Below are 288,358 nucleotides of genomic sequence, written 5' to 3'. Positions count from 1 at the left end.
TCCGCCATTTCCTTATCATCTACTATTAACTCCCCACTGTCACTCTCTAGAGAACCAACACACTTTTTTTCTTTTTAAACACTCTTGCTATCTATTTTTACATTTCTAGCTAGCTTCCTCTCATACGCTAATTTCTTTCTCCTGATTAACTTTTAAGTTATTATCTGCCATTCTTTATATTCTGGCCAATCACCTGACCTGTCACTCATCTTTGCGCTGTTATATGCTTTATCCTTAAGTTTGATGCTTTCCTTAACTTCTTTAGTTAACCATGGCCGGTGAGTCCTCCCCATTGAATTTTTCTTTATAGTAGGAATATAATTATTCTGTGTATTTTGAAATATCCCCTTAAATGTCTGCCACTGCTTCTCTATTGATCTATCCTTTAGCCTAGTATCCCAGTTCCCCTCAGCCAGCTCAGATGTGCCCATATAGTTGCCTTATTTCAGTTTAAAATACTAGTCTTAGACCCACACCTCATCCTATATATAGCAAATGTATCATTTACATCAGAAACATGCAAGGGGTAAGAGGTTAGGGGTCATTCATCAAAGACATGTTTCTCATTGAAAACGATGATGTTGGTGAGAGCTGGGCCTAGAGGGGATCCCATGACAATACCAGCTCTTTGGGCATACATGCTGTCACTAAAACTGAACTCAACTGTGCAAGTTGCTGAGTTCATAAGTTCAATGAATGCAGATTCAGACAGTGGTGGCGTGTCTAGATTGCCATGGTATAGTGACATGGTGCAAGTATCTATGGCTTCCTTAATTGGAGCATTAGTGAATAGGCTAGCAATGTCAAACGAGCACATGGACACGGCATTGTTATTGATATGCTGTTCCTGTGTAATCTTTACAAAGGTGAAGGAATCCTTCACTGTGTATGTGGAAAACTCATTAAGTCACAGATCAGTTATTTTCTCACTGATTGAGGGTGGAACAGGCTCAAAGGGCTGAATGGCCTCTTCATGCTCTGATGTCCTAGTGGATGTAGAAGGAGATTAACTGGCTGGGTAGAATCTATGATGGGGTAGGGGGGGGCACCGGGGTGGGATTATGGGTAATAGTTCTTCTCATTCCAAATTTTCGTATTAATGTTCTAATATATTTGGGGCATCGGTGAATTTTAATTTGATATAGATCTTTCTGACACTTTAGTGCCATTGTTGTGGGAGCGCTGCACGGTCGGAGGGTCAGTACTGAGGGAGTGCTGCACTGTCACAGGGTCAGTGCTAAGGGAGTGCTGCACTGTCGTAGGGTCAGTATGTGGGACTGCTGCACTGTCACAGGGTCAGTGCTAAGGGAGTGCTGCACTGTCACAGGTACCGCCTGATGGTTGAGATGCTAAACCAATGCTCCATCTATCAGTTTTCTTAGCAGATGTTAAAAATCCCAAGACACTGTTGGGGGCAGAGCAGCTTGTTCTGGTGTCCTGGCCGGTAGTTATCCCTCAATCGATGTCACCAAAATTAACTGTTTTATTAAAACTATTTGTGACATCTTGCTGTACTCCGAGTGGTATGACAGTGCTGTGGTCATTTCACTGGACTAATAATCCAAACAGGAGTTCAAATGCCACAGTGAACGTTTTGAGAATTTGAATTCAGTTTAAAAGAAATCTGGAAATCAAAATCTTGGACCAGTAAAAGTGACTGTGAGGCGGCTAGACGGTGGTAAAATCCCAGCTCGTTCACCATGTCACTTCAGGTTGGGAAGCTGCCGCAATTACCCGGTCTCAGTCTGTTTGTGACTCCAGTCCTCAGTTTACTCTTAACTACCCTCCTAAAGTAGCTTAGTGAGCCATTCATTTCAAGAAGTGTATTCTCCATGGCCATGCCTCTACCAATCAGAGTCCACTTGCCAACCAATCAGCACTCTCTTCTCATACAATATAATGACCACCATCTGATCAGGCCACCAAGGAATGGGCAATAAATAGCCATTTGGTAGCACAGAACTTGAGTATCGCTGAGAAAAGAGATATTTATTATCAAACCTTTTCGTCTTGCACCCATCAGGACAATCGCAAGACCAATGTCAGGGGAAACAACATATTTATACTGTATGAGAAGAGAGTGCTGATTGGTTGGCAAGTGGATTCTGATTGGTAGAGGCATTGCCATGGAGAATACACCAGTTGATGGTGACTGACAGTTAACTGCCTAGCACTGTTTGACATTTAAGCCAGGCAGCTTGACTCTGATTAGTCAAGACATTGCCCTGGGGAATCAACCAGTGAACGACTGTCACTTAGTTTGTTTCACTGAAACAGGCGCAATGTATGTATATTTTCATGAAAGAACATGAAGGTTAATGAATGGACACTTATCTTTTACAGAGTTCTATGATTCAATCCTCAAGTACTATCAGGAGTCCTGTGAGGCAGAGAAGGTGGTGAATGGGTCGGTATCTGGCCCACACAGCCTGGTGGAACAGTCAGAGGGCACAAGGCAAGAAACCGAGAGGCTTCTGCAGCAGCAGGAAAACACCTTCAGAAAGTCAACAGCTGCTCACAGGAAACAGCTGAAGGATTTGGAGGGTAAAGTCCAGGAGCTGACAGTGGAAAGCATCAATGAGAAGGTTAGGAAGCAAATCTCATTCTTACAGCTTGGCGGTAATGGAGCCCCAATAACTAGCCTCAGGGAGTTCGGATTCAACTCACACTGTGCAATGACCCCCGGAGTGATTGTCAATGTACGTGTGTGTGTGTGATTGTAAGAATGTGTGTGAGACTGTGAGTATTTATGTTATTCATTCAAGGGATGTTGGCTTCACTGGCTGGGCCAGCATTTATTGTCCATCCCTGATTGCCCTTGAGTAGGTGATGGTGAGCTGCCTTCTTGAACCGCTGCAGTCCATGTGGTGTAGGTACACCCACAGTGCTGTTAGGGAGGGAGTTCCAGGATTTTGACCCAGCGACAGTGAAGGAACAGCCAATATATTTCCAAGTCAGGATGGTGAGTGACTTGGAGGAGACCTTCCCAGTGGTGGTGTTCCCATGTATCTGGTGTCCTTGTCATTCTAGATGGTAATGGTCACAGGTTTGGAAGGTGCTGTCTTAAAGAGCCTTGGTGAGTTCCTGCAGTGCATCTTGTAGATGGTACACACACTGCTGCTACTGTGCGTCGGTGGTGGAGGGAGTGAATGTTTGTGGAAGGGGTACTAATCAAGCAGGCTGCTTTGTCCTGGATGGTGTCAAGCTTCTTGAGTGTTGTTGGAGTTGCACTCATCCAGGCAAGTGGGGAGTATTCCATCACACTCCTGACTTGTGTCTTGTAGATGGTGGACAGGCGTTGGGGAGCCAGGAGGTGAGTTACTCGTCACACAATTCTTAGCTCTCATCTGCTCTTGTAGCCACACTATTTATATGGCTAGTCCAGTTCAGTTTCTGGTCAATGGTAACTGAATGTTAAATTGCGCGAATGTTACTTGCCTCTTGTCAGCCCAAGCCTGGATATTGTTCAGGTCTTGCTGCATTTGGATATGGACTGTTTCAGCATCTGAGGAGTCGTGAATGGTGCTGAATATTGTGCAATCATCAGTGAACATCCCCACTTCTGCCCTTATGATGGAAGAAAGGTCACTGATGAAGTAGCTGAAGATGGTTGGGCCGAGGACACTACCCTTAAATCTTTGAAAAAAATGTCTGGAGTGGTAAAAAGATTGCTTGCTATTTCACTCTGTCTGTTGACATAAGCATGAGGGCTTCCATTACTGGATCAGTGCTGCATGACTGATTTCACAACCATCCATTACCACAGTAGGATACCTGCCATTTCACAGTTTGATTGAAAGCTACAAGTGGTTATAGACTCTTTGAAGTGGGACTATGAATTCCAGTGGCTGTTATTAGGGATTATGTACTTGAATGAAATGTTTGTTCATGTAAGGCTTTATTTATTTGAAGGAATGTAAATGTAGTAAATGTGTTTTTGAGTTTTTTTTCAGTATAGTGAAGTCTGCAATAAACACTTAGAACTTTATCTCAGGTCTGCATGAGTCCAGAGATACTAGGTGAGTTGGCATGTGACAGTATTGACAGAGGGATCACAGCAATGTGTCAGTATTTACAGGGAGTCCCCGGGAGTGTGAGAGTATTTACAGGGGTCTCCAGGAGTCAGTCAATATATACAGAGGATCCCTGGGGGTGGGGGGGTCAGTATTTATAAGGGGTCCAGTATTTGGAAATCAGCTTGCCCCTCCCTAGCTCTGTAATTGGCTCCAACCAGAGCCGCCCTGCCCTCACCCCGTTCTCTCTATTCCACCAATTCCTGTTCTGGCCTCTCACATATCCTGAATTTTAATTACTTCACCATTGGCAGCTGCAGCTTTAGTGTCTCCATTTCTCAACCCCATTCTGCTCCTTTATGACGCTTCTTAAAAGCAAGCTTTGACCTTTGAGCCCTTCTTTGGCTCAACATCTTATTTTGGCTGTTTATGCCTCTGCAAAGCGCATGGGATTTTTCTTACTTAAAAATTGTTGTAAAAATGTAAGTTATTGTTTTAGCTGTCGTTGTGCTGGCTTTGACCTGTCACGGTCGTGCTGCTGTTCCACCTCTGGCCTTCAGATGGCAGCAGCTGACTGTACCTGGGTGTTGGGTGAGGCAAGCTTTGTCCTGTGTCAATAGGTTTCATCCAATCAATTTGGGATGGGAAAGATCATTGACTGCAGAGAGGTGTCATCCATCACCAGAGATGTCTGTATGTCTCGAGCGAGGGCCTAGGGTTCCAACAAAAAATAAAGTTTTTTAGGAATCAGTTAACAAATCCAATGGTAGCATGAATAAGCAGTTAAACCAGAGTCTTATACAACACAGCAACAGGGCTGATCAGCCCATTATACCTATTTCTTATTCTTTGAAAGAACTATCCAATTAGAGTCATGGAGCCACAGAGTCATTACAACTCAGTAGGAGACCATTCGGCCCATCGAGCTCATGACAGATTTCCTATTTCCCCGCTTTACCCTCTTGCCCCTGTAAGTTTTATTTTCCCTAAGTGCCCATCCAATTTCCTTTTAAAATCAAAAACAGAATTACCTGGAAAAACTCAGCAGGTCTGGCAGCATCGGCGGAGAAGAAAAGAGTTGACGTTTCGAGTCCTCATGACCTTTCAACAGAACTGCTGAGTTTTTCCAGGTAATTCTGTTTTTGTTTTGGATTTCCAGCATCCGCAGTTTTTTGTTTTTATTTCTTTTAAAATTGTTGGTTACCTGAAGCAGTCCATGTCCAATGCAGCAAGACCTGGACAATATCCAGGTTTGGGCTGACAAGTGGCAAGTAACATTCACGCCACACAAGTGTCAGGCAATGACCATCTCCAACAAGAGAGAATCTAACCATCGCCCCTTGACATTCAATGGCATTACCATTGCTGAATCCCCCACTATCAACATCCTGGGGGTTACCATTGGCCAGAAACTGAACTGGACTAGCCATATAAATACTGTGGCTACAGGAGCAGGTCAGAGGCTAGGAATCCTGTGACACGTAACTCACCTCCTGACTCCCCAAAGCCTGTCACAAGTCAGGAGTGTGATGGAATACTCCCCACTTGCCTGGATGAGAACAGCTCCTACAACACTCAAGAAGCTCGACACCGTCCAGGACAAAGCAGCCCGCTTGATTGGCACCACATCCACAAACATTCACTCCCTCCACCACTGACGCACAGTAGCAGCAGTGTGTACCATCTACAAGATGCACTGCAGAAATTCACCAAGGCTCCTTAGACAGCACCTTCCAAACCCACGGCCACTACCATCTAGAAGGACAAGGGCAGCAGATAGATGGGAACACCACCACCTGGAAATTCCCCACCAAGTCACTCACCATCCTGACTTGGAAATATATCGGCCGTTCCTTCACTGTCGCTGGGTCAAAATCCTGGAACTCCCTCCCTAACAGCACTGTGGGTGTACCTACACCACATGGACTGCAGCGGTTCAAGAAGGCGGCTCACCACCACCTTCTCAAGGGCAACTAGGGATGGGCAATAAATGCTGGCCCAGCCAGTGAAGCCCACATCCCATGAATGAATAAAAAAAAAATGCCTGCTTCCACCACCTTCATGGTCAGCACGTTCCAGCTTCTGACCACTCACAGCCTAAAAAAGTTCCTCCTCAGGGTCCCCCTTTATCGCTTGCTTAAAACATTAAATCTAATGAGAGCAGCTTTTCTGTGTTGAGCAGAGGTGCTGATGACATCCCTCCTAAGAGACTGTTAAGCTGTAGTTGAAATTCATGGAATTGGAGGGAAATGATTGGCCTGGTTTGGAAACTGGTTGAGCAGCAGGAGACAAGGAGTAGAGGTAATAAGCAGGTACTCTAATTGGCAGAATGTAACTAGCGGTGTCCCACAAGGATCTGTGTTGTCACTTTAATGATTCTCTCTAATTATTAACGACTTAGATGATGGGTAGGAAGTCAGCTATCCAGATTTGCCGATGACACAAGATTGGTGACCTAGCAAGCAGTGTGGCAGGGCCCGTCATAGAGAGATTCACAGATCAAGTGAGCCAGTAAAACTGTCATAAATCGATTTCCATATGAGGTCATGTATTTTAGACTTAAATGATGAAAAGCTAGAAGCACTGGAAGCCTAAAGAGACTTGGGGGTCCGGGCACACATTAAGATGCCCTGAACATGTTTAGAATATAACCAAAAAAAGCTAATGGATTGCTGGCCTTTCTATCTAGAGGAATATAATACAGTGTGTGGAAGCTATGCTTCAGTCAAACAAAGCCCTAGTTACAAGGCCCTTGTCTTTAGCTGTTCTGGGTGCCACATCTTAGGAAAGATATATTGCCCTCAAAGGGAGCTCAGTGTAGATTTCCTGGAATGGAACCAGGACTCAAGGGGTTAAATTACAAGGGGAGAAGAAACGAATTCTAGAATTTAAAAGGTTAAGGGTGGTTTGATTGAAGTTTTCAAGATATTCAGGGGAACTAAGGTCAATCGACAGAAACTGGCTGGGGAGTCTGGGTCTAAAGGGGAGTCCGGTGGCGTAGTGGAATTGTCACTGACTCATATCCCTTGGTAATTCTCTGAGGATCTGGGTTCAAATCCCACTGTGGTAGATGGTAAAATTTGAATTCCATGAATACCTGGAATTAAAAGCCTCCTGACAACTGCTTCTCAACCAGTTTCTGAACCATTGTCAATTGATGTAAAAACCCATCTGGGTCACTAACACCCTTTAGGGAGGGAAATCTGCCACCCTGACCCAGTCTGGCCTACATGTGACTCCAGACCTACAGCCATGTGGTTGACTCTTAAATGCCCCCTGAGCAATGGCAATTAGGGATGGGCAATAAATGCTGGCCTATTCATCCCACAAGTGAATAAAAAAATGGCAATTGATGTAGGTCAATCATCAGTTTTGCATCTGAGATTGATAAATTTTTGTTCACTAAAGTTATTAAGAAATTTAGAGCAAAGCAAAAAGCCTTAAATCTATGTCCCCCAGTCCTTGCACCATCAGCCAATGGGAACAGCTTGTCTACCTTATCTAAACCTGTCATAATCTTGTACCCCTCTATTAAATCCTCCCTCAATCTCCTTCGCTCCCACAACCCCAGCTTCTCCAACCTAACCTCATCCCTGGAACCATTCTGGTAAATCTCCTCCACACCCTCTCAAGGACCCTCACATCCTTCCTCAAGTGTGATGTAATGTAGGAAATGCAGCAGCCAACTCATGCACAGCAAGATCCCATAAACAGCAAATGTGAAAAATGACAGATAATTTTTGTTTTAGGGATGTTCTTTGAGGGATAAATATTGGCTGCAGATCACTGGGGAGAACTCCCTTGTCATGGGACCTTTTAGTCCCAGCAGTGCGACACTCCTTCATACTGCACTGGAATGTCATAGAATCCAAAAGTGATAAAGCACTTTTTAGGGACCATTTGGCCCATCACACATGGTCCAGCCCTTTAAAAAGCTAAGTAGTTAGTCCCACTCCCCTGACCCTTCCCCATAGCCCTGTAACTATTTCCCTTCAAGTATTTATCCATTGTCAGGCGGGATTTTGTGCTGAGGTTGCTAAAGTGGGATTTGAACTGACAATCTTCTGACTCACAGGTGAGAGAGAGGGAATGCGACCCACTGAGTTACAGCCAATAATTCATGATATCAGGAACAGGATTTGGTCATTCAGCCCTCAGCCCTATTGCCTGCCCACACTATGCCTTCCCTCCATCTCCTTATGTGATGGAGTGAGCAGCTCGCAGTCCCCCTCCATGGAATATCCTTCCTCACCATGTTTACTGTCTCGTTCCAGGTGTGCGGGTCGTCCAGTGGGCAGGACTGTGCCAGTGACCCGTGCGGAGGTGCCAACTGCCGAGACAGCTCGGGGAGTCGCTGGTGTGGAGGAGAGCACTGCGCTGGGGCTCTCAGTCAGTCAGCAGAGGCGCTGCGTACAGCGACCAACACAACCATCGCACTCCAGGACACTCAGCACCAACTCGATGCTGTCTCTAAAAAGGTAGGTGGAATGGAGGGGTCGGGGGAGGAAGAGAGCTGGAGATTGAGGTGTGGATGGAGAGTGAGGGGGAAAGAGAGGTAAGAATGTGAAGGGGGGGAAAAGAAGGGGGAGCAGAGAATTGGGGGAGCTTGGGTGGGGGGAGTGATGGGGAGGGGGAGGAATAGTGGAGAGGGAGGAGGAGGAGAGGGGAGGGGGGCGAGGAAGAATCATGGGAAACCCTCGGTTGAGTGATGTGAGGAGGTTTGATTTTAACTTCCTGAAATCAGGTTTAAAGGGGCAGTAACAGCCTCTGAACGGGAAGGTATGGGCACAATTAGGACTTTGGGCACCAACTTTTCAGGGCATTGAGCTCCTTTAAATATGCAGATTAGATGTACAGAAGTCCCTGGCTGCTACCCAGATGAAGTACGTCACACAGTGGGCTCTGGCCTCTCTGCTCACCTCCACGGGAGACAGAGTCAGAAACACACATCTCCACTTGCTGTAGATGGAACATGAGGAGGAGACAGGAGGAGTCACTGTATAGCATGGCTAAAATCAGAGGTCAGAGCCATACCCCAGGAATTCTCCTTCTCCCACCCAACACTCGTTGATCGCGATCCTACCAGCAGTCAGTCAGGAAACTGTTGCAAGGCCGGGTGGGAACCTGGAGAGCTCCAACGTGACATCTCTTTTGCCGCCTGTAATTCAGGAGGTTCTGTTTAAACGAGGCCCTGGTCCTGGTATGGGGAGTGGGGGTGCCTGTGCAATTCCTGCTGGGTGGTGAGTGCACTGGCAAATTGTGCAGGTTACTGACAACCTCCATCCTTCTCCAGATCGAAGAGATACAAGGCCAAGCAGAAAATGCAAAATCCCAGGCAGCCAAAACACTGAAGAGGGCAATAGAGGCAAAAAACCTCATCAACAACACAGTGGCTGAACTGTGCAAATTCATCAAGACAGTGAAAGACTTTCTCAACGGTGAGTTTACCATAACCATGTTTAACAAGTAGCAGATGCAGAGTAAAGCTCCCTCTACACTGTCCCCATCAAACACTCCCAGGACAGGTACAGCACGGGGTTAGATACAGAGTAAATCTCCCTCTACACTGTCCTCATCAAACATTCCCAGGACAGGTACAGCACGGGGTTAGATAGAGAGTAAATCTCCCTCTACACTGTTCCCATCAAACACTCCCAGGACAGGTACAGCACGGGGTTAGATACAGAGTAAATCTCCCTCTACACTGTCCCCATCAAACATTCCCAGGACAGGTACAGCACGGGGTTAGATACAGAGTAAATCTCCCTCTACACTGTCCCCATCAAACACTCCCAGGACAGGTACAGCACAGGGTTAGATACAGAGTAAATCTCCCTCTACACTGTCCCCATCAAACACTCCCAGGACAGGTACAGCACGGGGTTAGATACAGAGTAAATCTCCCTCTACACTGTCCCCATCAAACACTCCCAGGACAGGTACAGCACGGGGTTAGATACAGAGTAAAGCTCCCTCTACACTGTCCCCATCAAACACTCCCAGGACAGGTACAGCACGGGGTTAGATACAGAGTAAAGCTCCCTCTACACCGTCCCCATCAAACACTCCCAGGACAGGTACAGCACGGGGTTAGATACAGAGTAAAGCTCCCTCTACACCGTCCCCATCAAACACTCCCAGGACAGGTACAGCACGGGGTTAGATACAGAGTAAATCTCCCTCTGCACTGTCCCCATCAAACACTCCCAGGGCAGGAACAGCATGGGGTTAGATACAGAGTAAAGCTCCACAGATCTCACTTTGTCATATTCAAGTCATATGTTGTACATGAAAAAATTACAGCTGAATTCTCTTTCAGAAAGGATTGAAAAGTGGAGAGAAAGCCAGTTCTTTCCAGTTGCTTTTCTGACCTTGACCTTGACCAGCAGAGGTTCAAGTGTGGATCTAAATGTCTGTCAAACCAGATACAATTTCTCTGACAATAATGGGCTTATATTTGACACCTCCCCTTGGGTTCTTTTGCCAATTTCCTTAAGTCTGTTCCTCTGGACATTGCCATGAGGAATGAACCAGTGAATGGTTGTCACTTATCTTGTTTAGCTAAAACAGGTGCAATGTGTGTACATGTTCTTTCTGTCTGCTAGGAACAGATATTAGTCTATGTAGCTTCCAGTACACACAAGTGCACCACATTGCAAGCCAGACTGACAATATGAAATTGGTTGTCAGTGTAATTTTTAGCACACAGGATTATTTAGCAAATATTGGCCAACCGTGGAATCACATCTAATGTTGGACACTGTGTCTTGAGTTTTGCAAGCACGGGCTGGTTGGGTATGGTCTGTGCCCTGTCCATTGCGATCAGTGGAAGGGACATGGTGCTGGATACGATCTGCCAATCGGCACTCTCTTCTGATGCAGTATTAAGTTGTTGCTTCCCCTGACGTTGGTATTTTCTTGTGAATTGGCCTGATGAGTGCAAGGCGAAAAGCTTCAACAAACAGGCTTGAGGGGCCAAATGGCCTACTCCTTTTTTCAGCAATAATCACTTCCTGTACAACTAAACAACTATTTATTTACTCTATCAAAATCCTTCATAATTTTGAACACCTCTATTAAGCCTGCTCTTATCCCGCTCTGCTCCAAGTTTATCTTCAGGAAAGGTTGTAAAGATAAGCCCAGCAACTATAGGACAGTCAGTTTAACAACTGTGGTGGGGAAACTTCTAGGAAACACAATCCGGGCAAAACCACCTTTGCGAGTTCATTAAGGAGAGCCAGCAATGGATTTGCTAAGAGGAAACCATGCTTAACTAACTTGCTGGAGTTATTTTGATGAGGTAATGGAAGGGCTGATGAGGGTAATGTGGTTTACATGGACTTGCAAAAGGCATTTGATAAAGAGCCACACAATAGACTTATGAGCAAAGTTCACGGAATAAATGGGGCAGCAGTAACATGGATCCAAAACTGGCTGAGTGACAGGGAACAGAGAGTAGTGGTGAATGGTTGTTTTTCAGACTGGATAGTGGAGTTCTCCAAGAGTCGGAGTTAGGATACAGAACAATGACCAAGACCTTGGTGCACACGGCACAATTTCAAAATTTGCAGATGGAACTTGCGAACATTGTGAACTGTGAGGAGGATAGTGTGGAACTTCAAAAGGACATACATTCATACATACAAATTAGGAGCAGAAGTAGGCCACTCAGCCCCTCGAGCCTGCTCTGCCATTCAATGAGACCATGGCTGATCTGATTGTAACCTCAACCCCACAGTCCCGCCTATGCCCGATAACCTTTCACCCCCTTGTTAATCAAGAATCAATCCAGCTCTGCCTTAAAAATATTCAAAACTCTGCTTCCACCGCTTTTTGTCTTCCTGTCAAAATAATCAATTTCACATTGGCCCACATTATACTCCATTTGCCAGATTTTTGCCCACTCACTGAACCTACCTGTGTCCCTTTGTAGCCTCCTTATATCCTCCTCACAACTTACTTTCCTACCTATCTTTGTGTCCTCAGCAAATTTAGCAACCATTCCTTTGGTCCCTTCATCCAAGTCATTCATATAAATTGTAAAAAGACATAGACAGGGTCAATGGAATGGGTGGACAAGCAGCAGATGAATTTAATGCAGAGAAGCATGAAGTGATTCATTTTGGTAGAAAAAGCGCCGAGAAACAGTATAAAATAAAGGGTACGACTCTAAAGGGGGTGCAGGAACACAGGGACCTGGGGGTTTATGTGCATAACTCATTGAAGGTGTCAGGACAGGCTGAGAGCATGGTTAATAAAGCATACGGGATCTTGGGCTTTATGAATAGGGGTTATAGAGTACAAAAACAAGGAGGTTATGATGAACCTGTATAAAACACTGGTTCCTCCTCAACTGGAGTATCGCATCCAGTTCTGGGCAATGCACTTTAAGAAGGATATAAAGGCTTTAGAGAGAGTGCAGGAAAGATTCATGAGAATGGTTCCAGCGGTCAGTTATGAAGATAGATTGGAGAAGCTAGGGCTGTTTTCCTTAAAGAGAAGGTGGAGAGGAGATTTGATAGAGGTGTTCAAAATCATGAGGGCTTTGGATAGTGTAAAGAGGGAGAAACTGTTCCCATTGGTGGAGGGATTGAGAAGCAGAGGTAGTTGGTAAACAAAGCAATGGCAACATAAGGAAAAGCTTTTTCACACAGCGAGTGGTTAGGGTCTGGAATGTGCTGCCTGAGAGTGTGGTAGAAGCAAGTTCAATCGTGGAATTCAAAAGGGAATTGGATCATTATCTGAAATGGAAAAATGTGCGGGGTTACAGGGAAATGGTGGGGGATGCGGCAGTAGCTGAACTGCTCTTGTAGAGAGCTAGCACGGACACGGTGGCCAGAATGGCCTCCTGTGCTGTAACTATTCTATGATTCTATTCTATGATTCTAATGAGAACAATCCCAGCTTCTCTAGTCTCTCCACGTAACTAAAGATGCTCATTCCTGGTAGCATTCTCGTAAATCCCCTCTCCAAGGCCCTTGACATCCTTCCTAAAGTGTGATGCCCAGAACTGGACGGAATTCTCCAGCTGGGTCTTAACTAGTGTTTTATAAACGTTCATAATTACTAACTTGCTTTTGCACACTTATTTCTCTATTTACAAAGCCCAGGATCCCAGAGCTGTTTTGACAGCTAATATCAGAGAAAGCCAGTCACTTCCTGTTGGGTTCTTTTGACTTTGGTATACTGATTCCTTCCCATTTATAAGCAGCTGTCACCGAGGGACAATATTTCCTTAGCAATTAGCTTTCAATTGAAAGTGTTGTTGCTGTCTGGCTTGAACTAGCAGAGGCTGAACACTAACTCTCTGACACTTCCTCCTAACTGCACCTGGACCATGACCCAACCATTGAACATCAAGCCATTGTTTCCAGGATTGTCACTGACCTCATCCCCTCTGGAGACCTTCCCTCCACTGCCTCGAACCTCATAGTTCCCCAACATCAAAGTGCCCACTTCTACTCCTTGCCCAAGATCCACAAATGTGGCTCCTCAGTTTCTGACATTAAAGGACCTACGCAGCTTTGAATTGACTCTGCTTAGCTGCACAATACTACATGTACATTGTATTGAACCCAGCTGGCTGCGATGAGCAATGCCAGGGGAGAGCTGTTTAGGAGGTTCATCCTGACTGAATGTTGATTCTGGGGGATTGTATTCCAGAGGAAGGTGCGGACCCAGAAAGCATCGACCTGCTCGCCAACCTGGTCCTGAACATCTCCTTCCCTGTCAGCTCGCTGGACATTCGGAAGATTGTGCAGGAAATTAAAGACACCATGGGGCGTGTCAAGGATGTCGACACAATCCTCAACGACACAGCCCGGAATCTGCAGCTCGCTCAGCAACTGGCGAAACAGGCGGAGAAAGTGAAGTTAGTGTTTGTGTAACATTGGGGGTGGGGGGAGGGGGTGGGGTTGCCATGGGAGGGGAAGCGGGGAGAGACTGGTAGGGGGAGTGGAATAGGGGTATGATCAAGGGAGAAGTGGATGGACAGAGAGGGAAGGGAAAACAGTGGGGAGGGAGAGAAATAGGCAGATGGGGAGGGAGGGCACACAAACACATAGGACATGATGGAGAGAAGAATGGAGATATGGGGGGAGAGGTGGAGGAGAGGGAAGAGTGAGGAAGGAAATGGGAGCAAGTATTAAAGAGGAGGGAAAATTAGCTCCTGATCAAGGTGCAGTAACCCCTGGAATTTGGCTGGGGAGAGAATTCAGAGCGTAGTGATACCTGTCGTGTTTGAATTGCCTGCTGGTACTCATGTGTAGAAATAAACTCGGAGAAGACAGCAAAGAGCAGTGACATCTGAAATCTTCCATGAAAATAACTCCTCCCATTTCCTTTAAAGCCCAATTACCGCATCCTTACCCAACTCCCCCCACAGCACCATCCCCCAACTCTCTTCACCTAGCTCCCTCCTACCACACCCTCATCCAGCTCCCTCCCTCCACACCCACCCCAGCTCCCTCCCCCCAAACCCTCCCCCAGCTCCCTCCCTCCACACCCACCCCAGCTCCCTCCCTTCGCACCCTCACCCAGCTCCCTCCTGCCACACCCTCCCCCAGCTCCCTCCCTCCGCACCCTCCCCCAGCTCCCTCCCTCTGCACCCTCCCCCAGCTCCCTCCCTCTGCACCCTCCCCAAGTTCCCTCCCTCCGCACCCTCACCCAGCTCCCTCCCTCTGCACCCTCCCCCAGCTCCCTCCTTCTGCACCCTCCCCAAGTTCCCTCCCTCCGCACCCTCACCCAGCTCCCTCCTGCCACACCCTCCCCCAGCTCCCTCCTGACACACCCTCCTCCAGCTCCCTCACCCCGCACCCTCATCTTGCCCCCTCACCCTGCCCCCTCACCCCGCCCCCCCTCACCCCGCCCCCTCACCCCACCCCCTGCCTCCACTCCTCCTCTTGTTCTCTTGCCCCAATTCCTCACTTCAACCCAGAGTGTCCTGCATTGTCAGAAGCCACAGCTGCATAAGTTTCTGGAAGACATGTCTTTGTGTTTTGATTAAGAGGAGTTTGAGTCTTTGCATGTTTCAGTTTGATCATCTGTGTGTTTGAGTTTGAGGGTTTCTCTCAGGGTTTTGTTTGTTAGAGTTTAAGGGTTTGTGTGTTTCATTGTTGAATTGGATCCTTTTTGTGTTTTTCAGGAATCGAGCCACTGAGGTGAAAGGTAATGTAGCTGAGGCAAAGCGCAGCATTGACGCTGTCAAATCCAAACTGGATGTCGTTGAGAAATCCCTGCAAAAGGCCAAAAATATCACATCAACTGCTGAGGATTCTATTGGGAAGGTATCTGTCTTTCTGTTCCAGGGATTGGGGTACAGCAGTGTAAAATTGTTCTGACTGGCCCAATAATCTGGGGAACAGGTGTTTGAGGGTGTCTGTTTAGAACAAATCCGGATCAGTAAAGGTGACCATGAAGCTGTTGGACTGTCGTAAAAACCCAAATATTTCACTGGCCTTCTCCAGGGTAGGAAACCTGATGTCCTGACCCAGTCTGGATCTGTGTCAGTCCAGTCCCCACAACATCATGATTGCCTGAGCTCTGAACGAAGGTCCTTGACCTGAAATGCCAACTCTTTTTCTCTCTCCACAGATGCTGCCAGACCTGCTGAGTTTTACCAATATTTTCTGTTGACTCTGATTTGACCCAGCAAACTGTTCTATTGCATCAAAACAGGGCAACAAAGGATAGGCAATAAATGGTTTTCTTACCAGTGATGTCTGCACCCCATGAATGAATAGAAACTAAATTAACAACGAGGAGTTGCAAGGTTTTACCAGTGGAATATCACATATTGACAGAAGTTACAGTTCGTAAACACTCCCAGGGTTAGTGTTTGAGGCAGAAACTGTGTCGACATTGGGAATTGGATGGAGGGTCAGAGGGAAATGTGATCGAGGTTGGATAGATGTGATTGGGACTGTTTGCTCTTGTGGAGGGTAAAGGCTGACACAGACTGGACAGGCTAAATGGTGTGTTTCTATATTATAACTTCTGTGCCTTGCTTCTGAATTATTGTTGAGCAGCCTCCCCAGTGTATTTTAGTTATTCCCTCATTTCTTTTAAAATGTTGGAACACGCTCCTCGTCTTGGGGATTTCTGACTTCCAGATCACATGAAATGTTATCATTGTGTCATCACTATCCCCCGGGCTCCTGTAGCAGTTTATATTCTCTACATTTCCCCGGTCAATGTGAAATTCAGGTAAAGATGGCTCTGGCCTCTTGAGGTTTGTATGGTGAACTGGGTCAAGAAGCAGAGATTTACTATGTTCGCCAACTGTGGCTCTAAACCACTGAATTCTTGGGAAGCCACTGAGTGGAATTAACCGGCCCCATTGGCAGCAGGCATCATGGTGGCTGAGAAAGCCAAAAATCGATTTGACTTTGTTGTAAAACCAGTTTGCGATCGTCCACTCCACCCGTCAATGACTGGTCGCATTTCCCACAGCCTCACGTCAGGAACCTAATTTCAATACCTTAGCATCTCATTATAATCCCAGCTCACCGGAACCATCCCCCCATGTCAAATTTACCGTCCACGCTGACACATCGTCACACCGTCCTTCACAACTGCCTTTAAAAGGCTTGCGCCTGGTGAGCTGAACTTTGAGGGGAACTTGGAGGTGAGTGCACACAACCTTGCACAGTGTTTGCGAGCATCGCCTGTAGGACATCGAGGAGGAGGCGCCACACATTCTGGGGGTCACAGGCAAGTCACTTTTTCCCGGCTGGCATTGAGTGCAGTGCCAAGGTAAGGGCTCCAGTGTGGGTCAGGCCTGAGGGGAGGCAGGGGCAAAGCATAACAGACTGAAGGAAGTACACAAGCACGTGTCGGGGTGGGGGGTAGTTATGGGGAGGTGGTGGGTGAGGGAAGCGGCCACACACTTGGAAAACCTTGTCAAAAGTGAGCATTCTTCTGCAGCTGAGACTGTTCAGCTGCAGCTCCATTGACAGGCTTGGAGTCGGAGCCTCTGAAACTTTTCTGCCCACTCAAGTAATGTAAAAGCATGAAAGTGCCACCAAATGCTCCAGAACCTTTCACCCATTGAGTGCAGACTGCAAATTAATGTGTGTTTTAGGGGGCAGCAGAACAATTGGCCGACTGGGTAGGTTGTACAATCCCCTTGTGAAAGGGGCCAAGGAGCAGTCACTGGTGGAGATGCTCACAGCCCCTCGCAATGTCTTTATTCAGGTTTGGACCAATATCCATCATGGTTCAAGCTAACAGTGCAGCCTTACAGTGCGGGTTAGGAGAATGCCTGTGCCTGAGCTGAGAGCACAGCATGTAGTCCAGTGGCCGAAGCTGCCGCCAATCGGTCAAGTGGAGGTGGTGGGGTTTCAGACAGCTACGAAGTGCAGTAAACACTGGCCATCCAAGTGGTGGCCAACACTCTCCTGCATACTCCTGAAGAGACCTTCAGACTTAACCAAGAGAGCTTCTTGGGACACATATGCTAACCCACTCATCTCCCTCTTTGATCCTGCGGGTGGAGAATATCTGGATCATGGAGCCTGGTGATTTAGCGGTATGCCTCATGGCTGACAGGGAGTAGAGAAGAAGAAGAAGAGAGTGATGGAGGCATCTGGCTTGGCAAAGGGAGAAGCACCTTGCTCAAGATGAAGGTGCAGCAGGGCCTGCTGTGCACGCAGCTGAAGATCCGCAGACAGCCGTCACTCGTAGGTGCTTCGCTAAACCCAGGGTCACTTGACGGCATTTGTCATTCCTGCAGATGACCGAGAGCCAGAGTCACTGAAGACTGCACATGTCTAGGGAACTGGTCAGTCACATATGCCACTTACTGCAGGGTTTGGCACCACGGGGACATGGGCATATGAAATAAGAGCAGGAGTAGGCCAATCAGCCCCTCAAGCCTGCTCTACCATTCAATGAGATCATGACTGATCTGTTTGTGTTTTGAATTTGACATTCCCATCTAGCCCCGATTACCTGTGATTCGCTTGCCCAACAAGAATCTATCTACCTCAGCCTTAAAAATATTCAATGACCCCGCCTCCACCACCTTCTGAGGCACAGAATTCCAAAGTCACATAACCCTCTGAGAGAAAAAAATTCCCCTCATCTCTGTCCTAAAAGGGTGACCCCTAATTTTAAGACAGTGACCCCTAGTTCTGGACTCACCCACAAGAGGAAACATCCTTTCCACATCCACCTTGTCAAGGCCGTTCAGGATCTTGTAAACTTCAATCAAATCACCCCTCACTCTTCTAAACTCCAGTGGAGACAAGCCCAGTCTGTCCAACCTTTCCTCATAAGACAATCCACTCATTCCAGGTATCAATCTAGTAAACCTCCTCTGAACCATCTCCAACACATTTACATCCTTCCTTAAATAAGGAGACCAAAACTGCACACAGTATTTGAGGTGTGGTCTCACCAATGCCCTGTATAACTGAAGCATTGCATCCTTAGTTTTATGTTCAATCCCTCTTGTAATAAAGGATAGTATTCCATTAGCCTTCTTAATTACTTGCTGTACCTGCATACTAACTTTTTGTGACTCATGTACTAGAACACCTAGATCCCTCTGCACCTCAGAATCATGCAGCCATTCTCTATTTAAGTAATAATCTGCTCTTTTATTCTTCCTGCAAAAGTGAACAACTTCTCATTTTCGTACATTAAACTCCATTTGCCAGACTTTTGCCCACTCACTCAACCTATCTATGTCAGCCTACAATCTCCTTATGTCCTCTTCACAACATACTTTCCTACCTATCTTTGTGTAATCTACAAATTTAGCTACCATGCCTTCACTCTCCTCATCTAAGTCATTGATATCAATTGCAAAAAGTTGAGGCCCCAGTACAGACCCCTGTGGGACTCCACTTGTCACATCCTGCAAATCAGAAAAAGACTCATTTATGTATATTCTCTGTTTCCTGTTATCCAGCCAATCTTCTATCCATGCCAATATGTTACCCCCTACACCATGCACTTTTATTTTCTGCAATTACCTTTGATGCGGCATCTTACCTTGAGTTTCTATCAGTGCCCAGCTATAACCTCCTTAATGATCGATTCTAACTCCTTCCCCACAACAGATGTCAAGTTAACTGGCCCATAACTTCCTGTTCTCTGCCTCCCTCCCTTCTTGAATAGAAGTGTTGTATTTGTTACTTTCCAGTCTGATGGAACCTTTCCAGAATTAAGGCATTTTTGGAAAATTGGCACCAGCGCATTGACTACCTCATTAGCCACCTCTTTTAAGACCCTAGGCTGTAGTCCATTGGGACCTGGAGACTTGCCAGCCCACAGCTCCATCAGTTTGCTCAGGACCATTTCCCTGGTGATTTCAATTTCACCAAGTTCCTCTCTCACTTCGATTTCTGATTTACAGCTATTACTGGAATGTCTTTTGTATCCTCTATAATGAAGACACAAGCAAAATATTTGTTCATTTCTTCTGCCATTTCCTTATTATCTACTATTAACTCCCCACTGTCACTCTCTAGAGGACCAACACTCACTTTACTTCTCATTTCCTTTTTAAATACCTGTAGAAATACTTGCTATCCATTTTTACATTTCTAGTTAGTTTCCTCTCATACTCTAACTTCTTACTCCTGATTAATCTTTTAGTCTGAAGAAGAGTCATACAGACTCAAAACATTAACTCTGTCTTTCTCTCCACAGGTGCTGTCAGACCTGCTGAGTTTTTCCAGCATTTTTTGTTTTTGTATTTGTTTCAGATTTCCAGCATCCGCAGTATTTTGCCTTAACCTAATAGTCATTCTCTGCCGTTCTTTATATTCTGACCAATCATCTGTCCTGCCTTTCACCTTTGCTCAGTTATATGCTTCTTGCATAAGACATAGGAGCAGAAATTAGGCCATTCGGCCCATCAAGTCTGCTCCGCCATTCAATCATGGCTGATAAGTTTCTCAACCCCATTCTCCCGCCTTCTCCCCATAACCTTTGATCCCCTTATCATTCAAGAACCTATCTATCTCAGTCTTAAATACACTCAATGACCTGGCCTCCACAGCCTTCTGTGGCAATGAATTCCATAGATTCACCACTCTCTGGCTAAAGAAGTTTCTCCTCATCTCTGTTCTAAAATGTCTTCCCATACTCTGAGGCTGTGCCCTCGGGTCCTAGTCTCTCCTACTAATGGAAACATCTGCCCCATATCCACTCTATCCAGACCTTTCAGTATTCTATAAGTTTCAATCAAATCCCCCCTCATCCTTCTAAACTCTATCGAGTATAGACCCAGAATCCTCAAACGTTCCTCATATGTTAAGCCTTTCATTCCTGGGATTGTTCTCGTGAACCTCCTCTGGACCCTCTCCAGGGCCAGAACATCCTTCCTGAGATAAGGGGCCCAAAATTGCTCACAATATTCTAAATGTGGTCTGACCAGAGCCTTATAAAGCCTCAGCAGCAGATCCCTGCTTTTATATTCAAGTCCTCTCAAAATAAATGCCAACATTGCATTTGCCTTCCTAACTACCGACTCAACCTGCAAGTTAACCTTAAGAGAATCCTAGACTAGGACTCCCAGGTCCCTTTGCACTCCAGATTTCTGAATTCTCTCCCCATTTAGAAAATAGTCTATGCCTCTATTCTTCCTACCAAAGTGCATGACCTCATACTTCCCCACGTTGTATTCCATCTGCCACTTCTTTGCCCATTCTCCTAACCTGTCCAAATCCTTCTGCAATCACCCCGCCTCCTCAATACTACCTGTCCCTCCACCTATCTTTGTATCATCTGCAAACTTAGCCAGGATGCCCTCAGTTCCATCATCTAGATCATTAATGTATAAAGTGAAAAGTTGTGGTCCCAACACTGACCCCTGCGGAACTCCATTAGTCACTGGCTGCCATCCTGAGAAGGACCCCCTTATCCCCACTCTCTGCCTCCTGGCAGACAGCCAATCTTCTATCCATGCTAGCACCTTGCCTCTAACACATGGGCTCTTATCTCACTGAGCAGCCTCCTGTGCGGCACCTTGTCAAAGGCCTTCTGAAAGTCCAAGTAGATAACATCCATTGGCTCTCCTTTGTCTAACCTATTTGTTACCTCCTCTTTTTCCTTAAGTTTGATGCTTTCCTTAACTGCCAGTGGCCGTGAAAGTGACTGCAGTGCTCAATTTTTACTCCAGTGGCTCCTTCCAGGGCTCCACAGGTGACCGATGTGGGATCTCACAAGCCTCCACCCTCAATAGTATCCTAAAGGCTGTGGCTGCCGTCTTTGCAAAGGCACAGAACTTTGTGCATTTCGCCCGGGATCAGGAAAGCCAGGAAGCAAAAGCACTGGGATTTGCGCAGATCTCAGGTTTCCCACAGGTGCAGGGTGCCATTGACTGCCCTCACGTAATGTTTACATCTCTGTGACAACAAGCGGTTAACTACATCAACCACGAGGGCATCCACTTGCTGAATGTTCAGCTGATGTGCGACCACCACACACATATCCTGCAGGTTTGCACAGGATTCCCAGGGAGTGTCCATGACTCCTTCACCCTTAGCAGGTCTCAGATCCCTGACATCTTCCAGGGTCCACAGAGAAGGCTACCTGCAGAGGCCGTGCTTAATGACACCCATGTAGCAGCCTCAGACTGCACCAGAGCGACGGTTTAACAAGGCTCATGCCGCGACCCGGACTTTGGTGGAGCAAACGATTGGCATTTTGCAAGTGAGGTTCCGGTGCCTCGACAGGTCCAGTGGAGCCTGCAATCCAGTCCACAGAGGGTGTCGCACATTATCGTGGCTTGCTACACGCTCCACAACCTGACGCTGCAAAGGGGGAGGACCTGGCTGAGGAGGAGGAAGAGCTACATGTATCCTCCAATAAGGAGAATGTCAAAGGGGATGAGGGTGAAGATGTCCTCGAAGACGAGGATGCTGGCCATGAGGCCATCGCATTGGCCAAACGAGGCCGATGCACTCGGGAGGCCCTCATAGCCACAAGTTTCAGGGAAGATGATGACGAGATTCAGTGAGGACAGTCCTGACATCCTCACCTTGCATCTGTGAATGTTTGACTCCTGTGTGGCTGATGGCAGCACACATCCCCTCAGTGTTCAGGCTCATGTGATGGAGATGCTAATAGTCGCTAGATTCCAGGAGGATGATGATGACAATGTGCAGTGAGGACACTCCATAGATCTTCACAGCCTCTGTGAATGTTGGCCTCTGTCTGGCTGAGGGCAGCTCACTTGCGCTCTGTGATCAGGATCATATCGTGGAGACGCAGCTGTGAAACTTTAAATGCCCCTGAGCTTTTGCCAGCCTTCAGCACCTGAGCCCTTCAGGAGCACAGCATGACTGGTCACAGATGCTGAAGAGATGGGGGCCAGCCCCACCTTAAAGGCGCTGAGAGCGCACAGAGAGAATGAGGGAACTCTGTGACTCCTGCCCACTACATTCTGGCAGCAATGACCAGCACCACCGAGGTGCAGAACATCAGTAATGTGTCCAGGGAGTGTGAGGCTGGACCATCACTTTGGTCTGAAGGCTGCACAGACACAGGGAAGAGGCCCTGGACTGAGACACCTGCCTTTATCTTGTGCAGAAAGGTTTCACATCTGAGTGACAGGAACACTGCTCGTCAGAACAAGGAGCCACAGGCAGGGAGACATTCTTGGGAGTTTATTTACAATAGTGAACATTATGGACAAGTAATTAACACCCATGCTCAGACTGTGCCCAGGCTACGTCTTGGTGTTCCCCGGACATCCACAGTGGAGGTGGGGGCAGCCTGCTGACTGTGACCCCCTGTCTGTGATGACCTTGGCGGGCGTCCTCTGGAGGTCCGAGACCTGGAGGGCTCCGGCCTGGTTTCGGGGTCCTGCTGTGCGGCAGTGACACCCTCCTCGGCCTGTGGGGCTGGAGCTGCTGGGGTCACAGGAAGAGGGGGTTTGGATGGGCCGGTCACTCCCAGAGACACCTGGGTGGATGGTCCCGGAGGGTACACCTGCTGATCCTCCTCCCTGTGGGTGTCCGAGGACCCCAGGCTGACGCCTTGAGGAGAAGAGGTAGCTGGACTGAGATCGAGTTGCCCAGCACCCCTCTCATGTACAAAGTGTTGGAGACCAACCATGGCACCAGCGACGGGGTTCAGCCCGCGCAGCAGTGCAGGAACAACATCCTGTACCAAGGTCTCCATGGCGGCTGCCATCCTGCCAGTGTTGACCTCGGTGCGTTGCGATGCTGGCGCTATCACCTCATCCTGAAGACGGACGTACTCCTCCATCGCGCCTTACAATCTGAGGAGTGCAGCAGACATCCCTTCCTGATGTTCCCGTGATTGTCGCTGCAGTTCCAGCAACTGGGCTGAGGATTGAGTCCAGAGGCTCATCATCTGACTCGGACTTGCCTCCAGCAGTCCTCCGAGTGCTGGTGACTAAGGATGTCCCTGCCCCCACCTGCTGTGGAACAGACTGTGTGCTGCATTGATCCCGAGGTTGCTCTACATTTAGGTCCCACCGAGGTGTGTGTCTCTGCGCTGGTGGAGGGTGAGGGTGGAGGGTGGAGGGTGAGGGTGGAGGGTGAGGGTGGAGGGTGGAGGGTGAGGGTGGAGGGTGAGGGTGGAGGGTGAGGGTGGAGGTTGAGTGCTGTGATGGGAATTTAATGGTGCTGCTCCCAGGGTCCTCATCCCTGGTGTTCTCGATGCTGGGTTCGGGGTCAAGGTTGTCTGAGGGCAACATGACAGATATACCCAGGAGAGAAAGTGGAGATTATTAGTGCTTGATAGCCACGTTGAACACAGGACAGTGGACTCAGAGTAGCGTTGAGAGAGGGATCAGTGTTCGCCACTGACCTCACTGTAGCTGCTGGAGTGGTCCACATCCTCCCCGGTCAGCTCCAATGTGCGACTCTCAAGCGGAGTGAGCACCTTGATGTCCAGCACTTCACCCCTTGTCTGGGACCTTTCCCGGTGATTGTGTGCAATCGTGTCCTGCATAAAGACAGATGGAGGGAGTGTGAGTGAGGCGCATGCCCCGCCAAATGAGAAGGATGTGTGCATGTGTGCTGGGTGGAGCCATGGACGGGCTGAGGAGGCAGCCTCCAGAGGAGATGAGGCCAGATGGAGATGTGAGGGTGTGTGTGAGAGAGTGAGTGGTGATGTCCCTTGAGCAGGCAGTGAGTGAGATGCCAGTGAGTGTGTGATGGGTGTGTGAGTGTGTGAGTTTAGACTGAGGAGATGGGTGCCTTACCCTGGGGGTATGGATGAGATCATTCATCCTCTTTCTGCACTGGATGGCCAACCTCTTCTGTGCAGCATTGGCACCGACCAACACTGCCATTGCCTCCCAAGCCGGAGGGGTGAGACTGATGGGCGTCCTACAGCCAGAGTGGGGGTGGGGGACATGGCGATGGGCCTCCACCGTGTCCAGAGGCATCCCCAGGGTGCGTCACTGAATCAGGGGGCTGCAATCTTCCTGGCTTTTGGGGCTATGTCTTCACCGGAGCAGTCCTGGGCTGCAGGCATTGAGAAGGGTGCACGTGGCTGCATTTTAAATCAGACTCCTGGTGTGAGGAAGTGGAGAGGTAACGGTGTGGTGGACCAATCAGACGCCACCCGCCAGTGATCCGCATGTTTCCTGTGACTGCATAATTAATGAGGCGGGAAGGGGACAATCCAGCATTGAAAACCTGACATTGCGGAGGGCGGATAAAATGTCTTTTTTCATGTCTGCTACAGCACTTTGTACAAATCTGGGGCAATTCCACCCACGGACTTTGGTCCCCACCACAAACTCGATTCCTAATCACTGACTAAATTCTTCTCCATCTGAGGTTCAGTTAGATAGGTTAAAATGTTAACAACCTATTTGACCCTGAGCTGAGCCACCATCTGCTCTCAATCACCAAGACCGCCTACTTCCACCTCCGTGATATCACCTTCATTACTGCCATTGTTACCTCCAGACTCGCTTGGATCATTTTCTCACCTTGTCATTTTCCCAGCTCAGTCATCTGAAACTCTGCTACCTGCCTGTTTCCTAATTTGCACCAGGTCCTTTCTACCGGTCACCCCTGTGCTCACTGACCCACACTGACTCCCTGTCCAGCAACACGATTTTGAAAAATCCTCATCCTTGGTTTCAAACCCCTCCTTACCTCTGTAATCCCCTCCAGACCCCAACCCTCCAGAAGTCTCTGTCCCCCTCTGATTCTCGCCTCTTTAGCATTCCCAATTTTAATCGCTCCACCATTGGCAGCCATGCCTTCAGCTCCCTGTCCCCTAAACCTCTTGACCCCTCCACCTCACTTTCCTCCTTTAAGACACTGTGTAAAACCTACCTCTGTGACTAAGCTTTTGGTCACTTGGACCTCATAACTCTCTATGTGGCTCCAAGTCAAACCTTGTTTCAGAGTTGCCTTGGTGAAGTGCCTTGAGGCATTTTACTATGATAAAGGCTCCATATAAGTACAAGTTGTTGTTTTTGATTGAGTGTGTGGTATGATCACAAGGAGAATTGTTTGCAATAACACAGTTCATTCTGCCCGTGTATGCATGCGTGTGTATATTTTTAGGCCAACGAGCTGCTGGACGTCATTAAGAGTCGACTGAAGGAACTGATGGACCGATTCAAAATCCTGTCTACTGGAGTTCAGATCTTGGAAAATAAAACCATTGCCAACAGGAAGAAGGCGCAGGATTTGGAGAGCGAAGTTAATGCCATCCAAAACAGGACAGAACAACTGCAGAACGTGAGTCCTTGCCTCATCATCAAGGTGTACCACCTGCAGAAGGGGGTTTGTGCTTAAATAGAGGATATCGACATGAGATGGTCACCAAGAAATCCAATCAGGAATTCAGGAGAAACTTCTTTATCCCCAGTGTGGTGAGAATGTGGGACTCACTCCCACAGGGAGTGACTAGGATTGACACTTTTAAGGGGAAACTAGTCAGGCAGGTGAGGGAGAAGGGAATAGAGGGTTACCATGGTAAACTTAGCTGTGGAAGGATGGGAGGAGGTTGAAGTGGTGCATAAAGACTAGCATGGACTGGTCGGGCTGAATGGTGCCCCACATCCTGCGTGGTCCTAAATAATCCTATGTAAACCTTCATCCAATCCTGAGCAGCGTGAGGGCAGGGCCATTGGCTAGTGCCACGTAGCCAACCCTTCCCCTCCCTCTTTGATGCCAATGGACATGAGGTACACATGCCCTGCCCAAGCATGTATGAGGTGGGCAATACACCGTGTCAACATGTCACATGTCTCCGCATTGTCACCATGGCGATGCTGGACATGGAGATGCCCTCAAGTCACTGTGTCAGAAAAGCTGTGATGAGCAGAAAATGATTCAAGGGCGGCCTCCAGACCCTTAAGAGTGAGCAGTTGTACAGCAGCTCATCCTGCAGGTGCCTCCATCTTGAAATCTAGGCCCACAGCCGTTCTCAGCTCTCCCTCTCTTCCCCATCTAATTTCCCCAGGTTACATGTATTGTTTTCACTATCCTGCCGGCTGTCGCTTCTCTCCTGAAAACAAATTGACTCTCTGAGAGAGGGCAGCTCACCCATCCGTTTTTCTGAGCCCTTGCCCCTGACCCCAGTGACTGCTGCCTGTCAGTGGGATATTCGTCTATGGGAAGCCTCACAGCTGAGCCCAATCCTGCCCAAGTATATGCACAGCCATTTCCAACAAGGGCTCTATGACAGTGATGAGGAATGGGAGGCTCAGGTCATGTTTTCAAAACCCCTGAGGGGTGGTGGGACAAACGACAGCCCCACGGCAGGTGTGCTGCTGACACCCACCTCACCCCCGCCAGCAGCTCAGACAGCACTCACCGCGATGGGACTCGGTGGGTCTCCCGAATTGAGGTTTGCAACGATAGTCTCTTCTTACGCCCTTTTCTTGTGTGCAGAACGACATGAAGAACGTGGAGAGGCTTTACAAGGAGCTGAAAGACAAAATTGGCTCGTTGGGTAATGGCACTGAGAATGGCAATGAAAGAGTGAAAAAAATCAAAGAGGATGCAGAGAAACTGAGAAACAAGGCAACAAACAGCCTGGCGAGGCTGAACGGTACGGAGTGAGCTTAACAGTAACAGCAACTTATGTTTATATAGTGCCTTTTACTGTCCCGAGGTGAGTGACTGGGTCACTCTTTTCCTGCTGTCACCACTTACACTAACTGCTTGTTCTGCGCAGGTGCCTAGAGCAAGGATCCTATGGTATAGCAGCATAGTTAGTGGTTATGTCACTGGACTAGTCTGGACTAATGCTCTGGGGATATGAGTACAAATCCCACCATTGACAGCTGGGCAATTTAAATTCAATGAATAAAATATGGAATGAAAAGCTGGTCACAATAATGATCGCCATGAAACTATTGTCGATTGTCATTAAAAAACCCATCTAGTTCACTAATGACCTTTAGGGAAGGAAATCTGCCCTCCTTACCTCCCCGGTCTGGCCCACATGTGACTCCAGACCCACAGCAATGTGTTTGACTCTTAACTGCCCCTCTGAGATGGCCTAAAAGCCACCCCGTTGCTTTCAAGAAGGGAGCTGACCACCGCCTTCTCAAGGGCAGTAAGTGCTAGAGCTTTGCCAGTGACGCACACGTCCCCCCAAAAAAAAAAAAAATCTTTCTCAGTTCTTTTCATGACTGGGGCCTGAACTTTGTGCCTGTCGCGTGTGCGCAATCGGCAGGTGTGGAGTCCGCTCCCGGCTGTGATTTCACACTGCCTGGCCAGCCAAGTAACTTCCAGCCAGTGTGAAACGCGCGCTGAGGGATGCTGCTGGGGTGGTGGGGGGGAGTGGGGGGTGGGGGGGGGGGGATGCGGGGAGAGGGGAGAGGGCAGGCACCGAGACGAGTGAGAGTGCGGACGGGCGGGTGGTTTACAACGAGTTCTCTGAAGGCTGACAACTGCTGTGGAGCTGCCTCAGGGAGCTGCAGCTTTATTCAGAGGACATTTACGCACAAAAATTGCCACGCACTATCTCTAAGGCAACTACAGACAACTGACAGCAATACTGCTAAAAAAAAACCCTCAAACATCTTCCAGGCCTTTTATCCCACCCTGGATCAAGATTTAAAGACATGAAGGCTGCCTGGCCGATTGGCCCAAAAAGTCCCAGCTGATTGGGGCTTTAATTGGCTTAATTGGAACTCTAATTGTCGGCAGGCACACGTCCAACTCCGGCACGTGCCTGCCAAGCGTGATATGGCAATGACCTCACAATGATGTCGGGGTGCCCGCACAAAGATTTCTCATGCCATTTTGCGTTAGTTTGAGTCGGCCACATATCCAATCGTGGCGTGTGAAGTTCCGCGAGAGGGATAGTGTCTACCTGCACCCTCTGAACCTTCAACGAGCAATGGACATTTGCAACAGCATTATCATTTAGCTGGGAAGGTTCTTTCTGGTTTTGCTGGTTATTTTGGCATCTTTTCGTTTGAATTGGACCATAGGTTTCTTTCTCACATTAGTGGTGCCCAAGAAGGTGCACTTGTTCTGCCAGGTCTTATTTAGTGTCACTGGGAGCAATTCATGCCCATGAGTCATTAAACCGAGGCCTGACTGCTGGCTCAGGAGGATGTAAAGATCACACAGCACTAATTGAAGAAGAGCAGGGGAGTTTAGCTTGGACCAATATTTATCCCATAATCGACATCGCTAAAACAGATTATCTGGCCATTATCACATTGCTGCTTGTGGGATCTTGCTGTGCACAAATACAAACATTCCTTCATTGGCTGTGAAGCACCTTGGGATGTCCTGAGGTAGTGCAAGACGCTATAGAAATGCAGCACCATTCTTCTCCTTAAAACCTGTGAAATAGTAATTTCAATATCTCTCCTTCCTTTAACAGCTCTGGAAAAGAAGTTTAACAAGAATAAGCGCACGATGACAGAAAAGTTAGACACGCTGCAGGGACTGGAGAGGAATGTGACAGATCTGCTGGAGTACATTCGGGAGAGGTCGCAGTACTACGGCTCCTGCTCGTAACCGGGGCTGCTGCAGCCTGTCTGTGAATTCTCCTGTCCTCTGTTTCTGTGTCTGTTTTTGCTCCTGTTTTCTATTTGGCAGCTGCTGTGACTGCTGTTTGTGGTGCGTTAGCTTCAGTCCCTCCTCCCTGCTCTTGAAATGAATGGCTGGACTCTACCCTCTCCCTGTCTCCCCAACCTAACGCTGGTGAAAGTGCACATCAGTCAGCTATTGGACAGCAGAAGGCATCATAGCTGATTTCTTTGAAGCTTACAGCTGAAAACTTTATCCAGACAGAAACGTGTGGGTTCTGTGTTTTAGTTTTTTTGTTGTGTCTGTCACACACAGTTTGCTGCTGTAATATTCTAAGCTGCATTTTGAAGGCATTTGATGCTGTTAATTATGGGTCAACATGAGTGCAGTGTTCCCTTCAAATCCGCCTCAAAATGTCGAAGTGATTTGTGTTTCCACAGTTCCATTTCTCTTTGATTTTTGTAGCTTTTTTCTCCAGTTCATTTTCCTCCCCACTCTGGTCAATCCTGCTCTCCTGCCTTCGGGGCTGTTAATATGTTGAAGGAGTCCACATTCCCGTTCTTGCCTCAGCAGGAGTTGGCAAGCTTCGCTGTCTCCATTTCGTCCTTTTACACTGGGGTAAAGTCCTGCAGGTGCCAACACCTCCCCCCGGCTATTTATTTTGAGTGGTTAGAGATCTTCAGCGGTAAGGGGAATCACAGGAGCAGGTCCTATTCTGCACCTAGTGCACACAACACCCCCAACCGACTCCCCCACCCGCCAGAGCCCTACCTACACTCACAGACACAGCACACACACACCCTGCCCTGGTTCAGTGGACAGTCACAGGCAGCAGAATGTAATGCCCTCTTCCGTGGAGAGTTTGGTGGGGGGGGGTGCAGGGACCTTGCTGTCTTCCGGCTGCTCCCTGATTAAGTCTGGGATGGGAAGGCCCGTGGGTGACCTTTCTACCCCGTGTGACTCCAGACTCACAGCAATGTGGTTGACTCTTAGCTGCCCCTTGAAATGGTCTAAAAGCCACTCAACTGTATTCAAGAAGGCTCTTAGGTAGCAATAAATGCTCACTTAAGGGCCTCACCTGGAACACGACAAGCAAAATCCATGTGGGGGCTCCTTGGATCAAAGGCACTCAAGGCCAGACTGAGGGGCCTGGCAACAGGGGGAGGGGGGAGGGGAGAGGAGGGAAGCAGGTGTGTGTTCAGAGCAACTCCCCTGTCCTTGCTGTTGACTCCCCGTCCCACATCTCCCCCTCCCGCAACTCCCCCTCCCTCATCTCCCCCTCCCTCATCTCCCCCTCCCGCAGCTCCCCCTCCCGCAGCTCCCCCTCCCACCATCACTCACCTCTGGCCTGAGATCCAGTGACGATCCTCGGCCTCGGATGAGAGTCATACCGACAGCAACTGTGTTCCAAAGGAGTGGGGCTAGAGGACCGAGGATACTCTATCCCATCCCCTGTGTGGTAATGTTGTATCCCAGGGACCACCTTAATGCGTCACCTTTTCAACCAACTAACTGCAGAGCTCAGAGTAAACAGTCAGCCTCCTCACTAATTAGCAATGAATCCCACAGTCAGGAACTGATGGAGCTGTCTAAAGACATGTCAAATTGTTTCTGCTGCCTGACCATTGTCATCAACAACAATTTGCACTTATATAACACCTTTAAAGTAGTAAAACATCCCAAGGCACATCACAGGAGTGACTGTCAAACAAAAATCTGACACTGAGTGCATCAAGAGGAGAAAAGCTTGGTCAAGGAGGTTGGTTTTATGGAGCATCTTAAAGGAGGAGAGCGGGATAGAGAGGCGGAGAGGTTTAGGGAGAGAATTCCAGAGCTCCAGGGCAACATGGCCACCAGTGGTGGAGTGAGGGAAATTGGGGATGCTGAAGTGACCACGGCCTGAATTTTATGTTCGCTGGGTGCGTGCGATTGGCGAGCTCAGAACCGGACAGGAAATGGGCCTCTGGCCGTGATCGACCCCTGACAGCGAAATCACGCTGGCTGGCCAATTAACCGCCAGCTGCCGGGGTGGGGGTCGGGGGGCTTCGGGAAGGGGGCGGGCGCTGATGTCACCGCAGGCGCTGGTGAGGCTTCCACTGAGTTCCCCAGGGAACAGACGACTTGCCCCAGGGAGCCGCAGATCTCCACAGAATGAAGGACCCGACAAAGATGCTGCAAGAAATGTCCAAGCAGCACCGTCAAGCGCCTGGAAGCAAACCCCATAAAAAACAAACAGTGCCCAGATGTCTCTTATTTTATTTCCCAGGTAGATTTCACCCGGCCCTGGATCGGGGTTTGAGCAACAATGTGAAAGCCGCCCTGGGAGAACGGCCTGTCCGCCAATGGTGAACGTGGACGGGCCGCGTAAAATCGCTCTTCATTGCATCGCCAATGGGCTTAATTGCCCACTTAACTGTCGGCGGGCGCGCTCCTGATTGCTGCATCCGCCTGCCCACCATGTGAAATATCTTGCGAGTGCGCAATGACATCGGGATGCTCGCCTGACGTGATCTCGCACCATTTCATGTCTGTTCGGGTTGGGTGTGCCCCATCGCAAGGAGTGTAAAATTCTGACCCAGAATTGGAGGAGCTCAGAGGTGGCAGAGGGTTGCTGGGCTGGAGGAGATTACAGAGGTAGCGAGGGGTGAGGCTGTAGAGGTATTTGAAAACAAGAGTGACAGCTTTAAAATTGAGGCGTCGCCAGACCAGGAACAAATGTTGGTCCAGCGGGAACAGAGGTCAAAGGTTAATCACAAAGGTTCTTGATTGGTAAGGGGATCAAAGGTTACAGGGAGAAAGTGGGAGAATGGGGTTGAGAAACTTATCAGCCATGATTGAAAGGCGGAGCAGACTCGATGGGCCGAATGGCCTAATTTCTGCTCCTATGTCTTGTGGTCTCATGGTCATGGGTGAAGTGGACTTGATGCAGGTTGGGACGTTGGGCAGTAGAGTTTTGGAGGAGCTGAAGTTTAACGGTTTATTTAGGATTTTTGTGCCCAGCGCTGCCTATCTGTCCCTTTCAATGAGAATTCACAGGTGAATGCAACACTCTACATTTCTCAACCTGCATCTCGCCGTTCTAGACGATCCTATAGCATTTATTGCAAATTAATACTGCTCTGTTACGTTATTTCTAGGAAGTTGGGAGATAAAACTATTTGGTTGTAATTTGACACAACACTGCTGAAAGACAGTGTAATGCAATGTTCCAACTGCATTAAATCACAAATAAAATTATTATTTTTAAGTATTTGCAATGTTACCCGTTATTATTTACTAATTTAAGGTGTTTCACTGAACATATTTCCCCAAGGGGCTGGGGAGGGCCATCGTGTCTGGGATCATGAGCCTTAACCTGTCAAACTGTTGGGGTAGACTCTAGTTCAGTGATGGATCAGATTGGAGGGGGGTGGGGGTAAGAGTGGGGGTGAGGATGGCACATTGGGGGGGGTGATTTCAGTTCCTGTTGTACGTATGGAACAAGAAAGACAATTCCAGGAATCAGGAATTCAGGGCATCAAGACAAGAGGAAGGATAAAGAAACTGGATGCTTGTTTTTTGTTGAAGGCTTTGGTATAATCTAATTAACATTTTTTAATGACAAAGGGATCCTTTTATTCCTCTGTGGGATGAGGGCATCGCTGGCTAGGTCAGCATTTATTGTCCATCCCTAATTGCCCTCAAGAACCACCACCTTGAGCCGCTGCAGTCCGAGTGGTGTAGGTACACCCACAGTGCTGTTAGACAGGAAGTTCCAGCATTTTGACCCAGGGATGATGAAGGAACTAGGATGTATTTCCAAATCAGAATGGTGTGTGTTCTGGAGGGATATTGAAAAATTTGATCTAGGTGAAGGGTTCGGATTCCTGGGGACATCAGTAAAAATGAGGAACCAATCTATACTCTGCCTTGTCGTGGACTTTACTCTTCCATTTTATTTCCTTTCACAGTCCATGTACACTATCATGAACTGTAATTAAGAGAAATTCCAGAATATTCTTCCTCACACCTTCACTATTGAACTCTGGCCTGCTGATGATAATACACATCAATAGCCAAACATGCCTATGCCAACTCTTCAGAAGATCTACCCAACTCGCCCCAATCCCCTTGCTCTTTCCCCATAGCCCTGTAAATTTTCCCTTTGCATGTGTTAATCCAGTTCCCTTTTGAAAGTTATTATTGAATCTGCTTCCACTGCCCTCTCAGGCAGCACATTCCAGATCACAACAACTCATTGCTTAAAAAATGTTCTTGTCTTCCATCTGGTTCTTTTGTTAATTCCCTGAAACCCATGTCCTCTGCCCCTGACACTCACAGAGATTCTCCTTATTTACTACTAACCCCTTACAACCTAGAATATTAACTCTCCCCTTAACCAAGGCAGCATTAAAATTCCAAAATGAGTGAGTACCATTTGGTGCCTGAGAGCAGGTCAGCATGGTACCTCAGAGTGTGGGGAGGGGGAAAGCTGGAGGTCATCGCAGTGGTTGTAGCTTGGAAACTGCATTGCATCCAAATTTGGGGTGACTGCGGGCAATCAGAAGAGGTTTCCAACTGTTTGGTTTGCCCTGGATACTCCAGGAATTAAAGCGTTCATCCCCAGAATACTGCTGGGAGCAAAAACAGAGGAGAAAAATCATAGGGACTTTTAAAAAAAAATGTGTGCCATCTTCATTTACATTTACTGTTGAAAAAGTATTGGAGAAAAGCTTTTTTTTAAAAGTTTTATACCAGGTGAGGCAGTTGGAGGCTGGGGATTATGTGATGAAGTCCTCCAGGAACACACCAACCAGAACTAGCAACACCGTCAGCAGGGATTGGCATGTTTTCTGGTGTATGCAAGAGACTTATGATTGCAGCCTGTGCAATGCAATTAGTCACGGCCCAATGCGGTAAAGAGGCTTAAAGAGGCATTACATAGACTATAGAGCAGAGAAACAGGCCATTCAGCCCAGTTGGTCTGTGCTGCTGTTTAACTTCCATGAGTCTTCTATTCCACCTGCTGTTGCTGCTGCTTGCAGCTACTCCTGCCAGGGATCTGCTGTCATGGTACCATGTCTGTCTTGTGCCATCCTCACACATCCACTGTAACTCATCCGCAACCACTCTGTGACGTCCATCATCCAACTACGCCTGTGTCAAACTGTGACGTCCATCATCCAACTATGCCTATGTCACTCTATGACATTCATCAACCAACTAAGCCTGTGTCCACCCCTCTTTCTGCTGCCCTCCACTTTGGCCTCTAGCAGGGATCCCTGCAGCTTTTCAGCCCCAATCAAATGGCCAAAATACTGACAGTGTCTTTTCTGGATGTCACTTTTTCAAGTTGTTGGGCCCCCGATTTGTATCTGTAATGAGCTGGAGGCCTGATTCAGGCCAGTGTCCTTGGACAACTGCAAGGTGCCCTAACCAATATGGTGGTCAGTGTGGAGCGCATGCAGTCACGATGTCTGCCACATACCCTGGTTAACACACGTAAAATGGACGCTGCAGGATCCATGTGCTAATGTTGGATATTGCTGCACTCACAGTCACTCCTTTTTTGCTAATTACACCAAAACAGTGAGTTCGAGACAGAAACAGATCTGTGAATTTAACACCTGTAACGGATTTGTCCAACAGCCTAAACATATTGTGTTTTTCTCTCCAGGCTTTGAGAACTCTCTCTCTTACAGGTTTTAGTATGGTTTATTATGGGTCTGTTTTACAGGACACTGGGTTTGTATTAATTTTGCAAAAACATTGAATTATGTTGGCGCCTTGTTGTACAAATTGTGGGTGAATATAAAAGACAAGCTGCTGTGTTTCTGCTTAGGTAGTGGATCGAAGCAGTGAAAAGACACAGCTGTTAGATAAAGGGAACAGTTACTAAAATTATACACTTTGCTGTCCCTGCTCAATTTTTGATTCCGTGAAACCTCCAGTCTGTTCCAGGGCTGCTTCTCAAAGCAGAAATCTTTACATTCAGGCTTTTCATTAGTGGCAGAGGTTTCTCTCTGAAGATAGCATGTTAGTTAAAATGTTACAAGCCTAGATTAGCCCTTTAATCATCTTTGCCCATACAGTTCCATCTGTACAAGTGACCAACACCTAACACTGTACCCGCTCAGTGCAGGAGTGGAGCTGGGCTCTGGGGAGGGGTTGGGAATTCCTCGGGTTCAAAAATTAAAAGCATGGGATAAGAGCAAAATCCTGGGATGGATCCCACATAAATCGGAGCTCGAGTTAGGAAGTGATCTGAGTTTCGAATAATCTGAAATCAGTCACGTCTGGAATGAGGAGGAGCTTCTGAGCAACAGTGACTTGAGTAAATTTGAAGGTGTTGGCCATAGCTTAGAAGGAGTCAAAAGGTGGTGGGCTCAAGTCCTACTCTAGAGATTTAAATCCATAATCCAGGCCGACAGCCCCACTTCAGCACTAAGGGAACGTTGCAGTGCTGGAGTGGCAACACTGAGGGAATGCTGCATTGTTGGTGCTGGCTCTTTCAGATGAGAGACTGAATCATCATCTGCCCTTTCAGGTGGGTGCAAATCAGTGCAGCGTACGGTGACTACACTTCCAAAGTACTCCACTGGCCGTAAAGCACTTTGGGATGTCCTGAGGTTTTGGAAATGTGCTACCAAAATGCTATACAAACATAATACGAACAAGGAGCAGGATTAGGCCATTCAGCCCCTCGAGCCTGCTCTGCCATTTAATAAGATCATGGCTGATCTGATAGTAACCTGGAATCTGCATCCCACCTACCCCCAATAACCTATCACCCCCTTGCTTACCAAGAATCTATCCACCTCTGCCTTAAAAATATTCAAAGACTCTGCTTCCACCACCTTTCCAGGAAGAGAGTTCCAAAGGCTCACCACCCTCTGAGAGAAAACATTTCTCCTCATCTCTGTTTCAAATGGGCGACCCCTTATTTTTAAACAGTGACCCCTAGTTCTAGATTCTCCCACAAGAGGAAACACCCTCTCCACATCCACCCTGACAAGACCCCTCAGGATCTTATATGTTTCAGTTAAGTCGCCTCTTACTCTTCTAAACTCCAGTGGATACAAACCTAGTCTGTCCAACCTTTTCTCATAAGACAACCCACTCATTCCAGGTATTAGTCTGGTAAACCTTCCCAGAACTGCTTCCAATGCATTTACATCCTTCCTGAAATAAGGTGATCAATACTGTACACTGTATTCCAGATGTCATCTCACCAGTGCCCTGTACAACTGGAGCATAACCTCCCTACTTTTGTATTCAATTCCCCTCACAATAAATGATAACATTCTATTAGCTTTCCTAATTATCTGCTGTACCTGCATACTAACCTTTTGTGACTCATGCACTAGGACACCCAGATCCCTCTGCACCTCAGAGCTCTGCAATCTCTCGCATAGAAGCATAGAAACATAGAAAATAGGAGTATGAGTAGGCCATTCAGCCCTTCGAGCTTGTCCCACCATTCATTATGATCATGGCTGATCATTCAACTCAATAACCTTTGGAAACATAGAACCACCATTTAGATAATATGCTTCTCTTTTATTCTTCCTGTCAAAATGGACAATTTCACATTTTCCCACATAATACTCCATTTGCCAGATCTTTGCCTACTCATTTAACCCATCTATATCTGATTGTAGCCTTCTTAGTCCTCTTCAGAAATTAATTTCCTACCTATCTTTGTGTCATCAGCACATTTGGCACCCATCCCATCCATCCCTTCGTCCAAATCATTTATATAAATTGTTAACAGTTGAGGTCCCAGCACTGATCCCTGGGGCACACCACTCGTTACATCTTGCCAAACTGAAAAAGACCCATTTATGCCAACTCTCTGCTTCCTGTTAGCCAGCCAATCTTCTATCCATACCAATACGTCACCCCCGACACCATGAGCTTCTATTTTTTGCAATAACCTTTGATATGGCATCTTATCAAATGTCTTCTGGAAATCTAAGTGCAGCACATCCACCTTTATCCACAGCACATGTTACCTCCTCAAAGAACTCCAATAAGTTGGTTAAACATGATTTCCCTTTCACAAAACCATGTTGACTCTGCCTAATGACCTTGAGCTTATCTAAATGTCCTGCTATAACTTCTTTAATAATAGCTTCTAACATTTTCCCTATGACAGATGTTAAGCTAACTGACCTGTAGTTTACTACACACAAAAACAAAAATACCTGGAAAAACTCAGCAGGCCTGACAGCATCTGTGGAGAGAAACATAGTTAACGTTTCAAGTCCGAATGACCCTTCAACAGAATAGAAAAGAGGTGAAATATAAGCTAGTTTAAGGTGGGGGCGGGGGGGGGGCGGGGTTGGTGGGTGGGTGGGACAGGTAGAGCTGGATAGAGGGCCAGTGATAGGAGGAGATAACCAAAAGATGTCACAGAAAAAAGGACAAAGAGGTGTTGAAGGTGGTGATATTATCTAAGGAATGTGCTAATTAAGGGTAGAAAGCAGGACAAGCAAGATACAGATAGCCCTGGGGTGGGGGAGTGGGGGAGGGTTGACGAAATCGAAATAGGCTAAAAGGTAGAGATAAAACAATGGATGGAAATACATTTAAAAATAATGGAAATTGGTGGGATAAGTTATTGGAAAAAAGGCGGGGGGGGAATCAGAAAGGGGGTGGGGATGGAGGAGAGAATTCATGATCTAAAATTGTTGAACTCAATATTCAGTCTGGAAGGCTGTAAAGTGTCTAGTCGGAAGATGAGGTGCTGTTCCTCCAGTTTGCGTTGAGTTCACTGGAACAATGCAGCAAGCTACGGATGGACATGTGGGCTTGGGAGCAGGGTGGAGAGTTTAAATGGCAAACAACAGGAAGGTCTGGGTCATACTTGCGGACAGACCGAAGGACAGACCAGCTTCAACACCTCTTTGTCCTTTTGTCTGTGACAAATTTTGGTTATCTCCACCTATCAGTGGCCCTCTATCCAGCTCTACTTGTCCCACCACCACCCCCCACCCTTAAATCAGTTTATATTTCACCTCTTTTCTATTTTTACTTAGTTCTGTTGGAGTCATTCGGACTTGAAACGTTAACTGTGTACCTCTCCGCCGATGCTGTCAGACCTGCTGAGTTTTTCCAGGTATTTTTGTTTTTGTTTTGGATTTCCAGCATTTGCAGTTTTTTGCTTTTATCTGTAGTTTCCCACGTTCTGTCTCCCTTTTTGAATATTGGAGTTACATTTGCTATCTTCCAATCTAATGGGACCTTCCTGACCGTAGCGAGTTTTGGAAAATTAAAACCAATGCATCAACTAGACACTTCTTTTAAGACCCTAGGATGAAGAGTCTTAAAGGACTTGAAATTATTTTAATCAACATTAAGTCCAAAAAATTGTAAGGATTTCAATAATTTCAGAACAATGCTCCGTTTTCTCTGAAAACAAGTGCTGATAATGGTTCTGCTTTTGCCTTTTACATGTTCCCTGGACCCATTTTTTGCTTCCTTATTCCCTATTACCCACTTTTGCATTGCCCCATCATTCCTTTTTTCATTTAATCTCTCCTGACCATCACCCTATCACAGACCTTCCCTTTTGTTCTTTTTCTCCCCGCACCCCATCACTGTATATTCAGTGTACTGCACAGGGACAGGTCACTTAGCCCAGCTGCTCTATGCTGGTGTGCTCCACATGCGCCTCCTCCCAATCCCTACCTGTCTGTAAGCTGCTATGTCTCTAACATTTACAGTTCCTACGAAGAAAATCAACCTGAAATGCTAACTCTGTTTCTCTCTTCAAAGTTACTTCCTGACCTGATGAGTATTTCCAGCATTTTCTGTTTTTATTTTGGGTTTCCACCATTCACAGCATTTTCATAGACTCATACAGTACGGAAGACCATTCTGCCCATCATGCCATGAAATAGCTTCTCAATAAATCCCACTTCTCAAGCTCTTTTTCCAGAGCCCGGCATTTTTTTTCCCCTTCCAAGTACTTATCCAATCCTGGAATTGGATTCATCGCCCTTTCAGGCAGCACATTCCAGATCATGAGAAATGGTGCTTCAGTGACAGAGAAGGTTTTCTCTGATTCCACTTTGTGATGAAATTGTAAATGTGTGTTTAGATTGAAGTTATCCTCTGGTGTGGCCCAGCTTCTCACTCAGCAGGTGACCTCATCCACAAACAACAATACTTCAGTTGTGACATGCCCCAGATTCCCAGGCCTACTTGGATGTCAGTATTTGATTCTGATGGCATGGCCTCAGGTTAAAGGTCAACAGTTGTCTGAAACTGACTGACTTAACCTCCCTCACTATGGGATTGTTCTCCTTGGAGCAAAGGAAATTTAGAGGAGATTTGATAAGAGGCGTACAAGATTGTGATAGGTTAGATAATAGACAAAGAAAAGCTGTTCCCATTGGCTGATGGTACAAAGACTAGGGGACCCAGGTTTAAGGTTTTGGGCAAGAGGTACTGGGGACAGGTGAGGAAGAACTTTTTTTTACATAGCGAGTGGTAATGACCAGGAACTCACTGCCTACAAGGGTGGTGACAGTGGAAATGATCAAAGATTTCAAAAGGAAATTGGATGGGTGCTTGTGGGAAAGAAATCTGCAGGACTACAGGAAAGAGCGGGCAATGGGATTGATTGGATTACTCTACAGACCTGGCAAGGAATCAATGGGCTGAATGGCCTCCTTCTGTGCACTGACAACTCTATGGTTCTATGACTCTCTTACCTCATGCTTGGTGTCAATCATTCATTCCATGAAGGGCTTTGCTACACATTATGATGTCGGTTCTGCTCCATTTGGAGCAGTGTCCCCCCTGCTCTCTTTGTACTACTGAACTTTCATGTCTTACTGCCTATACACTAACTCACACAAAATCCCGTTCACCGAATAACCCTGTGCTCACTGACCTGTCCTGGCCCTACTCCAGAAATGCCTTGATATGAATTTCTCATCCTTGTTTTCAAATTCCACCAGGTCTTCCCTGAGCCCAACATGCCTCACACACCCTCAGTATCTCCTCCAGCACTGCAACGCTCCAAGATCTCTGCACTTCTCCAATTCTGGTTTTTTACATTCCCTGATTTTCACCGCTCCAGAATTGCTCCTGTCCTAGTAACTCTTTATTTGCTGGTTTGAAGATTTTGTTTGTTAAGGCTCCTGCAAAGCAACTTGGGATGTTTCATGATGTTGACAACACCAGGTTATTTTTACAAAGAATTATGTCCAATTTTGATGCATTAACAGTACTGGTAGCACCACGCACCCCCACCGCCACTCCCCGCCCCCCCCCACCGCCCCACTCCCACCCCCGCAACCCTCCCAACAACAACAATAACCTGCATTTATGTAGCATCTTTCATGTGGGTAAATGACCCAGAGTGCTTTACAGTAATTTTATTAGACAAAAATTGATACTGAGCCACATAGGAGACACTCAGACAGCTTGGTCAAAGAGGCAGGTTTTAAGAAGCATCTCTGAGAGAGATAGATGGAGAAGTTTAGGGAGTGAATTCCAGAGCTTGGGACCCAGGCAACTGAAGGCATGGCCGCCAATGGTGGGGTGATTAAAATCAGGCATGTGCGAGAGGCCAGAACTGGAGGAGCACAGAGATCTCGGAGGGTTGTAAGGGCTGGAGGACATTATAGGGCTAGGGAGAAGTGAGGCCTTGGACAGACATAAACCTGAAGGTGCACAGCACAAAGACCCCGGTAACCTTGGATGGGTATATTTAAGCGTCCCTGGGTTCAATGCTCAGGATTTTGACCCAGCGTCAGTGAAGGAAGACATGCTGGTGAGTTGAGTATGGACAGGGATTGGTAGTAATATCTGCCATAATGGTTTATAGTATTTTGGTCCTGCGCCTGACTTTTCTGAGAAATGGCTCCTTGGGTAAGAACACCCAATTCTTGTGAACTACACAGGAAGAGAAGGGAACAGCTAATGAGCACAGTCTGTTGGTAGAACCAAAGACCTTCTCAAAATGTAGAGAGTTACATACAGGTTAATAATGAAAATGGGAGAAGTACAATGAACAGGAGACAGCAAAGGCTGAGATTCCATGAAGGTTCCTAGCTACCATTAGAAGAAGATCCCAACATCCAATAAACAGGATTAGAGTCAGTTCTCTTTTGTGTTGTGTGGCACTACCAATGCTAAATAAGAGAAATTAGCAACTCAAAACTGGGCATCCATGAGGTGCTCTGAGCCATCAGCAGCAGCAGAATTGTATTATGCTACAATCTGTAAGCTCACAGTGCAGCATGTCCCTCACTCCTACATTACCATGAAGCCCTTTAACTCCTGATATCATTCTGGTGAATCTGTGTGGCACTCCCTCTAAGGCCAATCATCCTTCCTGAGGTGCGATGTCCAGAACCAAACAAATGCAGTTTAACCAGAGCTTTATACAACTCCAGCAGAATTCCCATTCCTTCTATTCCAGGCTCCTTAAGACAAAAGCCAACATTTCAATAGCTTTTAGAAGTTGAATTTTATTGGTTTCAGTTTAATTTAGTCGATTTTAGAGGTTGAATTACCTTTTTTGGTTGAATTTAGTACTGGGGACACTAGCTCTTACTAATTTCAATACTTAAACTGCCAAATCTCTCTATTTCCCTCAAGTTCCTATTGTTTCATCAGTTGGAAAATACTTCTTACTAGATCCAAAGTGAATGACCTCCCACTTCCTCAAATGAACTCCACCTGTTACAGTTTTGCCCACTCATATTGTCTATTCATGTCCCTTTGCACCTCCTGCTTCTGTCTTCTCCACTACTAGCTTAGTGTTTTAGCAAACTTATACGTAAAACTCTCTATTCCTCATCCAAATTATTAATTGGTATGATGAAAAGTTGAGGCCTCAAAGCAGATTCCTGAGAACACCATTTGTCACATCCCACCAATCAGATTATTCTCTCTACCCAGTATCACCGCCTCATACCTCCCATTCAATTTCCAACCAAAGTCACAAAGTACCTCCAATTTCATGTACTCTCATTCTGCTACTACTACCTTGTGTGGAACCAAACTGAATGTGCTTTGGAACTTACAGAGACAACATCAGTTGACATTCCCTTAGATACATGTAGAATAAAAAATGAGTATCGTGTGAGCAAAGGTGAGCATGGAACCACTGTGCTGCCATAAAAGCCCATCAGGAGAGGAAATCTGCTGTCCTCACCCAGCCTGACCTACATATGACTTCAGACCCACAGTAATGTGGATGAATCTTAAATGCCCTTAGAATGGTCCAGCCAACCACTCAGTTGTCAAGAAGGTGGCTCACCACCACCTTCCCAAGGGTAATTGGGGATGGGCAATACATGTTGGCTTTGCCAACCATGCCCACATTCCATGAATGAATAAAAACAAACTCCTCACAAAATTCAATTTGTCAGACATGATGTATACTTTAGCAAAAGCTTGCGAATCTTTCTGATCAGCTTCTGTTCGATCCAGTACTCAGTCACTTTGGGATGAATTTTTATAGCCCTGTGAAGATGGAGTTAGAAGTGGGCGACGGGGGTGGGGGTGGGGGGGGGGGGGGGGGGGGGGGTGGGGGGGGGGGGGGGGGGGGGGGTGGGGGGATGGTGGGGTGGGTAGTGTGTGTAAATAGGGGGGGAGCTGCGTTGGGACAGCTCCCGAACACAGAGTTCCCAGGAGCAGAAGAGGAAGGAAAATCGGCCGCCCACTCCAACAGGGTGGGAAGCCAATTGCGTCACATTAGGGCCCAATTAGGGGCCATTTTACAATGGAGACAGTGTCTTCCTGCCATCATGGCAGGCCCCCCCCCACCCCCCGCCCCGGTACCCTGCTGTGTGCAGAGCCCACTCTAGAGGCAACCTCCCAGCGATAGACCAGGGGACCATCAGAGCTGGAAGCTCCATGCCTCATTTAAACCTCCGCCAAGAAAAAAGGTGACCTTGGTGGCCAAAACTAGTCTTGTGGAGGATTCCCCCTCCTCCCCAATGGCCCCATCTACTGTGGGTGTCTTCCAACTAACATTTGCAGAAGGCATCGGAGAGTACATCCATGTTGATGCGTCTTGTGCTCGTCTGCCTGTCTCAGCAGCTTCTACCTCTCCCAGCGGGGCTGCCTGCTGGACATTGCTCTGGGCCTCTCTGCTTCCCTGTCTGCTCACTATCCTCAATTGGACGAAGGTCTGGAGGCGGCTTCCTCCTCACCCACCTTCGTGAAATCCACTCCAGACGTCCCCACCACGGCCATTTCTAGGTTCCTGACTGAACCCCTGGTATTGAGGTTGAAGTCAGGATCGTGATCCATTTGGAAAATACAGCCCCTTATCAGTAACGATAGCTTCTAGTAGCTTCCACATAACTGATGTTAAACAGACCGATCTTTAATTACTTGATTTCCCTCTCCTTCCCTTCATAAGGAATGGAGTAACATTATTCTAATCTATTGGCACAAGACCTAAGTCAAGAAAAGTTTGAAAGTTTATGAGTATAATTTCTGTAAGTTCCTCACCTACTTATTTTAACACCTAGGGGTGGAAGACATCAGGTCTTTGAAGATTTATCTAATTTTAAGTCCCATTATTGTCTCCGTTGCCATTTTGTCACTGATGTTCAGTCTAATAAGTTCCTCTCCTTGATTTATTTTTAGTTTGCTTTCTAACACTTTCTGTCCTTTTTTCTCTATTACGAAAACTGATGGAAAGTACATGTTTAATAAAGCTGCCAGTGAAATTTGGGGAAGGTATTAGTAGAGGAAACAGATGCAGTACATCAATCCAGTAAATGATTCCTAGTCACAGCCTGCTCCATTGACAGAATTAACAGCTTTGTGCATCCGTTTCCCAATCTCACTCCAGTTCTATTGCCATGGCAGGATTTTCCTTGCAGGCTTCTGAACCCTGCTGACAGGTTGAAATGGGGTTCAAGAGCCCGCACTGTGTGGGGAACAGTCACTCATTGAGATTTTCCCCAATTTAGCCAATTATTGACCAGAGGACAGGCTCACTGTCCAATTGGAGAGCCAATCAGAACACGAGAAATAGGAGCAGGAGTAGACCACATGGCCCATCGAGCCTGCTCTGCCATTCTATACAATCATGGCTGATCTTGGGTTTCAACTCCATTTTCCCGCCCATTCTCCATATCCCTTGATTCCCTGAGAAACCAAAAATCTGTCTATCCCAGCCTTAAATGTATTCAATAACGGAGCATCCACATCTCTCTGGGGTACAAAATTCCGAGGCTTCACAGCCCATTGAGTGAAGAAATTTCTCCTCATCTCAGTCCTAAATGATCAGCCTCTTATCCTGAGACTGTGCCCCTGTGTTTTAGGTTCCCTGAACAGTGGAAACAATCTCTCAGCATCCACCCTGTCAAACCCCTTCAGGATTTTGTAGGTTTCAATGAGATCACCTCTCATTCTTCCAAACTCCAGAGAATAAAAGCCCAATTTACTAAGCATCTCATCATAGGACAACCCTCTCAACCCAGGGAACAATCTAGTAAACCTTCGCTGTATCGCCTCCAATGCAAGTATATCCTTCCTTAAATGTGGAGACCAAAATTGCACACAGTATTGTGGGTATGGCCACACCAAAATTCTGTACAACAGTAGCAAGACTCCTTTATTCCTGTACTGCAATCCCCTTGTTCCATTTGCCTTCCTAATTGCTTGCTGTACCTGCACGCTAACTTTCTGCGTTCCTTGTTTGAACGAAATCTCTCTGAACAGCAACACTTACAAGTTTCTCACCTTTTAAAAAATATGCTGCTTTTTTATTCTTATGACCAAAATGAATAACTTCACATTTCCATAAATTATAATCCATTTGCCATCTTGTTGCACACTCGCTTCACCTGTCTCCTTGCAGCCTGTGTCCTCTCGCAGCCTACCTTTCCCCCCATCTTTGTATCATCAAGAAACTTAGATATGTTACTCTCTGTTATTATCTATTATCTAAGTCATTAATATAGATTGTAAATAGCTGAGGACCCAGCACTGATCCTTGCGGCACTCCACTATTCACAACCTGCCAACTTGAAAATGCCCCGTTTATGCCCACTCTCTGCTTCCTGTCATTTGCCATGCTAATATTTTACCTCCAACTCCATGAGCCCTTATCTTGCTATTAACCATTTGTGTGACACTTTATCAAATGCCTTTTGGAAATCCTGGTATACTACGTCTACTGGTTCCCCTTTATCTACCTTACTAGTTTACACCCTCATGATTCCTGATTGAAAAGAGCAACATGATGCCAGTTCAGGCAAGTGAAAGAGAGACCATTTCAAAATGGAGGCAAACACTCTCTAACATTTTCAAATTTTAAAAAATAGACCTTAGCAGCAGTGCCACCACCGTGGGGAGGGGTAGTTAGGGAAGAATTCCTTTACAGGGCAGCCTGCGACTGCAGCTGATTCCCAGCAGACAGTGGGTGTTCCCCAGATATACCTGGAGTGCTGGTACTCTCGACCTCTGCCAGCAGGGTCACCTCCAGAGAGTTGAACACAGGAGCCTCCAATAACTCTCCTGTGTTCAACTTTCTCACTCTGACTCCACTCCCAGTCTCACTCTGAACCTATTCCCAGACTCACTCTGACTCCACTCCCAGACTCACTCTGACTCCACTCCCACTCTCACTCTGACTCTATTCCCAGACTCACTCTGAATCCACTCCTAGTCTCACTCTGACCCTATTCCCAGACTCACTCTGACTCCACTCCCAGACTCACTCTGACCCTATTCCCAGTCTCACTTGACTCCACTCCCGGACTCACTCTGACCCCACTCCCGGACTCACCCTGACTCCACTCCCAGTCTCACTCTGACCTTATTCCTAGACTCACTCTGACTGCACTCCCAGACTCACGCTGACCCTATTCCTAGTCTCACTTGACTCCACTCCCGGACTCACTCTGACTCCACTCCCAGAATTACTCTGACCCTATTCCCAGTTTCACTTGACTCTGCTGCTGGACTCACTCTTACCCTATTCCCAGACTCACTCTGACTCTATTCCTAGTCCCACTTGACTCCACTCCCAGACTCACTCTGACTCCACTCCCAGACTCACTCTGACCCTATTCCCAGACTCACACTGACTCCACTCCCAGACTCACTCTGACTCCACTCCCAGACTCACTCTGACTCCACTCCCAGACTCACTCTGACTCCACTCCCAGACTCACTCTGACTCCACTCCCAGACTCACTGTGACCCTATTCCCAGCCTCACTTGACTCCACTCACAGACTCACTCTGACTCCACTCCCAGACTCACTCTGACTCTATTCCCAGACTCACACTGACTCCACTCCCAGACTCACTCTGACTCCACTCCGAGACTCACTCTGACCCTATTCCCAGTCTCACATGACTCCATTCCCAGACTCACTCTGGCTCCACTCCCAGTCTCACTCTGACTCTATTCCCAGACTCACTCTGACCCTATTCCCAGTCTCACTTGACTCCGCTGCTGGACTCACTCTGACCCTATCCCCAGACTCACTCTGACTCTACTCCTAGTCTCAATCTGACCCTATTCACAGACTCACTCTGACTCTACTCCTAGTCTCACTCTGACCCTATTCCCAGACTCACTCTGACTCTATTCCCAGACTCACTCTGACCCTTTTCCCAGACTCACTCTGACTCTATTCCCAGACTCACTCTGACTCCACTCCTAGTCTCACTCTGACCCTATTCCCAGACTCACTCTGACTCTATTCCCAGACTCACTCTGACTCCACTCCCAGACTCACTCTGACCCTATTCCCAGACTCACTCTGACTCTACTCCCAGACTCACTCTGGCTCTATTCCCAGACTCACTCTGACCCTACTCCCAGACGCACTCTGACCCTATTCCCAGACTCACTCTGACCCTATTCCCAGACTCACTCTGACTCCACTCCCAGACTCACTCTGACTCTATTCCCAGACTCACTCTGACTTTATTCCCAGACTCACTCTGACTCTATTCCCAGACTCACTCTGACTCTACTCCCAGACTCACTCTGGCTCTATTCCCAGACTCACTCTGACCCTATTCCCAGACTCACTCTGACCCTATTCCCAGACTCACTCTGACTCCACTCCCAGACTCACTCTGACTCTATTCCCAGACTCACTCTGACTCTATTCCCAGACTCACTCTGACTCTATTCCCAGACTCACTCTGACCCTATTCCCAGACTCATTCTGACCCTATTCCCAGACTCACTCTGACTCCATTCCCAGACTCACTCTGACCCTATTCCCAGGCTCACTCTGACTCCACTCCCAGACTCACTTTGACTTTATTCCCAGACTCACTCTCACTCCACTCCCAGACTCAATTGACTCCACTCCCAGACTCACTCTCACTCCACACCCGGACTCATTCTGACTCTATTCCCAGTCTCACTCTGACCCTATTCCCAGTCTTACTTGACTCTGCTGCTGGACTCACTCTGACCCTATTCCCAGTCTCACTCTGACTCCACTCCCAGACTCACTCTGACCCTATTCCCAGACTCACTCTGACCCTATTCCCAGACTCACTCTGACTCTATTCCCAGACTCACTCTGACTCTATTCCCAGACTCACTCTGACCTTATTCCCAGACTTGCTCTGACTCTATTCCCAGACTCACTCTGACCCTATTCCCAGACTCACTCTGACCCTATTCCCAGACTCACTCTGACTCCACTCCCAGACTCACTCTGACTCTATTCGCAGATTCACTCTGACTCCACTCCCAGACTCACTCTGACTCCACTCCCAGTCTCACTTGACTCCACTCCCAGACTCACTCTGACTCCACACCCGGACTCATTCTGACTCTATTCCCAGACTCACTCTAACTCCACTCCCAGTCTCACTCTGACCCTATTCCCAACTCACTCTGACTCCACTCCCAGACTCACTCTGACCCTATTCCCAGTCTCACACTGACTCCACTCCCAGACTCACACTGACTCCACTCACAGTCTCAGTCTGACTCCCAGTGTCGCACTGGTTTCACTCCCACACACATTTCTGGCTCCACACGCTTCTTCTTTCTCACTTCATCCCTAGTCTCACTCCAGTTGCGCCGCTCCCAGTCTGTGCCTCACTCCGGTCCCAGCTCTGATCCACCGCGGTTTTTTTTTGCATCTCTCCCTCGACGAAGAGAGTAGTTTTAAATATCTGGGCTGCAGAATAGGAGCGAGTGTCGGGAGGTTCTGAGTGGAGGGGTGAGGAGAGAGACATTGAGCTGAGAGGGATTGTGATTAGTTTGTGAGTTGTCAGCGGGGAGAGTGGAGTTTGCACTGAACGATCTGACAGGTGCTTGTAGAGGAACTTTTCATCCTGTGGGACCCCCGTCTGCTTCCGACCTCAACTTTCCCCAGAAAGTTTGCAAACAACAGGAGCTGCGGTTCGAGTGCAGCAACACGGAGTTCCGCTAATCTGTGTCTCCGCAACCGTTAACATCGAGAGACTGTTACCATGAACTTTCTGCTCCTTCTATTCTGCGGTGAGTAATGGGCAAAAATATTTAACAGCAATTACCTTTATTTTTTTTTTAAAAAGTTTCCACTCCAAAAGCCAGAAGCTGCACTTCCACTTTCAGATGTTTTTTTTTGTCGCTGTGATGACCCCGAGTTCTCTTCCCACTCGGGGAATTGGCTATTTGTGGACTGACACCATTTTAAAGTGAGTTTTTAACAATCTGCCCTAATGCCCATCTGAGCCAGTGCGACCCTCAGGGATGAGAGTGTGTCTGCCCCCTTTACCTAGGCTCCTGTTGCTACATGTGTCTCCAGTCCCACACTGTGAGCCCAGTCAGAGTTACTTACACACATTCCAGGCAGAAGTACATAAAAACACACACACACACATGTTAGATTCCTAATATAGAAATACGTGGGATGCAACTGCAGATTCTCAAACTAACCACCCTGTTTAGTCCCGAGCTTTCTCCTCCCCAGGCCCCAGGCTTTACATTGCATACATCGCTGGGAATTCTAGCTACAATGGTCCTGGTAACTCCTTCCAAATGTCATTGACGTTTTCCTCTCTGATTCCTGAAATAATCACTTGCTCTGAGATCCTAGGAGTCTCTCTGCTAATTGAAGATTCACTTTTGATATTTGCTTGCTTCATTCCCTGGATGAGTGCAGCTCCTACAGCACTCCAGAAGCTTGACACCATCCAGGACAAAGCAGCCCCACTTGATTGACACCACATCCACAAACCTTCACTCCCATCACCCCTGACGCACAGTAGCAGCAGTGTGTGTACCATCTACAAGATGCACTGTAGGAATTCACCAAGGCTCCTTAGACAGCACCTTCCAAACCCATGACCAGTACCATCTAGAAGGACAAGGGGAGCAGACACATGGGAACACCACCACCTGGGAAGTTCCCCCTCCAAGTCACTCACCATTTTGATTTGGAAATATATCGCCGTTCCTTCACTGTCACTGGGTCAAAATCCTGGAACTCCCTCCCTAACAGCACTGTGGGTGTACCTACACCACATGGACTGCAGCGGCTCAAGAAGGCAGCTCACCACCACCTTCTCAAGGGCAACTAGGGATGGGCAATAAATGCTGGCCCAGCCAGCGACGCCCACATCCCGTGAATGAATTAAAAAAAAGTGGCTCTTTATCAAACGCTGTTTGAAAGTCCACGCAGACCACATCAACCACATTATCCTCATCAACCCTCTCTGTCACCTCAACGCTTAGCTGCTGCTGCGGACACGATTGATTATGCTATTCCCTTCATTGATTCTCTCACCACCTGGCACTGTGCAGACTGCTTGATGTGTCTTTCAGGGAAACGAGGCCAGCTTGGTCATTTCAGTATTTCTGAGCCATTCTTGGTGATGGCCATTAAAGTCCCCACACCCAGAGTACCTGCTGAGCCCTTGCTACCCTCACTGCTTCTTCCAAGTGGTGTTCAACATGGAGGAATCATTCATCAGCATCCAGGGGTGGTAGGTGATAATCAGCAGGAGGTTTCCTTGCCTATGTTTAACCTGGTGCCGTGAGACTTCAGGAGTCTGGAGTCAATGCTAAGGATTCCTATAGCTACTCCTTCCTGTCTGTATATCATGGTGCCACCACCTCTGGTAGGTTGGCCCTGCTGGTGGGATAGGACATATCAATATATAGTGGTGGAGAAGTCTGGGACATTCGCTGTATGATGAATATGACTATGTCAGGCTGTTGCTTGATTCATCCGTGGGACAAATACCTCAATTTTGGCAGCAGTCCGAAAGGACTTTGCAGGATCAGTTCAGCTACCAACAGAAACATTGGGGGAGAACGTTTCCCTTAATATAACCTCCAAGGACACTCCAGTTGTGTCTTTGTTGTGTTCAAATTTGATGCCAAGGTTGATACTCAGAGGTCTGTCCTGATAGTGTACCCTTCTTTATCGATCGGTCACTGTTTAACACTGGAGTACAGTACTGATGGGAACAGGTCTGTCACTGTATAACACTGGAGTACAGTACTGGTGGGGATGGGTCTGTCACTGTATAACATTGGGGCACAGTACTGGTGGGGACAGGTCTGTCACTTTATAACACTGGGGTACAGTACTGGTGGGGATGGGTCTGTCACTGTATAACACTGGGGTACAGTACTGATGGGAACAGGTCTGTCACTGTATAACACTGGAGTACAGTACTGGTGGGGATGGGTCTGTCACTGTATAACATTGGGGCACAGTACTGGTGGGGACAGGTCTGTCACTTTATAACAATGGGGTACAGTACTGGTGGGGACAGGTCTGTCACTTTATAACAATGGGGTACAGTACTGGTGGGGACAGGTCTGTCACTGTATAACACTGGGGTACAGTACTGGTGGGGACAGTGTCTGTCACTGTATAACACTGGGGTACAGTACTGGTGGGGACAGGTCAGTCACTGTATAACACTGGGGTACACTACTGATGGGAACAGGTCTGTCACTGTATAACACTGGGATACAGTACTGGTGGGGATGGGTCTGTCATTGTATAACACTGGGGTACAGTACTGGAGGGGACAGTGTCTGTCACTGTATAACACTGGGGTACAGTACGGGTGGGGACAGGTCAGTCACTGTATAACACTGGGGTACACTACTGATGGGAACAGGTCTGTCACTGTATAACACTGGGATACAGTACTGGTGGGGATGGGTCTGTCATTGTATAACACTGGGGTACAGTACTGGAGGGGACAGTGTCTGTCACTGTATAACACTGGGATACAGTACTGGTGGGGATGGGTCTGTCATTGTATAACACTGGGGTACAGTACTGGAGGGGACAGTGTCTGTCACTGTATAACACTGGGGTACAGTACTGGTGGGGACAGTGTCTGTCACTGTATAACACTGGGGTACACTACTGATGGGAACAGGTCTGTCACTGTATAACTTTGGGGTACAGTACTGATGGGAACAGGTCTGTCACTGTATAACACTGGGGTACAGTACTGATGGGAACAGGTCTGTCACTGTATAATGTTGGGTCACAGTACTGATGGGAACAGGTCTGTCACTGTATAACACTGGGGTACAGGACTGGTGGGGACAGGTCTGTCACTGTATAACACTGGGGTACAGTACTGGTGGGGACAGGTCTGTCACTGTATAACACTGGGGTACAGTACTGGTGGGGACGGGTCTGTCACTGTATAACACTGGGGTACAGTACTGATGGGAACAGGTCTGTCACTGTATAACACTGGGGTACATTACTGGTGGGGACAGTCTGTCACTGTATAACACTGGGGTACAATACTGGTGGGGACAGGTCTGTCACTGTATAACACTAGGATACAGTACTGGTGGGGACAGGTCTGTCACTGTATAATGCTGGGGTACAGTACTGATGGGAACAGGTCTGTCACTATAACACTGGGGTACAGTACTGGTGGGGACAAGTCTGTCACTGTATAACACTGGGGTACAGTACTGGTGGGGACAAGTCTGTCACTGTATCACACTGGGGTACAGTACTGGTGGGCACAGGTCTATCACTATAACACTGGGGTACAGTACTGGTGGGGACAGGTCTGTCAATGTATAACACTGGGATACAGTACTGATGGGAACAGGTCTGTCACTGTATAACACTGGGGTACAGTACTGATGGGAACAGGTCTGTCACTGTATAACACTGGGGTACAATACTGGCGGGCATAAGTCTGTCACTGTATAACACTGGGGTATAGTACTGGTGGGGACGGGTCTGTCACTGTATAACAGTGGTGTACAGTACTGGTGGGGACATGTCTGCTGTATAACACTGGAGTACAGTACTGATGGGAACAGGTCAGTTACTGTATAACGGGTACAGTACTGGTGGGGACAAGTCTATTGCTGTATAACACTGGGGTACAGTACTGTTGGGGACAGGTCTGTCATTGTATAACACTGGGGTACAGACTGGTAGGGACAAGTCTACTGCTGTATAACACTGGGTTACAGTACTGGTGGGGACTGGTCTGTCGCTGTATAACACTGGGATACAGTACTGGTGGGGATGGGTCTGTTACTGTGCAACACTAGCGTACAGTACTGGTGGGGATGGGTCTGTCGCTGTATAACACTGGGGTACAGTACTGGTGGGGACGAGTCTGTTACTGTGCAACACTGGCGTACAGTACTGGTGGGGACGGGTCTGTCGCTGTATAACACTGGGGTACAGTACTGGTGGGGACGAGTCTTTTAATGTATAACACTGGGGTACAGTCATATTGGGGACGGGTCTGTCATTGTATAACACTGGGGTACAGTACTGGTGTGGACGGGTCTGTCACTGTATAACACTGGGTTACAGCACTGGTGTGGACAGGTCTGTCACTGTATAACACTGGGGTACAGTACTGGTGGGGACTGGTCTGTCACTGTATAACACTGGGGTACAGTATTGGTGGGGATGGGTCTGTCATTGTATAACACTGGGGTACAGTATTGGTGGGGATGGGTCTGTCATTGTATAACACTGGGGTACAGTACTGGTGGGGACTGGTCTGTCACTGTATAACACTGGGGTACAGTACTGGTGGGGATGGGTCTGTCACTGTATAACACTGGGGTACAGTACTGGTGGGAACAGGTCTGTCACTGTATAACACTGGGGTACAGTACTGGTGGGAACAGGTCTGTCACTGTATAACACTGGGGTACAGTACTGGTGGGGATGGGTCTGTCACTGTATAACACTGGGGTACAGTACTGGTGGGAACAGGTCTGTCACTGTATAACACTGGGGTACAGTACTGGTGGGAACAGGTCTGTCACTGTATAACACTGGGGTACATTACTGGTGGGAACAGGTCTGTCACTGTATAACCCTGGGGTACAGTACTGGTGGGGATGGGTCTGTCACTGTATAACACTGGGGAACAGTACCGGTGGGGACGGGTCTGTCACTGTATAACACTGGGGAACAGTACTGGTGGGGACGGGTCTGTCACTGTATAACACTGGGGAACAGTAATGGTGGGGACGGGTCTCTCACTGTATAACACTGGGGTACAGTACTGGTGGGAACAGGTCTGTCACTGTATAACCCTGGGGTACAGTACTGGTGGGGATGGGTCTGTCACTGTATAACACTGGGGTACAGTACAGGTGGGGACAGGTCTGTCACTGTGTAACACTGGGGTACAGTACTGGTGGGAACAGGTCTGTCACTGTATAACACTGGGGTACAGTACAGGTGGGGACGGGTCTCTCACTGTATAACACTGGGGTACAGTACTGGTGGGGTTGGGTCTGTCACTGTATAACACTGGGGTTCAGTACTGGTGGGGACGGGTCTGTCACTGTATAACACTGGGGTACAGTACTGGTGGGGACGGGTCTGTCACTGTATAACACTGGGGTACAGTACTGGTGGGGACAGGTCTGTCACTGTATAACACTGGGGTACAGTACTGGTGGGGACAGGTCTGTCACTGTATAACACTGGGGTACAGTACTGGTGGGGACGGGTCTGTCACTGTATAACACTGGGGTACAGTATTGGTGGGGACGGGTCTGTCACTGTATAACACTGGGGTACAGTACTGGTGGGGACAGGTCTGTCACTGTATAATGTTGGGTCACAGTACTGATGGGAACAGGTCTGTCACTGTATAACACTGGGGTACAGTACTGGTGGGGACAGGTCTGTCACTGTATAACACTGGGGTACAGTACTGGTGGGGACAGGTCTGTCACTGTATAACACTGGGGTACAGTACTGGTGGGGACAGGTCTGTCACTGTATAACACTGGGGTACAGTACTGGTGGGGACGGGTCTGTCACTGTATAACACTGGGGTACAGTACTGATGGGAACAGGTCTGTCACTGTATAACACTGGGGTACATTACTGGTGGGGACAGTCTGTCACTGTATAACACTGGGGTACAATACTGGTGGGGACAGGTCTGTCACTGTATAACACTAGGATACAGTACTGGTGGGGACAGGTCTGTCACTGTATAACGCTGGGGTACAGTACTGATGGGAACAGGTCTGTCACTATAACACTGGGGTACAGTATTGGTGGGGACAAGTCTGTCACTGTATAACACTGGGGTACAGTACTGGTGGGGACAAGTCTGTCACTGTATAACACTGGAGTACAGTACTGGTGGGCACAGGTCTATCACTATAACACTGGGGTACAGTACTGGTGGGGACAGGTCTGTCAATGTATAACACTGGGATACAGTACTGATGGGAACAGGTCTGTCACTGTATAACACTGGGGTACAGTACTAGTGGGGACGGGTCTGTCACTATAACCTTGGGGTACAATACTGGTGGGCACAGTTCTGTCACTGTATAACACTGGGGTACAGTACTGATGGGAACAGGTCTGTCACTGTATAACACTGGGGTACAATACTGGCGGGCATAAGTCTGTCACTGTATAACACTGGGGTATAGTACTGGTGGGGACGGGTCTGTCACTGTATAACAGTGGTGTACAGTACTGGTGGGGACATGTCTGTTGCTGTATAACACTGGAGTACAGTACTGATGGGAACAGGTCAGTTACTGTATAACGGGTACAGTACTGGTGGGGACAAGTCTAATGCTGTATAACACTGGGGTACAGTACTGTTGGGGACAGGTCTGTCATTGTATAACACTGGGGTACAGACTGGTAGGGACAAGTCTACTGCTGTATAACACTGGGGTACAGTACTGGTGGGGACTGGTCTGTCGCTGTATAACACTGGGATACAGTACTGGTGGGGATGGGTCTGTTACTGTGCAACACTGGGGTACAGTACTGGTGGGGACGAGTCTGTTAATGTATAACACTGGGGTACAGTCATATTGGGGACGGGTCTGTCATTGTATAACACGGTTACAGTACTGGTGGGGACGGGTCTGTCACTGTATAATACTGGGGAATAATCATATTGGGGACGGGTCTGTCACTGTATAACACTGGGGTACAGTACTGGTGGGGTTGAGTCTGTCACTGTATAACACTGTGGTACAGTACTGGTGGGGACGGGTCTGTCACTGTATAACACTGGGGTACAGTACTGGTGTGGACGGGTCTGTCACTGTATAACACTGGGTTACAGCACTGGTGTGGACAGGTCTGTCACTGTATAACACTGGGGTACAGTACTGGTGGGGACTGGTCTGTCACTGTATAACACTGGGGTACAGTATTGGTGGGGATGGGTCTGTCATTGTATAACACTGGGGTACAGTACTGGTGGGGACTGGTCTGTCACTGTATAACACTGGGGTACAGTACTGGTGGGGATGGGTCTGTCACTGTATAACACTGGGGTACAGTACTGGTGGGAACAGGTCTGTCACTGTATAACACTGGGGTACAGTACTGGTGGGAACAGGTCTGTCACTGTATAACACTGGGGTACAGTACTGGTGGGGATGGGTCTGTCACTGTATAACACTGGGGTACAGTACTGGTGGGAACAGGTCTGTCACTGTATAACACTGGGGTACAGTACTGGTGGGAACAGGTCTGTCACTGTATAACACTGGGGTACAGTACTGGTGGGAACAGGTCTGTCACTGTATAACCCTGGGGAACAGTACCGGTGGGGACGGGTCTGTCACTGTATAACACTGGGGAACAGTACTGGTGGGGACGGGTCTGTCACTGTATAACACTGGGGAACAGTAATGGTGGGGACGGGTCTCTCACTGTATAACACTGGGGTACAGTACTGGTGGGAACAGGTCTGTCACTGTATAACCCTGGGGTACAGTACTGGTGGGGATGGGTCTGTCACTGTATAACACTGGGGTACAGTACAGGTGGGGACAGGTCTGTCACTGTGTAACACTGGGGTACAGTACTGGTGGGAACAGGTCTGTCACTGTATAACACTGGGGTACAGTACAGGTGGGGACGGGTCTCTCACTGTATAACACTGGGGTACAGTACTGGTGGGGTTGGGTCTGTCACTGTATAACACTGGGGTTCAGTACTGGTGGGGACGGGTCTGTCACTGTATAACACTGGGGTACAGTACTGGTGGGGACGGGTCTGTCACTGTATAACACTGGGGTACAGTACTGGTGGGGACAGGTCTGTCACTGTATAACACTGGGGTACAGTACTGGTGGGGACGGGTCTGTCACTGTATAACACTGGGGTACAGTATTGGTGGGGACGGGTCTGTCACTGTATAACACTGGGGTACAGTACTGGTGGGGACAGGTCTGTCACTGTATAACACTGGGGTACAGTACTGATGGGAACAGGTCTGTCACGGTATTATTCTGTCTGTAGCTTTGCTGCCCTGACTCAGAGACAGGCATTTGCCTATTTGATGTGCTTTTCTTTGGTATAAGTTGGCTGGGAGTGAGTGATGAATGTGCGTGGGTAACACTATCCCCTGCCATGTCATGTGGTTTATTTTGGAGAAGTGCTTATTAGGCCATCAGTGCATTCCTGTACTGTGTATGTGTGACCCAGCATTCCAGCTGTGCTCTGGTTCTAAATCCTCCATGGACAGCTGGCAAGCACAATAGCATTCATTAAACCATTACTTTGATGGGTGTTGATGGGGGAGGTAGGTGTACACTGAGTTGTTGCAATGGCACTGATACTTATAGACAGCATGCAGGGAACTGACCCTGCTCCATCTCAACATCCTGCTAGAAGCTTCAACAGTTGAATTTGAGCGATGGAAATGAATGTGGAAACCTGTTTACCTCACTGTCCATGTGCTAATTTGTTGCTGCCTTCTGACTTCTGTGTATTCTTGTTTCTGGAAATCGTCACGTCTGCGTGCGTGTGTCTGCGTGCGTGTGTCTGCGTGCGTGTGTCTGCGTGCGTGTGTCTGCGTGCGTGTGTCTGCGTGCGTGTCTGCGTGCGTCTGCGTGCGTGCGTCTGCGTCTGCGTGCGTGTGTCTGCGTCTGTGTGCATCTGTGTGCGTCTGCGTGTGCGTCTGCGTGTGTGTCTGCGTGTGTGTCTGCGTGTGTGTCTGCGTGTGTGTCTGCGTGTGTGTCTGCGTGTGTGTCTGCGTGCGTGTGTCTGCGTGCGTGTGTCTGCGTGCGTGCGTCTGCGTGCGTGCGTCTGCGCGTGTGTCTGCGCGCGTGTGTCTGCGTGCGTGTGTCTGCGTGCGCGTGTCTGCGTGCGTGTGTCTGCGTGCGCGTGTCTGCGTGCGTGTGTCTGCGTGCGTGTGTCTGCGTGCGTGTGTCTGCGTGCGTGTGTGTGCGTGCGTATGTCTGCATGCGTATGTCTGCGTGCGTGTGTCTGCGTGCGTGTGTCTGCGTGCGTGTGTCTGCGTGCGTGTGTCTGCGTGCGTGTGTGTGCGTGCGTGTGTGTGCGTGCGTGTGTGTGCGTGTGTCTGCGTGCGTGTGTCTGCGTGCGTGTGTCTGCGTGCGTGTGTCTGCGTGCGTGCGTGTGTCTGCGTGCGTGCGTATGTCTGCGTGCGTGTGTCTGCGTGCGTGTCTGCGTGCGTGTCTGCGTGCGTGTGTCTGCGTGCGTGTGTCTGCGTGCGTGCGTGTGTCTGCGTGCGTGCGTGTATCTGCGTGCGTGCGTATGTCTGTGTGCGTGTGTCTGCGTGTGTCTGCGTGCGTGTGTCTGCGTGCGTGTGTCTGCGTGCGTGTGTCTGCGTGCGTGTGTCTGCGTCTGCGTGTGTGCGTGCGTGCGTCTGCGTGCGTGCATGTGTCTGCATGCGTGCGTCTGCGTGCGTGTCTGCGTGCGTGTGTCTGCGTGCGTGTCTACATTTGCTTATGTTTCAAGGAGTATGGCTTTTTAAGAATTCATGAGATGTGAGTGTCGTGAGCAAGGCCAGCATTTATTGTCCATCCCTAGTTGCCCCTTGAGAAGGTGGTGCTGGGCTGCCGCCTTGAACTGCTGCAGTCCATGTGGTGTCGGTACACCCACAGTGCTGTTAGGGAGGGAGTTCCAGGATTTTGACCCAGTGACAGTGAAGGAACGGTGATATATTTCCAAGTCAGGATGGTGAGTGACTTGGAGGGGAACTTCCCGGTGGTGGTGTTCCCATGTATCTGCTGCCCTTGTCCTTCTAGATGGTAGTAGTCATGGGTTTGGAAGGTGCTGTCGAAGGAGCCCTGGTGAATTCCTGCAGTGCATCTTGAAGATGGTACACACTGCTGCTACTGTGCGTTGGTGATGGAGGGAGTGGATGTCTAAGGTGGTGGACGGGGTGCTGATCAAGCAGGCTGCTTTGTCCTGGATGCTGTCCAACATCTTGAGTGTTGTTGGAGCTGCACTCACCATGAGAATGGTCAACAGAATAAAAATCCTTTTCTCTACAAAAAATCTTTGCAACATTTGTTATTCTTCAAATTGTGATATTAAATAAACAATTAAACTTGCTGTTTAAACAAGGCTGGCTGTCTGATGTGGAAGAGCTGAAGGAAAACCCAGTGATGACTGTGCCCTCTCCCAGTGACCCCTGTCTTTCTCCCTCTCCCAATGACTAATTGTCCCTCTGTGTCTCTCTCTCTGTCTCTCTCTCTCTCCCTCCCTGTGACTTTGTCTCTCTTTCTTTCCCCCTCTCCCTGACTCTCTCTCTCTCTTTCTCTCTTCCTCGTCACTCTGTCACTCTCTCTCTTCCTGCCTGTCACACTTTCTCTCTCTTTTCTGCCCCCATCGCACTCTCTCTCTCTCTCTGTCTGTCTCTCTCGCTCTCTCTCTCTCGCTCTCTCCCTCTCCCCGTCCCCTGCTCCCCCTCTCTCCCAGTGACTCCACTCCCTCTGTGATTCTCATGTGTGTGCTGACACATTCTTCCTCCTCCAATAACTATGATTGGGTGAGTGACTGAGAGGTTTGGGCAGAAAGAATACCGTTTGATTCCACAGTGATCACGTGAATGAGTGATTGCCGAATATGGAGTTTAGTTTATTAAAGCTGCAGTGGTCCATTCTCTGCAGCTTTGGTATCACACATCAGAGAAAATTCTGCTCGGTGATGAATATAATCCAAACAATTTTGTTCGCGAATAATGAAGTTGGTGAGGATGGGGAGATGAAGGGGAAGGGGGAGAGTATGGGAGGGGAGGGGGAGGTTAGAGGGGAAAGGAGGGGAGGGGGAGGTTAGAGGGGAAAGGAGGGGAGGGGGAGCGTATGGGAGGGGAGGGGGAGGTTAGAGGGGAAAGGAGGGGAGGGGGAGGTTAGAGGGGAAAGGAGGGGAGGGGGAGGTTAGAGGGGAAAGGAGGGGAGGGGGAGCGTATGGGAGGGGAGGGGGAGGTTAGAGGGGAAAGGAGAGGAGGGGGAGAGTATGGGAGGGGAGGGGGATGTTAGAGGGGAAAGGAGGGGATGGGGAGAGAATGGGAGGTGAGGGGGAGGTTAGAGGGGAAAGAGGGGGAGGTTAGAGGGGAAAGGAGGGGAGGGGGAGCGTATGGGAGGGGAGGGGGATGTTAGAGGGGAAAGGAGGGGATGGGGAGAGAATGGGAGGTGAGGGGGAGGTTAGAGGGGAAAGAGGGGGAGGTTAGAGGGGAAAGGAGGGGAGGGGAGAGTATGGGAGGGGAGGGGAGGGGGAGGTTAGAGGGGAAAGGAGGGGAGGGGGAGGTTAGAGGGGAAAGGAGGGGAGGGGGAGCGTATGGGAGGGGAGGGGGATGTTAGAGGGGAAAGGAGGGGATGGGGAGAGAATGGGAGGTGAGGGGGAGGTTAGAGGGGAAAGAGGGGGAGGTTAGAGGGGAAAGGAGGGGAGGGGGAGCGTATGGGAGGGGAGGGGGAGGTTAGAGGGGAAAGAAGGGGAGGGGGAGAGTGTGGAGAAGGGGACAGGAGAGGGAGGGGATAGGGACATTAGGGGGAGGGGAGGTGAGGTGGAGGCGAGGGGGAAGGGAGGGGGAAAGGAGGGAAGGTGAGGGGGAGGGAATGGTGACGAGAGGGGACAGGAAGTGGAAGGTGAGGTGGAGGGGTAGTGAGGGGAGGGGAGGAAGGGTAGGGAATGGGAGGGAGAGTGGGAGGTGAGCAGTAGGGGAAGGGGTAGGTGAGGGGGAGGGAGGGGAAAGGAGGGCAGGACGATGGGATGAGGTTGAAGGAGAGGGGCAGATGAAGAATGAGGAGCAGGAAGTATTATTTGAGGGGAGGCGATGGTGTATTGTCACTGGACTGGTAATCTAGAGACTCAGGGTAACACTCTGGGGACCCGGGTTCGAATCCCACCGCGGCACATAATGAAATTTGACTTTAATAAAAAATCTGGATCTTGAAATCATTGTTGTAAAAACCCATCTGGTTCACCAATGCCCTTTAGGGAAAGAAATCTGCTATCCTTACCTGGTCTTCAGACTCCAGACCCACAGCAATGTGGTTGATTCTCAAATGCCCTCTGAACCAGGACCTCGGGGTGGGCAATAAATGCTGGCCTAGCCAGTGACACCCACATCCCATGAATGAATAAATGAAAAGACTTGGGTGGAGGAAGGGATAGAGGGGGTGGCAGCATTACAAGATAGTATAGGGAAGCATGCTATGTTTACAGTCTCAGGTACGGCTTCCCAATCGCTAGATGCATTTCTATAAAATCTCCTTCAATGGGGAAAAGTATCTCCAGAGATTGAGCCTGAACTCCAGTCTGTGTGAAGTTTGCTCACTCAGTAGGAACGAAGGCAACAACTGGGCCCAATATCTAGACTGGAGAAGGGGGAAATCCACTAACATTTCAGAACCCACCCCCTCAACTTATTATAAACACTCCCAGGGCAGGTACAGCACGGGGTTAGATACAGAGTAAAGCTCCCTCTACACTGTCCCCATCAAACACTCCAAGGGCAGGTACAGCACGGGGTTAGATACAGAGTAAAGCTCCCTCTACACTGTCCCCATCAAACACTCCCAGGGCAGGTACAGCACAGGGTTAGATACAGGATAAAGCTCCCTCTACACTGTCCCCATCAAACATTCCCAGGACAGGTACAGCACGGGGTTAGATACAGAGTAAAGCTCTCTCTACACTGTTCCCATCAAACACTCCCAGGACAGGTACAGCTTGAGACTTGTTAACTCAATCCTGGCAAGTGGCAACGGGAGAGCGTATTAGACAGTGGAATTTTATCGCAACAACATTCAGCATTTCCTGGAGTGGAGGGGATTGGGTAGGGAGGGCAGAGATAGATGTAAGATTTCATTCTTGATGGAGTGTGGAAGCTGTTCAGTGAAGTTGGGCTGCCAGATTGGTTCTCCTGGTTGGATGAAGTGCACACTCAGTGAGATGGTGTGGATCCCTGCCCCAAGCCATCTGACATCACCATAGTGCTGAACGTTCACGTCTGTTCCCAGCCCCTTCACTGGAAAATAGCCCTTTAAGCTGGTCAGCCCCTGAGTTCCCTTTTTCTGGCTTTGAGTTGAACTCTCCACCCACTCCATCCAGATTTCTGTAAATTAGCAGCTTCTGTGGGATGGAAAATGATTCAGAGCAAGGTCTGTACCGTCCAACTGTAGCAGCTGGTAATTCTGTTGCTCTCAAGGGTGACTGATTCATTCTCTCTTTGTCTTTCTTACTCTAGCTGTCTCTCTTCCTCTCACCCTTTCTGTGTCTCTTTTGCATTGTCTTTTTGGCTTTTTCTCTCTCGCCCTCTCTATCTCTCTTTTGTCTTGCTCTCTCTATTTGTCGCTCCCTCTCACGTCTTTTTGTTTCTCTCACTATCTATTTCTCCTTCCCTAACCCGGGCACTCTGAAGTAGCATCCTAATTGTTGGCGATGAAGTCTTTGAATACAGATGGGGATGGAACCTTGGATAAAAGCAAAATACTGTGAATGCTGGAAATCTAAAATAAAAACAGAGAATGCTGGAAAAACTCAGGTCTGGCAGCAAATGTGGAGAGAGAAGCAGAGTTAATGTTTCGAGTCTGTTTTTGAGTCTTTGTTGAACCTTAGACATTCTGATCTATGAAGCTCTGTTACAACCTTCAGTGGTTCATTCACCCGCAGAGCCAGCTTTGGGACAACAGCTTGTATTTACAGATCCCCCTGGAAACACATCCCAAGGTGCTTCACTGAGGTACAATGAGTCAAATATGATGGCCTGAGTTGTGGAGGATACCATTGGACAGTCAGCCCAATGCTGTTCTGACTAAGGTCCAGTGAAGGCTTCAGCGTTTTATTGACTGGTGATCCTGTCCTCCTCCATGGCAACTAAAGATTTGCAATAAATGCTGGCCTAGCTAACAGCACCCACAATCCTTGAGCAAAAAACCCATTTAGGCCAGCAGACTATAACCAGCAGGTTCAATTGCAGTTGTAATATTAGGATAAGTCAGATGGATCACAGCAGTGTTTTCTGATCCTATAAGGATCTCTCCTTGATTCCTTCCCAGTTCTCATCTACATGCTGCCCCATGACAACATCATCCGAAGGCACAGTGTTAGTTTTCACATATACACAGACAACACCCAGTTCTACCTCACCACCAACTCTCTCGAGTCCACTGTCTCTAAATTATCCAACTGATTATCAAACATCCAGTAGTAGATGAACAGAAATTTCCTCCAATTAAATATTGGGAAATCTGAAGCCATTTATTCCAGTCCTTGTTTTAAGCTCTGTTCCCTAGCTACTGACTCCATCCACCTCCTTGGCAAAAACTGCAGCTGAAGTAACCTTGCGTGTCATATTTGAATATCTGTGCATTCATGAAGGCTGCCGATTTTCAACCTGCGTAATATTGCCTGACTCTGACCTGCGGAACCTCATCAGCTGCTGACCTCACTCTTCTAATAAAACCTCTTCTGGCTGGCCTCCTCCGTTCTACCTTCTGTAAACTTGAGGTCATCCAAAATTCTGCTGCCCATGTAATAACTAACACCAAGTTTTTTTCACCCATCACCCCTCTGCTCACTGACCTACATTGGCTCCCAGTTAAGCAATACCCTGATTTTAAAATGTCATTCTTGTTTGCAAATCCCTTCATGGCCACATTCCTCCCCATCTCTGTAATCTCTGTAATCTCCTCCAGCCTCCCAACCCTCACGAGATATCTGCACTCATCTAAATTCTGGTCACTTAAGCATCTCCAATTGTAAATGCTCCACCATTGGTGGTTGTACCTTCAGTTACATTGCTCCTAGGCTCTGGAATTCCCTCCATAAACTTCTTCGCCTCTCTGACCTCCTTTAAGAGGCTTCTTAAAAACCGACCTCTTGGACTCAGTTTTATCCACCTGCCTCAACATCTTCCAAATTGTTCAGAGTCAATTTTTTCTTCATAATGCTCCTGTGAAACACCTTGGGACATTGTATTACGTTAAAGGCAGTTCATAAATACAAGTTTTGTTGGTGTAGAAATTCCCATATTCCAACAATTTCTGGTTTCCACAATAACTAACAGAACCAATGGAAAAGACTGACTGAATAATCCAGCTTCAGAAAATGCTTGAATTTTTGAAAATCTTTCACACTGAGTCCAGATGCAGGAAGTGAAATGCTTACCCACCCTCTCCATACCCTTCCTGTTCCTTGTATTATATCTGATTAAACAGCAAGTCTATTACCAGTCTCAAATGCTGCATGAAATGGAACATTTCCTGAGATCGTAACTGGCTGATGGCCAACTTCACGCCTTGTTCATTCTTATGTTATTTTGAATTGAAGCATGAATTCCCTGTTCTCCAGTGTTTGATGGGGACAGTGTAGAGGGAGCTTTACTCTGTATCTAACCCCGTGCTGTACCTGTCCTGGGAGTGTTTGATGGGGACAGTGTAGAGGGAGCTTTACTCTGTAACTAACCCCGTGCTGTACCTGTCCTGGGAGTGTTTGATGGGGACAGTGTAGAGGGAGCTTTACTCTGTATCTAACCCCGTGCTGTACCTGTCCTGGGAGTATTTGAGGGGACAGTGTAGAGGGAGCTTTACTCTGTATCTAACCCTGTGCTGTACCTGTCCTGGGAGTGTTTGATGGGGACAGTGTAGAGGGAGCTTTACTCTGTATCTAACCCCGTGCTGTACCTGTCCTGGGAGTGTTTGATGGGGACAGTGTAGAGGGAGCTTTACTCTGTATCTAACCCTGTGCTGTTCCTGTCCTGGGAGTGTTTGATGGGGACAGTGTAGAGGGAGTTTTACTATGTATCTAACCCCGTGCTGTACTTGTCCTGGGAATGTTTGATGGGGACAGAGAGATCGAGATTTATTCTGTATCTAACCCCGTGCTGTACCTGTCCTGGGAGTGTTTGATGGGGACAGTGAGATGGAGATTTACTCTGTATCTAACCCCGTGCTGTACCTGTCCTGGGAGTGTTTGATGGGGACAGTGAGATGGAGATTTACTCTGTATCTAACCCCGTGCTGTACCTGTCCTGGGAGTGTTTGATGGGGACAGTGTAGAGGGAGCTTTACTCTGTATCTAACCCCGTGCTGTACCTGCCCTGGGAGAGTTTGATGGGGACGGAGTAGAGGGAGCTTTACTCTGTATCTAACCCTGTGCTGTACCTGTCCTGGGAGTGTTTGATGCTGAAACGAAAAAGTGTTGTTTTCTGGTGTTGAAAACTGTCACTGAGCCCTCTGTGTTACGGCAGAGATTTTGATGCCATACCCAAACCTTTTGACATCTTTCATACTTGTTTTTTTGAGATAGGCTTCACAGGTGGTCAGGTTGAAATCTCTGTGTATCCTGTGCTGTTGGATTTGATACCTCTGAGTTGAATGCAACACTCAGCACAGGAGAGAGCTGGATCCTTATCTGGATTTGCCTTATCAGAGCAGTAGGGCTTTTAATTAAATATTTGGACACCGCACACATTAACTCTCTAATCGTCCACTGTAAACACTCAATGGCCCCTAAAGGGAGTTTAATGAATCCAAATTGTAGAGAATAAGTTACCATGGAGATTAAAAGGTCAGGACATTTGGCTCACTGACTGGTTTTCTAGACAATGGACTTGTGTCGTTCAGACCCTGACGGATTGTAAAGGTGCATTAGTGAGTGTCGGCTGGGGGGTGTGGGCTGTGGGTTACAGACTGAGGCCCAGGAAAGGATTCCGTGACCTGCTCTAATATTCCCATTTTCTCAAGAGGATGGGCTGCCCTGCTGGGACAGCAAAGGTTAAGCCAGCTTCCTGGTATCCCAAGGACAGGTGGAAAGCCCCTTGACTGGATTCAGCATCTGGGATCAGAGCGAGAAAGCTCAGCCAAAGTTCTCACTCTCACTCACTTTCTGGTCACCCTTGCTGGAAAACACTGCTTATGGGCCATCAGTTGGGGACATGGTTCTACTTGGCTGCAATGCTAACAGTTGAATAGCTCTCAATTCCCTTTCCTACCCACTCACCCCAATTAAAAGAAATAAAGAAATAAATTTCACAACCTTCAAACATCCCAAAGTGCTTTCCATCCAATGAAATATTTTGACATCTCTCAGAGAGCCTAGGAGCTGAAGCTAATCTGCATCCTGTTTCTGAAAGGGCAGCTGGAATACAAAGAGGTAGAAGTTAAATCACAGTTTTATAAATTTCTGATCGGACCTCATCTGGAGTTTTGTGTTCACTTCTGGGAACTACAGGAAGGAGACACTGGTAGACCTTAGGTCTGTCCGCAAGCATCACCCAGACCTCCCTGTCACTTGAGATTTCAACACTCCACCCTGCTCTCATGCCCACATGTCCGTCCTTGGCCTGCTGCATTGTTCCAGTGAAGCTCAACGCAAACTGGAGGAACAGCACCTCATCTTCCGATTAGGCACTTTACAGCCTTCCAGACTGAATATTGAGTTCAACAAATTTAGATCATGAGCTGTCTCCTCCATCCCCACCCCCTTTCCGATCCCCCTTTTTTCTAATAATGTATATATTTTTAAAATATATTTTTCTTTTCCCACCTATTTATATTATTATTTTTAAATTTATTTCCATCCATTATTTTATCTCCACCTTTTAGCCTCTTTCAATCCCTTCCCCCTACCCCACCCCCACTAGGGCTATCTGTCACTTGCTGGTCCTGCTTTCTACCCTTAATGTCACCATTAGCACATCCTTCAGCTAATATCACCACTGTCAACCTCCCTTTGCCAAAGATGTCATGAACAAAATGACAATCTCTTCTTTGCCTGCACCTATCTCTGGCCCTCTATCCAGCTCCACCTGTCCCACCCTCTTCAAACAGCTTATATTTCATAAATATATATATATATATAATAATAATAAAAACAAAAAAACTGCGGATGCTGGAAATCCAAAACAAAAACAAAAACAGAATTACCTGGAAAAACTCAGCAGGTCTGGCAGCATCGGCGGAGAAGAAAAGAGTTGATGTTTCGAGTCCTCATGACCCTTCGGGGTCATGAGGACGCGAAACGTCAACTCTTTTCTTCTCCGCCGATGCTGCCAGACCTGCTGAGTTTTTCCAGGTAATTCTGTTTTTGTTTTTGTGTTGTAGCTTATATTTCATCTCATTTGTATTTTTCTTTAGTTCTGATGAAGAGTCATACAGACTCGAATGTTAACTCTGTGTTCCTCTCCACAGATGCTGTCAGACCTGCTGAGTTTTTCCAGCAGTTTTTGTTTTTGTTTTTGTTTCAGATTTCCAGCATCTACAATATTTTGCTTTTATCTAAGGATAAACTGGTCTTGGATGGGGTGTGATTCACCAGAATGATTCAGTTATGAGAACAGTTGCATTGACTAGGCTTGTATTCCCTTGAATATAAAAGATTAAGGATTGGTCAAATTAAGGTGTTTAAGATGATTAAGGAAGTTCTGATGACCCTTTATAAAACTCTGGTTTGACCTCAGTTCTGGACTTTAGGAAGGATGTGAAGGCATTGGAGAGAGTGCAGAAAAGATTCACGGGAATGGTTCCAGGGATGAGGAACTTCAGTTACATAGATGGATTTGAGAAGCTGGGACTGTTCTCTTTGGAGCAGAGAAGGTTGGAAGGAGATTTGATAGAGGTATTTAAAATCATGAGAGGTTGACAGAGTTTAGTTTTATTTGCCCATGGGATGTGGGCGTCGCTGGCTAGGCCAACATTTATTGCCTATCTTTAACAGAGAATAGATGGGGAGAAACTGTTCCCATTGGCGGAAGGCTCGAGAACCAGAGGGCACAGAATTAAGTAAATAGCAAAATGACCAAAAGTAACACGAGAGAAGACACTTCATGCGGTGAGTGGATACAATCTGGAATGTACTGCCTGAGAGTTTGGTTGAAGATTCAACTGTAGCTTTCAAAAGGGAATTGGATAATAAACCGAAGAGAGAAAATTTGCAGGGCTATGGGGAAAGGGTGGGGTAGTGAAAACTGAAAGTTGCCATAGTCCCAGAGGAGCATGGGCTGCTCTCTCATTCGAGATAGATAACTGGGGTGAGTTTAACCTGAGGGTCACCACACCACAAGTGAAGGGCATGGTTGAGAAGGTGGGGCCTTCATGAATGACCTCAACTGGTACAGGAATTGAACATACGCTGTTGGCGTTTCTCTGCATCACAAACCAGCCGTCCAGCTAACTGAGCTAACCAACTGGCTGAGTTGCTTTTGCAGAGAGCTGGTTCGGCCTCCTTATGGGCTTAAACCATTCCATTCTATGATTTACTAAGGTACGTAGAGATAAAGGATTTCCTCTGGCGGGGGTGGTGGGGGGAGGGGTGAGTCCAGAACAAGGAGATGTAACCTTAAAATTAGAGGCATGTTGTTTCGGGGGCGATGTCAGGAAGCACTGCTTCACACACAGTCCAGGGGAAATCTGGAACTCCCTCCCCCCCAGCAAAGTTATTAGGCTGGGGTTCAATTAAAAATGTCAAAAATGAGATTTCTGCTGGACTAAGGGTTACAGAGCCAAGTTGTGTAGGTGGAGATAAGATACAAATCACTGTGATCTAACTGAATGGCAGAACAGGCTGCAGGGGCTGAGTGACCTCCTCCTGTTTGAATGACAGAGACCCAACACTGCTGAAGTGGCTGGGAGGTTACTCTGAGGAAGCTTCAAGTGGAAGAAACCTGCAGGATAATGGAATTTGCTCCCGACTAGTGCTGGCTACTGCAGTTGAGTTTATTTGATGATGAAAGAACAAAATGTTCAGGAGGTGTCCAGCACCTGGGGAATCAGGGCTCTGGAGCAGCTTTCCTCACAGTTACTGTTGTTGATGGTATTATCTGTCCATTTTGGAATGTGATGTGTTTTTGAAATCTTCCAGGTCACTCCAGTGATGGGCTTTATGTGCTGAGGAAGCGTTGGTTTTTATCTTTTGCTCTCTCACCTCCTGCTGATCAGAGTGGAATTCGGGAGGGAGGCGACCCTGGGTTAAACTCCGGACCCCCTCTAGCTGGGAACTGAATTTCCATCTGGCCAATGGCCCACTGTCTTTTTGTCGTTAATAACTCAGGCAAGAAGCAGCCCCTGTGCTTTGTGTCTGCAAATAATTTCCCTTCCTTTTTCGATCAAGCTCTTATTTTGCCAACTCCCCCATCTCGTCTTTTCCTGAAGTTCTCGGCTCTTATTAACATGGCCCAGGCTGTTTGACTGTGAGGTTCCAGGAGTTGTGGGGAATGGTGGCATTGATGCTGTTCAGTCCAGTCCTGGTTGCATGTAACTGGGCAGCTGGCTGAACAATGGTCAGGAATGGGTTCACTAACTCATTGTCTAATTGTAGAATCTGGTAATACCATTTATGTTTGATTTCATCTGTGTGAAACTACATGTGAAATTCATCCATCATAGAATGATGCAACACAATCCCCTTAGCCCTGCAAATTTCTCCTTTTCTGTTTATCCTTTTGAAAGTAACTATTGAATCTGCTTCCACTGCCCTTTCAGGCAGCATGTTCCAGATCACAACAACTCGCTGTGTAAAAAAAATTCTTATCTCTGCCTAGATTTCTGTCATTTATTTCTGTGCTGTCTAGTTACTGACCCTCTTCCCAGTGTAAACAGCCACTCCCTATTGACTTTATCAAAACCATTCATAATTTTGAACACCTCTATTAAATCTTCTTTGAACTTTCCCTGCTCTAAGGAGAACAATCCCAGCTTCTCATAAGATAAAAGCAAAATACTGCGGATGCTGGAAATCTGAAACAAAAACAAAATTTGCTGGAAAAACTCAGCAGATCTGACAGAGAGGAAGACAGAGTTAACGTTTCGAGTCCGTATGACTGATGTTCTGATGAATGTTCTGAAGAAGAGTCATACGGACTCGAAACGTTAACCCTATCTTCCTCTATGTCAGATCTGCTGAGTTTTTACAGCAAATTTTGTTTTTGTCCCAGCTTCACATCCCTGGTACCATTCTAGTAAACCTCCTCTGCCCTCTCTCCAAGGCCTTGACATCCTTCCTAAGGTGTGTGGCCTGTGTTAAAGGTGATATATAAATGGGAGCCGTTGCTGTTAACATTTACCGCTCCTTGAGATTAATTAAACGTAACTTGGCACAGAGTGGGGATCGAACCTGGGAGTTTCCTAGTCTGTGCAATTGTTACTTTTCCAGGACTCAGTGGAATAGAAACTTGATTTCTTCATGCCTGCAAAATGGGAATAACAAGGACCAATTTTGGGATCCAAGGTTCCGAACCCTAACGATGCCTGAAAAATGTCCAGCCTGAGAATGGATCAGGAAATGTCAGAGCTCCCGAGAGATCACTGTAAGTAGGGTTAGACCCCTTACCTGTGCTAATCAGAGGCCATGTGCCCCCAGCAGGAATCGGGTTTGGGAATGAGTGGAGCACAAGCCAGTACTAAAACTTGGAAAACGTGGCCCCAACAGGAGGTGCGTTTCTCCCAGTGCCCACCACCTCCCCCTGCCCACCACAACCACCACTGCCCCACCACTCCCAACATTCTGGGACTTCTCTTCAGGCCACTGATAGCAAAGCAAGGACCCCAAATATATCTCCAAAGAGGTGGGGCTCCCAGCTCAGAGGGGACAGGCTCAGACTGCTTACCCTGAGATTGCTAATTGGACCCATGGACAAATCTTGAGTCTTACTGAGCCCTCCTGGTTAAGGGTGCAGTCTCTGCCCAGCACTGCTGTCCGGTCCCAGAAATGGCTGTAAAGGAATTTGTGGCTCAATTTGTTCCGTGCAGGTGGCGGTGAACGAAAAGGACTCAGTGTAAACACTGAATGGCCCAGCAATGTGCTGTAAATGTGTGGATACGTCTGTGTCTACACAGAATCAGTAACAGAAGCCACCAGCCCAGGACTAAGCTTGAAGCTTTACTCATCTTGTAAATACAGCTTCAGTCACCAGAAAGCTGTTTGCACTAACCTTCAGCAATCCACTGATGTTTGGAGAACTTGTTGACCTTTCACACAATAGTCCTGTGTGTCTCTAACATATTCCTGGCTGTTCACATCTAAATGAAGATTAAACATTTATGCTATCTCTAGAACCTCCTCCAGCCCTACAACCCTCTGAGATCTCTGCGCTTCTCTAATTCTGGCCTCTTGACCATCCCTGATTTTAATTGCTCCATCATTGGCGGCCGTGCCTTCAGCAGACTGGGCCTAAGCTCTGGAATTCCCTCCCTCTCTACTTCTTTACCTCTATCTCCTCATTTAAGAAGCTGAAAATCTGCTGCTTTTATCCAGGTTTTGGTCAGCTGACCTAATATCTCCTTATGTGGCTCAGTGTCAAACTTTGCTTAATAATACCTCCTGTGAAGCACCTTGGGATGTTTTACTACATTAAAGGTGTTATATATATGTATTTTGTTTGTGATCCAGTGTATTTTTGGGATACACAGTAAAATGCAAAGCAAGGTGACAGGGTAGAGATCATGTTTGGCCAATAGCCAGTCTCAGGCCTGGTTCACATGCTGCCTGATCTGTTGTTCTGAAGTGAAAAGAAAATGGGCCAGGACAAAAAACACTGCTGACCGACCAATTCCTCTCCCTCAGAGACTTTCATTGTAATCTGGTGTTTAGTATTTCAAGGGATGGAATTTTCCAATGAAGGATATTTATCTTAAGGCAAATTCCTTTTTTTAGGAAAGAAAACAAACAATTGGTAGACGTCACAATGTGTGAGCATCTCCGAAATGTTCAAAAGCCACAGAGAAAGTTTGATCCTGACTGTATCTTCTGTACGTGTCAAGGAGGGCAGTCAGCAGGGACAAATAGAGAGGAAAGGGAAATAGTGGAGCAAGCAGAGTGCTGACTGGGAGAGGGTGCAGTCTGAGAATCCCAAGACCCTGGGTTTGAGAAGGGTCAGTTGCCTCTGATTTTACAGAGTTGTTGCTTGAAGCCTGGGCCTGGACTGTTCCCAGCCCCTATGAGGTAGAGTGACCACTCTATTGATAGTTATATATCAGAAAATGTCCAAACACTGAGAAGGAACTCGGCAACTGGTGCCTGAATGTGTATTTTTACAACTGGAGACATTGCTTTAATATAGCTAAAAGTTAGATCACTACTATATGCGCAGGAATAGATTATTAATAGACAATACGAATCTAAATTGGGTAGAGACGCAAAGGGATCTAGGGACATAGAGTCATTAATCATTAAAAGCAGCAATGCAGCTTAACACAGCCGGAAAAAAGCACAAAGCTCTGTGGTTTGTTTCTAGAGGGATAGAGTTTAAAGGCAGAGAAGTTATGTTAATAGAATAAAATACCTGGAAAAACTCAGCAGGTCTGACAGCATCTGCGGAGAGGAACACAGTTAACGTTTTGAGTCCGTATGACTCTGGTGAAGGCTCGAAACGTTAACTGTGTTCCTGTGTTCCCCTCCACAGATGCTGTCAGACCTGCTGAGTTTTTCCAGGTGTTTTTGTTTATGTTAATAAAATCTTGGGTTAGGCCACACTTGGAGAACTGTGAGCGGTTCGGGTCTCCATATTATGAAGAGACTATAGAGGTACTGGAGAAGTTTCAAAAAAGATTTCTAAGGATGATGCCAGAACTGAAAGACTATAACTGTCAGGAAAGATTGACCAGGCTGAGGCAGTGTTCTGTGAAAAAGAGAAAGCTGAGGGGTAAAATGTGGAGGTCTTTAACATTATAGGGAGGTTTGAGAGGATAGACATGGAGGAGATGTTTCCACTTGAGAAGTCCAAAACGAAGAGTCATTAATATAAGGTAGTAATTAATAAATACAGCAGGAAATTCAAGAGAAGCTTCTCCACGCAGAGAATGGTGAGAATGTAGAACTCCCTACCACAGGGAGAGGTTGAATAACATGGACACATTTTAAGGGGAAGCTGGATGAACACATGAAGGAAAAAGGAATAGAAGGAGATGGTGATGGGGTTGGGAGGAGGCCTGTGTGGAGCATAACCACTGACACGGACCAGTTGGGCTGAACAGCCTGTTGTTTGGTATACGTTTTATGTAAAATGGAGGACTTGTACAGATCAGTGAGGCTTCAGGTGTTTAGACTGGACCGCTAAATAATGTCCCACCCCAGGTGAGGAAGTGGGGAGAGCAGCTGGAACACCTTCTCCTGATCATTGTTCAGTGACTACTGCTACAGAGTGTGTAAGTGTAGTCAGGACCCTGCTTGATTGTGATGCCTTCTATAGTGGAATAGTCCATTGCCTTGCTCTAGTGTGAAGTCAGGAAGCTTGGGTGAGATATTAAGAGGGCTGATATGTACAGTGCCCCAGCATCCTATCACAAGCTGCAGGGTAAAATCCCAAACTGAAAACATTCCACAATTCAGTCTGACAGGATATTTGATGATGTTGGGTGAAAAGGTGTCCTCGACATTGACAAGCACCAACACCTGTTGCTACCAGAGCTGTGCCGACTGCTTGACTGACAACCGGTTAGAATCACTTATTTCTGGAGTGCCAGTCATGTAACGGATCAGGAATAGTTCCTGAGCTCATCCAGACCCTCATCCTCTTTGCAGTTTCTCCTGGTCTCTGATATTTGAATGCCTCCCTCAGGCTGACACAAGGCATCCCTGATCTGACACCTATCCCAGCAGGTTCATTACAGAGCCTGCTGTGGAACTGAAGCACGCAGACGGTTCAGAAGGTCCTAGTGCAACCCTGTTCCTTGCTAATCTCACCTGAGGCTCCAGTAACACAGTCACTGACCAGATTTACCCAGAGAATGGTGAGAATATGGAACTCGCTGTTAGAAGAAATGGTTGAAGTGAATAATACTGATATGTTTAAGGAGAAGCTGAATAAACAAATTAAGGAGAAGAAATTGAAATGTTGATAGCATGTGTGAGAGAGAGAGAGCATGCGAGAGGGAGGGAGAGTGCAAGAGTGTGTGTGTGTGTGTGTGTGAGAGAGCGTGCACGTGGGAGGGAGAGAGTGTGCGCGTGGGAGAAGGAGAGAAGACCTGACTGATTGCCAATGACTGAAGAATTTGGTAATTTCGGTGTTGTGGCCATCAGTTTACTGTCAGATTGCTGAAGTGTATCAGTGAGTGTGGTGCAATGTTTTTATTCATTCATGGGATGTGGACATCACTGGCTAGGCCAGCATTTATTGCCCATCCCTAATTGCCCTTGTCCAGAGGACATCTAAGAGTCAACCACATTGCTGTGGGTCTGGAGTCAAGTGTAGGCCAGCAGGTTTCATTTAATAGACCAGATGGGTTTTTACAACAATCAGCAATGGTTTCGTGTCATCATCAGGTTTTTATTGATTCAAATTTCACCATCATGATAGGATTTGAACCCTTTCCCCAGAGCATTTTCCTGGGTCTCTGGAATACTAGTCCAGTGACAATACCACTACACCACTATCTCCCACTATGTGCATGCTACAGTTGAATAGCTGACAGTGTGTGCGAGCTGTGAGATGAGAGTCTGTGGCTTCTAGCAGTAATAACTGTGTAACCATGAGGTGAGCTTGTGAATGTGAGTAAGGGTTGCAGTTGATAGAGATTGTTGGGAGGTGATTGAAGCAGCCTGAGAGGTTGGTGGTGTAGTTGGTAGGGCATGGCATGTGAAGATTATACACTGACCATGACCACTCCTGGAAGGTTATTAAACTTCTTGTGCCGCTGTGTTCAGGTCCTTGGGGCTAGGCTGCTGGCACTGAATGCAGCAGTTACTGCTCCCACTGAGTTTTTAGTCTGTCTGGAGGGCTCCCTGAGGGAAGAGGACCTCTCTCCTCCTGTCCATCTCCTGCACCTAGAGATCTGAGAACTTCCAGTACACACTCTGACCTGCTGCTCCATTAATCAGGTTTCTCCCTGTCGTGTTCCCCATCCAGTTGAATGAGCTGTTGAAGCCAGAATGCACCTTCCCTTTAAGAGGTGCAGGCTAGTTTTAACCCTGTGGAGTTGTTCAGCCACCCAGCAGCATGTTTAACACTGGGCAGTATGGCACTATCATCGAAATGAGCATGCAGCACAAAGTGCGGACTGCCTGCATCACTGTGAACAGGGGATTTTCATACTTTGCGATCCATATGCCTTTTAACGTTCCTTATTGATTTTTTATCTCCTTTATGATCATACTCCAACACTCTTTAAATAAAAGTGATCCATTTGCTTACCATTTGCCCTACTAATTTCTTGCTGTGTCAGCATGTTACCTTTCTGATATCCAGAAACACACACACCCACACTGACACACACCCTCAGACAGATCCACACTCACTCCTTGTTTTGTAGTGAGATAATTAACATAATTTAGAAATCAAAAAATCCAAATTAATAGACAGGTTTAAGGGTAAGCCATGTTTACGGAATCATAGAATTACACAGCTCCTAGCAGTGCTGCTACTGACAGTTATCTTTCTATCTCTTTCTCTCACTGTCTAGCTGTGGTGGGGACTGTTGCTCAGGATCCAGACTCAGCCCATGGCTGTGCCCAAGGAAGCTGCTACCCTGCCACCGGAGATCTCCTGGTGGGTCGGCAAAACAAGCTGACAGCATCGTCAACCTGTGGAAAGAGAAGACAACAACCTTACTGCATCGTGAGTCACCTGCAGGTAGGTGCAACAAAACACTAGGTGTGAGTGGGTATGTATGGGTCTCTGCATGGGTGTTAATAGGGATGTTAACTCTGGTTTGACATATACCTGTTGATTTGAACATGTGGCATTTGATCATGCAGTGTCACTCCTGATACTTAATCACAGAATTGTTACAGTACAGAAGGAGGCCATTTGGCCCATCATATCTGCACTGGTTCTCCGAATGAGCAACTCACCTGGTGCCGTTGCTCCCACTTTCTCCCCATAGCCCGGCACATTCTTCCTTTTCAGGTAACAGTCTAATTCCCTTCTGCATGCTTCAGTTGAATCTGCCCCCACCACACTCTCAGGCTGAGTATTTCCAGACCCTAACCACTCGCTGCGTGAAAATGTTTCTCTTCATGTCGCTTTCGCTTCTTTTGATAATCACTTTCAATCTGTGCCCTCTCATTCTCAGTCTTTTCACAAGTGGGAACAGTTTCTCCCTATCCACTCTGTCCAGACCGCTCGTGTTTTTGAACACCTCTATCAAAAATAATCACGAGGATTGGTCACATGACATTTTTACATTAGTTGAATGTCTCAGTCTCATCACCAATAAAATAACGTTTTGTTTTCTAGTGAGATGAAAGCAAGATTTACAAATCAAAGAAAAAAATCAAAAGAATAAAAGATTTCAGGTGGTGGCTCCCAAACTGTGGGTCGTGACCCCGAATGGGATCACAGAGACAGTGATTGGGGTGGCAGGCTCCCCCACTCCACCAAGGACCAGGTGACACCCAGTCTTGCTCGTCTCTTGGCCTTGGGATACTTTTCTTCTTCTCAAGCTCATCTCTAAATGTCGCCTGCAGAGCTGTGGCTGCACACTGGCTTGGGGTCAGACTGTCAAAGCTGCCTCCCAGCTTGGTCACCCCTGGATGGCTGACCTGTGTGGGGGTGGGGCGCTGGTGTGGAGAGTGCATGTGTGTGCGCGTGAGTGTGTGTGAGGTGTGAGTGAGTGTGTGCGAGTGAGTGTGTGCGAGTGAGTGTGCGCGAGTGAGTGTGCGCGAGTGAGTGTGCGCGAGTGAGTGTGCGCCAGTGAGTGTGCGCGAGTGAGTGTGCGCGAGTGAGTGTGCGCGAGTGAGTGTGCGCGAGTGAGTGTGCGCGAGTGAGTGTGCGCGAGTGAGTGTGCGCGAGTGAGTGTGCGCGAGTGAGTGTGCGCGAGTGAGTGTGCGCGAGTGAGTGCGCGCGAGTGAGTGCGCGCGAGTGAGTGCGCGCGAGTGAGTGCGCGCGTGAGTGTGCGCGCGTGCGTGAGTGTGTGCGCGTGAGTGTGTGCGCGTGAGTGTGTGCGGGCGTGAGTGTGTGTGCGGGCGTGTGTGTGTGCGGGCGTGAGTGTGTGTGCGGGCGTGAGTGTGTGCGGGCGTGAGTGTGTGAGCGGGCGTGAGTGTGTGTGCGGGCGTGAGTGTGTGTGCGGGCGTGAGTGTGTGTGCGAGTGCGGGCGCGTGAGTGCGGGCGCGTGAGTGCGGGCGCGAGTGTGCGGGCGCGAGTGTGCGGGCGCGAGTGTGCGGGCGCGTGTGTGCGGGCGCGTGTGTGCGGGCGCGCGTGCGCGAGGGCGCGTGCGTGAGGGCGCGTGCGTGTGCGTGAGCGCTTGTGCGTGAGCGCGTGAGTGTGCGTGTGCGAGTGTGCGTGTGCGAGTGCGCGTGTGCGAGTGCGCGTGTGTGAGTGGGCGTGAATGTGTGTGCGTGAGTGTGTGTGCGTGCGCGAGTGTGCGTGCGTGCGCGAGTGTGCGTGCGTGAGTGTGCGCGCGTGTGCGTGAGTGTGTGCGTGAGAGTGTGTGCGTGAGAGTGTGAGCGTGTGAGTGTGTGCGAGTGTGCGTGAGCGTGAGCGTGTGCGTGTGCGCGTGTGTGCGTGCGTGTGTGTGCGTGCGTGCGCGAGTGTGCGTGCGTGAGTGCGCGCGCGAGTGTGCGTGAATGTGTGCGTGAGTGTGTGCGTGAGTGAGTGTGTGCGTGAGTGAGTGTGTGCGTGAGTGAGTGTGTGCGTGTGTGTGCGTGAATGTGTGTGCGTGAGTGTGTGTGCGTGAGTGTGTGTGCGTGAGTGTGTGTGCGTGAGTGTGTGTGCGTGAGTGTGTGTGCGTGAGTGTGTGTGCGTGAGCGTGTGAATGTGTGCGTGTGCGTGAGTGTGTGCATGAGTGTGTGCATGAGTGTGTGCATGAGTGTGTGCGTGTGAGTGTGTGCGTGTGAGTGTGTGCGTGTGAGTGTGTGCGTGTGAGTGTGTGCGTGTGAGTGTGTGCGTGTGAGTGTGTGCGTGTGTGTGCGTGAGTGTGTGTGCGTGAGTGTGTGTGCGTGTGCGTGAGTGTGTGCGTGAGTGTGTGCGCGAGTGTGTGCGCGAGTGTGTGCGCGAGTGTGTGTGCGAGTGTGTGTGCGAGTGTGTGTGCGTGAGTGTGTGCGCGAGTGTGTGCGCGAGTGTGTGCGCGAGTGTGTGCGCGAGTGTGTGCGCGAGTGTGTGCGCGAGTGTGTGTGCGCGAGTGTGTGTGCGCGAGTGTGTGTGCGCGGGTGCGTGTGCGCGAGTACGTGTGCGTGAGTTTGTGCGTGAGAGTGTGCGCGCGAGTGTGTGCGCGAGAGTGTGCGCGCGAGTGTGCACGCGAGAGTGTGCGCGCGTGTGCGTGCGCGCGTGAGCGTGCGCGCGTGAGTGTGCGCGTGAGTGTGCGTGTGCGCGAGTGTGTGCGCGTGAGTGTTTGCGCGTGAGTGTGTGCGCGTGAGTGTGTGCGCGTGCGTGAGTGTGTGCGCGTGCGTGAGTGTGTGCGCGTGCGTGAGTGTGTGTGCGGGCGTGAGTGTGTGTGCGGGCGTGAGTGTGTGTGCGGGCGTGAGTGTGTGTGTGGGCGTGAGTGTGCGCGCGCGAGTGCGGGCGCGCGAGTGCGGGCGCGCGAGTGCGGGCGCGCGAGTGCGGGCGCGAGTGTGCGGGCGCGAGTGTGCGGGCGCATGTGCGAGCGTGCGTGCGCGAGAGCGCGTGCGCGAGAGCGCGTGCGTGAGAGTGCGAGAGCGCGTGAGCGTGTGTGCGTGTGCGAGTGTGCGTGAGTGTGCGTGAGTGTGCGCGTGTGTGTGTGCGTGTGTGTGTGTGCGCGTGAGTGCGTGCGCGAGTGCGTGCGCGAGTGCGTGCGCGAGTGTGCGTGCGCGAGTGTGCGTGCGCGAGTGTGCGTGCGCGAGTGTGCGCGCGTGAGTGTGCGCGCGTGTGCGTGCGTGTGCGTGCGTGAGCGTGTGCGCGTGAGCGTGTGCGTGAGAGTGTGTGCGTGAGAGCGTGTGCAAGTGTGCATGAGCGTGTGCGCGTGAGCGTGTGCACGTGAGCGTGTGCGCGTGTGTGCGTGCGTGAGTGTGCGTGCGTGCGCGAGTGTGCATGCGTGCGCGAGTGTGCGTGCGTGAGTGCGTGCGCGAGTGTGCGTGCGTGAGTGAGTGTGTGCGTGTGTGTGCGTGAGTGTGTGTGCGTGAGCGTGTGAATGTGTGCGTGTGCGTGAGTGCGTGTGCGTGAGTGTGTGCGTGTGAGTGTGTGCGTGTGAGTGTGTGCGTGTGAGTGTGTGCGTGAGTGTGTGTGCGTGAGTGTGTGTGCGTGAGTGTGTGTGCGTGAGTGTGTGTGCGAGTGTGTGCGTGAGTGTGTGTGCGAGTGTGTGTGCGTGAGTGCGTGTGTGGGTGCGAGTGTGTGCGTGTGAGTGTGTGCGCGAGTGTGCGTGCGTGAGAGTGCGTGCGTGAGAGTGCGTGCGTGTGAGTGCGTGCGTGTGAGTGCGTGCGTGTGAGTGCGTGCGTGTGAGTGCGTGAGTGTGCATGCGTGAGTGTGCGTGCGTGAGTGAGTGCGTGTGCATGAGTGCGTGTGCGCGAGTGCGTGTGCGCGAGTGTGTGCGTGAGAGTGCGTGCGTGAGAGTGTGTGTGCGCGAGCGTGTGTGTGCGCGAGTGTGTGCGCACATGCGTGAGTGTGTGTGTGTGCTCACTGAGCTTCCTTGTCACTGGAATATGGAGAGCTTGACTGAAACTGAACTATTCCAATTGATGGAGGAATCGAGAATCAGAGGACATGGATTTAAGGTCATTGGCAAAAGAAACCCCCAATGGCAACATGAGGAGAAACCTTTTCAAGCAGCGAGTGGTTAGGACCTGGAATGTGCTGCCTGAGAGCGTGGTGGAGGGTCAGTCAAGCATTCAAGAGGGAATTGGATAATTATCTGAAAAGAAAGAATGTGCAGGGTTACAGGGAAAAGGCTGGGCAGTGGGATGAGGTGAATTGCTCCCTCAGAGGGCCAGCACAGACATGATGGGCCGAATGGCCTCCTTCTGTGCTGTAACCATTTTATGATTGTTATGAGTGCACAAAATAATAACATTTTCACAAGTACTTTGAAAACATAGATTTTCATATATTATGTATTATATGTCGATCCAAAATGTGTAAACTTCAGTAATTTTATGCTGAATGTTGTTTGGATTCTTTATGGCTGACTTGTTTTTGTTGGCATCTGTGGCCGTGTTAATTTTCAAGTGTTAAAATCGAGTCACATTGGAAAATAGTTTGAGAAGCACTGATATAAAACCTGATGTTTAAATAAGACCTCTTTCTGTGGAGCTTGTAGAATATTGACTGCAATGAGAAACCAAAATTTCACTGACTCAACAAAAGCATCAGTGATATGAGCAACGACTGTATGAAAATGAAACCAAAACTAAATCGAAGTGAATTTACTAATTCCACAACCGAGCACTGACTGCCAGTGTCAGGGAGGTGAGGCTCAATCTCAGTGAGAGACATCAAAGCTGCCTGACTCCCAGAGCAAACACATTTTATAACAGCACAAAGCACAAGTCAACATGCTTCCCCCCCACCCCGAGCCTGGAGCTCTCTCTCTCTCTCTTTTCCTCCCCACATTGTGTTCCTCTCTCTGCCCAGTTTGCATTGCATTCTCTCCCTCCCACCGTTGCCCTGTATTTCTCCCAGCTGTTCCGTTTCTCTCTCTCTCCCTTTGTCCCTCTGTCCCCCAGTTTACATTGCTTGCTCTCTTTCTATCTCCGCCTCTCCATCCCTGTTTTGCATTGCTCTCTTTCTCTCTCTCTCTTCTCCTCCTCCTCCAGTTTACGTTGCTTACTCTCTCACTCTCTTATGTTGCTCTCTTTCTTCCTCCCCCAACTGCTCTCAGGACTCTGAGTTTCCAGGCGTTTTTTCCATGTCCCGAATGCCATCACCTTCAGTTGAGGAACCAGTGTGTTCTGTATAATGGAGAGTGCAGCAGGGCCCAGACAGTGTGGTGTGGTTGTAAATGATGACAGCCTGTCATGACGGCCATGACGTGCACAGATCACATGTATGTTGTAAGATGTGTGTCGTTTGCAAGGTCTCATGAAGAGGTTCTGAGTCTTGTATAGTTTAGCAGTAAGTGTTTATTAACTACTTGTAACTATATACATATATACAGTATAAGGACAAAGTTGGAGCTATCTCCATGCTTACCTCTACACACATCTCTGTCCAGTAGAAGACTGCCCTCTGGACTCGGGTCATGTGATCCTTTACATCACACCATGGGTGGTACTGTACCCAGGCCCACATTAACCCTTTCTATGCCAGACCCTTATACTGCACCTCCTCTGAAGTCTTTATCCAACGTGTTTACTATGTATTCCTGTTTACCCAACATATTTGTATTACTTCTACTATCCCTTCTCTCCCCGACTCAGGGCTCTGTGTTTATAGGTTCAGGTGGTCTGGAGGTTTTTATAATTCTTTCTAATCTTGCCTTTACAACAATTGGAGGAGTGCTTGACTCTGTTATGCTGGGTAAACCTTGATGAATGGGAGATTGTTTTGGATGTGGTTATTCTGGTGTTTGTCGTCGTCTTCAATTTCTCTCCAATGTATAGTGGGAGGATCATGTTGAGGGATGGGAAGCAGGCTCCTGTTCATCCTGACTGTGCCTTCCAGAGTACTGACTGACTGTATGACTGTGGTTGGTCATTGTCTATCTGGACAATAATGTCCTCTCTATCAATGTTCTTAATGCAAACTCTGTCGTCCTTGTCTAAATATGATGGGTGTCTGGTGCTGCTTGTTGTAGACAGAAGCCTGTAGGACAGCTCCCTGTCCTGGATGTTTTGGTAATCTTTGCCTGGGATTAGTTTCTTCTTCAGGATTGGGAATTGTGTGTGGAGTTTCTGCCCATCAGGAGTTCAGATGGGGCTAAACCACGTTGTAGTGGGGTGGACCTGTAGGTTAGCAGTGCTATTGGGAAATCATGGGTGGTCCTCAGGAGAGCTTTTATGGTGCGGACTCCTCTTTCTACCTCACTATTCGAATGTGGGTAACTTGAGGACCTGGTACAATGTTGGAAGCCATATATGACAGCAAATTGGTGAAGTATTTGGTGGAAATTGTGGACTGTTATCCAACACTGCCTGGTCTGGGATGCTATGGCTCACTAGGATCTCCTTCAACGCTCTCTTGTCGTGTATAATTGCTTTGCCTCAATCCATCGGGAGAAGTAGTCCACCACAATGAAAAAGGATCTGCCATCAAAGATGAATAAATCAATGTCTAACCGCTCCCACAGCCTGGTTGGGAACTGTGGGGATAAGGGGCTCCTCCTGGTCCTGCTCGTCTAGTGCACACACCTGGCAGTTTACTTTTGTGTCCTGAACTGCTGTTGAAATGTCTGGCCAGCACACTGCAGATTGGGCCCTTGCCCTGCATTTGGTGATGCTCAGGTGTCTCTGGTGTATTTTTTGGAGGATCTCTGGCCGCAGAGAGGCTGGAATGACTGGCCACTTGTTGTAGACCAACAGATCGTCAATGACGGTAAAGTGCTTCTGCTGTTCTAACCAAGTCTTCATGGTACCAGCACTCGGTCTCTGCTGTGGTCACCCTTGTTCCTTGCAGATGTGAGCACACTCACATTTGTTCCTGGTGGATTTGCTGGAGTTTTCCTTTGGTAGCTGGCAGGTGTCTCCTCACCAATTGGGAGTACAGTCGAGCTGCTTGATCAGGTTGACATCATGTTTCGTTGAAAGGTCCACAGTGGCCCTGGAAAGTGTGTCTGTCATTGTTTTTTTTCCCTGAAGGTACACCGTTTCATACTCAAATCTCATGAGTTGTAGATGGAATCTCTGGATTCTGGGGGGGCATCTTTGCCAGCTCCTTCTCATCTAGCCGTGAGACCAGTGGCTATGGTCTGTTTCAATGGTGACCTCTAGGTAAATAATGTCGTCTAAAAGCTTATCACACATCCAAGTGACGGCAAGAGCTTCTTTCTTAATCATGGTGTATCTTGTTTCTGTGTCTGACAGTCCTCTGGATGCATAACACACTGGCCGGAACATCCATTCATTTATTCCTGAAATAAGACAGCTCCAGAGCCTTTGGATGAAGCATCTGCTGCTGTAGCGGTGGGCAGGGCTGGGTCATGGTGGGCCAGGATGTTGGCAGAAAGCAGCATGGCTTTGATGCAACAAAATTCTTGCTCTTGGTGCGTGCCCCAACACCAGGCCTTGTCTTTCTTGAGAAGGTGTCGCAGGGGTTCTGTGACCTGTGCCAGATTGGGTAAAAGATTTGTCAATTGGTCATCATATCCAGAAATCTCAGGAGGTCCAGAATCGAGGAAGGGGTTGGGAACTCACTGATAGCTTTTGTTTTCTGTGGGTCTGCCATGATGCCCTGTTCCGGTTGATGTTTCCCATGGACTGAATAGAGGCCTTGGAGAGCTTGTATTTCTCATTTAGTGTCAGCCCTGTTTCCTGCAAACAGGATCACTGTGTTCTTTCACTATCATGCCGGGGACAAAAACATTGTCCAAACGACAGGTGACACCCTCTAGGCCTTGCAAAATGGCTGACATCGGGCGTTCAAAGATTTCTGGTGCGGAGGTGATTTCGAATGGGAAGCGGCTGAAGCAGAATCTGCCAAAGGGGGTGATGAATGTGGTCAGCAATCTGGACTTTTCATCGATTGGAAGTTGCCAAAAGCCGCTGTGCGCATTGAGTTTTGAAAACGTTGTGCTTTTTGAGAGTTTGGCCAGGCTGTCATCCACCACGGACATCGGTGGACTTCTCTCACCACAGCTTTATTGAGCTGTGTCAAGTCGACACAGATATGGATGCACCCGTTCAGTTTTGGGACTGGGACCATCCCAGACACCATTCGGTTGGCTGAATGAACAGGGAGATGACACCCATTTTTGTCATCTTGTCCAGCTGTTACTGCACTAGCTTCATGAGCAGATGGGGTGTATTTTGTAGCGTAAACGGGTGCATAGGTTTAGCGCCTCCCTCAGTGTAATCCTGTATGCGATCCTCAGTCACCTCAATTCTGTAAGGAGTTACAGGAACTCCTTTTTAAATTTGAAACCAGGCCCTTTACTGGTTGACCACGTCAATTTTTTGTAGGAGGTTGAGGTTGACACAGGCTTTTCGGTTTATAAGGGAACGTTCTTGGTTGTGGCTGGTGAACAGGGTCTCTCGTATTCCTTTATCCCTGTACCCGAGTGCCACGTGAATTCACCGGGAGTTTGATCCTGCCTGCTCCATGCAGCTGTGTTGCAGTGGCATCAGCCGTGGGTCACCAGCCATGGCTGTAACACTGGCCCCCGTGTCCAATTTCAAGATTGTGAGATGACCATTAACTGAGATTCTACATTCCAGAATGAAAATCTCTGATCTCTGACCTCACCTAAGGAGCATGCTTGTGTTTCCTCTTGGTGTGGTACCTCGCCCTTGTGATTTGTCTTGGGATCACCTGTGTGTCTGGTTGTGTTAGCTTTGTATAGCTTTCCGAAGTGTCCTATGCAGTTGTAATTAAAACATCGTGCTGAGACTGCTGGACATTGGTCACTCCTGTGGGGCCACTTGGCTCCATGGCGCTGGCATGGTTGCCCACCCTCTAGTGGTTGGTTAGGGTATTGCTTCCCTTGGCCTGGAGTGTCCCAGCTCCACTGCTGTTTTACCAGCTGGAAGTGGGGCTTGCTCTGTCCCATGGCTTACTTTTGCCCCTTAAGATGGACCTGTGTTGTGAATGGATTCCGGACTGGCTGACAATTTTTGAATGGTCTTTTCAAGAGTCAAATCTTCCTTAGCTTGACGCATGTCTGAGGGTGCATCGTCCGCTGCTCCAGCAACAGTTCTGACTCTGATTAGCTCTGGTTTCAGGTCACCGTAGTCACAGCCTTCAGCCACTCTGTGCAGCTCATTTTAATAAAGGAGTCAACAGGTTCTGGCTGTTGGACACGTTTGTTAAACAAGGATCTTGTTACTGCTCAGATTAAAATATGTGTCAAATGATTTTAAAACCTCGTCAAATTTTGCTAAGGATCCGTTGATTCCGTTTCTAGCTATTGTGTTGTCGGTTATTGGGCCTACTGAATAAAGCAACGTGTTAACCTATTCAGCTTCTGTCTTTTTGTCTGGACCTGAAGCAGTCATGTATCTAAGGAATCTCTTTCTCCAACATCCCAAATTTTGTGACTGGTCTGGACCTTGGATGTGTCCAAACTGGCCTGGTAAGGTAGATTTTTGATCCAAGGTCATTTAAAATTTAATAATATGTTTAGCTTTAAATGCTGCTCGGAAATCCAGGATGGCTGCCGTCCGCTTCTTCTCAGTGAGGTTTCCCGTGTTTGTCGGTTTTGGCGGGCTCCCGGGTTTGTGATTTCTGTGTTTTAGGTTTTCAGCATTGACTCCTTGGATCGACCTTTCCGAGTCTCCCTTGGAGATTCTAAGTATTTTCGGGCTGCGAAACCATCAGTTCCTGGCCTTTTCTGGATTTTTTTTAACTATTGATTATTTTTTTAAAAAGATTTTCGTTCAGAGTGAGTTTGACCTGCCGTGTAACCAGGCGCTGCCGTGTAACCAGGCGCTGCCGTGTAACCAGGCGCTGACTCGGGACTAGGGCTGCTCGTGGTACGTTTTAAAATGGTAATTCTGACTGCTGCTGACTTGAAAGCTTTTTTAAAGCCATTCTGACCAAGAAGTCTCCTGCTGCAGCCTGGAGTTTTATTTCTACCTTCAGTGTCCAGTCCTGCTATGGAGCTTTTCTCTGGTGATCTCCTTCTCCACGTTCACTTCTGGTACATTTTGTTAGGTTAGAACGCTGCTTTTCCAATCTCCCAGATTTTAAATTCCTTCTCCAGCTTCTGTGAGGTTCTGGGTTGTTCCGATAGTTGTTACCATGTTTGTAAGATGTGTATAGTTCGGTAGGCCTCATGAAGATGTTCTGAGTCTTGTAGTGTTTATTAACTACTTGTATCTATATACGTGTATACACAGTATAAGGTTGAAGTTGGAGCTGCCTCCATGTTTGCCTCTACACACGTCTCTGTCCAGTACAAGACAGTCCTCTAGACTCGGGTCATGTGTTCCCTTCCATCATAGTGTGGGCGGTAGTGTACTCAGGCCCATGTTAACCCTTTCTATGCCAGTCCCTTGTACCATAATGTACAGAAAGCATTTCTTGTGAGTTGCCAGCTCTCATGCTCAGGAGACCAGTCACCTGTTCCAGGTGCCTCCTGTCCAAAGAAGGAGGGTCGTGAACATATTTGGCATTGCCAAATCTGGCTCAATGCTTCAACACATGACATCCCACCTCCAACTATTCCCACTCTCCCCACATTGTTTGAAGGACACGTCCATGTTTGTCGTCCCTTACCTACCTCCCCCCCGCCCAACCCCCACACTCCTGCCACTGCTTGTCTAACTCATCAGTCCTCATTAGAACTCTGCCTTTCCAGAGCCCATAGGGAAGCAAATAGATATTACATTACCTAAATAGTTCATTCTGAACTGTAGTCAAACAGACTTTGTTCCCAATCACCAATGTTTTTATAGGGCCCAGATTTTCACCGTGACATCGAGGCTCTCTGTCATGGCAAAAATCCCAGAAATGCCCAAAATTTCTTAGACCTGCCCCCAAATTTAGCATTTCCCATCTTTGTGGGGCTGGGGCTGGGGCTGGGGCTCATGCATGCGTGGTTTACGGAGACAGCTGGCCATTTAAATCACCAGGAGTGTGAAACCTGGAGTATGCAGATTAGACCAGGTAAGAGGAGGCCTGAATTTGGTGGATTCATTTGGATAGCCAGGGTACCCGAGAAGAGATAAGGTGCCCCTTGGATTGTTAAAGGTAAACATGTTTTTATGCACAAACTCATTGGAACTGTCAAAGCTGTCAAGGAACTTTCCAAGGACACTAGGTGAGTTGGCCTGGAGGGCGTAAGGGCAAAGGGTGGTGGGTGGGGTCATGTGTTGGCATGAATTGACACTAAGTTGCTTGGAGCTATAAAGAGTCATGGGGGTGAGTAGAAGGGCATGAGATAGCATAGGGTATGCGAGGGTTAATGAGGTGGGTAGAGGGGCATGGAATGGCATAGGAAGTATGAGGGGCCATGGAGGGTGGGTGGGAGGCATGGGTTGGCATAGGGAGTATGTGGGGCAGATGAGGAGTGAGGGTGTTTTATGTTTGATTCTTTTTAAAACCTTTTTAAGGCCAGTGCCAGAGCACAGGGGCAGGTCTTCCACCCAGCCTGTCTCTGCAGCAGACAGTCCCTGCACTCATTCCGGGGTCACCCACCTCGACTCCTATTTCAGCCCGCCCCTCCCCCCACCCCCCCTAACGAAAATCTGATCTGTGGGTGGATCTTTTTAAAGGCCGGGTTTGACAAACCAGGAAATCTCCTTACTCTGTGCGGCTGCCCTGGGGGTGGAAATCTGGGCCAAAGTGTCCAAAGAAAATTTTTAAAAGACAATTTTATTTGATTTTCACTCCCAGGAGTATCCTAAGGATTAATCTTTAATTCCTTGGGACACCAGGGCAACCCTGGAGGGGTGTGTGGTGTGCCTGTGTGTCCCTCATGTTTCAGGATGTACATGTAGATGTGTTTGTGTCTGTGTGTGCCATGCCCCGATGTGTGTGTGAGTGTGTGTGAGAGTGTGTGTGTTTTAACCATTATAGGATGTGGGCATCGCTGGAAAATCCCATTTCTCCTTGAGAAGGTGGGGGTGAGCTGCCTTCTTGAACCGCTGCAGTCCATGTGGTGTAGGTACACCCACAGCGCTGTTAGGGAGGGAGTTCCAGGATTTTGACCCAGTGACAGTGAAGGAACGGTGATATATTTCCAAGTCAGGATGGTGAGTGACTTGGAGGGGAACTTCCAGGTGGTGGTGTTCCCATGTGTCTGCTGCCCTTGTCCTTCTAGCTGGTAGTGGTCATGGGTTAGGCAAGTGCTGTTGAAGGGGACTTGGTGAGTTGCTGCAGTGCATCTTGTATATGGCACACTGTGTGTGTCTGTGTGTATGTGTTGTCATGAAGCTATTAATGGATATAATATTATTGGAAAATAGTTTTCTTTTAAAATAGAAGTTTAGTCTGTGGCTGTGTCTTAATTGGATTAAAGCCAACTAGTCTCGGTGCTTTGATGTGTACTAGTTTTGATACGTAAGACAGTTAGAGGGCATTTGCATTTTTTGAATAGAGCATTCAAGAAATGGCGTGAAAACTGACATCTATCTAGCAGATACCAAGCCATATGTCTATATTACTAATAAAATTGGTACTATGAAAGGGGTTTTACTGTTAGAGAGGTTTAGTTCAGAGGTTGTTGATACAATGAGAATTAACATTCAATGGGAGTGGTAGGTATAACTTTAGCAGTTTTCGTGTGTACAGAGCAGAGGCGATGTAAGACAAAGCCTGTAAGCCTACCAGTGTTACTGCAAGGAACCAAAGTGAAAAGAACTTCATTTGAATTTGTAGGTGAAAATGCTTTGCCTAGTGTCTGGTTAAGTCTGTGGGTTGCTGTTGCCTTAATGGAGATTAGTTTGGCAATTTGTGAAAAGTTATGATCATAGTAATTTGTGGCCGTGTATATATATATATATATTTTTTTTTTAACCGATAAATTAATAAAATGTTTCATTTAGTTTAATGTGAAACCTCGTGAACTGTTGGTCTGATTCCTGAATTTAGAGTTGCATCTCAAACATAACACTTAAAATTATAGGTTATGACAGTTGTTTAAAGTATCCCTCTAGGATTTTTCACTAACTCAGCTTTACCAACTGCATCGGTGATAACAGTGTGTGTGAGATTATATCTGTGTGGGTGTGTAGATTGTCCAATATGGACTCAGAGACTTGGACAATTTACAGCAGGAGCCTCAAAGCACCGGGGAAATACGACCGGTGGGGCCTTCTCAATCTCCTTTAAATCCAGTGACAGTGGTGGTCCAACAGCAACATCCTCTCCAAGATAACCCACCCCAACATCGAGGCACTAATCGCTCAAAACCAGCTCCGCTGGGCAGGACATGTCACTCATTTCCTGCTCCGGACTCCCGGAGCCACAGCCCCACTTGGAACTCAGTCATGCAGGAGACTGCCAGGACAATGGAAATGCATTAGGGATATCCTCAAAGCAACCCTGAAGAGGTCAAACATACCCGCTGACTCAAGGGAGATCCTGGCTTGTGTCCGATCAGAATGGAGAAGGTTCATTCGGGAAGATACCGAATACATCGAGAGACTTCATCGGGAATGTGCAGAGATAAGGCCGAGGTGTCGGAGAGAGCGCACAAACCTCCCAACGCTCATCTATCCGACCCTTCAAACACCACTGGCCGCACATGTGGCAGAGCCTGCAGATCGTACATTGGACTTATCAGCCACCTCAGAACCCATCCAACCGGAGGGGAAGTGAGTTGTCCTCGATCCTCAGGGACTGCCTGAGAAGAGGAGATGGGTGCCTGTGCCTGTGTGCAAATGTGGGGCTGTGGGGGCATGATGGGGCAGTGTCTGTGTGTAAATATGCATGAGTGTGTGTGTGCGTGTGTGTTTGTGTGTGTGTACGCGTGTGTGCTTGTGTGTGTGTTTGTGTGTGTGTGTGCGTGTGTTTGTGTGTGCGTGTGTTTGCGTGTGTGTGTGTTTGTGTGTGAATGCGAGTGTGGTTGGTTCTGTGTGGAGATAAATTTGTCTGTTACTGTGTCTGTGTGGGTGTGTCTGTGTGGGTGTGTCTGTGTGCGTGTGTCTGTGTGTGGGTGTGTCTGTGTGGGTGTGTCTGTGTGGGTGTGTCTGTGTGGGTGTGTCTGCGTGTGGGTGTGTCTGCGCGTGGGTGTGTCTGCGTGAGTGTGTGTCTGCGTGAGTGTGTGTCTGCGTGTGGGTGTGTCTGCGTGTGGGTGTGTCTGCGTGTGGGTGTGTTTGCGTGTGGGTGTGTTTGCGTGTGGGTGTGTTTGCGTGTGGGTGTGTCTGCGTGTGGGTGTGTCTGCGTGGGGGTGTGGGTGTGTCTGCGAGTGGGTGTGTCTGCGAGTGGGTGTGTCTGCGAGTGGGTGTGTCTGCGTGTGGGTGTGTCTGCGTGTGGGTGTGTCTGCGTGTGGGTGTGTCCGCATGTGGGTGTGTCTGTGTGAGTGTGGTGGGGCGGTGAGTGTAAGAAATACCGTTACCAATACTTGACCTGTTACCAGTCTGTTCACATTATATTTATGGACAGAGTATTGGGAAAGTGGGTGAATAGGATTCATTAAAGATAAAGTGGACAATGGAAAGACATTTTGTTGGTCAGAGTTCAGGGATTAAGCAAGTCGATGCTGAAATTAGATGGAGGGATCCAGTTTGTGATGAGCTTCAGTTGGAGGTTGCGATCTTTAGCTGGGGGCTATCAGGGTTCAATAGGTTACCTATAACCAGGATGACTGAGGGGAGATTTCCTTTGGGTTACCTGGGGGCAGATCTGTACAGAAAAGTTTTGGTTGCTTGTTCCAGTGACAGCACGATGAGGGGGAGGGAAGGTGTCAACAGGAGACATGGAGGAAGGGGAGGATGTCTATCCCTGCTGGATAATGTTGTCCAGTCTCCTGTTCTACCTTAGCTTAGTCAACCATGAACTAAGCAATAGTTCCCCACACAGCTGGAGGACAAGCGAATGATAGGAGAATCTTGATCCCGACCCAGTTACTCCTGATGGAAAGGATAAAGAGGTGGATATTGTACATAGACAGGATTGAGCTCGGTTATGATGCTTCCTATGGTTAAATATCCTGTAAGCGCTCATTGTAACTCTCAAGCATTAATAATGAGATGGACTGTAACTGTAGCCTAGTGAGAGTCAGTATGTGTGTAACCGTACCCCAGTGAGAGTCAGTGTGTGTGGAACTGTACCCCAGTGAGAGTCAGTGTGTGTGGAACTGTACCCCAGTGAGAGTCAGTGTGTGTGTAACTGTACCCCAGTGAGAGTCAGTGTGTGTGGAACTGTACCCCAGTGAGAGTCAGTGTGTGTGGAGCTGTACCCCAGTGAGAGTCAGTGTGTGTGGGACTGTACCCCAGTGAGAGTCAGTGTCTGTGGGACTGTACCCCAGTGAGAGTCAGTGTGTGTGGAACTGTACCCCAGTGAGAATCAGTGTGTGTGGGACTGTACCTCAGTGAGAGTCAGTGTGTGTGGAACTGTACCCCAGTGAGAGTCAGTGTGTGTGGAACTGTACCCCAGTGAGAGTCAGTGTGTGTGGGACCCGTACCCCAGTGAGAGTCAGTGTGTGTGGAACTGTACCCCAGTGAGAGACAGTGTGTGTGGGACCCCTACCCCAGTGACAGTCAGTGTGTATGGAACTGTACCCCAGTGAGAGTCAGTGTGTATGGAACTGTACCCCAGTGAGAGTCAGTGTGTGTGGAACTGTACCCCAGTGAGAGTCAGTGTGTGTGGGACTGTATCCCAGTGAGTGTCAGTGTGTGTGGGACTGTACCCCAGTGAGAGTCAGTGTGTGTGGAACTGTACCCCAGTGAGAGTCAGATTGTGTGGGACTGTACCCCAGTGAGAGTCAGTGTGTGTGGAAATGTATCCCAGTGAGTGTCAGTGTGTGTGGGACTGTACCCCAGTGAGAGCCAGTGTGTGTGGAACTGTAACCCAGTGAGAGTCAGTGTGTGTGGGACTGTACCCCAGTGAGAGTCAGTGTGTGTGGAACTGTACCCCAGTGAGAGTCAGTGTGTGTGGAACTGTACCCCAGTGAGGGTCAGTGTGTGTGGAACTGTGCCCCAGTGAGAGTCAGTGTGTATGGAACTGTACCCCAGTGAGAGTCAGTGTGTGTGGAACTGTACCCCAGTGAGAGTCAGTGTGTGTGGAACTGTACCCCAGTGAGAGTCAGTGTGTGTGGGACTGTACCACAGTGAGAGTCAGTGTGTGTGGGACTGTATCCCAGTGAGAGTCAGTGTGTGTGGGACTGTATCCCAGTGAGAGTCAGTGTGTGTGGGACTGTATCCCAGGGAGAGTCAGCACCTACACCAGAGTTGGAATTATATTTAGCTTCTTTTTGTACAACGGGGTTTAAATGGGTCATGGGCAGTTATGGAAAACTGACGACAGCTTGAATGTGAAAATGGGGCTTGCTGTAAATCAGACCATAATTGTCTAGCACCTGATTTGTCCACTGCTCAAGACCCATTCTATCCCAATGATTTATTTGTTTGATCTTGAACAGGATGAGAAAAAATGTTTCATCTGCGATTCCCGTAAACCGTATGACAGATTGCGAAATCCTAACAGCCATAGAGTGGAAAATGTGATTACAACCTTTGCGCAGTATCGTAAGAAAGCCTGGTGGCAATCGGAGAATGGTGAGTCTGTTTAAGCTTCTGGTAAAGTGACGGTGAGGGAAGAATCAGGTGTTAGGGCAGCCCTGACCTCACTGTAACTGGCAGCTTGGTTCGGCTGGTAGCACTCTTGGCTCTGAATCATAAGGGTTTGGGTTTGGGTTTGGGTTCTTCCCCTTGACGCTCTGGGGTGTGTGGTCACTAGAATGTGGGATGTGCAGTGTTATTAATTCCAAAGCAGTTTCAAAAAGGGAGCAGTCAGTTGTCTCCAGTGACCTGGTTAATATTCATCCTTCAAACCTTAACCAAAAACAGATCAACTGTTACAAAAGTTCTCTGTCACCAATCCCCAGTTCCTCTCCAAAACAAAAACAGAATTACCTGGAAAAACTCAGCAGGTCTGGCAGCATCGGCGGAGAAGAAAAGAGTTGACGTTTCGAGTCCTCATGACCCTTCTGTTCTGTCGAAGGGTCATGAGGACTCGAAACGTCAACTCTTTTCTTCTCCGCCGATGCTGCCAGACCTGCTGAGTTTTTCCAGGTAATTCTGTTTTTGTTTTGGATTTCCAGCATCCGCAGTTTTTTTGTTTTTTTTTTTCCCAGTTCCTCTCCATTGTTTAGCTGTGTGGGACTGCATATTCTTCCCAGTTGTAGCCAGAGAATCTTCAGCAATGTGTCTCTTCTGTTGTCTGGAGCCCCCCATGAGTCCAGCCTTGGCCTCTTCCCCTTCTTGATCTCCATGTTGTCCATCATTAACATCATTTACATTCATGGAGTCAGATTCCATATGTACACTGACAACACTCAACTTGAACCCACCGCCACCTCTCTCCATTGTACTTGTTTTATCAGGCTGTTTGTCTGACATCCAGTACAACATGAGCAGAAATTTCATCCAGTTAAATATTGGGAAGACCAAAGCCATTTTTTTTCAGTGTCCACCCTCACTTCATTTCCTAGCTACTGACTCCATCTCTCCGGCTGAACTAGGCTGTTCTCAACCACTGTATCCAACTAAACTCTGAACTGAGCTTTCAGCCCAATATCCTTTTCAATACAAACGTGTAATCCCGCTCCACTCCTACCTCAGCTTCTTTACAGCTAATCCTAATCCTAACCCTGATCCATGCCTTTCTGCTTCTTTGCTCAATTAGTCCAGTGCTCTCCTGCTTGGCCTCCCACATTGCACCTTTGGTAAAGTCCAACTCATCCAAAGCTCTGCTGCCCATATCCAAACTCTCAGCAAGTACCTCTGTGCTCACTGACCTACAATGGCTCCTGGTCCCCCATAATCTCAGATTTTGAACTGCTGTCCTTTTGTTTAAATCCCTCCAGGGGCTCACCCCTCCCTATGTCCATCCTTAATACAGCCCTCGCCTTGAACTGTCCTGCATTTTGATACTGGTGTCTTATGCATCCCAAGCCCTCTTTACCCCACCACTGGATAGTGTGCCTTCAGCTAAATGATGGATCAACCTAGCTAACCCTTGCAGTCTTGCAGATCAGCGTTCTATGGATCTGATTCCTGGCAAGTCTCAGCCTTCAGGAGATGGCGGGGAAAGGGAGTTACAGAGAACAAGCAACAGAAAGTGTGTCTCTTCGCTTGTCCAATTAATGGGCATGCACAGATGTTTGTGTGTTGGGCCCAGTTTTGAGGGAACAGTAGGGTCAGTGTGTGAGGATGTTCCTTCCCGGAACAAACAGTATTTGGCCACTCTCGTCTTCCTGTTTCTCTCTCTGGAATGTGTGAATATGCCAGAAAGTGCCTGGGCCAGAATTACCACATATCAGAAAAAAATATATATCTATTGGGTTTGGGCAGAGGCTTGTTAGTTACCGGGTCACCGAGAGCATGTCTACTGTTCACAGCAATGAATTCTCATTCACAGAGAGGCAGTATAGCCTTTCCTTTCCTCACCACTGTTCCCAGACACCAGTTAATCCTCAAGAAAGTTATTTGCAGTTGTTTTCCATCTCTTCCCTATGGAATACTGGTGGTGGAGCAGAGTATTTAAATATTAGTGCCTGCCCCAAGCCAAGGATTTCTCTCAGAATCTCTCTCTCCCCAGGGATTCTGTGAGGTACACTCTGTATTGTTACCAGGAGCTTATTCTTCCTGTGTGGACTGAGTGTCAGCAGCATTTTGGAACATGGATGGCCTAACAACCAAGGTCTGATCCCTTCCACATATAACATCCCCACACACACACACACACACACACACACACACACACTCTTTTACACACACCCCCTCTGAAACACACACACCCCCATCCCCCTGACAAACACACACCACACACACTCTCACTCACTCTCATACAAACCCTCTCTCCCTTACACACAACTTGCACTCATAAACACATATTCTTGCACACACTGATATATTCATAGTGTTACAAACTCTTGAACATACATCTGCTTGCACACACTGAAACACACTCACATTCCTACACAGATACACACACAGACACACACACACCTTCACATTAGGATAAATTCTGACTGTGCAATCATGTTGAATAGTGAATCAGCACCCATTTCACATCTCCTCCTTTTATTTTGATGGATTCCAATTTGCCCAGGACCTCCTCCCACCCTACATCACCTCAGCCAATTAGCCTATGTTGCAGAATGTTTAAATAATTTCTATAGCAATTTTCACAACCTCAGGATTTTCCAAAGCATTGCAATCAATTAAGTACTTTCTGAAGTGTAGTCATGGTTATAATGTAGGAAATGCAGCAGCCAATTTGTGCACAGCAAGATTCCACAAACAGCGAACAAATAGTGTTTTTTATTTTTTCATGAGATGTGGGCCAACAATTTTTACCCATCCCTAATTACTCTTAAAAAGGTGGTGGTGAGCTGCCTTCTTGAACCGCTGCAGTCCATGTGGTGTAGGTACACCTGCAGTGCTGATAGGGAGGGAGTTCCAGGATTTTGACCCAGTGACAATAAAGGAACGGCGATATATTTCCAAGTCAGGACAGTGAGTGACTTGGAGGGGAAATTCCCAGTGGTGGTGTTCCCATCTATCTGCTGCCCTTGACCTTCTAGATGGTAGTGGTTGTGGGTTTGGAGGGTGCTGTCTAAGGAGCTTTGGTGAGTCGCTGCAGTGCATCTTGTACATAAGGACATAAGAACTAGGTGCAGGAGGAGACAGTTCAGCCCCTCGAGCCTGCCCTGCCATTCATTACAATCATGGCTGATCTCATTTCGGCCTCAACCCCAATTTCCCGCCCTCTCCCCATAACCTTTCAACCCGTTATGAATTTAAAATGTCCATCTCCTTAAATTTATTCAGCGTCCCAGCATCCACTGAACTCTGAGGTAGTGAATTCCACAGAATCACGACCCTTTGAGAAAAGTAATTCCTCCTCATCTCTGATTTAAATCTACCACCCCTTAGCCTAAAATTATGGCCTCTCATTCTAGAATACCTCACAAGGGGAAACATCCGCTCCACGTCCCCTTTAGCATCTTATGTACCTCAATTAGATCTCCTCTCATCCTTCTAAACTCTAGCCAGTATAGGCCTAACCTGCTCAATCTCTCCTCATAAGACAAGCCCCACATCTCTGGAATCAATCTAGTGAACCTCCTCTGAACCGCCTCCAATGCAACCACATCCTTCCTCAAGTAAGGGGACCAAAACTGTGCACAGTACTCCAGGTACGGTCTCACCAATGCCTTGTGCAGTTGCAACAACACTTCCCTATTTTTATACTCTATTCCTTTAGCAATAAATGCCAAAATTCCAGTTGTCTTCCTTATTACCTGCTGTACCTGCAGACTAGCTTTCGGTGATTGATGCACGAGGACACCCAGATCCCTCTGCACTGAAGCATTCTGAAGTTTCTCTCCATTTAAATAATAAGTCACCTTTTTATTCTTCCGACCAAAATGGACAACCTCACACTTATCCACGTTAAACTCCATCTGCCAAATTTTGGCCCATTCACCTAACCTGTCCATATCCATTTGTAAATTTCTTATTTCTTCATTGCAATTTACTTTCCCACCTATTTTGGTGTCATCTTCAAATTTAGCTATAGTACCTTCTATCCCTGAATCCAAGTAATTAATATAGATTGTAAATAGTTGGGGCCCAAAGACCGAACCCAGTGGCACCCCACTAGTTACAGCTTGCCATCCAGAAAAAGACCCATTTATTCTGACTCTGCTTTCTGTTGGTTAACCAATCCTATATCCAAGCTAATATATTACCACTAACTCCGTGTGATCTTAGCTTGTGTATTAATCTTTTGTGTGGCACCTTATCAAAGGTCTTCTGGAAGTCCAGATATACTACATCTACAGGATCCCCATTATTCACTTTGCTTGTCACATCTTCAAAGAACTCTAGCAAGTTCGTCAAACATGATTTACTCTTCATAAAACCATGCTGACTCTGATGGATTGCATTTTGACTTTTCAAATGCCCCGTTACTACTTCCTTAATAATGGATTCCAACAATTTCCCAACGGCAGACGTTAAACTAACTGGTCGATAGTTTCCTACTTCCTGCGCCCCCCCCCCCACCCTTTTTGAATAAGGGCGTTATATTAGCATTTTTCCAATTCACTGGAACCTTTCCAGAATCCAGGGAATTTTGGAATATTATAGCCAATGCATCCACTATCTCCACTGCCACTTCCTTTAAGACTCTGGGATGTAGGCCATCAGGTCCTGGGGACTTGTCACCCTTTAATCCCAATAGTTTGCTCAGTACTTTTTCTCCAGCGATGGTGATTGTTCTAGGTTCCTCCTCCTCTATACCCTCTGCACTACCTGTTACTATTGGGGTGGTATGGGGTCAGTCCTCCACTGTGAAAAATGGGGCAAAATATTGATTAAGCGTCTCTGCCATTTCTGCGTTCCCCACTATTAACTCCCCAGTCTCAGTCTCCAAGGGACCAACATTCACTTTAGCTGCTCTCTTTCCTTTTATACTTGTCGAAGCTTTAGCTATCAGTTTTTACATTTTGCACTAGTTTTTTTTCATTATTTACTTTTGCTCTTTTTATTATTTTTTTAGTAACCCTTTGTTGACCTTTAAAAGTTTCCCAATCTTCCAGCCTGCCACTGACCTTTGCAGTTTGGGATGCCTTAGTTTTTGCCTTTATGTTATCTTTAACTTCCTTGCTTAGCCTTGGATGCTTTCTTCCCTTCTTAGCATCTTTCTTCTTCATTGGGATATATTTTACTTGTGAGGAACTGAATATCTCCTTAAATATCTGCCACTGTTCATTAACTGTCCTACCTTGTAGTCTTCCTGCCCAGTCCACTAGGGCCAAATCTGCCCTCATGCCGATATAGTTATTTTTGTTTTAACTCCAGAACACTAGTGTAGGACTCAAGTTTCTCGCTCTCAAACTGAACTTGAAATTCCATCATGCTATGATCACTCTTCCCTGGAGAACCCTTTACTATGAATCATTAATTAATCCCATTTCATAATGTAAAACTAAATCCAGAATAGCCTGCTCCCTGGTTGGTTCCACAACTTATTGCTCCACAAAACAATCTCTAATACACTCTATGAACTCTCCCTCGTGGCTACCCTTGCCAATTTGATTAGTTCAGTCTATGTGGATATTAAAATCACCCATGATTATTGCCGTGCCTTTCTTATATGTTCCCAATATTTCCTGGTTTATACTGTGCCCTACTGCTGAACTACTGTTTGGGGACCTATAGATCACTCCCACCAGGCTATTTCTTATTTCTACCCAGACTGACTCTACATCTTGCTCTCCAGTGCCTACATCATTTCTCACTATAGCACTGATCTCTTCCTTTACTAACAAAGCTACACCACCTCCTTTTCCTTCCTGCCTATCCTTCTGAAACACTGAGTACCCTTGGATATTCAACTCCCAAACCTGTTCCCCCTGTAACCACGTCTCAGTAATCGCCACCAAATCATACCTATTTATCTCAATATGGGCTGTTAACTCATTAGTTTTATTCTGAATGCTACGCGCATTCAGATACAAAGCCTTTAAGTTTGCCCTATTGTCAATTTTCCCTACTCTTATATGATTCTTTGGTGCAACATGGCGTTCACACACTCTGTCCCTTCCTTTCACTTTTTGGTAACAATTAGCCTCGTCACTAATCTGCACTCTTTCCCTCTCCTTAAACTTTGATTTTTTGTATTTCCATGCAACTATTTAGTTTAAAGCCCTATCTACCACCCTAGTTATGCGATTCTCTAGGACACTGGACCCAGCCTGATTCAAGTAGAGCCTGTCTGAACGGAATAGCTCCCTCTTTCCCCAGTACTGGTGCCAATGTCCCACAGTTGTACACACTGCTGCTACTGTGATAGGGAATAGATAATCTGACTTTAGTGATGTTCGTTGAGGCTAGGACACCAGGGAGACTGCGCCAGCTCTTCTCCAAATAGTGGCCATGGATCTTTCACTGAGAAGGCAGACAGGGCCTTGGTTTAACGTCTCACCTGAAAGACAGCCCCTCCAACAGCGCAGCACTCCCTCAGTACTGCTCTGGATGTGTTGGCCTGGAGGTAGCTCGTCTCAGGAGTGGGGTTTGAACCCACATCCTTCAAGAAGAGAGACAGCGACCCACTGAGGCACAGCTGCTGGATTGATAGCAGAGGTCGATAACAGAGTGCCTTATTATATATTGAAGTATTTTCAGCACACTTGTGCCAGATCAAGTGGAGATAATGTGAACTCATTCCCTCTTACATTTCCATTCACTCCTCTGTGAAATGCATTTACGGAAAGGAACTCTGAAATATTCTTTAATGCATGCTCCCGATACGTCAATGGAAAATTCCAAGGAATCTGTTCTGCAGTGAAACGCTCTGCATTGTCAGTTTTCAGCTGCAGCTGAAACCATGGGGGTCGGAGAGATGGTGGCGCGGGCGGGGGAGGGTGTCTGTCAGCCAGGAAGTTCAGTTTGGGGACTGTTCGGGGTCAGGTGGCAGCAGTGTGCAAGCGATTCAATCGCAGTCTTGTTTCGGCTAGATTCCTTCATGCAACAAGTCTTGATGAGGTCTGTATTATGATCGAGCAGGGGAGTGCCAAATGGAGGGGCCTCTCAGGGCAAACTTGAGTCAGTTCACTCCTTGTGTTATCCTGCCTTGTTTTCCTTGTGGTGCACAGGTCCTTTAGCTGAAAGGAGTGATTGTCTTTTTTCAGTCACCTCTCCTCCCCCACTCCACTCCTCTCCCTCCTCTCTCCTCTCCCAATCCCTCCTCCTCCTCCCCTCTCCCCATTGTTTATTTCACCTCTCACCTCCCCACCTTTTTCTCCTCTCTCTCTCTCTCTCTCCTTTCTGCACACCTCCTCTACTCTCCTTATCCCTCCATTCCCCTCCTCTCTTCCCCTACTACACCCAGAGCTGCAACCACACTGTTTCTGATTCTTGCCGCAGGGGTTGTGACTGTGTGTCACAGAGCTGCTTCTGACATTGCTGCTTGAGAGATGGGATGGGCAGTGGAAAAGGAAGGGGTAGAGGGGGAGTGGGTGGGGGAATGGGAAGGAGAGGGGTAGGGGAAGCGGGGGTCAGGGAGAGTGATGCTTTGCTACTTCAGCTCAGGTCTTAGATATTGAACGGAGCTTGTGCAATTCCTCACCAAGTAGATTAGAAGCACCTGGACATGGAAATAACAACAGAGACAGGCCATTCGGCACAACCTGTCCATGTTGCTGTTTACTCTCCACTCGAGCAAACAGGCACAAGTCCAATTACCCTGTTCCCATCTCCCTCCAACCCCTTACCCATCACCCCACCACCCACCTACTCCCCATTCAATCCAATCCTCAATGCTGACACAGTTTCTGCCCCAAACACTAATCCTGGGAGTGAATCCAGAGCCTCACAACTCTCCACGTGAAGAGGTTTCTCCTGCTCTCTGTTTGAAATCTCTGACATTTAATCCTGTGTCAATGGCCCCCTTGTTCCTGACTCCTCGACCACAGGAAATGCTTGCTTCTGTCGACATTATGTAACTGTGTTTCCACTGCCTATCTGTTTCAAGGCATAGACGATGAATTCCACGTTCAGTGGGGGTAGGGGATTGGCTACCCATTATATACCCAAACACTGGCTTCCCGGCATTCTCCACTATCAACATCCTGAGGGTTATCAGGGACAGGCAAGCGGTTACAATCAGATGAGCTGTGACCTTATTGAATGGTGGAGCAGGCTTGAAAGGCCAAATGGCCTACTCCTGCTCATAGTTCATATGTACTATTGACCAGAAACTGAACAGGACTAGCCATTAAAATACTGCAGCTACAAGAGCAGGTCAGAGGCTAGGAATCCTGTGGCGAGTAACTCACCTCCTGACTCCCCAGAGCCTGTTCAGCATTTACAAGGCACAAGTCAGGAGTGTGATGGAATACTCCCCACTGGCCTGGATGAGTGCAGCTCCCACAACACTCAAGAAGCTTGACACCATCCAGGGCAAAGCAGCCCGCTGATTGGCACCACATCCACAAACATTCACTCCCTCCACCACCGACACACAGTGGCAGCAGTGTGTGTACCATCTACAAGATGCACTGCAGCAACTCACCAAGGCTTACATGGACGGCAGTGGTTCAAGAAGGAGGTTCACCACCAGTTTCTCAAGAACAATTAGAGAAGGGCAACAAATATTGTCCTAGCCAGCAATGGTCACATATCAACAAAAATTAAAACAAAAAGGAGAATTGTGCAGGGTGTGTGTGACGAGGGGTGGGTGTATGTGAGGGGAGGGTGTGTGTGTGAGGGGAGTGTGTGTGTGTGTGTGAGGAGAGTGTGTGTGTGTGTGTGAGGGGAGTGTGTGTGTGTGTGTGAGGGGAGTGTGTGTGTGTGTGTGTGAGGGGAGGATGTGTGTGTGTGTGAGGGGAGGGTGTGTGTGTGTGTGTGAGGGGAGGGTGTGTGTGTGTGTGAGGGGAGGGTGTGTGTGTGAGTGAGGGGAGGGTGTGTGTGTGTGTGAGGGGAGGGTGTGTGTGTGAGGGTAGGGTGTGTGTGTAAGGGGAGGGTGTGTGTGTGTGGTGTGTGTGAGGGGAGGGTGTGTGTGAGTGAGGGGAGGGTGTGTGTGTGAGGGGAGGGTGTGTGTGTGTGTGTGAGGGGAGGGTGTGTGTGTGTGTGTGTGGGGAGGGTGTGTGTGTGAGAGGGGAGGGTGTGTGTGTGAGGGGAGTGTGTGTGTGTGTGTGAGGTGGGGGTGTGTGTGTGAGGGGAGGTTGTGTGTGTGTGTGTGAGGGGAGGTTGTGTGTGTGTGTGTGTGTGCAGGGAGGGTGTGTGTGTGTGTGTGTGTGTGTGTGTGCAGGGAGGGCGTGTGTGTGTGTATGTGGGGTGGGTGTGTGTCTGAGGGGAGAGTGTGTGTGGTGTGTGTGAGGGGAGGGGGTGTGTGTGTGTGAGGGGACGTTGTGTGTGTGTGTGTGTGTGTGTGTGCAGGGAGGACGTGTGTGTGTGTATGTGGGGTGGGTGTGTGTGTGTCTGAGGGGAGAGTGTGTGTGCTGTGTGTGAGGGGAGGGTGTGTGTGTGCGAGGGGAGGGTGTGTGTGGTGTGTGCGAGGGGAGGGTGTGTGTGGTGTGTGCGAGGGGAGGGTGTGTGTGGTGTGTGCGAGGGGAGGGTGTATGTGGTGTGTGCGAGGGGAGGGTGTGTGTGTGTGTGAGGGGAGGTTGTGTGTGTGCGAGGGAAGGGTGTGTGTGGTGTGTGCGAGGGGAGGGTGTGTGTGGTATGTGCGAGGGGAGGGTGTGTGTGGTGTGTGCGAGGGGAGGGTGTGTGTGTGTGTGTGTGTGAGGGGAGGTTGTGTGTGTGTGTGTGTGTGCAGGGAGGGTGTGTGTGTGTGTATGTGGGGTGGGTGTGTGTGTGTCTGAGGGGAGAGTGTGTGTGGTGTGTGCGAGGGGAGGTTGTGTGTGTGCAAGGGGAGGTTGTGTGTGTGTGAGGGGAGGGTGTGTGTGTGAGGGGAGGGTGTGTGTGTGTGTGTGTGAGGGGAGGGTGTGTGTGTGTGTGTGTGTGAGGGGAGGGTGTGTGTGTGTGTGTGTGAGGGGAGGTTGTGTGTGTGTGCGAGGGGAGGTTGTGTGTGTGTGGGGAGGTTGTGTGTGTGTGTGTGCAGGGAGGGCGTGTGTGTGTATATGTGGGGTGTGTGTGTGTGTGTCTGAGGGGAGTGTGTGTGTGGTGTGTGTGAGGGGAGGTTGCGTGTGTGTGAGGGGAGGTTGTGTGTGGTGTGTGCGAGGGGAGGGGGTGTGCGTGTGAGGGGAGGATGTCTGTGTGTGGGGTGGGGATGTGTGTGTGTGAGGGAAGGGTGTGTGTCTGTGTGAGGGGAGGGTGTGTATGTGTGTGTGTGTGAGGGGAGGGTGTGTGTCTGTGTGTGAGGGGAGGGTGTGTTCATGTTGGGGGAGGGTGTTTGTGTGTGTGGGGAGGGTGTGTACATTTGAGGGGAGGGTGTATATGTGTGAGGGGAGGGTGTGTGCATGTGAGGGGAGGGTGTATATGTGTGAGGGGAGGGTGTGTGCATGTGAAGGGAGCGTGTGTGTGGTGCGGGTGTGTGTACGAGGGACAGTGCGTGTGACATGTGGACAAACCATCACTATCACCATTGCTGCAATTGAAATACCCATAACCTCGAGCTTTATCAGGTCGGAAATCAGCCCGTGTCTGCTGAATATTAACAGTGAAGCTGCTGTAAATCTCAGTCAACCCTCATTGAGGGGATCGAAGGAGAAGAGTGGCCCAGCGTTTTCTGGCCTGGGGTAGATTGCATTGGTCCCTGTGAGTTGGACCTCCTTTTCTCATTCTTCAACTCAAATATATTTTGTGCTGTAATTCACTGGGAATGTGAGCTGACAATAATGTTGAAAGGGCAAGAAGGCACCTGGGTTCTCAGTGAATGACCGAAAGTCTATCTTAATTTGCCAGCAGATTCTGGGCCATATTTTCTGTTGAAGATTTTCCTGTTCTTTGTGATTCACTTACAGTTTTGTTACGATATTTGAGCTAATCTGACGTGTAACACTTCCAAAACTGACAGTCACAAAGATGTGAAATCTTTATCAAACATAATATCACTCATGGGATTAGAAAGTGCAATTTAGTTTCGTGTGTTCTAACCTCTCCACTGTCTCAACTGTTGAAGAATGTCCCTTATTGCACCGGTGTGACCTTTTCCAGTTATGAGCTTAGCTATCCTGCAGCCCGTGAGTCAGTCTGGCAGTCCAATCTGCATTAGGTGTGATTTTGTGCAATGGGTCCCATTAAGGACTGAACTGAGGCATCTCCAACTTTATGCTCATCTGACTCTCCAGACCACAGTCAGCTGACCTTACCAGTCTAGGCTGCTTCTATTCTCAAGTCCTAGTGAATAACATCTGCTGTGTGGTCCAGCCCGTCACCCATACCTGGTCAAACCCTTTAACTCGCTGAGACTGATGGATTTGTCTTTCCCGCAGGTATGTCCAATGTCCATTTACGTTTGGACCTGGAGGCAGAATTCCATTTCACCCACCTCATCATGACATTCAAGGTAGGTATGCCAGCGTGCAGTACACTAGGTAGGTGTGCAGTACACTAGGTAGGTGTGCAGTACACTAGTTAGGTGTGCAGATGTGCAGTACATTAGGGAGGCGTGCAGATGCGCAGTACACTAGGTAGGTGTGCAGTACACTAGGTAGGTGTGCAGATGTGCAGTACACTAGGTAGGCGTGCAGTACACTAGGTAGGCGTGCAGATGTGCAGTATACTAGGTAGGTGTGTAGGTGTGCAGTACACTAGGCAGGTGTGCAGATGTGCAGTACACTAGGCAGGTGTGCAGATGTGCAGTACACGAGGTAGGTGTGCAGATGTGCAGTCCACTAGGTAGGCGTGCGGATGTCTAGTACACTAGGTAGGTGTGCAGATGTGCAGTACACTAGGTAGGCGTGCAGTACACTAGGTAGGCGTGCAGTCCACTAGGTAGGCGTGCGGATGTCTAGTACACTAGGTAGGTGTGCAGATGTGCAGTACACTAGGTAGGCGTGCAGTACACTAGGTAGGCGTGCAGTACACTAGGTAGGTATGCAGATGTGCAGTACACTAGGTAGGTGTGCAGATGTGCAGTACACTAGGTAGGTGTGCAGTACACTAGGCAGGTGTGCAGATGTGCAGTACACTAGGCAGGTGTGCAGATGTGCAGTACACTAGGTAGGTGTGCAGATGTGCAGTCCACTAGGTAGGTGTGCGGATGTCTAGTACACTAGGTAGGTGTGCAGATGTGCAGTACACTAGGTAGGCGTGCAGTACACTAGGTAGGCGTGCAGTACACTAGGTAGGTATGCAGATGTGCAGTACACTAGGTAGGTATGCAGATGTGCAGTACACTAGGTAGGTGTGCAGATGTGCAGTACACTAGGTAGGCGTGCAGTACACTAGGTAGGTGTGTAGGTGTGCAGTATACTAGGTAGGTGTGTAGGTGTGCAGTACACTAGGTAGGTGTGCAGATGTGCAGTACACTAGGTAGGCGTGCAGTACACTAGGTAGGTGTGTAGGTGTGCAGTATACTAGGTAGGTGTGTAGGTGTGCAGTACACTAGGTAGGTGTGCAGATGTGCAGTACACTAGGTAGGTGTGCAGTACACTAGGTAGGTGTGCAGATATGCAGTATACTAGGTAGGTGTGCAGTACACTAGGTAGGTGTGTAGGTGTGCAGTACACTAGGTAGGTGTGCAGATGTGCAGTACACTAGGTAGGTGTGCAGTACACTAGGTAGGTGTGTAGGTGTGCAGTACACTAGGTAGGCGTGCAGATGTGCAGTACACTAGGTAGGTGAGCAGTATACGAGGTAGGTGTGCAGTACACTAGGTAGGTGTGTAGTACACTAGGTAGGCATGCAGATGTGCAGTACACTAGGTAGGTGTGTAGGCGTGCAGTACACTAGGTAGGCATGCAGATGTGCAGTACACTAGGTAGGTGTGCAGTACACTAGGTAGGCGTGCAGTACACTAGGTAGGCATGCAGTTGTGCAGTACACTAGGTAGGCGTGCAGATGTGCAGTACACTAGGTAGGTGTGCAGATGTGCAGTACACTAGGTAGGCGTGCAGATGTGCAGTATACTAGGTAGGTGTGTAGGTGTGCAGTACACTAGGCAGGTGTGCAGATGTGCAGTACACTAGGCAGGTGTGCAGATGTGCAGTACACTAGGTAGGTGTGCAGTACACTAGGTAGGTGTGCAGATGTGCAGTACACTAGGTAAGCGTGCAGATGTGCAGTATACTAGGTAGGTGTGTAGGTGTGCAGTAAACTAAGCAGGTGTGCAGATGTGCAGTACACTAGGCAGGTGTGCAGATGTGCAGTACACTAGGTAGGTGTGCAGTATACTAGGTAGGTGTGTAGGTGTGCAGTACACTAAGCAGGTGTGCAGATGTGCAGTACACTAGGTAGGTGTGCAGATGTGCAGTACACTAGGTAGGTGAGCAGTATACGAGGTAGGTGTGCAGTTCACTAGGTAGGTGTGCAGATGTGCAGTACACTAGGTAGGCGTGCAGATGTGCAGTACACTAGGTAGGTGTGCAGATGTGCAGTACACTAGGTAGGCGTGCAGATGTGCAGTATACTAGGTAGGTGTGTAGGTGTGCAGTACACTAGGCAGGTGTGCAGATGTGCAGTACACTAGGCAGGTGTGCAGATGTGCAGTACACTAGGCAGGTGTGCAGTACACTAGGTAGGTGTGCAGTACACTAGGTAGGTGTGCAGATGTGCAGTACACTAGGTAAGCGTGCAGATGTGCAGTATACTAGGTAGGTGTGTAGGTGTGCAGTAAACTAAGCAGGTGTGCAGATGTGCAGTACACTAGGCAGGTGTGCAGATGTGCAGTACACTAGGTAGGTGTGCAGTATACTAGGTAGGTGTGTAGGTGTGCAGTACACTAAGCAGGTGTGCAGATGTGCAGTACACTAGGTAGGTGTGCAGATGTGCAGTACACTAGGTAGGTGAGCAGTATACGAGGTAGGTGTGCAGTTCACTAGGTAGGTGTGCAGATGTGCAGTACACTAGGTAGGCGTGCAGATGTGCAGTACACTAGGTAGGTGAGCAGGTGTCCAGTACGCTAGGGTTAACTGTGCTCTGAAGTGGATCTAGCAAGACACCCAGATGTGTTAAAGTACCATCCACCGTTCACGAAAAGGCCCACCAGCAAACTTCTCAAGATGCTAGTTGGGCATGAGCAGAAAATGCCTGCCTTGGCAGTGATGCCCACATCCCGAGAATGAATTAAAAATACTCCTTTAATGTGTTTTCCAAGAGTGACTCAATGTGGTGTGAGCTGCAAAAGCCTTGGGTTTAATCCCTGGTCTGTGCTAAATTAGCTGATATCAGTTCATGTAGGAGAAAGGACACTAAAGTTGGCCCTAGCACCTCTGGTCTAAGGAGGGAGAAATAAACCAGGGTTTCTGCTGCCCTATAACCCCACACCCCAGCACCCCCTTATCCTCCAATGGAAAGTGGTCACTTGAATCCTGTGTGGAGAGTGGCCACTTGGGTGAATTACCGGTTGTACTGATAACACCAATAGCAAAGAAAGGGAGGAAATTGGAGGGAAAGACTTGAAGGAGTAACCTGTGTAATTGATATTGTCTCTCCACAGACCTTCAGACCTTCTGCCATGTTGATTGAGCGTTCTGCAGACTTTGGCCGCACATGGCAGGTCTATCGGTACTTCAGTTATGATTGTGCCACTGACTTCCCATACATCTCTCGGGGTCCCCTGAGAAAGGTGGATGATGTGATCTGTGAATCGCGCTACTCGGACATTGAGCCTTCGACTGAGGGAGAAGTGAGTGACAAAACAATCACTTGTTTAGGATGTGAGTGAGTGCAGTGTGCTCCTTGGACCTGCCTCTCTGCATTCAGGGCTTCAACCCAGTGCGGTACTGAGGGATTGCTGCACTGTTGGAGATGATGTGTTTTGGATGAGGCATAAACTGAGGCCCCATTGCCCTCTCAGATGTACGAAAAAGATCTCACAGCCACTGTTTGAAGGAGAGTATGAGAGTTCTCCCCGACGCCATGGTCAGCATTTATTTTTCTACTAACATCACAGATTTACCTGGTGATTATCACATTGCTATTTGTGAGAGCTTTCTGCACCTGCTGCATTTCCTACGTTGTAACAGGAACTCATTGGCCGTAAAAGTCATGAGGACCTGAAAGGTGTTATATAATTCTTCCCTCCTTTTTGGGGGCACAGCCAGCCACTTTGAGCAGGGCCCTGAATGAGACCTTGTACCCCGCACAGGGATAGTCAGAAAGAGGCAGCAACCCACACTCCTGCCATTAAATGGGTACTTACATTGAAATGGCTAAGTTTAAACATTTCTGCGTGTTTTGTGCATATTATTAAGTACAATATCTTCATGTAATTTTGTGTATTTCAATGGTGAGATTCTCAGCAAGTGATATTCTGCAGGTTCTGGAGGAGCAGGGCATATGGGACATCACCTCCTGATTTACACATTTAACTGTGCACGTGTGTGATCGGTGGAATTTGATGCCTGGATTCTATGTCAGTAACAGTGAATGCTGTTAGCCTCACTGTTACTTCTACTGCAAAACTGTCCCAAAACTTTGGATTTGTGGTGCACTTTTCTTTCACTTTTAATCATTTTATTTTTAATATTTGGGGCAAAATTTTCCATGGGGGGTGGTGGGGTCCCCTAATCTCTCATTGTAACAGCTTAAATTGGGGAGAAACGTGACACCCACATGATCCATGGGGACAGGAATCCACAGGGAGAGAAGGCTCGATATGGAGCTGACTGTACAGGGAGAGGGTCCTTGGGGAAAGGGTCCACGAAGAGGTCAGATCACAATTGTGGTGAGCTACCACTCCAGGTCAAAACAATTTTTGACTCAAGCAGTTCCATTTTTCTTGTTCGCGACAGTTTACATTCTGATTAAAGTTGTTTTCTTGCTTTGCAGGTGATCTACAGAGTTCTGGACCCAGCGATTTCCATTGAAGACCCCTACAGTCCTCAGATCCAGAGTAAGTTCTGTGCTTATAACCCATGGTAGCTCCTAGGTGAAGCAGAAACCCAAAAACAACAGTGACCTGATCTTCAGAACTGAATCACTGCTTGGGGTGTCCTGAGGGCATGAAAGGAGCAATTAGTGGAAGAACGTTGTTTCTTTTCTAGGAAAGTTTGTCCATTCACACAGGAAGGGCAGGGCCCAAATTCCACCTTCTATTTGGTAGCTGGGATAGAGTAGCATTAACAGTGGGTAAAGATCAGCCAAGGATTCTGTCCTCGTTTGAGATCCCATCAGTGTGTGAATAGTCTGGCAGAGGAAAACATTGGTGGAACAAGTTTAATGGGCTGAATGGCCTATTCCTCTTCCTGTACCTCACACATGAAGACTAGTCCCCTGGGGAGGTAAGAGAGAGTCACACTTCCCAATTGACATTCAAACTAAGATTAGCATCTTCATATCTGACTGAAATCTGGTTGTGTTGGAGTTCTTCCCTGTCCCCCTTGTGCTACCTCTTTGTTGGGATACAGTTCCATCTCTGGTATCTTACTCAAGGGACCATCCTTTATCAGCAACTTGCATTTATGCACTCCCTATAACATGGTAAAATACCTCTAGATGTTTCATAGGATCGTTATCAGACAAAATTTGATACAAAGTCAGAGAAGGTAACAGCCCGTGGGATCCAAGGCAATTTGGCAAACTGGATCCAGAATTGGCTGAGTGGCAGGAAGCAAAGGGTGATGGTTGAGGGGTGTTTTTGTGACTGGATGCCTGTGTCCATTAGTGTTCCACAGGGATCGGTGTTGGGTCCCTTGCTGTTTGTGGTAGATATAAACAATTTAGACTTGAACGTAGGAGGGTTGATCAGTAAATTCGCAGATGACACGAAAATTGGTGGGGTGGTAAATAGTGAGGAGGATAGCAGGAGATTACAGGAGAATATAGACGGGCTGGTCCGATGGGCTGATCAGTGGCAAATGGAATTTAATCCGGATAAGTGTGAGGTAATGCACTTGGGCAGGACAAACAAGGCACGAGAATACATTATGAATGGTAGGACCCTGGGAAGTACCGAGGATCAGAGGGACCTTGGTGCACATGTCCACTGGTCCCTTAAGGTAGTGGGACAGGTAGATAAGGTGGTTAAGAAGGCATATAGGATACTTGCCTTTATTAGCCGGGGCACAGAATATAAGAGCAGGGAGGTTATGCTGGAAATGTGTAAAACGCTGGTTAGGCCACAGCTAGAGTATTGTATGCAGTTCTGGAATCCGCATTATAGGAAGGATGTGATTGCACTAGAGAGAGTGCAGAGGAGATTTACCAGGATGTTGCCTGGGCTGTAGAGTTTGTTATGAGGAGAGATTGGATAGACTGAGGTTATTTTCCCTGTAGCAAAGGAGATTGAGGGGGGACATGATTGAGGTGTATAAAATTATGGGGGGTATAGATAGGGTAGACAGGAAGGAACTTTTTCCCTTGATGGAGGATCAATAACCAGGGGGTATGGATTTAAGGTAAGGGGCAGGAGGTTTAGAGGGGATGTGAGGAAGAATTTTTTCACCCAGTGGGTGGTGGGAATCTGGAACTCACTGCCTGAAAGGGTGGTAGAGGCAGAAACCCTCATAACATTGAAGAAGTATTTGGATGTGCACTTGTGATGCCAGAGCATACAAGGCTATGGGCCTAGTGCTGGAAAATGAGATTAGAATAGTTAGGCACTTGTTTGACTGGTGCAGACTTGATGGGCCAAAGGGTCTTTTCTGTGCTGTCGACCTCTCTGACGCTATGAGAAGCCTTGCTCAAAAAGCTAGATTTTAAATAGCGACTTGAAAGAGGAGAGAGAGATAGAGAAGTGGAGAGGTTTAGGGAGGGAATTCCAGAGTTTAGGGCTTAGGTAGCTGAAGACACTGCTACCACAGTTGGACAGATGACAATCAGGGATGCGCAAGAAGTCCAAATTGGAGGAGAAATCTCAGAGTCATAGAGCTAGAGGAGGTTACAGAGATAGAGAGGGGCGATGGCATGGAGGGATTTGAACATAGGGATGAGAGTTTTAAAATCATGGCTTTGCCAGACCAAGAGGCAATGTAGGTAACCTCTCTCAGGAGACTGGATGGGTAGAGTCAAGATTAGGCTAATCAGTTAAGGATATCAAGTATGTGGAGACATCACAGCTCAGTGTGAATCAGTCCTTATTGGTGCCCACAGATGTGTGTTATCCGTCATTTCCCTGTTCTAATTTTGCCTCTCCCATTTCATGCTTCTCTGGCTGAGACATGCCATGTCTTATAGTGGAGAAAGAGACAGTGTTGATTTCCAACCATCTCACCATAAGACGTAGGATCAGAAATAGGACATACGGCCCATCAAATCTGCTCTGCCGTTCAACGCGATCATGGCTAATCTGATAATCCTGAAATACACTTTCCTGCCTTTTCCCCATAACCCTTGATTTCCTTACTGAATAAAAATCTGTCAATCTCAGCCTTGAATATACTTAACGACCCAGCCCCTACAGCCTCCTGTGGTAAAGAATTCCACAGATTGACTACCCTCTGAGAGAAGAAATTCCTCCTCATCTCTGTTTTAAATGGGCACCCCTTTACTCTTAGATTATGCCTTCTGATCCTAGACTCTCCCACAAGGGGAAACATCTACCCTGTCAAGACCCCTAAGAATCTTATATGTTTCAATAAGGTCACCTCTCATTCTTCTAAATTCCAATGAGTACAGGCCCAACCTACTTAACCTCTCCTCATAAGAAAATCCCTCCATACCCAGGATCAGCCGAGTGAACTTTTTCTGGACTGCCTCCAATGCCAGTATATCTTTACTTAGATAAGGGGACCAAAACTGATGACAGTATTATAGGTGTGGTCTAACTAGTGCCTTGTATAGTTTTAGTAAGACTTCCCCATTTTTATAATCCATTCCCTTTGAAATAAAGGCCAACATTCTATTTGCCTTCCCTATTACCTGCTGAACTTGTATGTTAGTTTTTTGTGATTCATGCTCGAGCGCTCCCAAATCCCTCTGTGCTGCAGCTTTCTGCAGTCTTTCTCTATTTAAATAATATTCTGCTCTCTATTCTTCCTGCCAAAGTGCATAACCTCACATTTTCCCACATTATATGCCACCTGCCAAGTTTTTGCCCACTCACTTAACCTGTCTATATCCCTCTGTAGACTCTGTGTGTCTTCCTCACCACTTGTCTTCCCACCTATTTTTGTGTCATCCGCAAACTTGGCGATAGTACATTCACTTCCCTCATCTAAGTCATTAATATGTATTGTAAATAATTGTGGCCCCAGCACTGATCCCTGTGGCACTCCACTGGTTACAGGTTGCCATCCTGAAAATGTCCACCTTATCCCAACTCTCTGTCTTCTATTAGTTAGCCAATCCTCTATCCAACACCAAGGGGTCTTATGTTATTAAATAGTCTTATGTGCGGTACCTTATCGAACGCCTATTATTTATTATTATTATTAATATATCAATTCCTACAGGAATTATACAGTAAATGGCAGAACCCATAAGAGTATCGACGGGCAGAGGGATCTGGGTGTACAGGTCCACAGGTCACTAAAAGTGGCAACGCAGGTGGATAAGGTAGTCAGGAAGGCATATGGCATGCTTGCCTTCATCGGCAGGGTTATTGAGTATAAAAGCTGGGAAGTCATGCTGCAGCTGTATAGAATCTTGGTTAAGCCACACTTGGAATATTGCGTGCAATTCTGGTTGCCACATTACCAGAAGGATATAGAGGCATTGGAAAGGGCGCAGAGGAGGCTTACCAGGATGCTGCCTGGTCTGGAGGTTAGTAGCTATGAGGAGAGGTTGCTGAAACTCGGATTGTTCTCACTAGAGCGACGGAGATTGAGGGGCAACTTGATAGAAGTTTACAAAATTGAGTGGCATGGACAGAGTAGATAGTCAGAAGCTTTTTCCCAAGGTGGAAGAGTCAATTACTAGGGGACATAGATTTAAGGTGAGAGGAGAAAAACTATAGAGGAGATGTGCGGGGCAAGTTTTTTTACGCAGAGGGTAGTGAGTGTCTGGAATTCGCTGTCAGAGGAGGTGGTGGAAGCAGGTACAATAGTGGTGTTTAAGAGGCAGCTTGACAAATACCTGAATAGGATGGGAAGAGAGGGATACGGATCCCGGAAGTGCAAAATGTTTTAGTTGATGGGCAATATGATCGGCGCAGGCTTGGAGGGCCGAAGGGCCTGTTCCTGTGCTGTACTTTTCTTTGTTCTTTGTCTTTGTCTTTTGGAAATCTAAATATGTTAAATTTACTGGTTCCCCTTTATTTATCCTGCTTGTTACCCTCTCTTCCAAGGGTTCTAGTAAATTTGTCAGGCACGATTTCCCCTTCATGAAGCCGTGCTGACTCTGCTTGATTATATTATGTATTTTTAAATGCTTTGCTATTACATCCTTTATAATAGACCTTAGCATTTTCCCTGTGACAGATGTTAAGCTAACTGGCCTGTAGTTAGCTGTTTTTTTTGTCTCCCTTTTTGAATAAGGATGTTACAATGGCAGTTTTCCAATCCTCTGGGACTTTTCCAGAATCTAAGGATCTCCCAGTGCATCCACTATCTCTGTAACTACTTCCTTTAATATCCTAGGGTGCAACCCATCAGGTCCAGGGGACTTATCGATCTTTAGCCCATTAGTTTCCCCAGTACTTTTTCTCTAGTGATAGTTATATTTACTTTCTCCCCACCCTTTTGCCCCTTGATTATTTAGTATTTTTGGAATGCTATTAGTGTCTTCTACTGTGAAGACTGAAGCAAAGTATTTATTCAACTCTTCTGCCATTTCTTGGTTCCCCATTATTATTTCCCCAGCCTCATTCTCTAAGGGGCCTATGTTCACTTTGGCCTCTCTCTTCCTTTTTATATATTTAAAGAAGCTCTTACTGTCTGTTTTTATATTACTTGCCTCAAAGTTTATTTTCTCCCTCTACTATTTTTTTTTTGGTAATCTTTTGTTGGTTTTTAAAGCTTCCCCAATCCTCTGGCTTATCACAACCTTTGCCACATTGTATGTCTTTTCTTTCAATTTGATACTATCCTTAACTTCCTTGGTTAACCATGGTTGGTTTATCCCCTTCCTAGAGTCCTTCTTCCTCACCGGGATATATATCTTTGTTGTGAGTCATGAACTATTTGATACCAGTTGGATACCAATTTGATACCAGTTTCACCAATTGGACACCAGATCCATTTGGAAAGCTCGAGACCAGTTAAATCTGTGCAGTTTATTATGCCAGCCTCAAAATCAAATCCCCCTCAAACACCAAGTCTCACTCTAGCTCTCCCTCAAATTTTTCCACAGTTTTTGGACACCACACAACCAATACTCTGACTGACTGCACAATCTCCATGTGGTATTAGAGTTTCTGCTAAGCCACTAAGAATCTTGAGTGGTTTTATATTCTTTGCCCTGAGTCTTTTTCTCCAAAGTAAACAATCCCAGGCTCTTCAACCTAATCTCGTTTTATCTCAAAAAACATTAAGTCAACTATCAGTTTGGTGTCCTCTCTCTGCATTGCCTCCAGCATTTCATAACCTTCTATGTTTAGCTTTATCATGGACTATTAATCACCAATCTAGTCTCCCGAAAACTACACTATCAATGGGTAGAACCAACAAGGGGATAATCTAACCTATAAGTCAGCCCTAGTATGTTAATGGCATAAAGAAAGACCACACTGTTGACAGGTTCTTACATTTAACAGTAATGACTGCACTTGGGAAAACAAGTGTTGGGTCTGAAAAGTGGTAAGTTTTGGGATTCATTTGTCTGTCAGTGTTAGTCTATGCACCGTGTGAAAAAAGAACACACACATTATCCATTTCCCACACACTTACAGCCTTGGGACCTTCCTGGGTGTGTCATCATTGGCAAATTGCCAGTGAATGTTTCCATGTGTGTTGACTGTTTACCCACTCCCTTCATTCGAAAAAAGAGAGTGGGAGAGGTCAGGGATGGAGGAAATTTCTCACCAGTGTGACTGACTGTGACTCCTGTTGGCTTCCTGTAGGATCCACAATTGAAGCTATTGACTCTGTGGTTTCAATCATTAATACGTTAAAGTTAGCGGGCAGGATTTTTGGCTGGCTGGCCCAGCAGCGGCCAGGAAATGGTTCACTGCCCTCGATTGGACCCCAACCACCATTTCACACTGGCTGAAAGACACTGAGGAGCTCAGCACTGTCGGGGTGGGGGTAGGAGAGGGGGGAAAGACACTGAGAAGCTCAGCACTGTCGGGGTGGGGGGGGTGAGAGGAGGGGGAAAGACACTGAGAAGCTCAGCACTGTCGGGGTGGGGGGGGTGAGAGGAGGGGGAAAGACACTGAGAAGCTCAGCACTGTCGGGGGGGGGGGGGCGGTGAGAGGAGGGGGAAAGACACTGAGGAGCTCAGCACTGTCGGGGTGGGGGGGGTGAGAGGAGGGGGAAAGACACTGAGGAGCTCAGCACTGTCGGGGTGGGGGGAGGGGGAAAGACGCTGAGAAGCTCAGCACTGTCGGGGTGGGGGGAGGGGGATAGACGCTGAGAAGCTCAGCACTGTCGGGGAGGGGGAGGGGGAAAGACACTGAGAAGCTCAGCACTGTCGGGGAGGGGGAGGGGGAAAGACACTGAGAAGCTCAGCACTGTCGGGGTGGGGGGTGAGAGGAGGGGGAAAGACACTGAGAAGCTCAGCACTGTCGGGGTGGGGGGTGAGAGGAGGGGGAAAGACACTGAGAAGCTCAGCACTGTCGGGGAGGGGGAGGGGGAAAGACACTGAGAAGCTCAGCACTGTCGGGGGGGGGTAGGAGGGGGAAAGACACTGAGGAGCTCAGCACTGTCGGGGTGGGGGTAGGAGGAGGGGGAAAGACACTGAGAAGCTCAGCACTGTCGGGGTGGGGGTAGGAGGAGGGAGAAAGACACTGAGAAGCTCAGCACTGTCGGGGTGGGGGTAGGAGGAGGGGGAAAGACACTGAGAAGCTCAGCACTGTCGGGGTGGGGATAGGAGGGGGGGGAAAGACACTGAGAAGCTCAGCACTGTCGGGGGGTGAGAGGAGGGGGAAAGACACTGAGAAGCTCAGCACTGTCGGGGTGGGGGTAGGAGAGGGGGGAAAGACACTGAGAAGCTCAGCACTGTCGGGGTGGGGGGGGTGAGAGGAGGGGGAAAGACACTGAGAAGCTCAGCACTGTCGGGGTGGGGGGGGTGAGAGGAGGGGGAAAGACACTGAGAAGCTCAGCACTGTCGGGGAGGGGGAGGGGGAAAGACACTGAGAAGCTCAGCACTGTCGGGGAGGGGGAGGGGGAAAGACACTGAGAAGCTCAGCACTGTCGGGGAGGGGGAGGGGGAAAGACACTGAGAAGCTCAGCACTGTCGGGGTGGGGGTAGGAGGGGGGGGAAGACACTGAGAAGCTCAGCACTATCGGGGTGAAAGGAGGGGGAAAGACACTGAGAAGCTCAGCACTGTCGGGGTGGGGGGAGGGGGAAAGACGCTGAGAAGCTCAGCACTGTCGGGGTGGGGGTAGGAGGAGAGTGAGCGCTAAAGTCTGCGCCTGCGCAGGGGAGCGCACATTGAAAGCTCCCTGAAGGGAACGAGTTGCCTCAGGAAGCTGAAGAATTGTAAAAACAAAAATAAAGATTTTGAAAATGTGAAAAAAATGTCCCCACATAGGAATCATTCACATGAACATAAACGTAATAATAATTATGTCCAAACATTTTTTTAAAATTAATGTTGTAAACATCATCCCGCCTGTGGCTGATGTTTCCTAAAAAACCTAAAGGCTGCCTAGTCGATTCACCACCCCACCAACCGTATGGTTGGGCAGCAAAAAAGAGCTTTTAATTAATTGATTAATGGCCTTAAAAGGCCTCTTACTTGGCGGGCGCGCTGCCGACTCTAGCGCCTGTCTGCTGACCAAAACATCGCGTGAGGGCGTGATGAAGTCGGGACGCTCGCCTGACATTATCATGTGCTATTTTCCCTGCTCGCCCATGGAACGTAGAATCCTACCCAGGGATTCCTTTGTTGAAGCTAATAGAATCAGAACTCATATAAGGAGGTCATTCAGCCCATCATGCCTGTGCTGGTTCTTGTATCAAAATACCAGCCATTGGATAGTTTGGATCCCTCACTGCTTTATTCTTGCTTTATTGAAGATTTATTGAAGATTACCAACCTGCGCGTGAATTTCACCAAGTTACACACCCTGGGAGACAACCTGCTCGATTCACGCCATGAGATTAAGGAGAAATATTACTACGCTGTGTATGAATTAGTGGTGCGAGGAAACTGCTTCTGCTACGGACACGCCAGTGAATGTGCCCCCATTGCAGGCATCCGCGGAGACATCGAAGGAATGGTACAGTGATTCCTTCACAAGTATTCATCTGAGATCCTTAAAAGACAAATTAAGAAAAAAACAAAAACTGTCTAGAGCTACACATGGAGAATAAACACTTAGATGAAGTACCAGGGCTCAAATAGCACCCATCAAGAGTCAGATTGGAGGCAGGGAAGTTAAGAACAGTAAGTGCAAGAGAAGCAGAGATGAGCAGATTCCATGTGTTTATTTATAGCCTTTTTAAAAATTTGTTCATGGGATGTGGGTATTGCTGGCTAGGGGCCAGCATTTATTGCCCATCCCTATTTACCCTTGTTCAGAGGACATTTAAGAGTCAAGCATATTGCTGTGGGTCTGGAGTCACATGTAGACCAGGTAAGGACAGGTTTTTACAGCAATCGACAATGGTTTCATGGTCATCATTAGACTTATAATTCCAGATTTTTATTGAATTCAAATTTCACAACTTGCCATGGTGGGATTTGAACCCTAGTCCCCAGAGCATTATCCTGGGTCCCTGGATTACTAGTCCAGTGACAACACCACTGATCCTAATCCCCTTCCCTAATCCTTTATCGTGGCAAAACGTCACAAGGCACTTCATAGGAGCGATAAACAGATACAACTTCACCCTGAGCCATGTAAGATATGTTAGGGCAGAAGACCGATACCTCACTCAGAAAGCTGGGTTTCATGGAGCATCTTAAAGGAGGAGAGAGGTTTAACAAGGGAATTCAGAGCTTTATGGCCCTGGCAACTGAAGGCAGTTTAGTGGGAGATATGCATTAAAGGTAGTGGCTCAGTTGTAAAAAATTCTAGATGTTATGACAAGGTAATAATGTAAAAAATAAGGTGGCTGTGAGAAAATGTGAAACCTTAAAAAATATCAGTTAGAGTACAATGTGCATGAGATGGAGGTTAATAAGGCTTTAGAAGGAGAATGATTCTGATCTACTAGGGTGCTTTTTGGTATAAGGAAATACAAGGTTTATTGTTTAATGATATTATTTATAAATAGCTGGGAGCTAATTGTTATTTGAATATATATCCTGGGGCGCCAGATTTACTGTCGCACTGTAGTCATGTAGCGAGTAATAATGTATCAGTCTACCAGCCACATGGAGAACAGCTATAAATACATTCAATTGCACTCCAGCATTTTGAATCTAAAGTGTAATTATTTCTAACTTATGGGAATTGGAAGAAAAATTACTTTAAAAAGTTTATGTTTACAGTAAGAATTACCTATTTTAATGAGGAACATATTAAATGAGAATTTCCTGAGTCTTGTGGGTGTACTGTAAGATTGAACAAGACAGAGAGCATAGCCAGGCAATGTGGTACACCTAGTGGAGACTCAAGAATTGATACTGTATTGTGTGGTTGTGTGAATGACTGTTTCCCATCTTGTGGCAGGTTCATGGCAGATGCGTGTGCAATCACAATACAAATGGGTTAAACTGTGAGAAGTGTGATGACTTCTACAACGAGCTACCCTGGAGACCAGCCAAGGGTCGGAACACCAATGCGTGCAAACGTAAGTGTAAGCAGAGATTTCAGACCCAGGTGTTGGCAGGAAAATGTATTGGAAAACGTATAGGAGGCCTGCATCGTAGGGCCTTAAAAGAAGTGGCTGTAGAGTTAGTAGAGGCATTGATTATAATCTTCCAAAATTCCTTGAATTCTGGAAAGGTCCCAGCAGATTGGAAAATAGCAAATGGAAAATAGCCTTATTTAAGGAAGGAGACAGAAAGGAAACTGTGGGCCAGTTAGCCTAATATCTGTCATAGGGAAATTGCTAGAATCCATTATTAAGGGGGTTATAGCAAGATGCTTAGAAAATCATAATGGGATTGGGTGGGGACAACATGGTTCTATGAAAGGGAAATCATGTTAAACTAATTTATCAGAGTTCTTTGAGGAATTAACAAGAAAGCTGGGAAAAAGGGGAACCTTTAGATGTGGTGTACTTGGATTGCTAAAAGGCATTTGATAAGGTGTCACATCAAAGAACTTATGGGGCTTGATTTTACCGTCGGTGAACGGGGGCAGGGCCCACTCGCCAACATGTAAAATGATGCGCGGTAATGTCGGGTGGAACTCCCGACTTCACCGTGCCCCATTTAAATTTTCAGGAAGGCGGGGTTGCAGCAAAATCAGCTGTGCGCCCGCCGACCTGTCACTGGCCAATTGAGGCCATTGACAGAGCAATTAAAGTAACTAGTGGACCTGACTGTCCAACCTTAAGGCTGGCGGGCAGGCCAGGAACCCCGGCGGGAAGTAGAAAAAACATGAAACCTCAGCCACAGGTGGGATGAGGTTTCATGTAGGGTTTTAAAAATTTTAATAAAGTTTTTTTGGAAATTATGAACCTGTCCCGACTCATGCGACATTGTCGTGTAAGGGAAATTTTTTTTTCTATTTTTAATATTTTGGAAAGTAGAGGCGATCTCTCTGAGGCAGCACTTAGCCTCAGGGAGATGAGTGCGCTCTTTTGTGCACATGCGCGACAGAGCACGCTCTCGATTTTAGGCATAGCGCTTCCCTCTGGATGTCACGCTAGGCGGGCCTTAATTGGCCCACCCATATAAAATGGCGCCGCACCGCTGATCAGAAGTGCATCCGCACGCGCCTGCCCATCAACTCCACCCCACCCCCGACGGGGAGAAAATTCAGCCCATGGGGTAGAGGGTAGCACATTAGCATGGATAGAGGATTGGTTAGCTAACCGGAAGCAGAGAGTAGGGATAAGTAGCTTTTTTTCAGGTTGGAAAGCAATGGACACTAATGGAGTGCCACAGGGATCGGTACTGGGGCCTCAACAATTTACAATCTATATTGATGACTTGGATGAAGGGACTTTTGGCAGTTACATTTGCTGAAAACACCAAGATCAGTAGGGAAGTAAGTTGTCAAGAGGAGATAGAGAGTCTGCAAAGGGATATAGACAGGTTAAGTGAGTGGGCAAAAATTTGGCAAATGGAGTACAATGTAGGAAAATGTTAACTTGTCCACTTTGGTAGGAAGAATAGTAATATATTTAAATAGAGAGAGATTGCAGAACTCCGCAGTACAGAGAGATCAGGATGTCCTGGTACATGAATCACAAAACGTAAATATTCAGATATAGCAAGTGATTAGGAAGGCAAATGGAATGTTGATGCTTATTGCAAGGGAAATGGAATATCAAGGTAGGTAAGTTTTCCTGGAGCTGTACAGAGCCTTGGTGAGACCACATTTGGAATTCTATGTACAATTTTGCTCTCCTTAATTGAAAAAGGACCTAACTGCATTCGACGTAGTTCAGAGAAGGTGCAGTCGACTCATTTCTGGGACGAGGGGCTTATCTTATGAAGAATAGTTGAATAGGTTGGGGCCTGTATCCATTGGAGTTTGTAATAATGAGAGGTGATCTTATTGAAACATATAAGATCTTGAGGGGACTTGACAGGGTGGATACCAGGAGGATGTTTCCTCTTGTAGGAGAGACTAGAACTAGGGGACACAGTTTAACAACTAAGAGATGCCCTTTAGGATGGAAATGAGAATTTTTTTCTCTTGGTGGGTCGTTGGTCTGTAGAACTCTGTTCCCCAGAGAGCAGTGACGACTGGGTCATTGAATTCTTCAAGGCTGAGTTAGGTAAGTTTTTGATAGGCAAGGAAGTCAAGGATTCTGGGGGGCAGACAGGAAAGTGGAGTTGAGACCACAATCAGATCAATCATGATCTTATTGAATTTTGGAGCAGACTCGAAGGGCCGAATGGCCTACTCCTGCTCCTAAATTCCATGTTCCAATGATCACTCTGCAATGTGTGTTGTGGTACAGAGACATAGACTATTGTAGTCCCAGAGGAATAGAATTTAAAAGCAAAGACGTAACATTAAACTTGGATAGAACTTTGGTTACACGTCACTTGGAGCACTGTGCATACTTCAGGCCTCCTTAGAAAGATATAAAAAGATATAGAGGCACCAGAGAAGGTGCAAAAAGGAATCACAAGGATGATATCAGAACTGAGAGATTATAATCATCAGGAAAGACTGGACAGGCTGGGACTCTTTTCTCGAAAAAAGAGAAGACTGAAGGGTGACTTAGTGGATTTTAAGATAATGGGCAACATTTTCCTGTCGGTGGGTGAGGCACGCTCACTGATGCATAAAATGATGTGTGGTGATGTCGGGCGAGCGTCCCAACGTCACCACGCGTCATTTAGATTGTCAGTTCGGCAGGCGCGCAGCTGACTCGGCTGTGCTCCTGCCAAACTGTCAAGGGCCTATTAAGGTCTGTTAAAAACTAATTATCTCAATTTAACGAGCTGCCTGTCCAACCTTAAGGTTGTCGGGCAGGTGAAGAGCCCAGGCGGCCTTCGCATTTTTCATGAAACCTGATCCACGGGCGGAAAGAGGTTTCATGAATTGTTTTAAAATCTAATAAAAATTTATACATTTATTCTTTATTTTAAAGTTTAAGACTGAAACAAATCTCCCTGAGCCAGCTCTGTAAGATGCCTAGGTAAAATGGTGGCGCGGCCCTGGTTGTAGGCACCTATCGGATTCGCCCCCACCTGTCCCCACACGACCCTCCCAATGAAGGGAAATTTCTGGCCAGTGAAGAGGTTTGATTGGGTTGGTGTAAAGAAAATATTTCCACATCGAGAGGGAAATCAAAACTGAGGGTAGTAAACATAAGGTAGTCACCAATGAATCCAAAAGGGAATTCAGGAGAAAATTCTTTACCCACAGAGTGGTGAAAATGTGGAACTTGCTACCACAACAAGGTAAGGTGAATATTATAGATGCATTTAAACGATAAACAAATGAGGAAGAAAGAATAAAAGATATAATGATGGGGTGAGACAATGTCAATGGAACATAAACATTGGCATGGACCAGTTGTGTGGAATGGCCTTTTTCTCTGCTGTTAACTCAATGTAACTCGATGTAGGATTATGGGTAGCCAATCTCACTCTGAGTGTTACAGTTGACACAGCGCTCTGAGTTTGTTGGTGGAGACAGTATCAGTCTGGTTTCCTGTGGGAACACCTGAGCACTGGGTGAGGACAAAATCAGACCTGGCAGTGAGGCCTCTCCTGCCCCAGGCTCAATAGCCAGTTGATCCTCAATTTACCAAATTGGCCTTGGAAAGACTAGCCTTTTAAAATGTGAGGTACCAGAGAATTAATTGATTCAAGACCTAACCGGGTGATGTTTAGAATGTGCAGAGGTATAAAATGAGAAGGTTTGTAGGTGGGATTGGGAGATATGAGGCCAGATTTTCTCATCGGTGGTGGGAATCTGGAAGCGGGACCAATACTGCGTCATGTTCCCTTCTCCATTTCCAACCTGCCCTGATGTGTGATTTTCATAGGATTGGGGCCTTATTGATCCTCGAGATGGGCCTGCTGTCCAATTAGTAGTGGCCAGGGCTGCATTTGGACATGGACTGCTTCAGTACCTGAGGAGTCACGAATGGTGCTGAACATTGTGCGATCATCCCCACTTCTGATCTTATACCTTACAATGTCCCAGCTACTACCATCACCATCCCTGGGTACGTCCTGTCCCACTGGCAGGACAGGTCCAGCAGAGGTGGTGACAGCGATATACAGTCAGGAGACACTTGCCCTGTGAGTTGTCAATATTGACTCCAGACCCCATGAAGTCTCATCCTATTAATGAATAAAAAAAATGACTTCTTCAGAACTTGGTTGGAATAATGTGAGAGTAAAGGGTAAGGAGGGGGAGGAATTTATGAACTCAGTTCAGAACTTTCTTGATCACTATATTCTCGGGATTGAAAGGAAGCATTGCTGGATTTGGTGATGGGAAATACATTAGGCCAGATGGACCAAGTGTCTGTCCAGGAACATTTGATTAAGAGTGATCATCATATCATAAGGCTTAGATCAGTAATCAAGAAGAACAAGGAACAATGTCATACAGAGCTTCTAAATTGGAAGAGGAAAGATTAGAAAGACTGGGGTTGTTTTATTTGGAATAGAGGAGGCTTATGGCAAATTTAATTGAAATGAATAAAATTATGAGGGGTCTAGAGTAAGAGCAGAGAGATCAGTGGGCCTGTGAGAGAGCACAATGAGACTGGAGAGAACCATAAAGGGCTGGCCTCCCAGCCACCCTAGTGAACCTCCCTGTGAGGACATCGATCCCAGTCCTGTTGAAGGGCAACCCGTCCCTTTGAACAGGTGCTTTCAGTCCCAGGACTGGTCCCAATGTCCCAAAAATCTAAACCTCTCCCTCCTACACCGTGCTTCAAGCTATGCATTGATTCTCCCTATTTTCCTATTTCTACTCTGGAAGAAGGCTAATTTCACTTTGGTGAAAAGGGATGTAGTGAGGGTAAAATGATGGATAAGGTTTTGGAAGCCATAATCAGGGGAACAAAACTTGGAGAGGTTTGAGTTGAATAAGGAGAGTCAGCACAGATTTGTAAAAGGCAGATCATGCTTGACTAATCAAAATAATTTTCTGATGCAGTAACAGAGGAGGTTGATGAAGGGAATGTAGTGGATGCTGTCCATACTTTTTAAAAAATTCATTCATGGGTTATGATGTCACTGGCCAGGCCAGCATTTACTTTAAAAAAGGATTTGACAAAGAATCACATAAATGGCTAGTTAAAAAACTCAGGCATATGGAATAGGAGGGGTAGTGTGTAATCGGATAAAAACAAAATTGGCTTAAGGACAGAAAGCAGCAAGATGTGGTAGATGGTTGTCTTGCAGACTGGAGGGTGGTAGACAGTAGTGTTCCCAAGCCTCAGTGCTCGGGACACCATTTTTTTTTGCTCGATGTAAATGACTTGGATCTTGGAATACAGAGTAAAATTTCAAAATTTGCAGCTGAAACCAAACTTGGAGGAGTGGCAAATGCTGAGGATGATACAAGTTACCTGCAAGAGGACATAGGTAGGCTAGCAGAATGGGCATAGGTAGGCTAGCAGAATGGGCATAGGTAGGCTAGCAGAATGGGCATAGGTAGGCTAGCAGAATGGACATAGGTAGGCTAGCAGAATGGACATAGGTAGGCTAGCAGAATGGGCATAGGTAGGTTAGCAGAATGGGCATAGGTAGGCTAGCAGAATGGACATAGGTAGGCTAGCAGAATGGGCATAGGTAGGTTAGCAGAATGGACATAGGTAGGCTAGCAGAATGGGCATAGGTAGGTTAGCAGAATGGACATAGGTAGGCTAGCAGAATGGGCATAGGTAGGTTAGCAGAATGGACATAGGTAGGTTAGCAGAATGGGCATAGGTAGGTTAGCAGAATGGACATAGGTAGGCTAGCAGAATGGGCATAGGTAGGCTAGCAGAATGGACATAGGTAGGCTAGCAGAATGGGCATAGGTAGGCTAGCAGAATGGGCATAGGTAGGCTAGCAGAATGGGCATAGGTAGGCTAGCAGAATGGGCAGATGAGTGGCAGGTGGAAGTTACTACAGGGAAGTGTGGGTGATGCATTTTGGAAGAAGGGATGGGGAGATGCAAGAGAGACTTAATAGCACATTCCTAAAGAGTGTGCTGGAATAGGGAGACCTGGAGGTGTATGTGAATCATTCTCTGAAGGTGACAAGACATTTTGAGAGAGTGGTTAACAAAACATATGAGATCTTAGGCTTCACAAATAGATGCATTGAGTACATATAAATATACAAACAAGGAGCAGGAATAGGTCATTCAGCCCCTCGAGCCTGCTGTGCCATTTAATAAGATCGTGGCTGATCTGATAGTAATCTCAATTCTGCATCCCACCTACCCCTGATAACCTATCAGCTGGGAACTGATGCTGAACTTTTATGAAACTCTGATTAGGCCTCAACTAGAGAATTGTGTCCAGTTCTATTCACCACACTTTGGGAAAGACGTGAATGCCCTGCAGAGGGGATTTACCAGGTTCCAGGGAATGGGGAATTTTATTACAAGGTTACTTTGGAAAGACAGGGGTTGTTTTTCTTGGAGCTAGGGAGGTTGAGGGGAGATTTTATAGAGGTGTGCAAGATTATGAAAGGCTAATTGGACAAATACTAGGGTCACAGATTTAAGAGTTTGGGCAAGAGATGCAGAGGGAATATGAGGAAGAACCTTTCTACACAGTGAGTGATAATGACCTGGAACTCGCTGCCCACAAGGGTGGTGGAAGTAGAAACAATCAATGATTTCAAAAGGAAATTGGATGAACACTTGAAGGAAATAAACTTGCAGTGCTACAGGGATCAATCAGGGGAATAGGACTGACTGGACTGCTCTGCAGAGAGCTGGCATGGACTCAATGGGCCAAATGGCCTTCTTCTGTGCTGTAAATGACTCCATGACTCGGAGATAGAGTGTACAAGAAGGGCTTAGTTCCCTTAGCACAGGGGCAATAACTAGGGACCATAGATTTAAAGTAATTGGTAGAAAGATTAGAGGTAATTTGAGGAAGAATTTTTTCACCCAAAGGGTGATGGAGGTCTGAGCTCACTGCCTTGAAAGGGTGGTAGAAGCAGAAACATAAGAACAAAAGAACTGGAGCAGGAATAGATGGCTTAGCCCTTTGAGCCTGCTCCACAATTCAGTAAGATCATGGCTGATCTGATGTGGCCTTAACTTCACTTTCCTGCCTATCCCCCCAGAACCCTTGACTTTCTTGTTGATCAAAAATCTGTCTAACTCAGCCTTTAACATATTCAATGACTCAGCCTCCACTGCTCATTGTGGTAGAGAATTTCAAACACTTAACAACCCTGAGAGAAGAAATTCCTCCTTATCTCCATCTTAAATGGGAGACCCCTTATTTTTAAACTGTGCCCCCTAGTTCTAGATTCCCCCATGAGAGAAAATATCCTTTTAGCATCTACCCTGTCAAGTCCCTCCAGGACCTAAAATGTTTCAATAAGATCACCTCACAGTCACCTAAATCCAATGAGTATAGGCCCAGCCTGCTCAACCTTCCTCATAAGGCAAACCCTTAACTCTGGATTCAGCCATGGTAATGCCTCTGAATGTCAAGGGCAGATGGTTATGTTCCATGGAGATGGTCAATGCCTGACACTTGTGTGATGTGCATGTTAGGTTTATTTGGTATGTCCTGTCACATTACATTAAATAGCTCTATGCAGCCTTCTTCTTGTGATGCGTATGGGGCAATAATGCCCTATTGGGACATTCAAACCGTTCATCAGGAGGCACCGAGTAGTGATAAGGAGTGGGATGCTAGCCAGTAAATTCTGGAAACAAATGTAGTGCCCTCCCTGCTACTCCAGATGAGTTAGCTTAATAGTGGAGTACAACTCCACAAATCCCCACCATATTTGGATATGCAGCTGGAATGCTGTAACCACCTATAGGGCTATGGACCAAGAGCTGGAAAGTGGGATTAGGCTGGAAGACTCCTCTTCTGCTGGAACCAACATTGATGGGCTGAGTGGCTCCTCTGTGCCATAAATTTTCTTTGTTTCTCTGGGGAGAAGGTAGGCCAGAAAAATAGCTGACAGTTTTGTTGGCGCGAGTGGCCTTTTCCTGTTCCCAAAACTTGTTTATTCTTTAAAAGTTCCCCTTCATGGCTTTTCCCCAATCTTTCAGGCACATAAGGTTCTGGATGAAGTGAGGCCAACGTGACTCACAGTGAGAGTTTTTCTTCAGTTTTGCTCTCGATCTCGTCTGCAGTCAGTGTTTATGTCAAGGGCTGTATATTATTGAGTGCTAAACTGAACTTTTTTCCAACTAGGATCAGCAGAGACATCTCCCTTTGCTTCCTCCATTATTCTGATACAAATAATTAAATCCTCTGAGCCCTGAGAACCAGCGCTAAGAGGTTTCATAGCATCATACAGCACCAAAGGAGGCCATTCAGCCCATCATTACTCTTTGAAAGAGCTGTCCAATTTAGTTTCATGCCCCAGCTTTTCCCCCATAATTCTATAAGTTAATCCTCTTCGAGTGCATGCCCACTTGTCTTCTGAAAGCTCCCATGGATTCTGATTCCACTATCCTTTCAAATAGCACATTCCCAATCTTAACATTTCTCTGTTTGAAGAAACTTCTCTTCATTTCCAGATTATTTTTTTTTTGCTAATTATTTTAATTAAGAATATAAGAAGTGTGAGCAGGAGTAGACAATTTGGCCCTTCAAGTCTACTCCACCATTCAATATGACCATGCTGATTTTCTATCTCAGTTCCTCCTTCCCACACTTAGCCCTATAAACCTTAATTCCCTGAGTATCCAAAACTCTCTTGATTTCAGCCTTGAATCTCTTCAATGACTTGAGCATCCACAGCCCTTTGCTGTAGAGAATTCCAAAGATTCACAACCCCCTGAGTCTTGTAAAGTAGGGGATTGGGTTGTCTTGTAGTCTATTCGTTTTACATCTTATTTGCAGAATGGTGTCTTTTCTCCTTAATTCCATTGCACATCTAATTTTGTGTGATTGTGGTATGAGGTAGTGGCAATGGGGAGGTGGGTTTCATGAATCTTCCAGCAAAGTCAGACAGAGCTTGTTCCACCTTGCAGCAAGGAAACACGTATTCAGTCGTTTGATTATGTCAGAGTAGCTTTGGTATGCATCACCTAGGATTAGTTTCAATGCTTGTTTCTGAACACTTTCGAGCTAATGCCAACCCACCCACCACCCTTGGCTCTTACACCCTCCATACCAACTCATACTGCATCTCAGGAACCATGTTGAGATGAAATAAAATAAAGATCTAAATACCTATTACAGCCTTCACTATAATAAAAAAAACACTTCCATTCATGAAAGCTAATTCAAATTTTACATCTCCTCAAGTGCCTCATCCCCTATCAAAACAAAGTCCCATTCATTACCCCACATCAAAGACAGCAAATCCTTTAAATACAACTGTGAACGGCCAATCAAACTGAACATAGAGCCCTCCCCCCAGCCCCTACTGAGATAAGTTGTGGAAAGCAACCAAGCTTTCATAAAGAGGCCTTAGGGCCATGTCAACAACAGCTATGGTAACTGCCAGAATATGGTTTTTTCTTACCCCTCACTGACGCTGGTTGTTTTTTTTTAAAGGGCTGGGGCTTTAACTATCTTCAAGCTTGACAGTTCTACAGACCTTATTTGCCCTTCAAGAGCATTTAAGTTTACTCTAAAAATTCATAACTCCCATACTATGGGTTAAGGCCCTTGCTACAATGATAATTGGTCTTTTGAACTCAGCACTGAATTCAAATGGCACTGCTGAGTTTGGGTTTCCTTCATATGTGAGTCGTGCCCCATCCCCTTTCTCCTACCAGCAAAAATGGAATCTGTTGGAAATTTAAAAAAAATAATTTATGTGATGTGAGCGTCATTGGCTAGGCCAGCTTTTATTGCCCATCCTGAATTGCCCTTGAGAAGGTGATGGTGAGCTGCCTTCTAGAACAGCTGCAATGGGGCAGAAATATGGGTCCTACCCACCATTTTGGAAGATTCACTGAATCCCCACTACTCCACAAAAATTCGGGCTATCATGTTTGCTCTTCCAATCCGTGGGGACTGTTCCAGAATCAAGGGAATTCTGGGAGATCAAAACCAATGCATTTCTGTAGCTACTTATTTTGAAACCTAAGATCCATGGATTTGTCAACTTTAAGAATTGTTAACTTTTCCAGTAATATTTCTTTATTATTATTAAGCATTGTCTCCAGCATTTCCTTATTCTCATCATCATTTCTCCTGACTCCACCTGTAAAGATCCATATTTACTTTTGCTAATCTCCTCCATTTTACCCTTCCTTCCAACACATATTGCTAGCTATTACTTAATTCTCTGATCTGACTGTGCACGAGCCCTTCATTCTACACCTAGTTCCTAGAGCCCTCTTTAGAGAATCCAATTCCGACATGGAATATGATTTCTGTCTCTAAGATATTCTGCAGTTGTTCTATTGCCTTCACACTCGGAAGGCTACACCTCATTTGGACACTTACAGAAGTGACTAACCACTCCTCATGAATCTCCAGTCACACTGCGTTTTCTCTTTCTTCTTGGGTTAACAACTTGCTCCATGCTGATTTGGCCTTGCGTCTGATTTTCTCTCTGATTGATTGTCATAGGTGCTCAGAATTGTACACCCTCACAAGCTTGGTCTGTCCTGTACTCTATCCGCCTGATCTGTCTTTCCCCATCCCCCCGTGGATGGTCACTCACTTTTTTCCACTTGACTTCCCCTTCTAAGATGTCAGCTATGTTTCAGTTGATTGCTTACTCTCCCTCTCTGATGTGAACCAGAGGGCCATGAATTCAAGCCCCACTCCGGAGACTTGATCCTCATTATCCCAGGTTGACAGTCCCAGTGCAGTACTGCGGGAGTGCTGCATTGTCTGAAGTGCCATCTTTAAGATGAGATGTTAAACCAAGACCCCGTCCTCTGACATGCATATGAAAGATCCCATGGCCATTATTTCGAAGAAGAGCAGGTGTATTCTCCTCGATGTCCTGGCCAATATTTGTCCCTCAGATGGAACACAATGTGGGAAGGTGTGAAATTGTCCATTTTGGCAGGAAGAATATTATCTAAATGGTGAGAGATTGCAGAGCTCTGAGATTCAGAGGGATCTGGGTGTCCTAGTGCATGAATCACAAGAAGCTAGTATGCAGGTACAGCAGGTAATTAGGAAAACTAATAGAATGTTATCATTTCTTGCAAGGGGGATTGAATACAAAAGTAGGGAGGTTATGCTTCAGTTATATAGAGCACTGGTGAGACCACATCTGGAGTACTGTGTACGATATCGGTCACCTTATTTAAGGAAGGATGTAAATGCATTGGAAGCAGTTCAGAGAAGGTTTACCAGACTAATACCTGGAATGGGTGGGTTGTCTTATGAGGAAAGGTTGGACAGACTAAGCTTGTATCTGCTGGAGCTTAGAAGAGTAAGAAGCTACTTGATTGAAACATTTAAGATCCCGAGGGGACTTGACAGGGTGGATGTGGAGAGGATGTTTCCTCTTGTGGGAGAATCTAGGACTAGGGGTCACTCTTTAAAAATAAGGGGTCACCCATTTAAAACAGAGATGAGACTAAATTTTTTCACTCAGAGTTGTGAGTCTTTGGAACTCTCTTCCTGGAAAGGTGGTGGAAGCAGAGTCTTTGAATATTTTTAAGGCAGAGGTGGATAGATTCTTGGTAAGCAAGGGGATGATAGGTTATCGGGGGGTGGGTGGGATGCAGATTTCAGATTACTATCAGACCAGCCATGATCTTATTAAATGGCGGAGCAGGCTCGAGAGGCCGAATGGCCTACTCCTGCTCCTTGTTTTTATGTTCGTAACCAGCATCACTAAAGTTGATTATCCTATCTTTTTCACATTTCTATTTGTGGGAGCTTACTGTGCACAAATTGGCTGTCCAGTTTCCTTGATTGGAACAGTGACTACATTTCAAAAGGTATTTCATTGGCTGTAAATGCTTTAGGATGAGCTGAAGTGGTGAAATATGCTATGGGACCTCAGGTTGATTCTTTCTCAACCTGTTTCTTTCCTGCCCAAACCTGTTGGGTTAATATGTATTAACCTTTTAATATGTAGGTCAGGTTCCAGTGATCTTATTGGTGCTGATCTGTTATTTTATCCTGAGACCTGACTGGGGGAGCAATGACAGCTTTGCCCCTGATCTCCCTCTGTATCTCCGTCTACGGAAAGAGTCTGTCCCTCTAAGCTGTTCCATATGTCAGGTATTTTATTTTGCAATTTCCTTATCTACTTTATTGCAGGTGCCTAAGCAGCTGGTGTTTCTATGTTGCTGATTTTCTTGCATCAGCTACCTCACACCAAAACATATTCTTTCCTTTTCTAAAGGCTATTCAGATTCCTGCAGATCCTTTTCCTTCAAGAAACTTCAGCATTTCCCACACACCCATACGCTCACTACCCCATTCATTCCCACACAGGCAACATTCCAATATCCCAGACACAGGTGAGCTATTTCCAAAGGTTATGGTTTTAAAACTTGATAAACTGCATTGTTATCTTTCTTGAGATGAAAAGGTAGCACTTCACATAATTACAACGACTGCACAGTTATATAACAGTGACAAGCCACTTCAGATAATCTGTCATGTTTGCTGCAATATCCCTGATTAACCCTTTCTAACATGGTCTCCAACATTCACCAACATGTCATGAGTTACTTGATGTGAGCAGATGAGACTGTAACAAATGCAAGGTTGACACTCCCACTGACCCCCACTCCCTTATAACTGACCCCTATCCCCACCTTTTTTTTTGCCAGACATGGGGGTGGTAGGAGGCGGGAGAGAGTTAAAATCAGGAACACCGTTATGTTATTGAGGTTGTGCCATAGTGGACTCTTACTACTTAGCTGATGATTAAAGTCTGTTATAAATAAAGATTAGTTGATTTTTAACAAAGTACACAGACCTCAAATAAATTCAGGGCCTATGAGGAGCTTTTCTGGTTCCTGAGGAATGTGATGAGCTGCGATATAGATCCAGGCTGGGATTTCTTAATCTTTAATGAGCTTTCTTTGTTTACAGGTTGTAATTGTAACAATCACTCTGGGAGGTGTCACTTCGACATGGCAGTGTACTTAGCTACAGGAAACGTGAGTGGAGGTGTGTGCGATGATTGTCACCACAACACGATGGGCAGGAACTGCGAGATGTGCAAACCCTTTTATTACCAGGACCCTTCCAGAGACATTCGGGACCCCAGAGTCTGCGTTCGTGAGTATTGAAGGGGCTTAAAAGTGGACAAACTGCATCAGTGAGGAGAGGGAACCATGTCACAGAGATCTCACAAAAGTCCTGGTTTTAACCGAGCGTGGAGGAATATTGTGCATCCAAGGGTCCAAGTGAACAGTGATCTATCCAGCTGTTTTTATTTTAACGTTCAGGCCTCAGAGTCACTGACTCAAGTCCAAACCTAGCAGAGAAGGCAGGGAGGCCAAAGAATGACAGCAGGAAATGATGCGGTTATAGGCAGGTGGGAAGCCATGGGAACAGTCTCCAGCAAGCAAGTGAGGACAGAGGCAGAGGGGTAGAATGGACTCCTCCTAGCCCAACAATGGGAATTAGGGGAAAACTCTCCACCAGTTGGAGTCATACCTATCGCAAAGGAAGATGGTTGTGGTTGTTGGAGGTCAGTCATCTCAGCTCCAGGACATCACTGCAGGAGTTCCTCAGGGTAGTGTCCTCGGCCCAACCATCTTCAGCTGCTTCATCAATGACCTTCCTTCCATCATAAGGTCAGAAGTGGGGATGGTCACTGATGATTGCACAATGTTCAGCACCATTTGCAACTCCTCAGATACTGAAGCAGTCCATGTCCAAATGCAGCAAGACCCGGACAATATCCAGGCTTGGGCTCATAAGTGGCAAGTAACATTCATGTCACACAAGTGTCAGGCAATGACCATCTCCAACAAGAGAGAATCCAACCATCTCCCCATGACACTCAATGGCATTACCATCACTGAATCCCCCACTCAATATCCTGGTGGTTACCATTAACCAGAAACTGAACTGGACTAGTCATATAAATACTGTGACTACAAGAGCAGGTCAGAAGCTCGAAATCCTGCTGAGTCCCCAAATTCTGTCCATCATCTACAAGGCACAAGTCAGGAGTGTGATTGAATACTCTCCACTTGCCTGGATGAGTGCAGCTCCCACAACACTCAAGAGGCTTGACACCATCCGGGACAAAGCAGCCCGCTTAATTGGCACCACATCCACAAACATTCACTCCCTCCACCACCAACGCACAGTGGCAACAGTGTGTACCATCTACACGATGGCTTTCGTGAGTAAGGAGGTGAGTCACTCGCTGCAGAATTCCCAACCTTGACTTGCCCTTGTAGTCACAGTATTTCTATGGCTAGTTCAGTTCAGTTTCTGGTTAATGGTAACCCCCCAGGATGTTGATAGTGGGGAATTCAGCGATGGTAATGTCATTGAATGGTAACTCACCAAGGCTTCTTTGATAGCACCTTGTAAACATGCATCTACCACGCAGAAGGATAAGGGCAGCAGACACATGGGAACACCACCACCTGTTAGTTCTCCTCCAAGCCATTCACCATCCTGACTTGGAAATATATCGTTATTCCTTCCCTGTCGCTGGGTCAAAATCCTGGAACTCCCTTCCTAACAGCACTGTGGGTGTACCTACGCCACACGGACTGCAATGCTTCAAGAAGGCGACTCACCACCACCTCTCAAGGGCAATTAGGGATGGGCAATGCAACACTCACATCCCATGAACGATTAAAATGAAAAAAGACTTACCTGGGCCTCTTCCAGCCTCTTCTTGTTTGCCGCTGGAGAGACTGGGGGGACCATTGTCAACCAACAGTTAAAATTGTTTGTGGGTCCAAATGATATTGTTGGATTGTGATCTTGCCATTGTAATCAGCCCTCCCCCCACATTCCCATCCCACTTTTCTGTCCCAAAGCCAAACAATCGCCTGTTAAAATTAGGCTGAATTGGGTGGGAGGAGTTTATGGTGCTGAATGTTCTTAAATCAGATTTTAAATTCAGCCTCTCTGCTTGTCCCACTCTCTCAGTCAGGCTGGGTTAAAACCCCACCCTGTGGTGTGGGGTGAAGCAAGAGAAACTCCCATGAAAATGGCAGTGACGCCTGTGGGGTATTTTTGGAGGTGGGTGGTGTTTCCCTGACTAAACGAAACTGCTTCAACTGGCTCAATTTTCAAATAGGAATTTCTCAACAAGATCCAAACAGAAACTTCTTACTTCTATAAATCTAATAATTCAAACAAAGTAAATGAAAAGAATGAAAGATCTCATTGAGGAAAAACTGTAAAATATGAACTTGAGTTTCTGGTTCTGCACCTTTAGTTGACCACTCTGATTCACTGTAATCTTCCAGTGAACATTTACAAACCTAAATCAAACTAACCAAGTTTCAATTATCAAGTTAAAGCACCAAGCAGCTCTGGAAGAACATTAAATGATCAAAGCAAAAATACTGCGACTGCTGGAAATCTGAAACAAGAACAGAAAATGCTGTAAAAACTCAGCAGGTCTAACAGCATCTGTGGAGACAGAAACAGAGTTAACATTTCAAGTCCGTATGACCCTTCTTCAAAAACAGAGTTAAAGTTTCAAGTCCGTATGACCCTTCTTCAGAAACAGAGTTAACGTTTCGAGTCTGTATGACCCTTCTTCAGGGCCCTCTTTCTGATTAAGTGATCAAAGGCAGGTTCTATTGGAAGATGGAGAGGAGCAATTTTGGGGGTGTTTAAACTCGCATTAACACTCCCTCCTCCCCTCCCCACCCACACACATACTCTCACAAACACTCTCACACACACACACACACTCACTGTTGCATACCCACACACACACTCTCGCACACACACATTCTCTCCCACACACACATGCTCTCTCATACACATATACTCTCTCACGCTCACACACACACACTTTTACACACACATGCACACACACACACACATGCATATTTGCACCCACAAACACTTGCACACATGCACACTCACACACACACACACACACACACACACTCACTCACACACCCCACCCTCACTCACACACCCCACCCTCACTCACACACCCTCTGACATGCATAAATCCTGACATGCACACACTCGCACATGCACTCTGACGCACACTCACACACAACTCACAACTCACACACACACACAACTTCCCACTCACCCGTCCAGGAAAATCATGACCCTTTAAGATTGAACAAAAGTATTGAGCTTTCCAAATGGTTTCAGTGGAGATGGAGAGAAGGTGAGAGGAATAATGATTACGTAACACCAAACCCAACTGCAGATTCTAGATTGTGAGAGGAGAGACGAGGAGTTCCACAGTTTTGAAGTTCTGGCACAGAATGAGTTAGCAGAGGAGATAGTGAGAATGAGTCTAGATTTCAACACAGTGAAGATATCAGGACGGGGAAGAGTAGGACAGAGAATTGGAAAGCTAGGAGGAACAAGGGAAGAAAATTTAAGAGAGAGTCTAAACATCGTTGTAGCAGCTATACTGAGAAGGATGTGATCAGGAGGGCAGAAGAGAGAGAAGACATCAGATGATTGCATCTGCCTGTGAATGAGAGGGGAATTTTCTGCTCCTGTTGTAGATACCAGGTAATGCAGCTGGCCGGATGTGATAGTTTGCTGGGGAAAGGTTGAAACCTATCCAAAGTGAAGTTGGCTGATTTCCTGTTGATGAACCATGTGAGTAAATGAGAAGCACATCCTTGGCTTGTCCAGTCTTCACAGCTGCAAGTGAAATTTTCCAATTATGAGGAAGAAAAACAATTTTTGTCCAGTGCATCATTGGCTATTTAGCCATCCTCAATTATCAGCTAAAAGTGGCTGCAGATGCCATAAAATTGTTGAGCAACTGTTGAAGGAATAGTGGTGGGAGATTGGGTGGGACAGAGGGTTCGGAATAGCTTCTGTCTTTTGGGACCTTTGTTCACATACTTCCCTGACTAATAATATGAAAATTACAGTTGACCAATGAACTTGGAGCAGTCTAAACTAATGCTTTGCAGATTATTACAGCTCACTGCTTAAAAGTTGGGCATAGTGTTGTAGAAGGACTCATGGGCTAAGCAAAGCCTGACATGGACCATGACGTGAGACTCCTTCTCTTCCAGAAAGAGCTAACAACAAAGAAATTCAGAAAATGCTGGAAAAACTCAGCAGCTCTGCTGTGAAGAGAGCAACAGAGATAATGTTTTGAGTCCATATGACGCTTCTTCAAACTCTCCTTCATACGGACTCGAATCGTTAACTGTTTCTCTTTCCACAGATGTTGTCAGACCTGTTGAGTTTTTCCAGCATTTTCTGTTTTTATTTCAGATTTCCAGCATCCACAGTATTTTGCTTTTAACAAAGAGATTCAAGTTCAGGGCAGCACCTTACAGTCCATCTACCGGACAGTAACTCCCACAGCTTCTGCCTTGCTGATTGATCAACAAAGTTCCAAAAAGGCAAATAAACTGTCTAATGAGCCAGAGAAATCCCTCCCATCAGGAGCCAGAACTGGTGTTGGTCACTGCAAAGCCCCTATGCAGAGGTGAAGATACAGCCAAACAAATTCTGTTGACTGTGACTGCAGAGTGGCATTCCAAATAATGCAACATTTAGAATGCCCTCTATTACCAGAGCCATACAGCCCTGAAGTTCTGAAGGTCTTCAACGCCTGAGCCTCCATGGAACAGTGGCAAGGCAACTTGTAGCAACACAACAAGAAAAAGACAGCTTAAAAAAATTCCTCCTTATCTCCCTCCTGACCTTTTACCAAGGATCATAAATCTGTATCCTCTGGTTACTGACCCTCCTGCCACTGGAATCTGTTTCTCCCTATCTGTATCCCTATAGCTGTATATACTCTGTCAAAACAGCTTCATGATTTTGAACACCTCTATTAAATCTCCAGTGAACCTTTTCTGATCCAAGGAGATTAACCTCCAGTCACTCCATGCAACTAAAGTCCCTCATCTGTGGTACCATTCAGGCAAATCTTCCTCACATCAGCATGGTTTCATCAAGGGGAGGTCAAAGAAGATTGTAAGAGTATTTTTAGATATATAAAGGGTAAGAGAGAGGCAAAAGTGGACATTGGGCCACTGGAAAATGATGCTGGAGAAGTAGTAGTGGGGAACAACGAAATGGCGGAGGAACTGAATAGGTACTTTGCGTCAGTCTTCACGGTGGAAGACATGAGTAACATCCCCAAAGTTCAAGACAGTCGGGGGGGGCGGGTGCAGAGGTGAGTATGGTGGCCATTACCAAGGAGAAGGTGCTAGGAAAACTGAAAGGTCTGAAGGTGGATAAATCACCTGGACCAGATGGATTACACCCCAGAGTTCTGAAGGAGAAAGCCGAAGAGATAGTGGAGGCGTTAGTGTTGATCTTACAGGAGTCAGGGAGGGTCCCAGAGGACTGGAAAATCGCTAATGGAACCCCCCTGTTTAAGAAGGGAGTGAGGCAAATGATGGGAAATTACAGGCCGATTAGCCTGACCTCGGTCGTTGGTAAGATTTTAGAGTCCATTATTAAGGATGAGGTTTCAGAATACTTGGAAGTGCATGACAAAATCGGGCAAAGTCAGCATGGTTTCATCAAGGGGAGGTCATGCCTGACAAATCTGTTAGAATTCTTTGAGGAGGTAACGAGTAGGTTAGACAAAGGAGAGCCAATGGATGTTATCTACTTGGACTTCCAGAAGAACTTTGACAAGGTGCCGCACAGGAGGCTGATCAGTGAGATAAGAGCCCATGGTGTTAGAGGCAAGGTACTAGCATGGATAGAAGATTGGCTGTCTGGCAGGAGGCAGAGAGTGGGGATAAGGGGGTCCTTCTCAGGATGGCGGCCAGTGACTAGTGGAGTTGCGCAGGGGTCAGTGTTGGGACCACAACTTTTCACTTTATACATAAATGACCTAGATGAAGGAACTGAGGGCATTCTGGCTAAGTTTGCAGATTAGTATGCAGGGGGAGAGACAGGTAGTATTGAGGAGGCGGGGAGGCTGCAGAAGGATTTGGACAGGTTAGGAGAATGGGCAAAGAAGTGGCAGATGGAATACAACGTGGGGAAGTGTGAGGTCATGCACTTTGGTAGGAAGAATAGAGGCATAGACTATTTTCTAAATGGGGAGAGAATTCAGAAATCTGGAGTGCAAAGGGACTTGGGAGTCCTAGTTCAGGATTTTCTTAAGGTTAACTTGCAGGTTGAATCAGTAGTTAGAAAGGCAAATGCAATGTTGGCATTTATTTTGAGAGGACTAGAATGTAAAAGCAGGGATGTGCTGCTGAGGCTTTATAAGGCTCTGGTTAGGCCACATTTAGAATATTGTGAGCAATTTTGGGCCCTGTATCTCAGGAAGTATGTGCTGGCCCTGGAGAAGGTCCAGAGGAGGTTCACTAGAACGATCCCAGGAATGAAAGGCTTAACATATGAGGAACATTTGAGGACTCTAGGTCTATACTCGATGGAGTTTAGAAGGACGAGGGGGGATCTGATTGAAACATACAGAATACTGAAAGGCCTGGATAGAGTGGATGTGGGGAAGATGTTTCCATTAGTAGGAGAGACTAGGACCCGAGGGCATAGCCTCAGAGTAAAGGGAAGACCTTTTAGAACAGAGATGAGGAGAAACTTCTTTAGCCAGAGAGTGGTGAATCTATGGAATTCATTGTCACAGAAGGTTGTGGAGGCCAGGTCATTGAGTGTATTTAAGACCGAGATAGATAGGTTCTTGATTGGTAAGGAGATCAAAGGTTGCGGGGGAAAAGGTGGGAGAATGGGGTTGAGAAACTTTTCAGACATGATTGAGTGGCAAAGCAGACTCGATGGGCTGAATGGCCTAATTTCTGCTCCTATGTCTTATGGTCTCTCCAAGGCCCGTACTTAATTATATCGACAAATATTAAAGGAGTTGGGCCTTAATTCTGGCCTCTGAGAATGAGCAAGGCTAAATGTATTTTATTTATAATTGTGATGAAAATGAGAACAACTGAAAATGCAAAATAAAAGGTTATTAGTGGGAGTTGGGCAGAGGTGGTGGGAGGGAAGGTGGATTAAATTCACTTCCTCAACCTCACGGCATTTACCATTATGCTTTAGTTCAGAATGCTTTTAGACCACGTGAGATTGTGGGCAGTTTGAGAATTTGAAATTGGTTTAAAAAATCTGCGAACAAAAGGCTAGCCTCAGGAAAAGTAAGTTGAAGCTGTTATCATAAAAACCCAACTGGTTCACTCTCCTTCCTTTAGGGAAGGAAATCTGACATCCCTGCCCGCTCTGGGCCTGTATGTGACTCCAGTTTCATACAACATGGTTAACTCCTAACCCCCCAACGTGGCCCAGCAAGATACTCAGTTTGTGTCAAAACCACTGTCACTGGTTCAAGAGGAAGACCCTGGTCAGGGCAGCCAAAGGCTGGGCAATAAACATCAACTTTCCCGGCCACAGCCACATCTGAGAATTTATCAAAAAAATGCACAGCCGAGTGATCAGCATCTGTAAGAGGAGGTGAGCTTAGCCTTTCAGGTGGGATCTGGCATCAGTGCTGGGCCTAGGAGTGGGGTCTTTTCAGTCAGGACCTGTTGACCTGTCTTATTTCTCACAAATGTTCCTGGATTTTCTTGTGGGAATGGGCGGGCAGGGATTTTGCTTTCGCCAAAGCATTTCAGAGCTTACTGAAGCTCTGGTTTGGAATGAGGAGAGAAATGTTAATGATGTCGTTGCCCCGCAGCATGTGACTGTGATCCTGATGGCTCTCTGAACGGTGGAATCTGCGACAGTCGGGATGATCCAAACCTGGGAATGATTGCTGGGCAGTGTCGCTGCAAGGACCACGTGGAGGGTCCACGATGTGACAGATGTAAAGCTGGCTACTTTGGGCTCAGTGCTGAAAATCTACAGGGCTGTCAATGTGAGTCCCTTCAACAAACATTACTCTGTTCCTGGGTGAAATGGTTCAGATCTGTTCAATGACATTGAATCGGATATAATCTGTTTCCTGACTCCATTGCAGAGTTGTAATGAGAAAGTATGCATTTCTGTAGTGCCTTTCACATCCTCAGGACATCACAAGGCACTGTATAACCAATGAAATATTTTTTGAAATGTAATCATTGGTAGAATGTAGGAAATGTGGCAACCAATTTGTACATAGCAAATGGCCAGATAATGTTTTTATGGTGGAATTGGCTGAGGGATCTGAATTTCGGGTTGACAGCCACAGCTATCCCTGGTTTTGCACTCCAATGCGTTCCTAAAAAACGGTGTGCTAAACAAAAATGTGCTAAATGAAAATCACTTTCCCATAAAAATGTATGTAATAAGGACGGGTTATGTTCCTGACCTGTAATGTTTAGATTAAAAACCTAATGGCTGCCTTGAACCTAAATGGCCTAAAAATCTTTTAACGAACTTAGACCTCTTACTAATTTACTCATTTTTACTGACTTATTAACTCCTAATAACTGACTAACTCTTAATAACTTATTAACTCTCTACTTAGCTCCAGCCCACCACCACCTCACCTCTTGTTCTCCACTTCCATTGTATGAACCTCCTGCTCATAGCTTCCCTCTCTTTTCCGCTCATCGTTTCCTCTTGCTGCCCCTTTCCTGAGCCCTCATTATAAGCGAGGCAGCAAGGGTTTGGGAGCAGAGTGGGAAAATCGGGAGAAAGAGAAGCAGGAGGGAATGAGGGGATTGTTGTAAGGTGTTGGCGCATAGGTCAGTAGATCTTACTAAGATATTCGTAGTCTTAGATTGTACAACAATAAGTATTTATTAACTCCTAGAAACTATATACATAGGTACAGTAAAGGCCCAAGCTAGGAGCTGTCTCCATGCTTGCTTCTGCACATGGCTCTGTCCAACCCTGCATTGATCCCTAGGTACAGATCATGTGTTCTCTTGCATCACTGTGTGGGGGGTACTGTACTCAGTTCCACGTTAACCCTATATATGCCAGACCCTTATAATACCAGGGTTGGAAGAGGAAAGCAGTTGAGGAAACGGGTTGGGAGGGGGAAGCGGGAGAGAGTGAGAAGGAAGTGGGAGTGAGGGGGTCGGGAGAGGGAAGTGGGAGAGAGTGAGGGGGTTGGGAGAGGGAAGCAGGAGAGAGTGAGGGGGTCAGGAGAGGGAAGCGGAAGAGAGTGAGAGGTTCGGGAGAGGGAAGGGGAGGGAGTGAGGGGGTAGGGAGAGGGAAGCGGTTGGAGGGAGTGAGGGGGATGGAAGAAGGAAGCAGAAGGGAGTGAGAGGGTTGGTAGGGAAACGGGAGAGAGTGAGGAGGTTGAGAGAGGGAAGCGGGAGAGAGTGAGGGGGTCGGGAGAGGGAAGCGGAAGAGAGTGAGGGGTTCAGGAGAGGGAAGCGGGAGGGAGTGAGGGGGTAGGGAGAGGGAAGTGGTTGGGAGTGAGGGGGATGGAAGAAGGAAGTGGAAGGGAGTGAGGGGGTCGGGAGAGGGAAACGGGAGAGAGTGAGGGGTTCAGGAGAGGGAAGCAGGAGGGAGTGAGGGGGTAGGGAGAGGGAAGCGGTTGGGGTGAATGAGGGGGATGGAAGAAGGAAGCGGGAGAGAGTGAGGGGTTTGGGAGAAGGAAGCAGGAGAGAGTGAGGGGGTCGGGAGAGGGAAGAGGGAGGGAGTGAGGGGGTCAGGTAGGGGAATTGGGAGAGAATGAGGGGTTTGAGAGAGGGAAGCAGGAGGGAGCGAGGGGATCAGGAGAGGGAATCGGGAGAGCGCAAAGGGGTCTGGAGAGATAAGTGTTGGGGGAAGCGAGGGAGTCGGAAGTGGGAAGCGGGAGAAAGTGAGGGGTCCTGATGAGGGAAACGGGAGGGAGCGAGGCATTCAGGAGAGGGAGGCTGGAGGGAGTGAGGGGGTCGGGAGAGGGAAACGGGAGGGAGCGAGGCATTCAGGAGAGGGAGGCTGGAGGGAGTGAGGGGGTCGGGAGAGGAAAACGGGAGGGAGCGAGGCATTCAGGAGAGGGAGGCTGGAGGGAGTGAGGGGGTCGGGAGAGGGAAACGGGAGGGAGCGAGGCATTCAGGAGAGGGAGGCTGGAGGGAGTGAGGGGGTCGGGAGAGGGAAACGGGAGGGAGCGAGGCATTCAGGAGAGGGAGGCTGGAGGGAGTGAGGGGGTCGGGAGAGGGAAACGGGAGGGAGCGAGGCATTCAGGAGAGGGAGGCTGGAGGGAGTGAGGGGGTCGGGAGAGGGAAACGGGAGGGAGCGAGGCATTCAGGAGAGGGAGGCTGGAGGGAGTGAGGGGGTCGGGAGAGGGAAACGGGAGGGAGCGAGGCATTCAGGAGAGGGAGGCTGGAGGGAGTGAGGGGGTCGGGAGAGGAAAGCAGTTAGGAAAATGAGGGGGTTGGAAGAGAAAAGCGGGAGGGAGCGAGGGGGTCGGGAGGGGGAAGTGGGAGGGAGCGAGGGGGCTGGCAGAGGGAAGCTGTTGGGGGAAGAAGGGGTCGGGAAAGGGAAGCTGTGAGCAGGAGGGTCGGGGGAGACAACAAGTGAAGCAGCATTTTGTTTAAAAAAAAGACTGGGTACTCACAGTAACTGCACTGAAACAAAAATGCATTATTAGAAAACACTTTAAACAGGGGTTACCTGTACGAGCATCTGGTGGATGAGGGTGATTCTCCCACCACTTCAGCATATAGGTTGTGGGAGCCCATTAAATCCTTCTCCCAGGTTCCCCTCCCTCGTATAGAACAAACTCTCCCCACTGTCAGCTGGGATAAAGATGGTGTTCATGTTGCAGTCTGTCAGACTCTTAATCAGCTTGCTCTCAGAGGGAAGGCTGTGGAGATATGAAGTGATGAGCTCATAGGTAATGATGACTTAATCTGTTTCTCCTGCAGCTTGTTGGTGTGATCCTCTTGGGACGGTGGGAGATGGGCTGCCCTGTGACCCTGTCAGTGGAGACTGCTTCTGTAAGAGGCTTGTGACTGGTCGCAGTTGTAACCAGTGCCTGGTGAGTCCATCTTTAACCGTATTCAGTCCTCCACTGCATGTCCTTCCAATCCAGGAGATAATCCCCAGCAAGTGGCATCACAATAGAAGGTGCAAGCTTTTCCAGATGTCAGTGCATGCCAGGCCAAACATCTGTGAACTTAATCGCAGACAAGAAGGCCCCTAGTTGATTTTGGGCTGTGCCAAGTTAACTAACATGTTACAGTTGGCCTCAGTGCCCCCTAGAGTAAGGAGTGAGAAAAGCAAACCAGAGTTCCTGGTCCTGATTCACAGGTGTGACTCTTGAGATTAAGCTGTGATGACTACACAGTCAAATAGCTGAGCATCACACATAAAGCTGGCAGGCTGTGCAAGAAAGTGGGTGGAGGGGGCACTTGACAAACTGTTAGAATTGATTTTCCAGGCAACTTTCCTTGGTGGAAACATTGATCTTTATTTTCAAGACAGCAGCAGTAAGTACATGTGTACATCAAACTCTATGACCAAAGAAGAACTCTATCTAGAGGTTCCCCATGCTGCTAACTCATTGGTTTACACAGATCATGTGATCTTACAAGACAAGATTATTCTTAAAGCTACAGTCCTACGTTTATCAAAACTATAGTTACTACATTCCTCCCCCTTTAATTTTTCTGTACATTTTGTATTTACAGGGATATTTATCTCATGACATTACAATATTTACACAGGACCTGAAATTACAAGTTCAGTCTTCCAGGTGGTTTCCTGATCCATGTGGAACGTTGTGGCTCCACAATTTCCGGTTCTTTGACAGGAACCACATTGCATTAACATCAGGTTCCTCCTTAGGCACAGGCAGTTCAGTGTCATCGGGCACGTCTGTCCTTGGTTGAGCAACTTCAACAGGAACCACAGGTTCAGCAATGGTTACAGGTGGAACATCATTTTGTTGGGGTATCTCCCTTCTTCTTAAATGATCCACATGTTTACGGGTGATCTGACCCTCCATTTCCACATGGTACGACAATGGTCCAGTCACAGAGCTTACTTTATCAGGTAACCACTTCAGTCCTGCACCGAAATTCTTTACATATACTGCTTCTCCAGCAGTAAATTGTTGCTCACGACTATGCAAATCATGAGTCGCTTTTTGCTTCCCTTCACCTTTCTCCACTTTCCCCTCCAAATTGGGAAGTATCACGCTCAGTTGTGGTCAAAGATGGCGCCTCATCAGTAACTCTGAATCCTTTCCCTACATGTCGTCTTCTTTCTACCACAGAATTTAGTCTCGGCCTTTTTTTTTCACTTCACTGCCGGCCAGACTTCTCTCAGGTGAGATCTCAACTTGTCTTAGTTCAGTTGTTGAGCTACCCATGATTTCATTATCTACTTGCGTCTTGGAAAGTTCAATGATTTTTCTTTTCAAAGCCTCTTTAGCTTCATTTAGCTGATTCTTCAACTCTTTTGTCTCTTTCTTGTATCTGTTGGCTTCCTCCTGGAACCTTGAACATTGCTGCATCTTCTCTGCCAACTGGTTCTTCAGTTTGTTCAGAGTAACATTAAATTCTTCCTGTTTCTCTTTGTAATTTTCCAGAGGTACAAACTTTGACATGAGGGATCCTTGTAGTGTGTGAACAGGTTTTCCTTTGTGAAACTCACTCGCTTCATCTTGAATTCTGTCATTCAGCAGAGTCTCCTTGAGTTTCTTCTGCTGTTTTTCCATGTCGTTGTTTAAGACAGTCTTCATTTCTTCAAGTTGCTGAATGGCTACACACTCCGTTTTCATCCAGTTGTGGTCCTTGGACTCTCCAGGCTCTTTCTGAAATACCTTACCTTGTTCCATTGCCAACTCAGGAACTCTTGCTGTTTCATTCTGAAATCTCACTGGCTAATCAAGGTTAATTTCCCTATCCTCAATTTCGACCTAGAAGTCTTGGTCCTCTGCCTTCTAATACCGTCACTTAGTAGTTGTGCTGTTTGGTGTCTATGATGAACAGGTACTCTGGTAATACCTTTTACCTGGATTTCTTTGCCTGTGTACATTTTCAGCTTGGCAGAGGATTGCTCCAAATTTAATTGTTCACATTTACTTAAATATCTGCATGTGTGTTCTCCTATTACAGTGGCAGAAGTACCTGTGTCTACTCCCATTTTTAAGGGTTTATCATTCACTTGCAATGTGACAGTAATTGGCTCTGTCTTCCCAACTTTCATGGTGAATAAGGAATAAATGTCAAAATTGGTTGTTTCTGGCTCTTCCACACTATATAGTTCCTTGGACTTCACTTGTTGCCTTGAAGCCTGTTTTAATCTCGCTTTGCAATGTTCCAATGTGAGCCTACTTTCATGACAAAAATAACACTCCACCTTTTAAATTGCCAATCATTAGGAGTGTGATTGTTTCCATGTTGATAAAAATTAGTTTTTGAATTTTCTGCTAAGCTGTTTCCTCTGAATAAAAGAGTTGACGTTTCGAGTCCTCATGACCCTTCGACAGAACTAGTTCTGTCGAAGGGTCATGAGGACTGGAAACGTCAACTCTTTTCTTCTCCACCGATGCTGCCAGACCTGCTGAGTTTTTCCAGGTAATTCTGTTTTTGTTTTGGATTTCCAGCATCCGCAGTTTTTTTGTTTTTATTTTTGTTTCCTCTGAATGTTTGAATGGCAGGGAGCTGTTTCCCGCTCTGCATCGGAGTCCCGGCTTTTCATGCCACATTCGGCTGACCGTTCCCACCCAACTAGGAAAATGGCGCCATTTTGCGCACCTTGAATTGCTTGTGCATCCCTTACAGCGCTTTCCATCGCAAGCGCTATTTCTAACCCTTTCTTAAAATCAAGATTCACTTTAGCCAGCAATCTTTGTTGAATAGCATCCTCTTGCACACCACAGATCAAATGATCCCTGAGCATATCATTCAGGGTTTCACCGAAATCATAATATTCCGTTAATTGTTTTAATTTCACCACGTAGGTAGCAGTGGTCTCCCCCGGGGCTCTATTCCGTGAACTGAAGCTGAATCTCTGCATTGTGACTGAGGGCTTGGATTGAAAATGAAAATGTCCCTTAATGAGGTCTACTAATTCACCGAAGATCTTTGAATCTGGGGCATTGCGGGCTGTCAAGCTTCGAATTAAACTGTAGGTTTTGCTCCCACAAATACTCAGGAGAATCGCTTTCCTCTTTTCCTCCCCCGTGATTTTCTTGGCTTGAAAGTAGAACACAAGATGTTTTATCTATTGAGACCAGTCATCTGTGGCTGGCTCAAAGGGATTGATTCTGCCAAACTCTGGAATTTCAGATGAGTATATTTTCCTTTCTTTTTAATTATCTTGGATACTCACAATCACTGGATGAGGGACAGTACCGGACTTGATTTATCCTTGTTGCCAGTTTGTTATAGAGTTCATTTTCTAGGCAACTTTTCTCAGTGGAAACATTGAACTTAATTTACAAGACAGCAGCAGCAGCTACGTGTGTGCATCTAACTCTATAGCAAAAGAAGAACTCTCTAGAGGCTTCTGGCGCTGCTAACTCATTGGTTTACACAGATCATGTGATCTTACAACACAGGATTATTCTTAAAGCTACAGTCCTATGTTTATCAAAACTATAATTACTACACAAACCCTGCCCAAAGTAGGAATCAATGCCCTCAGAGATTAAGAAGGAGTAAAAATTGTTGGTGATTTAAAATAAAACTCAAAATTGACTTTGGTGAGCTGCTATTTCTTGATATACATATTCTCCCTACTCCTTCCAATCTTGGTAATCAGGCCTTGCTGGAGTTTTCCCTCTCCCTTTTTCAGAAGCTGAGATTAATTGTAGAATCTCCAGCATCTTGCTTAATTCAGCACAGCCCATGACTTGACCTGGGAACTGCCTGCTCTGTGTGGTCCAGTTACAGGCTGTTCAGTTTGGTGTGGCAGCAGCTGTTGGGATACCTCTCCGTTTCTCAGCCCATTCCACCCACTGCTGCTAATTTGTATTTGGATCTGAGCCATTACCAGCATGGTTACATGGCAGTTGCTAAGGGATTTAGAAGCTGGCTCCAGATCCTGTGGAAAATCATAAACCAGCAAAAATAATAATAACTTGTAAAATATGGGCAGGTATTCTGTGTATGTGAGTAGGTGTTTGCCAGTGTGTGTAAATGCCTATGTATTTGCTGACGTGCAAATGAGTATGGGTGTATACATCCATTTCTGAGAGTGTTTGTCCTTGTGTGTAATTGCTTGTGTGTGTTTGTGTTTATCTCTCTGTTTGTCTCTATGATTGAGTAAATGTGTGTGCCCATGTTTGTAAGAGAGCAGAATTTAACAACCTCCCTCAAGTTGAGTCTGGAGGTGGGGGTAGCATTTAATTTAGCGAGAGAGCGCCGGATGGGAACTACTTAGAGGCCTCAAAGATTCAACCAGCAGTGGGCGGGTAGCCACCACACGGGAAGCCTGAAAAGTAAACCCATGTTTAATCGAGGAACCTGGCATTGGGAAGGGGGAGCTGAGATCCGGCTCTCCCATCCTTTCATCTAGCTCCCTTGCCTCCCCTAGCCAGTGACCCCTCTCCCTGTGGCCCCCATCCCACCCTCACTCATCTGTAGCCTGGGTCCCTCACTGATCCTGGGCCTCCGGTGGGTGCATTGCCAGCAGATACCACTGCTCCCCTGTGGCGCTAATGACATTGGTGAGCTGCCAGCCTCTGGCCAACAGCACCACTATGGCGGGATTTCCGCTCCCGGGGTCCCTGATACTTGGGGAGGCCCACTGCTGGCCAGGCACTTAATTCCCCAAAGGGGGGTGCTGTCATTGACTCCTTAGATGGTGGGTGAGACCCTTGTCCATCGCCTGCTTTAAATTCCACCCTGAATATGTGTGTGTGTATAACTATTTGTGTGTGAACATGTCTGAGTGCGTATCTATCTGTCTGTGTGTGTAGTAAACACTTTTGTGCCTGTCTCAGTTGGATGCTGTGAGTATGATGTTCTGATCTTGTGCAGGGTGAGCATTGGGCACTGAGCCATGATCTCAATGGCTGTCGAGCCTGTGACTGTGATGTGGGAGGAGCATATGACAACCAGTAAGTAGAAAATTCATTCAAATTTAAGATTCCTCACTAAAGTCTTTTTTTAGGGCTGAGGGTGTGACTGGGATTCAGGAGAGAATTGTGCTTCCACAAAGCAGTAATGGAAAGAAATTGAACAGTCAAATTGTTTCTGGGAGCTTCCTGTCCCAGGAGATTCCTGTCCCGGGAGGTTCCTGTCCCGGGAGATTCCTGTCCCGGGAGATTCCTGTCCCGGGAGATGCCAGTCTTGGGAGATGCCAGTCTTGGGAGATGCCAGTCTTGGGAGATGCCAGTCTTGGGAGATGCCAGTCTTGGGAGATTCCTGTCTTGGGAGATTCCTATTCTGTTTTCTGGTCAACTGCATGAGTAAATTCAGTGTTTCTTTCATTTGTTGAAACAACTGCACAATCATGTTGCTGGGAATGGAAACAGTTGACCGTTTCAAATCAAATCGGATCAAATCAAACCCTCAATCTCATTTCTGAATATATTCATTAACTGAGCATCTATCAGTCTCTGGGGTAGAGAACTTCAAACATTTTCATCCATCTGAGTGAATATTTTTCTCCTTATCTCAATCAAAAATGGCTGACTGTCTTCCTGAGACTATAGCCCATAGATCTAGACTCTCCAGGGAGGGAAAACAGCCTTTGAGCGTCTACCCTGTCAAACTCTTAAGAATTTTATACGTTTCAGTGAGGTCACCTCGCCATTCTTCTAAATTGCAGAGAATATCAGATCATTCTACTCACTCTCTCCTCTTAGGACAACCCTCATCTCAGGATTCAGCCCTCTCATCCCGGGATTCAGCCCTCTCATCCCGGGAATCAGCCCTCTCATCCCAAGAATCAGTCTAGAGGAACCTTTGTTGTATTCCTTTCAAGTCAAGAATATCCTTCCTTAAGTAAGACCAAAACTGTACACAGTACTCTAGGTGTGCCCTCACCAAAGCCCTATACAATTGTAGCAAGACTTCCTGATTCGTTTATTCCAATCCCTTCACAATAAAAGCAAACATACCATTTGCCTTCCAAATTCTGTACTGTACCAGCATGTTTTTTTTATTCATTCATGGGATGTGGGCATCACTGGCTGGACCAGCATTTATTGCCCATCCCTAACTGCCATTGAAAAGGTGGTGGTGAGCTGCCTTCTTGAACCGCTGCAGTCCCTTTGGTGTAAGTACACCCACAGTGCTGGTAAGGACAGAGTTCCAAGATTTTGACCCAGTGACAGTGAAAGAAGAGTGATATAGTTCCAAGTCAGTGTGGCTTGGAGGGGAACTTGCAGGTGGTGGTGTTCCCTTGATCTGCTGCCCTTGTTCTTCTAGGTGGTAGAGGCCGCAGGTTTGGAAGTTGCTGTCAAAAGAGCCTTGGTGAGTTGTTACAGTGCCATTTGTAGATGGTACACATTGCTGCCATGTGCATCGGTGGTGGATGGAGTGAATGTTTGTGGATGGGGTGCCAATCAAGTGGGCTGCTTTGTCTTGGATGGTGTTGAGCTTCTCGAGTGTTGTTGGAGCTGCACTCATCTGGGCAAGTGGAGAGTATTCCATCACACTCCTGACTTGTGCCTTGTAGATGGTGGACAGGCTCTGGGGAGTCAGGAGATGAGTTACTCGCCACAGGATTCCTAGCCTCTGACCTGCTCTTGTAGCCAAAGTATTTATATGGCTAGTCAAGTTCAGTTTCTGATCAATAGTAACCCCCCAGGATGTTGATAGTGGTGGATACAGCGATGGTGATGGTCAGATTCTCTCTTGTTGGAGACGGTCATTGCCTGGCACTTGTGTAGTCTAAATTTACTCGCCACTTATCAGCCCAAGCCTGAATATTGTCCAGGTCATGCTGCACATGGACACGGACTGCCTCAGTACCTGAGACATCGCGAATGGTGCTGAACATTGTGCAATCATCAGCGAACATCCCCCCTTTATGATAGAGGGAAGGTCATTGATGAAGCAGCTGAAGATGCTAGGGCCTAGGACACTACCCTGTGGAACTCCTGCAGTGATGTCCTGGAGCTGAGATGACTGACATCCAACAACCACAACCATTTTCATTTGTGCTGAGTATGAGTCCAAGCAGCGGAGAGATTTCCCCCAATTCCTGTTGACTCCAGTTTTGCTCAGGCACCTTGATGCCACACCCAGCCAGATGCTGCCTTGTCACTCTTACCTCACCACTTGAACTCAGCTCTTTTATCCATGTTTGGACGAAGGCTGTAATGAGATCAGGAGCTAAGGAGCCCTGTTGGAACTTTCTGTAATTCCTGTGCAAGGACACCCAGATCTTCTGGACACACCTACATTTCTCAGTCATGCATCTTTAAAAAAAAAAAATTTTGCTTTTCCATCTTTCCCACCAAAGTGAATAATTTAACATTTCTGCACATTGTACTCCATCCAGGACGTTCATACCCAAGCATTTAACCTGTCTATATTCCTCTGCAACCACTTTGTGTGTCTCCAAAGCATATAGGAATGCCCAGGAAGCAGTGATCCCCAGTGGGCCAGAATTGTCCGGTCCCATTGGCATCTGGCGTCATGATGGGTGGTGGGGGGAACAATATGGAAGAAAGGCCAAAAATTGGTTTCACGCTGTCGTGAAACCAGTTTGTGATTGTCCGCTCCACCCATCAATGGCGGGCCACGTTTGCCACCACTGCATGTCGGGAACCTCATTTCAATACCTTAGCATCTCATTATAATCCCAGCTCACCGGAACCATCCCCCCATGTCAAATTTACCGTCCACGTTGACACATCGTCACACTGTTCTTCACAACTGCCTTTAAAAGGCTTGCACCTAGTGAGCTGAACTTTGAGGGGAACTTGGAGGTGAGTGCACACAACCTTGCACAGTGTTTGCGAGCATCGCCTGTAGGACATCGAGGAGGAGGCGCCACACATTCTGGGGGTCACAGGCAAGTCACTTTTTCCCGGCTGGCATTGAGTGCAGTGCCAAGGTAAGGGCTCCAGTGTGGGTCAGGCCTGAGGGGAGGCAGGGGCAAAGCAGCACAGACTGAAGGAAGTACACAAGCACGTGTCGGGGTGGGGGGTAGTTATGGGGAGGTGGTGGGTGAGGGAAGCGGCCACACACTTGGAAAACCTTGTCAAAAGTGAGCATTCTTCTGCAGCTGAGACTGTTCAGCTGCAGCTCCATTGACAGGCTTGGAGTCGGAGCCTCTGAAGCTTTTCTGCCCACTCAAGCAATGTAAAAGCATGAAAGTGCCATCAAATGCTTCAGAACCTTTCACCCCTCGGGCACAGACTGCAAATTAATGTGCGTTTTAGGGGGCAGCAGAACAATTGGCCGACTGGGCAGGTTGTACAATCCCCTTGTGAAAGGGGCCATGGAGCAGTCACTGGTGGAGGTGCTCACAGCCCCTCGCAATGTCTTTATTCAGGTTTGGACCAGTATCCATCATGGTTCAAGCTAACAGTGCAGCCTTACAGTGCGGGTTAGGAGAATGCCTGTGCCTGAGCTGAGAGCACAGCATGTAGTCCAGTGGCCGAAGCTGCCGCCAATCGGTCAAGTGGAGGTGGTGGGGTTTCAGACAGCTACGAAGTACAGTAAACACTGGCCATCCAAGTGGTGGCCAACACTCTCCTGCATACTCCTGAAGAGACCTTCAGACTTAACCAAGAGAGCTTCTTGGGACACATATGCTAACCCACTCATCTCCCTCTTTGATCCTGCGGGTGGAGAATATCTGGATCATGGAGCCTGGTGATTTAGCGGTATGCCTCATGGCTGACAGGGAGTAGAGAAGAAGAAGAAGAGAGTGATGGAGGCATCTGGCTTGGCAAAGGGAGGAGCACCTTCCTCAAGATGAAGGTGCAGCAGGGCCTGCTGTGCACGCAGCTGAAGATCCGCAGAGAGCCGTAGCTTGTAGGTGCTTCGCTAAACCCAGGGTCAGTAGACGGGATTTGTCATTCCTGCAGATGACTGAGAGCCAGAGTCACTGAAGACAGCGCATGTCTAGGGAACTGGTCAGTCACATGTGCCACTTACTGCAGGGTTTGGTGCCACAGGGACATGAAGGGCATCCACTGCCAGTGGCTGTGAAAATGACTATGGTGCTCATTTCTTACACCAGTGGCTCCTTCCAGGACTCCACAGGTGACTTGTGTGCGGAGACTTGTGAGATCCCGCACAAGTGAATCCTAAAGGCTGTGGCTGCCGTCTTTGCAAAGGCACAGAACTTTGTGCATTTCGCCCGGGATCAGGAAAGCCAGGAAGCAAGAGCACTGGGATTTGCGCAGATCTCAGGTTTCCCACAGGTGCAGGGTGCCGTTGACTGCACTCACGTAGTGTTTACATCTCCGTGGCAACAAGCGGTTAACTACATCAACCACGAGGGCATCCACTTGCTGAATGTTCAGCTGATGTGCGACCACCACACACATATCCTGCAGGTCTGCACAGGATTCCCAGGGAGTGTCCATGACTCCTTCACCCTTAGCAGGTCTCAGATCCCTGACATCTTCCAGGGTCCACAGAGAAGGCTACCTGCAGAGGCCGTGCTTAATGACACCCATGTAGCAGCCTCAGACTGCAGCAGAGCGACGGTTTAACAAGGCTCATGCCGCGACCCGGACTTTGGTGGAGCAAACGATTGGCATTTTGCAAGTGAGGTTCCGGTGCCTCGACAGGTCCAGTGGAGCCTGCAATCCAGTCCACAGAGGGTGTTGCACATTATCATGGCTTGCTGCACGCTCCACAACCTGACGCTGCAAAGGGGGAGGACCTGGCTGAGGAGGAGATGGAGGAGATGCATGATTCCTCCGATGAGGAGGACTTTGAAGGGGATGAGGGTGATGCGGTGATGATGTCCTCGAAGGCGAGGATGACATTGATGAGGCCATCGCACTGGCCAGATGAAGCAGGCGTGCTCGGGAGGCCCTCATTACTGCAAGATTCAGGGAGGATGATGACGAGATTCAGTGAGGACAGTCCTGACATCCTCACCTTGCATCTGTGAATGTTTGACTCCTGTGTGGCTGATGGCAGCACACATCCCCTCAGTGTTCAGGCTCATGTGATGGAGATGCTAATAGTCGCTAGATTCCAGGAGGATGATGATGACAATGTGCAGTGAGGACACTCCATAGATCTTCACAGCCTCTGTGAATGTTGGCCTTCTGTCTGGCTGAGGGCAGCTCACTTGCGCTCTGTGATCAGGATCATATCGTGGAGACGCAGCTGTGAAACTTTAAATGCAGCTGATCCTTTGTCAGCATTCAGCACCTGACCCCTTCAGGAACAGTGTCACCCGTCGCAGATGCTGAAGAGATGGGCAGTGGGGGCCAGCCCCACCACAAGGGTGCTGAGAGCAGACAGAGAGAATGACCGAACTCTATGATGCCTGCCTATGACATTCTGGCAGAAATGACCAGCACTGTAGAGGTGCAGGCGTCACTAATGTTTCCAGTGAGTGTGAAGCTGGACCACCACTTTGGTCTGAAGGTTACACACTGCACAGGGAAGAAGCCCTGGACTGAGGCACCTGTCTCTACCTTGTGATGGAACCAAGGTTTCACATCTGAGTGACACGAGCTCTGCTCATCATAATGAGGAACCATAGACCAAGAGACATTCTTGGGAGTTTATTTACAATAGTGAACATTATGTACAATTGATTAACATTCATGCCCAGGCTGTGCAACCACGTCTTAACCTTTCTAACCCTGCCACTATGTCTTGGTGTTCCTCTGGCATCCACAGCAGAGGTGGAAGCAGCCTGCGGTCTGTTACGCTCTGTCTGTGATGATCTTCTGGATGACCCTGGCCTGCTTTTGGGGTCCAGCTGCGTGGCAGTGACACCATCCTCATCCTGTGGAGCCCGAGCTGCCAGGGTCATAGGAAGAGGGGATTCAGATGAGTCGGATACTTTCGGAGTCACCTGGTTGGATGGCCCCGTGATGTGCACCTGCTGACCCTCCTCCCTATTGGTGACCCCTGGGGTGCTTGGCTGATTCAGTGAGGAGAAGGAGTAGCTGGAGTGTGATCGAGCTGCCTCACACAATCTCGTGTTGACACTGTTGGAGACCAACTATGGCGTCAACAATGGAGTTTAGCCCGTGCAGCAGTGCAGGACCGATGTCCTGGACCAAGGTCTCCATGGCGGCCACCATCCTACCAGTGTTGACCTTGGTCGGTTGGCATGCCGGCGCTATCACCTCAGCCTGAAGGTGGACAGATTCTTCCATCGTGCCTTGAAACCCGAGGAGTGCAATGGACATCCCTTCCTGATGTTCCCGAGCTTGCCTTTGCAACTCCAGCAACTGAGGTAGGACTAGTCATCAGACTCAACAGATTTCTGGCCTCCAGCTGTCTTCCAAGTGCCAGAAACCTGGTAAGTCCCTGCCTCCGCCTGCTGTGGATCAGACAATGCGATGTGCTCACCATGTTGTGACCCCGAGGCTACTCTAGAACTAGGTCCACCGAGGTGTGTGTCACTGCGCTGCTGGAGGCTGTGGGTGAGCGCTGTGACGGGACTTCAGTTAGGATGACATCAGATTCTTCTTCTGAGGTGCCTTCGGAGCTGGAGTCGACAACCTGGGTCGTGGACCCCCTCAGCTGTTTCCCAGATGTGCCTGCGAAAGCAAGGAGCGATAATCAGTGCATGGCAGGGGACCGCGGAACAGGACACATCACTCACAGCACGGCTGTCTGATGGATGTTGCACTGCTGGATCCTCACTTGGTAGAGCAGCACTGACCTCACCGTCAGCACAGGACCGGTCCCGGTCATCGCCGGCCAGCTGGATGGCTCTAACCTCAAAGTCTGTGAGGACGAGTTCAGGCATTCCTTCACCAGTCTGCAATCTCTCCCTTTTGTTGTGTGCCAGCTTGTCTTGCGTAAATACAGATGGAGAGAGTGTAAGCGGGACACTTGCCAGGCCAGATCAGGAGGATGCCTGGCATGTGTGGGTGGGGAGTAGTGTCACGAACAGGATGAGGACATGATCCACAGGGTAGATGAAGGTGTGTGTGAGAGAATGAATGGTGATGTCCCTTGAACTGGCAGTGAGTGAGATCCCTGTGGATGTGTGATGGGTTTGTGTGAGTGAGTTGAGAGTGATGAGGAGCGTGACTTACCCTGGCAGAATGGAGGAGATCATTCATCCTCTTTCAGCATTGGGTGACTGTCCTCTTCTGAAGGGCGTTTGACGTTGACCACCGCTGCCACACCTCCCATGCTGGATTGACGGCCTTGTTTGCTGGTCTTTGTGCAAAGCAGGGATAAAGACTTCACAGCAAGCCTTCACTGTGTCCAGTAGGTGCCCGAGGGAGGCGTCTCTAAATTTGGGGGCAGCATGTTTCCTCCCTTTGGCAGCCATGACTTTCCAGCTTCCGATCCCTTAGAGAGAACTAACTCTGTGCAGGGGCACCCTTTAAATATGGCGTCTGGATTATTGATGGTGGGGTGGATGAATCAGAGACCACTCTGCCAGCGATCCGGTGTGTTTCCCTTGAATGCATTGTTAATGAAGCCAGACATGCCAGGAATGGGATGATATGGCATGAAAACACACCATTGCAGCCGACGGATGAAACTAATTTTTTCATGCCTACTACCACACTTAGTGCAAATCTGGGACAATTCTGCCCCATGATCTTAGACCCCGGATTGAGATTCTGGTCCTCAAACACCCATTTCCTGAGTCAGCCGAAAGCTGAGCTGGCACATTGGAGGGGAAGATGAATTTTATTATCTATGTATGCCTTCGTCGAAAGAAGGTTCCCAAGATAAGGGCAGGCAACACAGTCTTCGGGACTACCCCTGGGGTCACAGCTGCAAAGAACAGTATCTATCTCCCAAACTACACTGTCCCCACTTGTGTGGCCTTCAATAATACATTTTCACGTTGCCCTTGGAGTCTTTGTTTGCATTCACGCTGGAAGCAAGTGCCTCATACCTGATGGAGAATGGCAAAGACTGAGGCTCCTCTACCACTGCATCCATGGTTTGCTTATCTGCATGATCCACAGTCACATCCTCCTGTCCCTGACCAATAAACAAAGCTAAACCACTGCCTAAACAAAGTGGGTGTGACTACCACCTGGAACAAAGTGTCCAGATAAGTCTCTCCCTTCCCAAAGCCCCACAATGTCTGCACCTCTCAAGTCTGAGCTGAAGTTCATTGAGTTGCAGGCACTTACTGCAAAGGTTGATGCCTGGGATTATGCTGCTCTCCACAAACTCCCACTTTGGGCACACCTCCTGCACTGCCATCTCTAGATCTCTATCTGTTTTAGATATTTCATTCATTAAAGTTTTATTCATTTGATTTATATTACGTTATTTTAAACAAATTCATTTAAGTGTTTTAAATTATTAATTTAATAAAATATCAGTTAAAGACTCTAGTTTTAAATATTTACTGCCTCAAGTTTAGACAAGTTTACAATTGTTAAAAGGTAAAAGGGAGCACCTCCTTCCCCCGGCACCAAACTCACGTTCACACCAAATTCTCAACCTCAAATTCTGTTTACAATCCATTTAGTGAACATTGTGATCTGTGGTTTACCCTCGCTCTAGAGTAAAGCTCCATCTACAGCTTCCCTTCTGCACTGTCCCATCTAACACTCCCAAGACAGGTACAGCACAGAATAGATACAGTTTCAAACTGGGTTCAAGCTTGGGTTCATTGTCTTGTCCAGTACTTTCCCCAGCCCTCTACTGATGTTCGTAACAAGAGTTCATTGCATTTTTGTTTTGCATTCTGTGCCTATATTTTCTCCCTCCTTAAGGACACACGCTGACCCCACAGACCTAATTTCTGCTCCCCCCAGCTCAGGGATTTGTAGTCCAATGGCCCAATGCTAGACCCATCCAAACTGTTGCTGACATCAATCATTAGTGTGGTGAGCTCAGTCCTTTTCCTCTGTGGACAGTTAGCTGTTGTTTTTAATTGATTAATTTACTCTCTGCTCATACGTAGGTGCTCGATGGAAAATGGTCAGTGTCGCTGTCGGAGTCACATGGTCGGCAGACAGTGCACCCAGGTGGATTCCGGCCATTTCTTCATGGCACTCGATCATTACACATATGAGGCAGAGCTGGCCCAGCTCAGCATGGTGAGTACGTTCTATGCTCGATGGGGTGTGCGGTGAGTATGTTCTGTGTACGATATGTGTGCAGTGAGTGTGTCCTATGTATGGTGGAGCAGGCAGTGAGGGTGTCTTGTGTACGGTGGAACATGTGGTGAGTGTGTCCTGTTTACGGTGGAGTAAGTTCTGGAGCCCAAGTCTTTAGTACTATTGCCGGAATATTGTCAAGGCCCATAGCCTTTGCACTATCCAGTCCCTTCAGCCATTTCTTGATATCATTTGGAGTGAATTGAATTGGTTGAAGGCTGGCATCTGTGTTGCTGGGACCTCTGGAGGAGGCTGAGATGGATCATCCACACGGCACTTCTGGCTGAAGATTGTAGCAAACGCTCCAGCCTTATCTTTTGCCCTGATGTACTGGACTCCCCCAACATTGAGGATGGGGATATTTATGGAGCCTCCTCCTCCAGTGAGTGGTTTAATTGTCCACCACCATTCACGACTGGATGTGACAGGGCTGCAAAGTTTAGATCTGATCCATTGGTTGTGGGATCACTTAGCTCTGTGTACCACTAGCTACTTATGCTGTTTGGCACGCAAGTAGTCCTGTGTTGTAGCTTCACCAGGCTGACACCTCATTTTTAGGTATGCCTGGTGCTGCTCCTGGCATACCCTCCTGCACTCTTCACTGAACTAGGGTTAGTTACCTGGCTTGATGGTAATGGTAGAGTGGGGGATATGCTGGGCTATGAGGTTATAGATTGTGTTCGAGTACAATTCTGTTGTTGCTAATAACCCACAGCACCTCATGGATGCCCAGTCTTGAGTTGCTAGATCTGTTTGAAATCTATCCCATTTAGCACGGTGGTAGTGCCACACAACACGATGGAGGGTTTCCTCAATGTGAAGGTGGGACTTTGTCTCCACGACGACTGTGCGGTGGTCACTCCTACCGATGCTGTCATGGACAGATGCATCTGTGCCAGGCAGGTTGGTGAGGACGAGGTCAAGTATGTTTGTCCCTCTTGTAGGTTCCCTCACCACCTGCCACAGACCCAGTCTAGCAGCTATGTCATTTAGGACTCGGCCAGCTTGGTCAGCAGTGGTACTACCGAGCCACTGTTGGTGATGGACATTGAAGTCCCCCACCCAGAGTACATTCTGCGCCCTTACCACCCTCAGTGCTTCCTCTAAATGGTGTTCAACATGGAGGAGCACTGATTCATCAGCTGAGGGAGGGCAGTATGGGGTAATGTATGATGAGTGTGTCCTCTGTAAGGTGGAGCATGTGGTGAGTGTGTCCTGTGTACAGTGCAGCATGCGGTGAGTGTGACAAGTGTACAGTGGAGCGTGCGGTGAGTGTGATGAGTGTACAGTGGAGCGTGCGGTGAGTGTGATGAGTGTACAGTGGAGCGTGCGGTGAGTGTGATGAGTGTACAGTGGAGCGTGCGGTAAGTGTGATGAGTGTACAGTGGAGCGTGCGGTGAGTGTGATCCGTGTACAGTGGAGCGTGCGGTGAGTGTGATCCGTGTACAGTGGAGCGTGCGGTGAGTGTGATGAGTGTACAGTGGAGCGTGCGGTGAGTGTGATGAGTGTACAGTGGAGCGTGCGGTGAGTGTGATGAGTGTACAGTGGAGCGTGCGGTGAGTGTGATGAGTGTACAGTGGAGCGTGCGGTGAGTGTGATGAGTGTACAGTGGAGCGTGCGGTGAGTGTGATGAGTGTACAGTGGAGCGTGCGGTGAGTGTGATGAGTGTACAGTGGAGCGTGCGGTGAGTGTGATGAGTGCACAGTGGAGCGTGCGGTGAGTGTGATGAGTGCACAGTGGAGCGTGCGGTGAGTGTGATGAGTGCACAGTGGAGCGTGCGGTGAGTGTGATGAGTGCACAGTGGAGCATGCGGTGAGTGTGATGAGTGCACAGTGGAGCGTGCGGTGAGTGTGATGAGTGCACAGTGGAGCGTGCGGTGAGTGTGATGAGTGTACAGTGGCGCGTGCGGTGAGTGTGATGAGTGTACAGTGGAGCGTGCGGTGAGTGTGATGAGTGTACAGTGGAGCGTGCGGTGAGTGTGATGAGTGTACAGTGGAGCGTGCGGTGAGTGTGATGAGTGCACAGTGGAGCGTGCGGTGAGTGTGATGAGTGCACAGTGGAGCGTGCGGTGAGTGTGATGAGTGCACAGTGGAGCGTGCGGTGAGTGTGATGAGTGCACAGTGGAGCGTGCAGTGAGTGTGATGAGTGCACAGTGGAGCGTGCGGTGAGTGTGATGAGTGCACAGTGGAGCGTGCGGTGAGTGTGATGAGTGCACAGTGGAGCATGCAGTGTGTGTATCCTGTATATGGTGGAATGTGCAGTGAGTGTGTTCTGTATATGGTAGAGTGTGTGGTGAGTGTGTCCCATGTACGGTGGAGTATGCAGTTAGTGTGTCCTGTGTACAGTGGAGTGTGCAGTGAGAGTGACCTGTGTACAGTGGAGTGTCTGATGAGCATGTCTTGTGTATAGTGGAGTGTGCGGTTAATGTGTCTCATGCACGGTGGAGTGTGCAGTAAGTGTGACCTGTTTATGGTGGAGTGTGCGGTGAGTGTTTCCCGTGTACAGTGGAGTGTGCAGTGAGTGTGACCTATGTACGGTGGGGTGTCCTCTGTTCGATGGAGTGCATGGTGAGTGTGTTTTGTGTACAATGCAGCATGCGGTGAGTATGTCTTGTGTACGGTGGAGTGTGCGGTTAGAGTGTCCCATGTATAGTGGAGTGTGCGGTGAGTGTGTCCCGTTTACGGTGTGCAGGTGTGTGTCCTGTGTATGGTGTGTGCAGTGTGTGTGTCCTGTGTATGGTGCTGTGTGCAGTGTGTGTGTCCTGTGTATGGTGCTGTGTGCAGTGTGTGTGTCCTGTGTATGGTGGTGTGCAGTGTGTGTGTCCTGTGTATGGTGCTGTGTGCAGTGTGTGTGTCCTGTGTATGGTGCTGTGTGCAGTGTGTGTGTCCTGTGTATGGTGGTGTGCAGTGTGTGTCCTGTGTGCGGTGAGTGTGTCATCTGTACAGTGGAGCATGTGGTGAGTGTGCTTTTTGTACAGTGGAGGTTGCAGTGAGTGTGTCCCGTGTACAGTGGATTGTGCAGTGAGTGTGTCCCGTTTATGGTGCAGTGTGCAGTGAATGTGTCCGGTGTGCAATGATTGTGTCCTCTGTACAGTGCAGCATGCGGTGAGTGTGTCCTGTATACGATAAAATGTGCAGTGAGTGTAGCCTGTATACGGTGGAGTGTGCGGTGAGTGTGTTTTGTGTACAGTGGAGCATGCGTTGAGTGTGTCGTCTGTACAGTGGAGCGTGCGTTGAGTGTGTCCCATGTACAGTGGAGTGTGAGGTGAGTGTGTCCTGTGAACTAAGTGTGCAGTGAATGTGTCCTCTGTAAAGTAGAGCATGTGGTGAGTGTGTTTTGTGTACAGTGGAGTGTGCGGTGACTGTGTGCCTTGGGAATGTGACACAAACACGATAATGGAATGTAGGTCAGAGAAGAACAAATAGAATTGAGTTAACCAGAATTCTCCATTTTCTGTTTCTTATTGCCCATCTCCTGATGATGCCAACTCTTGGGGTGGGCAGGTGTTTAGTCACTCGCCCGCCTGTACCTCCTTGTTCATGTCGTCTGGAACAAAGAGGTTCAGTGGGCAGTTTGACCATGAGGGAATCAGAAATCAACCTGATTCTGTTCTTGCTCCATTCACCAGACACGCATGCTCTCATACATGTGCTCTAACATATTAATTGCACATTGGATTGCCTTTATTTCAATGTCCCCAGAGGTTAATTGTAACCTGATACTGATGCTAGACTGATCGATCTGAGCATGTCCTGTACAGCCTTCACTCGGTGCATACCAGTATTTAATCAGGCTCTTACAATTCAGACCAATACTCCCTCTAAGTTGTGCAGCTGTGTGGCTGTGCAACAGTTCGGAAAGTACCGCACCAGGAACAAGCAGGCCTTATACAAGCAACATTTCCTTTAAGAAGCCCATATGCATAGCTGTGCATCAGTCTTAAAGGGACCACGCACTGCAATAAGCAGGCCGCACACAGCAGACAGAAGTTAGAGGGAACACAATTTGAATATGCAAGGCACAGTCGTCTGTTTCAGGAAAGCTTGGCTTCCAATTTTGATCTGGGGCACTTATATGGAATTGACATGATGTCCAAAAAAACAGGTACAACAACTGTGAATTACCCCCACAATATTCCACAGCAACGTCCTTCAGTGTTTCTGAGGCTGAGAAACCACGGCAGCTGGAATACAAAACCAATCTGCATAACGGTGACCACGAAACTATCATTGATTGTTGTGAAAACCCATCTGGTTCACTAATGTCCTTTAGGGAAGGAAATCTGCTGTCCTTACCATGGCCTGGCCTACATGTGACTCCAGACCCACAGCGATATGGTTTAGTCTTAACTGCCTTCTGAAATGGCCTAGCAAGCCACTCACTTGAAAGGCAATCAGGAGATGGGCAACAAATGCTGGCTCTGCCAGTGACACCCACACTGCATGAAAGAATAAAGAATACAGTAAATTCCAACCACAGAGAGGTAATGTGGAACGATCATGTATTTATTGTAACAGCTGTCATCTCTTTGTACATCAGTCCCTCTAAACCCCTGGATGCAGACATAGGAAGTGTTTGATCCTAACTCTCTCAGAAAGGATTACTTGACCCTTTGTTGAAAAATCTCAATCAGGCACAAAAACCCACAGACTGAAACCAGTGACGCTCATTTCCAAACTAACAATACATCAGTTTAAACATTCTATTTCAAGATTGATTTACTAACCAATCACATTGGCTATTTGCTTTGCTCACTGATATCACTGAGGGAGCGAAATGCACAAAACCTCTCAAATCTACAGAACTTTCATAGTATAAAGGCATTTAGAAGGGTGGGGGGAAATGAAATGGGGAAGAGAGTGAAAGACAGAGAAAGTGAGATAGAGAGAGAATCTGAGACAGTTGAGGCAGTGCTGTGATCGAGAGAGAGAGCCAAGGGCTGGATTTTTTTGTTGAGCTTAGGTAATATGAGTTGGGCCATTTCCGGAGTTCAGAAACCCAAGCCCATACCTACCATATTTTTTTCTCCTGCGGCATGGCTGGGCAGGGTTCAGGTTTTATGAGTCCTGAGGCAGCATCAGAGGAGTGCAGGGGTCAAAGTGGGCTAGTTAGAAAGCCCTCCTCGGTATGCTGGAACATTGGCCCTGCTCTCCAACATAGTTCTTATGCCCCCTAACCCTCACCTTCCTCACCCCACACCCAACCCCCTAATATCCCCATGTCCCCCTCATACTCCCATCCCCCTCATATTTAAACATAGAAAGTAGGTGTAGGCCATTTGCCCCATCGAGCCTGCTCCGTCATTCAATATAATTATGGCTGATCCTCTATCTCAACGCTATATTCCCGCTTTCTCGATTTCATCTTAGATATACCCAGTGACCCAGGCTCCACAGCCTTCTCTGTGGGAAAGAATTCCACAGGTTTGACCACCCTCTGGGTGAAGAAATGTTTCCTCATCTCAGTCCTAAATGGCCTGTCCCGTGTCCTGAGACTGTGGCTCCTGGTTCTAGACTCCCCAACCAGAGGAAACATCCTCCCTGCATCCAGTCTGTCTGGCCCTGTTAGAATTTTATACATTTCAATTAGATCCCTTCTCACTCTTCTAAACTCTAGTGAATACAGGCCCAGTCAAACCAATCTCTCCTCACAGGACAGTCCTGCCATCCCCGGTATCAGCCTAGTGATCCTCGCTGTACTCCCTCTATGGCAAGTATATCCTTTCTTAGGTAGGGAGACCAAAACTGCACACAATACTCCAGGTGTGGTCTTACCAAGGTCCTGTATAACTGCAGTAAGACATCCCTACTTCTGAACTCAAACCCTCTTGCAATGAAGGCCAACATCCCATTTGCCTTCCTAATTGTTTGCTGCACCTGTCTGTTTACTTTCACTGACTGGTGTACAAGGACACCCAGATTACCTTTGTACATCCACATTTCCTAATATATCACCATTTAAATAATACTCTGCCTTTCTGTTTTTCATACCGAAGTGCATAACTTTACATTTATCCATGTTATACTGCATCTGCCATGTGTTTGCCCACACACACAACTTGTCTAAATCACCCTGAAGCCTCCTTGCATCCTCCTCACAACTCACAACCCCACCCAGTTTTGTGTCGTCAGCAAAGTTGGAAAAATTGCATTTGGTTCTCTCATCCAAGTCATTTATATATATCATGAATAGCTGGACCCAAGCACTAATCCCTGGGGTACACCACTAGTCACTGCCTGTCACCTGGAAAAAGACCCATTTATTCCCGCTCTCTGTTTCCGGTCTGTCAACCAATTCTCAACCCATGCCAGTATATTACCCCCAATCCCATGTGCTTTAATTTTGCCACTAGCCTCTTATGTGGGACCTTATCAAAAGCCTTCTTGAAATCCAAATACACCACATCCACTGGTTCTCCATTATCTATTCTACTAGTTACATCCTCAAAAAACTCCAGTAGATGAGTTAAGCACGATTCCCCTTTCATAAACCCACGTTGACTTTCTCTAATCCCGTTAATGCTTTCCAAGTGTTCTGTTACCACATCTTTTATAATAGACTGTAGCATTTTCCCCACTACTGATGTTAGGCTAACTGGTCTGTAACTCTTTTTTCTTTCCCTTTTTTAAATAGTGGGGTTACATTTGCCACCCTCCAATCTGTAGGAACTGCTCCAGAGTCTATAGAATTTTGGAAGATGACCACCAATGCATCCAATATTTCCAGGGCCACTTCCTTTAGTACCCTGGGGTGCAGATTATCAGGCCCTGGGGAGTTTTCAGCCTTTAACCCCATTAATTTCTCCAGCACCATTTTTTTACTAATACTGATTTTCTTCAATTCCTCCCTTGGCTCCCTAATATTTCTGGGAAATTATTTGTGTCCTCTTTTGTGAAGACAGAAGCTAAATATGTTCAATTCTTCTGCCATTTCTTTGTTTCCCACTATAATTTCCCCCGTTTCTGACTGTAAGGGACCTACATTTGTCTTTGCTAATTTTTTTCTCTTCACATATTTATAGAAGCTTTTACAGTCAGTTTTTAGGTTCCTTATGAGTTTACTTTCATACTCCATTTTCTCCTTCTTGATCAATCTTTTTGTCCACTTTTGCTGAATTCTAAGCTGTTCCCAATCCTCAGGCTTACTGCTTTTTCTGGTAATTTTACATGTCTCCCCTTCGGATCTAATACTATCCCTAATTTTTTTTGTAATCCATGGTTGAGCCACCTTTCCTGTTTTATCTTTGCGCCAGACAGGAATGAATAATTGTTGTAATTCATGCATACGTTCCTTAAATATTAGCCATTGTCTATCCACTGTCAACCCTTTTAGTAAGGTTCCCCAATCCATCATCGCCAACTCACGCCTCATACCCTCGTAGTTCCCTTTATTTAGATTCAGGATCCTAGTTTCAGATTCAACTTCTTCACTCTCCATCCTAATGAACAATTCGATCATTTTATGGTCGTTCTTCCCCAAGACTGTTAATCCGTTCTCATTGCACAATACCCAGTCTAGGATAGCCTGCTCGCTAGTTGGTTCCTCAATGTATTGATCTAAAAAACCATCACGCACAGACTCCAGGAAATCCTTCTCCGTAGTATTATTGATAGTTTGGTTTGTCCAGTTTTTTGTAGATTAAAGTCACCCATGATTAGTTGTACCCTTATTGCATGCATCTCTAATTTCATGTTTAATGCCTTCCCTTACATCTCCGTTACTGTTTGGGGGCTGATAGACAACCCCCACCAACGTTTTCTGCCCCTTGGTGTTTCTTATCTCCACCCAAACAGATTCTACATCATGATTTTCCGAGCCAATATCCTTCCTCACTATTGCATTGATTTCCTCTTTTACTAACACCTCCTTTCCCTATTTGTCTGTCCTTCCTAAATATTGAATACCCCTGGATGTTCACTTCCCATCCTTGGTCACCCTGCAGCCATGTCTCTGTGACTGCAATTATATCATAACCGTTTATATAAAATTCCACTGTTAATTCATCTGACTTATTGCGAATGCTCTGCACATTAAGATACAATGCCTTTAGACTTGTCTTTTTAACCTTGTTAGTCATCTTAGCTTTATTTTGCACTATGACCCCATTTGTTTTTTTGCCTTTTTTTTTTGCTTTCCACTTTTGCTTCTTACTTTTCTGTCTTTTCTTTCTATCTTTGTTTCCCCCTTGTCTGTCTCCCTGCTCAGGTTCCCACCCTCCATTCTCCTCATATCCTTCATCCCACTCCTTACCCCTCCATGCCCCATTATGCCTCCTATTTGCCCTCCACACCCCCCCACCATGTATCCTCGATGGTCACTCACCCAGTATCCACTCACTCACTCACTCCATTTCTCTCTCTGTCTGTCTCTCTCTTTCTTTGTCATGTCTCTGTCACTCCCTTTCTGTATCTTTCTCTCTGTCTCTCCCTCTCCATCTGGTTGTCTGTCTCTCTCTCTCTCTCACAAGTCAGTGTTTAATTAATGCACTGTTATAACGGTTCCATTTCCAGGCCCCTTTTAGAGTTGGATAGAGTTCTCTGCAGCCAAGAGCTTTAGACCAGACGGCAGTGTTGCCTGCCTGATTCCAGGGTTCGGGACATCTGCTCTGAGCTGGAGAGGAACTTGCAGTGGGAGGGGGAGGCTTCGATGGTCATTGCCCAGGTAGGCACCAACGAGATAAGTAGGACTAGGAATGAGGTTTTGCTCGGGACTATGAGCAGCTAGGGGCTAAATTAAAAAGCAGACCCTCAAAGGTAACAATCTCTGGATTATTACCTAAGCCAAGAGCAAATTGGTTTAGGGTAAATAACATTAGAGATATAAATGCATGGCTCAAAGTTTGGTGTGGGCAAAATGGATTCCGGTTGAGGGGCACTGGCACCTGTACTGGGGAGAGTGGGAGCTGTACTGTTGGGACAGTTTTCACCTGAACTGTGCTGGGACCAGTGTTCTACCAAGTCGCATAGCTAGGGCGGTAGAGAGGGCTTTAAACTAAATAGTGGGGGCAAGGATTCATGTGTGGGAAGATGCTATAAATTAAAGACAGAAGACGAGGGAGGAAAGTAAGGTGGCAATAAAGGGAATGATATTCAGAGCTTGGCAGGAAGGAGTGTACAAACTTAGGAGTGAGCCAGCCTATAAGGCTAGAAGTTGTGAAAATAGTAAAAGGACAAAACTAAAGGCTCTGTATCTAAATGTAATTCCTCTATTCAAGAAAGGAGGGAGACAGAAAACAGGAAACTACAGGCCAGTTAGCTTAACATCTGTCATGATGAGGGAAATTGCTGGAATCTATTATCGAGGAGGTTATAGCAGGGCACTCAGAAAATCTCAATGCAATCAGGCAGAGTCAACATGGTTTTGTGAAAGGGAAATCATGTTTGACTAATTTATTAGAGTTCTTTGAGAAAGGGACAAGCAATGTAGATGAAAGGGAACCTCTGGATTTGGTCTATGTAGATTTCCAGAAGGCATTTGGCAAGGTGCCCCATCAAAGGTTACTGCACAAAATAAGAGATCATGGTGGGGTGGAGAGGGGTGGCAGGGTAACACATTAACATGGATAAGAGATTGGTTAGTTCACAGGAAACAGGGACTAGGCATAAATGGGTCATTTTTGGGTTGGCAAGATGTGATAAAGTAGAGTGCCACAGGGATCAGTGCTGGGGCCTCAAATATTTACAATCTGTATCAATGACTTGGATAATGACAGGACAGAATGGACGGTTGCTAAATTTGTTGAAGACACTAAGAGAGGTAGGAAAGTAAGTTGTGAAGAGGACATAAGGATGCAAAGGGACATAGGTTAAGTAAGTGGGTAAAAAAATTGGCAGGTGGAGTCCAATGTGAGAAAATGTGAACTTGTCCACTTTAGCAGGAAGAATAGAAAAGCAAGTATATTATTTAATTGGGGAGAGGTTGCAGAATTCTATGGTACAGAGGGATCTGAGGTGCCCTGGTGCATGAAAAACAAAAAGTTAGTATGTAGGAACAGCAAGTGATTAGGAGGCAAATGGAATGTTGGCATTTAATGCAAGGGGAATGGAATATAAAAATAGGGAAGCTTTACTGAAACTGGACAGAGTCTTGATGAGACCACATCTGGGGTACTGTGTGCAGTCTCAGTATCCTTACTTAAATAATATTGCATTAGAAGCAGTTCAGTTCACTTGACTTGATTCCTGGAATGAGGGAATTGTCTTATGAGGAACGTTTGGATTGGCTGGGTGTGTACTCTTCCGAGTTTAGAAAATTGGGAGATGATCTCTTTGAAACGTAAGATCCTGAGGGGCTTGACAGGGTGGATGCTGGATGTTCCCCCTTGTGGGAGAGACTAGAATTAGAGAATACAGTTTAAAAATAAAGGGTCTCCCATTTAAGATGGAGATAAGGAGAATTTTTTACTCTCAGAGATTGAGAGTCTTTGGAACTCTCTTCCCCAGAGTGTGGGGGAGGCTGGGTCATTGAATATTTTTAAGGCTGGGGTAGATATATTATTGACTATTAAGGTAGTCAAAGGGTATAGGGGGTAGGCAGGAAAGTGATATTGAGGCTACACTCAGGTAAGCCATGATCTTATTGAATGGCAGAGCAGGCTCGAGGGGCTGAGTGGCCTACTCCTGTTCCTAATTTGCATGTTTGTGTGTTTGTATGAAGTGGCAATTTGACTTTTGGTCTGGTGTATTATGTGATTATCTTTATTTCTTAAACAATCTATCAGTGTTTGTTTTGAATGATCAGCCAATGATCTGAGTGCCAGCTCTTTCTTGCTTGTCTGTTTGCTTTGTTTTTAACCATTAACTGTTCCTCATGTTCAGGGAGCGACTGTTTCACACCGTGAGCACACTGGAAGTCGCCCTGTCACTTGGACTGGAAGCGGATTTGTGAGAGTTCCAGAACGTGGCGTGTTGCAATTCCATGTCAACAACATCCCGTATTCTATGGAGTATGACTTGGTAATCCGCTATGAACCACAGGTAATTAAAAGGGAAGTTACATCGTGTTATCAAGTAGCAAGTACATGCCTGAAATGGGTATGTAATGGGAACATTCATTCTGGGGCTTTCTCCTCCTTTTCCTGAAGCCTTGGCTAGAATCTTGGGCGAAGCTGCTGCTGTCCACCATCAATCTCCTACTATGTACCAAGGCAGCAGAATTATTTGACTGCAGAAGGCATTACCTCCCAGCATGATCCTGTTCTTGCCAATGATGCACACACACAAACACACAGACACTTTCCAGTGAGGGTCAGTTGTTAAAGATCAGACAGGAAACCATGACCGTCGGATGAAGCTGCACAATGAAGCATTACAGCACAAATTGCAGACCAGAACTGCGAAGGGGATTGTCTAGGAAGTTCAGAAAAACAGCGCACATTTTATGCACATCCTGTATGTGTATTCACTGAGACTCTTGACAATCATACTGTAAAATCTCCCAATCATTCTTCACCTTGAAAATGACACGTACTTTCCTTCAGGTTTACAAATGTTAACCTCCTGGGGTTAGAGGATGGAGGAACCTAAGCCCAGCAGCACAGATAGAATTTAGCCTCACATACCATACAGAGTAAAACTCCCTCTACACTGTCCCCATCAAACACTCCCAGGACAGGTACAGCATGGGGTTAGATACAGAGTAAAACTCCCTCTACACTGTCCCCATCAAACACTCCCAGGACAGGTACAGCACAGGGTTAGATACAGAGTAAAGCTCTCCCTACACTGTCCCCATCAAGCACTCCCAGGACAGGTACAACACGGGGTTAGATACAGAGTAAAGCTCCCTCTACACTGTCCACATCAAACACTCCCAGGACAGGTACAGCACGGGGTGGGATACAGAGTAAAACTCCCTCTACACTGTCCCCATCAAACACTCCCAGGACAGGTACAGCACGGGGTTAGATACAGAGTAAAGCTCCCTCTACACTGTCCCCATCAAACACTCCCAGGACAGGTACAGCACGGGGTTAGATACAGAGTAAAGCTCCCTCTACACTGTCCCCATCAAACATTCCCAGGACAGGTACAACACTGGGTTAGATACAGAGTAAAGCTCCCTCTACACTGTCCCCATCAAACATTCCCAGGACAGGTACAGCACTGGGTTAGATACAAAGTAAATCTCCCTCTACACTGTCCCCATCAAACACTCCCAGGACAGGTACAGCACGGGGTTAGATACAGAGTAAAGCTCCCTCTACACTGTCCCCATCAAACACTCCCAGGACAGGTACAGCACGGGGTTAGATACAGAGTAAAGCTCTGTCTATGCTGTCCCCATTAAACACTCCCAGGATAGGTACAGCATGGGGTTAGATACAGAGTAAAACTCCCTCTACACTGTCCCCATCAAACACTCCCAGGACAGGTACAGCACAGGGTTAGATACAGAGTAAAACTCCCTCTACCCTGTCCCCATCAAACACTCCCAGGACAGGTACAGTGCGGGGTTAGATACACAGTAAAGCTCCCTCTACACTGTCCCCATCAAACATTCCCAGGACAGGTACAGCACGGGGTCAGATATTGCACTCCCACTTCTCAGGTCCCATCATTTTCTCTCTTGTACTGACTCTTCACTGTTTTGTTTGGGCTTTGAGAAGGAGAAACTAGCCTGCTTGATACTTCCTGAATTTTAGTCCACGGCCATTCACTAGATAACCTGACTGTCCCACGTTGCCTACATGTTTGTTGTGTGATCAGTCTCAGTCTCACCAAGGCATGTGAACTATCCAAAATCTGATCTAGAGCTCCACCAGCTGGACAAACCAATATTACACCTCTCATCTAGCATTTGCAGGAGCAGTCACCAGCGATAGTTTGCTGCAATAGTTGACTTCACTCAGAACGATCAGTGAAAGATTATTTTCATCACACCAGCTTGTGCTGGGTTGGAACCCAGTCCCTGTTGTGAAATGAGTGCATTGCTTTCTAATGCAGCTCCCAGTTCCTGCTCCCATCAGCACTGTCTGTGCAACAGAACACTTTTATACTGTTGCCACAACTCTAGCCTTCAACAGCTAAAACTAATTTTCTGTCACTCTAGTATTTCGCACATTGTTTCCTTATTGTACATCTTATTACCCTAATTATTTGTAAATTTGGAATTTACAGTCTGTGAAGGGGATGCAGGATTGATTCATCAGAATAACACCAGGACTAAAAAGGTTAAATTATAAGGAGAATTTGCATATTTCCTTGAGTATAGAAGATTCAAGACTGATCTAATTGGGGTGTTTAATGATTTGAGAGGGCTGCTAGAGCAAAACTATTTTCTCTGGGGTGGGAGAGTGCAGAACAAGGGGGCAGAACCTTAAAATTCGAGCCAAGCCATTCAGGAGTGATGTCAGGGAGCACTTCTTCACACCAAGGGGAGTGGAAATCTGGAACTCTGTCCCCCTGAATGCTATAGAGGCTGGGAGTCAATTAAAAATTTCAAAACTGAGACTTTTTTTTAAAAGACAAGGTTACTGAAGGTTATGGAGCAAGGGGAGAACTCTGTCAGAAAGCCAACACAGTCCAATGAACGAAAAAGCCTCCTTCTGCACAGAAGATTGCTTTTAATTCTAGACATTATGCAAGTTTTTCCCTTTCCTTCCTGAACTTTCAGGCAGCTGCTCTCTCAAGTATCTCGACTGCAGTGGCCATTCTTCACTGTGAGTCCAGAGAGTAGATTGTCAGGAAAGCTGTTGAAACGTGGAGTATCACATGTGCTCATTCTATTTATTAAGGTAATTGTTTTTTTCCTGTCGTAGTCCTGGAGCATTGAGACTAATTGCTGTGCGCTGGCTGAGATGAGCTAACTCAACAGAGACTGAGAAAGACCCTGATCCCTTCTGATGTATGGGTAGGACCCATAGAAGAACAGTGGCAGCAGGTGCATGGGAACTCCATCACCTTCAAGTTCCCCTCCAAGTCACACACCATCCTTACTTGGAACTATATCACCATTCCTTCACTGCCTGCAATAATGAGGGAGTGAACTGTCTGCCTGCACAGGTTGCTAAAGAACCCACAGTATTATTTCAGAGAAAAGCAGGGGGGGTTATCCCAGTTTGCTGTCCAGATTATCTGGTAATTATTGCATTATTGCAAATGACCTGGGGAGAAAGCAGGAGCAGGCTATTGAATTGGATGATCAGCTTGATCATGATGAATGGCGGAGCAGGCTCGAAGGGCCAAATGGCCTACTCCTGCTCCTAGTTTCTATGCATTGCTGTTTGTGGGAGTTTGCTGTGTGCAAATTGGCTACCCTATTCCCTACATTACAACAGTGATTACACTTCAAAAGTACTTAATTTGCTGTGAAGTGCTTTGGGTTGTCCTATGGACATACATATGAATTAGGATCAGGAGTAGGCCATTCGGCCCCTTGAGCCTGCTCTGCCATTCAATAAGATCATGGCTGATCTGATTGTGGCCTCAACTCTACTTTCCTGTCTGTCCCCTATACCCTTTTACTCCCTTGTCCTGAGGTCATGAAAGGTGCTATAAAAATGCAAGTCTTTCTCTGAGAGGTAGTGATTAGACTTTCCTTAAAGCAAGTGGTCATAATTATATCAGATAGTCACTAATAATTCAAATAGGAGAGTTCTGGAGAAACTGCTTTACCCTGAGAGTGGTGAGAATGTGGAACTCTCTACCACAGAGTTTTTGGGGTGAATAGTATAGATACATTTAAGGGGAAACTGACAAACACATGAGGGGGAAAGGAATAGAAGCTTTTGTGCTGAGATGGGATAGAGGAGGGTAGGAGGAGGTTCATGAGGACCAGTTGGGCCGAATGATCTGATTTTCTGCTGTAAATACTGTGTAATTTTATGTAATGTTTCTTTTCCTGTTATAGTTTCCAGAGGAATGGGAAAAAGTGACTATTTCCATTATCCGGCCTGGCCCCATTCCTACCAGCAGCCCATGTGGGAACACCATTCCCGCTGATGATCTGTTAGTCACAACGTTGCCATCAGGCTTCAGGTAAGGGGCCTGGTGTTGAAGAATGAAGCGTGTCAGAATCAGTGAAAGATTCCAGTGTGAGAGATCACATTAAAGAACATTTACAATCATCTGATTATGCATTTCATTGGTTTTCTGTAACTCTGCATTTTCCTTCTCTCTATCTCTCTTTCTCACACTGTCTCTGTGCATCTGTTTCTCTTGATCTTGCTCTCTCTTCTTCTTTTGTGTGTCTGGGATCTTTCTATATGTTGCTTTCTGTCTTTGTCTCCCTTAGTTGTCAGTCATTGTAGCGCTCTTGCGACTAGAGTTACAACATTGTGGGTTCAAGCCCCGCTCCAGAAATTTGAACACATAATTGAGCTTGACACTTAGCAGTGCAACACAGAGGAACTCTCATTAACTCAGCTCCCAGCCTGAGGAACTCTCATTATCTCAGCTCCCAGCCTGACAAACCCTCATTAAATCAACTCCCAGCCTGATAAACCCTCATTAACTCAACTCCCAGCCTGAGGAACCCTCATTAACTCAGCTCCCAGCCTGAGGAACCCTCATTAACTCAGCTCCCAGCCTGAGGAACCCTCATTAACTCAGCTCCCAGCCTGAGGAACCCTCATTAACTCAGCTCCCAGCCTGAGGAACCCTCATTAAATCAGCTCCCAAGAAGACAAGAAATAGGAGAAGGAGTATACCATACAGCCTGTCAAGCCTGATCTTGGGTCTCAACTCCATTTTCTCAACCACTTTCCATAGCCTAGGATTCTCTCAGAGACCAAAAATTTGTCTAACCCAGATATCTTAAATTTATTCAGTGATGGAGCATCCACAACTCTCTGGAGTAAAGAATTCCAAGGATTCACAACCCTTTGAGTGAAGTAATTTTTCCTCACGTCAGTCCTGAATGATCGGCCTCTTATCCTGAGACTGTTCCCCCGTGTTTTAGATTCCCTGACCAGAGGAAACAATCGCTCAGCATCTACCCTATCAAACCCCTCAGAATTTTGTAGGTTTCAGCGAGATCGCCTCTCATTCTTCTAAACTTCAGAGAATATAAACCCAATTCACTCAGCGTCTCATCATAGGACAGCCCCCTCATCCCAGGGACCAATCTAGTGAACCTTCACTGTACTGCCTCCAACGCAAGGATATCCTTTCTTAAATGTGGAAACCAAAACTGCACACAGTATTCCTGATGTGGTCTCACCAAAATCATGTACAACTGTGGCAAGACTTATTTATTCCTGTACTCCAATCTCCTTGCAATAAAGGCCAACATTCCATTTGCCTTCCTAATTACTTACTGTACCTGCATGCTAACTTCCTGGGCAGGATTTTCTTCCTCATTGGGGACGAAGTTCAACAGGCGCGCTTCTGATTGGCGCCTCAAATCGGGGGCGCAGCGCCATTTTACGTGGGTGGGCCAATTAAGGCCCGCCCAGCGTGACATCCACACAGAAGCGCTATGCGCTCCCTGTGCGGCGGAGAGGGTGGGGGGGGGGGGGGGTGCTCTTTCACGCACGAAATAGTGCACTTATCTCCCTGAGGCTAAGTGCTGCCTCATGGAGATCGGCTGTTCTGTGAAGAAATTAAAAATAGAGGAAAAAAATTCCCTGACATGTCCCCTCATGTGACACTGTCACATGATTTGGGACGTGTCCATAATTTTAACAAAAACTTTATTACAATTTTTTTAAAAACCTACGTGAAAACTCATCCCGCCGGTGGATGAGATTTCATGCTTTTTCTAAGTCCTGCCGGGGCTCCTGGCCTGCCCACCAACCTTAAGGTTGGACAGGCAGGTCCGTTAATGAGTTAAATGATTCTGTCGATGGCCTCAATTGGCCATTGACAGGTCGGCGGGCACACAGCTGATTTTACTGCACCCCCGCCTACCAGAAAATTTAAATGGGGTGCGGTGATGTCGGGAGTTACGCCAGACATCACCGCGCATCATTTTATGTGTTGGTGAGTGGGCCCTGCTCCCTGATGGGAAAATCCTGCCCTCTGTGTTCCTTGTACAAGCACACCCAGTTCTCTGTGAGCATTAACACTTACAAGTTTCTCACCTGCTTTTTTATTCTTCTGACCAAAATGAATAACATCACACTTCCCCACATTATACTCCTTCTGCCATCTTGTTGCCCACTCACCTAACCTGTCTATACCTCTTTGCAGCCCCTGTGTGTCCTCCCCACAGCTTATCTTTCCACCGAGCTTGATCTTCAGTAATCTTTGATACATTATACTTTGTCTGCTTATCTAAGTCATTAATATAGATTGTAAATAACTGAGGCCCCAGCACTGATCCTTGCAGCACTCCACTATTTACTGCCTGCCAACTTGAACATGGCCCGTTTATGGCCCACTCTCTGCTTTCTATCCATTTACCAATCCTCTAATATAAAATAAAAACAGAAAATGCTGGAAAAGCTCAGCAGATCTGACAGCATCTGTGGAGAGAGAAACAGAGTTAATGGTTCGCTCGAAACTTTAACTCTGTTTCTCTCTCCACAGATGCTGCCAGACCTGCTGAGTTTTTCCAGTATTTTCTGTTTTTATTTCAGATTACCAGCATCTGCAGTATTTTGCTTTTAATTTAACCAATCCTCTACCCATGCAAAAATATTACTCCCAACTCCATGAGCCTTTATTTTGCCAATTAACCTTTTGTGTGGCACCTGATTGAATGCCTTTTGGAAATCAAGGTATCCGACATCTACTGGTTCCCCTTTATCTACCCTACTAGTTACATCCTCAAAAAACTCGAATAAGTTTGTCAAACCAGGATTTCCCTTCAGTAAAACCATGTTTACTTGTTCAAATCATACTATGCTTTTCTAATTGCATTGTTAAGACTTTCTTGATAATAGGTTCCAGCATTTTCCCAGCAACTGATGTTAGGTTAACTGGCCTGTAGTTCACTGCTTTCTCTCTCATTCCTTTCTTGAAAAGCGATGTAATGTTTGTTAGCTCCCAATCTGATGGGACTGTTCCCGAATCTAAGGAATTTTGGCAAATCATAGCCAGTGTCTCTGTGGCTATCTCTTTCAGAACCCATGGGTACAGGCCATCAGATCCCTGGGATTTGTCAGATTTTAGTCCCTTAAGTTTCTCCAATATTTCTTTCTGCTGATATTAATATCCTCACTCTTTATAGCCCCTAGGTTGTTATCTTTTGCTGGTACGAAACTTGTGTCTTCAGTTGTGAAGACAGTCACTAAATATTTGTTCAATGCCTCTCCTATTTCCTTGTTCCCCATGATAATTTCTCCTGTCTCTGCTTCTAAGGGACCAATATTTACTTTAGCTACTTTTTTTGTTTTCTTAAATTATTATAATCTGTTTTTATATTTCTGGCTAGTTTACTCTCATATTCTATTTTTTACCTTTTTAACAACTTTTTGGTGGCTTTTCGTTTCTAAAACACTCTCAATCCTCATACTTGCTACTGTTTATTGCAACATTTTAAGCCTCTTCTTTTAACCTAACACTATCTTTAACTTCACGAGTGAGACACAGATGGGTCTTTCTCACTGTTTTACAATTGGAATGTACTTTTGTTCAAGATTTTGAATTGTTTCTTTCAATGTTTCCCACTGTTTATTTACCTCCATACGTTTTAGTCTATTTAGCTAATTAATCTTAGCCAGTTCCCCTCTCATGCCGATGCAATTGACTTTGTTTAAGTTTAAGATTTTTGTTTGCGATTGGAATATGTCACTTTTCAACTTAACATGGAGTTTAATGGTATTTTTATCACTATTTACCAGTGAACCGTTTACTACAACATTGCTTATGAACCCACATTAACAAAGCTCCCAGACTGAGGAACCCACATTAACACAGCTCCCAGGCTGAGGAACACACATTAACACAGCTCCCAGATTGAGGAACCCACATTAACACAGCTCCCAGATTGAGGAACCCACATTAACACAGCTCCCAGACTGAGGAACCCACATTAACACAGCTCCCAGATTGAGGAACCCACATTAACACAGCTCCCAGACTGAGGAACCCACATTAACACAGCTCCCAGACTGAGGAACCCACATTAACACAGCTCCCAGATTGAGGAACCCACATTAACACAGCTCCCAGACTGAGGAACCCACATTAACACAGCTCCCAGACTGAGGAACCCACATTAACACAGCTCCCAGACTGAGGAACCCACATTAACACAGCTCCCAGACAGACACCCACATTAAAACAGCTCCCAGACTGAGGAACCCACATTAACACAGCTCCCAGACTGAGGAACCCACATTAACACAGCTCCCAGACTGAGGAACCCACATTAACACAGCTCCCAGACTGAGGAACCCACATTAACACAGCTCCCAGACTGAGGAACCCACATTAACACAGCTCCCAGCCTGAGGAGTCCACATTAACACAGCTCCCAGACTGAGGAACCCACATTAACACAGCTCCCAGATTGAGGAACCCACATTAACACAGCTCCCAGACTGAGGAACCCACATTAACACAGCTCCCAGACTGAGGAACCCACATTAACACAGCTCCCAGACTGAGGAACCCACATTAACACAGCTCCCAGACTGAGGAACCCACATTAACACAGCTCCCAGACTGAGGAACCCACATTAACACAGCTCCCAGACTGAGGAACCCACATTAACACAGCTCCCAGACTGAGGAGCCCACATTAACACAGCTCCCAGCCTGAGGAACCCACATTAACACAGCTCCCAGACTGAGGAACCCACATTAACACAGCGCCCAGATTGAGGAACCCACATTAACACAGCTCCCAGACTGAGGAACCCACATTAACACAGCTCCCAGACTGAGGAACCCACATTAACACAGCTCCCAGACTGAGGAGTCCACATTAACACAGCTCCCAGACTGAGGAACCCACATTAACACAGCTCCCAGATTGAGGAACCCACATTAACACAGCTCCCAGACTGAGGAACCCACATTAACACAGCTCCCAGACTGAGGAACCCACATTAACACAGCTCCCAGATTGAGGAACCCACATTAACACAGCTCCCAGACTGAGGAACCCACATTAACACAGCTCCCAGACTGAGGAACCCACATTAACACAGCTCCCAGACTGAGGAACCCACATTAACACAGCTCCCAGCCTGAGGAACCCACATTAACACAGCTCCCAGATTGAGGAACCCACATTAACACAGCTCCCAGATTGAGGAACCCACATTAACACAGCTCCCAGATTGAGGAACCCACATTAACACAGCTCCCAGACTGAGGAACCCACATTAACACAGCTCCCAGACTGAGGAACCCACATTAACACAGCTCCCAGCCTGAGGAACCCACATTAACACAGCTCCCAGACTGAGGAACCCACATTAACACAGCTCCCAGACTGAGGAACCCACATTAACACAGCTCCCAGACTGAGGAACCCACATTAACACAGCTCCCAGACTGAGGAACCCACATTAACACAGCTCCCAGACTGAGGAACCCACATTAACACAGCTCCCAGCCTGAGGAACCCACATTAACACAGCTCCCAGACTGAGGAACCCACATTAACACAGCTCCCAGACTGAGGAACCCACATTAACACAGCTCCCAGATTGAGGAACCCACATTAACACAGCTCCCAGATTGAGGAACCCACATTAACACAGCTCCCAGACTGAGGAACCCACATTAACACAGCTCCCAGACTGAGGAACCCACATTAACACAGCTCCCAGACTGAGGAACCCACATTAACACAGCTCCCAGATTGAGGAACCCACATTAACACAGCTCCCAGACTGAGGAACCCACATTAACACAGCTCCCAGACTGAGGAACCCACATTAACACAGCTCCCAGACTGAGGAACCCACATTAACACAGCTCCCAGACTGAGGAACCCACATTAACACAGCTCCCAGCCTGAGGAACCCACATTAACACAGCTCCCAGACTGAGGAACCCACATTAACACAGCTCCCAGACTGAGGAACCCACATTAACACAGCTCCCAGATTGAGGAACCCACATTAACACAGCTCCCAGACTGAGGAACCCACATTAACACAGCTCCCAGATTGAGGAACCCACATTAACACAGCTCCCAGACTGAGGAACCCACATTAACACAGCTCCCAGACTGAGGAACCCACATTAACACAGCTCCCAGATTGAGGAACCCACATTAACACAGCTCCCAGACTGAGGAACCCACATTAACACAGCTCCCAGACTGAGGAACCCACATTAACACAGCTCCCAGACTGAGGAACCCACATTAACACAGCTCCCAGCCTGAGGAACCCACATTAACACAGCTCCCAGATTGAGGAACCCACATTAACACAGCTCCCAGATTGAGGAACCCACATTAACACAGCTCCCAGACTGAGGAACCCACATTAACACAGCTCCCAGACTGAGGAACCCACATTAACACAGCTCCCAGATTGAGGAACCCACATTAACACAGCTCCCAGACTGAGGAACCCACATTAACACAGCTCCCAGACTGAGGAACCCACATTAACACAGCTCCCAGACTGAGGAACCCACATTAACACAGCTCCCAGACTGAGGAACCCACATTAACACAGCTCCCAGACTGAGGAACCCACATTAACACAGCTCCCAGACTGAGGAACCCACATTAACACAGCTCCCAGACTGAGGAACCCACATTAACACAGCTCCCAGACTGAGGAACCCACATTAACACAGCTCCCAGCCTGAGGAACCCACATTAACACAGCTCCCAGCCTGAGGAACCCACATTAACACAGCTCCCAGACTGAGGAACCCACATTAACACAGCTCCCAGACTGAGGAACCCACATTAACACAGCTCCCAGCCTGAGGAACCCACATTAACACAGCTCCCAGCCTGAGGAACCCACATTAACACAGCTCCCAGCCTGAGGAACCCACATTAACACAGCTCCCAGACTGAGGAACCCACATTAACACAGCTCCCAGACTGAGGAACCCACATTAACACAGCTCCCAGACTGAGGAACCCACATTAACACAGCTCCCAGACTGAGGAACCCACATTAACACAGCTCCCAGACTGAGGAACCCACATTAACACAGCTCCCAGATTGAGGAACCCACATTAACACAGCTCCCAGACTGAGGAACCCACATTAACACAGCTCCCAGACTGAGGAACCCACATTAACACAGCTCCCAGACTGAGGAACCCACATTAACACAGCTCCCAGACTGAGGAACCCACATTAACACAGCTCCCAGCCTGAGGAACCCACATTAACACAGCTCCCAGATTGAGGAACCCACATTAACACAGCTCCCAGACTGAGGAACCCACATTAACACAGCTCCCAGCCTGAGGAACCCACATTAACACAGCTCCCAGACTGAGGAACCCACATTAACACAGCTCCCAGATTGAGGAACCCACATTAACACAGCTCCCAGATTGAGGAACCCACATTAACACAGCTCCCAGATTGAGGAACCCACATTAACACAGCTCCCAGACTGAGGAACCCACATTAACACAGCTCCCAGACTGAGGAACCCACATTAACACAGCTCCCAGACTGAGGAACCCACATTAACACAGCTCCCAGACTGAGGAACCCACATTAACACAGCTCCCAGACTGAGGAACCCACATTAACACAGCTCCCAGACTGAGGAACCCACATTAACACAGCTCCCAGACTGAGGAACCCACATTAACACAGCTCCCAGACTGAGGAACCCACATTAACACAGCTCCCAGACTGAGGAACCCACATTAACACAGCTCCCAGACTGAGGAACCCACATTAACACAGCTCCCAGACTGAGGAACCCACATTAACACAGCTCCCAGACTGAGGAACCCACATTAACACAGCTCCCAGACTGAGGAACCCACATTAACACAGCTCCCAGATTGAGGAACCCACATTAACACAGCTCCCAGACTGAGGAACCCACATTAACACAGCTCCCAGACTGAGGAACCCACATTAACACAGCTCCCAGACTGAGGAACCCACATTAACACAGCTCCCAGACTGAGGAACCCACATTAACACAGCTCCCAGACTGAGGAACCCACATTAACACAGCTCCCAGATTGAGGAACCCACATTAACACAGCTCCCAGACTGAGGAACCCACATTAACACAGCTCCCAGACTGAGGAACCCACATTAACACAGCTCCCAGACTGAGGAACCCACATTAACACAGCTCCCAGACTGAGGAACCCACATTAACACAGCTCCCAGACTGAGGAACCCACATTAACACAGCTCCCAGATTGAGGAACCCACATTAACACAGCTCCCAGACTGAGGAACCCACATTAACACAGCTCCCAGACTGAGGAACCCACATTAACACAGCTCCCAGACTGAGGAGCCCACATTAACACAGCTCCCAGATTGAGGAACCCACATTAACACAGCTCCCAGACTGAGGAACCCACATTAACACAGCTCCCAGACTGAGGAACCCACATTAACACAGCTCCCAGACTGAGGAACCCACATTAACACAGCTCCCAGACTGAGGAACCCACATTAACACAGCTCCCAGACTGAGGAACCCACATTAACACAGCTCCCAGACTGAGGAACCCACATTAACACAGCTCCCAGACTGAGGAACCCACATTAACACAGCTCCCAGCCTGAGGAACCCACATTAACACAGCTCCCAGACTGAGGAACCCACATTAACACAGCTCCCAGACTGAGGAACCCACATTAACACAGCTCCCAGACTGAGGAACCCACATTAACACAGCTCCCAGACTGAGGAACCCACATTAACACAGCTCCCAGACTGAGGAACCCACATTAACACAGCTCCCAGATTGAGGAACCCACATTAACACAGCTCCCAGACTGAGGAACCCACATTAACACAGCTCCCAGACTGAGGAACCCACATTAACACAGCTCCCAGACTGAGGAACCCACATTAACACAGCTCCCAGACTGAGGAACCCACATTAACACAGCTCCCAGCCTGAGGAACCCACATTAACACAGCTCCCAGACTGAGGAACCCACATTAACACAGCTCCCAGATTGAGGAACCCACATTAACACAGCTCCCAGACTGAGGAACCCACATTAACACAGCTCCCAGACTGAGGAACCCACATTAACACAGCTCCCAGACTGAGGAACCCACATTAACACAGCTCCCAGACTGAGGAACCCACATTAACACAGCTCCCAGACTGAGGAACCCACATTAACACAGCTCCCAGACTGAGGAACCCACATTAACACAGCTCCCAGACTGAGGAACCCACATTAACACAGCTCCCAGACTGAGGAACCCACATTAACACAGCTCCCAGACTGAGGAACCCACATTAACACAGCTCCCAGACTGAGGAACCCACATTAACACAGCTCCCAGACTGAGGAACCCACATTAACACAGCTCCCAGACTGAGGAACCCACATTAACACAGCTCCCAGACTGAGGAACCCACATTAACACAGCTCCCAGACTGAGGAACCCACATTAACACAGCTCCCAGACTGAGGAACCCACATTAACACAGCTCCCAGACTGAGGAACCCACATTAACACAGCTCCCAGACTGAGGAACCCACATTAACACAGCTCCCAGACTGAGGAACCCACATTAACACAGCTCCCAGACTGAGGAACCCACATTAACACAGCTCCCAGACTGAGGAACCCACATTAACACAGCTCCCAGACTGAGGAACCCACATTAACACAGCTCCCAGACTGAGGAACCCACATTAACACAGCTCCCAGACTGAGGAACCCACATTAACACAGCTCCCAGACTGAGGAACCCACATTAACACAGCTCCCAGACTGAGGAACCCACATTAACACAGCTCCCAGACTGAGGAACCCACATTAACACAGCTCCCAGACTGAGGAACCCACATTAACACAGCTCCCAGACTGAGGAACCCACATTAACACAGCTCCCAGACTGAGGAACCCACATTAACACAGCTCCCAGACTGAGGAACCCACATTAACACAGCTCCCAGACTGAGGAACCCACATTAACACAGCTCCCAGACTGAGGAACCCACATTAACACAGCTCCCAGACTGAGGAACCCACATTAACACAGCTCCCAGACTGAGGAACCCACATTAACACAGCTCCCAGACTGAGGAACCCACATTAACACAGCTCCCAGACTGAGGAACCCACATTAACACAGCTCCCAGACTGAGGAACCCACATTAACACAGCTCCCAGACTGAGGAACCCACATTAACACAGCTCCCAGACTGAGGAACCCACATTAACACAGCTCCCAGACTGAGGAACCCACATTAACACAGCTCCCAGACTGAGGAACCCACATTAACACAGCTCCCAGACTGAGGAACCCACATTAACACAGCTCCCAGACTGAGGAACCCACATTAACACAGCTCCCAGACTGAGGAACCCACATTAACACAGCTCCCAGACTGAGGAACCCACATTAACACAGCTCCCAGACTGAGGAACCCACATTAACACAGCTCCCAGACTGAGGAACCCACATTAACACAGCTCCCAGACTGAGGAACCCACATTAACACAGCTCCCAGACTGAGGAACCCACATTAACACAGCTCCCAGACTGAGGAACCCACATTAACACAGCTCCCAGACTGAGGAACCCACATTAACACAGCTCCCAGACTGAGGAACCCACATTAACACAGCTCCCAGACTGAGGAACCCACATTAACACAGCTCCCAGACTGAGGAACCCACATTAACACAGCTCCCAGACTGAGGAACCCACATTAACACAGCTCCCAGACTGAGGAACCCACATTAACACAGCTCCCAGACTGAGGAACCCACATTAACACAGCTCCCAGACTGAGGAACCCACATTAACACAGCTCCCAGACTGAGGAACCCACATTAACACAGCTCCCAGACTGAGGAACCCACATTAACACAGCTCCCAGACTGAGGAACCCACATTAACACAGCTCCCAGACTGAGGAACCCACATTAACACAGCTCCCAGACTGAGGAACCCACATTAACACAGCTCCCAGATTGAGGAACCCACATTAACACAGCTCCCAGACTGAGGAACCCACATTAACACAGCTCCCAGACTGAGGAACCCACATTAACACAGCTCCCAGACTGAGGAACCCACATTAACACAGCTCCCAGACTGAGGAACCCACATTAACACAGCTCCCAGACTGAGGAACCCACATTAACACAGCTCCCAGACTGAGGAACCCACATTAACACAGCTCCCAGACTGAGGAACCCACATTAACACAGCTCCCAGACTGAGGAACCCACATTAACACAGCTCCCAGACTGAGGAACCCACATTAACACAGCTCCCAGACTGAGGAACCCACATTAACACAGCTCCCAGACTGAGGAACCCACATTAACACAGCTCCCAGACTGAGGAACCCACATTAACACAGCTCCCAGATTGAGGAACCCACATTAACACAGCTCCCAGACTGAGGAACCCACATTAACACAGCTCCCAGACTGAGGAACCCACATTAACACAGCTCCCAGACTGAGGAACCCACATTAACACAGCTCCCAGACTGAGGAACCCACATTAACACAGCTCCCAGACTGAGGAACCCACATTAACACAGCTCCCAGACTGAGGAACCCACATTAACACAGCTCCCAGACTGAGGAACCCACATTAACACAGCTCCCAGACTGAGGAACCCACATTAACACAGCTCCCAGACTGAGGAACCCACATTAACACAGCTCCCAGACTGAGGAACCCACATTAACACAGCTCCCAGACTGAGGAACCCACATTAACACAGCTCCCAGACTGAGGAACCCACATTAACACAGCTCCCAGACTGAGGAACCCACATTAACACAGCTCCCAGACTGAGGAACCCACATTAACACAGCTCCCAGACTGAGGAACCCACATTAACACAGCTCCCAGACTGAGGAACCCACATTAACACAGCTCCCAGACTGAGGAACCCACATTAACACAGCTCCCAGACTGAGGAACCCACATTAACACAGCTCCCAGACTGAGGAACCCACATTAACACAGCTCCCAGACTGAGGAACCCACATTAACACAGCTCCCAGACTGAGGAACCCACATTAACACAGCTCCCAGACTGAGGAACCCACATTAACACAGCTCCCAGACTGAGGAACCCACATTAACACAGCTCCCAGACTGAGGAACCCACATTAACACAGCTCCCAGACTGAGGAACCCACATTAACACAGCTCCCAGACTGAGGAACCCACATTAACACAGCTCCCAGACTGAGGAACCCACATTAACACAGCTCCCAGACTGAGGAACCCACATTAACACAGCTCCCAGATTGAGGAACCCACATTAACACAGCTCCCAGACTGAGGAACCCACATTAACACAGCTCCCAGACTGAGGAACCCACATTAACACAGCTCCCAGACTGAGGAACCCACATTAACACAGCTCCCAGACTGAGGAACCCACATTAACACAGCTCCCAGACTGAGGAACCCACATTAACACAGCTCCCAGACTGAGGAACCCACATTAACACAGCTCCCAGACTGAGGAACCCACATTAACACAGCTCCCAGACTGAGGAACCCACATTAACACAGCTCCCAGACTGAGGAACCCACATTAACACAGCTCCCAGACTGAGGAACCCACATTAACACAGCTCCCAGACTGAGGAACCCACATTAACACAGCTCCCAGACTGAGGAACCCACATTAACACAGCTCCCAGACTGAGGAACCCACATTAACACAGCTCCCAGACTGAGGAACCCACATTAACACAGCTCCCAGACTGAGGAACCCACATTAACACAGCTCCCAGACTGAGGAACCCACATTAACACAGCTCCCAGACTGAGGAACCCACATTAACACAGCTCCCAGACTGAGGAACCCACATTAACACAGCTCCCAGACTGAGGAACCCACATTAACACAGCTCCCAGACTGAGGAACCCACATTAACACAGCTCCCAGACTGAGGAACCCACATTAACACAGCTCCCAGATTGAGGAACCCACATTAACACAGCTCCCAGACTGAGGAACCCACATTAACACAGCTCCCAGACTGAGGAACCCACATTAACACAGCTCCCAGACTGAGGAACCCACATTAACACAGCTCCCAGATTGAGGAACCCACATTAACACAGCTCCCAGACTGAGGAACCCACATTAACACAGCTCCCAGACTGAGGAACCCACATTAACACAGCTCCCAGACTGAGGAACCCACATTAACACAGCTCCCAGACTGAGGAACCCACATTAACACAGCTCCCAGACTGAGGAACCCACATTAACACAGCTCCCAGACTGAGGAACCCACATTAACACAGCTCCCAGACTGAGGAACCCACATTAACACAGCTCCCAGACTGAGGAACCCACATTAACACAGCTCCCAGACTGAGGAACCCACATTAACACAGCTCCCAGACTGAGGAACCCACATTAACACAGCTCCCAGACTGAGGAACCCACATTAACACAGCTCCCAGACTGAGGAACCCACATTAACACAGCTCCCAGACTGAGGAACCCACATTAACACAGCTCCCAGACTGAGGAACCCACATTAACACAGCTCCCAGACTGAGGAACCCACATTAACACAGCTCCCAGACTGAGGAACCCACATTAACACAGCTCCCAGACTGAGGAACCCACATTAACACAGCTCCCAGACTGAGGAACCCACATTAACACAGCTCCCAGACTGAGGAACCCACATTAACACAGCTCCCAGACTGAGGAACCCACATTAACACAGCTCCCAGACTGAGGAACCCACATTAACACAGCTCCCAGACTGAGGAACCCACATTAACACAGCTCCCAGACTGAGGAACCCACATTAACACAGCTCCCAGACTGAGGAACCCACATTAACACAGCTCCCAGACTGAGGAACCCACATTAACACAGCTCCCAGACTGAGGAACCCACATTAACACAGCTCCCAGACTGAGGAACCCACATTAACACAGCTCCCAGACTGAGGAACCCACATTAACACAGCTCCCAGACTGAGGAACCCACATTAACACAGCTCCCAGACTGAGGAACCCACATTAACACAGCTCCCAGACTGAGGAACCCACATTAACACAGCTCCCAGACTGAGGAACCCACATTAACACAGCTCCCAGACTGAGGAACCCACATTAACACAGCTCCCAGACTGAGGAACCCACATTAACACAGCTCCCAGACTGAGGAACCCACATTAACACAGCTCCCAGACTGAGGAACCCACATTAACACAGCTCCCAGACTGAGGAACCCACATTAACACAGCTCCCAGACTGAGGAACCCACATTAACACAGCTCCCAGACTGAGGAACCCACATTAACACAGCTCCCAGACTGAGGAACCCACATTAACACAGCTCCCAGACTGAGGAACCCACATTAACACAGCTCCCAGACTGAGGAACCCACATTAACACAGCTCCCAGACTGAGGAACCCACATTAACACAGCTCCCAGACTGAGGAACCCACATTAACACAGCTCCCAGACTGAGGAACCCACATTAACACAGCTCCCAGATTGAGGAACCCACATTAACACAGCTCCCAGACTGAGGAACCCACATTAACACAGCTCCCAGACTGAGGAACCCACATTAACACAGCTCCCAGACTGAGGAACCCACATTAACACAGCTCCCAGACTGAGGAACCCACATTAACACAGCTCCCAGACTGAGGAACCCACATTAACACAGCTCCCAGACTGAGGAACCCACATTAACACAGCTCCCAGACTGAGGAACCCACATTAACACAGCTCCCAGACTGAGGAACCCACATTAACACAGCTCCCAGACTGAGGAACCCACATTAACACAGCTCCCAGACTGAGGAACCCACATTAACACAGCTCCCAGACTGAGGAACCCACATTAACACAGCTCCCAGACTGAGGAACCCACATTAACACAGCTCCCAGACTGAGGAACCCACATTAACACAGCTCCCAGACTGAGGAACCCACATTAACACAGCTCCCAGACTGAGGAACCCACATTAACACAGCTCCCAGACTGAGGAACCCACATTAACACAGCTCCCAGACTGAGGAACCCACATTAACACAGCTCCCAGACTGAGGAACCCACATTAACACAGCTCCCAGACTGAGGAACCCACATTAACACAGCTCCCAGACTGAGGAACCCACATTAACACAGCTCCCAGACTGAGGAACCCACATTAACACAGCTCCCAGACTGAGGAACCCACATTAACACAGCTCCCAGACTGAGGAACCCACATTAACACAGCTCCCAGACTGAGGAACCCACATTAACACAGCTCCCAGACTGAGGAACCCACATTAACACAGCTCCCAGACTGAGGAACCCACATTAACACAGCTCCCAGACTGAGGAACCCACATTAACACAGCTCCCAGACTGAGGAACCCACATTAACACAGCTCCCAGACTGAGGAACCCACATTAACACAGCTCCCAGACTGAGGAACCCACATTAACACAGCTCCCAGACTGAGGAACCCACATTAACACAGCTCCCAGACTGAGGAACCCACATTAACACAGCTCCCAGACTGAGGAACCCACATTAACACAGCTCCCAGACTGAGGAACCCACATTAACACAGCTCCCAGACTGAGGAACCCACATTAACACAGCTCCCAGACTGAGGAACCCACATTAACACAGCTCCCAGACTGAGGAACCCACATTAACACAGCTCCCAGACTGAGGAACCCACATTAACACAGCTCCCAGACTGAGGAACCCACATTAACACAGCTCCCAGACTGAGGAACCCACATTAACACAGCTCCCAGACTGAGGAACCCACATTAACACAGCTCCCAGACTGAGGAACCCACATTAACACAGCTCCCAGACTGAGGAACCCACATTAACACAGCTCCCAGACTGAGGAACCCACATTAACACAGCTCCCAGACTGAGGAACCCACATTAACACAGCTCCCAGACTGAGGAACCCACATTAACACAGCTCCCAGACTGAGGAACCCACATTAACACAGCTCCCAGACTGAGGAACCCACATTAACACAGCTCCCAGACTGAGGAACCCACATTAACACAGCTCCCAGACTGAGGAACCCACATTAACACAGCTCCCAGACTGAGGAACCCACATTAACACAGCTCCCAGACTGAGGAACCCACATTAACACAGCTCCCAGACTGAGGAACCCACATTAACACAGCTCCCAGACTGAGGAACCCACATTAACACAGCTCCCAGACTGAGGAACCCACATTAACACAGCTCCCAGACTGAGGAACCCACATTAACACAGCTCCCAGACTGAGGAACCCACATTAACACAGCTCCCAGACTGAGGAACCCACATTAACACAGCTCCCAGACTGAGGAACCCACATTAACACAGCTCCCAGACTGAGGAACCCACATTAACACAGCTCCCAGACTGAGGAACCCACATTAACACAGCTCCCAGACTGAGGAACCCACATTAACACAGCTCCCAGACTGAGGAACCCACATTAACACAGCTCCCAGACTGAGGAACCCACATTAACACAGCTCCCAGACTGAGGAACCCACATTAACACAGCTCCCAGACTGAGGAACCCACATTAACACAGCTCCCAGACTGAGGAACCCACATTAACACAGCTCCCAGACTGAGGAACCCACATTAACACAGCTCCCAGACTGAGGAACCCACATTAACACAGCTCCCAGACTGAGGAACCCACATTAACACAGCTCCCAGACTGAGGAACCCACATTAACACAGCTCCCAGACTGAGGAACCCACATTAACACAGCTCCCAGACTGAGGAACCCACATTAACACAGCTCCCAGACTGAGGAACCCACATTAACACAGCTCCCAGACTGAGGAACCCACATTAACACAGCTCCCAGACTGAGGAACCCACATTAACACAGCTCCCAGACTGAGGAACCCACATTAACACAGCTCCCAGACTGAGGAACCCACATTAACACAGCTCCCAGACTGAGGAACCCACATTAACACAGCTCCCAGACTGAGGAACCCACATTAACACAGCTCCCAGACTGAGGAACCCACATTAACACAGCTCCCAGACTGAGGAACCCACATTAACACAGCTCCCAGACTGAGGAACCCACATTAACACAGCTCCCAGACTGAGGAACCCACATTAACACAGCTCCCAGACTGAGGAACCCACATTAACACAGCTCCCAGACTGAGGAACCCACATTAACACAGCTCCCAGACTGAGGAACCCACATTAACACAGCTCCCAGACTGAGGAACCCACATTAACACAGCTCCCAGACTGAGGAACCCACATTAACACAGCTCCCAGACTGAGGAACCCACATTAACACAGCTCCCAGACTGAGGAACCCACATTAACACAGCTCCCAGACTGAGGAACCCACATTAACACAGCTCCCAGACTGAGGAACCCACATTAACACAGCTCCCAGACTGAGGAACCCACATTAACACAGCTCCCAGACTGAGGAACCCACATTAACACAGCTCCCAGACTGAGGAACCCACATTAACACAGCTCCCAGACTGAGGAACCCACATTAACACAGCTCCCAGACTGAGGAACCCACATTAACACAGCTCCCAGACTGAGGAACCCACATTAACACAGCTCCCAGACTGAGGAACCCACATTAACACAGCTCCCAGACTGAGGAACCCACATTAACACAGCTCCCAGACTGAGGAACCCACATTAACACAGCTCCCAGACTGAGGAACCCACATTAACACAGCTCCCAGACTGAGGAACCCACATTAACACAGCTCCCAGACTGAGGAACCCACATTAACACAGCTCCCAGACTGAGGAACCCACATTAACACAGCTCCCAGACTGAGGAACCCACATTAACACAGCTCCCAGACTGAGGAACCCACATTAACACAGCTCCCAGACTGAGGAACCCACATTAACACAGCTCCCAGACTGAGGAACCCACATTAACACAGCTCCCAGACTGAGGAACCCACATTAACACAGCTCCCAGACTGAGGAACCCACATTAACACAGCTCCCAGACTGAGGAACCCACATTAACACAGCTCCCAGACTGAGGAACCCACATTAACACAGCTCCCAGACTGAGGAACCCACATTAACACAGCTCCCAGACTGAGGAACCCACATTAACACAGCTCCCAGACTGAGGAACCCACATTAACACAGCTCCCAGACTGAGGAACCCACATTAACACAGCTCCCAGACTGAGGAACCCACATTAACACAGCTCCCAGACTGAGGAACCCACATTAACACAGCTCCCAGACTGAGGAACCCACATTAACACAGCTCCCAGACTGAGGAACCCACATTAACACAGCTCCCAGACTGAGGAACCCACATTAACACAGCTCCCAGACTGAGGAACCCACATTAACACAGCTCCCAGACTGAGGAACCCACATTAACACAGCTCCCAGACTGAGGAACCCACATTAACACAGCTCCCAGACTGAGGAACCCACATTAACACAGCTCCCAGACTGAGGAACCCACATTAACACAGCTCCCAGACTGAGGAACCCACATTAACACAGCTCCCAGACTGAGGAACCCACATTAACACAGCTCCCAGACTGAGGAACCCACATTAACACAGCTCCCAGACTGAGGAACCCACATTAACACAGCTCCCAGACTGAGGAACCCACATTAACACAGCTCCCAGACTGAGGAACCCACATTAACACAGCTCCCAGACTGAGGAACCCACATTAACACAGCTCCCAGACTGAGGAACCCACATTAACACAGCTCCCAGACTGAGGAACCCACATTAACACAGCTCCCAGACTGAGGAACCCACATTAACACAGCTCCCAGACTGAGGAACCCACATTAACACAGCTCCCAGACTGAGGAACCCACATTAACACAGCTCCCAGACTGAGGAACCCACATTAACACAGCTCCCAGACTGAGGAACCCACATTAACACAGCTCCCAGACTGAGGAACCCACATTAACACAGCTCCCAGACTGAGGAACCCACATTAACACAGCTCCCAGACTGAGGAACCCACATTAACACAGCTCCCAGACTGAGGAACCCACATTAACACAGCTCCCAGACTGAGGAACCCACATTAACACAGCTCCCAGACTGAGGAACCCACATTAACACAGCTCCCAGACTGAGGAACCCACATTAACACAGCTCCCAGACTGAGGAACCCACATTAACACAGCTCCCAGACTGAGGAACCCACATTAACACAGCTCCCAGACTGAGGAACCCACATTAACACAGCTCCCAGACTGAGGAACCCACATTAACACAGCTCCCAGACTGAGGAACCCACATTAACACAGCTCCCAGACTGAGGAACCCACATTAACACAGCTCCCAGACTGAGGAACCCACATTAACACAGCTCCCAGACTGAGGAACCCACATTAACACAGCTCCCAGACTGAGGAACCCACATTAACACAGCTCCCAGACTGAGGAACCCACATTAACACAGCTCCCAGACTGAGGAACCCACATTAACACAGCTCCCAGACTGAGGAACCCACATTAACACAGCTCCCAGACTGAGGAACCCACATTAACACAGCTCCCAGACTGAGGAACCCACATTAACACAGCTCCCAGACTGAGGAACCCACATTAACACAGCTCCCAGACTGAGGAACCCACATTAACACAGCTCCCAGACTGAGGAACCCACATTAACACAGCTCCCAGACTGAGGAACCCACATTAACACAGCTCCCAGACTGAGGAACCCACATTAACACAGCTCCCAGACTGAGGAACCCACATTAACACAGCTCCCAGACTGAGGAACCCACATTAACACAGCTCCCAGATTGAGGAACCCACATTAACACAGCTCCCAGACTGAGGAACCCACATTAACACAGCTCCCAGACTGAGGAACCCACATTAACACAGCTCCCAGACTGAGGAACCCACATTAACACAGCTCCCAGACTGAGGAACCCACATTAACACAGCTCCCAGACTGAGGAACCCACATTAACACAGCTCCCAGACTTGAGGAACCCACATTAACACAGCTCCCAGACTGAGGAACCCACATTAACACAGCTCCCAGACTGAGGAACCCACATTAACACAGCTCCCAGACTGAGGAACCCACATTAACACAGCTCCCAGACTGAGGAACCCACATTAACACAGCTCCCAGACTGAGGAACCCACATTAACACAGCTCCCAGACTGAGGAACCCACATTAACACAGCTCCCAGACTGAGGAACCCACATTAACACAGCTCCCAGACTGAGGAACCCACATTAACACAGCTCCCAGACTGAGGAACCCACATTAACACAGCTCCCAGACTGAGGAACCCACATTAACACAGCTCCCAGACTGAGGAACCCACATTAACACAGCTCCCAGACTGAGGAACCCACATTAACACAGCTCCCAGACTGAGGAACCCACATTAACACAGCTCCCAGACTGAGGAACCCACATTAACACAGCTCCCAGACTGAGGAACCCACATTAACACAGCTCCCAGACTGAGGAACCCACATTAACACAGCTCCCAGACTGAGGAACCCACATTAACACAGCTCCCAGACTGAGGAACCCACATTAACACAGCTCCCAGACTGAGGAACCCACATTAACACAGCTCCCAGACTGAGGAACCCACATTAACACAGCTCCCAGACTGAGGAACCCACATTAACACAGCTCCCAGACTGAGGAACCCACATTAACACAGCTCCCAGACTGAGGAACCCACATTAACACAGCTCCCAGACTGAGGAACCCACATTAACACAGCTCCCAGACTGAGGAACCCACATTAACACAGCTCCCAGACTGAGGAACCCACATTAACACAGCTCCCAGACTGAGGAACCCACATTAACACAGCTCCCAGACTGAGGAACCCACATTAACACAGCTCCCAGACTGAGGAACCCACATTAACACAGCTCCCAGACTGAGGAACCCACATTAACACAGCTCCCAGACTGAGGAACCCACATTAACACAGCTCCCAGACTGAGGAACCCACATTAACACAGCTCCCAGACTGAGGAACCCACATTAACACAGCTCCCAGACTGAGGAACCCACATTAACACAGCTCCCAGACTGAGGAACCCACATTAACACAGCTCCCAGACTGAGGAACCCACATTAACACAGCTCCCAGACTGAGGAACCCACATTAACACAGCTCCCAGACTGAGGAACCCACATTAACACAGCTCCCAGACTGAGGAACCCACATTAACACAGCTCCCAGACTGAGGAACCCACATTAACACAGCTCCCAGACTGAGGAACCCACATTAACACAGCTCCCAGACTGAGGAACCCACATTAACACAGCTCCCAGACTGAGGAACCCACATTAACACAGCTCCCAGACTGAGGAACCCACATTAACACAGCTCCCAGACTGAGGAACCCACATTAACACAGCTCCCAGACTGAGGAACCCACATTAACACAGCTCCCAGACTGAGGAACCCACATTAACACAGCTCCCAGACTGAGGAACCCACATTAACACAGCTCCCAGACTGAGGAACCCACATTAACACAGCTCCCAGACTGAGGAACCCACATTAACACAGCTCCCAGACTGAGGAACCCACATTAACACAGCTCCCAGACTGAGGAACCCACATTAACACAGCTCCCAGACTGAGGAACCCACATTAACACAGCTCCCAGACTGAGGAACCCACATTAACACAGCTCCCAGACTGAGGAACCCACATTAACACAGCTCCCAGACTGAGGAACCCACATTAACACAGCTCCCAGACTGAGGAACCCACATTAACACAGCTCCCAGACTGAGGAACCCACATTAACACAGCTCCCAGACTGAGGAACCCACATTAACACAGCTCCCAGACTGAGGAACCCACATTAACACAGCTCCCAGACTGAGGAACCCACATTAACACAGCTCCCAGACTGAGGAACCCACATTAACACAGCTCCCAGACTGAGGAACCCACATTAACACAGCTCCCAGACTGAGGAACCCACATTAACACAGCTCCCAGACTGAGGAACCCACATTAACACAGCTCCCAGACTGAGGAACCCACATTAACACAGCTCCCAGACTGAGGAACCCACATTAACACAGCTCCCAGACTGAGGAACCCACATTAACACAGCTCCCAGACTGAGGAACCCACATTAACACAGCTCCCAGACTGAGGAACCCACATTAACACAGCTCCCAGACTGAGGAACCCACATTAACACAGCTCCCAGACTGAGGAACCCACATTAACACAGCTCCCAGACTGAGGAACCCACATTAACACAGCTCCCAGACTGAGGAACCCACATTAACACAGCTCCCAGACTGAGGAACCCACATTAACACAGCTCCCAGACTGAGGAACCCACATTAACACAGCTCCCAGACTGAGGAACCCACATTAACACAGCTCCCAGACTGAGGAACCCACATTAACACAGCTCCCAGACTGAGGAACCCACATTAACACAGCTCCCAGACTGAGGAACCCACATTAACACAGCTCCCAGACTGAGGAACCCACATTAACACAGCTCCCAGACTGAGGAACCCACATTAACACAGCTCCCAGACTGAGGAACCCACATTAACACAGCTCCCAGACTGAGGAACCCACATTAACACAGCTCCCAGACTGAGGAACCCACATTAACACAGCTCCCAGACTGAGGAACCCACATTAACACAGCTCCCAGACTGAGGAACCCACATTAACACAGCTCCCAGACTGAGGAACCCACATTAACACAGCTCCCAGACTGAGGAACCCACATTAACACAGCTCCCAGACTGAGGAACCCACATTAACACAGCTCCCAGACTGAGGAACCCACATTAACACAGCTCCCAGACTGAGGAACCCACATTAACACAGCTCCCAGACTGAGGAACCCACATTAACACAGCTCCCAGACTGAGGAACCCACATTAACACAGCTCCCAGACTGAGGAACCCACATTAACACAGCTCCCAGACTGAGGAACCCACATTAACACAGCTCCCAGACTGAGGAACCCACATTAACACAGCTCCCAGACTGAGGAACCCACATTAACACAGCTCCCAGACTGAGGAACCCACATTAACACAGCTCCCAGACTGAGGAACCCACATTAACACAGCTCCCAGACTGAGGAACCCACATTAACACAGCTCCCAGACTGAGGAACCCACATTAACACAGCTCCCAGACTGAGGAACCCACATTAACACAGCTCCCAGACTGAGGAACCCACATTAACACAGCTCCCAGACTGAGGAACCCACATTAACACAGCTCCCAGACTGAGGAACCCACATTAACACAGCTCCCAGACTGAGGAACCCACATTAACACAGCTCCCAGACTGAGGAACCCACATTAACACAGCTCCCAGACTGAGGAACCCACATTAACACAGCTCCCAGACTGAGGAACCCACATTAACACAGCTCCCAGACTGAGGAACCCACATTAACACAGCTCCCAGACTGAGGAACCCACATTAACACAGCTCCCAGACTGAGGAACCCACATTAACACAGCTCCCAGACTGAGGAACCCACATTAACACAGCTCCCAGACTGAGGAACCCACATTAACACAGCTCCCAGACTGAGGAACCCACATTAACACAGCTCCCAGACTGAGGAACCCACATTAACACAGCTCCCAGACTGAGGAACCCACATTAACACAGCTCCCAGACTGAGGAACCCACATTAACACAGCTCCCAGACTGAGGAACCCACATTAACACAGCTCCCAGACTGAGGAACCCACATTAACACAGCTCCCAGACTGAGGAACCCACATTAACACAGCTCCCAGACTGAGGAACCCACATTAACACAGCTCCCAGACTGAGGAACCCACATTAACACAGCTCCCAGACTGAGGAACCCACATTAACACAGCTCCCAGACTGAGGAACCCACATTAACACAGCTCCCAGACTGAGGAACCCACATTAACACAGCTCCCAGACTGAGGAACCCACATTAACACAGCTCCCAGACTGAGGAACCCACATTAACACAGCTCCCAGACTGAGGAACCCACATTAACACAGCTCCCAGACTGAGGAACCCACATTAACACAGCTCCCAGACTGAGGAACCCACATTAACACAGCTCCCAGACTGAGGAACCCACATTAACACAGCTCCCAGACTGAGGAACCCACATTAACACAGCTCCCAGACTGAGGAACCCACATTAACACAGCTCCCAGACTGAGGAACCCACATTAACACAGCTCCCAGACTGAGGAACCCACATTAACACAGCTCCCAGACTGAGGAACCCACATTAACACAGCTCCCAGACTGAGGAACCCACATTAACACAGCTCCCAGACTGAGGAACCCACATTAACACAGCTCCCAGACTGAGGAACCCACATTAACACAGCTCCCAGACTGAGGAACCCACATTAACACAGCTCCCAGACTGAGGAACCCACATTAACACAGCTCCCAGACTGAGGAACCCACATTAACACAGCTCCCAGACTGAGGAACCCACATTAACACAGCTCCCAGACTGAGGAACCCACATTAACACAGCTCCCAGACTGAGGAACCCACATTAACACAGCTCCCAGACTGAGGAACCCACATTAACACAGCTCCCAGACTGAGGAACCCACATTAACACAGCTCCCAGACTGAGGAACCCACATTAACACAGCTCCCAGACTGAGGAACCCACATTAACACAGCTCCCAGACTGAGGAACCCACATTAACACAGCTCCCAGACTGAGGAACCCACATTAACACAGCTCCCAGACTGAGGAACCCACATTAACACAGCTCCCAGACTGAGGAACCCACATTAACACAGCTCCCAGACTGAGGAACCCACATTAACACAGCTCCCAGACTGAGGAACCCACATTAACACAGCTCCCAGACTGAGGAACCCACATTAACACAGCTCCCAGACTGAGGAACCCACATTAACACAGCTCCCAGACTGAGGAACCCACATTAACACAGCTCCCAGACTGAGGAACCCACATTAACACAGCTCCCAGACTGAGGAACCCACATTAACACAGCTCCCAGACTGAGGAACCCACATTAACACAGCTCCCAGACTGAGGAACCCACATTAACACAGCTCCCAGACTGAGGAACCCACATTAACACAGCTCCCAGACTGAGGAACCCACATTAACACAGCTCCCAGACTGAGGAACCCACATTAACACAGCTCCCAGACTGAGGAACCCACATTAACACAGCTCCCAGACTGAGGAACCCACATTAACACAGCTCCCAGACTGAGGAACCCACATTAACACAGCTCCCAGACTGAGGAACCCACATTAACACAGCTCCCAGACTGAGGAACCCACATTAACACAGCTCCCAGACTGAGGAACCCACATTAACACAGCTCCCAGACTGAGGAACCCACATTAACACAGCTCCCAGACTGAGGAACCCACATTAACACAGCTCCCAGACTGAGGAACCCACATTAACACAGCTCCCAGACTGAGGAACCCACATTAACACAGCTCCCAGACTGAGGAACCCACATTAACACAGCTCCCAGACTGAGGAACCCACATTAACACAGCTCCCAGACTGAGGAACCCACATTAACACAGCTCCCAGACTGAGGAACCCACATTAACACAGCTCCCAGACTGAGGAACCCACATTAACACAGCTCCCAGACTGAGGAACCCACATTAACACAGCTCCCAGACTGAGGAACCCACATTAACACAGCTCCCAGACTGAGGAACCCACATTAACACAGCTCCCAGACTGAGGAACCCACATTAACACAGCTCCCAGACTGAGGAACCCACATTAACACAGCTCCCAGACTGAGGAACCCACATTAACACAGCTCCCAGACTGAGGAACCCACATTAACACAGCTCCCAGACTGAGGAACCCACATTAACACAGCTCCCAGACTGAGGAACCCACATTAACACAGCTCCCAGACTGAGGAACCCACATTAACACAGCTCCCAGACTGAGGAACCCACATTAACACAGCTCCCAGACTGAGGAACCCACATTAACACAGCTCCCAGACTGAGGAACCCACATTAACACAGCTCCCAGACTGAGGAACCCACATTAACACAGCTCCCAGACTGAGGAACCCACATTAACACAGCTCCCAGACTGAGGAACCCACATTAACACAGCTCCCAGACTGAGGAACCCACATTAACACAGCTCCCAGACTGAGGAACCCACATTAACACAGCTCCCAGACTGAGGAACCCACATTAACACAGCTCCCAGACTGAGGAACCCACATTAACACAGCTCCCAGACTGAGGAACCCACATTAACACAGCTCCCAGACTGAGGAACCCACATTAACACAGCTCCCAGACTGAGGAACCCACATTAACACAGCTCCCAGACTGAGGAACCCACATTAACACAGCTCCCAGACTGAGGAACCCACATTAACACAGCTCCCAGACTGAGGAACCCACATTAACACAGCTCCCAGACTGAGGAACCCACATTAACACAGCTCCCAGACTGAGGAACCCACATTAACACAGCTCCCAGACTGAGGAACCCACATTAACACAGCTCCCAGACTGAGGAACCCACATTAACACAGCTCCCAGACTGAGGAACCCACATTAACACAGCTCCCAGACTGAGGAACCCACATTAACACAGCTCCCAGACTGAGGAACCCACATTAACACAGCTCCCAGACTGAGGAACCCACATTAACACAGCTCCCAGACTGAGGAACCCACATTAACACAGCTCCCAGACTGAGGAACCCACATTAACACAGCTCCCAGACTGAGGAACCCACATTAACACAGCTCCCAGACTGAGGAACCCACATTAACACAGCTCCCAGACTGAGGAACCCACATTAACACAGCTCCCAGACTGAGGAACCCACATTAACACAGCTCCCAGACTGAGGAACCCACATTAACACAGCTCCCAGACTGAGGAACCCACATTAACACAGCTCCCAGACTGAGGAACCCACATTAACACAGCTCCCAGACTGAGGAACCCACATTAACACAGCTCCCAGACTGAGGAACCCACATTAACACAGCTCCCAGACTGAGGAACCCACATTAACACAGCTCCCAGACTGAGGAACCCACATTAACACAGCTCCCAGACTGAGGAACCCACATTAACACAGCTCCCAGACTGAGGAACCCACATTAACACAGCTCCCAGACTGAGGAACCCACATTAACACAGCTCCCAGACTGAGGAACCCACATTAACACAGCTCCCAGACTGAGGAACCCACATTAACACAGCTCCCAGACTGAGGAACCCACATTAACACAGCTCCCAGACTGAGGAACCCACATTAACACAGCTCCCAGACTGAGGAACCCACATTAACACAGCTCCCAGACTGAGGAACCCACATTAACACAGCTCCCAGACTGAGGAACCCACATTAACACAGCTCCCAGACTGAGGAACCCACATTAACACAGCTCCCAGACTGAGGAACCCACATTAACACAGCTCCCAGACTGAGGAACCCACATTAACACAGCTCCCAGACTGAGGAACCCACATTAACACAGCTCCCAGACTGAGGAACCCACATTAACACAGCTCCCAGACTGAGGAACCCACATTAACACAGCTCCCAGACTGAGGAACCCACATTAACACAGCTCCCAGACTGAGGAACCCACATTAACACAGCTCCCAGACTGAGGAACCCACATTAACACAGCTCCCAGACTGAGGAACCCACATTAACACAGCTCCCAGACTGAGGAACCCACATTAACACAGCTCCCAGACTGAGGAACCCACATTAACACAGCTCCCAGACTGAGGAACCCACATTAACACAGCTCCCAGACTGAGGAACCCACATTAACACAGCTCCCAGACTGAGGAACCCACATTAACACAGCTCCCAGACTGAGGAACCCACATTAACACAGCTCCCAGACTGAGGAACCCACATTAACACAGCTCCCAGACTGAGGAACCCACATTAACACAGCTCCCAGACTGAGGAACCCACATTAACACAGCTCCCAGACTGAGGAACCCACATTAACACAGCTCCCAGACTGAGGAACCCACATTAACACAGCTCCCAGACTGAGGAACCCACATTAACACAGCTCCCAGACTGAGGAACCCACATTAACACAGCTCCCAGACTGAGGAACCCACATTAACACAGCTCCCAGACTGAGGAACCCACATTAACACAGCTCCCAGACTGAGGAACCCACATTAACACAGCTCCCAGACTGAGGAACCCACATTAACACAGCTCCCAGACTGAGGAACCCACATTAACACAGCTCCCAGACTGAGGAACCCACATTAACACAGCTCCCAGACTGAGGAACCCACATTAACACAGCTCCCAGACTGAGGAACCCACATTAACACAGCTCCCAGACTGAGGAACCCACATTAACACAGCTCCCAGACTGAGGAACCCACATTAACACAGCTCCCAGACTGAGGAACCCACATTAACACAGCTCCCAGACTGAGGAACCCACATTAACACAGCTCCCAGACTGAGGAACCCACATTAACACAGCTCCCAGACTGAGGAACCCACATTAACACAGCTCCCAGACTGAGGAACCCACATTAACACAGCTCCCAGACTGAGGAACCCACATTAACACAGCTCCCAGACTGAGGAACCCACATTAACACAGCTCCCAGACTGAGGAACCCACATTAACACAGCTCCCAGACTGAGGAACCCACATTAACACAGCTCCCAGACTGAGGAACCCACATTAACACAGCTCCCAGACTGAGGAACCCACATTAACACAGCTCCCAGACTGAGGAACCCACATTAACACAGCTCCCAGACTGAGGAACCCACATTAACACAGCTCCCAGACTGAGGAACCCACATTAACACAGCTCCCAGACTGAGGAACCCACATTAACACAGCTCCCAGACTGAGGAACCCACATTAACACAGCTCCCAGACTGAGGAACCCACATTAACACAGCTCCCAGACTGAGGAACCCACATTAACACAGCTCCCAGACTGAGGAACCCACATTAACACAGCTCCCAGACTGAGGAACCCACATTAACACAGCTCCCAGACTGAGGAACCCACATTAACACAGCTCCCAGACTGAGGAACCCACATTAACACAGCTCCCAGACTGAGGAACCCACATTAACACAGCTCCCAGACTGAGGAACCCACATTAACACAGCTCCCAGACTGAGGAACCCACATTAACACAGCTCCCAGACTGAGGAACCCACATTAACACAGCTCCCAGACTGAGGAACCCACATTAACACAGCTCCCAGACTGAGGAACCCACATTAACACAGCTCCCAGACTGAGGAACCCACATTAACACAGCTCCCAGACTGAGGAACCCACATTAACACAGCTCCCAGACTGAGGAACCCACATTAACACAGCTCCCAGACTGAGGAACCCACATTAACACAGCTCCCAGACTGAGGAACCCACATTAACACAGCTCCCAGACTGAGGAACCCACATTAACACAGCTCCCAGACTGAGGAACCCACATTAACACAGCTCCCAGACTGAGGAACCCACATTAACACAGCTCCCAGACTGAGGAACCCACATTAACACAGCTCCCAGACTGAGGAACCCACATTAACACAGCTCCCAGACTGAGGAACCCACATTAACACAGCTCCCAGACTGAGGAACCCACATTAACACAGCTCCCAGACTGAGGAACCCACATTAACACAGCTCCCAGACTGAGGAACCCACATTAACACAGCTCCCAGACTGAGGAACCCACATTAACACAGCTCCCAGACTGAGGAACCCACATTAACACAGCTCCCAGACTGAGGAACCCACATTAACACAGCTCCCAGACTGAGGAACCCACATTAACACAGCTCCCAGACTGAGGAACCCACATTAACACAGCTCCCAGACTGAGGAACCCACATTAACACAGCTCCCAGACTGAGGAACCCACATTAACACAGCTCCCAGACTGAGGAACCCACATTAACACAGCTCCCAGACTGAGGAACCCACATTAACACAGCTCCCAGACTGAGGAACCCACATTAACACAGCTCCCAGACTGAGGAACCCACATTAACACAGCTCCCAGACTGAGGAACCCACATTAACACAGCTCCCAGACTGAGGAACCCACATTAACACAGCTCCCAGACTGAGGAACCCACATTAACACAGCTCCCAGACTGAGGAACCCACATTAACACAGCTCCCAGACTGAGGAACCCACATTAACACAGCTCCCAGACTGAGGAACCCACATTAACACAGCTCCCAGACTGAGGAACCCACATTAACACAGCTCCCAGACTGAGGAACCCACATTAACACAGCTCCCAGACTGAGGAACCCACATTAACACAGCTCCCAGACTGAGGAACCCACATTAACACAGCTCCCAGACTGAGGAACCCACATTAACACAGCTCCCAGACTGAGGAACCCACATTAACACAGCTCCCAGACTGAGGAACCCACATTAACACAGCTCCCAGACTGAGGAACCCACATTAACACAGCTCCCAGACTGAGGAACCCACATTAACACAGCTCCCAGACTGAGGAACCCACATTAACACAGCTCCCAGACTGAGGAACCCACATTAACACAGCTCCCAGACTGAGGAACCCACATTAACACAGCTCCCAGACTGAGGAACCCACATTAACACAGCTCCCAGACTGAGGAACCCACATTAACACAGCTCCCAGACTGAGGAACCCACATTAACACAGCTCCCAGACTGAGGAACCCACATTAACACAGCTCCCAGACTGAGGAACCCACATTAACACAGCTCCCAGACTGAGGAACCCACATTAACACAGCTCCCAGACTGAGGAACCCACATTAACACAGCTCCCAGACTGAGGAACCCACATTAACACAGCTCCCAGACTGAGGAACCCACATTAACACAGCTCCCAGACTGAGGAACCCACATTAACACAGCTCCCAGACTGAGGAACCCACATTAACACAGCTCCCAGACTGAGGAACCCACATTAACACAGCTCCCAGACTGAGGAACCCACATTAACACAGCTCCCAGACTGAGGAACCCACATTAACACAGCTCCCAGACTGAGGAACCCACATTAACACAGCTCCCAGACTGAGGAACCCACATTAACACAGCTCCCAGACTGAGGAACCCACATTAACACAGCTCCCAGACTGAGGAACCCACATTAACACAGCTCCCAGACTGAGGAACCCACATTAACACAGCTCCCAGACTGAGGAACCCACATTAACACAGCTCCCAGACTGAGGAACCCACATTAACACAGCTCCCAGACTGAGGAACCCACATTAACACAGCTCCCAGACTGAGGAACCCACATTAACACAGCTCCCAGACTGAGGAACCCACATTAACACAGCTCCCAGACTGAGGAACCCACATTAACACAGCTCCCAGACTGAGGAACCCACATTAACACAGCTCCCAGACTGAGGAACCCACATTAACACAGCTCCCAGACTGAGGAACCCACATTAACACAGCTCCCAGACTGAGGAACCCACATTAACACAGCTCCCAGACTGAGGAACCCACATTAACACAGCTCCCAGACTGAGGAACCCACATTAACACAGCTCCCAGACTGAGGAACCCACATTAACACAGCTCCCAGACTGAGGAACCCACATTAACACAGCTCCCAGACTGAGGAACCCACATTAACACAGCTCCCAGACTGAGGAACCCACATTAACACAGCTCCCAGACTGAGGAACCCACATTAACACAGCTCCCAGACTGAGGAACCCACATTAACACAGCTCCCAGACTGAGGAACCCACATTAACACAGCTCCCAGACTGAGGAACCCACATTAACACAGCTCCCAGACTGAGGAACCCACATTAACACAGCTCCCAGACTGAGGAACCCACATTAACACAGCTCCCAGACTGAGGAACCCACATTAACACAGCTCCCAGACTGAGGAACCCACATTAACACAGCTCCCAGACTGAGGAACCCACATTAACACAGCTCCCAGACTGAGGAACCCACATTAACACAGCTCCCAGACTGAGGAACCCACATTAACACAGCTCCCAGACTGAGGAACCCACATTAACACAGCTCCCAGACTGAGGAACCCACATTAACACAGCTCCCAGACTGAGGAACCCACATTAACACAGCTCCCAGACTGAGGAACCCACATTAACACAGCTCCCAGACTGAGGAACCCACATTAACACAGCTCCCAGACTGAGGAACCCACATTAACACAGCTCCCAGACTGAGGAACCCACATTAACACAGCTCCCAGACTGAGGAACCCACATTAACACAGCTCCCAGACTGAGGAACCCACATTAACACAGCTCCCAGACTGAGGAACCCACATTAACACAGCTCCCAGACTGAGGAACCCACATTAACACAGCTCCCAGACTGAGGAACCCACATTAACACAGCTCCCAGACTGAGGAACCCACATTAACACAGCTCCCAGACTGAGGAACCCACATTAACACAGCTCCCAGACTGAGGAACCCACATTAACACAGCTCCCAGACTGAGGAACCCACATTAACACAGCTCCCAGACTGAGGAACCCACATTAACACAGCTCCCAGACTGAGGAACCCACATTAACACAGCTCCCAGACTGAGGAACCCACATTAACACAGCTCCCAGACTGAGGAACCCACATTAACACAGCTCCCAGACTGAGGAACCCACATTAACACAGCTCCCAGACTGAGGAACCCACATTAACACAGCTCCCAGACTGAGGAACCCACATTAACACAGCTCCCAGACTGAGGAACCCACATTAACACAGCTCCCAGACTGAGGAACCCACATTAACACAGCTCCCAGACTGAGGAACCCACATTAACACAGCTCCCAGACTGAGGAACCCACATTAACACAGCTCCCAGACTGAGGAACCCACATTAACACAGCTCCCAGACTGAGGAACCCACATTAACACAGCTCCCAGACTGAGGAACCCACATTAACACAGCTCCCAGACTGAGGAACCCACATTAACACAGCTCCCAGACTGAGGAACCCACATTAACACAGCTCCCAGACTGAGGAACCCACATTAACACAGCTCCCAGACTGAGGAACCCACATTAACACAGCTCCCAGACTGAGGAACCCACATTAACACAGCTCCCAGACTGAGGAACCCACATTAACACAGCTCCCAGACTGAGGAACCCACATTAACACAGCTCCCAGACTGAGGAACCCACATTAACACAGCTCCCAGACTGAGGAACCCACATTAACACAGCTCCCAGACTGAGGAACCCACATTAACACAGCTCCCAGACTGAGGAACCCACATTAACACAGCTCCCAGACTGAGGAACCCACATTAACACAGCTCCCAGACTGAGGAACCCACATTAACACAGCTCCCAGACTGAGGAACCCACATTAACACAGCTCCCAGACTGAGGAACCCACATTAACACAGCTCCCAGACTGAGGAACCCACATTAACACAGCTCCCAGACTGAGGAACCCACATTAACACAGCTCCCAGACTGAGGAACCCACATTAACACAGCTCCCAGACTGAGGAACCCACATTAACACAGCTCCCAGACTGAGGAACCCACATTAACACAGCTCCCAGACTGAGGAACCCACATTAACACAGCTCCCAGACTGAGGAACCCACATTAACACAGCTCCCAGACTGAGGAACCCACATTAACACAGCTCCCAGACTGAGGAACCCACATTAACACAGCTCCCAGACTGAGGAACCCACATTAACACAGCTCCCAGACTGAGGAACCCACATTAACACAGCTCCCAGACTGAGGAACCCACATTAACACAGCTCCCAGACTGAGGAACCCACATTAACACAGCTCCCAGACTGAGGAACCCACATTAACACAGCTCCCAGACTGAGGAACCCACATTAACACAGCTCCCAGACTGAGGAACCCACATTAACACAGCTCCCAGACTGAGGAACCCACATTAACACAGCTCCCAGACTGAGGAACCCACATTAACACAGCTCCCAGACTGAGGAACCCACATTAACACAGCTCCCAGACTGAGGAACCCACATTAACACAGCTCCCAGACTGAGGAACCCACATTAACACAGCTCCCAGACTGAGGAACCCACATTAACACAGCTCCCAGACTGAGGAACCCACATTAACACAGCTCCCAGACTGAGGAACCCACATTAACACAGCTCCCAGACTGAGGAACCCACATTAACACAGCTCCCAGACTGAGGAACCCACATTAACACAGCTCCCAGACTGAGGAACCCACATTAACACAGCTCCCAGACTGAGGAACCCACATTAACACAGCTCCCAGACTGAGGAACCCACATTAACACAGCTCCCAGACTGAGGAACCCACATTAACACAGCTCCCAGACTGAGGAACCCACATTAACACAGCTCCCAGACTGAGGAACCCACATTAACACAGCTCCCAGACTGAGGAACCCACATTAACACAGCTCCCAGACTGAGGAACCCACATTAACACAGCTCCCAGACTGAGGAACCCACATTAACACAGCTCCCAGACTGAGGAACCCACATTAACACAGCTCCCAGACTGAGGAACCCACATTAACACAGCTCCCAGACTGAGGAACCCACATTAACACAGCTCCCAGACTGAGGAACCCACATTAACACAGCTCCCAGACTGAGGAACCCACATTAACACAGCTCCCAGACTGAGGAACCCACATTAACACAGCTCCCAGACTGAGGAACCCACATTAACACAGCTCCCAGACTGAGGAACCCACATTAACACAGCTCCCAGACTGAGGAACCCACATTAACACAGCTCCCAGACTGAGGAACCCACATTAACACAGCTCCCAGACTGAGGAACCCACATTAACACAGCTCCCAGACTGAGGAACCCACATTAACACAGCTCCCAGACTGAGGAACCCACATTAACACAGCTCCCAGACTGAGGAACCCACATTAACACAGCTCCCAGACTGAGGAACCCACATTAACACAGCTCCCAGACTGAGGAACCCACATTAACACAGCTCCCAGACTGAGGAACCCACATTAACACAGCTCCCAGACTGAGGAACCCACATTAACACAGCTCCCAGACTGAGGAACCCACATTAACACAGCTCCCAGACTGAGGAACCCACATTAACACAGCTCCCAGACTGAGGAACCCACATTAACACAGCTCCCAGACTGAGGAACCCACATTAACACAGCTCCCAGACTGAGGAACCCACATTAACACAGCTCCCAGACTGAGGAACCCACATTAACACAGCTCCCAGACTGAGGAACCCACATTAACACAGCTCCCAGACTGAGGAACCCACATTAACACAGCTCCCAGACTGAGGAACCCACATTAACACAGCTCCCAGACTGAGGAACCCACATTAACACAGCTCCCAGACTGAGGAACCCACATTAACACAGCTCCCAGACTGAGGAACCCACATTAACACAGCTCCCAGACTGAGGAACCCACATTAACACAGCTCCCAGACTGAGGAACCCACATTAACACAGCTCCCAGACTGAGGAACCCACATTAACACAGCTCCCAGACTGAGGAACCCACATTAACACAGCTCCCAGACTGAGGAACCCACATTAACACAGCTCCCAGACTGAGGAACCCACATTAACACAGCTCCCAGACTGAGGAACCCACATTAACACAGCTCCCAGACTGAGGAACCCACATTAACACAGCTCCCAGACTGAGGAACCCACATTAACACAGCTCCCAGACTGAGGAACCCACATTAACACAGCTCCCAGACTGAGGAACCCACATTAACACAGCTCCCAGACTGAGGAACCCACATTAACACAGCTCCCAGACTGAGGAACCCACATTAACACAGCTCCCAGACTGAGGAACCCACATTAACACAGCTCCCAGACTGAGGAACCCACATTAACACAGCTCCCAGACTGAGGAACCCACATTAACACAGCTCCCAGACTGAGGAACCCACATTAACACAGCTCCCAGACTGAGGAACCCACATTAACACAGCTCCCAGACTGAGGAACCCACATTAACACAGCTCCCAGACTGAGGAACCCACATTAACACAGCTCCCAGACTGAGGAACCCACATTAACACAGCTCCCAGACTGAGGAACCCACATTAACACAGCTCCCAGACTGAGGAACCCACATTAACACAGCTCCCAGACTGAGGAACCCACATTAACACAGCTCCCAGACTGAGGAACCCACATTAACACAGCTCCCAGACTGAGGAACCCACATTAACACAGCTCCCAGACTGAGGAACCCACATTAACACAGCTCCCAGACTGAGGAACCCACATTAACACAGCTCCCAGACTGAGGAACCCACATTAACACAGCTCCCAGACTGAGGAACCCACATTAACACAGCTCCCAGACTGAGGAACCCACATTAACACAGCTCCCAGACTGAGGAACCCACATTAACACAGCTCCCAGACTGAGGAACCCACATTAACACAGCTCCCAGACTGAGGAACCCACATTAACACAGCTCCCAGACTGAGGAACCCACATTAACACAGCTCCCAGACTGAGGAACCCACATTAACACAGCTCCCAGACTGAGGAACCCACATTAACACAGCTCCCAGACTGAGGAACCCACATTAACACAGCTCCCAGACTGAGGAACCCACATTAACACAGCTCCCAGACTGAGGAACCCACATTAACACAGCTCCCAGACTGAGGAACCCACATTAACACAGCTCCCAGACTGAGGAACCCACATTAACACAGCTCCCAGACTGAGGAACCCACATTAACACAGCTCCCAGACTGAGGAACCCACATTAACACAGCTCCCAGACTGAGGAACCCACATTAACACAGCTCCCAGACTGAGGAACCCACATTAACACAGCTCCCAGACTGAGGAACCCACATTAACACAGCTCCCAGACTGAGGAACCCACATTAACACAGCTCCCAGACTGAGGAACCCACATTAACACAGCTCCCAGACTGAGGAACCCACATTAACACAGCTCCCAGACTGAGGAACCCACATTAACACAGCTCCCAGACTGAGGAACCCACATTAACACAGCTCCCAGACTGAGGAACCCACATTAACACAGCTCCCAGACTGAGGAACCCACATTAACACAGCTCCCAGACTGAGGAACCCACATTAACACAGCTCCCAGACTGAGGAACCCACATTAACACAGCTCCCAGACTGAGGAACCCACATTAACACAGCTCCCAGACTGAGGAACCCACATTAACACAGCTCCCAGACTGAGGAACCCACATTAACACAGCTCCCAGACTGAGGAACCCACATTAACACAGCTCCCAGACTGAGGAACCCACATTAACACAGCTCCCAGACTGAGGAACCCACATTAACACAGCTCCCAGACTGAGGAACCCACATTAACACAGCTCCCAGACTGAGGAACCCACATTAACACAGCTCCCAGACTGAGGAACCCACATTAACACAGCTCCCAGACTGAGGAACCCACATTAACACAGCTCCCAGACTGAGGAACCCACATTAACACAGCTCCCAGACTGAGGAACCCACATTAACACAGCTCCCAGACTGAGGAACCCACATTAACACAGCTCCCAGACTGAGGAACCCACATTAACACAGCTCCCAGACTGAGGAACCCACATTAACACAGCTCCCAGACTGAGGAACCCACATTAACACAGCTCCCAGACTGAGGAACCCACATTAACACAGCTCCCAGACTGAGGAACCCACATTAACACAGCTCCCAGACTGAGGAACCCACATTAACACAGCTCCCAGACTGAGGAACCCACATTAACACAGCTCCCAGACTGAGGAACCCACATTAACACAGCTCCCAGACTGAGGAACCCACATTAACACAGCTCCCAGACTGAGGAACCCACATTAACACAGCTCCCAGACTGAGGAACCCACATTAACACAGCTCCCAGACTGAGGAACCCACATTAACACAGCTCCCAGACTGAGGAACCCACATTAACACAGCTCCCAGACTGAGGAACCCACATTAACACAGCTCCCAGACTGAGGAACCCACATTAACACAGCTCCCAGACTGAGGAACCCACATTAACACAGCTCCCAGACTGAGGAACCCACATTAACACAGCTCCCAGACTGAGGAACCCACATTAACACAGCTCCCAGACTGAGGAACCCACATTAACACAGCTCCCAGACTGAGGAACCCACATTAACACAGCTCCCAGACTGAGGAACCCACATTAACACAGCTCCCAGACTGAGGAACCCACATTAACACAGCTCCCAGACTGAGGAACCCACATTAACACAGCTCCCAGACTGAGGAACCCACATTAACACAGCTCCCAGACTGAGGAACCCACATTAACACAGCTCCCAGACTGAGGAACCCACATTAACACAGCTCCCAGACTGAGGAACCCACATTAACACAGCTCCCAGATAAGGAACCCACATTAACACAGCTCCCAGACTGAGGATCCCACATTAACACAGCTCCCAGACTGAGGATCCCACATTAACACAGCTCCCAGACTGAGGAACCCACATTAACACAGCTCCCAGACTGAGGAACCCACATTAACACAGCTCCCAGACTGAGGAACCCACATTAACACAGCTCCCAGACTGAGGAACCCACATTAACACAGCTCCCAGACTGAGGAACCCACATTAACACAGCTCCCAGACTGAGGAACCCACATTAACACAGCTCCCAGACTGAGGAACCCACATTAACACAGCTCCCAGACTGAGGAACCCACATTAACACAGCTCCCAGACTGAGGAACCCACATTAACACAGCTCCCAGACTGAGGAACCCACATTAACACAGCTCCCAGACTGAGGAACCCACATTAACACAGCTCCCAGACTGAGGAACCCACATTAACACAGCTCCCAGACTGAGGAACCCACATTAACACAGCTCCCAGACTGAGGAACCCACATTAACACAGCTCCCAGACTGAGGAACCCACATTAACACAGCTCCCAGACTGAGGAACCCACATTAACACAGCTCCCAGACTGAGGAACCCACATTAACACAGCTCCCAGACTGAGGAACCCACATTAACACAGCTCCCAGACTGAGGAACCCACATTAACACAGCTCCCAGACTGAGGAACCCACATTAACACAGCTCCCAGACTGAGGAACCCACATTAACACAGCTCCCAGACTGAGGAACCCACATTAACACAGCTCCCAGACTGAGGAACCCACATTAACACAGCTCCCAGACTGAGGAACCCACATTAACACAGCTCCCAGACTGAGGAACCCACATTAACACAGCTCCCAGACTGAGGAACCCACATTAACACAGCTCCCAGACTGAGGAACCCACATTAACACAGCTCCCAGACTGAGGAACCCACATTAACACAGCTCCCAGACTGAGGAACCCACATTAACACAGCTCCCAGACTGAGGAACCCACATTAACACAGCTCCCAGATTGAGGAACCCACATTAACACAGCTCCCAGACTGAGGAACCCACATTAACACAGCTCCCAGACTGAGGAACCCACATTAACACAGCTCCCAGACTGAGGAACCCACATTAACACAGCTCCCAGACTGAGGAACCCACATTAACACAGCTCCCAGACTGAGGAACCCACATTAACACAGCTCCCAGACTGAGGAACCCACATTAACACAGCTCCCAGACTGAGGAACCCACATTAACACAGCTCCCAGACTGAGGAACCCACATTAACACAGCTCCCAGACTGAGGAACCCACATTAACACAGCTCCCAGACTGAGGAACCCACATTAACACAGCTCCCAGACTGAGGAACCCACATTAACACAGCTCCCAGACTGAGGAACCCACATTAACACAGCTCCCAGACTGAGGAACCCACATTAACACAGCTCCCAGACTGAGGAACCCACATTAACACAGCTCCCAGACTGAGGAACCCACATTAACACAGCTCCCAGACTGAGGAACCCACATTAACACAGCTCCCAGACTGAGGAACCCACATTAACACAGCTCCCAGATTGAGGAACCCACATTAACACAGCTCCCAGACTGAGGAACCCACATTAACACAGCTCCCAGACTGAGGAACCCACATTAACACAGCTCCCAGACTGAGGAACCCACATTAACACAGCTCCCAGACTGAGGAACCCACATTAACACAGCTCCCAGACTGAGGAACCCACATTAACACAGCTCCCAGACTGAGGAACCCACATTAACACAGCTCCCAGACTGAGGAACCCACATTAACACAGCTCCCAGACTGAGGAACCCACATTAACACAGCTCCCAGATTGAGGAACCCACATTAACACAGCTCCCAGACTGAGGAACCCACATTAACACAGCTCCCAGACTGAGGAACCCACATTAACACAGCTCCCAGACTGAGGAACCCACATTAACACAGCTCCCAGACTGAGGAACCCACATTAACACAGCTCCCAGACTGAGGAACCCACATTAACACAGCTCCCAGACTGAGGAACCCACATTAACACAGCTCCCAGACTGAGGAACCCACATTAACACAGCTCCCAGACTGAGGAACCCACATTAACACAGCTCCCAGACTGAGGAACCCACATTAACACAGCTCCCAGACTGAGGAACCCACATTAACACAGCTCCCAGACTGAGGAACCCACATTAACACAGCTCCCAGACTGAGGAACCCACATTAACACAGCTCCCAGACTGAGGAACCCACATTAACACAGCTCCCAGACTGAGGAACCCACATTAACACAGCTCCCAGACTGAGGAACCCACATTAACACAGCTCCCAGACTGAGGAACCCACATTAACACAGCTCCCAGACTGAGGAACCCACATTAACACAGCTCCCAGACTGAGGAACCCACATTAACACAGCTCCCAGATTGAGGAACCCACATTAACACAGCTCCCAGACTGAGGAACCCACATTAACACAGCTCCCAGACTGAGGAACCCACATTAACACAGCTCCCAGACTGAGGAACCCACATTAACACAGCTCCCAGACTGAGGAACCCACATTAACACAGCTCCCAGACTGAGGAACCCACATTAACACAGCTCCCAGACTGAGGAACCCACATTAACACAGCTCCCAGACTGAGGAACCCACATTAACACAGCTCCCAGACTGAGGAACCCACATTAACACAGCTCCCAGACTTGAGGAACCCACATTAACACAGCTCCCAGACTGAGGAACCCACATTAACACAGCTCCCAGACTGAGGAACCCACATTAACACAGCTCCCAGACTGAGGAACCCACATTAACACAGCTCCCAGACTGAGGAACCCACATTAACACAGCTCCCAGACTGAGGAACCCACATTAACACAGCTCCCAGACTGAGGAACCCACATTAACACAGCTCCCAGACTGAGGAACCCACATTAACACAGCTCCCAGACTGAGGAACCCACATTAACACAGCTCCCAGACTGAGGAACCCACATTAACACAGCTCCCAGACTGAGGAACCCACATTAACACAGCTCCCAGACTGAGGAACCCACATTAACACAGCTCCCAGACTGAGGAACCCACATTAACACAGCTCCCAGACTGAGGAACCCACATTAACACAGCTCCCAGACTGAGGAACCCACATTAACACAGCTCCCAGACTGAGGAACCCACATTAACACAGCTCCCAGACTGAGGAACCCACATTAACACAGCTCCCAGACTGAGGAACCCACATTAACACAGCTCCCAGACTGAGGAACCCACATTAACACAGCTCCCAGACTGAGGAACCCACATTAACACAGCTCCCAGACTGAGGAACCCACATTAACACAGCTCCCAGACTGAGGAACCCACATTAACACAGCTCCCAGACTGAGGAACCCACATTAACACAGCTCCCAGACTGAGGAACCCACATTAACACAGCTCCCAGACTGAGGAACCCACATTAACACAGCTCCCAGACTGAGGAACCCACATTAACACAGCTCCCAGACTGAGGAACCCACATTAACACAGCTCCCAGACTGAGGAACCCACATTAACACAGCTCCCAGACTGAGGAACCCACATTAACACAGCTCCCAGACTGAGGAACCCACATTAACACAGCTCCCAGACTGAGGAACCCACATTAACACAGCTCCCAGACTGAGGAACCCACATTAACACAGCTCCCAGACTGAGGAACCCACATTAACACAGCTCCCAGACTGAGGAACCCACATTAACACAGCTCCCAGACTGAGGAACCCACATTAACACAGCTCCCAGACTGAGGAACCCACATTAACACAGCTCCCAGACTGAGGAACCCACATTAACACAGCTCCCAGACTGAGGAACCCACATTAACACAGCTCCCAGACTGAGGAACCCACATTAACACAGCTCCCAGACTGAGGAACCCACATTAACACAGCTCCCAGACTGAGGAACCCACATTAACACAGCTCCCAGACTGAGGAACCCACATTAACACAGCTCCCAGACTGAGGAACCCACATTAACACAGCTCCCAGACTGAGGAACCCACATTAACACAGCTCCCAGACTGAGGAACCCACATTAACACAGCTCCCAGACTGAGGAACCCACATTAACACAGCTCCCAGACTGAGGAACCCACATTAACACAGCTCCCAGACTGAGGAACCCACATTAACACAGCTCCCAGACTGAGGAACCCACATTAACACAGCTCCCAGACTGAGGAACCCACATTAACACAGCTCCCAGACTGAGGAACCCACATTAACACAGCTCCCAGACTGAGGAACCCACATTAACACAGCTCCCAGACTGAGGAACCCACATTAACACAGCTCCCAGACTGAGGAACCCACATTAACACAGCTCCCAGACTGAGGAACCCACATTAACACAGCTCCCAGACTGAGGAACCCACATTAACACAGCTCCCAGACTGAGGAACCCACATTAACACAGCTCCCAGACTGAGGAACCCACATTAACACAGCTCCCAGACTGAGGAACCCACATTAACACAGCTCCCAGACTGAGGAACCCACATTAACACAGCTCCCAGACTGAGGAACCCACATTAACACAGCTCCCAGACTGAGGAACCCACATTAACACAGCTCCCAGACTGAGGAACCCACATTAACACAGCTCCCAGACTGAGGAACCCACATTAACACAGCTCCCAGACTGAGGAACCCACATTAACACAGCTCCCAGACTGAGGAACCCACATTAACACAGCTCCCAGACTGAGGAACCCACATTAACACAGCTCCCAGACTGAGGAACCCACATTAACACAGCTCCCAGACTGAGGAACCCACATTAACACAGCTCCCAGACTGAGGAACCCACATTAACACAGCTCCCAGACTGAGGAACCCACATTAACACAGCTCCCAGACTGAGGAACCCACATTAACACAGCTCCCAGACTGAGGAACCCACATTAACACAGCTCCCAGACTGAGGAACCCACATTAACACAGCTCCCAGACTGAGGAACCCACATTAACACAGCTCCCAGATTGAGGAACCCACATTAACACAGCTCCCAGACTGAGGAACCCACATTAACACAGCTCCCAGACTGAGGAACCCACATTAACACAGCTCCCAGACTGAGGAACCCACATTAACACAGCTCCCAGACTGAGGAACCCACATTAACACAGCTCCCAGACTGAGGAACCCACATTAACACAGCTCCCAGACTGAGGAACCCACATTAACACAGCTCCCAGACTGAGGAACCCACATTAACACAGCTCCCAGACTGAGGAACCCACATTAACACAGCTCCCAGACTGAGGAACCCACATTAACACAGCTCCCAGACTGAGGAACCCACATTAACACAGCTCCCAGACTGAGGAACCCACATTAACACAGCTCCCAGACTGAGGAACCCACATTAACACAGCTCCCAGACTGAGGAACCCACATTAACACAGCTCCCAGACTGAGGAACCCACATTAACACAGCTCCCAGACTGAGGAACCCACATTAACACAGCTCCCAGACTGAGGAACCCACATTAACACAGCTCCCAGACTGAGGAACCCACATTAACACAGCTCCCAGACTGAGGAACCCACATTAACACAGCTCCCAGACTGAGGAACCCACATTAACACAGCTCCCAGACTGAGGAACCCACATTAACACAGCTCCCAGACTGAGGAACCCACATTAACACAGCTCCCAGACTGAGGAACCCACATTAACACAGCTCCCAGACTGAGGAACCCACATTAACACAGCTCCCAGACTGAGGAACCCACATTAACACAGCTCCCAGATTGAGGAACCCACATTAACACAGCTCCCAGACTGAGGAACCCACATTAACACAGCTCCCAGACTGAGGAACCCACATTAACACAGCTCCCAGACTGAGGAACCCACATTAACACAGCTCCCAGACTGAGGAACCCACATTAACACAGCTCCCAGACTGAGGAACCCACATTAACACAGCTCCCAGACTGAGGAACCCACATTAACACAGCTCCCAGACTGAGGAACCCACATTAACACAGCTCCCAGACTGAGGAACCCACATTAACACAGCTCCCAGACTGAGGAACCCACATTAACACAGCTCCCAGACTGAGGAACCCACATTAACACAGCTCCCAGACTGAGGAACCCACATTAACACAGCTCCCAGACTGAGGAACCCACATTAACACAGCTCCCAGACTGAGGAACCCACATTAACACAGCTCCCAGACTGAGGAACCCACATTAACACAGCTCCCAGACTGAGGAACCCACATTAACACAGCTCCCAGACTGAGGAACCCACATTAACACAGCTCCCAGACTGAGGAACCCACATTAACACAGCTCCCAGACTGAGGAACCCACATTAACACAGCTCCCAGACTGAGGAACCCACATTAACACAGCTCCCAGACTGAGGAACCCACATTAACACAGCTCCCAGACTGAGGAACCCACATTAACACAGCTCCCAGACTGAGGAACCCACATTAACACAGCTCCCAGACTGAGGAACCCACATTAACACAGCTCCCAGACTGAGGAACCCACATTAACACAGCTCCCAGACTGAGGAACCCACATTAACACAGCTCCCAGACTGAGGAACCCACATTAACACAGCTCCCAGACTGAGGAACCCACATTAACACAGCTCCCAGACTGAGGAACCCACATTAACACAGCTCCCAGACTGAGGAACCCACATTAACACAGCTCCCAGACTGAGGAACCCACATTAACACAGCTCCCAGACTGAGGAACCCACATTAACACAGCTCCCAGACTGAGGAACCCACATTAACACAGCTCCCAGACTGAGGAACCCACATTAACACAGCTCCCAGACTGAGGAACCCACATTAACACAGCTCCCAGATTGAGGAACCCACATTAACACAGCTCCCAGACTGAGGAACCCACATTAACACAGCTCCCAGACTGAGGAACCCACATTAACACAGCTCCCAGACTGAGGAACCCACATTAACACAGCTCCCAGACTGAGGAACCCACATTAACACAGCTCCCAGACTGAGGAACCCACATTAACACAGCTCCCAGACTGAGGAACCCACATTAACACAGCTCCCAGATTGAGGAACCCACATTAACACAGCTCCCAGACTGAGGAACCCACATTAACACAGCTCCCAGACTGAGGAACCCACATTAACACAGCTCCCAGACTGAGGAACCCACATTAACACAGCTCCCAGACTGAGGAACCCACATTAACACAGCTCCCAGACTGAGGAACCCACATTAACACAGCTCCCAGACTGAGGAACCCACATTAACACAGCTCCCAGACTGAGGAACCCACATTAACACAGCTCCCAGACTGAGGAACCCACATTAACACAGCTCCCAGACTGAGGAACCCACATTAACACAGCTCCCAGACTGAGGAACCCACATTAACACAGCTCCCAGACTGAGGAACCCACATTAACACAGCTCCCAGACTGAGGAACCCACATTAACACAGCTCCCAGACTGAGGAACCCACATTAACACAGCTCCCAGACTGAGGAACCCACATTAACACAGCTCCCAGACTGAGGAACCCACATTAACACAGCTCCCAGACTGAGGAACCCACATTAACACAGCTCCCAGACTGAGGAACCCACATTAACACAGCTCCCAGACTGAGGAACCCACATTAACACAGCTCCCAGACTGAGGAACCCACATTAACACAGCTCCCAGACTGAGGAACCCACATTAACACAGCTCCCAGACTGAGGAACCCACATTAACACAGCTCCCAGACTGAGGAACCCACATTAACACAGCTCCCAGACTGAGGAACCCACATTAACACAGCTCCCAGACTGAGGAACCCACATTAACACAGCTCCCAGACTGAGGAACCCACATTAACACAGCTCCCAGACTGAGGAACCCACATTAACACAGCTCCCAGACTGAGGAACCCACATTAACACAGCTCCCAGACTGAGGAACCCACATTAACACAGCTCCCAGATTGAGGAACCCACATTAACACAGCTCCCAGACTGAGGAACCCACATTAACACAGCTCCCAGACTGAGGAACCCACATTAACACAGCTCCCAGATTGAGGAACCCACATTAACACAGCTCCCAGACTGAGGAACCCACATTAACACAGCTCCCAGACTGAGGAACCCACATTAACACAGCTCCCAGACTGAGGAACCCACATTAACACAGCTCCCAGACTGAGGAACCCACATTAACACAGCTCCCAGACTGAGGAACCCACATTAACACAGCTCCCAGACTGAGGAACCCACATTAACACAGCTCCCAGATTGAGGAACCCACATTAACACAGCTCCCAGACTGAGGAACCCACATTAACACAGCTCCCAGACTGAGGAACCCACATTAACACAGCTCCCAGACTGAGGAACCCACATTAACACAGCTCCCAGACTGAGGAACCCACATTAACACAGCTCCCAGACTGAGGAACCCACATTAACACAGCTCCCAGATTGAGGAACCCACATTAACACAGCTCCCAGATTGAGGAACCCACATTAACACAGCGCCCAGACTGAGGAACCCACATTAACACAGCTCCCAGACTGAGGAACCCACATTAACACAGCTCCCAGATTGAGGAACCCACATTAACACAGCGCCCAGACTGAGGAACCCACATTAACACAGCTCCCAGACTGAGGAACCCACATTAACACAGCTCCCAGACTGAGGAACCCACATTAACACAGCTCCCAGATTGAGGAACCCACATTAACACAGCTCCCAGATTGAGGAACCCACATTAACACAGCTCCCAGACTGAGGAACCCACATTAACACAGCTCCCAGACTGAGGAACCCACATTAACACAGCTCCCAGATTGAGGAACCCACATTAACACAGCTCCCAGACTGAGGAACCCACATTAACACAGCTCCCAGACTGAGGAACCCACATTAACACAGCTCCCAGATTGAGGAACCCACATTAACACAGCTCCCAGACTGAGGAACCCACATTAACACAGCTCCCAGACTGAGGAACCCACATTAACACAGCTCCCAGACTGAGGAACCCACATTAACACAGCTCCCAGCCTGAGGAACCCACATTAACACAGCTCCCAGACTGAGGAACCCACATTAACACAGCTCCCAGACTGAGGAACCCACATTAACACAGCTCCCAGATTGAGGAACCCACATTAACACAGCTCCCAGACTGAGGAACCCACATTAACACAGCTCCCAGACTGAGGAACCCACATTAACACAGCTCCCAGACTGAGGAACCCACATTAACACAGCTCCCAGACTGAGGAACCCACATTAACACAGCTCCCAGATTGAGGAACCCACATTAACACAGCTCCCAGATTGAGGAACCCACATTAACACAGCTCCCAGATTGAGGAACCCACATTAACACAGCTCCCAGACTGAGGAACCCACATTAACACAGCTCCCAGACTGAGGAACCCACATTAACACAGCTCCCAGATTGAGGAACCCACATTAACACAGCTCCCAGATTGAGGAACCCACATTAACACAGCTCCCAGCCTGAGGAACCCACATTAACACAGCTCCCAGACTGAGGAACCCACATTAACACAGCTCCCAGCCTGAGGAACCCACATTAACACAGCTCCCAGACTGAGGAACCCACATTAACACAGCTCCCAGATTGAGGAACCCACATTAACACAGCTCCCAGATTGAGGAACCCACATTAACACAGCTCCCAGACTGAGGAACCCACATTAACACAGCTCCCAGACTGAGGAACCCACATTAACACAGCTCCCAGACTGAGGAACCCACATTAACACAGCTCCCAGATTGAGGAACCCACATTAACACAGCTCCCAGACTGAGGAACCCACATTAACACAGCTCCCAGACTGAGGAACCCACATTAACACAGCTCCCAGATTGAGGAACCCACATTAACACAGCTCCCAGACTGAGGAACCCACATTAACACAGCGCCCAGACTGAGGAACCCACATTAACACAGCTCCCAGATTGAGGAACCCACATTAACACAGCTCCCAGACTGAGGAACCCACATTAACACAGCTCCCAGACTGAGGAACCCACATTAACACAGCTCCCAGACTGAGGAGTCCACATTAACACAGCTCCCAGATTGAGGAACCCACATTAACACAGCTCCCAGATTGAGGAACCCACATTAACACAGCTCCCAGACTGAGGAACACACATTAACACAGCTCCCAGCCTGAGGAACCCACATTAACACAGCTCCCAGATTGAGGAACCCACATTAACACAGCTCCCAGACTGAGGAACCCACATTAACACAGCTCCCAGACTGAGGAACCCACATTAACACAGCTCCCAGACTGAGGAACCCACATTAACACAGCTCCCAGACTGAGGAACCCACATTAACACAGCTCCCAGACTGAGGAACCCACATTAACACAGCTCCCAGACTGAGGAACCCACATTAACACAGCTCCCAGACTGAGGAACCCACATTAACACAGCTCCCAGATTGAGGAACCCACATTAACACAGCTCCCAGATTGAGGAGCCCACATTAACACAGCTCCCAGACTGAGGAACCCACATTAACACAGCTCCCAGATTGAGGAACCCACATTAACACAGCTCCCAGACTGAGGAACCCACATTAACACAGCTCCCAGACTGCGGAGCCCACATTAACACAGCTCCCAGACTGAGGAACCCACATTAACACAGCTCCCAGATTGAGGAAGCCACATTAACACAGCTCCCAGACTGAGGAACCCACATTAACACAGCTCCCAGACTGACGAACCCACATTAACACAGCTCCCAGATTGAGGAACCCACATTAACACAGCTCCCAGCCTGAGGAACCCACATTAACACAGCTCCCAGATTGAGGAACCCACATTAACACAGCTCCCAGACTGAGGATCCCACATTAACACAGCTCCCAGACTGAGGAGTCCACATTAACACAGCTCCCAGACTGAGGAGTCCACATTAACACAGCTCCCAGACTGAGGAACCCACATTAACACAGCTCCCAGACTGAGGAACCCACATTAACACAGCTCCCAGATTGAGGAACCCACATTAACACAGCTCCCAGATTGAGGAGCCCACATTAACACAGCTCCCAGACTGAGGAACCCACATTAACACAGCTCCCAGACTGAGGAGCCCACATTAACACAGCTCCCAGACTGAGGAACCCACATTAACACAGCTCCCAGACTGAGGAGCCCACATTAACACAGCTCCCAGACTGAGGAACCCACATTAACACAGCTCCCAGATTGAGGAAGCCACATTAACACAGCTCCCAGACTGAGGAACCCACATTAACACAGCTCCCAGACTGAGGAACCCACATTAACACAGCTCCCAGACTGAGGAACCCACATTAACACAGCTCCCAGACTGAGGAACCCACATTAACACAGCTCCCAGACTGAGGAGCCCACATTAACACAGCTCCCAGATTGAGGAGTCCACATTAACACAGCTCCCAGATTGAGGAACCCACATTAACACAGCTCCCAGATTGAGGAACCCACATTAACACAGCTCCCAGACTGAGGAACCCACATTAACACAGCTCCCAGACTGAGGAGCCCACATTAACACAGCTCCCAGACTGAGGAGCCCACATTAACACAGCTCCCAGACTGAGGAGCCCACATTAACACAGCTCCCAGACTGAGGAGTCCACATTAACACAGCTCCCAGACTGAGGAGCCCACATTAACACAGCTCCCAGACTGAGGAACCCACATTAACACAGCTCCCAGATTGAGGAACCCACATTAACACAGCTCCCAGACTGAGGAACCCACATTAACACAGCTCCCAGATTGAGGAACCCACATTAACACAGCTCCCAGACTGAGGAACCCACATTAACACAGCTCCCAGACTGAGGAACCCACATTAACACAGCTCCCAGACTGAGGAGCCCACATTAACACAGCTCCCAGACTGAGGAACCCACATTAACACAGCTCCCAGCCTGAGGAACCCACATTAACACAGCTCCCAGCCTGAGGAACCCACATTAACACAGCTCCCAGACTGAGGAACCCACATTAACACAGTTCCCAGACTGACGAACCCACATTAACACAGCTCCCAGACTGAGGAACCCACATTAACACAGCTCCCAGACTGAGGAACCCACATTAACACAGCTCCCAGACTGAGGAACCCACATTAACACAGCTCCCAGACTGAGGAACCCACATTAACACAGCTCCCAGACTGAGGAACCCACATTAACACAGCGCCCAGACTGAGGAACCCACATTAACACAGCTCCCAGACTGAGGAGCCCACATTAACACAGCTCCCAGACTGAGGAACCCACATTAACACAGCTCCCAGACTGAGGAACCCACATTAACACAGCGCCCAGACTGAGGAACCCACATTAACACAGCGCCCAGACTGAGGAACCCACATTAACACAGCTCCCAAACTGAGGAACCCACATTAACACAGCGCCCAGACTGAGGAACCCACATTAACACAGCTCCCAGACTGAGGAACCCACATTAACACAGCTCCCAGACTGAGGAGTCCACATTAACACAGCTCCCAGATTGAGGAACCCACATTAACACAGCTCCCAGACTGAGGAACCCACGTTAACACAGCTCCCAGATTGAGGAACCCACATTAACACAGCTCCCAGACTGAGGAACCCACATTAACACAGCTCCCAGATTGAGGAACCCACATTAACACAGCTCCCAGACTGAGGAACCCACATTAACACAGCTCCCAGATTGAGGAACCCACATTAACACAGCTCCCAGACTGAGGAACCCACATTAACACAGCTCCCAGCCTGAGGAACCCACATTAACACAGCTCCCAGACTGAGGAACCCACATTAACACAGCTCCCAGCCTGAGGAACCCACATTAACACAGCTCCCAGACTGAGGAACCCACATTAACACAGCTCCCAGCCTGAGGAACCCACATTAACACAGCTCCCAGCCTGAGGAACCCACATTAACACAGCTCCCAGCCTGAGGAACCCACATTAACACAGCTCCCAGCCTGAGGAACCCACATTAACACAGCTCCCAGACTGAGGAACCCACATTAACACAGCTGCCAGCCTGAGGAACCCACATTAACACAGCTCCCAGACTGAGGAACCCACATTAACACAGCTCCCAGACTGAGGAGTCCACATTAACACAGCTCCCAGACTGAGGAGTCCACATTAACACAGCTCCCAGACTGAGGAGTCCACATTAACACAGCTCCCAGCCTGAGGAACCCACATTAACACAGCTCCCAAACTGAGGAGTCCGCATTAACACAGCTCCCAGACTGAGGAACCCACATTAAAACAGCTCTCAGTTGACATGTTGCTGCCACAATAGTTAGTTTATTCTCATCTTTCAGGTATGTGATCCTCCCTCAGCCAGTCTGCCTTGAACGTTCAGTCAGTTACACAATCCGGCTTGAATTCAAACGTTATATTTCACGGGAAAGGATTCCTAATGCCAATATTCATGTGGACTCTGTAAGTAATGGAAATGAAGAGAGAGAGAGAGGTGTGTTTGTGTCTTTCTCTGTATGCATATGATGCATGTCCGTGTAAAGTGTGCAGCAAAAGGTCAGTTGGCCTTTGGCATTTCATGATAAATGACTTCTTAAACACTGACCTGGGATGCACCTGTATGGCCCAGAACTGGCTTTGCAAGCTAAACCTAAATCCTTACCTGGGACCCGCCTGTCCAGTCAGGGACTGGGTCTAAGAACTAAACATGGCCACTTCCAAACCATGGTGCTGAGATAATGGTCATTGAGAAACTGGCATCTCGTATATTCTTTGATGAAAGGTTGAAAAGATCAAACACTGAGCATTTTTTTGCTGTTGTAGAATATTGCTAGTAGATCAGAAGCTGTCTGCATAAATCCCAGTTACATTGATCACTGATCGCAGAGCAATGAGCACTTCCGATAGTTTAATTTCTGTTTGTAGATTGTGTTGGTTCCTCGCTATTCCTCCATGGAGATGTTCATTGCTGGAGATGCTGCCTCTATCAGGAGGAAGGAGACCTTTGAGCGTTATCGCTGCCATGATAACAGCATACCAGTTGTCATGCCAACAATGACTGATGTCTGTGCCAAGCTGATCAGCAGCATGTCAGCAATAATCCACAATGGGGCACTGCGTGAGTAGGAAGCCATGATTCATTTGTGTTGTTACAATAAACTTACGGACTGTAATCAAACGTGTATTAAACATCCACTCCCTCCACCACTGGCACACTATGGCTACAGTGTGTACTATCTACAAGACACGTTGCAGCAGCTTGCCAGGCCTCCTTCGACAGCAACTTCCAAACCCGCAACCTCTATCACCTAGAACAACAAGGGAAGCAGATACGTGGGAACACGATCATCTGCGAGCTCTCCTCCTCCTAGTCACACACACCGCCCTAATTTGGAACTACGTCACCATCCCTTCACTGCAGAGCTCCCAAATTAACAGAATTGTTGGTGGTCCTACATCACATGAACTGTAGCAATTCAAGAAAGTGGTTCATCATAACCTTCTCAAGGGACAGTTAGGTATGGGCAATGAGTGCTGGCTTTGACATTAACTCCCATCACCTGAGAATATGAATGTTTTTAAATGGCGAGCAGGGTAACTAGATCAGATTCAATTACCTCCCACGGATAATGGGGATCGATCCTGAAGGAGATAGATATTCTCAACAAATTAGAGAGAAAGCTGGGAAGTTTTTTGATGAAAGAAATGATTGATGGTTATCAGTAAGGTTTTTTTTGGATTTGGCTATGAGTGGATGGATGGCAGTAGCTGTTAGATTATAACCCCACAATACAAAATGAGTTATGATGAAAAGATGCTGCCTGAAAGGGTGGTGAAAGCAGATTAAACAGTAACTTCCAAAAAGAAATAGTTAAATATTTGAAAAGGTAAAATTTGCAGGGCCAGAGCAGGGGTGTTGGACTAACTGAATAGCTCTCTGAAAGAGCCGTCATAGATACAATGGACTGAATGGCCTCCTTCTGTGGTGTAATATTTTATGATTTACTAATGATGATGAATAGGTTGAGAACTAGGTACAGGGAGTGAATGTCCTCCTTGCTTTGTGTGCTTTCAGCCTGTCAATGCGACCCTCAAGGCTCACTGAGTTTGGAGTGTGAGTCTAACGGTGGGCAGTGTCAGTGCAAACCCAGGGTGATCGGCCGGCGTTGTCAACAATGTGCTCCTGGAACATACGGCTTCAGCCCAATGGGCTGCAAGGGTAAGGGATCGGGAGAAAAACACTCTCTTTGTCATTCTATGTTAGCAGCAACAATCCATAATTAAAACCGTTGTGATCTTTGCTAATGACCAGGATGCTAAGATCAATAGATTTGTGTTGGCTAATGGCAACATGGACTATTCCGGGAAAGTGGAGCTGAGGCACAGATCAGCCATGATCCAGTTGAATTGCGAAACAGGACCAAGGGGCTGAAAGGTCTCCTCCTATCCCTCTGTGCTCATGTTCCGTGTTCTCATATCCTTGTATGCTCTTGTTTACATAATGTAAGTAAATATAAACTGGTTCCACTGGCAGGCAGGTCACTAACCAGAAGAAACAGACTTAAGTTAATTGACTAAAAGAGGGAGATCAGAATACATTTATAAACACACTGAGTTGTTGCCTGAAAGGGTGGTGGAAGCAGATTCAACATTAATTTTTAAGTGGGAATTGGATAAATACTTGAAAGCCAAGGGGAAGGAGTAGGGAGAATGTGACAAAAAGCCAGTGCAGGTACAATGGGTACAAGGGGTTTGTGCATGTGAGGGAGAGAGTGTTTGAGAGCGTGAGAGACAGAGGGAGGTTTAGAGGGCACGAGAGAGAGGATTTTATGGCGTGAGAGAGAGAGAGAGGGTTTGATGGCTTGAGAGAGAGAGGGTTTGAGGGCATGTGAGAGAGAGATGCTTCTTTCTATACTGTAAGATTCAAGGTAATCTGCCTGTTGTGAGACTCTGAGAGACTCAAAATTAGAAGAGAGAGCAAGTGAGTCTGGAAGGCATGGAAATTATAGGCCAGTTAAGGCACAAGGGTGCTTGGCAAGGTTGGATGGTATTTATTTTAATGCAAGGAGTCTGATGAATAAGGCAGATGAGTTAAAGGCACAAATTAACACATGGAAGTATGATGTCATTGCTGTCACCGAGACATGGTTGAGAGAGGGGCAGGATTGGCAGCTCAATATTCCAGGACATAGGGTCTTCGGGTGAGACAGGGAAGGAGGTAAAAGAGGAGGGGGTATCGCAATATTGATCAAGGAATCAAATACAGCAGTAAGGAGGAATGACATCTTAGAAGACTCCTCAAATGAAGCCATATGGGTAGAATTTAAAAACAAAAAAGGAGCAATCACATTGCTGGGAGTGTACTATAGGCCCCCAAACAGTCAGAGAGAAATAGAAGAGCAGATATGTAGGCAAATTTCAGAGAAGTGTAAAAATAATAGGGTAGTAATACGGGGGGATTTCAACTTCCCCAGCATTAACTGGGTTAGTCATAGTGTGGTAGGTTTAGCAGGAGCGGAATTCTTAAAATGCATCCAGGAGAGCTTTTTAAGCAGTATGTAGAAGGTCCTACAAGAGAGGGGGCAGTCCTGGACTTAATTTTAGGGAATGAAGCCAGGCAAGTGACAGAGGTGTCAGTGGGGGAGCATTTTGCAGATAGTGATCATAACACCTTTAGATTCAAGGTTATGGAAAAGGACAAGGTGGGCCAGAAATCAGAGTTCTAAATTGGGAGAAGGCCGATTTTAATAAAATCAGATACGATTTGGCCAGAGTGGACTGGGAGCCGCTACTTTTAGCTAAATCTGCGTCACAGCAGTGGGATTCATTCAAGAAGAAAACAGGGAGAGTACAAGGCCAACATATTCCAGTAAAGACAAAGGGTGGGACCAACAAATCCAGGGAACCCTGGATTTTGAGGGGTATACAGGATTGGATAAAGAGAAAAAGGGAGGCTTATGGCAGATACCGAGGGCTCAAAACAGCGGAAGCCCTAGAATGTGTGGGGGTGTTCTTAAAAAGGAAATTAGGAGAGCAAAAAGGGGGCATGAAAAAACATTGGTAGGTAAAATAAAGGAAAATCCAAAGTTATTTTACAAGTACATTCAGAGTAAGAGGATAACTAGGGAAAGAGTAGGGCTCATTAAGGACCATCATGGTAATTTGTGTGTGGAGCTAGAAGACGGAGGTAGGGTTCTAAATGAATACCTTACGTCGGTGTTCACAAGTGAGGGGGCAGACGTGGGTATGGAAATCAGGCAGAAGGACTGTGATATAATTGAAGAAATTAGCATAGAAAGGGAGGAGGTTCTAAGTGGTCTGGCAGGCTTAAAAGTGGATAAATCTCCAGGCCCGGATGAAATGTATCCCAGGCTGTTGTGTGAGGCAAGGGGGCGTTGGCAATAATTTTCAATACCTCTCTGGCCACAGGAGAGGTGCCAGAGGACTGGAGGACAGCTAATGTGGTACTGTTATTCAAGAAAGGAGGAAGAGGTAAACCAGGGAACTACAGGCCAATCAGTCTAACCTCAGTGGTGGGGAAACTATTGGAAGCAATTCTGAGGGACAGAATTAACCTACACTTGGAGAGACAGGGATTAATCAAGGACAGTCAGCATGGTTTTGTTAAGGGGAGGTTATGTCTGACCAATTTGATTGAATTTTTTGAAGAGGTGACCAGGTGTGTAGATGAGGGCAATGCATTTGACGTAGTCTACTTGGACGTCAAAATGGCTTTTGACAAGGTCCTGTGTAGGAGACTGATAGGATCCAAGGCATTTTGGCAAATTGGATCCAGAATTGGCTGAGTGGCAGGAAGCAGACGGTGATGGTCAAGGGGTGTTTTTGTGACTGGATACCTGTGTTCAGCGGGGTTCCACAGGGATCGGTGTTGGGTCCCTTGCTGTTTGTGGTATATATAAATGATTTAGACTTGAATGTAGGAGGGTTGATCAGTAAATTCGCGGATGACACAAAAGTTGGTGGGGCGGTAAATAGTGAGGAGGATAGCCTTAGATTACAGGAGGATAAAGACGGGCTGGTCAGGTGGGCTGATCAGTGAATTTAATCTAGATAAGTGTCAGGTGATGCACTTGGCAGGACAAACAAGGTACGTGAATATACGATGAATGGTAGAACCCTGGGAAGTACCGAGGATTAGAGGGGCCTTGGTGTGCATGTTCACTGGTCTTTTAAGGTAGCGAGACAAGTAGATAAGGTGGTTCAGAAGGCATATGGGATATTTGCCTTTGTTAGCCGAGGCATAGAATATAAGATCAGGGAGGTAATGCTGGAACTGTGTATAACACTGGTTAGGCCACAGCTAGAGCATTGTGTGCAGTTCTGGAATCCGCATTATAGGAAGGATGTGATTGCACTAGAGAGAGAGCAGAGGAGATTTACCAGGGTGTTACCTGGGCTGAAGAGTTTTAGTTATGAGGAGAGGTTGGATAGTCTAGGATTATTTTCCCTGGAGCAGAGGAAATTGAGGGAGGACATGATTGAGGTGTATAAAATTATGTGGGGCATAGATAGGCTAGACAGGAAGGAACTTTTTCCCTTGGTGGAGGGATCAATAACCAGGAGGCATAGATTTAAGGTAAGGGGCAGGAGGCTTAGAGGGGATGTGAGGAAGAATTTTTTCATCCAGAGGGTGTTGGGAATCTGGAACTCACTGCCTGATAGGGTGGTAGAGGCAGATACCCTCATAACATTTAAGATGTATTTGGATGTGCACTTGCGATGCCATGGCATACGAGACTATGGGCCTAGTGCTGGAAACTGACCAGCGCAGACTCGATGGGCCGAAGGGCCTTTTTTGAATTGGAGACCTCTTTAACTCTGTGTTTCGATGGACAACACTCTTTTTCTCTCTGCCCACAGCCTGTAGCTGTAAGCAGGAGGGATCGTTCAACATGATCTGTGACCAAATCAGTGGGCAGTGCCAGTGCCGTGCGGGAGCATTTGGCAGGCAGTGTAGTCAATGCCAACCCAGCCATTGGGGCTTCCCAAACTGCCAGCCTTGTCGGTGCAATGGGCATGCGGAGGAGTGCGACCAGCAGACTGGAGCTTGCCTCAACTGCCGCAGTAACACTGTGGGGCAAAACTGTGAGCGGTAAGATCCCAATCAAACTAACACATCTCCTTGGAATACATATGCTTCATCCAGTGTGGGTACTGAGGACATAGGATGGGTCATCATGGGAAAAGGCCATTTAGCCCATTGTGGCCATGCCAGGACTTTGTAAACTAAATCCTAAACCAATTCCATTTTTCCGTGCTCTCCCCATTGCTGTGTATGAATTCCAAACTAATTCCACTATCCCACACTCTTCTCATATCTCTGACCAATCCCAAACTAATCCCATTTTCCAACTCTCCCCATAGCCTTGTATCAATCTCACACTCTCCCCATAACCCTGCATCAATCCCCAAACTAATCCCACTGACCCACTCTCTCCCCATAGCCCTGAAGCTATCCCAAACTAATCCACTGCCCTGCTGTCTCCCTAAAGCTATGCTTCTCCCTCTGTTTCAAATATTTATCCATAATTTTCCCTTAAAGGTTGCGCTGGTCTCTGTCTCAATTACTCCCTGTGGCAAAGTATTCATGCTAGAATTTTACTGAGAGTTAAAATCGACCCCTTTGTGTCTACGCTTTGTGCCCATGTGTGTGGTTTGTTTCCTTTCTCTCATTGTTTTTTCAGAATTGCTGTTTATCTCACTCCTTTTAGTTCTGGCTTTGTTTCTAAAATCTAGGACATCAACAATCTCCGGTTTTATAGACTAACCCATTCTTGTCTTTCTCCTTTAGTCAGTCACTTGTCCTAATGACGGATTGATAAATATTGAGCAGCATTATAGCAGAGTATTACTGCAGCATGGGGATGTGGTGGCCTAGTGGTGATGTCACTGGACTAGTAATCCAGAGGCCCAGGCTAATTCTCTGGGATCATATCCCAGCATGGCAAATGGTGGAATATAATTCAATTAATAAATAAATCTGGAATTGAAAGCTAGTCTTAGTTTTAGCAACTATCATCGATTGTTGTAAAAACCCATCTGGTTCACTGATGCCTTTAGGGAAGGAAATCTGCTGCCCTTACCTGATCTGGCCTACATGTGACTCTACTGCCCTCTGAAATAGTTGAACAAGCCACTCAGTTCAAGGGAAATTAGGGATGGGCAACAAATGCTGGCTCTGCCAGTGATGCCCACATCCCATGAAAGAGTAAGGAGTAAGATGGAACTTTGCAGCCTAGAAGGAGACCATTAAATCTGTGCTGGCACCAGCTCTTTGATTGGAATTATCTACCTTAGTCCCATTTCTTTGCATATTCCTCTGTTCTTTTGTTTCAATCCTTACCAATTCCTTTTTAAAAAATGTTAAATCTCTGCCTTCATGCTCTTGGTAAATCAGTCCATGTTCTGAGTAATCTTTTGTGTAAAAACACAGGTGAGAACAATAGTAGTGAGCCTCAGGACAGATTGATGAAATGGGTAGACACATGACACCTGGAATATTGTGTGCAGTTTTGGTCTCCTTATCTGAGGAAGGATGTTCTTGCTATAGAGGGAGTGCAGCAAAGGTTTACCCGACTGATTCCTGGGATGGTGGGACTGACATATGAGGAGAGATTGAGTCGATTAGGATTATATTCGCTGGAGTTCAGAAGAATGAGGGGGGATCTCATAGAAACTATAGAATTCTAACAGGACTAGCCAGGGTAGATGCAGGAAGGATGTTCCTGATGGTGGGGGAGTCCAGAACCAGGGGTCATGTCTGAGGATACGGGGTAGACCATTTAGGACTGAGATGAGGAGAAATTTCTTCACCCAGAGAGTGGTGAGTCTGTGGAATTCGCTACCACAGAAAGTAGTTGAGGCCAAAACATGGTATGTTTTCAAGAAGGGGTGTAATCCATCTGGTCCAGGTGATTTATCCACCTTCAGACCTTTCAGTTTTCCTAGCACCTTCTCCTTGGTAATGGCCACCATACTCACCTCTGCCCCCCTGACTCTCTTGAACTTTGGGGATGTTACTCGTGTCTTCCACCATGAAGACTGACGCAAAGTACCTATTCAGTTCCTCTGCCATTTCTTTGTTCCCCACTACTACTTCTCCAGCGTCATTTTCCAGTGACCTAGTGTCCACTTTTGCCTCTCTCTTACCCTTTATATACCTAAAAAAACTCTTGCAATCTTCTTTTATATTACTGGCTAGTTTACCCTCATATTTAATCTTCTCCCTCCTTATTTCTTTTTTAGTTGTCCTCTGTTGGTCCTCTGTAGGTTTCCCAATTCCCTGCTTTCCCACTGCTCTTCATCGCATTGTATGCTTTCTCTTTAGCTTTTATGCTGTCCTTGACTTCCCTTGTCAGCTATGTTGCTTCGTCCTCCCTTTAGTATCTTCTTCCTAAGGATGAATTTTTGCTGTGTCTCCCAAATTACTCCCAGAAACTCCTGCCATTGCTGTTCCACTATCTTTCCTGCTAGGCTCATCTCCCAGTCAATTCTGGCCAGCTCCTCCCTCATGCCTCTGTAGTTGCCTTTATTCAACTGTAATACCATTACATCTGATTCCAACTTTTTCCTCTCAAATTGCAGGGTAAATTCTATCATATTATGGTCACTTCCTCCTAAGGGTTCCTTCACCTTAAGCTCCCTTATCAAATCTGCCTCATTACACATCACTAAATCTAGAATTGCCTGTTCCCTAGTGGGCTCCACCACAAGCTGCTCCAAAAAGCCATCTCATAGACATTCCACAAATTCCTTTTCTTGGGATCCACTACCAGCCTGATTTTCCCAGTCTACCTACATATTGAAATGCCCCATGATCACTGTAACCTTGCCTTTCTTACACACCTTTTCTATCTCCTGGTGTATCTTGTGCCCCACATCCTGACTACTGTTCGGAGGCCTGTACATAACTCCCATTATGGTTTTTTCACCTTTGCGATTCCTCAACTCTACCCACACAGATTCTACATCATCTGACCCCACGTCGTTTCTTGCTATCAATTTAATTTAATTTCTAACTAACAAAGCAACCACACCCCCTCTGCCAACCTGCCTATCTTTTCGATAGGATGTATATCCTTGGATATTTAGCTTCCAGTCTTGATCCCCTTGCAGCCATGTCTCCGTAATGCTCACCACACCATACCTGCTAATTTCAATCTGCACCACAAGCTCATTTACCTTATTTCATATACTGCATGCATTCAGTTATACCACCTTCAGTCCTGTATTTCCCATCCCCTTTCTCATTGTCATCCCTTTATCTGATGTGCTTGAAGTTAGATTCCTAGCCCTTTCCAAACACTCTGTCCTATTTTGTGTTCTGGCGACTTTAATAGCCTCTCCTGGGTCTCCTTTCTTTTCAGTTTTTTCATAATTTTCCATGAAGTTGAATCCACCCCCACCACACACACACACACCCCCACACACGCTAACCTGCTGCTTTGTTTCCCATTAGTCATACTTCTTGGAGTTTTACCCTTCCCTCCTCCCCACCACTTTCTAGATTAAAGTCCTGTTGACCACCTTATTTACCCTTTTCATTGGTCCCAGATCGGTTCAGGTGGACACCATCCCAACGGTACAGATCCCTTCTGTTCCAATACTGATGCCCGTGCCCCACAAAATGTAACTCCTCTTTCCCGCACCACTCCTTTAGCCACGTGTTTACTTCCCTTATTCTTGCGTCCCTATGCCAATTTACACATGGCTCGGGTAGTAATCCAGAGATTATAACCCTTGAGGACCTGTTCTTTAATTTAGTTTCTAGTTCCTGATAATCCCCAAACAGGTCCTCTTCCCTAGTCTTACCTATGTTATTTTGACCCCCTCTCTCTCTCTCTCACACATGCCCCACACACACTCACCCAGCCTCCCTCACCCGGACCCCAGTCTCCCACAACCTCGCACTCACTCATTCAGCCACCCTCACACACACTCACTCTCCCTCACTAAATCGGCTGGGGGGCTGCCTGGAGGGGCGGTAGCTGTGATGAAAGCAGAAGAAAGACCTGAGGGTCTGAGGCCTTGTGGTGCCCAAATGCAGGTGCCTGCGGAGGGGAGGGCCAAGAGCAGGGGGAGCGTCCAAGGGAGCATTGGGGAACAGCGGGGGGTGAACCGGGGGAGCGAGGCGGGGTGGAGCGAGAGAGCCAGGGAACAGCCTGGGGAACGGTGTGTAGTACCGGGGAACAGCTGGGGGAGTGCAGGGAGAACTGGGAAACAGCCGTGGGAGTGCAGAGGACAGCTGGGGGAGCACAGGGAGAACCAGGGAACAGCCGGGGGAGCGCAGCCAGGCCAGAGCACCGGGAGCTGCAGGAAAGCAGCTGGAGCCACAGGAAGGCATGGTGAGTAGAAGCCTTGTATGCTCTAGAGTTTCTTTATCTTCACAAACTTGCAGTTGCCTGTATTCGTTGCTCCTCCAATCACAGTCTATCAGCAGCAAACGCAGGAGAGAAACAGACTGTGATTGGAGGAGCAGTCCCATGCAGAAATCTTCAAACCCACTGACCCCTCTTACCAGAATTTTCAACAATTGTTTGGGGGCCGCACAGAGGGGCTGCGGCCATGGGCTGCAACTTAGACAAACCTGCTTTGTCAGTAATATTGGAAAAGTCTTGTAAAATTGTTATTTCACTACACCCTTCTTGTCAAACAGATGCGCTGCTGGTTACTATGGAAACTCTGTACTTGGTTCTGGGGGGCAGTGCCGCCCTTGCCCATGCCCCGGAGGCCCCAGCAGTGGCCGGCATTTTGCCACCTCGTGCTATCAGGATGCGAGAACGAGACAAGTGGTGTGTAACTGTGATCGAGGATACACAGGTAGGTGCCCTGTGGAATGTGTTCTGGGTGCTGGGTTCTGCGGTGCTACGCTTTCGAAGAAGCTTTGGTGATAGTTGGGGAAGCAGACAGGAGATGGTCAATAAAGGCAAGCAGATACATTGACCATGCTCCTTACTGTAAGGACTTACAAGATGACCCTAGGCAGAAGGCGTTATTAACTGCTGATTGATCTGCACCACTAGATTTGTGGACAATGAAACTCCTTTGTGAAGGCGTGATACAGAGTCAACAACTTACAGGGAGTAACACTTTATGCACAGAATATTCCGGTTTATTCTTCTGCCCTTTCTCCTTTCTTTCCTTCTCTCTCTCCCCATCATCTTTTCCTATCTGTTCCATCTCATAATCCACATATCTCATTCTGTCTCCCTCCATCTCATTTTGCTTTCTGTCATTTCTTCTTTTGCTCACACTTTGTCTCAGTGATCACATTTCTCTTTCCCTCCCCGCCTTTCTCCAAAGGCTGGATTTTACGGAGTGCCCTGATCTCTACCATCCCCTCCACCCAGCCCACTCCCGGCCAAAACGTCGGTGGGGAGCCCATCCACGGGAAGAACGGCTGCTCGGCCATCATTTAATGGCCAAGTGCTTGTTAATAGGCTGGAGGTGGAATTCCTGCCCCTTAGAGAAAGGAAGTCCTGCCTCAGAGAGCTGCTGGATAGTCGGGTGGCCCACAGCTCTGTAGTCCCAGCGGCAGCAGGCAGGAGCGGTGCTCAAGGCTGGAACTACAGGCAGCCCCCAAGGAAGATTATTGATGCAGCCCCACACCAAGGCAAGTAGGTGGGATTTCACCAGGGACAGACTGGTTAGCCCCGGCAATGGGGGATGAAGGGGTGGGTTTGAGAGGTCAGGGGGTGAAGGGTAAAGGGAGAAGTGTGATCTGGAGGGCAGTGTCTTTGATGGGCGCAGGGAACCCGCAAAGGAGGTTACCCCACCCCCTTTTGCCTGACAGCAGCTCACACAGCTGAAGTTTCCCACATGGCGTGGGACTCCACTTGCTGTGGATAAAATAGCAGCAGGGGCACGGTATGGCCCCAAAGTGGCCAATAATTCGCCACTTGAGGGCCTCAATAGGCAATCAGGTAGCTTAATGCCTCCCTGGCCCCTGCACAATTTCATACAAGTTGGGGGTGGCAGATACGCGGCAGGAGGGCCATCCACTAGCTTTTACAAGCCCCCTGCCTTCAAACCCATGGAAAATTCAGCCCCATTTCACTTCTTCCTTTTGTATTCTACTTCTTCATCTCAAAGTATTTACTTGTCTATTTCCCTCCTTCATTATGTCTTTCTAGATCCACAATTGCTGACTTCTTCCCCTCACTCTTTACAGCTTCAAAGCAGGACCTGACAGTAGACTGCTATACAGTGGCTTAGCTGGGATTTTTGGTTGGGATATTTCAACATGAGCTTACAAATCAAACAAAATCGCCACAACAATGCGACAGTCAGTGTGTGGAACTGTACCCCAGTGAGAGTCAGTGTGTGTGGGACTGTACCCCAGTGAGAGTCAGTGTGTGTGGGACTGTACCCCAGTGAGAGTCAGTGTGTGTGGGACTGTACCCCAGTGAGAGTCAGTGTGTGTGGAACTGTAACCAAGTGAGAGTCAGTGTGTGTGGAACGTGTACCCCAGTGAGAGTTAGTGTGTGTGGAACTGTACCCCAGTGAGAGTCGGTGTGTGTGGGACCCGTACCCCAGTGAGAGTCTATGTGTGTGGAACTGTACCCCAGTGAGAGTCAATGCGTGTGGAACCGGTACCCCAGTGAGAGTCAGTGTCTGTGTTGCTGTACCCAGTGAGAGTCAGTGTGTGTGGGACTGTACCCCAGTGAGAGTCAGTGTGTGTGGGACTGTACCCCAGTAAGAGTCAGTGTGTGTGGAACTGTACCCCAGTGAGAGTCAGTGTGTGTGGGACTGTACCCCAGTGAGAGTCAGTGTGTGTGGAACTGTACTCCAGTGAGAGTCAGTGTGTGTGGAGCTGTACCCCAGTGAGAGTCAGTGTGTGTGGAACTGTACCCCAGTGAGGGTCAATGTGTGTGGAACTATACCCCAGTGAGAGTCAGTGTGTGTGGAACCCGTACCCAGTGAGAGTCAGTGTGTGTGGAACTATATCCCAGTGAGAGTCAGTGTGTGGAACTGTACCCCACTGACAGTCAGTGCCTGTGGAACCCATACTCGAGTGAGAGGACGTGCCTGAGGGACTATATTTCAATAAGTACTTCGGAGTGGAGAGATTAGCTTGGAACTTTTTTTTCTGTATATTAATCTCTAAGCTCCAGCCCCTCTGCAGTCTCCTGCCTTAAAATATCCATGTAACTTTTCTCACATCCAGAGGTGGTTAAGCGGTCCGGTGGAGGGCACCGTAAGTAATGTTCTTCTTGCACTGCTCATGATGCCATGCATGGCCCTTTATGTGGTAATTGCCCAGCTCAGTGGCCTCTAGTTTTCATAGTTTTCAGCATTAATGAGAAAGTTGTTTTGTTGGTTCCTGTTGTGAAGGCACATGGAACCTTGTAGGAGAAAGGCTTTCCTTAATATAGCACCTTTTACAACCTCAGAATGTCCCAAATGCTTCACAGCCAATGAAGTACTTTGAAGTCTAGTCACTGTTGTTTTGCAGACAAATGCGGCAGCCAATCCGCACATGGCAAGCTCCTCCCAACAGCAATGTACTGAATGGTCCGTTCAGGGGAATCCTGGCCCAGATAGTGACATTGGGACCTATTACGTCTGAAAATGTAGAGGGAACCTGGGTTTAACCACCTCAGTTCTGCACTGGTATTTTCAGCCTCGATTAAGTGCTCAGATCTCTGGAATTCAGAGGCGCGAGTGCTACCCAGTGAGCCAGTCACACCCCCTGGATTCAAGCTTTGATTTCCCATTTACCCAGAAGCAGCCGTGTTTGAAACTCAACAACAGGAAGTGTTTTGAGGGGTAAAAGGAATCTTTGGCTTGCAAGCAAAACGTTTATAGGCAGTCTGAGATAGTGTATGGATAAACTAAAAGTCTAAACATTTATTTAACATTTTGTGCTGGGAATTAACCATCTTAATTTCTGTATTTTTTTGAAAAAGAACATAACATGATTTTAACTAATTCAAACACCTAATAAAATAATGTTACAAAGGTGGATGTGGCAATTGTATCTTATAGTAACTTATCAACTCACTCTGCACCCTATCCCAGTAATTCCCATTCCTAGTTATTTGACCGGCTTCTAGTTACATTGTCTAGAAATCTTGTTCATTTCCCAAAGTTTTAACCAGTAAATAAACACCCAGCCCTGTCAACCCTGCAAAGTCCTCCTTGCTAACATTTGGGCACTTGTGCCACAATTGGGAGAGCTGTCTCACGGACTAGTCAAGCAACAGCTTGACATAGTCATACTCACTGAATCATACCTTACAGATAATGTCCCAGACACCACCATCACTATCCCTGGGTATGTCCTGTCCCACTGGCAGAACTGACCCACCAGAGGTGGCATCACAGTGGAATACAATTCAGGAAGTTTCCCTGGGAGTTCTCAACGTTGACTCTGGGCCCCATGAGGTCTCTTATCATCAGGTCAAACATGGGCAAAGAAACCTTCTGCTGATTACCAGCTACTGCACCCACGCGCGCCCCCCCCCCCCCCCCCCCCCCCCCCCCCCAAATTCAGCTCCTCCATGTTGAACACCAATTGGAAGAAGCACTGAGGGTGGCAAGGGCACAGAATGTACTCTGAGTGGAGGACTTCAATGTCCATCACCAGGAGTGGCTCTGTAGCATCACTACTGACCGAGCTGGTCGAGCCCTAAAGGACATAGCTGCTAGACTGGGTCTGTGGCAGGTAGTGCGAAAATCAACAAGAGGGAAAAACCTACTTGACCGCGTTCTCACCAATCTACCCATCGCAGATGCATCTGTCCATCTGTAGGAGTGACCACCGCACAGTCATTGTGGAGATGAAGTCCCACCTTCACATTGAGGACACCCTCCATCGTGTTGTGAGGCTTTACCGCCGTGCTAAATGGGATAGATTTCGAACAGATTTAGCAATTTAAGACTGGCCATCCATGAGGTGCTGTGGGCCATCAGCAGCAGCAGAATTGTACTCAACCACAATCTGTAACCTCATGGCCCAGTATATCCCCCACTCTACCACTGCCATCAAGCCAGGGGATCAACCCTGGTTCAATGAAGAGTGCAGAAGGGGATGCCAGGGGCAGCACCAGGCATACCTAAAAATGAGGTGTCAACCTGGTGAAGCTATAATACAGGACTACTTGCATGCCAAACAGCTTAAGCAGCAAGTGATAGACAGAGCTAAGCAATCCCACAACCAACAGATCAGATCTAAGCTCTGTAGTCCTGCCACATCCATTTGTGAATAGAGGAGGACAATTAAACAACTCACTGGAGGAGGAGGCTCCACAAATATCCCCATCCTCAATGATGGGAGCCCAGCACATCAGTGCAAAAGATAAGGCTGAAGCATTTGCTACAATCTTCAGCCAGAAGTGGTGGGTAGATGATCCATCTCGGCCTCCTCCGGAGGTCCTCGAAATCACAGATGCCAGTCTTCAGCCAATTCAATTCACTCCATGTGATACCAAGAAATGGCTGAAGGCACTGGATAGTGCAAAGGCCATGGGCCCTGACAATATTGCGGCAATAGTACTGAAGACTTGTGCCCCAGACCTTGCCGTGCCCCTAGCCAAGCTGTTCCAGTACAGCTACAACACTGGCATCTACCCAGCAATATGGAAAATTGGCCAAGTATGTCCTGTACACAAAAAGCAGGACAAATCCAACCCGGCCAAGAGCAGGTCAGAGGCTGGGAATCCTGCTGTGAGTAACTCACCTCCTGACTCCCCAAAGCTTATCCACCATCTACAGTACACTAGTCAGGAGCGTAATGGAATACTCTCCAATTGCCTGGATGAGTGCAGCTCCAACAACACTCAAGAAGCTTGACACCATCCAGGATAAAACAGCTTGCTTGATTGGCACCCCATCCACAAACATTTACTCCCTCTACCACTGACGCACAGTGGCACCAGTGTGTACCATCTACAAGATGCACTGCATGAACTCACCAAAGCTCCTTCAGCAGCATCTTCCAATCTTGCAACCTCTACCACCTAAAAGAACAAAGGTAGCAGACACATGGCAATACCACCACATGGAAGTTCCCCTCCAACTCACACACCATTCTGATTTGGAACTGTATCAAGTTCCTTCATCACTGCTCGGTCTAAATCCTGGTCTCCATCCAAGCCTCCACCCCCCGCCCTACCCCCAACAGCACTATGAGTGGTACCTACACCATATGGAGGGTTCAAGAAGTGTATCACCACCACCTTCTCAGGGACAATTAGCAATGAGCAATAAATGTGGATAAGTAGCTTTTAATGTCATCATCTAAGTCTTTAATAAATATCAACAGTTCAGGCTGCACCAAAGATCCTTTCAGGATATCGCTCATCAAATTCTATGTCCAAAATATCAAAAATGGCAAGAATTTTTCTTCAAATATTAAATGCTCATTTGTTTTTTGCTATGTTACAGAGATTCATCGTATTAGCACCACAATAACATGATTTATTTTTCTTCTTTTGTGCAATCAAGTGTTCAATAGTTAAAAAATCTCATTGTTATCTCCCTGGTGCCCCAGCTTATAAACTCTGCCTGGCCTGCAATCGACCCATGCCAGCCAGAGGGTCCCACAAGAACTCAGGAAACAAGAGCAGGAGTAGACCATGTGGCCCATCGAGCCATCATTTAATACGATCATGAAACAACCATAGTAAAGTTATGGCGCAGAAAGAGACCATTCAGCCCATCGTGTCTGCACTGGCCAGAAAAAAAGAAATTAGCCGCTCAATTTTAATCTCACTTTTCAGCATCTGGTCTCTAGCCTTGCAGGTACCTTTTAAATGAGTTGAATGTTTCAGCCTCAACCACCAACTTAGGCAGTGAATTCCAGACACCCAGCAACCTCTGAGTGAAAAAGCTTTTCCTCACATCCCCTCTAATCCTACCAATCACCTTAAATCTGTGCCCCCTGGTAATTGGCTCCTCAGCTAAAGGAAACAAGTCTTTCCTGTCTACCCTATCCAGGCCCCTCATAATTTTGTACATCTCAGTTAGGTCACCCCTAAGCCTCATCTGTTCTAAATAAAACAACCCTAGCCTATCCAATCTCTCCTCATAACTGCAATTTTCAAGTCCTGGCAACATTCTTGTAAATCTCCTCTGTGTTCTCTCTAGAACAATTATATCCTTCCTGTAATGTGGTGACCAGAATTGTAAACAAAATTCCAGTTGTGGCCTAACCAGCATTTTATACAGTTCCAGCATTACATGCCTGCTTTTGTATTCAATATCTCATCCAGTAAAGGAAAGCATTCTATATGCTTTCTTTACCACCTTGTTCACCTGTCCTGTCACCTTCAGGGACCTGTGGACATATACTCCAAGGCGTCTCACTTCCTCAATCCCTCTCAATAACTTCCCGTTTATTGAGGATTCCTTTGCCTTGTTTGCCCTCCCCAAATGCATTACCTCACACTTTTCCGGATTGAATTCGATTTGCCACTTTTCCGTCCACTTAACCAAATCATTAATATCATTATGGAGAAAATAGCTATCCTCTTCACTATCAACTACATGGCCAATTTTTGTGTCATCTGCAAATTTCCCGATTATGTCTCCCATATTTAAGTCCAAATCATGAATACATACATACAACAAAGGCAAGGGACACTGAGCCCTATGGAACGCCACTGGAAACTGCTTTCCATTCACAAAAACATCCAGTAACCATTACCCTTAGTTTCCTGTCACTGAGCCAATTTTGGATCCAACTCGCCACCTTCCCCTCTATCCCATGGGATCTCACTTTTCTGACCAGTCTGCCATGTGGGACCTTGTCAAGTGCCTTATTAAAATCCATGTAGACAACATCCATTGCATTACCCTCATCAATCCTCCTTGTTACTTGTTGAAAAAATTATATTAAATTAGTAAGACACGGTTTTCCCTGAACAAAACCATGCTGGTTATCCCTGATCAATCCGTGCCTTACTGAGTGAGTTTATCCTCTCTCTCAGAATTGATTTCAATAATCTGCCCAACACCGAAGTCAGACTGACTGGCCTTTAATTTTCTGGCCTATCCCTTGCACACTTTTTAAATAGTGGTACAACATTCGCAGACTTCCAATCCTTTGGTACCTCACCTGTATCTTGTGAGCATTATAAAATGATCCTCAGAACATCAGCTATTTCCTCCCTAGCTTCCTTTAACAGCCTAGGATAGAATTCATCTGGCCCTGGTGATTTATCTGCCTTTAAGGATGTCAGTCCCTCCAGTACATCCTTTCTCATTATGCTTATTGTATCTAATATTTCACACTCCCCTTTAACTAGAATGTCTGCATCATTCCTCTCCTTAGTGAAGAAAGAGACAAAGTACTCATTGAGAAGCCTGCCCACATCTTCAGCATTAACCCACAAGTTACCATATACATCTCTGAAAGGCCCTACCTTTTCCTTAGATATTCTCTTGCTTTTAATGTCCTGGTAAAACATCTTTGGGTTTTCTTTAATTTTACCTGCCAATATTTTTTGTATCCTCGCTTTGCTTTCCTAATTTCTTTTTTTACTTCACCCCTGTACTTTCTATACTCCTCTAGACTTTCTACAGTATTATGCTTTCTGTGATTGTCACAAGCTTTTTTTCTTCTTTCTCTTACCCTGTATGCTTCTGGATAACCAGGAGGCTCTAGAGTTCGCAGTACCACCCTTTTTCTCCATGGGGATATGTCTACGCTGTGCCCAAAGAATTTTGCTTTTGAATGCCTCCCACTAATTTGACACTGTTTTCCCTTCTAATAGCTGTATCCAGTCATTCTCACCAGCTCACCTCTCAGCTTTGTAAAATTTGTTTACCCTGAATTTAAAACTTTTACTCCTGTCATATCTTTGGTCTTTTCCATAATGATGCTAAATCTAATTGTATTCTGGTCGCTATCGCCAAAATGGCCCCCCCGCTGCTACTTCACCCATTTGCCCAGCTTCATTTCCTAAAAATAAATCTAGAATTGCTCCCCAACTCGTTGGGCTTGTTATGTGCTGGCTGAAAAAGTTCTACTGAATGCAGTTCAAGAATTTTGCACCTTCTGTGCCCTTCACACTGTTCATATCCCAATTGATATTCAAGAAGTTGAAGTCCCCAACTATTACTGCCATATTGTTTTTGCACTCAGAAATTTGCCTACGTATTTGCTCATCTAACTCCCTTCCACTATTTGGGGGTCTATAGTACACTCCTAGCAGTGTGGCTGCCCCTTTTTTATTTCTGAGCTCAACCTATCCTGCAAGCAGACTTTAGGGAGTTAGGCAGGAAATTGAAAAGCAGGACTGCAAAGGTAGTAATCTCCGGATTATATCCGGTGCCACACAGTAGTGAGTGTACGGACAGAAGGATAGAGCAGATGAAAGTGTGGCTGGAGAGATGGTGCAGGAGGGAAGGCTTTAGATTCCTGGGACCATTTCTGGGGTAGGTGGGACCTGTATACGTTGGACCGGTTACATCTGAACAGGAACGCGACCAACATCCTCGCAGGGAAGTTTGCCAATGCTTTTGGGGTGGATTTAAACTAAATTGGAGGGGGATGGGATCCTGAAACGTAGTTCGGAGGGTAGAGAAACTGAGATGGAATTAGAAGTTAAAACGCTAGTGAATGAGTCTGGAAGGCAGAGGAAACATAGGCTAGATAAGGAAGAAGTGAATTTAGCAAGGCTAAATGGAATATATTTTAATGCAAGGAGTTTGAGGAATAAGACAGACGCCCTGTCGGCACAGATAGGCACATGGGAGTATGATATCATAGCTATTACTGAGACTTGGCCAAAAGGGCAGGATCAGCAGCTCAACACTCCTGGTTATAGGGTATTCAGGCGAGATAGAGAGGGGGATAGAAGAGGAGGGGGGGTCGCAATATTGATTAAGGAATCAATTATAGCAGTGAGGAGGAGGATGTCCCGGAAGGATCATCAAATGAGGCCAAATGGGTAGAAGTAAAAAACACAGAAGGCCAGAATATTACACTCACGGGGCGGGCATGCGCCTGACCTGAACGAGTGTAACATGACATGCGATGGCATCAGGTGAGCTTATGGCACTGCACCCATGTGTGCCGCATCACGTCATGGCTGCTCACTGGGGCTGCCACCTCCTCCCATGCCCTCTTGGTGAGGTGCAGTGACCTCCTCCTCCCACCCCTGCAGACAAAGGTGTCCCTCCTGGCAGCCATCTCCTCCAGGAGGACAGAAAAGTAGGGACTGAGTGCCCACCCGACCTGCCCTCCTGTCTGCTGTGTCCAGCCGCACTCAGGTCCATAGTGAAGGTTCAGGGAACATCCTCCGTGGCAGCCTTCCTGGGCCGCTTTTAAACCAGCCGCTGGGTCACCATTGGGACTGGCGGCCGACAGTCTCTTGTCCCCGCTTGGCCCTTCCTGGCCAGTGCGGAGCCGCGTTTCATGCTGGGCGGGTCTTAATTGGCCCGCCAGTGCGAAATTGCGGTAGGAGCCCAATCACGGGTGGCAATCCATTTCGCAGCCGTTCCCAGGCTCGCCTGCCACGCCTGCCTGATGAAGGGAAAATCCTGCCCTATATCCAGGGATGCTGAGCTGCCATTTTTGCTCCTCTTTAAGCCAAGTTTCTGTTATAGTGATAATATCATGCTGCCATGTATCTATCTGTGTCCTCAGCTCATTGGCTTTATTTGCTATATTGCTTGCATTTACTTATATACCTTTCAACACTGCCAAATTCCTGTGCTGTACACTTTTTAACCTGTGCTGGTTCTGTCTTTCAAAGTCACTCATTAATTCTCCATCTCCCATTCCCTGCGCTGAATTTACCTTCAGGTCCCCATCCCCCTGCCAATCTAATTTAAATCACCACCCCTCCCAACCACAGAACTAGCAAATCTCCCCACAAGGATATCCGTCCCAGTCCTGTTTAGGTGTAGACCGTCTGGCTTGTACAGGTCCCACCTTCCCCAATGCCTCAGAAATCTGATGACCTCCCTTCTACACTAGTTTTCCAGCCACTTGTTCAATTGCTCAGTTCTCCTATTTCTAAACTTACTAGCACATGGGACTGGGAGTAATCCTTAGATTACTGCTTTCAAGGTCCTGCTTTTCAATCTGCTTTCAGGACCCCATCCCCTTTCCTAGCTAAGTCATTGGTACCAACATGGACCATGACCTCTGGCTGATCATCCTCCCCCCAGAAGAAGGTCCTGCAGACGCTCTATGATGTCCTTGACCCTGGCACCAGTGAGGCAACATACCATCCTGGAGTCACATCCACAGCCACAGAAATGCCTGTCTGTTCTCCGAAATGACAAATCCCCTATCACTACCGCTCTTCCCCTCTTCTTCCACACCTCCTGTACAGCAGAGCTATCTGGCTCTGACTGCACTCCTCCGAGGAACCAACGCCCTCACCAGTATCCAAAACGAAAAATTGATTGGTGAGCAGGACCCCAGGGTACTCTTGCATTACCTGCGTAGTTCTCTTGGACTGCCAGATTCCCTTTCTGCCTCCAGGCTCCTAAGCTATAGTGTGACTATCTCTCTGTATGTGCTATCTGAGTAATTCTCAGCCTCTTGGATGTGCCACAGTGACTTCAGCCACCGTTGTAGTTCCGAAACCCTGAGCTCAAGGCTCTGCAGCTGGTGACACTTCTGCGCATGTAGTCATCTAAGATACTGGTAGCGTCCAAGACTTCCCACATATTACCATAAGACGTAGGTGCAGAAGTAGGCCATTTGGCCCATCGAGCCTGCACCACCATTCAATGAGATCTGATAATCCTCAACTCCACTTTCCTGCCTTTTCCCCATAACCCTTGATTCCCTTCCTGATTAAAAATCTGACTATCTCAACCTCGAATATACTTAATGACACAGCCTCTACAGCCCTCTACAGTAAAGAATTCCACAGACTCACCACCCTCTCAGAAAAGAAATTCCTCCTCATCTCTGTCTTAAAGGGGCACCCATTTACTCTTAGATTATGCCCTCTGGTCCCAGACTCTCCCACAAGAGGAAACAGCCTCTCAGCATCTAAAACAAAAACAGAATTACCTGGAAAAACTCAGCAGGTCTGGCAGCATCGGCGGAGAAGAAAAGAGTTGACATTTCGAGTCCTCATGACCCTTCATGTTTTGGATTTCCAGCATCCGCAGTTTTTTGTTTTTATCTCTCAGCATCTACCCTGTTAAGCCCATAAGAATCTTATTTGTTTCAATAAGGTCACCTCTCATTCTTCTAAACTCCAGTGAGTACAGGCCCAATCTACTCAATCTCTCCTCGAAGAAAATCAGTCCATACCCGGGATCAACCTAATCAATCTTCTCTGGACTGCCTCCAATCTCAGTAAATCTTTCCTTAGATAAGGGGACCAAAACTGTTCACAGTATTCTAGGTGTGGTCTAACTAGTACCTTATATAGTTTTGGCAAGACTTCCCTATTTTTATACTCCTTTCCCTTTGAAATAAAGGCCAACATTCCACTTGCCTTACCTATTATCTACCGAATATGTATGCTAGCTTTTTGTGATCCATGTACGAAGACCCCCAAATCCCTCTGTGCTGTAGCATTCTGCAGTCCTTCTCCATTTAAATAATATTCTGCTCTCTGTTCTTCCTGCCAAAATACATAACCTCACATTCTCCTCATCTCTGTCTTAAATAAACGACCCCTTATTTTTAAACCATGACCCCGAGTTCTAGATTCTCCCACAAGAAGAAACATTCTCTCCACATCCACTCTCTTAAGACCGCTCAGGATCTTAAAGGTTTCAATCAAGTTGTCTCTTACTCTTCTAAACTCCAGTGGATACAAGCCTAACCTGGCCAACCTTTCCTCATAAGACAACCCACCCATCCCTGGTATTAGCTTAGTAAACCTTCTCTGAACTGCCTCTAACGCATTTACATCATTCTTTAAATAAGATGACCAGTACTATACACAGTACTGCAGATGTGGTCTCACTAGTGCCCTGTACAACTGAAACATAACTTCCCTACTTTTGTATTCAATTCATCTTGTGATAAATGATAACATTCTATTAGTTTTCCTAATTACTTGCTGTACCTGCATACTAGTCTTTTGTGATTCATGCACTAAGACACCCAGATCCCTCTGAATCTCAGGGTCTGCAATCTCTCACCGCTTAGATAATATGCCTTTTTTTATTCTCCCTGCCAAAATGAACAATTTCACATTTGCCCACATTATACTCCATTTACCAGGTCTTTGCCCACTCACTTAACCTATCTATCTTTGGAGCCTCCTTATGTCCTCTTCACAACTTTCCTACCAATCTTTATGTCATTAGCAAATTTAGCAACCGTACCATCTGCCCCTTCATCCAAGTCATTTATATAAATTGTGAAAAGTTGAGGCCCCAACACTGATCCCTGTGGCCCACCACTCATTACATCCCGTCAACCAGAAAAAGACCCATTTATGGCTACCCTCTGTTTCCTGTTAGCTGGCCAATCTTCTCCCCATACCAACATGTTACCCCCTACACCATGAGCTTTTATTTTCACAAATAACCTTTATTGGCACCTTATCAAATGACTTCTGGAAATCTAAATACAGTACATCCACTGGTTCCCCTTTATCCACAACACATGTGACTCCTTCAAAGAACTCCAATGAAATAGTTAAATGTGATTTCCCTTTGACATGTTGACTCTGCTTAATTGCCTTAAACTTTTCTAAGTGCCCTGCTACAAAATCTTTAATAATAGCTTCTAACGTTTTCCCTCTGACAGATGTTAAGCTGACTGGCCTGTAGTTTCTTGTTTTCTGTCTCCCTCCAATTTTGAATAAAGTCTTTGGGTTTCTAGATCTTCCTTTACCCGAGACCTCCCCTCTATTAGTTTAAAGCCTTGTCCACAGCTTTAGTTAGATGATTGGCCAGGACACTGGTCCCAACCCGGTTCAAGTGTATCCCATCCCAACAGAATAGCTCACTCTTCCCTGAGTACTAATGCCAGTGCCCCAATAATTAAAACTGCTTCTTCCCACACCACTCCTTGAGCCATGTGTTTAATTCTCTAGCGATAAAAACAAAAAAACTGCGGATGCTGGAAATCCAAAACAAAAACAGAATTACCTGGAAAAACTCAGCAGGTCTGGCAGCATCGGCGGAGAAGAAAAGAGTTGACATTTCGAGTCCTCATGACCCTTCGACAGAACTTGAGTTCGAGTCCAAGAAAGAGTTGAAATATAAGCTGGTTTAGCTCTCTAATCTGCTTGATCCCATGCCAATTTGCACATGGCTCAGGTAACGATCCAGAGATGATCGCCTTTGATGCTCTGCTTTTTAATTTGGTCAAACTTCACTATGACAGTTGGAGAATTTAATTTCAGTTTTAAAAATAAGGAAATAAAAATCTGGTATCAGTGAAAGTGACCATGAAGGGGCCAGATTGTCATTTAAATCACAACTGGTTCACTAATGCCCCATGGGGGAAGGAAATCAGCCATCATTCCCTGGTCTGGCCTAGATATGATTCCAGTTTCAAGCCAACATGTTTGAATGTTAACTTCCTGCTGAAGTGGTCGAGCAAGTCGATCAGTTATATCAAAGCCGTTACCAGTGGCTCAAGAAGGTGGCCCATCACTACCAGCTCAGGGTAACTAGAGATGGGCAATAAATGCTGGCCTAGCCAATATCTGCCACTCGCATATTGAGAAGGAATTGTTTTTAAATTGGAGAAAAATAAAGCATTAAGAGAAAAGCTAAAATCTCTCCTTCGTTTCTGTTGACAGGTTCTCGGTGTGAAGAATGTGCACCTGACTACTATGGTAACCCTTTGCTACCAGGCGGTAGGTGTTTGCCCTGCCAGTGCCACAACAATATTGATGTCAACGATCCCCAGTCATGTGATCGACAGACGGGTCAGTGCTTGAAGTGCCTGTACAACACGGAGGGGTGGCACTGTGAGCATTGTCGGCTGGGTTACTATGGTGACGCTTCCCGACGCCGCTGCAGAAGTAAATTTTACATTTTGGTATATAAGAGGTGATGTTAGGGAGAATTGCTTCTACCCAGCCAGTTGTTGTGAATGTGCTGCCTGAAAGAGTGGTGAAGGAAATTCAGTCATAAATTTCAAAAGGGAATTTGATAAATACTGTAAAAGGAAACATTTGCAGGTGTATGGGTAAAGAGTGGGGGGGGGGGGTGGTTTTAATTGGAAAGCCCTACAAAAGAGCTGTCAAAAGCACGATGGACCGAAGGGCTTCTTTGTGTGCTGCACAGTGACCCAGAATTTGTTCCCCAAATTATGGTGAGATTAATGGTGCTTCTTGTTACTAATGTGTCAATCATCCAGCAACTTGCGGCAACAAAGAGATACCCATGAGTTGAGCACTATTACAAAACTAAAATACTGCGGATGCTGGAAATCTGAAACAAAAACAAAAAATGCTGGAAATGCTCAGCAGCTCAGGCAACATCTATAGAAGGGAAACAGAGTTAACATTTCAGGGTGGTGACCAATTCAGCTGAAGTTCTGATGCTGCCTGACCTGCTGAGCATGTCCAGCATTTTCGTTTTTACCCCATGAGTTGAGAATTGCCACAAATTCCTTGACGATTTGTGTTGTTCCACTGACATCCTCACAAAAATGACAGCTTGTCCTCAACCTTCCTGTGAATTCCAAGGAATTGCTGTATTTGTACATTAGTTACCCATTAAACTCACCACAGAAGGTTAGGGCTGGAACTTAACAATATAAGGACATTTACAATTACAGTCTGCCTCTCCAGTTCAGTGGGGAGAACATTTAAACAGTGGAGTCTCATTCCTGCAGGTAGCAACTTGTTCCTAGACTTTTCTTGAAGTTTTTAGATATTTTCCTACTTTTCTTTTCTCTTTTTTTCTCTAATTCAAATCTTTCTTTCCCTCTCTTTGTATATCTTTCTGGACCTGATTTGATTCTAATTCACCCTACTTACTGCTCTGCCATTCCTATTTCTTTCTCAATCATTGATCACATTGGTTAAGGAGAGAGACTGTTGGTCCCGTGGCTCACTGAGGTCCCAATGTCCTGTTTGCCCTCGTTGTACTGTTAGCTGTTCACACTTGCAACAACTTACAGCACAAAATATATTTGAGTTGAAAAGTGAGGGCAAATATCAAACTCTCGGGGAACGCTCTATGATGCCCCATTCCAGCAAATTCTGGACCAGTGTATTTGTGACATGTGCCAAATTGTAAAATGTAAGTTTTATGATTGGTCAAAATGAGATAATTAATTGAAGATTGCTTTTAATCCATTGTTTTTACTAAATAGTGTTTTGTTGCTTGGCAGAGTGTACATGTAATCATCTGGGCACCAGACGTGACCAATGCCCAACAAAGGATGAATGTGCGTGTGATAGAAGCACAGGGCAGTGCTCCTGTCTGCCCAACGTGATGGGTCAAAACTGCGATCACTGTGCCCCAAACTACTGGAACCTGGACAGTGGGTCAGGGTGTGTGCCTTGTAGGTGTGCTAACATCAATTCCTTCACCTCCAACTGTAATGAGGTGAGTCAGGAGCACAAATCAAAGTTGCTGCAAAAATGTAAATTCAGACTGGGCGACACTGAGCTAATAGACCACTGCAGGAGCAATATCCTGTCCGTTCTGAGATTATTCTACCCAGTTTAATGCCCCATGGCTGCCTCTGAGTCAGTATGTTGTAGGTTCAGTCAGAAGGTCGTGAGTCCAATTCTCACTCCAGGATTTCACTCCAGGACTTGAGCACAAAAATCCAGGCTGACACTCCAGTGCAGTACTGAGAGGATGCTGCAGTGTCTGAGGAGCCGTTATTCAGGTGCGTATTTAAACTGAGGTCCTGAGCTGCCCTCTCAGGAGGAATTAAAAGATTTCTTGGTATTATTTGAAAAAGAGCAAGGGAATTCCCTAGTGTCTTGGCCATTATTTATCCCTCAATCAACATCACACAAACAGATTATCTGGTTATTATCAAATTGCTGTCTATGGGATCTTGCTGTACGCAAATTGGTTTCCATGTTTCCTACATTATAACAGTGATTTCATTTCAAAATCACTTCATTACTGTAAAGTTCTTTGGCACTCCTGCAGTCATGAAAGGAGCTATATAAATGCATATTTTTCAAGACCCTCTCCAACTACTCAAACAGATTATCTAGGCCGGTACTGAGGGGGTGCTGCAATGGTAAATGTGCCATCTTTCTGGTGTGATGCTAAATCGAGGTTCCTGTCTGTATGTCAAAGCGGATGTGAGAGATTTGTGTAGCAGAGGAGTTCTCCCAATATTCTGGTCAACACTCATTCTTCAACCAGCAGCACCAGAAGCAGATTCTCTGGTCTTTTTTTTTCCATTCACTGGATGTAGACATTGCTGGCAAGGCCAACAGTTATTGTCCATTCCTAGTTGCCCTTGCAAAGGTGGTGAGCCTTGGGTCTTGATTCGCTACAGTCTGTGTGATGAAAGTGCTCCCTCAGTGATGTTAGGCTCCAGGATTTTGACCCAGTGACGATGAAAGAACAGCTAATATACATTGTTCTGTACGTGCCCGAATCTACTACCCTTGCTCCTGACCAGTGGTTGGTGTTTACCAGATTTTTGTTTTGCACCAATCTCTCCCATGTATAGTGGCACAGAATGGGAAAGAATACAATTGCAAGTCCTGCTCCAAATTTGATCCAGGGAGGTACAAGAGGAGACACCAGAATCACTGAGAATGAGGGGAAAGATCAGAATTTGGGAGTGTCTTAGTCAACCAATAATCCAGTTTCTTACGGGGCTGGTTAAAGGGAAGATTGTGGCAACAGAGAACTGTCTATACCTGCCCTCACACAGAGAGATGACCAGCCAGACAGAGAAAGGAAAAGTGGGAAGAAAGAAAGGAAAATGCCTCAAATCTTCATGCACAGTATGGAATATCTGACAAAATTGAGAATGATTTGAAATGTATTGGATTCGTTTCTGAGGGTGATTTGTATTTTCTTTTTCTTTTCAGTTCACTGGTCAGTGTCAATGCCGCCCTGGGTTTGGGGGTCAGTCTTGCACAGACTGCCAGGAGAACTACTGGGGTGATCCCAATGTGCAGTGTCGAGGTGAGCAGCTGTCTGAGCACTGATTCTATAGAGAGCATTACCGACAGGGCTTAGGCCACAATTCCTCTCTTTCCGTATTTTAATTAAAAAACAGGCACTCCAGCACTGGTCTTTTGGACAAGCTGTTAAACTGAGGCCCCATCTGCTCTCTTTACTGGATATAAAACACTTCTGTGAGTGTTTGATAGAACAGTGGTAATTAGATGAGGTCCACAGGTATGTCTCTCCATTAGAGAAAGACAATTGGTTATATAGCTTGAGGGGCACCACTCCACAAGCATGGAGCAAGGAGGCAGCCTCCATGAACTACCACAGCTGATACAGGGATTGAGCCTGTGCTGTTGTCGTCATTCTGCATCACACTCTAGCCATCTGAGCTAACCAACCCCCACTAACAATGGATGGAACAATGTAAACTCTGTATCTAAACCTTGCTGCACCTATCCCAGGAGAGTTTGATGCTGATACAGGGTTTCCAAGATCAAGAGTGTTCCAATCCCCAGCACTAATATCCTTTGTATTGAGCACAAAAATTCAATTGATATCCTGCCGATTCATGATTTGTACCGTTGGAAATTTATATGGCATTTCAGACATGAGTTTAGCAGGTAATTAGAAATTGCTGTACCATGCCTCAGCACAGGCTGACCCAGCTCAAACATATGAGGGCCAATTTTCCCATCACCTCTCTCCAGGCAGTGGATAGGACGGTGTTTCCAAAGGACACTGTGCCTGTGTAGGTCTTGATCTGCCGGCCTCCACTGCCCAGAGCTGAAGTGGGACAGGTGTACAATATGACCTGGTCACCAGCATCGGCACATTGGGATGATGCCATGCGGAAGGTCCCAAAGTATAAAGATTCAGTGGGCAAAAAGAAAAGCTCAGCTGTTTGGGAAACTGTCGGGACACCTCGAACCCTCTGCTGGTTTTTAGCAGCATCCCTGCATTGAGAGGTTTGGAAGGTGGGCCAGGAACCTTCCTCCTCCCAGTCTGATTTCAATAGCAAAAATGCATCTGCACCAATTACAGCTCCACCTGTAATAGATAGCTCCAGATATCCCAGGGCATTGTACCAGGTTTGAAGATTTGGCATGTTGAACCTTCTCCCCTTCCCCAGGCTCTGCAGAAAGAAAAACTGGACCTACCGGGTTTTATTAATGATTTTTATCATTCATTTTTGCTTTTGTTCTGACAGTTTCAGCAGTGGCTTAGTGGGTAGTAATTTTCCTCTTGCTTCTAAGTCAGAGGGCCAGGTTTAAATTCCCATTTCACAAACCTGAATCCATAATCTATGCTGACACTCATGTTGCCAGTACTGAGGGAGTGCTACACAGTTGGCTGTGTGCTTTTTGATTGAAATGCTAAACTGAGGCTGTCAGCACTCTCGGGTGGAAGTAAAAGATCCCACAGCCACCATTTCAGAGAAGAGCCCTTGTATGCTGGCCAACATATTTCCATTAACCAGCATCACAGAAACAGATTAACTGATTATTATCTCTTTTTAAAAATTCATTCATGGGATGAGAGCGTCCCTGGCTAGGCCAACATTTATTGCCCATCCCTAGCTGCCCTTGAGAAGGTGGTGGTGAGCTGCCTTCTTAAACCGCTGCCGTCCATGTGGTGTAGGTACACCCACAGTGCTGTTAGGGAGGGAGTTCCAGGATCTTGACCCAAAACAGTGAAGGAACGGCAATATATTTCCAAGTCAGGATGGTGAGTGGCTTGGAGGGGAACTTGCAGGTAGCGGTGTTCCCAACTGTCTGCTGCCCTTGTCCTTCTAGATGGTATGGTTGTGGTTTTGGAAGGTGCTGTCTAAGGAATCACAGAATCACAGTGCAGAAGAGGCCCTTCGGCCCATCGAGTCTGCACCGACACGTGAGAAACAACTGACCTACCTACCTAAACCCATTTATCAGCACTTGGCCCATAGCCTTGAATGTTATGACGTGCCAAGTACTCATCCAGGTACTTTCTAAAGGATGTGAGGCAACCCGCTTCCACCACCCTCCCAGGCAGCGCATTCCAGACCCTCACCACCCTCTGGGTAAAAAGGTTTTTCCTTACATCCCCCCTAAACCTCCTGCCCCTCACCTTGAACTTATGCCCCCTTGTGACTGACACTTCAACTAAGGGGAACAGCTGCTCCCTATCCACCCTGTCCATGTCCCTCATAATCTTGTACACCTCGATCAGGTCGTCCCTCAGTCTTCTCTGCTCCAACGAAAACAACCCAAGAAGTTTGGTGAATTTCTGCAGTGCATCTTGTAGATGGTACACACTGCTGTTACTGTACATTTTTGGCAGAGGGAATGAAAGTTTGTCGATGGGGTGCCAATCAAGCTTCTTGAATGTTGTAAAGCTGCGCTCAAACATGCAAGTGGAGAGTATTCCATCACACTCCTGACTTGTGCCTTGTAGATTGTGGACAGGCTTTGTGGAGTCAGGATGTGAATTACTCGCCACAGGATGCCTAGCCTGTGACCTGCTCTTATAGCTACAGTATTTATATGGCAAGTCCAGTTCAGTTTTCTGGTCAGTGGTAACCCCCAGGATGTTGTTAGTATGAGATTCAGTGATGGTAATGCCATTGAATGTCATGGGCGATGGTTAGAATCTCTCTTGTTGGAGATGGTCATTACCTGGCACTTGTGTAGTATGAAAGTTACTTGCTACTTGTCAGCCCAAGCCTGGATATCGTCCAGGTTTTGCTGCATTTGGACACAGACTGCTTCAGTATCTGAGGAGTCGCGAATCATCAGCGAACATCCCTACTTCTGACCTTATGATGGAAGGAAAGTAATTGATGAAGCAGCTGAAGATGGTTGGGCCCAGGAACTCCGAGGAACTCTGCAGTGATGTCCTGGAGCTGAGATGATTGATCTCCAACAACCATCTTCCTTTGTGCTAGGTATGATTCCAACCAGTGTAGAGTTTTCTCCCTGATTCCCATTGACTCCAGTTTTGCTAGGGCTCCTTGATGCCACACTCAGTCAAATGCTGCCTTGATGTTGAGGGCAGTCACTCTCACCTCACCTCGGGAATTCAGCTCTTTTGTTCAGGTTTGAACCAAGGTTGTAATGAGGTCAGGAGCTGAGTGGCCCTGGCGGAACCCAAACTGAGTATTAATGAGCAGGTTATGGTTAAGCAAGTGCTGCTTGATAGTACTGTTGATGACCTCTTCCATTGCTTTACTGATGATCGAGAATAGACTGATGGAGCGGTAATTGGCCGGGTTGGATTTGTCCTGCTTGTTGTCTATAGGACATGCCTGGGCAATTTTTCACATAGCCGGGTAGATGCCAGTGTTGTAGCTGTACTGGAACAGCTTGGCTAGGGGCGCGGCAAGTTCTGCAGCACAAGTCTTTAGTACTTTGCCAGAATATTGTCAGGACCCATAGCCTTTGCAGTATCCAGTGCCTTTAGCTGTTTCTTGATATCATGTGGAGTGAATCGAATTGGCTGAAGACTGGCATCTGTGATGTTGGGACCTCTGGGGGAGGCTGAGATGGATCATCCACTCAGCACTTCTGAGTGAAGATTGTTGCGAGTGCTTCAGTCTTATCTTTTGCACTGATGTGCTGGGCTCCCCCATCATTGAACCTCCTCCCCCAGTGAGCTGTTTAATTGTACCACCGCTATTTATGACTGGATGTGGCAGGACTGCAGAGCTCAAATCTGATCCGTTGGTTGTGGAATCGCTTAGCTCTCTATACCACTTGCTGTTTATGGCTGTTTGGCACACAAGTAGTCCTGTGTTGTAGCTTCACCAGGTTGACACCTCATTTTGGGTATGCCTGGTGCTGATCCTGGAATGCCCTCCTGCACTCTTCATCTCATTGCTGTTTGTGGGATCTTGCTGTGCACAAATTGGCTGCAGTATTTCCTACGTTACAACAGTGACTACATTTCAAAAAAATACATAATTGGCTGTAAAACGCTTTGGAATTTCCTGAAGTGATGATAAGGCACTTTGGAAACGGGAGTTCTGTCCCTATCTGTATAGGGAAGCCTCTGATATCTCAGGACATTGTACCTCGGGCTGGTACAGCTGACATATCATGTCTCCTTTGCTTTCCCCAGGGACTCCAGAGGGGTTTTATTAGTAATTTTCTCATTTTCTCCTTTTCATTATCCTAGTGTGTGACTGTGACCGTCAAGGCATTGAGATAAGCCAGTGTGATCGAGCAACTGGGCATTGCATGTGCCGCCAAGCGGTTTCTGGGGTGCGCTGTGACAAGTGCGCCCGTGGATTCTCAGGACAGTTCCCAGACTGCTACCCTTGCCACCAGTGTTTCGGAGACTGGGATCGCATCGTGCAGGACTTGGCGGCTCAGACCAGGCGTCTGGCTGAGCGAGCAGGTGAAATTCAGCTAACCGGAATCAGCGGCTTTTACGAAAGTAACTTCCGCATCCTGGAGGAAAAGTTGCTGCAAGCTCAGAGAATTGTAAATGCGCGAAATGCAACCTCTGTAGCAGTGGCTGAGCTCATGAAACTGATAAGTGATCTTCGGTGAGTGACTCGTTCTCTGCATGTAAATATTCCCCACACCTCCAGTGATTTTGAATCAAAGCAATGAGAAAGGGTTCTGTAGATTCTTTATAGAAAATTCAAAGTTCAAGTGATTCTCAAGTAATGAATTTAAATATCCCCGGCTATATAATAATAAAGGATAATTCTGTAAGTGATAATTAAGGGCAACGGGGTTTAGCAGGAGAATGGGATTAGACTGGCTGGGATATTAAAGGGTGTGGGGAGCGATCAGGAGAATGGGATTAGACTGTGTGAAATGACCAACCTTTCCTAATCTGAAACTGAAAGCCAAGTTTCAAATTTTCTTCCAGGAACAAAATTACTGCGACCACGGACATTTTGAATGGACTTGAAGACGTTCTTACTGCAGTGCAAAACCAGAACAGTGGTGCCAGTGTTGAACTGAGTAACCTGGAACGTGAAGCAAGAGCTCTAAATCTCTCCACCAAGGAGCTGTCCAGACAGCTTGACATACTGAAACACTCCAACTTCCTTGGTAAGCACTTGCCCCTCTTCCCCACATGAGCACATGGGTAGTTTAACTGTGTTGGTTCATTGATGGCTGACTGACTTGATGCAGCGACATATGATGTGACACTAAACTAACTCGAAGAGGAAGGTCTGCAGGTTCAAGCCCTAATCTGAGGGCTGATCTGATTGAGGTGTTTAAAATATGAAAAGGATTTAAGATGGCAGATAGATAGAAACTATTTCGTCTGATGAAGGAATCAGAACAAGGGGGCTTAATCTTAAAGTTAGAACTAGACTGTTCATAGGAACATAGAAACAGGAGGAGGCCATTCAGCCTATCGAGCCTGGTTTGCCATTCAATACAACCATGGCTGATCATCCACTTCAATGCCTTTATCCCACACTATCCCCTTACCCCTTTATGTCTTAGTAAGTTAGAAATCTGTCAATCGCTGCTTTTAACATACTCAATGATTGTGCTTCCATAGCCCTCTGGGTTAAAGAATTCCAAAGATTCACAACACTCTGAGTAAAAAAAGATTCTCCTCATCTTGGTCCTAAATGGCTCCCCCCTTATTTTGAAACTGTATCCCCTGGTTCTAAACTCCACAATCAGGGGAAACATCTTATCTGCATCTACCCTGTCTATCCCTTTAAGTATTTTGTAGGTTCAGTAGGGAAATCAAGAAGCACTTGATCACCCAAAGGGATATAAAAAAAAACCTACAAGTCATTCCTCCTGAAGGCTGTGGATCCTGAAGACTGGGTTTGTTAGATTTTTGTTGGGTAAGAGTATCAGTGAATATAGAGCACAGGTGGCTAAATGGAGTTATCAACAGATCAGCCATGATCTAACTGAATGGCGGAGCAGGCTCTAAGGGTTGAATGACCTCTTCCTGCTCCTATGGTCTCTGCTGAGTTGAGATAATCTTATCTTGGGCCTTGTAGGAACACAACTTGCTTCACCAGCCCTTAAAAATCATCCAGGTTTCCCACTCCTGACTGATATCCAGTGACCCTCTAATGGAATGTGCATAACATAAATGTTATAACGTGCATCATAACCCCAGATGGAGCTCTTCAGCCGTGCCTCTGAGCCAAAGCTCCGGGTTCAAGTCTCACCCCAGGACATGTTGGCCATGATGGAATGTTTATGACATGGTTGAAACAGATTGTTAATCGGTCTGTTAATTCTTCCAACACTTCCTCACTATTCCTTAAAGGGGAAAAGACAACTTTGTGTGATGATCTGAAATACTAAGTCCCAGGAACTGGGTTCATACTGCCCCATACTCACTTCTTTCTCCACCAACAGAGATTTTCATTGACACACCTTATCCTCTTCAAAATAATTAATTGGCTATGCTTCTCACGCCATGGTATTCCCAACCTTCAACAAGTTCCACCTTTAGCCATCATGGCCTGGTACCTGGCATTCTCTTCCTGAATGCCTTCATCTTATTACACCAATGCCACATTCAGAAGACCTTGTGCATCTTATTACATAAAAGTAAAAGCAAAATACTGCGGATGCTGGAAATCTAGAACAAAAACAAAAATACCTGGAAAAACTCAGCAGGTCTAACACCGTCTGCGGAGAGGGATACAGTTGATGTTTTGCGTCCGTATGACCCTTCATCAGATTACATTAAAGGTTGTTTACAAATCCAAACTGTAGTTGCTAACTCACTTTCCTACCCAAATCTCCTGAAAGCCCATTTTGAAAGTCATATCTGGTTTTAGTGACTGGAAGCCAGTGTCTAGTGGCGTACCACAGGGATCTGTGCTGGGTCCCCTATTATTTGTCATTTATATAAACAACATAGATGACTAAGTGGGGGGTAGGATTAGTAAGTTTGTGGATGACTCAAAGATTGGCCGGGTGGTTAACAATGAGGTTGAGTGTCTTGGGCTACAGGAAGATATAGTCAAATGGGCAGATAAGTGACAGATGGGATTTAACCCTAAAAAGTGTGAGGTGATACACTTTGGAAGGAGTAATTTGACAAGGAAGTATTCAATGAATGGCATGACACTAGGAAATTCTGAGGAACAAAGAGACCTTGGCGTGTGTGTCCATAGATCTCTAAAGGCAGAGGGGCATGTTAGTGGGGTGGTGAAAAAGGTATATGGGACACTTGCCTTTATCAATCGAGGCATAGATTACAAAAGTAGGGAGGTCATGTTGGAGTTCTATAGAACCTTAGTGAGGCCACAGCTGGAGTACTGTGTGCAGTTCTGGTCGCCACATTATAGGAAGGATGTGATTGCACTGGAGGGGGTGCAGAGAAGATTCACCAGGATGTTGCCTGGGATGAAACATTTAAGTTATGAAGAGAGGTTGGATAGACTTGGGTTGTTTTCGTTGGAGCAGAGAAGACTGAGGGGCGACCTGATCGAAGTGTACAAGATTATGAGGGGCATGGACAAGGTGGATAGGGAGCAGCTGTTCCCCATAGTTGAAGGGTTAGTCACAAGGGGGCATAAGTTCAAGGTGAGGGGCAGGAGGTTTAGGGGGGGATGTGAGGAAAAACCTTCTTACCCAGAGGGTGGTGACGGTCTGGAATGCACTGCCTGGGAGGGTGGTGGAGGCAGGTTGCCTCACATCCTTTAAAAAGTACCTGGATGAGTACTTGGCACGTCATAACATTCAAGGCTATGGGCCAAGTGCTGGTAAATGGGATTAGGTAGGCGGGTCAGGTGTTTCTCATGTGTCGGTGCACACTCGATGGGCCGTAGGGCCTCTTCTGCACTGTGATTCTGGTTGCCAGTCTGTTATAATGGTTGCTTTGAGTGTTTGACGTACCACATAGAATTTACAGCACAGAACCAGGCCATTTGGCTCAATTGTTCTGTGCCAGTCTTTATGTTCCAGACTAGCCTTCTCCCACTCTACATCATCTAACCTCATCAACATATCCTTCTATTCATTTCTCCCTCATGCACTTAACTAAATTTCCCCATAAAAATATTAATGCAATTCACCTCAACCTCTCCATGTGGTAGTGGGTTCCATATTCTAACTATTCAACGGCTAATATGTTTCTTCTGAATTTCCTGTTGGATTTATTAGTCACTGTCTTATATTTATGACTCCCCCACAAGTAGAAACATTTTCAATATGTCTACCCTATCAAACCCTTTCATAATTTTAAAGACACCAACTAGGTCTTCCACTGCCTCCTCTTTTCTAGAGAAAGTTCATACTTTACTGATACTGTAGTTATATCTTCTCAGTTCTGTTGTCATCCTTGTAAATCTTGTCCACACCATCTCCAATACTTTTTGTAAAATAGAGACCAGAATTGTGCATGGTACTCAAGTTGTGAGTCTATACAAGTTTAATATAACTTCCCTACTTTTCAATTCTAATCCTCTATAAATGAACCCGAGTGCTGATTTACATTTTTCATGGCTTTAACTCACATTGCTACTCTTAGTAATTTGTACATGAGTACCCCAAAATCTCTTTGTTCCTCTACCTCATTTAAGCATTTTATTCACTTGTATTAAAGACAAATGGCATAGTCACTCCAGAGTGACATTATTTCCTCTCACCAGGTGCTTATGACAGTATACAAAGCTCTTATGATCAGTCATGCCGGGCCGAGAGGACAGTAAATGGTTCCACTGTGACCTATCCCAGTATTGTCAGTACATCATCTGGCACCCGTCGTAAGACAGAAGTCTTGATGAGAACGAGAAAGGATGATTTCTATAGGAAGAATGCTGCCAACAGGCGTGCTCTCAATGACTTGGCTGCTAAAGTACAAACATTAAACCTGAGGAACATTAATGAAAAGGTTTGTTGGATTTGTTCTCTGCTTCTTGCACTGACTCACAGAGCTGCTATTGATGGAAGTCACAAAAAGGAATTTAACATTTTTAATACTCCTTTTTGTTTCTCTGGAGTTTCAATTTCTCAATCCTGCATTCAATAGAGATAGTTGGCATGAAGCCAGAAATTCGTTGCTGGGTGAGAAGGGCAGTGAAGACCAGTTTAGGGTTGCCCCTGATTTGACTAAGGAGCAATTCAAATTTAAAAAAATAATTCTTAGTAGGTGTGGGTGTCCCTGTAAAGACCATTATTTATAATCTGTCACGAGTTGCCCCATAAGAGGTGGACCTTCATTTGGAACTGGTGCAGTCCTTGTAGGGTAGGTGCTCCCACAGTGCTCTTTGGTAGGTTGGTTCCAGAATTTTGACCCAGCGACAATGAAGGAACAGCCATGTGCCTGCTGTCCTTGTTCTTCTAGGTGGTGGAGATTTCTGGTTTGGGAACATTCCCACTCCCCTCCTTTATTCTTTATATTTTTGAGTTCCAAGATTTTGATTCAGCGATAATGAAGGAGCAGCAATGTAGTTCCTTGTCAGGATGATGTATGACTTGGAAAGGAAATTGCAGGTTGTGGTAATCCCTTGTGGATGCTGCCCCTGTCCTTCTGGGTGGGAGAGGTGACAGGCTTAATTCTTTAGGTCATGTGGCAATTGTGTCTCTAATGCTGAGGGAAGGGTTGGGTGTAAAGGAGAAATGGTTTCAAAGGCAGGTAAATGCATAAAGAGTTAAACCAGAAGTAACTTGTCTCACAACCCCACCTGTCCTGACCCAAGGGACTGGGAGCATGATTCTTGGCCACGATCTAATACCTGCAGAATGTGCTCGCATTCATTTTCAGAATTCTTGTAGAATTGATGCTAATAATTGTGCATTTCAGGTATGTGGTGCTCCTGGAGATTTACCATGCAGTGACAGCCCGTGTGGTGGGGCTGGATGTTATGAAGACGATGGGACCAGGCACTGTGGGGGTCTGAACTGTAATGGTGCAGTTGCAGTAGCTGACACTTCTCTCGATCGAGCCCAACAATCAGAAGAGGAGCTCCAGAGAGCAATGAATGAGGTGGAGGAGCTATTTCAGAAGGTGAGCAGGGAGAGAATCTGCAAATCTCAGCTGTGACAGACTTTGCTTTGTTTTCATTCTCCTGAAGGTTCGCCAGAGAGTTTCTATTTATTCTATAGAACCATAGAAAAGTTACAACACAGAAGGAACCACTCGGTCCATCTTGTCCATGCCAGCCCGAGGACACCCAGGTGTCCTTTCTAATCCCATCTTCCTGCACCCGGCCCATAGCTCTGCAGTTTACAGCACTTTAGGTGAAGATCCAGATACTTTGTAAAAGAGTTTAGAGTTCCTGCCTCTACCACCAACTTGGGCAGCGAATTCCAGACACCCACTACCCTCTGTGTAAAAAAAAAGTTCTTCCTCATGTCCCCCCTACACCTTCTGCCACTTATTTTGAATCTATGACCCCTGGTTCTAGAATTCTCATCCAAGGGAAACAATTTTATCCTGTCCACTGTATCTATTCCCCTCATAATTTTGTACACCTCAATCAAGTCACCTCTCAGCCTTCTTTGTTCTAAGGAAAATAACCCCAACCTATCCAATCTCTCCTCATAGCCACACTTTTCTAACCCTGGCAACATTCTTGTGAACCTCCTCTGCACTCTCTCCACAGCTATTACATCCTTCCTGTAATGTGGTGACCAGAACTGCACACAATACTCCAGTTGTGGCCTCACCAGTGTTTATACAATTCTAACATTATTTCCTTACTTTTATATTCTATACCTCTGCCAATGAAGGAGAGCATTCCATATGCCTTCTTTACAACCTTGACTACTTGAACTGCTGCCTTCAGGGACCTGTGTACTTGTACGCCAAGATCTCTCACTTCATCTACCCCTCTTAGTATATTCCCACTTATCGTGTAATCCCTGTAACTGTTTGACCTCCCTAAATGTATGACCTCACATTTCTCTATGTTAAAATCCATCTGCCACTTTACCGCCCACTCCACCAACCCATCTATTTTGTTTTGGAGATTATGGCTATCCTCTACACTATCCACTACTCGGCCAATCTTTGTGTCATCTGCAAATTTCCCAATCGTGCCCCCTACGTTCACGTCCAAATTGTTAATATATAACACAAACAGCAAGTGTCCCAACACCGAGCCCTGTGGAACACCACTTGAGACAACTTTCCATTCGCAAGGGCATCCATTGACCATTACCCTTTGTTTCCTGTTACAAAGCCAACCTTTTATCCAGTTTGCCACATTACCCTGAACCCCATGGGCTTTTACTTTCCTGACAAATCTGCCATGTTGGACCTTGTCAAATGCCTTGCTAAAATCCATGTACACAACATCCACTGCACTACCTTCATCAACCCTTCTTGTCACTTGCTCAAAGAATTCAATCAAATTTGTGAGGCAAGACCTTCCTTTAACAAATCCATGCTGACCATCCCTGACTAGTCCATGCCTTTCCACATGACAGTTAATCCTATCTCAGGATTGATTCTACTAATTTGCTCACCACCGATGTAAGACTAACTGGCCTATAATTGTTTGGCATTTCCTTTGATCACTTTTTAAACAACGGGACTTTCCTTTGATCCCTTTTTAAACAATGGGACTATGTTTGCATTTCTCCAGTCCTCCGGTACCTCCCGTCTATCTAGTGAAGATTGGAAAATCATCCTCAGAGCATCTGCTATCTCCTCCCTGACTTCCTTCAGCAGCCTCGGAAACAATCCATCTGGCCCTGGTGACTTATCCACTTAAGGATTTCAGCCCTTCGAGTACTTCCCCTCTCTTTATGACTATCCTGTCCAATATCTCAGTGTTCCTCCTGGATTACTATATCTACATCCTCCCTTTCCTTTGTAAACACGGAGACAAAATATTTATTCAAATTCCTTCCCACAGCCTCTGCATCTACACACAAGTTTCCATCTTCATCACTGATAGGTCCCACTTTTTCCTTAACTAACCGTTTAGCATTAATGTATTGGTAAAACATCTTCAGGTTATCTTTAACTTTACTTGCTAATCTTTTTTCATGCCCTCTCTTTGATTTCCTTTTTTACTTCGTCTCTGCACTTCCTATGTTCGTCTAGGCTATCTGGAGTGCTTAGTTCTTTGTGCCTATCATACGCTTTCTTTTTCTGTTTCTCTAGAGGAATACAGGGGAAGATCAATCAGTGGGGTCTAGATTTGGCAGTACCACTCTTATTTTTATAGGGGACATGTTTACTTTGTACAATTAGTATCTCGCTTTTTAGTGCTTCCCACTGGTTTTCCATTGTTTTATCCTCCAGCAGTGGTGTCCAGTCCACCTCAGCCAAGTCCCTTCTCATTTCTGCAAAATTTGCCTTCCCCCAGTTCAAGACTTTTACTCCTGCCTTATCTCTGTCCTTTTCCATGGCAATGCTAAATCTAACTGAATTGTGATCACTCTCCCTGATATGGTCGCCAACTGTCACTTCACCCACTTGCCCTTCTTCGTTCCCCAAGACTACGTCTAGAATTGCATCTCCTCTTGTTGGGTGTGTCACTAATTGGTTGAAAAAATTTTCCTGGACACACAGCATGAATTTTTCTCCCTCAGTGCCCCTTCCTGAGATGTGTGTGTCTCTGGCAAGGCCAACATTTATTGTTCATCTCTCATTGGCCTTGAAAATGTGGTGGTGAGCCACTTCTTTGAACTGCTGTAGTCAAGTGGTATAGGTACACCCATAGTGCTCTTAAAGAGGGAGTTCCAGGATTTTGATCCCGCGATAGTGAAGCAACAGCAATGTAGTTCCATGTCAGGATGCTGCATGACTTGGAAAGGAAATTGCAGGTGGTGGCAATCCCTTGTGTGTGTTGCCCCTGTTCTTCTGGGTGTGGGAGGTGACAGGCTTGGAAAGTGCTAAGGAACCGTGGCGAGTTGCTGCCATGAATCTTGTAGATGATACTTACAGCTGCTACTATGTGCCGTTGGTGGAGGGAGTGAATGTTTAAAGTGGTGGATGGAGTGCCAATCAAGCAGCTTGCATTGTCCTCGTGTCAAACTTCTTTAGCATGTACATTTTCAGTTTTCATTTCTAGGCTTTTCTCTCTCTCTCTCTCTCGAGCTTTTTTCTTTCTGGTGCATTTTCCCCCCATGTCTGCTGCTTCAGTTGAGAGTTTGTTTCAGTTCAGAATCCATTGAAGGTGTCCTTTTTCTTAGTTTTTCTGCATTCTTGTGAGGATAAAGGGTTTTTGATCCGGACTCTGCGACCAAGAAGAATCCTGCTTCCTATACCATGAAGTAGACATCATAGCTTTGAGTATAGTCCTTTAGTAGTACAGAACTTGAGTACTACTGCAAAATGAGACATGTCGAAGCTTTTTGTCTTGCACTCATTAGGACACTTCGCAAAAAATACCAATATAAAGGGGGAAACAACAATTTATGCTGTATGTGAAGACAGTGCTGATTTGTTAGCAAGTGGACTCTGCTTGGCAGAGGCTTTACCATGGAGAATACACCAGTGATGGTGACTGACAGTTAGCTGTTAAGCATTGTTTGAAATTTAAACAAGGCAGCTTGACCCTGCTTGGTCAAGGCATTGTTCTGTTTAGCCAAAACAGACGCAATGTGTGTTCACATAATGTGTGTTACAATAAGTAACAGCCATTCGCTGACTCATTCCTCAGGGCAATGCTTTGATCAATTAGGGTCAAGCTGCCTAATTTAAATTTCAAACACTGCTTGGCCGTTAACTGTCAGTCACCATCACTGGTGCATTCTTCATGACAACATCTCTACCAATCAGAGTCTATTTGCCAACCAATCAGCACTCTTCACATACAGTATAAATTGTTGTTTTCCCCTTATATTGGTATTCTTGTGAATTGTCTGGGTGTGAGGTGAAAAGCTTCAACATGTCTCTTTTTTCAGCAATAGTCTCAAGTTATATTAACAGCAAGTCTTTATTAAAAACTCAATTATATACAAACATACAATAGAAGGTGCAGGTATGAAGCTGACTCCATCCTAGGTCTGTCTATGTCTGACCAGCTCTGACCCTAGCTCTAGGTCATGTGCCTCCTTACATCATGTGGGTAGTACTGTACACAGTCCCACATTAACCCTGTACATACAAGACCCTACTACTACAGCTGATGAGAAGTGTGACCTGATATTCATTTTTCTTAAACGATGGTTGTTGAGGATGGTGGGGGTTGGAGCAGAGACGTGGGAGGTGCCGGCAGCTCATCCAGATAATGATAATGAGGCCAGAGGACCAATTTTGCGAGACCTTGGCCCTCATAATTGAAGCACACACTTGTCAGCGTTTTGAAAAAAGCTCACTGACCTGAAATGTTATAGAGTCATAGAGGTCTACAGCACAGAAAAAGACCCTTTGGCCCATCGAGTCTGCGCCGGTCAAACAAGTATTCTAATCCCATTTTCCAGCACTAGGACTTGTATGCCTTGGCATCGCAAGTGCACATCCAAATACTTCTTCAATGTTATGAGGGTTTCTGCCTCTAACACCCTTTCAGGCATTGAGTTCCAAATTCCCATCACCCTCTGGGTGAAAAAATTCTTCCTCACATCCCCTCTAAACCTCCTGCCCCTTACCTTAAATCTATGCCCCCTGGTTATTGATCCCGCCACCAAAGGGAAAAGTTCCTTCCTGTCTACCCTATCTATGCCCCTCAATTTTATACACCTCTATCATGTCCCCCATCAATTTCCTCTGCTCCAGGGAAAATAACCCCAGTCTATCCAATCTCTCCTCATAACTAAAACTCTCCAGTCCAGGCAATGTCCTGGTAAATCTCCTCTGCACTCTCTAGTGCAATCACATCCTTCCTATAATGTGGATTCCAGAACTGCACGCAATACTCCAGCTGCGGCCTAACCAGCTTGTTCTACAGTTCTAGCATAGCCTCCCTGCTCTTGTATTCTGTGCCTCGGCTAGTAAAGGCAAGAATCCCATATGCCTTCTGAACCACCTTATCTACCTGTCCCACTACCTCAAGGTACTGGTGGACATGCACACCAAGGTCCCTCTGATCTTCGGTACTTCCCAGAGTCCTACCATTCATCATGTATTACTGTGCCATGTTTGCCCTGCCCAAGTGCATTACCTCACACTTATCCGGATTAAATTCCATTTGCCACTGATCAGCCCATCTATATCCTCCTGTAACTGAAGGCTATCCTCCTCACTATTTACCACCCCACCAATTTTTGTGTCATCTGTGAACTCATTGATCAACCCTCCTACATTCAAGTCTAAATCATTTATATATACCACTAACAGCAAAGAACCCAACACCGATCCCTGTGGAACCCCACTGGACACAGGCATCCAGTCACAAAAACACCCCTCAACCATCACCCTCTGCTTCTCACCACTCAGCCAATTCTGGATCCAATTTGCCAAAATACCTTGGATCCCGTGGGATCTTACCTTCATTATTAGTTTCCCATGCAGGACCTTATCAAAAGCCTTGCTGAAGTCCAAGTAGACTACGTCAAATGCATCGCCCTCATCAACAAACCTGGCCACTTCAAAAAATTCAATCAAATTGGTCAGGTATGGCCTCCCCTTAACAAAATCATACTGACTGTCCTTGATTAATCCCTGCCTCTCCAAATGTAGATTAATTCTGTCCCTCAGAATTGCTTCCAATAGTTTCCCCACCACTGAGGTTAGACTGACTTGCCTGTAGTTCCCTGGTTTACCTCTTTCTCTCCGCGCCGCCCCCCCCCCCTCCCCACTTCCGCTCCTTGGATAACAGTACCACATTGGCTGTCCCCCAGTCCTCTGGCACCTCTCCTGTGGCCAGAGAGGTATTGAAAATTATTGCCAGCGCCCCTGCTATCTCCTCCCTTGCCTCACTCAACAGCCTGGGATACATTTCATCCGGGCCTGGAGATATATCTACTTTTAAGCCTGCCAGACCACTTAGAACCTCCTCCCTTTGTGTTAATTTCTTCAATTATATCACAGTCCTTCTGCCTGATTTCTATACCCACGTCGTCCTTCTCACTTGTGAACACTGACACAAGGTATTCATTTAGATCCCTACCTACATCTTCTGACTCCACACAAATTACCACTATGGTCCTTAATAGGCCCTACTCTTCCCCTAGTTATCCTCTTACTCTCAATGTACTTGTAAAATAACTTTGGATTTTCCTTTATTTTACCTGCCAATGTTTCTTCACGTCCCCATTTTTGCTCTCCTAATTTCCTTTAAGTTCCCCCCTACATATTCTATACTCCTCTAGGGCTTCCGCTGTTTTGAGCCCTCGGCATCTGCCATAAGCCTCTCTTTTTCTCTTTATCCAATGCTGTATATCCCTTGACATCCAGAGTTCCCTGGATTTGTTGGTCCCACCCTTTGTCTGTACTGTAATATGTTGGCCCTGTACTCTCCCTATTTCCTTCTGGAATGAGTCCCACTGCTCTGACACAGATTTACCTAAAAGTAGCTGCTCCCAGTCCACTCTGGCCAAATCATATTTGATCTTATTAAAATGAGCCTTCCTCCAAATTAGAATTCTGATTTCTGGCCCATCCTTGTCCTTGAACAACCTTGAATCTAACGTAGTTATGATCACTCTGCAAAATGCTCACCCACTGATACTGCTACCACTTGCCTGGCTTCATTCCCTAAAATTAAGTCCAGGACCACCCCCTCTCTTGGAGGACCTTCTACACACAGGCTTAAAAAGCTCTCCTGGGTGCATTTTAAGAATTCCACTCCCTCTAAACCTATCACACTATGACTAACCCAGGTAATGTTGGGGAAGTTGACATTTCCCACACCATTACTACCCAATTGTTAATTCTCTATCTCTCCCCACAGATACTGCCTGAATTGCTGGCCATTTCCAGCATTTCTGTTTTTATTTCTGTCAGAGTGTCACTGTTTACTGTTCCAAAAACCTAGACAATTTCCAGCCCACAGGCTGATTGTAGTTAGTCATTGGTTTAATTCTTTTTAGTACACACATAATGGGCTGAATGACCTCCTTCTGTTCTGCATTATTCTATGATTTTTATATTTGCAGGTTGCTCATTGGTTTATTTTGTATTTGCAGGTTGCTCTGGCTAAGGTAAAGGCAAATGAAGCAAAACAGAAAGCTCAAGTGACTCTGGATAAAGCAAATGATGCCAAAGACCGGATTAATCGCTCAAACAAAGAACTGCGCGACCTTATAAAGCAGATCCGAGACTTTCTTACACGTATGGGTAGAGCAGTAAATGGTCATGGTTTTGATCTGCCATTCACAAAGTGTAAAGTAGATTTATAACAACACAGCACTGTGGGGAAGGACACTGTTATGTCGTCTCTCATCACAGACAAGTTAATCTTTATAGTGGCGACTGATCCAATACTGGTTCACTAATATTCCTACAGGAAAGGGAATCTGCCACCCTTACCGAGTGAATCTCACTTGCAAACCGTTTCTTGGCCTTGGAAAACGGTGAGACTGATGGTTCCTCTGTGGAGGCCAATCTGAGCCAAAGGCACTGTGGGTGGTTCAGCTGCTCAGGGCAGGAGGAAGAAGTGTGGAAGGACAATAGTGGTTTTGGATTAGTTAGTGAGGGGAGTAGACAGGCGTTTCTGCGGCTGTAGATGTGATTCCAGGATGGTATGTTGCCTCCTGGGTGGCAGGGTCAGGGATGTCACTGAATGGTTGCAGGACATTCTGAAGGGGGAGGGTGAATAGCCAGTGATTGTGGTCCATGTTGGGACCAAAGACATAGGAAGAAAGAAATGAGGTCCTGCAAGCAGGCTTTAGGGAGTTAAGTAGGAAATTGAAAAGTAGGACTTCAAAGGGAGTAATCTCCAGATTACTCCTGGTACCTCACAGTACTGAATGGAGGTGCAGAAGGATAGAGCGTGGCTGGAGAGATGGTGCAGGAGGGAGGGCTTTAGATTCCTGGGGCATTGAGATTGTACAGATCCCACTCCCTCAGAAACAAATTTGAATGGGTTACATCTGAACAGGACCAGGGCCAATATCTTTGCAGGGAGGTTTGCCAATGCTGTTGGGGTTGATCTAAACTAAGTTGGTGGAGGGAATGGGATCCTGAAAAGTAGTTCAGAGGGAGAGAAGCTGAGATGGAATTAGAAGTTAAAACGCTAGTAAGTGAGTCTGGAAGGCGGAGGAAACGTAGGCTAAATAAGAAAGTAGTGAGTTTAGCAAGGTTTAATGGAGTATATTTTAATGCAAGGAGCCTGAGGAATAAGGCAGAAGAGCTAAGGGCACAGATAGGCAAATGGAGTATGGCTGAGACTTGGCTATAAGGGCAGGATTGGCAGCTCAACATTCCTGGTTATAGTGTATTCGGATGAGATAGAGAGGGGGAAAAGAGGAGGAGGGGGGTCTCAATATTGATCAAAGAATTGGAAGGATCATCAAATGAAGTCATATGGGTAGAAGTAAAAAACACAAAAGGGGAAACACGCTAATGGGTGTGTACTATAGGCCCCAAACAGTTGGGGAGAGATAGAGGATCAAATATGTAATCAAATTTCAGAGAAGTGTAAGAAATGTCGGGCAGTAATACTAGGGGATTTTAACTACCCAAATATTAACTGGGATAGTTTTATTAATGTGAAAAGCAGACAGGGAGCAAAATTCTTAAGTTGCATCCAGAAGAACACTTTTTAGCCAGTACGCAGAAAGCCCAACAAAGGAGGGGACAATTCTGGACCTAACATTCGGAAACGAGCCTGGGCAGGTGGAAGGCGTATCAGTAAGGGAACATTATGGAGATTGTGATTATAACTCAGATTTAGGATAGTTATGGAAAAGGATAAGTTTGGGCTGGGAATAAAAGTTCTAAACTGAGGAAAGACTAATTTTACTAAGATGAGATGCGATTTGGCCCAAGTGAACTGGGAGCAGCTACTTACAGAAATTGTGTCAGAGCAGTGGGAGGCATTCAAGGAGGAAGTAGCAAGAGTACAGAGCAAATAACTTGGTCCCCCACTTTATCTTTACAGGAACATGTTTGCCCTGTACTCTATTTCCTCCTTGAGTGCTTCCCACTGCTGTGACACAATTTCTGTCAGTAGCTGCTCCCAGTCCACCTGGGCCGAATTATATCTCATCTTAGTAAAATTAGTAATGTATTATTGCTGCGGGACAGTCTTGTTGAAGGTCGGTTAGTGCAGGTGGTTGGTGGGGGTGGTGGGTGAGCAGTATGCCCCCTTCCCTCTAAAATTCAGCCCGTAAAGTAACTGAGGTTAATGCCTTATGTTATTTTCACCCATAACTGTACAGAGGAGGGGGCAGACCCTGACAGCATTGAGATGGTGGCCAGTCGAGTTCTGGAGCTCTCGATCCCAGCCTCCCCTCAGCAAATCCGCTACCTTGCCGAAGAGATCAAAGACAAGGTCAGCAGTTTGTCTAATGTTGACACCATCTTGGATCAGACCGCAGATGATGTGAGGAAAGCAGAACATCTCCTACTGGACGCAAGAAGGGCAAGGTACTTTGATGGTAGTGGCAGCTTCTGCCATGTGTGGTGTATCTACTTGTCTCAACACAACTTGGGGAAAGCAACTGCAGTTTTACTGGAATTGGTTTCTAATTACAGTCCCTGTGTTGCAGTAGGTGCATGGTCCTGCTCTCCTTTTCTTTCTGTATCACACACATGCACATACGATTGTGCAAACACATCAATGTTCCATGCACTTATGGGCATACACACCTGCACACAAACATTCACACACATTCATACACTTGTGAATATAAATTCTCCCATACATTAAACATAGAAACTAGGAGCAGGAGTAGGCCATTTGGCCCTTTGAGCCTGCTCTACCACTCATTATGATCATGGCTGATCATCCAACTCAATAGCCTGCTCCCGCTTTCTCCCCATTTCCTTCGATCCCTTTTGCCCCAAGAGCTATATCTAACTCCTTCTGGAGAACATACAATGTTTTGGCCTCAACTACTTTCTGTGGTAGTGAATTCCACAGGCTCACCACTCTCTGGGTGAATAAGTTTCTCCTCATCTCAGTCCAAAATGGTCTATCCCGTATCCTCAGACTGTGACCCCTGGTTCTGGACTTCCCCACCATCAGGAACATCCTTCCTGCATCTACTCTGTCTAGTCCTGTTCAAATTTGCTGCACTCCCTCTATAGCAAGAACATCCTTCCTCAGATAAGGAGACCAAAACTGCGCACTATATTCCAGGTGTAGTCTCACCAAGGCCCTGTATAACTGCAGCAAGACATCCCAGCTCCTGTACTTGAATCCTCTGGCTATGAAGGCCAACATACCATTTGCCTTCTTTACCGCCTGCTGCACCTGCATGTTTACCTTCAGCGACTGGTGTACAAGGAGACCCAGGTCTCGTTGCACATTCCACTCTCTCAATTTATAGACATTCAGTTAATAATCTGCCTTCCTGTTTTTACTACCAAAGTGGATAACCTCACACTTATCCACATTATACTGCATCTGCCATGCATTTTCCCACTCACTTTGTCCAAATCACATTGAAGCAGCTCTGCATTCTCCTCAGCTCACCCTCCCACCCAGCTTTGTGTCATCTGCAAATTTGGAGATTTACATTTAGTTCCCTCATCTAAATCATTAATATATATTGTGAATAGCTGGGGTCCCAGCACCGATCCCTGCGGTACCCCACTAGTCACTGCCAGCCATTCGGAAAAAGACCCGTTTACCGGAAAAAGACTCTTTGTTTCCTTTCTGCCAACCAGTTTTCTATCCTTCTCAATACATTACCCCCAATCCCACGTGCTTTAATTTTACATGCTAATCTCTTATGTGGGACTTTGTCGAAAGCCATCTGAAAGTCCAAATAAATCACATCCACTGGTTTCCCCTCATCAACTCTACTTGTTACATCCTCCAAAAATTCCAGTAGATTTGTCAAGCATAATTTCCCTTTCATAAATCCATGCTGACTCTGTCTGATTCTGCCACTGTTTTCCAAGTGCTCAGCTATTAAATCTTTTATAATGGACTCTAGAATTTTCCCCACTACCAACATCAGACTGACTGGTCTATAATTCCCTGCTTTCTCTCTACCTCCCTTTTTAAATAGTGGGGTTACATTAGCTACCCTCCAATCTGTAGGAACTGTTCCAGAGTCTACAGAATTTCAGAAGATGACCACCAATGCATCCACTATTTCGAGGGCCATTTCCTTAAGCACTCAGGGATGAAGATTATCAGGCCCTGGGGATTTATCGGCCTTCACTCCCATCAATTTCCCCAACACCTTTTTCCTACTAATACTGATTTCTTTCAGTTCCACCTTTCACTAAACCCTGTGTTCCCCAACATTTCTGGTATGTTATTTGTGTCCTCCTTTGTGAAGACAGAACCAAAGTATGTATTTAATTGGTCAGCCATTTCTTTGTTCCCCATTATAAATTCCCTTGTTTCCAACTGTAAGGGACCTACATTTGTCTTCATCAATATTTTCTCTTCACATACTTATGGAAACTTTTACAGCCAATTTTTATGTTCCCTGCAAGCTTACTCTCGTACTCTATTTTCCCCTTCTTAATCAATCCCTTGGTCCTCCTTTGCTGAATTCTAAACTGCTCCCAATCCTCAGGTTCTTTGTTTTTTCTGGCCAATTTGTATGCCTGTTCCTTGGATCTAATACTATCTCTAATTTTCCTTGTTAGCCATGGTTTCCTGTTTTGGTTTTGCTCCAGACAGGAATAAACAATTATTGCAGTTCACCCATGTGCTCTTTGAATGTTTGCCATTGCCTGTCCACCATAATCCCTTTAAGTAACGTTTCCCAATCCATCATAGCCAACTCGCGTCTCTTACCATCGTAGTTTCCTTTATTAAGATTCAGGATCCTAGTCTCAGAATCAACTACATTCACATATACGGTGGTGAGAGTTCATGCCCTTGACCTCAGGGCAGTTTTTGACTCAATGTGGTATCAAAGCGCCCTAGTATAATTGAAGTCAATGGGAATCGGGGTGGAAAATGCCTGACTGGCTGGAATCATACCTACCTGGCTGTTGGAGGCTAATCATCTCAGTCCTGGGACTTTGCTGCAGGAGTTCCTCGGGCAGTTTCCAAGACCAAACAATTGTTAGTTATTTTATTAGTGACCTTCCCTCCATCATACTACGATTGCATAGTATTCAGTTCTATTCACAACTCCTCAGATAATAAAGTAGTTTATTCCCCTATGCAACAGGATCTGGACAACTTTCAGGCTTGTGCTGATAAGTGGCAAGTTACATTCATACCACACAAGTGCCAGGCAATGGCCATCTCCAACAAGAAAAAGAGTCTAACTACCTCCAAAGGTATTCAATGGCATTGCCTTCACCAAATTCCCGACTTTCAACATCCTGAGGGTCACAATTAGCCAGAAACTTAACTGGACCAGCTATATAAATACTGTGGTTACAAGAGTAGATAAAAGGTTGGGTACACTGCATATGAACATACAAATTAGGAGCAAGAGTAGGCTATTCAGCCCTTCAAGCAAGCTCCTCCATTCAGTGGCTGATCTGATTGTGGCATCAATGCCACTTTGCTGCTAACCTTTGACTCCCTTGTCAGTCAAGAATCTATCCACCTCTGCTTTAAAAATATTCAATGACCCTGTCTCTACCACTCACTGTGGAAGAGTTACACAGACTCAATCCTTAGAAAAAAATTTCTCCTCATCTCAGTTTTAAATGGGAGGCCCCTTATTTTTAAACTGTGTCCCCTAGTTCTCATCTCTCCCACAAGGGGAAACATCCTGTCAGCAACCAACCTGTCAAGTGCCCTCAGGATCTTATATATTTCAATAAGATCACCTCTCAATCTTCTAATCTCCAACGGATACAGGCCCATCCTTTACTCATAAGATGCCGCATTTCAATTAAACAGAAAGGCAAATATTAAAGGGTATGGCAAAAGAGCAAGAAAATTGGACAAGAGTTCTGTAGGCCAAAATAAATTATAAATCCCATTGTAACAGGTTTTTGCTCCAGTTAAGTCACCATAATCAGATGGTGATGATCCTGACAATGTTGAAAGAATTACGGTGACATAATTAAACCTCCTACAAAAAGGACATGAGCAAGACCCTGGGGTAAATGTTTATCTACCTTTATCAGCAAAAATTGAATCTCAGTACGATTCCTACCATATAATAGGAAATGGCAATCTAAAAATCAACCTCACTGTATCATTAAACTATTCGAATTCCTGGAGGTTCCCTGCAGCTGATATTCTACATCAACTTGGCAATTTAAGTAACTGCAGCAAGAAAGAAGTACTATTGTAGCCATCTTCAAAACAAACACCATTTTATACCTTTTAGACACAACTTATTGTGTACGAAAGAGGCAGTTTGGCATGTTGAATCTATGTCGGCTCTTGGAAAGGGCTATCCAAGTAATCCCACTATATGTTCTGCAGCTGTAGTTTTCCTTTTACTGCCCCTCCATTTCGGGCATATTTGAAGTTTTGCTCTCTTCAGTTGTACCTATTTGGCTTCGTTGGATTTATCCTGTGCCACTGCTGCCTGCAATGCCACCAGGCTATTGATGGCTCATTTCATTTTCAGTGTATTAAAGGGAGGACTAGTAGGCTGGTCTTGTTGGAGTGAGGAGGATTTAAAATTGCCATATTTGGAGAAACCTGATTGGAGTATTAAAACTCTGGTTTCATAATTAGCCTTTAAAACACCTTGATATTAAACATTTATTTCTCCTCTCACCTTAAGATTAATTCTTACCCCACAACATAACTATTCAAATACAGGCTAGATAGCAAGCTTTGGCTTATTATCCAGCTATTGCCAAGCTATATACAATCTTCATTGGATGAGAGATAGGAATTAGAGTGGGTGCCATGGCAGATTGCCCCCTCTGAAACCCAGTATACCAAGTACCATTATAAGCACGCCTACCGATACACTGCCTGAAATCAGTTTGATCCATTTGATTTTGGTCTTCATTGTAGAAACTTGCTGAGCCATAGGGCTGCATCTTACCCATATCAGGCAGGCTGAGCGGGAGCAGGCAGGCGGATGCGGAGCCAATTGCTGCCTGTGATTGGTTGTGCGCCGCCATTTTACATGTGCAGGCCAATTAAGACCTGCCCAGCGTAATGCACGGCTGGTAGCACTGAGCGCTACCTGTGCAGGCAGGGGGAGGAGGGAGTCGGGGCCTACGCATGTGCGTGAAAGAGCACAAAAATCTCCAAGGCACAGATCTGCCTCAGGGAGCTTAAGTTGATAGTAATACTTCTTAAATAAAAGGAGGAAAAACAATATTTAAACATGTCCCATCTTGTGACAGTCAAATGAGCTGGGACATGTTTGTGAATTTTGCAAAATTTAATTAAATATTTTTAAAAACCTGCAGGAAACCTCATCCCGCCCGTGGATGCGGTTTCCTGAAAAACACGAAGACCACTTGGGCTCTTCGCCTTAATATATTTAGTTGTTAAAAACTTTAATTGGATTTTTAATGACCTTAATAGGCCATAGACAGTTAAGTGGGCATGCAGCTGCCCCGGGCGTGCACCCGCTGACCGAAATACCTAAATGACGCTGGGATGCATGCCTGGCATCATTTTATGCGTCAGGCCCATCCCTGCACGCCAATGGCAATATTCTGGCCATAGGGAAAATAACTCCATTGTGTATGAAATTTATCAGCTTTGCTTTTTTTTTTTGAACAGTTTAACTTTGTGAGAAGTAAACATCAGGACAATTCCATAGGAGAACAAATTTATTAACAATTGAAGTAGGAAATTTTGTTCCAGACATCCTTTTTATAAATTTGATAGGAAATATCATTTTGTCTACTAAAGAAAACATACCATGTCAAACACATCACGAAACTTCACATTCTCTCTCATTTTTTGTAACTCACCTCCTGACTCCCCAAAGCCTGTCCACCATCTACAAGGCACAAGTCAGGAGTGTGATGGAATACTCGCCACTTGCCTGGATGAGTGCAGCTCCAACAACATTCAAGAAGTTCGACACCAGCCAGAACAAAATAGGCATAACCAATCTGCTACCTTAAACATTCACTCCCTCCACCACTCCAGTACACAGTGGCAGCAATGTGTGCCATCTACAAGATGCACTGCAGCAACCTGCCAAGGTTTCTTCAACAGCACCTTCCAAACCCATGATGTCTGCCACTTAGAAGGAAAAGCAACAGGTGCATGAGAACACCACCACTTTCAAATTCCCCTCCACATCACACGCATTCCAGATTTGGAAATATATGATCATTCCTTCACCATCGCTGGGTTAAAATCCTGGAACACTACCTCGTAGCCCTGTGGGTGTGCCTTCACACAGACAGCAATGGTTGAAGAAGGCAACTCACCACCATCTTCTCGAGGACAGTTAAAAGTAGGGAATAAATGCTGGCCTTGTCAGCAATGCCCATTTCCCGTTTATGAAAAAATACAGACATGAACATTCTCTCATACATATTTATGCACACACAGACCAACTCATTAAATCATACATACAATAATGCTCACTCAGATACACATGCTGTATGTCTGCCTCTTTCAGTCTCACTTTCACATGTCCTCCCTCTGTACTTTGTTACAATGCTGGCACTGGTCTCTGATCTGATAAAAAACTAGACCCCAGCTTTGTTCATTTGCCAGGGACTTTAAATGCATTTTTATTTTTTAACTGTGAAGGAGCCGTGCAGAAAATGTTAAAAACACAGCCGAGGCGGTGAAGCAAGCCCTGGAAGAGGCTAGCCAAGCTCAGCAAGCTGCGCAAAGTGCAATCAGCCGTGCAAAAGGAGACATAGAAGAGACTGATCAGACATTGAATGGGGTAAGGCAGGGATGTTCAAACATAGATTCTTTACCTACTAATTATCTCCCTTCTTCTGACTTGCAGCATGAAACATAGGAATAGGAGACCATATATCCCCTTAAGCCTAGGAGCAGGAGGCCATTCATCCCCTCAAGCCTGTTCCATAGGAACAGAAGGATGCCATTCATCCTTTTAAACCTGTTCCATAGGAACAAGGAGGCTATTCAGTTCCTCAAGGCTGTTTCATCATTTTGATATGTTTGCTCCATGTCCCTTTGTATCTTTACTCAATCCATCAATCTTGGTCTTTAAGATTTCAATTGACCCTCTAGCATCTGCAGCTTTTTGAGGGGAGTGTTCCAGATTTCCACCACCCATTGTGTGATATAGTGCTTCCTGTTTTCACTCCTAACTGTTATTTTAAGATTCTGCTTCATTTTTGCACTGTACCCCTCTTCATTATTATAGCATTCCCCTCTTAATCCAAGTCATTTATTTCAAATTATTTGATCAATTTTTTTTTTACTACTGATGGTATAATGGCTACCCTCAAGTCCTATTGTGTTATTATTAAACCTTATAGTGTCTGCTGCTCAATTAATTAATTAATTGTACTAACTTAGCTGTGTCATGATGATCACCAGTATCCTTTGTGTCATCTGATGAGTTAAGGAACATTATAACCACCCGGTCCTGGTTCCAGTGAAAGTAAATGCTCTGCCTTTCTTTATTTTTACAGATACGCAGTGAAACAGTCAGTGCGGAGAGAGAGCTGATGAAGGCCATGGACAGATTGACACAGCTGAACAACAGAATTGATGCACTGAAAATGAAACGAGCCAATAATAGCCTGGTGGCATCACGGGCAGAAGAAACTGCTACAATGGCACGTGATAAAGCCAACGAGGCCAAACAGGTACAACCGAAGAGAGCAAAACTCACAAACATACATGGAAATGGAGGGGCAGTAAAAGGAAAACTACAGTTGCAGAAAGTGCAGAGCAGTGGGATTATTTGGATAACTCTTTCCAAAAGCTGACATAGGTTCGACATGCCAAACCACCTCTTTCTGTTCTGTATGCTCCTATGACTTGGTCAGAAGAGCAGGTTAAAACTGTAGCCTGTGAGAAGAGAATGGGATGTCAGTGGGCGAGTACCCTGATGATTTTAATAATAAAAACAACTAATAACTGATAGACTGCATTTCCAGCATCTTGTTTTATTTTTTTAATTGACGATGACTCACACAGACTGATTTTCAGTTCACCTGTCAATTTTTCCTACAACCCTGCCAATGTACTATTTTAGACATTAGAGGCCCATTGGAAATGTGATGAGCCATCACTTTGGGAGAGAAATGAGGACTTGAGCTGAAAGTGATTTTTACTTTGTTCACTGTGGTATCAAAGCTGATTGGGTGTACACTGAATACGTGTGATAATGTAAAACAGGTGATCACAAATCATCTCTCCTGACTGGTTACAATAGAATTAAAATGAAGAGCAATGTAAAATGGGCTGCTGCCTCACTGTCACCTGTTTCACACTAGCATACAAAGACAATTCATTCTGTATATCTGCAAAGGGACAGAGCAAGTGTTCAGTCATGAGACTCTGGTTACCATGAGGTGTAGGGCAGGCTGGATGGATCAGCTGGTCTCTTCCTGCCCATCAGGTTCATGTGTTCATACATGGTTACCTTTCTTTCCCTTCCAGATGTTGGAGGGACAGCTCACAGACAAATATAAAATTGTGCACGGTCTTATAGACCGAAAGAGTGGCACAGTTTTCGACGCTAAACACAAAGCAGAGAGCCTTCGGGATGAAGCCAAGCAGCTCCTGAGAGATGCACAAGACAAGCTGGAGAGGTTGAACGGTGAGATGCTGCCGAGTAGCGCAAGTAAAATTTACAAAGCTAGATTTGCCAAGATATATATGTGTGTGATATTGTTTTTATATAAAGTTCATTTCAAAGGAAAACAAACAAACATTCTGCTGTGAAATGTGTGATGGACTTTCATCACAAAAAGTGCAGATTTTTGGAGCAGTCTCTGGCAGAAAATGGAAAAAAAAAGGGCAGAAAAGACTTGCACTTCTATAGCATCATCCATGGCCTCAGGGTGTCCTCCCTCACTTTACACCCAATGATGTATTTATGAAGTGCAGTCACTGTTATAATGCAGGAAATTCAGCAACTCATTAGCACACTGCAAGCTCCCATAGAAACAGGCCATTCACTTCAACTATATTTACTGATGGCCATACACCACACAATCCTCCTCCTACCCTATTTCAACTCACCATAATCTTCTATTCCTTTCTCCTTCATATACTTATCAAGCTTTCTCTAACCATCCTTAACAGTGTTAAATCTAACATCATCCATTCAGGCTTTACATACAACTATTATTTAATGCAAACAAATAAAATACGGCAGAAGCTGGAAATCTGAACTAAACAGGAAATACTGGAAACATTCAACAGGTTAGGTAGCAAGTGTTTCATTCTAGCAGTTTTTCCAGCAATTTCTTGCTTTACTTATTATGAACAGTTTACAGCATCACCTGCTGTGCTTGCTAATCTACATTGGCTCCTGATCTGGCAACACCTCGATTTTTCAAATTCTCATCCTTGTTTCCAAACCCATCCATGGCCTCACTCCCTCTATCTCTTTAATCTCCTCCAGCCCCTAAAACCCACCCAGATCTCTGCACTCCTCCAATTCTGGCCTCTTGAACATCCCTGATTTTCATTACTCCACCATTGGTGGCGGGACCTTCAGTGCTCTGAGCCCTAAACTCTCCTGTGGATAATATAAAAACGAATAACCCTCCTATGAAGTGCCTTGGGATGCTTTACTACATTAAAGGTGATATAAAATGCAGGATGTTGGTTATTTTCATAACTAATCAGATGGATTTTCTCTTACCCAACAGATCTTGAGGGTCAATATGAAGCAAATGAACAGGTGCTAGAGGAAAAGGCCCGCCAGCTGGATGGTCTGGAGGAGAAGATGAAAGAAATTTTGAAAGCTATTAACCAACAGATCCAAATCTACAACACCTGCCAGTAAATGAACAAATGCCAAAAAAGAAACTACCCCTACATATAAATAAGCACTTGCATAATTAAGCCTTTAGAACATCCACGGCAATATCACATTATCCAGCTGTTAGGTGCTATATTTTGGCTTTCCTTATGCACAAAACATTTCCTCCCCACCATCACCCCCTCCCACCTCCACATACAAACTCCACCTCTCAGTTCCCCAATGAATCTGTTACATAAAGAAGCCCCTAAACAAAAATGCAGTGAGGAAATCAAGGAGGTAATGGCCCTGTTTCATTAAATACTAAAGAAATGGATGCTATTAAGTCCCTTGAGTCAAATCATATGTGAACATCATTTGAGTGGTTCATGTAATTTGTGAAAAGATTATTAATGGCAGTTTTTATTTCAATTTTAAAAAACTCCGATTATCACATTTTAAGTTCCATATAAAAGAAAGGACTATGTAGGGAAAAAAAAAATCTTGGTTTAATCATGTAGGGCAGGATTTTCCCCCATCAGGGAAAAAGTTGAATTGTAGGCAGGCACAGGCACATCTCCGATTGGCGCCCCCAATTTGGGGCACGGTGCCGTTTTATGTGGGTGGGCCAGTTAAGGCCCTCCCAGCGCAATGTCCACTCAGAAGCACTATGCACTCCCTGTGCAGGCACTGGGTGGGGGGGAAGGTAATCACTAAACCTGGGAGTGCGTTCTTTCACGCGTGCGCACGAAAGAGTGCACTCAGCTAAGTGCTGCCTCAGGGAGATCAGCTGTTCTGTCATAAATATTAAAAATAGAAAAAATTCCTGACATGTCCCCTAAAGTGACACTGTCATTTGAGTTGGGACGTGTCCATAATTTATTTTTTTTAAAAACTTTTAATAAAATTGTTTTAAAACCTATGTGAAACTTCATCCCGCCCGTGGATGAGGTTTGATGCTTTTAATAATTCCTGCCGGGACTCCTGGCCTGCAACACCAACCTTAAAGTTGGACAGACAGGTCCGTAAATGAGTTAAATGATTCTGTCAATGGCCTCATTTTACTGCACCCCCGCCTACTGGAAAATTTAAATGGGGCGCGGTGACGTCAGGAGTTCCGCCTGACATCACCGCGCGTCATTTTACATGTCGGCGAGCAGACCCCGCTCACTGACGGGAAAATCCTGCTCTTATTATTTTTTAATTTTGGATGTTGCTCCTACAAGAAAACAAGCAACGGATTTTCAGTCAAATTAAGTGATTCATAATTATTTACACCATTTGTAAATGGGCTTCACCATCAGATCCTCACTTAACCCTTAGCCTTTTTTAATTAAAAATCAAAGTCAAAAGATCTTTTTATTGTCTCTGCCTCACACTTTCCATTATGATGGTGAAATTTTGAAAGTTGCTGGAGATTATGCACAGGGAAAGGAGTTGCAGTCTTGCCTTGAGTAAAGTCAAGGAGAAAATGTTTTTCTTGCCAATTCATCACTTGCAAAGGATCCAGGAACTTTCAGGTGGAAATCACTCAAACTAATTTGAATGATTCTTACATTTGCAGCATCATTTGAAAGTTCTCAGGTGCCCTAAGTCCTGTTGTACTTGGACAGTTTTCCTATTTTCCTCCCCCCAGTATGGCATTGAGATAGAGGATCAGCCATGATCATATTGAATGGTGGAGCAGGCTTGAGTGACCTCCTCCTGTTTCTATTTTCTATGTTTCCATGTAACTTCAATTTTTTTTCAATCATCCTGCAGCATTGAATCTGGTTTCCTTTGGTTGGTTCCTATGGGTGCAAAGTGGATTTTTCTAGTGCTGTTAAAAAGGTGTTTCTGAAAGTATCCATGCTTCTCACAGTAGCTGATGGTTTGATGACTTAGGGCGCCAGATTGGGAATTTCATTCCCTGAAATCTCACCATTTCACCACAAGCACAGGACCTCTCAAGAACCAAAAATCCACAAATACCAAAGTATTTTGATATCCCTGTTACGATCCAGATTGTAACTTGACAGTAAACTGATTTTCAAATATTAAAGAGTAATTATTAGTCACAAGCCAGAGTTTTCTCCTTTTCAACAAATTTATCCTTCCTCTGAGCTGCAAAGCAAGTTCTAATTTTGTTTTGCCTCTGATTTCTGACAATTACAACTCATGAAGCCTTTAGCCCGATTTTGTAGTTTAATAAGTTGTGCAGTTAACATACGAACATACTAATTAGGAGCAGGTGTAGTCCACTCAGCCCCTCGAGCCTGCTCCGCCATTGAATAAGAGATTAGCGGATCTGAATGCAACCTTAACCCCACATTCCTGCCTATCCCTGATAACCTTTCACCCCTTGTTAAATCAAGAATCTATCTAGCTCTGCCTTAAAAATATTCAAAGGCTCTGCTTCCACTGCCTTTTGAAGAAGAGTTCCAAAGGCTCACAACTCAAAAAGTTTCTCCTCATCTGTCTTAAATGAGTGGTCCCTTACTTTTAAAGCAGTGATCCTGAGTTCTAGGCTGTCCCACAAGAGGAAACATATCCTCTCCATATCCACCCTGTCAAGACCCCTCAGGATCTTAAATGTTTCAATTAAGTTGCCTCTTACTCTAAACTCCAGTAGATACAAGCCTAACCTGTCCAGCCTTTCCTCATAAGACAACCCACCCATTCCTGGTATTAGTTCAGTAAACCTTCTCTGAACAGCTTCTAAACGCATTTTCATTCTTCTTTAAATAAGGAGACCAGTACTGTACACAAACCTCCAGCTGTGGTCTTAGCAATGTTGTGTACAACTGAAGCATAACCTCTCTACTTTTGTATTCAATTCCCCTCACAATAAATGATAATATTCTATTAGCTTTCCTAATAACCTGCTGTGCCTGTATATTAACCTTTTGTGATTCATGCACTAGGACATCCAGATCCTTCTGAATCTCAGAGCTCTACAATCTCTCATCTTTCTTTCTTATTCTTCCTGCCAAAATGAACAATTTCACATGTGCCCACATTATACTCCATTTGTCACATCTTTTCCCACTCACTTAACCCATCTATGTCACTTTGTAGCCTCCATATGTCCTCTCCACAATTTACTTTCCTACCTACCTTTGTGTCATCAGAAAATTTACGCATCATTCCTTCAGTCCCTTCATCCAAGTCATTTATATAAATTGTAGAAGGTTGAGGCCCCAACACTGATCCCTGTGGCCCACCACTCATCACATCCTGCCAACCAGAAAAAGACCCACTTATTCCAATTTGTTTCCTGTTAACTAACCAATCCTTCTACCATGCCAATATATTACTGCCTACACCATGAGCTTTTATTTTCTGCAGTAACCTTTGATGTGGCACCTTATGAAATGCCTTCTGGAAATTTAAGTACAGTACATCCACCTGTTTCCCTTTATACAGAGCACATGTGACTCCTTAAAGAATAAATTGGTTAAACATGATTTCCCTTTTACAAAACCATGTTGATGCTGCCTGATTGCCTTGAATTTTTCTAAGTGCCCTGCTATAACATCTTTAATAATTGCTTCTAACGTTTTCCCTATGACAGATGTTAGGTCCACTGGCCTATAGTTTCCTTATTTGTCTCCCTCCCTTTTTGAATAAAGGAGTTACATGTGCTATTTCCCAATCGAATGGAACCTTCCCCGAATTTTCGGGTCAGTGTGCGGGGGTGGCCACTGCTCACTGATGCATAAAATGACACGTGGTGACATCGGGCGTGCGTCCCAACATCACTGCTCTCTCAACATGCCCTGCCATCTTCAATGACCTATGTATGTATACACTGAGGTCCCACTGTTCCTGCACCTCCTTTAGAAGCTCTCCTTTTATTTTATACTGTCTCACCTCACTTCCCTGCCAAAACAAATCACCTCACTTCTCTGCATTGAACTTCATCTGCCACTTATCTGCCCAATCCACCAACATGTCTATGTCCTTTTGAAGTTCAAGACTATCCCCATCACAGTTAACATTTCCAATCTTCATATCATCTGCAAATTTGGAAATCATGCCCTGCATACCACAGTCAAGGTCATTACTGTTCCCTGTTACTCAGCCAATTTCTTATCCAAGTGTCTATTTTCCTTTTATCCCAAGGCCTAGAATTTTGCTCACAAGTCTCCTATGTGGCACTGTATCAGATGCCTTTTGAAAATCCATATATGCCACATCAGCATTTCCTTTATCAACCTGTTACCTCCTCAAAAAACTCCAGCAAGTTAGTTAAACATAATTTTCCCTTGATTATCCTGCACTTGTCTAAGTGATTATTGATTTTATCCCTTATGATAGTTTCCAGAAGTTTCCCTACCAGAGGTCAAACTGATTGGTCTGTAGTTGCCAGCTTTATCCTTGCATCCCTTTTTGAACACTGGTGTAACATTCAGAGTTCTCCAGTCCTCTGGCAGTTCCCCTGTGCCTAAGGAAGGCTGGAAGATTATCACTAGTGCCACTGCAATTTCTACTCTCACTTCCCTCAGTACCCTTGGACGCATCGCATCTGGTCCTTGTACGTTATCTATTTTAAGCAAAGGTAGCCTTTCCAACACCACCTTCCTCTTGATTGCAAGTTCTTCTAGTGTACCAGTTACCCCCTCTCTCACCTCAGCCTGGGTAGAAATTCTTCCTTTGTAAAGACTCATTCAACACTTGCGCTATTTCTCCAGCCTCCACATGCAAGTCCCCGTTTTTGTCCCTAATTGGCCTTACATTTTCTTTTACCATCCTTTTATTATTTACATGTTTATAGGAGACTTTGAACTCCTTTTCATGTTTACTGCCAGCCTCTTTTCATGCTCTCTCCTTGATTTTCTTATTAGTTTCTTCACTTCCCCCCGGTCCTTTTATATTCAGCCGGATTATCTATTGTACTTTCTACCTAACATTTGTTGTACACACACTTCTTCCTTTTCATCTTTAACTCTATTGTTCTTGTCATCCAGGGTACTCTGGAGATATTCGTCCTATTCCCTTTCCCATCGAGGGAATATACCTTGCCATTGCCTGCAATACCTCTTCTTTGAAAGTGGTCCATTGTTCAGCCACTGTCTCTTCTGCCAACATTTGATTCCAACTCACTCGACTCAAATGCTTTCTCATCCCATCGAAGTTGGCTTTCCCCCCAATAATTATCCCTGCTCTGGATTGTTCTGTCCTTTTCCATGATTAACCTAAACCTTATGATACAATGGTCACTGTATCCTGAGACTCTCCCACTGATATTTGATCCACTTGGGCCAACTCATTGCCCAGAACCAGATCCAAAAGTGCATGCCCTCTCGTTGGACTGGAAACATACTGCTACAGAAAATTATCTTGAATACATTCCAGGAACTCTCACCCCTCTTGTCCTTTTTTACTATTCCTATCCCAGTCAATGTTTGGATAATTGAAGTTCCTCATTATGATTACTCTATAACTCTTTCACCTCTGTAATTTCTTTGTAAATTTGTTTCTTCACATCCCTTCCACTAGTTGGTAGTCTATATACTACACCAGTCAATATTATTGCACCTTTCCCACTCCTTACCTCTAGCCAGAGAGATTCAGTCCTTAACCCCTCTGGAAATTCTCTGTCTCGTACTGTTAATAGCATCTTTAACCACCACCCCCCATTTCTTCCTTTCCTGTCTCTCCTAAACACCTTGTACCCAGGAATATTTAACATCCAGCCCTGCCCTTCTTTGAGCCAGGTCTCTGTTATAGCAAAAATATCATAATTCCATTTGTAAACCTGTGCCTGCAGTTCACCAATCTTATTAATCACATTCCATGCATTCACATACATGCACATTAACCCTGGTTTAGGCTTTTTTTTAAAAAAAAATAAACTTTCCCATTTATTCTAAGCCCATCTAATGACACACTGTTGCCTACTCTAATTCTATCAAACACTCCAAGTATTCTATATACCTTGATGCAAATCTGATATATCCTCTATCAGTTGATACTTCACTACTTCCCACTTTTTAAATTCATTCACGGGATGTGGGCTTCGCTGGCTGGGCCAGCATTTATTGTCCATCCATTGCTGCCCTACAACTAGTTGCCCCTGAGGTGGTGGTGAGCTGCCTTCTTGAATCGCTGCAGTCTATATGGTGTAGGTACACTCAATGCTGTTAGGAATGGAGTTCCAGGATTTTCACCCAACAACAGTGAAGTAATGGTGTTACATTTCCAACTCAGGATGGCAAGTGGCTTGGAGGGGAACTGCTAGGTGGTGGTGTTCCCATCTATCTCGTGTCCATGTCCTTCTAGATGGTAAGTGTCGTGGGTTTGGAAGGTGCTGTCGAAGGAGCCTTGGTGAATTCCTGCAGTGCAACTTGTAGATTGTACACACTGTTCCTGTCAGTGATGGAGAGAGTGAATGTTTGTGGATGTGGTGCCAATCAAGTGGGCTGCTTTGTTCTGGATGGTGTCAAGCTTCTTCAGCATTGTGGGAGCTGCACTCATCCAGGCAGGTGGGGAATATTCCAATCACACTCCTGACTTGTGCATTGTAGATGGTGGACAGGCTTTGGGGAGTCAGGAGGTGAGTTACTCTGCAGGATTCCTAGCCTCTGATCTGCTCTTGTAGTCACAATATTTATATGGCTAGTCCAGTTCAGTTTCTGGTCAATGGTACCTCCCCCCAACCCCGCCTTGCAGGATGTTGATTGTGGGGAATTCCCACTGCCATTTTTTCTCCTCTGCACTCTGAATTTCCCCCCAGGTTCCCATCCCCCTGCCAATCTAGGTTAAACCCTGCCCAAGAGCACTAGCAAATCTCCTCACGTGGTCACTAGTCCCAGTCCTGTTAAGGTGTAACCTGTCCGTCTTGTACAGATCCCACCTGCCCCAGAACTGATCCCAGTGCCACAGAGATCTAAAAACCTCCTTCCACCATTTCTCCAGCAGTGTTGAACTGCTCAATCTTCCTATTCTTATACTCACTAGCACATGGCACTGGGAGTAATCCTGAGATTACTGGTCCTGCTTTTTAATTTTCTTCCTAACTCCCTAAAATCTATTTTCAGGATCTCATCCTTTTTCCTATGTCATTGTCCCAATGTGGACCACAACCTCTGACTGTTCATCCTCCCCCAAAAGAATGTCCTGCAACTGCTCTGTGACATCCTTGACCTTGGCACCAGGTAGGCAACATGCCATCCTGGAGTCACGTCTGCAGCCACAGAAATGCCTGTCTGCTCCCCAAACTGTGGAATCCTCTACTACTATAGCACTTCCACACTTCCTCCTCCCCTCCAATGCAGATGAGCTACCCGTGGTGCCACAGACTTGGCTCTTGCTACAGTCCTCTGAGGAACCATCTTGCTCACCAGTATCCAAAATGGAAAAGTGGTTAGAAGCAAGCAGCCTCAGGGGATTCCTGCACTACTTGCCTGATTCTCTTAGATACTCTGGCAGTTATCCATTCCCTCTCTGCCTTTGTACTTCTTAGCTGCAGTGTGACCACCTCTCTAAACATGCTATCCACATAATCCTCAGCTTTGCAGATGTACCTCAGTGACTCAGCTGCTACTCAAGCTCCACATGGCTGAGTGAAGTAATGCCCTGAGGCTATCTCGCTCACTAACCACTTTTCCATTTTGGATACTGGTGAGTGAGATGGTTCCTCAGAGGACTGTAGCAAGAGCCAAGTCTGTGGCACCACATGTGGCTCAGCTGCACAGGAGGGGAGGAGGAAGTGTGGAAGTGCAATAGCACTGACATACTTTGTATAAAACATTTACTACAGTATTTACTAGTTTATTTTAATCTTCTTAATTTAGAATAATTCCTACATTATACTACAATTTACTGTGTTATCTCAGTCTCACTTCTTCTCACACTCTTAACTCTCCAGCTCCGCTCTCCAGAGATTATTACCTTTAAGGTTCTGGTTCTTAATTTGGTGCCTAGCTCATTATACTGACCACGCAGAGCTTCCTTCCTCATCCGGCCAGTGCCGTTGGTACCTACACAGACTACAACCACTGGATCCTCCCCCTGCAAGTTCCTCTCCAACCCTGAACAGATGCCCTGAACCCTGGCCCCAGGCAGGCAACAAACCCATCTGAACTCTCGCTCTTTGTTACAGAGAATAGTGTCAATCCCTCTCACTATACTGTCCCCCTACTACCTCTACATTCCTTTTTGCCCCCACCACTTGGAAAGCTTCTTGTACACAGTGCCATGGTCAGTTTGCTCATTCAACCTGCAGCCCCTGCTCTCATCCAGACAAGCCGAGAGAACATCAAACCTGTTGGGCAATTGCAGAGGCTCACACTCCTGCCCTCTGGGTCCCCTTACCTGCTCACTCACAGTCACACCCTCCTGTCCTTGGCCACTGACCAAATCAGAACACTCTATCCTAAGTTGTATGACTGCCTCCTAGTATAAAGCATCCAGGTAACTTTCCCCCTCCCTGATGTGTCACAGAGTCTGCAGCTCAGCCCCCAGTTCAATGACTCTGAGTCAAAGTTCCTCGAGCCGCAAACATGCAGACATGTTTGCCCTGGATTACAATTTTATCCAGGGGCTCCAATATGCTACAGCCTTGACACATTAAAGATGGCAGGACAGGTAATGTGTTTTAAATAATTATTTAATTATGTTAATCACTTATTTATGTTGCTTTCTTACATATTTGATTAACTTTACCACCAAATTGTGTACTATTTTAAACCTTAGGGACAGACTAGAACTTACCCACTTACCAGATACTCACCAAACAGCTAGCTCCTTTCCCTGTAGTAGAGCAAGAACCAATTTATATAGGGTGAGAAAGATAGAAAGAGGAAACAAACAACTCCTTCCCCAAACTCCCCTCTCACCAAACTCAAAGACTTCACTCAGTTAATTAGCTGCACTCCATTTGCCAAGGCTGCACTAAAGAACCCTGAATTTATAGTAAACTGAAATGGGGCTACAATAACCAAATTCAACCCATTAGCTAATTAACTACTCAGCTCCTACAGCTGAGAGTGAGTTTACCCTGTCTAAACTGCAATAAGGTAAGAACTTAGCCTGCTAACACACCATTACTGCTAATTACAGACTAGATTAGATTTTAAGAGCAAAATTTAAGAACAAAATTAACACTTAAACTTCCCTCTCATCAAACTCTTAAGTCTTCACTCAGTTCACCGGCTACGGTCCGTTTGTCACAAATACATAGCAGATCCTTCTCTGAATGAATTTTTGTTACCAAGCCTGCCTATACAGTCCATTTAAACTGCATTGAATTGGTGGAAGAGCTGTAAATTTGAATGATCTCTGTGGAAACAGTGACATTCCTTCATTTGGAGAGATCCCAGAGCCGCCTTATCGATGATGTCAGCTGCGACTCAGTTAGTAGCACTCTTGCCTTTGATTTAGAAGCTTGTGGATTCAAGGCTCATTCCAGGACTTTAC

At 47.2% G+C, this 288,358-nt stretch overlaps 2 protein-coding genes and 1 long non-coding RNA gene across 4 annotated transcripts in view; 2 read left to right on the top strand and 1 right to left on the bottom strand.

Annotated features, from left to right (window-relative positions):
- LOC121279727 (laminin subunit beta-1-like) overlaps positions 1 to 29,218 on the top strand; it is a 228,622-nt gene extending 199,404 nt beyond the window's left edge. The window contains exons 24-31 of the mRNA XM_041190979.1: positions 2,344 to 2,585; positions 8,288 to 8,491; positions 9,307 to 9,451; positions 13,677 to 13,884; positions 15,157 to 15,298; positions 25,526 to 25,702; positions 26,861 to 27,020; positions 28,815 to 29,218. Coding sequence (XP_041046913.1) covers positions 2,344 to 2,585; positions 8,288 to 8,491; positions 9,307 to 9,451; positions 13,677 to 13,884; positions 15,157 to 15,298; positions 25,526 to 25,702; positions 26,861 to 27,020; positions 28,815 to 28,951 — 1,415 coding nt within the window. The 3' untranslated portion in view covers positions 28,952 to 29,218. The remainder of the gene's footprint in view (positions 1 to 2,343; positions 2,586 to 8,287; positions 8,492 to 9,306; positions 9,452 to 13,676; positions 13,885 to 15,156; positions 15,299 to 25,525; positions 25,703 to 26,860; positions 27,021 to 28,814) is intronic.
- Positions 29,219 to 48,098: 18,880 nt separating this feature from the next.
- lamb2 (laminin, beta 2 (laminin S)) lies at positions 48,099 to 279,643 on the top strand. 2 transcript variants are annotated; one of them, XM_041192264.1, is made up of 34 exons: positions 48,099 to 48,412; positions 75,014 to 75,183; positions 91,619 to 91,754; positions 103,148 to 103,221; positions 106,315 to 106,503; positions 107,649 to 107,712; positions 115,878 to 116,080; positions 117,479 to 117,599; positions 130,566 to 130,754; positions 138,289 to 138,468; positions 141,398 to 141,510; positions 146,465 to 146,544; positions 155,481 to 155,616; positions 166,494 to 166,652; positions 170,527 to 170,654; positions 222,581 to 222,701; positions 223,164 to 223,356; positions 224,314 to 224,457; positions 228,120 to 228,351; positions 232,915 to 233,078; positions 235,426 to 235,455; positions 246,944 to 247,168; positions 248,488 to 248,705; positions 250,169 to 250,265; positions 254,403 to 254,775; positions 255,108 to 255,292; positions 258,829 to 259,070; positions 259,983 to 260,186; positions 267,206 to 267,350; positions 269,402 to 269,609; positions 275,806 to 275,947; positions 276,669 to 276,845; positions 277,645 to 277,804; positions 278,865 to 279,643. In XM_041192264.1, exons 1-34 carry the CDS (start codon positions 48,385 to 48,387, stop codon positions 278,999 to 279,001), a joined length of 5,367 nt encoding a protein of 1,788 aa, XP_041048198.1. In that variant the 5' UTR covers positions 48,099 to 48,384; the 3' UTR covers positions 279,002 to 279,643. The 2 variants fall into 2 exon arrangements, with proteins under 2 accessions (XP_041048198.1, XP_041048199.1); XM_041192265.1 differs by lacking the exon at positions 235,426 to 235,455.
- Positions 74,915 to 80,680, bottom strand: LOC121280356. The gene is made up of 2 exons (XR_005943604.1): positions 80,632 to 80,680; positions 74,915 to 75,134 (listed from the first exon to the last, which is right to left on the bottom strand). It is a non-coding gene; the product is annotated as an uncharacterized LOC121280356 (long non-coding RNA).
- Positions 279,644 to 288,358: the final 8,715 nt, after the last annotated feature.

Source organism: Carcharodon carcharias, chromosome 7 (assembly GCF_017639515.1).
Source record: "Carcharodon carcharias isolate sCarCar2 chromosome 7, sCarCar2.pri, whole genome shotgun sequence".
Lineage (NCBI taxonomy): Eukaryota > Metazoa > Chordata > Chondrichthyes > Lamniformes > Lamnidae > Carcharodon > Carcharodon carcharias.
This window is presented reverse-complemented; position numbering and strand designations above follow the sequence as displayed.

Coding starts and splice junctions, on each gene's coding strand:
- lamb2 (XM_041192264.1), top strand. CDS start 48,385: ATGAACTTTCTGCTCCTTCTATTCTGCG. Junction 224,458..228,119: donor CAGCCCAATGGGCTGCAAGG/GTAAGGGATCGG, acceptor CTCTGCCCACAG/CCTGTAGCTGTAAGCAGGAG. Junction 248,706..250,168: donor TCACCTCCAACTGTAATGAG/GTGAGTCAGGAG, acceptor TTTTCTTTTCAG/TTCACTGGTCAGTGTCAATG.